The sequence below is a fragment of the Schistocerca piceifrons genome, chromosome 2 (genome assembly GCF_021461385.2).
Source record: "Schistocerca piceifrons isolate TAMUIC-IGC-003096 chromosome 2, iqSchPice1.1, whole genome shotgun sequence".
NCBI lineage: Eukaryota > Metazoa > Arthropoda > Insecta > Orthoptera > Acrididae > Schistocerca > Schistocerca piceifrons.
In genome coordinates, this window is record NC_060139.1 from 564,809,067 (window position 1) to 565,097,424 (window position 288,358).

Sequence of the window (288,358 nt, forward strand, 5' to 3'; positions counted from 1 at the left end):
AAGCTTGTAATATAGCCTCAGACCAGTTCATTCCACGTGATCTGGAAGCATTCTTGCCTGCTAAAGTGTCTATGAGAGGTGCTAGAAGTGAGGCAGCATGGGGTTTATGGTGCCTGAAAAAGTTAACCAGACCTAGAAACCTTTGAAGATCACAGTAGGTTTCAGGCAGCAGTAGGTTGGAGATGAAGCCAATATGATCAGAAGTTGGGTGAATGCCTTTGGTGGTAACGTCATGATCAAGGAATGTGATATTAGTAGAGTTTTATTATGATTAATTTTGACACCATTGTCCATGAGGACTTGTAACAGATGTAATAGTTGTTTCATATGTTCGTTGCCAAGAGAGGAAAAGGTAAGGATGTCAACCAGATGTCCATAACAGAATAGCAGTGGGAAAAGTAGCGAATGAATAAAGTGATGCCAAGTTTGGGTGGCATTTTTCAGTCCATAAAGGCATGAAACAATATTCAACTATACTGAATGATGTAATGATGGCCATTTTGGGGATGTCATCAATGTACATAGTTATTTGATGGTAAGCATAGTGGCAGTCGATGGCGCTAAACACCCATGCGCTGTTGCGCAAAGTCTTGGATGTGTGGAATGGGGTAATTGTCAATTATTGTTGCATGCATTCAGTTTGTGGTAGTCTGCACAACCTGTAGGTCCTGTCTTTTTTAGGGACCAGATGGATAGGTGGAGACCAGTTACTACAGGAGGGATGGACTATACCTGTGTCTGACAGTTCCTGCACAGCAGCCTTAGCATGGCACAGTTGTCAGCTGTCAGGTGCCTCAGCTTGTAATGGATGAGAGAGCCTCCAGTGGTCATTAGCCTACGGCAGGTACCATTTGAAATAGCCAAGATGTGTGAAGAGGGCAAGGGGGTATCGCACACGACAAAACAGAAGAAGAGTCGCCGACCTGTTGAGTCTTTGGAACTACAGTGTGTGTGTCATTGCCGGAGGTGCAGCAGGCTGTATCATAGTGGGGACAGACCAGTTATGTGACATGCACAAATCAGGTTGTCAGAAGTGTCCACAACCAGCTGATGGAATGTGAAGCTGCTGGCATGAAGGGCGTTGATGTCATGACGTTGGAGTAAGAGCTTGGTGAGGGAGTTGGCGAGTTGAGCTGTCAGAAGAATACACTCGGATGATGGATGGATAAGCAAGCCACAGGGAGATGGGGGCTGCAACACCCAAGTGAAGGTACCTGATATGCATGTGGAGAAGTATGACGCAACAGTGCCATAGACTGGATGTCTGGAGAGAGGCCAAAGTGCTTAAGGAAGTCAATTCCAAGGACAGGAATCTCAACATCTGCCATGTGGAAGACCCATGGGAACTGCAGATCAGGAGTGAGCTGCAGCTGTAACACAGCTGTGCCTTACCTTGATTTCTGAATTATTAGCCACGCAGAGTGTACCAGGTGAGGGTAGGATGCTTGCGAGAGCTGGCAGGATTACACTTGCATCTGCGCTGGTGTCAACCAGGAAGTGCATATTGGTTAAACTGCCAGGCATGTAGAGGCCTCCAGATGTGCGGTGATCATTGGACGATGACTGATGTTGAATGCAGTGTCTTGGAGAAGTGTGTAATGTGGTGCCTATGCATCCAGCACGACAAGTTTTCCATTGCACATGGGGGCGGCAATTGCGAGCAGTGTCCCCAAAGTTCACAAGGAACCAACACAGTGTTTAGATGGAGCGGGGAGCAAGATGTGAAGTTTCAATGTATGCCGCCGCACTGCTTTGGGAACGGTCAAGAGTAGAGGATGAGGAGTGAGGAGCAGGGAGTGCAGTGGCTGGTGGCTGCACTGTTCCATAGTGTGATGTGTGAGACTTCGCCTGGTCTACTTCGTGTGGGCTATGAGGAGAGTAGCCATATTCAAAGCAAGACTGCCAGTGCAGGAGGCAGAATCTGGTCTTACAGAAGTGATGACCTGGCAGTGTCACACGACTTGATACATATGGTCCACATGCTGAAGTCTAAATTCCACTGGTTCTGAAGACAAAGATAAGAGTTGTAACTGGATGTTGCATCAAAGCTTGATGATTCAAATGGCCCACAAGGCGGTGTCCAGAGCAGGATGTTAGGACCGACAAGGGCAATTAGGTGACGCCAGAGTGGTGAGGGCATCCTATCGCTGATAATACACATGGGTTACATGATGAAGTGCCTCCTCCAGTGAATGAGAAAGATGCTCATCAATAATCTGCCTTGTACAAAATTGTTAAGGCTTTCGTGGCCACTTGTTGACAAGCTGCCTATTGGCTTCTGTCTCGGGTTCTTCGGCCAACGTTCATCTAATGATTTTTCTGACGTTTCGCCAGCACGAGTGGCTGGCATTGTCAAAGCTTCACCCTCCATTGCCGGTGGTTGAGTGCTGGCGAAACGTCAGAAAAATCATTAGATGAACGTCGGCCGAAGAACCCGAGACAGAAGCCAATAGGCCTTGTGTTGAGGAATGGGGGCGGGGGGGGGGGGGGGGGGGAGGGAAGAGGCAGAGTCAGGATGATATCACTGATAAGTTCCAAGTCAGTGTGCAGAGGTCTAATAAGGCATACAAAGCATCCATCATCACTCGTGATGTCGCTAATGTCCAGAATAGAGTCCACTAGAGCAAACTACATGAGAGGGCTGTTCTTGACAGGGGAGGGGGGAGGGGTGGGAAGTTTAGGGCAGTGACCTTCACTGAGGAAAGTCAGTGTGATGTGGAACACAATAATGGAGTCACCACTATGGGTATTCTAGTGCAACATCTTAGAAGAAAGTACTAGAAACACATTTTTCACTTAAATGCACTTTATTAACACAGTCTTTACACAATGCTCACAGGAAAACATAATGGTAACATACAAAATGTAGCTGAAAGCCCAGACTGCCCAAAAGAAATCAAAGAAGTTTATCCTCACAGTGGTGGTGCTCGATTCATGCCGAGTTGACTGCCGCTACTATCCACTGATGTTGCCACAATATCACCACACATTTTCCATATTATATCTTCTTCTTGGAACATGGCTGAAGAAGGTATTTGTGATGCCCAGTTTGTAACTTCGGCAGAATTCCACAAGTTTGTCTCATATCTCATTTATATGCAATTAATATTTTGTGCCTTATGGGTAGAGGTGCCCCAGAAAATTATTCCATATGACATTAATGAATGAAAGTATTGATATGCAAATAACCTGCTTTATGGTGCTTCTTTAATCAGGACCAGCAATTACTCACAGAGAAAATGCTGCTGAACTCAAGTGTTTGAGAATTTCTGAAGTATGTAATTTCTATTTCAGTTTAATGTCCTGCCTTGTACAGGAATTAATGAACTGTGTTTTTTCTAAGTTAAATGGTAGGTCATTTAGTGAGAACCAATCACCATTTTTTCTGAATATTTTGTTTATTTTTATTCTGTTGTTTCCGTATCATTGAGAAACATTATGGTAAATGAATTATCAGCAAAGATCACTATCTCTGCATTGTTGCTGTAAGAAAGAAAGTTTTAATTTAAGAGGACAAGATTAGAAACAGCCCCAGTATTGATGCTGTGTAATACCTGTAGTAATGTTCTCATTCAGAAATACATTCATCATGGAAATTTTCTGAATGGCCTAAAATGACTCTTTGCTTAGTGTCAGTTAAATATGAAATAGACCTCTTGTTCAAGGCACAAACTCCAAGTGTCTTTGGAAGAATGTTGTGATTTGCTTAGTCAAATGCCTTAGACAGATCACAAAAGATCCTGGTAAATGAAATCTTATCAGTTGTCATTCATATGTTATAATAGCTGGTTATTATGTTATTCATATGTTATAATAGCTGGTCACTGAAATGACAGATATCATGTTCAGTGGTATGCTTTTCTGGGAATCATGTTGAGATTAAATCATAATTTCATATTTTTAAACATGCTCAGCCATTTTTAAGTACATTACATTTTCCAAAACTTTTAAAAAGGAAGTTAATAGGGAGATGGACTGATAGTTATTAGTACTTTTCCTAACACCTTGTGGGGATATTAATAGCAGCACACATCACTGGTGAGTGAATAGAGGTAGATTTGTGGACAGAGCAATTATGGCAGTTCGTTCTCAGCCATGATCAAATATGGATGTGTCATTGTATCATGCTTTGTGAATAAATCAGTTATATGACCAACTGTTCTGACTATGTTATTGAGGATGTTCCCTATCACTGGTAAGGAATTCCACCATAGTGGTGACCTCACATCAATCACAATATGAACTGTGCAAGTTCTTGTAGCAGCTGCCTTAATACACATTAACAATGCAGCCACCTCTTGTTGTGAATACAGCTCTTTCAGCTACATGGAACACAGCATCTGGGATTAATGCAAGTGACTTGTACTGACAATGCAATCACTGTGTGGACCAACGAACTGTGATAAAACATAAATTTACTATGGATGCGAGTGAAATGTTACCAGCCAACACAATTCCTGATAAGCTGTGACAGTAGCAGGGAACAGACATCTTGTTGCCGGACTTTGAATAAGATCCTACTGCAAATCCACAAATGTGTGCACAAAATTAATAAGTGGAAGTTATTTCAAACTGTGATATGCTTCACAAGTCAACTGCGACAACTGCACCGAGTAAAATAACTGGACATTTACTGATTTTGCACATACCTTCATAGACAGTCAGTTGTTGCAATGTACCGGGTGCCACATTTATTACCACACTGTGATCTCAACAAACTCTCATTTTATGTAAGTTGTAGCTGGAGGGTGGAGAAAGGAAAGGAAAGGGAAGGAATTATCAACAGCAGCAGTGTCGGGACTTTATGTGGAATCAGTGGTGATGATTGAAAATATGTGCTGCACTGGGACTCAAACCAGGGATCTCCTGCTTACTAGGCTGTTACATTAACCACTGCACCAGCTGGACACAAAATTTATCACAATTGTGCGAACTATCTCAGCATGCCTCCCAGACAACTCACATTCTTATCTAGCGCCACCTATCTGTAGTCCCTGTCTGTGTCCTCCATACTCGCTACTTTGAGATTTCCACAGGAGGTCAAATGTAATTATTCATCATGTAATTAATTCACCTTGATGGGTACTGGATGCTCTACCTTCAGTGCAGATGCACAATTATGTTTGATCTCCTGCGGGAATCTCAAAGTAGCGAGCACGGAGGACACGGACAGGATCTGTGGATAGGTTGTACTGGGTTGGTACTGTGAGTTAGTTGGGAGGTGAACCAAGATAGTCCATGGAATGGCAATAAAAACTGTATCCAGATGGTACAGTGGTTAAAGTAACTGCTTATTAAGCAGGAGATCCCAGGTTCACGTCCAGTCCAGCACACATTTTTGCTAGTTGCCACTGATTTCACATAAACTCCTTATTCAGCTGACATCAATAACTCCTTCCCTTTCCTTTCCTTTCTCCCCCCTCCACCTTCAAATTACATAAAATGTATCACAGCTGAAAATTCCATGTGATATCTGCCGTTTCCATATAAAGTCCCAATGCAACTGACATCAATTAATTCCTTCCCTTTCCTTTCCTTTCTCCTCCCCCCTCCCCTCCCTCCGCCCTCAGTCTACATAAAAGATATCACAACTCTGGATTCTGTGAGGTGTCTGTTTTTTCAGATAGGTCTGAAAGAACAGACACCATGCATTCATAAAAGTTTCTCATCACCAAATCAAGTTTTTCCAACCGTAACTGCACTGCATCACATCAATTATCTACCTCACAGGCTCAACTCACAACCTACACTGCCTCCATTCAACCTGTGAAATGTGTGTTTAGTTCATTAAGCATTCTTGACAATAACACATGATTTGTTGCCATCATTTGTTTCCTGGCAGAACATGCAGACCTAATCAGCAACATCACCACAGCACCATCTATCCACAACAAGCATGACACAGGCAAATCAACAGTGATACAACAGCTTTCCTGGACACCTGAACAGCATTTAAAATGGGCTATTTATGATGAACAATTGGATGATAGAATACCATCAGAGGTTGGCAACTATTCTAATCTACACAGGACATTAACCTCATGCTGGATGCTGCACTTTGGACACTCTGGATTGTTAAATTTCTGCCACAGCTACAACTGGCAATGATATCACACAAAGCTAAACCCCTAAAGAAATGGTTGGTTCTTGTAGACAGAATGTGTATGGTGCTATGACATAGGCACCTTATAAATCACAGAGACACAATACAGTCACAGCACATTAGCACTCAGCCGCCTACTCCAGACTGCCTCACGCAGAGCAGAGGATGGCCTGTAGTGATGTCACCACCTCAGACCTGGCCTCCGATCATCAGGCTGTGCAGTTGTACCATCCTTTCAGTGGGACACTATACTGACTGCTACTGTTGCCTCAAGGGTACAACCCTGCTGGTTTTTCTTTTTTGGTCATCAGTCTTCTGACTGGTTTGATGGGGCCTGCCACGAATTCCTCTCCCGTGTTAACCTCTTCATCTCAGAGTAGCACTTGCAACCTACATCCTCAATTATTTGCTGGATGTATTCTGATCTCTGTCTTCCTCTACAGTTTTTGCCCTCTACAGCCCCCTCCAGTACCATGCAAGTCATTCCCCTCACGTCTTAACAGATGTCCCTTCTCCTTATCAGTGTTTTCCACATATTCCTTTTCTCTCCAATTCTGCACAGAACCTCCTCATTCTTTACCTTATCAGTCCACCTAATTTTGAACATTTGTCTGTAGCACCTCATCTCAAATGCTTCAATTCTCTTCTGTTCCAGTTTTCCCACAGTCCATGTTTAACTACCATACAATGCTGTATTCCAGACATACATTCTCAGAAATTTCTTCCTCAAATTAAGGCTGATATTTGATATTAGTAGACTTCTCTTTTTGCCATTGCTAGTCTGCTTTTGATGTCCTCTGTGCTCCATCCATCATTGATTATTTTACTGCCTAGGTAGCAGAATTCCTTAACTTCATCTACTTTGTGACCATCAATCCTGATGTTAAGTTTCTCACTGTTCTAATTTCTACTACTTCTTATTACTTTTGTCTTTCTTCGATTTACTCACAATCCATACTCTGTACTCATTAGACTATTCATTCCATTCAGCAGATCATGTAATTCTTCTTCACTTTCACTCAGGATAGTAATGTCATCAGCGAATTGTATCATTTATATCCTTTTACCTTGAATTTTAGTTCTATTCCTGAACCTTTCTTTTATTTCTATCATTGCTTCCTCAATCTAAAGATTGAAAAGTAGGGGCAAAAGGCTACATCATTGTCTACACCCTTTTTAATATGAGCAGTTGGTTCTTGGTCGTCCACTCTTATTATTCCCTCTTGGCTGTTATACATATTGTATATGACCCGTATCTCCTTATAGCTTACCCATACTTTCCTCAGAATTTCAAACATTTTATATTGTCGAACACTTTTTCCAGGTCAACAAATCCTATGACCATGTCTTGATTTTTCTTAGCTCTTGTTTTCATTATTAACCGCAATGTCAGTATTGCCTCTCTTGTGCCTTTACCTTTCCTAAAGCCAAACTTATCGTCATCTAGCGCACCTCAATTTTCTTTTCCATTCTTCTGTATATTATTCTTGTAAGCAACTAGGATTCATGAGCTATTAAGCTGATTGTGCAGTAATTCTCGCACTTATCAGCCCTTGCTGTCTTCGAAATTGTGTGGATGATGCTTTTCAAAAAGTCAGATGGTATGTCACAAGACTCATTCATTCTACGCACCAATATGAATAGACATTTTTTGCCACTTCTCCCAATGATTTTAGAAATTCTGGTGGAATGTTATCTATCCCTTCTGCCTTATTTGATCTTAAGGCCTCTAAAGGTCTTTTAAATTCTAATTCTAATACTGGATCTGCTATCTCTTCTAAATCGACTCCTGTTTCTTCTTCTATCACATCAGACAAATCTTCCCCCTCATAGAGGCTTTCAATGTATTCTTTCCACCTATCCACTCTCTCCTCTGCTTTTAACAGTGGAATTCCCACTGCACTCTTAATGTTGTCAGCCTTGTTTTTAATGTCACTGAAGGTTGTTTTGACTTTCCTGTATGCTGAAATCTTTCTTCCAACACTCATTTCTTTTTTGATGTCTTTACATTTTTCCTGCAGCCATTTTCGTCTTAGCTTTCATGCACTTCCTATTTATTTCATTCCTCAGTGACTTGCATCGTTCTATGCCTGAGTTTCCCGGAACATTTTTGTACTTCCCCCTTTCATTGACTAATTGAAGTATTTATTCTGTTGCCTATGGTTTCTTTGCAGTTGCCTTCTTTGTGCCTATGTTTTCCTTCCCAACTTCTGTGGGATATGTCCATTCATCTTCAACTGTACTGTCTCCTGAGCTATTCCTTATTGCTATACCTATAGCCTTAGAGAACTTCAACCGTATCTCATCATTCCTTAGTACTCTCTCATCCCACTTCTTTGCGAAATGATTATTCCTGACTAATGCCTTAAACTTTAGCCTGTTCTTCAGCACTACTATATTGTGATCTGAGTCTACATCTGCTCCTGGGTATGCCTTACAATCCAGTATCTGATTTTGCAATCTCTGTCTGACCTTGATGTAATCTAACTGAAATCTTCCCATATCTCCTGGCCTTTTCCAAGTATAACTCCTCCTGTCACGATTCTTGAACAGAGTATTTGCTGTTCATAGCTGAAACTTGTTACAGAACTCAATTAGTCTTTCTCCTCTCTCTTTCCTTGTCCCAAGCCCATATTCTCCTGTAACCTGTCTTTCTGCAGCTGCATTCCAGTCTCCCATGACTATTAGATTTTCATATCCCTTTATATACTGTATTACCCTTTCAATATCCTCATACACCTTCTCTATCTCTTCTTCTTCAGCTTGCAACGACAGCACGTATACCTGAACTATCGTTGTTGAGGTTGTTTTGCTGTCAAGTCTGATGAGAACAACCCCATCACTAAACTGTTCACAGTAACACACTTTCTGCCCTACCTTCCTATTCATGACAAATCCTACGTCCATTATACCATGTTCTGCTGCTGTTGATATTACCCTCTACTTATCTGACCAGAAATCCTTGTCTTCTTTCTGCTCCACTTCACTGACCCCTACTATAACTAGATTGAGCCTCTGCATTTCCCTTTTCAGATTTTCTAGTTTCCCTACCACATTCAAGCTTCTGACATTCCACGCCCCACCTCATAGAATGTTATCCTTCCATTGATTATTCAATATTTTTCTCATGGTAACCTCACCTGCTGGTGCCATGCCCATTTCATCAATGCTGCATGCCATCCTCCCTGTGTGTTCCCGAGCTTCAAACATGAGCTGCCTTAGGCACCTCAGCCCATGCAAAGAGAATGAAGTTGCTGACAGTCACTACAGATGACTCAGACATGTGCCCGCTTGACTGCACACCTGGTACGCTGGTTCTACATCTTCGACCTCAATTCAAGAAAGCACTTTTTGGTGGACACTGAATCTGACAAAAACTCAATATCACTGGGGAGCACAGTGACATTAAACAAAACATCAGCACTACAACTTCACTGTGGCTAATAATTCAAAGTCCAAGGTGCACAGACCCACACCACGCACCTTACAACGGTCACCTCAGCACCATCTCACATGGATCTTCTATTTCACAGGCATCATGGAACTGGTGGTTGAAATGAACTTTCTCCATCAGTTTCACCTCTCACTGGACATCCAACACACTTCACTCCTACACCATGATATGGGAGGCCATATTCTAGGGCTGTTTGCCCTGCCAACCACATCCCTTCTCAACATAATGCACTGCCAATCTGGGCAGCAGGGTGACAACTTCACACACATCGACAAGCTTCAGGAGTGTATCATGGCAGCAGAAGAACCACTCTCAGCTCATCAGCACGATGGTGACTGTTGCACAACTTTTGAGGAACTCTGCTGATATCTCATCTCTCTCACAATGCATCGGGGACACAGTGGCTGCACTCACACTGTCAAATGACCAGCTCATCACCATCTCATGCACCCATGGCTCTGATGAACATGAGGAAGTGCATGTTACCCCACCCTTTCTGACTGACCACACCCCTCTGCCCACCCTCCCAGCTGCAATGCGGCACACACAGCAACATTAAAATTAGTACCACACATTCCACCTCAACACACGGTGCCTTGGACATGGCCTCACTCCCACCATGAAGGCACAAGTGTGTGCAACACGTAACAGAACAGTGCATTATATCCTGACAACAGCTCGGCTGTTGGTACGTCACAAAGCCCTCTGATTGGTCCTGGTTAACTAAGGCGCTGCTAAGCCAGTGACTGATGAAATGTTACAAGCAGGCATTGTTCACTCAGCTGACAGCCCATGGGCATCATCCCTCAAATTAGTACTGAAAAAAGACAGAACTTTGAGACCCTGCAGCAAATACAGGGTCCCCAACAGCCAATAATGGTATATGATGGATACCCTTTATTCAATATACAGGACTTCATGCACTTGCCAGCTGGTGCATCCATTTTCAGTATAGCTGACAGTAAAAAGCTTATCTACAAATTGTTATGTGCAAATACAATATTGCACAAACTGTGCTTATCACACCATTCATCCTCTTTGAATATCTTTTCATGCTGTTTGGGTTAAAGAAAGCCACTAAGATATGGCAGCAATTCATTGCTGGAACTCTTTTTCATTTTGATTATAGCTACACCTATTTAGACAACACTGTCATTTCTTTAGTTACATCTGGAGACCATGACTGACACCCTGACCAAGTTCTCACTGTGGTGTAGTGATCAATGAGGACATCTGAGTTATGGAAAGCAGAAGTTACCTTTCTTGGACACTTAGTTAGCACTTCAGGAGTCAGACCGACCGCAGATCAGACCGACATCATAACACAGTTCCCATTGCCCAAGAATTATCATAAACGCCATCATTTTCCAGAAATTTCGAACTTTTACTGGCGACACCTACCTCAAGCAGCAGCTTTACAAACACAGAAAAATGAAGATTGAGGGGACCGTAAAGACGAAAGCCGCACGAACTCGCAAAAGACTGCCTTGCATGTGCAATAACTTTGGCCCATCTCATTCTAGATGCACATCTCACCATCACAACAGATGTAAGTGACACCACCACTGGCACTGTACTTGAAAAGCTACTCACCAGAGAGGTACAACCCTCTGATTCCTCTCACGAAAACTTAGCTCCACTCAGTCAAAACGGTTAGCGTTTGACTGAGAGCTTTTTTCCATTTACAAAGCCATGATATACTGCCAAGATGATGTCAAAGGATGTCATCTTACAGGTTTTACAGTTTATAAAGTGCTTATTGATGCTATATGGCACCTGTCAAAGGATGTCAACCCCGGACACTACTGACAACTGGATCTAATTATTTAGTACACAATGGATATACGTCACCTACACAGAGCAGACGATCTCATTGTGGACTACTTATTGTGAGTCAATACTATCTCCCTCCATTTTGACTGTGAGAAGCTAGCCACTGATCAGTGCTATGTAGGCGCCCCGGTGGTCCCGGTCGCCTACGGTGGACTGAAGGCTGAGCGGTGACCTCTCCAGTTGTCAGGATGCTAGGAAATGACTGTGGACGCATCAGAAACGCCAAAGAAACATTATTAATTCATAACACCTTTATTCCTGCTGAGTACAATGTGGCCTGCGTAACACAGGCTGGCTGAGCTTGGTGATATCAAGGACCTTCCCCGAGTCCTCGCTGACTCGTAGCAATGACACCAGCTCCGGGCTACACCAGTCTTGCTAGCGCAGCACTGCGTGCTGTGACGTAGCAGAGGAATGTCCTTACTTCCTACTTCGGCCACGTGTGGCTGGTGGTGCCCGGCTGGTCGCTGAGCGTTGAGGCTCCGGGTCGGAGACCTGGCGCTGTCGGCACAAGAGGCGCTCTCATAGTGCAGAGTGTACTCTGTCCCACCCTGTCTTCTTCCCTGCTCCTCCTGGTGGCTCGTCCATGGTGGACAGGCGGAATGGGCTGCAGTCCCCCAGTGTCGTTGGCTCACCCGGTTGTGGCGGTGGATGCACAGGGATTAGGCCCCGCACGATCTCGACGATGGCTCACTGGTGTGGTCAGCATTGGCGGCGAGCAAGTCTTGTCGCGATGTCTGCTGATCCTGGGTTGATGATTGACAGCGGCAGCAGAGAGGTCCAGAGCTGGTACTGTCCCCTCACGTCTGCTGCTGGATGGGCCGCCCTTACTGCAACATCTCCTTAATAAAGATTAACATGTCGATCACCGAGCTGAGCACTACGCAGCTTCCCAGTACACATCTAACTGCAAGTCTAACTGTGAGTGCCTTGTTGCTATCAAAGCAGGCGTATTTATAGGAAGCACGAGCGACATCCTGAATTCATGCTCGTTTGTAATGAACGCATTCGTTCCACTTATACTGCTGACTTATCTGTCTTACTCGCCCCTTAGGTGTTCTTGAGACAGAGTTATGTGTTGTTACGACAGACTTAAGCGAAGTTGTGAAATGCAGTACAGCTGACACTATACCTCTGTCTTACACTCTACAAAAGTCTCCATCTAACACAAACCCATGTGCTAAGCAATTCTCTCTCGCCTGTTGTGTGTAACCAGGCCATTGCCCCTGCGTGACGACACATTCCGATACATGTGCAATCCTCTTACCTCTTGGCCAACCTACTGCCTCTGGCTCTTGGCATAGGCAATGAAACTTTGACAATATTCCACGTTTCCAACTCTTTACTAGTCCGAGACACTACACATCCCCCTCCTTTAAGAAAATTCGTCCTGAATTTTATAATTCTGGACTTACTGGTTGTGTACGCCATACTTCCTTATACTCTACAGGTATCTTACAACTACTCCTTCAACACTGTCAAACTTTTCTTATCCGCAAATAATCTATTTACACTTAATACTGATTCCAATCTTATCATTGGTTATCTATTTATATTACGTTCCACTATTCCCAATCCATCCCATAGGTATTTGATGTACGGTTGTTATTTCAGAACGTGACATCTTTTTCCATATGCAAAAGTAAGTTGCACAAATAAACACTAGAACTAAGATTATGCTAGTCATTGACACACCAAATATAATTGTGTTTTGCTTACGTTTCTCCTGATATTGCTGCATGTGCTGCAGTAGTTGATTAACTGAGATCTGTTCTTTTTCTGAGATAATCAGGCTATCTAAAGATTGTAGCAATGTGGGATCCAAGGACTCGTTCTGGTGAGGCAATATGTGTGGTGGTTCCTCTGGATAATATAAGATAGGCTGTGTCATGTTAATCATTATTGTACCCGTGAAAGTAGCTGGCAGGTGAAAATGCTTCCCCTCTATTTCACACCCAGTGCCACTAATCAATAACCCACTGCCCAGCAATTCAAACTTTGATATATCTGTCAATCTACCATTTCTGTAACAAGTGGCAACTACGGTCTCTAGTTCAAACACAGAGTAAATCCAATGTTCCCCAACTTTCTGAAATTTCAGTCTCGAAAGTAACACCTTCTTTGCGCATTCTAAGGTTCCCATATTCCCCAAGAACAACTGCATCTCACACAAATGATTGTGGGTTGCCACCTCCTTTGTTGGACAAATAAAAACACTTCCCCTGAAACAGTCTGTCAAATCTTCCGTAATTCTGTCTTGACACTAACAACACTTCCCGAGTTTGCACTTGCACCCACTTCCCAAGTGCACACCATCTAATTGGATATGGGTGTACTGTATAACACTGGTACTGTGAATTGATACCCATCACTGGTATTTCCACTTCTACGTGTATACTCGCCTGATCCAAAATTACTCTCACTTTAGATATGCGATAGAATAATGGTAAACCCCGCTTCGCCGGAGGCACGACATGACGCACTCCTTCTGAGAATACTTTCTGCACTTTCAGCAATGCCTTCAGCATCTGATCTGGACCTAAAAAAGTGGCACTCAATTGCCCATGCACTGCGTGATGCATAGCTTCATATAACGCTTCCAATTTGACACGTGCATCATCCACCCTGTCTGCTAATGCCCTCAATAAAGCTGCTACTTGTATTTTCCTGTCTATTCGGCTCAGTCTCGCCTGTATAGCCTCCATATCCCCATTCAACACTTTCCTGGTATTTGCTGCATACCATTCCAGGTCTGACATCAACTCCTGCACTGTTCTAGTGACAGTGAATATCCCCTGCTCCATGTTACCTATATGTGTCATGTGCCAATCAGCTTTTGACTTTGTCTCCTCCGCCAACTCCTGCACCTCCCTCACCATACTATTTAAGTTCCTTATATCTTCCTCGTCCGCGATTCCAAACACTGTTTTCAGCAATTTTCCCCCTGCATCCAACCAGCCTCGTTTCCTGCGAACGAGCGTTTGCGGGACCACTTCCATTACTTGTTGCAGCTGCCTTCTCAGCTTTTCGTATGAGAGCTTCAATTCCTGATACTCGTTCCGTATGTCTTGACACAACCCCTCCTTCTCCGTGGCCGCGTGTAGTGCCACAAACCTATCCTGTAATGTCCGTACATCATTCTTCACTCCCCATATATTATACGTGAACACAATTGTCCACCTGCGGCTTGACAATACCACATCTAATTGTCTTGCAAACAAATTTCCCTTATCTAGTGGTTGCACCTGCACCACCTCTCCTCTGCAACAGTGTAGCAGTACCAGACTGACAAAAAGTTTCCCGCGCCACATCCTGGCATGGCACCTGAAGGAAAAGGAAGCCATGTCAATCGCTCCCTTCCTTACCATGTCTAAAGCACACAAATGACAAGTAAAAACTACACATACCCTATTACCTAATAACAATAAATATGACATGTTCCTCCCCGAGGACAATTAATCTACTTATCCCTAGACCTAAGTGCGCAAGGAACTTTCCTCTGCTGTTCTTTTAGCTTTGGTACCCTCACATCCTTTGTTACTGCTGGAGGAATCTGTGGTAACGCATCCACTGCACCCTTAGACGGCTTAATCCTACTCACATGAACTACTGATGACTTGGTTGGTAACTGCAACTTTACGTTCACTGGAGACACTATTTCATTTACCTGATATGGTCCAGAATATTTCATCAAAAACTTCTTCGTTTTACCCTTCGGAACATAAGGATTAGCCAACAATACCCATTGACCAATTCTGTATTGCGGCAGTTTACCTGTTCTTTGCCCAATACTCTCTTGTTTCTCCAAAGCTTTAGTATTAGCACGCCATACCCTTTGCCAAATTTCTCTCAATTTCTTGGCGAAATTCTTCACTGACTCATCCTGTGAACCTACCTGAGGTTTGAGCACATCAAATTGTGATGGCATATTCCGACCATAAATTACCTCACACGGAGAGTGCCCCGTTCTTGTATGAACTTTCGCGTTATATGCGCTTGTCAACAGATTTAAATACACATCCCAATTCGTCTGTTCTGAATTTACGTAATGACTAATCATCTTAACTAACGTCCTATGAAGCCGTTCTGTTTGTCCATTCGACTGAGGATGAAATGGGCTTGTCCGCAATTTCTTAACTTTCTCTAAATGGCATAACTACTTCATCAGCTCCAACATAAAGTTACTATCCTGATCTGTAATTATAGTATCAGGCACACCATACTTCAGCAACCAGTTATCTACTAAGGCTTGCACAACAGTGCTTGCGTTCTGATCTACAATAGCTACCATTACCAGGTATCGGGAAAAATACTTTAATATTGTTAATATGTATCAATAACCTGCTTGGGTCTTGTTAAATGCTCCAATTATGTCTAATCCAATGAATGCGAACAGACAATCCGCTTCAGGTAGTCTCCCTAACTGAATTTTCTGATGACTTAAATCTGCTCTCTGTGCACACGGTATACAATTTTGCACATACTGCTCTACATCATTGCGACATGTCTTCGCCTTTCAGCTACCCATCTATCAGTCATTCTTTTACCACCATGACCCGACAATATATGGTCGTGCGCTTGTTTCAACACTTCTTCCCTCAGCGACTCCAGTACTATGACGCGTAGTCCGCACTTCGTCTTCCTGCAAAGCAACCCCTCCTGCATTCCAAACTGCGGTTGCATTTGGAACAATTGACACCCTCTGTCAGTGGCTTGCACCTTTATCCACTCCTTCTCACTTATGTCCAAAACTTGTACAGCTGCTATTTTTCTACTAAGTGCATCTGCATTCGTATGTTTTACCCCTGGTTTGTGAATTACCTCATAGTCAAATTCACTTAGTTTCAGTGCCCATCTCAACCCCAACAACCACTTCAATTCTGTGTGATCTTTAATCACCTTGAACTTACGCCCATATAAATAACAGCAAAAATACGAGATACCCTAAATCACTGCCAACATTTCTTTCTCTGTAGTTGAATAATTCTTCTCTGCCTTATTCAGTTGCCTGGAAGCATAAGCCACTGGACGTTCCCGTCCATTAACCCTCTGAGAAAGAATACAACCTACAGCAATATTACTAGCATCACAAGATAGTATGAACTCTTGTTTGAAATCAGGAAGTATCAACACTGGGTCTGATGTTAGTATGTTTGAGCTTCTCGAATGACTCCTGACACTGTGCTGTCCATTCAAACTTAACACTTAACAATTCAAAAGTAATAGCAGTGTGCATAACTACAATACTAGGAGAAAGGACGATCTTCACTATTCAAGATTAAATCTAACTTTGGCACAAAAAGGGGTGAATTATACTGGCACTAAAGTCTTTGGTCACTTACCAAATAGTATCAAAAGTCTGACAGATAACCAACAAGTATTTAAGAAGAAATTAAAAGAATTTCTGAATGACAACTCCTTCTACTCCATAGAGGAATTTTTAGATATAAATTTAAAAAAAAATAAAAAATAAAAAAAAAAAAAAAATAAAATAAAATAAAAATAAAAAAACACAAAAAAATAAAGTTGTTATATTAACTTAAGTATGTTGTTAAATTAACCTAATTATGTCATGTATTGGAAAATTCGACTCGTTCCACATCATTACGAAATATCGTATTCATGATCCATGGAACTAGTATTAATCTAATCTAATCTACACCTTTCTTTAACAATCTTGTTAATGGATGTGCAATTTCCGCGAACCCCTTTACATATCGTCTGTAGTAATTACATAAACCGATATATTGCTGAACTTGTTTAGTGGTCTGTGGTACTGGAAAACCACGCACAGCCGACGTTAGATGAGGATCCGTTCTTACCCCATCCTGACTGATAATATGCCCAAGATAAGTCACTTGCGTCTGAGAAAACTGACATTTCTTGACATTAAGTGTAAGATTTGTCGCTCTTACAAGGGGAGGCCGCCAATTGTGAAACTCAGATTCGATTCATACTGCGCTTAATAAAAGCCCATGGCCAGAGGTGTAATGTGGCAAAGCACCAAGATGCACTTCTCAGCCGTTGTCGAGAAAATCGAGTTAAAAGAAACCGTTGCGGTGAAATACTCTCTACGATTAACAATTTTCTACAGCGTCGTGGCGCAGCGGTAAGCGCCCGGGTTCGTAATCCGAAAGTCGCCGGATCGAATCTTGCGCCATGCAACCTTTTTATTTTTTAGTATTTGTTTTCTGTAATTCAAATATATATATATATATATATATATATATATATAAAATAACATTTGTGATATATATATATATATATATATATATATATATATATATATCACAAATGTTATTAATTGTCTTCATAACGTTAGCCACGTATAGTTGACGAAAGACGTGGAAAAGATATTCCGAAACGAATACGTATAGCGTAAGTCAAACGTTCGAATTAGAATAGAGACCCCACGAACACAAATTTGCTGTGGCAGGTATGAAATATAAACTCCGTTACTCGCTCCTTACACTTGGAGCACAGATGTTGAATGGGCCGAAACGAGCCGCCGCTTAACAGCGTAGTTGCCTGCTAACTTCGAAAGAAGGTAGATGCGGTCCCTAGCGCAACTTATAACATCGTCGAAAATCAGTGCGGACGGGAGAGCTTTGGTACACACTGTTCTTTTTTTTTTTAAAAAAAAAAAAAAAAAAAAAAAAAAAAAAAAAAAAAAAAAACTGAAAAATGGAGGCGGAACAATTGGAGAGCGATCCGCCTTCACCAACATGCATAAGCAATTCATTAATATATATATATATTTGAATTACAAAAAACTAATAATAAAAAAATTGCATGGCGCGAGATTCGATCCGGCGACCTTTGGATTACGAACCCGAGCGCTTACCGCTGCGCCACGACGCTGTAGAAAGTCTTTAATCGTAGGGAGCATTTCACCGCAACGGTTTCTTTTAACTGTCGATTTTCTCGACAACGGCTGAGAAGTGCATCTTGGTGCTTTGCCACATTACACCTCTGGCCATGAGCTTTTATTATGCGCAGTATGAATCGAACCTGAATTTCACAATTGGCGGCCTCCCCTTGTTAGCCTACTAAATACTTCATTCAGTCGTTCCACATGCTCTTCTATATTACGCGAAAAAGTAACGATATCATCGAGGTATACCATAGCAATCTTTGGTTTCAGTCCCTGAAGCACACCATCTAACAGACGCTGGAAAGTAGCGGGTGCATTTTTCAACCCAAATGGCATTCTGCAATACTGAAAATGACCAAGGCTTGTTGTAAAGGCCGCCTTTGGTCTATCCTCGGGATTTACTTTTATCTGATGGTACCCACTCTTTAGATCTAGTGTTGAAAAATATTTACACCGACCTAGATTGTCCAATGTTTCCGTGATGTCGGTATTGGATACACATCTGTTACAGTTCGTGTGTTCAAAAAACGATAGTCACAACAAAACCTATACTTTTTAGTACCGTCCAATGACTTCTTAGGAACTACCACTATGTTGGCAGACCACGGGCTTTCACAGTTCTCTATAATACCGTCCCTTAGCTGTTGATTAATAAATTCTTCCACTAGTGGTTATGGGTGCTTTGCTATCCTGTATGGTTTTCTATAGACCGGCGGGCTATCGCCAGTTGGTATACAGTGCTGTGTAATAGGAGTTGCTGGTAATGGACCTTCTGAATTAAACAAATCTAAATACTCTAACAACAAAGCTTCCATAGCTTTCCGATCACCATTCTTCAAATGACAAATCTTATCACGTAGTACAGATGCCTTGACGGTTTGCTTGATGTTATAATCACCTTGGGATTCACCTATATGCTCATCGTCGAGTATTTCCAAGCTTGCTACCACTTATCCCTTTGGGAGATCCACTTCATATGCCCCAAAATTATCTACACTGACCAGAATCATCAGTTCCCCATTTATATCCGTTACGCACGCAACGCTCCTCCTAATAAAACAATGCATTTCATCCAATGCTTCATTGCTCTGCAGTGGCTCCACCACACATAGTCTCTGCTGTGGTACATCGGTACCTACTGACAACCAAACTAACTTCCCTGTACCCGAAGGCACTTTGACATGCGTAATCATCTTTAATGCCCTTGTATGCGGTTCAGTTGGTGACATCTTAGCAATGGATGCACCTCGCGACATAGAAACATTTACAGCTCTTGTACCCATTGAAAACAAGTTTCCACTAAGTTCAACTGTATGCTGTGAAAGACTAATTTTGGCATGGTGTTTATCGAGGAAGTCCAGTCTGAGAATCACAGAATACCCTTGTCCCACAGTTGGCAACACTTCCATTTGCTCTCTGAACTCTACAGTTCCAATCTTAAAAACGAGCTGTGTTGTATCCAATGATTGCAACTCATTATTCCCTACTCCATGTAATCTATACCTAGGAGTACCTAGTCTTCTCCTACCCCTGAGGTCTAGACTAGCAACAGATACATGTGCCCCTGTATCAATCAAAAACTTACATCTGTTATTCCTTTACAACACCTATCAAGCAACAATCCATCTCTGTACTAGTTTTCACCGTACTTCTGCGTACTGTGAATGTCTTCTGATGGAAGAAACACTCCCGTTCCTGTTTAACGCTTTTTCCTGTTTATTCCCATTACCATTCTGCTTACTACGACACTCATTCACCTTGTGACCGTAGCGTTTACAAACACAGCACTGCGGCTGTCTACATTGAGCCTTCACATGACCTTTCCTCCCACAACGGTAACAATTCCTCTTTGACGCAAAGAAGCGTTTATCATTGCGAACCCTTGTTGCAATGTCTATCTCCTGCAGATGCGTTGTAATACGCAGTGCTGCAGCTAAATCCCCAGGATTCTCCATCATAACCCTACGAGAAAATTCTGCAGGAATTCCCCTGAGGAATACATCGAGAGCTCTGTTTTCTACCTCTCGTAGTAATACACTATCCGCATCAGGATTACCTGATAATTGATAGGTCTGTGTATTAATTTTCCGTATCCTATCTGAAAAAGACTCCACTATCTCATTGACCTTTTGTGTCAAATTAGCTAACTTCTCCCTAAAAAATCTTGCACTATTCTGATTACGATATCTTTGTCATAACCCAGCTGCCAATTCTTCAAACATGCTCACCTTACTAAGCATCTCATGGTACATCACGAACGTCTTGGTTTCCCCTGCAAGTTGAAAATTTGCCATACGGAATGTAGTTACGTCCGACCAATTGCTCATTGCAGCTGTTGCCAAAACATCATTAATGAACGCTGTGACATCTTCTGTATTTTACCCAAGAAAGGGGTGATCAGGTTAGTTACTGAAGGATATATTGCAAGGTTGGACATTGCTACTGACTTGCACGCACTTGAATCCATTTGCGACTCTTGCACCGAACGCAAGGTCTCCATTTGCGTCATTAATTCTACATGACGTAACTTATGCTGCGTGTTCTCTTCCAACAATTTTGAGACTTGCTCCATCAGAGCAGATATACTCACTTCAGTACTAACGGATCTTGTTTCTGGCATGATTTGTGCAAATTACCAACAACTTACTCTATACTGAATTTACTCCTCAGAACAATAACTACACTAGCTACTCAACTCCTTTGTCACAGTTGAGCACTACACACAAGAAGACAAACAAGACACACAATGCACAACTAAACAAAATTAATCCTTCTGCCTTGTTATTGCCCAGCGACACTCTCTACAATTGTGCGCTGCGTGACCAAACCATCTACAAATTGAACATTCTACTCGTACAAACTTCGTGCATGGCTCTCCGTGCCCCGTGAAATTACACACAGTACATGTGACTGGTACCAAGTACATTTCCCAAATATTTCCCTTAAACTCAGATAAATCTGCTGTTTCTGCAGGTTTCACAAAGTGCACTCCCAACAAAGAACATGCATCCATAGTTTTTAACAAAAATCGCCTCGTGCACTTACCACAAGGCTGCATAGAATCGATAGTTCTGACCGCAACTCTGTGGTGTCAGTCCTGCAGTGGCGGTATCAACGACTCCAGATACCAGATCTGCAGGCCAGTGCTGTAGTGGGCGGTTCGAACACTTTTGATACCAAATCCGTATGCGGTGAGCGTGAGGACTTCTGACACCAAATCTGTAGGCGTGTGGTCCCGGTCACCTACAGTGGATTGGAGGCTGAGTGGTGACCTCTCCAGTTGTCAGGATGCTAGGAAATGACTGTGGACACGTCAGAAACGCCAAAGAAACATTATTAATTCATAACACCTTTATTCCTGCCGAGTACAATGTGGCCTGCATAACACAGGCTGGCTGAGCTTGGTGATATCAAGGACCTTCCCCGAGTCCTCGCTGACTCGTAGCGATGACACCAGCTCCGGGCTACACCAGTCTTGCTAGCACAGCACTGCGTGCTGTGACGTAGCAGAGGAATGTCCTTACTTCCTACTTCGGCCACGTGTGGCTGGTGGCGCCCGGCTGGTCGCTGAGCGTTGAAGCTCCGGGTCGGAGACCTGGCGCTGTCGGCACAAGAGGCATTCTCGTAGTGCAGAGTGCACTCTGTCCCACCCCGTCTTCTTCCCTGCTCCTCCTGGTGGCTCGTCCATGGTGGACGGGCAGAACGGGCTGCAGTCCCCCAGCGTCGTTGGCTCACCCAGTTGTGGCGGTGGATGCACAGGGCTTAGGCCCCGCACGATCTCGACGATGGCTCACTGATGTGGTCAACATTGGCGGCGAGCAAGTCTTGTCGCGATGTCTGCTGATCCTGGGTTGATTATTGACAGCGGCAGCAGAGAGGTCCAGAGCTGGTACTGTCCCCTCATGTCTGCTGCTGGTTGGGCCGCCCTTACTGCAACATCTCCTTAATAAAGATTAACATGTCGATCACCGAGCTGAGCACTACGCAGCTTCCCAGTACACATCTAACTGCAAGTCTAACTGCGAGTGCCTTGTTGCTATCAAAGCAGGCGTATTTATAGGAAGCACGAGCGACATCCTGAATTCATGCTTGTTTGTAATGAACGCATTCGTTCCACTTATACTGCTGACTTATCTGTCTTACTCGCCCCTTAGGTGTTCTTGAGACAGAATTATGTGTTGTTACGACAGACTTAAGCGAAGTTGTGAAATGCAGTACAGCTGACACTATACCTCTGTCTTACACTCTATGAAAGTCTCCATCTACCACAAACCCATGTGCTAAGCAATTCTCTCTCGCCTGTTGTGTGTAACCAGGCGATTGCCCCTGCGTGACGACACATTCCGATACATGTGCAATCCTCTTACCTCTTGGCCAACCTACTGCCTCTGGCTCTTGGCATAGGCAATGAAACTTTGACAATATTCCACGTTTCCAACTCTTTACTATTCCGCAACACTACAGCTATGATGTGAGCATAGTGTGACTGATCTGCAATGACACTACCAGCCTATGACTTGAATGACACACTGTTCTGGGGACTAAAACACCAAATTCTATGAGACATCTCTCTTGACAGGATTCAGCCATTTGTGCTGCTAACAATGCAATGAGAAATCTTTGACCAACCCTACAGTCTTTCTCACCCTGGGATCAGACCCACAGTCTGCCTCATAACACAATGCTTCATGTGACTCAACATCAAGTGGAACTGCCGCATCTGGGCAAAGGCTTGCATTCTGTTCCTGTGCTGTAAAGTCAGAAGACTGCAGTTAGGTCAGTTTGAAAGTTTGAAAGTCTGCTTGTGGCACACATACATTAAACTTGTTGGACCCCTCTCAGAGTTTGAGCGATTCAAGTACCTGCTTTCACTGGCCAAGCCTCACAGTGGGTTAAGTGCTCCCCTTCAAGCACATTACAGTGGATTCCGCCATGCACAACTTTGTAGAGGCATGGCTAATATGGTTTGGCATACCAGATATGATTACTACAGACGATGGCTGCCAGTCTGAATGGGCACTCTTTGATGCTCTGTGTAACCTCTGCAGAATCAAATGTAATTGCACTGCAGTTTGTCACCCGTAGAGTAAGTAGTCAATAGAGAAGCAGGATTGGACTCTCAAAGTTGTCTTTATGTGTCACAGAGAATTGTGGATTGAAGCACTACCTTGGGGGTTCTACAGCATCTGAACAGCCTAACAGCCTTCAAGGATGACTTACAAGTGTCCCTCGCTGAGGTATTATCGCTAGTTCTCACCACTGACTTTGTCCTACCCACACAAGGCCATGAGCAGATAGACTTACCTGCTCTAGTGCAGCGATGCAGTGAAGTGAAGGTCCACATTAGACTTATTCATGTGTCACTCCACTGCTTCCCACTTGCACCCACGGTCTTCATATATACAGCGGTCTCAAATTGTGAATATGTCATGCAACGAGACGACATGGTGTGGCTGGCACTACAGACGCCACCCACAGCTCCCTTTAAAATCTGGAAAAGAGACACACACATCCATTTGACATTTTGATTAATGACAAAAGAATGGCTGTTTCAATTAACTGCTTGAAACCAGCTTGGGTTCTTCAAGAGAACATTGCCATGAATGCCATGAAGAATGACAATTACAACCTACCACTACCCAATGCATGGATAGCCAAGTCTGACACAACAGCCCCTGCCACCACTCAGCTAGATCTCAGCAACTTCGGCCCAGATGAGATCACCATCAAGCTCATCAATAATGATCTGTGGTTCACACTTCGCAATGAAGACATGCGACCAAGAAACTCTGTACACATCCAATGCCTCAACCACACTCACTCTCTCCTCAGTGACATCAACTATGCTTCCTCACCATCTACAACCCAAGGGTTCTCTCACAATCACTGCTTACAGCTCTGCCTCAGGACAAGATTGGCTCCGCTGCAGAGATGATCCCACTGTCATCACTCCCACTGGCCCTGTACAAGCCACCATTGTCCAGGTATGTCTAGGTATGGATGTCTTCCATGCCACCTATTTCCTGTACACTCTACAGCACCAGCAAGACACATGTTATGTCTCCAAGAAATGGTCTAACTGTGTCCTGCACTGCAGCCAGCCATGACAGGGCTTGTCACACACTTCTGTGCATACTGGTTCAGCACAGTTCACATCTTCCCTCCAATGCTCACAATAAAAAGGGGATTTGGAGGGGGGGGGGCTCTGTGGGGATATTGATAGTGGCACACATCAACTGTGAGTGAGGAGAGCTATATCTGTGGATCTGTGGATGGAGCAATGATCGCAGTGCGTTCTGTGCCATGAACAAATATGGACATGACATTGTATTGTGGTTTATGAATAAATCATTTATATGACCAACCATTTTGACTATGTTATTTGGATGTTCCCTGTCACCTGGTAGGGAATTCTGCCACAAAATTTCTTAATGAGAAGTCTAAAAATGACATATATTAGTCTGGATAGATACTTTGTGAAAGTAATGCATTACGTATGTGGATTAGTATTATAGCTGTCTCAGAAGAACATGCTTTTAATATTTTGCTTGAAATGTTATCAGATGATAAGAATTACTTTTAAGGTTTTCTTGATTTCTCTGGAAGAAGTTGGAATGATCTCAAAGTAACTGTATGCTTGTGGCACTGACTGTTGAAGGTGGTTTTTCTTTGGCTGACTGTACAGAGTTTCTTTGTCATGTTTGGAAATTGATTGTGAAAGAGGCTTGCTGTATTTTACTGTCATGGACCATCTGGTCATTATCTTTAATTATTAGATCATCTTATCCCTTGGCAGACTTTCCAGTTTCCCATCTAACTGCATTCCACACCAGTTTTATTTTTTGGAACTTATTAAATGGAAGCTTTTATGGCTTTTTGATTGTAAGTAACAATATCTTCTATACTATGAAAGAAGCTGATCTCTGTGCTTATCTTGACCATTTTGTGTTGTCCTCTCTTCCTGCTACATGATAATTTAGTAGCTTCTGCTGTGTAAGATCTTTTTGGTACAGCATCAGTGTGTTATTTCAGACTTTTCAATTGGAAACAGTTTTGCAAAGGTGCAGATAAATTTTATGAGGGATTCAATTAATTTAGAGTTCATATTCACTGCCTTGTACACGCACAATTCCAATTTATAATTTGCAGGTTCCCCTTAAGGGTATCATTAACTATTCTAACACCTTTCCTAGTCAATATTTAATTTTGAGTGGTCGTATTGTTCATTATGTTTAATAATCTATTGTTTTTGTGGTCTTCAGACTGAAGACTGTTTTGATGCAACTCTCTATGATACTCTATCCAGTGCAAGCCTCTTGATCTTCAAATAACTACGGCAGCCTACATCCATTTGAAGCTGCTTACTGTATTTGTCCATTGGTCTTCTAAATTAAATTTTTGACCACCAAGCCACCCGCCCATCCAGTCTCTCTCTGTCTGTCTTTCTGGCTCTCTCTCTCTCTCTCTCTCTACCTCTTTCTGTAGCAAACTGATAATTCCTTGATGTCTCAGGATGTTTCTCAGCACTTGAACTCGGCTATAAACAGTGGCATGAGACGAACAATGAGTTCACAGTCTGGTTGGAGTCCAGGCAGTTAGTACACACAACAGCAAAACTCATTGCACCTGAAGAATATGGCTGTGTCATTCTTCAAAATATTGTGCATAAAATAGAAACAACAACTTGGCAGAACACTCAGAAGCACACTATTAGGCAGATGCATGTTGGGAATCACTAGGAGAGACCAAAAAACGAACACACGTATCATGCAACAAACTGGACTGGAATACTTAATAATAACTGGAATGAAAATGAAATAGAGGTGGACAGGACACATAGCCAAAGGATTGCAGATGGATCAGGGAAGGTTTCTTTTCTGGAATCCAAGGGATAAGAAAAGACCAAAATAATCACCTAATGGAAGGTCATATATGACATTACAAAACAGTCATATGTGAACTGTTGTAGAAAGCCATATAAAATTTAAACGGCTAAAAAAATCTGAATACGTGTGAGAACATTGTGGCAAGATTTGCAGAAACTGAATGAGTCCTTTTACTAGTCAGCAGCACATTTCAGCATAAATGACAGTCTCCAGTGAATACCAGATGTAATTAATAAGCAATGAAACTTGTTGCCTGTGGTTGTCACCCTACTGCCAATCATCAAAATTCATTGGTCAACTGAGCAAAGTCATTCACAGACTTTTCCTTCTTTGTAATGAACATTTTTATAGCATAAGCCACTGCAAATAATGTGACTATTTCAGATAACTGGATATGCTACCATCTTTATATATCATCATTTTAAAGAAAAAATTATGAGATCTGAAAAACTGTTCCTCACATTCCCTGCCTTAATGACTAATAAAGATGATAAGGAGGAACTTAAAAATACTATATTAAAATCCTTTTGAATGTTCTGATGTTTCTGGGTGTCCTTCTGACGTGTCATAATATGAAATACTAAAATAACAGGTGTTTCTGCTGTGTTGTTGTTTTCTTCTTCAGAAAACAGTGTGAGGATGGATATGGAAGACTATTTCTATGTTGTTGTTGTTGTTGTGGTCTTCAGTCCTGAGACTGGTTTGATGCAGCTCTCCATGCTACTCTATCCTGTGCAAGCTTTTTCATCTCCCAGTACCTACTGCAACCTACATCCTTCTGAATCTGCTTAGCGTATTCATCTCGTGGTCTCCCTCTACGATTTTTACCCTCCACGCTGCCCTCCAGTACTAAATTGGTGATCCCTTGATGCCTCAGAACATGTCCTACCAACCGATCCCTTCTTCTGGTCAAGTTGTGCCACAAACTTCTCTTCTCCCCAATCCTATTCAATACTTCCTCATTAGTTATGTGATCTACCCATCTAATCTTCAGCATTCTTCTGTAGCACCACATTTCGAAAGCTTCTATTCTCTTCTTGTCCAAACTATTTATCGTCCATGTTTCACTTCCATACATGGCTACACTCCATACGAATACTTTCAGAAATGACTTCCTGACACTTAAATCAATACTGGATGTTAACAAATTTCTCTTCTTCAGAAACGCTTTCCTTGCCATTGCCAGTCTACATTTTATATCCTCTCTACTTCGACCATCATCAGTTATTTTGCTCCCCAAATAGCAAAACTCCTTTACTACTTTAAGTGCCTCATTTCCTAATCTAATTCCCTCAGCATCACCCGACTTAATTAGACTACATTCCATTATCCTTGTTTTGCTTTTGTTATGTGGCTTATTTGTAATTGGTAGCCCAGTGAGTGATAAGCCTGTGAGGACTGTGCTTTTCTGTTGACTGTAATGGAAAACGACATGAGCTCCACCTACACAATCTGTTTAAGCCATCATGGCAATGAAATTTTCATTTTTAATCAAGGAAATGTCCAGTGAGGGCACTGCTTAATGAATGCGTTTCACCTGTGATACGAGAATTGCTGGTAAACACTAAACTATGATCATGTTGCAGTCCTCTCTTTGGATGTTGTAAGGCTGTTTCAGGAATTCTACTCTCTCTCTTAGTTTGCATGTGTATGTGCATGGCTGCTCACAAGCAATAGGGCTTCCTGGAAGGCTATGGCTGTTCACAGCTTCTCCTGCTTTCCGCAAGTGGGAAGCATCACACTTGCAATACATTTTGTATACATCTGCGATGTAGTGAGCTTTTATGGCATTTTTATTATTTCCTATCAAATCCTGGGCTCTCAGAAAAAAAAAAATTGGTTTGATGCCTCCATGTTGAAGCAGAATGTCTAAGCATTCACTGACATCCTCAACATAATGTAAGTGCACCACCAGGGACTATTCTGGTATTTCATTTTCTCTATCTTACTTGTTGATAGGCTTTGTAATAGCTATTCTAATCCACTGACTCAGAGAGAGAGAGACAAGTCCTTGTTTAGATATGCTTTGTATCATAAATGCAGTGGGCTTGGACATTCAGCAGGTGCAAGACAGAGTACTTCTGAGTCATTTGGTATGTAAGCACCATTGGTGTGAACTGATTATTGATAGAACTTGTGTGCCAGTGTATCATTGGGTGTTTTATAGACCACTGAAGTATGAATGAAACATTGGTTATATTCCTCTTCTAGTTTTTAAATATTTAATATTCAACAGTATTTTAAGGAAATTGACAGCAGCCATAGAAATCTTGAATTTAAAAATGCTGTTATTTGGTTCCACTTAAGAAGGCAACTCATAATAGCTTGCCCCAAATTTTATTTTTATTTGGTGATCACACACTTTGCATAACTGGGCATGGAGTGAGAAGCTTAAGACTGAGGGTCTGTTCACAAATTAAATGATAATCACATATACAACAAAAAATGACTTACTGATGAGCCAGCAAATGTAACCTGTACTGCTGCTGCTGCTACTGCTGCTGCTGCTGTTGTTGTTGCTGTTATGGTTTTCCATCTGAAAATTGGTTTGATACAGGTTTCCTCGATGCTATATCCTGTGTGAGCCTCTTCATCTCTGAATAACTACAGCAAACTACATCTTTCTGAGTTTGCTTACTGTATTCATCTCTTGGTCTCCCTTTTTGATTTTTACCCACCACACTTCCCTCCAGTACTAGACTGGTGATCCCTTGATGTCTGGGAATGTGACCTATCAACCATTCCCTTCTTTTGGTCAAGTTGTGCCACAGATGTCTTGTCTCCCCAATTCTATTCAGTACCTCCTCGTTGGTTATGCAGTTGACCCACCTGATCTTCAACATACTTCTGTAGCACCACATTTCAAAAGCTTCTATTCTTTTGTCTGAACTGTTTATCATCAATGTTTCACTTCCATACCTTCAGAAAAGACTTCCTAACACTAAATCTACATTTGATGTTAAAAAATTTCCCTTCTTCAGAAATGCTTTTTTTTGTCATTGCCAGTCTACATTTTATATCCTCTCTACTTCAGCTATCATCAGTTATTTTGTTTCCAAGTATTAAAACATATCTACTATTTTACGTTTCTCATTTCATAATCGAATTCCCTTAGCATCACCTGATTTCATTCAACTACATTTGATTAGCTTTGCTTTGCTTTTATTGATGTTCATCTTATTTCCTCTTTTCATGACACTGTCCATTCTGTTCAACTGCTCTTTCAAGTCCTTTGCTGTCTCTGACAGAATTACAATGTCATGAACAAATCTCAAAGTTTTTATTTCTTCTCCCTGAAGTTTAATACCTACTCCAAATTTTTCTTTGGATGCTTTTACTGCTTCTGCAATGTACAGAATGAACAGCATCATGGATAGGCTGAAACCTCATCTTACTCCCTTCTTAACCATTGCCTTCCTCTTATAACTCTTGATTCTCATAACTGCCATCTGGTTTCTGTACAAGTTGTAAATAGCGTTTCAATCCCCCTGTTTTACCTCTGTTACTTTCATAAATTCAAAGAGTGTATTCTAGTCAACATTGTCAGAAGTTTTCTCTAAGTCTACAAATGCTATAAATTTCGGTTTGTCTCTCCTTAACCTATCTTCTAAGATAAGTTGTAGGGTCAGTATTGTCTTGTGTGTTGCTACATTTCTCTGGAATCCAAACTGATCTTCCTTGAGTTTGGCTTCTACCATTTTCCCATTCTTCTGTAAAGAACTCGTGTTAGTATTTTGCAACCATGACTTATTAAACTGATAGTTCAGTCATTTTCACACCTGTCAACAACTGCTTTCTTTGGAATTGGAATTACTACAATTTTTTTTTTAATCTGATGGTATTTTGCCTGTCTCATACATCTTGCACACCAGATGGAAGAGTTCTGTCATGGCTGGCTTTTCCAAGGCTGTACTTCAGTGTGGAAATTATCATAGATGGAAATGTCACATATCTAACTGTAAAAATAACTGATGCACAGGAATATGATACAATGCAATCAGGGGTGCAGACACCATTAACGCTGGTTGCTCGGTTGTATACTATGAGATACCTGGCAGTACTGGAATTGGAAGAGCTCAGTTGGCTATAAATTTCTTTATTCAGTAAGACACTCATATCGAGGTTGATGGTAGTGACTCCCAGGTAGAAGCTGCTATTTCAACATAGCACATGGTGGCATGCTCAGCTGTAGCAGTGTCAGGCAGGACACAGGTCATAATTGCTACATCAGTGAAGTGGCAGTAAATGGTGTGTACTTGCAGACACAAGACCGATGTCAGGTATTCAGCAGGCACATGCTGAACAGCTGACCACTTTGGTGCTCAGTCAGGCTGCGAACCCAGGACCCCTTGAAGATGTCTGGAGACTGGATGAAGTTATCATCAAAGGGCTCAAGGTCTGGAATCATTAGTTCTAGCAATGGCTCATAGACCAGCAGCTAGCAGATGGCGGGCTCAAGACAAACGAAGCTGGTTGGCCCACATGAGACCAATAGCTGGCATCGAGCCTGTCTTGCTATTGGCAATAGTTACATAAACGAACAAGACAGTATAGTGCTGGGCCACAGTATTGGGTAATTTAACTCAGCACTGTGGTGGACTGGGGTTTTACACCATCCAACTTTGGAAGTAGTCCTGTCCTGGCAGGACTTCATACATAAGCTAGCTTGCCTACCTCATCACAGATTTTGAAGTTTGCCCAGACAGGTGTTGCCACAACATTGAGTAGCAATTGGAAAATAGAGAATTGGATAATGGTTACAGGCAATAGCCTTCCCTGCTGACCAAGGAAGAGAGTAACATAAAAATTCATTTGGTCACTCATCTATTTATTCATCATTTTTGTTCCATAAATCACATATTACTGCACTAATTTCATAAAAACTACTGCCACTTACACTCTTCGTGACAGTGGCTAGAGATTTTTTTTCATAGAGATGATGCAGCATGTTAACTTGGATGGAGGGTCAGTGACAGATGTAGAAATAACTCAAGGTGTGCCCCAGGGAAGTGTGTTGGGACCCTTATTAACTGTAACTTCAGACTTTTAGCAGGTGATGTAGTTACCCATAATGAAGTACTGGTACTATCTGACATTGCTGTGGAAATATGCAGTTAGACTACCATATCAATAAGTCAGAAATGGAATCAGTCATTTTGTACAAATAACTGTGTGTAGCATTTTGTATGGATGTAAAATGGCATGATCACATATGCTCAAATGGAGATAAAACAGATTCTGGTCCATTGCCAGGATAATGGGAAAGTGCAATTTGTTCCAAAGTAGATTGCTGAAGTGTATGGGACTGCTACTGACAAGGAAACCACATGGCAGCTGGATTTTTGTAATTTTTTATAATTATGGTGCATGAGGTTCAGAACTCAAATATCAATCAGACAAAACAGTTAGATGCAGCTTGCAAAAATTCTAAAAAAAACTTGCTTTGAAGTTTTGAGAGTGTGTTTAGTACCCCAAACTAAGGTTGATTTTTTGACAGGCAGTGTAGCTCTTTGATAGTGAGGAGGACTACCGGGTTGGGTGCACCAATAATCACACCCATTTAGCAATAGTTCATTTATTAACCTTAACACATACAAGGATCACAAAGAACTGACTTGAACATGGCGGAACAGCCAAAGATAATGCTTAGAGTCCAAAGATGAATGCATATCAATTTCATCGGCACCACATAGCCCCCCCGTGAGAGGCAGGAGGGGGGGGGGGTGACTATGGCGTTGGCAGGGGTGGTCCGCAGGAGCCGGACCACAGTCAGCTCGACAGCGTCGCCAGGGAGCTGTGTGGGTAGATGTCGTGAAGGAAGGTTCGTCCACCGAACCTGGAAGTCGTTGAAGCGAGCCGGGCATAGTACTGGGCATGCTGGTTGTGTGGCAACAGGTAGGCCGGTGGTTTGCAGGTGGAACGGAGCAACGACGATGATGTCTCCGGTGGGTGTGGCGAACACACGAAGCATGTCCAAGTCAACGTCGGGCGGGGGAGAACACATTTCACCAGTTGGCAAGGAATGGCAGAGGTTGTGTCATGAGCACTGGATGAAGAGAAACACATGACGAACAGTGTATAATCACGCAGTATTATTGAGATGTCATGGATTATGTCTGGGGGGACATGCACGAACACCTCAAGCGAGGGCACGTTCAAGACAGGGGGGAGTGAGAAACCTCGACAGGGCGAGGCAGGCGACGGTGGAGAGGTCGAAGGGACCAGCGAAGGGCCCGGCAGCGAGGGCGTGATCATAGGTAAGCTCGATGTGGGGAGCATGTGGTCACTCGACAGAGTGCATGAGACCGGAGTAGAGGGTGAGGTCAGAGGAGAGCTCGATGATTGGAGCTGGAAGTCACTTGATCGAGTGTGTAAGTCTGACGTGGAGGGAGTGGTCGGAGCGTCGTGAGCCACGACAGTGAGTGGCGTGGTCGTGGCCTGAAGGGGGGTAGAAGAAGGCTTGACTTGAGCAGCCTTAAGTCTGTTGAGAGAGACTGTAACAGCTGAATCTTTCATCTGGATGTCATAGGTGTTGGCTGAGTGCCGGAGAACTCGATATGGGCCGGTATATGGAGGTTGGAGGGGAGCACGGACAGTGTCATCTCGGAGCATGACGTACTCACAATTGTCCAGAGATTTCAGGACGTGAACCTTACGGCGGGAATGGCTGGCAGGCGGAGGGATATGGAGGTTGATGAAGTGGCGTCTGACGTGGTCCATGAAGGAAGGTAAGTCAGACTGAGGGAGAGAAGCAGAAGGGCTCACAAGTTCGCCAGGGAGAACAATGTTCTGGCTGTATACGAACTCGGCTATTGTGCCTTTGAGGTCTTCCTTACAGATTGCGCGAATGCCGATTAGTACAAGAGGAAAGGCCTCCGTCCATTGAGAGTCGTGGCATCGTAGAGCCACCTTGAAAGTGCGGTGCCAGCGCTCGACTAGCCCATTACTTTGCGGGTGGTATGCTATGGTACGGATGTGCCGGATGCCACAAATGTTACAGATTCCGTTGAACAGGGCTGACTCAAATTGTCTGCCCTGGTCAGTTGTGATGATAGCCGGACATCCAAAACGCAATACCCATGACTCGATGAAAGCTCGAGCAACAGTTTCTGCCGTAATATTGGGGAGGGGGACAGCCTCGACCCCGCGAGTTGTTCGATCAATAGACTAGAGAATATAACGAAAGCTGTTAGAGGGGGAGAGAGGGCCAACAATGTCAATGTGAATATGCTGGAAACGCCCAGGAGGGATCGAAAAGGTGTCAAGGGGGGGTGAAGTGTGCTTGTGTACTTTGCAGTGTTGGCACGTGATGCAGAAGCGTGCCCATTGCTGGGAGTCCTTGTTGACATTTCTCCATACAAAGTGCTCCGTTACGAGGCAGGCGGATGCACGAACACCGGGATGGGCTAAATTATGCAATGCGTTGAAGATAGCTCGACGGAGTGTGGTTTGGAGGAGGGGGCGTAACATGCCCGTACTGTTGTCGCACCAGATCTCACCAGAAATGCCAGGGAAGGTGGTGCAGATGAAGTGTAGTGAAGAAGTAGAGTCTGAAATCAGGTTTCGTGTTTCCTCGTTGGCGGGTTGGAGGTTAGGCAGTTCAGAGAGGTCTAACAGAGAATGGACAGTGTCGACTCGTGAAAGGAAATCAGCAACTATATTGTCAGCACCCTTTATGTGTCTGACATCGGTGGTGAACTGAGATATGAAGTCCATGTATCTGCAGCGGCGAGGAGGCAGGTCAGCTGGTGGGTTTGTAATGGACGCAGCCAGGCGTTTGTGGTCCGTTAAAACATAGAAAGGGAGTCCTTCAACGTCAGTCCTAAAATGCTTAATCGCTTCATAGACTGTGAGCAACTCCCTGTCGAACGTGGAATATCTCTGTTGTGCATTGGTGAGCTTGTGCTAGAAGGACTGCAGAGGCGAAGTTTGGCCATCGATTGTCTGACTAAGGACAGCACCGATGGCAGTATCGCTCGCGTCTGTGGTGATGATAAGCTGCGCATTGGGATGAGGATGTGTGATGATGCAGGCCTCGGCAAGAAGATTTTTGAGGCCAGTGAAAGAGTCAGTCATAGCAGGGGTCCATGGAACGGGCCAAGAGCCAGAAGTGTTGGTGCCTGCCAAGGCGTCTGTCAGTGGAGCCTGAATTTCTGCAGCCCGAGGTAGATGCCGGCAATAATAATTAACCGTCCCCATAAAACGCCAGAGCTCTTTGAATGACGAAGGTCTGAGTAGGTTTAGTATTGTTTGTACTTTCTCAGGGGGCGGTGAAATGCCGTCGGCAGAGACCCGAAAACCAAGAAAAGTGACAGCAGGTTGATGTAGCTACAATTTGTCCTGGTTGGTCTCGATGCCTGCTGCCGCGAGAGTGTTCATAACAGTTTGCACATGTCAAATGTTGTCCTTGACAGGGGAGCTGAACACAAGAATGTCATCAAGATATGCAAAGAGGAATTTTAGGTCGAATAGCACTTTGTTGATGAAGCGTTGCCAGGTCTGGGTTGCTTTTTTCAGACTGAAGGGCATGAATCTAAACTGAAATAAACCGATCGGGGTGGTGATTGCTGTCTTCTCGATGTCTTCAGGTGCCATGGGGATCTAGTGGCAGGTCCATTTGCAATCAGTGACAGAGAACGTGGTCGCACCTGCGAGGGAACTGGTAAAGTCAGCAATGTTGTATATGGAGTGTTCGTGCATTTAGTTGATGGTAGTCTCCACACATGTGCCAGGACCCGTCTTTCTTGGGTGTCATACGTATGGGCATAGACCAGCAATGGCAGAGGATTCAATGATGCCGGAGCTTAGTAGTTCAGAAATCTGATTTTTGAGGTCGGAGAGGTGCTCGGGACAAAGTCGACGTCGTTTACTGGAGATCAGGGGACCTGGCGTGAGGCGAACCATGCCGTTGGTGACGACAGAAATGTTGCCGGCGGCACGGGTGGTGGTTTGTTTACAGTGTGTGGTGGGCGGGGAAGGCGAGGCGTGGTTGTGGTGTTCGGAGCCACTCGGCGGATCGGCAGATCCGACGGGAGCCGAGGCGGTGAAGTGTACTAGGAATCAATGCGACAAGATGGCCACCGGCCCGAAGCAGTGGCACCGTGGTTGGGTGAGCTCGGTAGAGCTCGTGAGCCGTTAGTGAGTCCATTGTCCGAGGGTGCGGCCTGTGGCAGCACGGTCGCGGGCGAAACGCTTGGCGCGAGTGCACTGTTTGTGTTGTCAGTGGCAGTCGCACGGTGGTGCGCAGGAGCTGAAGTTGCATAGTTTGAGGTGCTGTCCACAAGGGGCGGGGTAGGAGCCATCAGTTCGGGAACACGTGATGCTCGTCGAGCATGTGCACTCGTGTCTGGCCGAGTGTCAAACACTGCCGTGTTAGGAGGGTGTGGCCCTGTGGAACTGTCAGTCCATGTTGTGGCAGTCTTGATAGCACAGTTTCAAGGGGTGGTGGGAGGTAAACACATGGAGGCTCGATTGTTGGGATTGCAAGCAGATGGAAATTGAAACTGCACATTTTCACAGCACACAACAGTATGATCTCATTGCATCATCCTGAGATTGTCTGCAGTATTGGAAAATGTGCTCATCTTAGTTCCGAGATTACTATCAGCTGCACACAAAGATGCAAGGTCTACAGCCAAGCTCTTTTGTTTCCCCACTAATTGTTGTAAGGGCATCAATAGTTCTGGAACTGTGTCTGTAGTTATGAGGCAGTTTTTTTATTTTGTAAATATTTATCTTAAAATTGTCTAGCAAAAATAATGAAAATTACAAGGACTCGACAGGCTCTTTGCTTCGTCATTGTATTAACCGCTGGAAACATTCAGACGTACACAACACCATATGTAGTGTGACAAAAAGTGTGACTGAATAGCAAATTAGTAAATATATCAACAAAAATATTATAATTAATAATATAATATTATAATATCTTACACCCCCCCAAGAACCACGGACCTTGCCGCTGGTGGTGAGGCTTGCATGCCTCATCGATACAGATAGCTGTACCGTAGGTGCAACCACAACGGAGGGGTGTGTGTTGAGAGGCCAGACAAACGTGTGGTTCCTGAAGAGGGGCAGTAGCCTTTTCAGTAGTTGCAGGGGCAACAGTCTGGATGACTGACTGATCTGACCTTGTAACACTAACCAAAACAGCCTTGCTGTGCTGGTACTGTGAACGGCTGAAAGCAAGGGGAAGCTACAGCCGTAATTTTTCCCGAGGGCACGCAGCTCTAGCCGTCAAACACCAGGAAATGAAGACAACAGAAGAGATTTTAGCCAATGACCTGTCTGCATTAGACAATTACTTCAAAATCTGGAGACTCCAACCCAGTGTGAGTAAAACAGAAGTGTGTTGCTTCCATCTAAATAACCAGTTGGCGAACGTAAAACTGGAGGTAAGTTTCAGAGACAGAATTCTTCGTCACAACTGGAACCCAAAATATCTTGGTGTCATCCTGGATCGTACACTATGCTTCAAACAACACCTTCTTAACTTAGCTCAAAAGCTGAGGACTCAAAACAACATCCTCCATAAGCTATGCGGAACTACCTGGGGATCTTCAGCAACCACCCTGCGAACTTCAGCTCTGGGCTTGGTATACTCAAGTGCTGAGTATTGTGCACCTGTTTGGATGAATAGTCATCATACAAGGCTTGTTGATACCCAGCTGAATACGACAATGCGCATAATATCTGGCACAATCAGATCTACTCCAGATTATTGGCTTCCACTGTTAACCGGTATAATGCCTCCTGATCTACGCAGATGTACTGCCCTTATGAGAGAATTCCACAAGATCTCCAGGAATTCTAACCTACCCGTGCATAGCGACCTGCCACTTTTAAATTGCAAGAGACTGAAATCACGTCATCCAACTCTGTGTGATGCTGCTGACATGGTTGCTAAGAATTTCAAACCTCTTGAAGAATGGAAAGGTCGGTGGGAAGCAGTGACAGATGTGCACCTGCATAACATCTTCTCAGGTGCTAAACTTCCAAGTGGATTCGACTTACCATGAAAGACGTGGTCTACTCTCAACAGAATCCGTACCAGCCATGGGCGATGCAGGGATGCTCTCTTTAAGTGGAAGAAGCTGCCTGATCCAGCTTGTGACTGCGGGGCTCCATACCAGACTGTTCACCACATTGTCAGTGAATGCAGGATTCGAGCCTATCACGGCGCCAAAGAGGACTTCCTGCTAGCAACTCCAGATGCAGTGCGCTGGATTGAAGGACTGGATATTCAGTTGTAAAGACAAACTTAAGTTTCTTGTGTGTCAATATGTACATATGTATATGTAATTTCATGATATGTCTGTATTAGCCATACGCTAAATAAATAATTGAGATAGTGAAGGGAGACGAAAATTTAATAGTCATGGGTGACTGGAATTCGGTAGTAGAAAAAGGGAGAGAAGGAAACGTAGTAGGTGAATATGGATTGGGTCTAAGAAATGAAAGAGGAAGCCGCCTGGTAGAATTTTGCACAGAGCACAACTTAATCATTGCTAACACTTGGTTCAAGAATAATAAAAGAAGGCTGTATACATGGAAGAAGCCTGGAGATACTGTTAGGTTTCAGATATATCATATAACTGTAAGACAGAGATTTAGGAACCAGGTTTTAAATTGTAAGGCATTTCCAGGGGCAGATGTGGACTCTGACCACAATCTATTGCTTATGAACTGTAGATTAAAACTGAATAAACTGCAAAAAGGTGGGAATTTAAGGAGATGGGACCTGGATAAACTGACTAAACCAGAGGCTGTACAGACTTTCAGGGAGAGCATAAGGGAGCAATTGACAGGAATGGGGGAAAGAAATACAGTAGAAGAAGAATAGGTAGTTTCGAGAGATGAAGTGGTGAAGGCAGCAGAGGATCAAGTAGGTAAAAAGACGAGGGCTAATAGAAATCCTTGGGTAACAGAAGAAATATTGAATTTAATTGATGAAAGGAGAAAATATAAAAATGCAGTAAATGAAGCAGGCAAAAAGGAATACAAATGTCTCAAAAATGAGATCGACAGGAAGTGCAAAATGGCTAAGTAGGGATGGCTAGAGAACAAATGTAAGGATGTAGAGGCTTATCTCACTAGGGGTAAGACAGATACTGCCTACAGGAAAATTAAAGAGACCTTTGGAGAAAAGAGAACCACTTGTTTGAATATCAAGAGCTCAGATGGAAAGCCAGTTCTAAGCAAAGAAGGGAAAGCAGAAAGGTGGAAGGAGTATATAGAGGGTCTATATAAGGGCGATGTACTTGAGGCCAATATTATGTAAATGGAGGAGGATGTAGATGAATATGAAATGGGAGACACGATACTGCGTGAAGAGTTTGACAGAGCACTGAAAGACCCGAGTCGAAACAAGGCCCCGGGAGTAGACAACATTCCGTTAGAACTACTGACGGCCTTGGGAGAGCCAGTCCTGACAAAACTCTACCATCTGGTGAGCAAGATGTATGAGACAGGTGAAATACCCTCAGACTTCAAGAAGAATATAATAATTTCAGTCCCAAAGAAAGCAGGTGCTGACAGATGTGAAAATTACCAAATAATCAGTTTACTAAGTCACGGATGCAAAATACTAATGCGAATTCTTTACAGACGAATGGATAAACTGGTAGAAGCTGACCTCGGGCAAGATCAGTTCGGATTCCAAAGAAATATTGGAACACGTGAGGCAATACTGACCCTACGAATTATCTTAGAAGCTAGATTAAGGAAAGGCAAACCTAGATTTCTAGCATTTGTAGACTTAGAGAAAGCTTTTGACAATGTTGACTGGAATACTCTCTTTCAAATTCTGAAGGTGGCAGAGGTAAAACACAGGAAGCGAAAGGCTATTTACAATTTGTACAGAAACCAGATTGCAGTTATGAGAGTTGAGGGACACGAAAGGGAAGCAGTGGTTGCTAAGGGAGTTAGACAGGGTTGTAACCTCTCCCCGATGTTATTCCATCTGTATATTGAGCAAGCAGTGAAGGAAACAAAAGAAAAAGTCGGAGTAGGTATTAAAATCTATGGAGAGGAAATAAAAACTTTGAGGTTTGCCGATGACATTGTAATTCTGTCAGAGACAGCAAAGGACTGGAAAGAGCAGTTGAACGGAATGGATAGTGTCTTGAAAGGAGGATATAACATGAACATCAACAAAAGCAAAACAAGAATAATGGAATGTAGTCGAATTAAGTCGGGTGGTGCTGAGGGAGTTAGATTAGGAAATGAGGCACTTAAAGTAGTAAAGGAGTTTTGCTATTTGGGGAGCAAAATAACTGATGATGGTCGAAGTATAGAGGATATAAAATGTAGACTGGCAATGGCGAGGAAAGCGTTTCTGAAGAAGAGAAATTTGTTAACATCGAGTATAGATTTAAGTGTCAGGAAGTTGTTTCTGAAAGTATTTGTATGGAGTGTAGACATGTATGGAAGTGAAACATGGACGATAACTAGTTTGGACAAGAAGAGAATAGAAGCTTTTGAAATGTGGTGCTACAGAAGAATGCTGAAGATTAGATGGGTAGATCATATAACTAATGAAGAGGTATTGAATAGGATTGGGGAGAAGAGAAGTTTGTAGTACAACTTGACTAGAAGAAGTGATCGGTTGGTAGGACCTGTTCTGAGGCAATTTAGTATTGGAGGGCAGTGTGGAGGGTTAAAATTGTAGAGGGAGACGAATGGTTGCATACACTAAACAGATACAGAAAGATGTAGGTTGCAGTAGGTACTGGGAGATGAAGAAGCTTGCACAGGATAGAGTAGCACGGAGAGCTGCATCAAACCAGTCTCGGGACTGAAGACCTGCAAGAATACTAACACACTCTCAATTTGAATTTTGAAAGGGTCAACTTACAGAATAGAATTAAAAAATCAGATTATACAAAATTTAAATGATTTACTTTAGATTTGGTAAAATCTGCAACATGTCAAAATATTTGAATGTGTAGTGCACATTATTTTCCTGAAGTGACCAAAGTATTATGATGATATCAGATAACAACTGGTTGCACCTATCTCACAAAATGAATGCATGGGGATGCATCAATCACACAGCTGTATGATAGCCCCACATTTAATGGAACAACTCGTGTAAGACTGGGTGTACTGCTGAAAGAGTTACACAGTCTTCACCTTAGTATGAGGGACATTCCCAGTGATGTTGATGTCATCCTCAATTGTGTAATTGAGTTTATGGTTCAAACGGTTGCCAGCACATCCTATAATTCATAAACTGATCTTCTTTATCAAGATCTTTCCCCAGCGAGTCTAAATCACAGGTGACATCACAGAGAGCTGTACGTGGCTTGAAATTCAGTTTCTTGGTGTTCACTACCCAGTGACTTCTGTGCTAGTTCAGATACCCCTACAGTGACTAATCTCTAGCAGAAGGATCTTCTTGGTCTTTTTGACACTCTGATTACCAGTAACAACCTTAATTTTCCCTTGTCTAGTCAAAGTGTTCCTGAACAAATTAGGCTGACTTGACACTTGTGTCCATAGTCTCTAGATGCCTAACTCTGTTGGAGATGTCTATCTGCAGTCTCCAGAGCCCTAAACCTGCTGGAGAAAAACTAAACTAAAGCTGGCAGACTGGCAGCATCTCTCAAATCTCTTTTCAGAGTTGGCAAATTTGACTTCAATTGAGTTGTACCGTAGTCCAAGTCTTACTGCTGCCAATTGTAGCTCTCATCTGTTCTAATTCCTCCTATGTGACTGTCAAATCAGCTTTGAGTTTCAAGGTCATCTGTTCCTTCTCCCTGACCATGGAGTGACAAGTACAGCTTATACAGTGCTAAAGACTAGCCACATCTTGGTCCATACCGCATCTTGGTCCAAGATAATTGTGTTACAGCAACCAACATGAGAAAAAAGTATAAGCACTCTTCATACTGTCAAGCATTTTTCACTACTCTGTGGTAATTTCTGAACTTGTCAGTTCTTGTGATTTTTTATCTTTTAATGTTCTAGACATATTATCAATAGTAGCTTATGCAGGAAAAAGTGATTATGTACTTTTAGTGGTTTAAATAAAAAATGACAGATTTATGATTCTTATGTGATATTACTGATTTAGCTAAATGATAGGGTAGTCATTATTTTTCAGCAAAAGATGTTTCTTGTGCACGATATAAACTGCAGTAGAAGAGACTGAGATTATGTTAAGCTGCACTGGCTATACAAGTATGTAGTGAACAAACATTATTCACTAACACAATTAGTTATTTATTATCCTCCAAACTGATGAAAATGTAATTCCTCTTACAAAATATCAGCTATTGCTAATTGCAGTACCTAGATTTGTTGTGTCTCAAACAGATTCTATTACCAATAATTGAAACTTAATTACTGTAAGCTCATGTTGAAGTAATGAGTTATGTAAAACAGAATGACTGCCACACCAACCAAGATGGATTACAAAATTATTGGGCATGCAAAACCCAAGTTGCACTTTCTCATCTTACTTCCTGAGCTGTGGACCAACGCAATCATCTGGCATACAACATTAATACTAACCTCAGAGTTTTTGCCGATGATGCAATATTCTATAATGATATAGTATCTGGAAAAAATTGCACAATTATTAGGGCAGATAGTGATAATATTTCATAGTGATAAAAGATTGGCAACTGCTTCAAACATTCAGTAATATACAATTTTGCATTTCACAAAACAAAAAATGCTGTATCCTACAACTACAATACCAATATGTCACAATTGGAATCGGCCAAATAATACAAATATCTGACTGTGCCAATTTATGGGAATATTAAATGGATGATCACATAGCTGTGATATGTAAAGTATGTGGATGACTTGCTTGCAAAATACTCATCTGATCTATCTAAGAACAAGTATATGGGACCTGTTTCAAATAGGGCTAAAAGGGATACAGTGGGTCCCTTCTGCTACTCTCCTGCAGATGGTTGTGACCTGTGTTTTATGTCACCTACTGAGCAAAGCTTTTCATTTGAGGGATCTATTATAAATTATGGTTAAAAGAGGGGCTAACTCAGACACAAATTCTGTATAGAATCTTAAAAGGATTCCATTGGGGCTTGGAGTTTTGTTTGTTCAACACTGAAAATTAAAAAAAAAAAAAATCATACATATTATAAAAATGTATGTATGTATGTATGCATATGTTCCACATCTCCTCCTAAACCAATGGACCGATTTCAAACAAACTTACTACAGATATCACTTACTGTCTGGAAAGGATTGCTGTGGGGATAAAAACTGCCCATCTACCAAAGTGGTGGAGTTGGGGGTGAAAATAAAGTGTAGTCCACAACATGCAAGTACCAGACTTTATTCATCCAGTATTTGAGAATGACAGGACTTACAGACTCGCAACACACTTTAAACATAATTTCAAACATTTATAAAACTTTCTCTTGCTGAAAACCCCTACAAAATGTTCATGTAATAAAACTGCCTCATCATGCATGATATTTTAATTTATTACATCTTTACTACTAATTTTACGTGCAACATTATGCACACAGTATTTACAGATACCAGTGAATGTATCTGCAAAATCATATTGTATGACACATTGTTCAGGAGATATGACATCATGAAGATTAAGTTGCATGTAAATGAAAGAGTATGGTGAAATTCGCTAAAGAAACAGGTGAAATACATTTACAGATTTGTATAAATTATGTTACACACATGTGAAATATTTGTAATGTGCATGCTTTGGTAAAGTTGGAGGTAGAAAGCTCCTCCTAAGCACCTGGCTCAATTTCAGACAAACCTGGTATACACATTACTTATTAGGTGGAAAGACAGTGTGTGCTGGCAGGAACCAGCCTGCTATTGTGATGGGGCTGATAACTAACTGATGGAGAGAGAGGTGTGGAGGAGGAGGAGGAGGAGGAAATGGACAGAGAAGTGGGGAGGAGAAGATAGACACAGGTGGCGGGAGGGTGGGGGTTGAGGAAATGGTGGAGAGAGAGTGGGGGGGGGGGGGGGGGGGATGAGGAGATGGACTAACAGAAGACTGGAAAATAACCAGTTCTAATGTGTCATTGATCAAAACTCAATAGTGAAGGAGCAGTAAATAAATGTTCAGTGTGATGTCTAATGCTTTGTTTACTAACAAAACTTTACATTTGATCATGATGATGAGTGTACTGCACTATTTTCCTTTATTATATTTTCTAACATTTGTATTTTTGGACTTGTTTGGGTAAAAAGTATTATAGTCCATTTAAAATTAGTTGTGATTTTTGACAGTTCAATACAGGGTGAGTGGAGGGACACGTAGTTGCCAGCATGTGCTGAGCATGTCACTAGGTTGTGATAATGCAGTGCAGAACCAGTCAGGCTTGCTTGTCTGCATACACAGCAAACCGCATAAGCTGGCTGACCTTCCATCTTTTTCAAACAACTTTAAAGAAATTATTCAGCAATAAACCTGATTCTTGTACAATGAACTGCCTATCATAACACTAATGGTCATAGTTACTGAGATATTTTGATATTAGGTAAACTACTGCAAGAAATTCTTAAAGTTTGCAGTGAAAAGTAAGAGTCACTATGAATTTGCTTGTTATGTAATATGTGGCTGAATATCAAATATAGATAACATATTGAGTTATTCTTTAAACTTGGAAAGGTCTCTCTCTCTCTCTTTCTCTCCAGAAGATGGAATGTATGTAAAGATCACACTGTCACAAACACACGCACCAGCAAAAAGGCCAGAATCAAGTATTCATAAATCCCTTATATCTCATAAACAGTCTGAAATATCAAAACAAGATTTCGGCATACGACAGCATGCAAAGAGGAGAGTATTTTGTATTTTGATTAATATGTGAAACTTTCGTATCTACCACAATATTCAAGCAACAACATATTTTTTTCAGCAAAATAATGCAATTTTCACAGACCATTGATAGCTGTTGAAACAAGAATTGCTTTAGCTTTTGCAACAACATAAGTGAATAAGTTACACGCCAATTTTTATACTGAGAGTGGGCTTTTTCATAAACTACTTACTTTTCTTGCCCTCAATTGTAGTTTAATATTATACTGTTTCAGAATTCTGTTGCAACTACTTTTTCAGTTCCATTACAATCTTAGTGATGCTCTGATGTGTTTTGGCAAAAGGAGCAGATTTTGACATACCAACATGGGAAATTATGTACTTCTCAAAAGTCATCACAGTCCTTCAAGAGTCCCTGTCATCAGCTACCTTCTTGGTATGGCTGACAACTCAAGATCACTTCTGTAGTGTAACATTTACGATGACTTGCTTTGCCAGAATTTCAACTTCAATGAGCATAAATTTCTTCTTGCTTTTTGCCATTTCACCTATGCCAATATATTCCCCGTCAGATTTAAATGAGCATGATATGGAGAAAGTTTGATTAAACTGTGCCCTTTAGCATTAGCCAGTTCATCAACCTGGCAGCTAGGAGTGTTTTGCTTGTACAGCACTACAAGTTCCATGAACTCTGCCTTATACTTGCTACATTCAACTATATCCAGTGGAACATTTCTTTCCACCCAGAGCAAAATACCCGATTTCCTACACTGCATTTTGGAGCTTCATACAACGCAACAGAGTAGTATGTGCATTGTCCATTACTATTGTTAAATTTGGGGGAATGTTCTGCAGCAGAACATTAACTTTAAGCTGATGTAGGTCTTCTTGGATGACAAATTTTAATGCAAATCTTGTGTTCACATGTGCTGCGCTGTTGTTGTTAATGCAATGCCAACACAAAACACTTGTTCTTCACAATACCTGATGGCTGCAGAACACTTCAAAGCCAGAAAACACCACTTTACAATGAGAGTTGACGAACACACATGAATCTAACGCACAACACCACGTGGTACCATATATCCATGGTATGGCAACAGGGGCGTTTTACCAACCGTATCACTGGTGGCATGGTAGGGAAAGTCAATACGTCATTGGTATTACCTGGCCAATGGTGTCACTTCCCCTCTGGTGAGCCAACGTCAAAAGTAGTAACTAATTTCAAATGCACTACATTTATTTAGATGAATGTCAGAAATGTCTCAAAACTACTAAAATCAGCAGGTAGAATTTACTTGAGCAGCAGTTTCACAGTTTCTAAAATTATTGTGTAATTATACTAGTGGTGTGCAGTATTTGTAACTCTATCATTCCATTTTGAGAAGTGTTGCCACTCTGTATAGTTTGAGAATGTAAAAACTGCTGAAGATAATACTTTTTCAAACTAGATGACAGAAAATGTATGCTTCCTTCCTGACCAATGAATATTTTTTTGTGTGTCAGTATATGAAGCGAGCACCTTCAGCACAACATGGCTGTGAAAAGCTAGTTTGAGTGAAGGAAAATGCACAATTTCCTGAGGGCAGTATCTAAGTTATTTAGCTATTACTAAAGCCACATTTTTCACGTGCTCAGACGTGTAATGCCAGAACAGGCGAAACCTTCAATTTAGTTAGAATCAAAGACAGTTGTTTACAGAGGTGCATGCATGGGAATTGTGTAGGCCTAATGACCAAGATGCCTGTACCCTGAATTCTACAAGGTGTAGGAATGAGTTCCTTCTCTTATCTCCACCCCATCCCCACCCACCCTTTCCTACATTAATGTGTCTCATTACTACTGTTCTAACTTTAACTATACACTGTCAGCAAATCAGACTGTACTTTGGTGAATTTTCTAAATTACTTCTTATAACTTGTTATGGGATACAGCAATAAAATATGACAAAGTACCACTGTGAAGAGCAAATAAATGTAGCAACTTTTAACAAATGACATCAGTCGCCTTCCTTTTTCTTACAGATCATCTATAATACAGAGGATGGAGACACAAATGAATTACTGGGAATGGTTTTCTTTGTTCAATGATGTAAAGTCACCTGAAAATGTATGGAAAATGAAATGCAAACAATTCTCTTGATATGTGTTAACCACAATTTTATTGTCTGCTCCTTTGTCAAGCTGACAATGAGGATATTAGTGAGTGTGTCAATACCTGTTGCTTTGGACAATATAAGCAATTGTTGTTTTCTTATAGTATGGAAATAATGATTTATTTATAACAGAATACAGTTTCAACAGTTAGTTCATTATTACAACACAAAAAGTTCAATATATAATTGTGACAAAAATTTATAAACACTACTATGTACCAAAACCTTTATATACAAAAGTTTTTTTTTCATAAGTAAATTTGGACACACTTTAATAGTTAACACGAATGCAAAGTCTCACAGTAATTGACTTAACAATTATTTACTCGTTGAACTGATTTGCATAACATCATTTGTTGTGTCGAGTGAAAGAAAAGAAGCACACATTAAAATCAGCAACTGCCTCTGTTGTCGTTGTATTAAGCATAGTTTTTGGTTCATATGTGGAAAAAAAATTATTATATAAAGACCAGCAAAAACAACACATACAACTTCAATAAAAAAGTTTGTGCAAACAACACTTGCCAAATATAAGGCCTGTGCTGCCTTTGGTTAATAAGAACTTCAAATGGAAATGTATCTGTTGTAGAGCTAACACAGTATGGCATTCCATATTAAATGTCCATTTGACCCTGCTGTTAAAGACAGCATATCCATAAAGTAACAGAATATTATTGTGGGGTACACTTTTGAAAACTAGCAGATTCAGTCCAACTATATAATAAAGGGTTGTCCACATATAACATAAGGAGACTACTGTGGTTCCGTATGTAACCAAAAATATTATATTAATTATTAGTTGCCTAAAATGAGAAGCAAGTACTAACAACAACAAACACAGCCATATTCTGTGGCACAAAAAACATAGTACCGTATAGGAAATTAAGTGTTCAATTGGAGGACATTTTTTCCATTTTGTTGGCTTCATCCAAAGCTACTCATACACAGTCAATGGAAGAATAAAGACACTAATTGGATAAATATAATCATAATCTACAAACAACATTCAATGTGCTTAATTTGAATAATATGTGTATAGGTTTCAGTTTCACGTAGGCTAGCTAGCACTCTGACAAACTGTTGATCATTTTTGTTACTCTAACCCCTATTTGGATTAGAGCAAAAGCTTCCTGCTCAAAGCTCATCATTTTACAGTCATTAAGAATCACAAGTACGCTTTGCTTATAGGTTGTGTTACATTTATATAAAATACTTTTTTTTTTCAAATTGCACAAAAGTGCCACATATTAGTACCAGCTTTAACTGTCCATGTGGAAAACATATAGAGAAGACAATGTCACCAGAAAATACCTGGACTATTTGACTTTATGACGAAGTTCAACACTCACAACTAATGATAGGTAAAACTTCTGTGTCACATGGCAGGAAACAACACTGTTTTTCCAGTTACACTGCATAAACTCTACAGATAAATAGGTCATTATGTTTGTATAAAATGAAGCTCATACATTAGTACATCAACATTTCTCACATATATTTATTTTCTGTAAAAAGCACCTATTTTGCAATTATGTACCAATAATGATTTAAATATAATTTCAACTTAAAGTACAAGCAGGAACACCTAATGTTTCATATTTCCTTTTATGTTTTGAAACAACAACAAATTTTTGAAGAAGTGTGGAAGTACACTCATATTTATCATTACTTAATACGCAGATTCCATGAAATTTCAGTCTAGGTAATGCAACAAACCAAAATCGGCAACAGGATGCACTAAATTTTTACTGACCATGAGATAAAGCTTTAAAAGTTTAAGGTATTAATTACAACATTATTGTTATACACAATTCCTAAAGTCTCCAAAAAATAACATAGGGTTTCTATGACACCAAATATATATTTGTAAACTCTCTAATTACTTCTACATTGAAATATTAAGAAAAAATAATGATTTTATGATTTAAATATGTGAAATAAAATTTGTAATGCAAGGATAACATAAAGGAAAATTTAATGTAATATATTTCAATCAGTGACTCTCAACCAATAAAACTATCAGTACTATCTGACTGAAGACAAACATTATAAGAAAGGGAAATTTGTATTCCAGTACTACAAGTGGAACCCACAACTTGCATAACATAATTAGCAGTACTCTAGTAACATCTCCACATATACAATATTTTCTTATTTCTAAAACATTTGTCTTCAAATTGAATGAAACAATCAGAAACACACTTCAAATGCACTTCATTTTTTATTGAACTACCAGGATAGGTTATATGAGCAATCTACAAAATAATATATACAAACCAGCTTTCACTGCAGTCAGGAAAAGATATTCAGAATTGCAATTTTTTGCTTTTGTTATATTAGCATTCACAAACTGTTTGGACATGTTTAAATAAATGCTTGTTTCATGCTGCAGCAGATAAGTGATCAGCAGCATTGAACTTCTATTAGTTGTGATAAACTTCCATAAAGGTATTGATTTCATGTTTCAGTGGGATAGATCAACACTCAGTGCAATGGATCCTTCTCAAAATTCATTTCCTTAAATCATACATGCTTCAAAACTTATGGTGCTGCTCCACATATTAAAACTATGGGTCTCTTAGGTACTGATATTAAAGCAATACCAAGAAATATACCTGTAGTGACAATATTACAGTACATCCTGTATCAGGACAAATATTCTGTGTTGCATGCATTTATACAAAGTAAATTTTAAGAATTATGCAAGTATTTTGTTGAACTTAAAACAGCAAATATCTCTCCTACTGAGAATGTGGTGAATCACAGATAGTGTAAATACATATTCAGTTCCAATATCTTTGGTATAGATAAACTTGCATCCATTCACAGCATGGATTGCATTTGAAGGATCAGGGATGTATCTACAACACCACAATCAAGACAGGGTATAGATAAACTTGCATCAATTCACAGCATGGATTGCATTTGAAGGATCAGGGATGCATCTACAACACCACAATCAAGACACAGAAAAGAGGTTATACATATAATTACTGTTGTTTTGGGAACAGGTGTCACTCTCCACACACAAAACATTTCACGCACTACAAAAATGATCACCTGTTCGAGTAAATTCACTGTACATCAATGTCATTCATTTCTCAACAAGTGCTATGGCTGAATGAGATATTTATAGATGTCACTGAACTTACTCCAACATTAACAAACTCCCTGACACAAATATTGATAGCTGATGAGGAAACTGTTGTGATGTCAAACGAATGTGTTACTGGGTAAGTATGAATACAATATTCCTTACTTCATGTTAAACATTCTGTTAGTTTTAGTAAACAATATAATATGGTGCATACTTTAAAACATTCCAATGCCATCTTGTTCAGCATTGCCAGATTTTTCAAAGAACATGTAATCCTGAAACAGAATTATGAACAGTAGATAAATTTTTTTCCCCAAAACTATATGGAACAATAGCATTTTATTATTTTTCATTATTTTACAATAAGTTAGGAAAATAGTTGAAATTAAATACTTTCGATACATTTATAGTAGAGTGAGATTACAACAACACAAGCAAGATTACAACACACAGATCAAGGACTCGCACTATATTCATATCTCGTAATATATGAAGGAACTCGGTTGGGTGAAAGTGGAGAAACCAACAATTTTCCTGTAGTCAGAATATATTTTGAATCCTCTTTTCTTTTTTTAATTGTTTATGTTGGTACTGTACCTGCTGAATAATTATTCATCCTTAACTGCCAACTTTCTTTGCATACACATTTGTGTAAATCCCATTCATCCCTGTGATCATGGAATTGTGCCACTCCATTTGCCTGGCTAACCATTCACCCTGCATGATTGCCCCACATCTCTTTCCCCTCCGTGCTGCCAAAATCAGTTCTTCTCTGTCCACATTTGTGTGCCTCGGCAACTTGTCATAAACAGTCATTTTCACTCAAGACAGACTTGTGGAAGCTACTGCAGTTTTATTCTGTTGTGTGTCCATGCAACATTCATCAATCAGCTGTTGGTGAGTGGTTCCTATTGTTTATTTTAGAAGGTACTGTTTGGTATGTTACAGTCCACTTTCAGATATGCATCAAGATAATGGACAAATGAAAATGAGGAAAGAGAACCACTTACCTACAGATGACTGGTATGTGGCACATAGAAATCAATAAAAGTACAGAGGCTTTACTTGCTGTCGTGTTACTGTACTACTTCTACCTCATGTTCTATTGTATATAAAACAACAAAATACATAAATATACTCACTTGTGAACACTGTATCTTTTTTTCAATGAACAAGGCATGTCACTAAATAAACAGTAAGTTTGTAACCTATTGTGCATTTTGATTACCCCGTTGAAGTATATATCAGAGGTCTCAAGACTTGAAGAATCCTAATACCTGTTAAACTAAGGAACATCTTCCACTTGCGTGTACCTTCAAACAATGGAAAATACAGGATGGAATAATGACAATATTCTGAAAAGGGTAGAGTGCTACTCACCATAAAGGGGAGATGTAGAGTTGCAGACAGGTACAACAAAAAAAAACTGCCAAACAAGTAAGCTTTCAGCTAAGAGGGCTTCTTCCGAAGTACACAACACACACACATCACACACACACACATATGACCATTGTCTTTGGTCACCAGAGACAGTGGTTTTTTTTGTGTGTGTGTGTGTGTGTGTGTGTGTGTGTGTGTGTGTGTGTGTGTTTTGTCTGTCTTGTTTTAGGGCATGAAAACAATTAGGATAATACATGCCCATGTGAAAACTGTAGAATACGAAGACAAGGTGAGGAGTTACAAATGACTATACATTGACCCTAACCGACAGAAGAGAAGACAGCTAAAAACAGGGACATGGAGAAAGGTCTATAAAATACACCAAAGAGAAACGGAGGTCCAGGACTAAAAATTAAATTGCCCTCACCATATTGCCGAGATGGATAAAAAGTAAAATGCGGTCAAGAGCCCATGTGTCACTCGCTAAAACAGTCAATAGCTCAGACAGCAAAAACAAACAAGAATGTAAGTGATTAACAAAAGGACATTCTGTCAGGAAATCGTGGACCATCACAAGTTGAGAGCAATGTGGACAAAGCGGTGGGGGAGCACCACTTAGCTAGTGGTGATGGCTAAAATGCCAATGCCCAATAAGCAACCTAGTTAAAATGATCTCCTCATGGTGAGAGGGCTGAGAGGAGGTCGTTCAACGCACTGGGAGAGGCTTAATAACCTGGAGCATCACCAGTGGTGATGCCAAAGTGACACCACCTGCTGACAGATAGCAATACAGAGATGATCAGAGGGAATGTAAGAACTAGCGGGCTGAGGCATGAGGACTTTAGCCTTGGCAGCAGTGTCAGTGGCCTCATTTCCTGTCAGACCAACATGATCAGGAACCCACATAAACATCACAGTGGCTCTATCAAGAGTGAGCAAGTGACGGCTTTCCTGCACCTGTAGCACTAAGGGATGGATGGTGTACAGCACACACAGGCTCTGAAGGGCACTAAGAGAGCATGAGCTAATGACGCAATTGAAAAGCCTGTGTCAGTGGATGTACTGTGTGGCCTGATGCAGGGCGAAGAGCTCTGCTGTAAATACTGAGCAGTGTTCCGAAAGCCAATACCGAAAAAAGTTGGTGCCAATGACGAAGGCACACCTGACACACAGTCAGGCCAAGAACCATCTGTGTACACAAAGGTACTATCGCAAAATTCCATGCAAAGGTCGTGAAACTGAAGGCGATAGAGCAAGGCTGGAGTAATGCCCTTAGGAAGTGAATGAAGGCCAAAGTGAACAAGGACCGCCACACGAAGCCAAGGAGGTGAAGGGTTCACATCCACTGGGATTCACACCCACAGTGAATGTTGCAAGCAGCATGAAGTTGAACTGCAGAGAAGAAAGAGCCAAAAGTGAACTCCGCGAGGTAACAGAGAAGATGGATGTGCCCCATACTGGTGACCAAAGGAGTAATAGAAGGAGGAGGCATAGGATGGGTGGCCACATATGGCAGACAAACAGCATGCCTTCTACTGAGGAGAAAGTCACAGCAGTAGGTCAACGGCAGTTCGGCAGTTTCTGCATACAGACTCTCAACCAGGCTAGTGTAAAATGCACCAGTGGCCAAATGGATGCCATGATGGTGGATAGTATTGAGAGACAGATGCACAGATAAATGAAGCACCTATAGTCTAGTTTCGAATGGACAAGGGACTGGTACAAAAGGAGGAGGGTGGTTCGCTCTGCTTCCTAGAAAGTACCGTTGAGGACACTAGAACACTGAGGGACTGCAACAGTGGGCTGCCAGGTAAGACACATGGGAGAACCATGTCCTATTGAGCAGGAGCTCCAGGAATTTCAGAGTTTCGACGACCGAAAGAGCAACAGGCTCAAGATGTAAAGACAGTGGTAGAAACCAAGTGCAACACCAGAAATTCATGCAAATGGTTTTGTCAGTGGAGAAATGAAAGCCATTGTCGATGCTCCAAGAGTAAAGATGATCAAGACATCGGTGAAGATTCTACTCAATGATTCAAGCCTGTGGAGAACGGCAACAGATGGCAAAATCATCAACAAAAAGGGAGCCGGAGACACCTGGTGGGAGACAGGCCATTATAGGGTTAATGGTAATAGCAAATGGTGATAGCAAAGAAGATGATGCTCAGGATGGAACCCTGAAGCACACTGTTTCCTGGATATATGTGTCCAACAAGGTAGAACCCAAACATACTTTGAAAACTTAATCTTTTAAAAATTCCTTAAAGAAATGAGGCATGTGGCTTCGAAGCCCCACGTGTAGAGAATATGGAGGATACCAGTCTTCCAGCAGGTCTTGTAGGCTTTTTCCAAATCGAAAAACACAGCCACCAGCCACAGTCTGGGATTTCCACAGAAAACCATTCATGATATGGGTGTACAAAGTGACGAGATGGTCAACTGCAGAATGGCACATTCAAAATCCACACTGTGTAGTGGTTAATAAATTGCAAGACTTGGGCCAACATACCAACCGGGCGTGAATCATAAGTTTCATCACCTTGCAAATACAGCTGGTGAGAGAAATGGGGTGGTGGCTGGAAGGAAGGTGTTTGTCCTTACTGGGCTTAGGTATGGGTGTGACAGTGGCTTCACGCCATCTTCTGGGAAATGTGCCCTCTGCCCAGAGGCACTTGTACGTATGAAGTAGAAAGTGATTGCCTACAAGATAAAGGTGCTGCAACATTTGAGTGTGAAAATCATCTGGCCTTGGGTGGAGAATCGGGATGAAGTGAGAGCATTAACTAGCTCCCTCATAGTAATGGCAGCATTGCCCGAGCCTCTTCTGCTCATTTCCGATGGAGGAAGGCAGGGTGATAGTGGGAGGAGCTTGAAAGCTCCACAAAATAGTGGCCCAAGGTGTTGGAGACAGAATAGGGTCCACGATGACATCGTCTGCTACTGTCAGGCCAGAAATTGGGGATTGGATCTTGGTCCCAGAGAGCCATCAAAGGTTGGCCCACACAACAGAAGATGGAGTGGAACTGATAAAAGAACGGTAAAATCCAGCTATCTATTTTACTATCCCAAATAACACAATGACACTGTGCATGCAACTGTTTATAATAAATGCAGTAAGTAAGCAGTAGTAAGCTGCCATTTGGGTGAGCAAATAGGTGGGACAGGTGTCAGCAAACAGAGAGCACACGTGAAATGTTCACTCGTGTATGTGTCAGAGAGAATGGGCCACTCAAGATGATGGGCAAGCTGGGCAGTGCAGAAGGATAGGTCCAAATGGGAATAGGTCAGAGTGAAGTCTGAAAGGAACATGGGTGCTCATGTGTTAAGGCAGAAGAGGTTAAGATGATTGAGAAGGCCAGCCAAGAGAGCACCTCTCAGACAGGTTCTGGGAGAACCCCAAAGGGGATGGTGTGCATTAAAGTAACCAAGCAGTCGAAATGGGTGAGGTAGCTGACCAATAAGCTGGAGGAAGACTGCTCTGGTGACATCAAATGACAGAGGAATGTGAATGGTACAAAGCGAAAAGGTCAAGTGAGGAAGTAAAGGCTGAACTGCAACAGCTTGAAGGTCAGGGAGATGGGTCGACTATGATTGTGATCCTGTATGAGCAGCATGACTCCCCCATGAGATGGAACACCATCCTCGGTGGGAAGGCCAAAAAGGATCAGGAAGAAATGCGAGAGCTCAATGTAGTCATGACGACGCAATTTTGTTCCTGAAGGCAGCGAACAAGTGGACACTGCAGTTCTAAGAGCAGCCATAAATCCTCTTTGTTGGATCGAAGACCACGAACGTTCCATTGGAGGAGAGTCATGATGAGGAAAAAATAAAAGGGTGACTGCTGAGTGCCAGCCTTCGAAGACTCGCTGCTACAGGGCACAGGGGCAGTAGGATCCTGCTCTGTGAGGTCTACAGAAGTGTCAGCATTTTTCTGTTCGCCTGCAGAGTCCAGGGCAAAAAAATGGTTGGTGACGCACACCAGCAACACGGAGGTTGGCTGGGTGAGGCTATCACATGGCGACACCATCGAAGAGGATCTTCGAGACGCCAAAGAAGACTGTTTGCCTTTGTTTGACTTCTTGGAGCCTTTCCGGTTGGCACAGGAAGGCTCAGATGTTGGTTGTCTGGAGGGACGTAGGAAGTCTTCATGAAAGTATTCCTTCTGTACTTTCCAGCCTGCCTGTTGTGTAGCTGGTGACTTTGTCCAGTGAGGTGAATGTCTGGTGGCATGTTGCACAGCTGGAGAAGGAGACGGGGCTGCTACCATGACACTGGGCACTTTCACAAATGCAGTGATAAATTTGAGGCTGCATGTCTGTGTGGCCATGTCCTTTATGGAGCAATGGAGCAAGATGTAGCAAGAACAGCACTGTAGGTGCCAGATGGCTTTTTCATTCACCTGGATCTCCTGGACAGCCCACTCATCGAGATACACAGGATAATTGCAGGAAGTAGCGGCATGGTCACCACTGAAGTTGATACAGGGGGGAGGAGGTGCCCTTTTGAGCATCCCTATCACAGATTAACATCTGGCTAGGTGTCTACAGGACTCTAAAGTGCGGTTGTAACTACAACACTGGTATCAGTGCATCAGGTTTAAAATATACAATCTACTGTGATAACTTCATAACCTGCTTTGATCCCTGATGGAAGAACCACTCTATCAAAACTGAAAAAGAGAGTGCATATGGGCACTATGCAGGTATCTAGTTTTTCCATCACCCGGTGTACTGCAATGACACCCTGATCAGATAGGTATGTTTGGATATCTGCCTTGGTCAGACCATCGAGGAGCCTAGCATAAATAACACCACAGGAAGAATTCTGTGTTCGATGGGCCTCAAAACGAACAGGATAGTTGTGGAGGAGTGAAGTTGCAAGTAGCTGTTTTGCTTGAGAACCAGAAGTAGTCTCCAAAAGCAAAGTCCCATTTTGTAAACGAGAGCAGGATTTCACAGGGCCAGCAATTGTATCAACACTTTCCTGAATAATAAACAGACCGTCTTCAGTATGTGAAACCATGAGGAACCATCGTGCAGCTGAGAGGGTCTTTGAATTATTAGCCTCATTCTGTTTACGTTTTGTAGCTGTTGACTGTGAAGATGATTGGCTCATTGTGAGAAAATCCCCCATGATTGCCAGGATCTCCGATGGTGCGCTCCTTCCAACTGGGGGCCACATTCAGAAGGGGGTGCATCTGTCTTAGGTGATTGTTCACACCTCAGGTCACACCTCCTGAACACCTGACAGAGGGACCAATCAGTAATTTGGAAGGTAGCAGCTCAGGCCTCCCTGGGCCTGACCTGTACCAGGGGTATGTGTGAACCCTACCTGTCGATCAATGGCTGGAAATTACACGTTATCCAGTCATCCGTTATGCGCCAGACACGTGGGCAGGCCTTCAGGAGCACACAGGGAGGAAGAAGAGAAACAGGAACTTCAAATGCCGCAGGGTCATGCGTATGTGAATAGTGTCTGCATAAATCTCTGTGTTGTCTACTTCGGAAGAAGGCCTTTTGGCTGAAAGCTCACTTGTTTAGTAGTCTTTCTGTTGTCCCTATCTGCAACTCAACATTTCCACTATGGTAAGGAGCAATCTATCCTTTTCATAATATTGTTACTACTGATACTTTTGTATATGCTGCTTCTTTATGCAAACAGGTTAGCAACAAATGAAGTTCACATAAAGAAAACCAGAGGTTTTAAGGACAGATAAAATTCAACCTGAAAATCTGCTTGTTAAGAACAAAATATAATTTTTAATACTCTTTTGGCATTACAACATTCATAATTAATCTGAATAAGAATCAGTTACTGTATTAGAAAAATGTGACCTGTCAATATTTGTGAAGAACTATAAGCAGTCAGCTATCACAGTGTGCACTCAACAAAATAACATACAGTACTTTAGACTAAGTGTGCGTGATATGAAAAAGTGAGATATAAGGAAAAATGCAGCAAGTACAGGAATTAAAGAAATTTGTGAAAGAAACAAACGAACAAGAAATAGGAGAGCTATTCAGAAAGTAGGGAACGTTTCCATCTGACGCCGCTAGGCATGCACCAATCGCGTATATTTTGGTATGTGCATGCTCAGCAGCTCAGTTGGCATCCATCCGTGACAGTGGGAATGTCTCTGTGCATCTAGTTTTTCGATATTCAAATTTCAAATGTGCACTACAATCGAAAATCCCGCTGGTTGTGAGGTGCGGTCGGTGATACGGTTTTTGTTGGTAAAAAACCTAAAACTTATAGAAATTTATTGTGAACTGTGAGAAGTGTACGGAAAGAATGTAATGAGTGAATGTTCCATCTGGAAATGGTGCATTAAGTTTGAAAATGGCCAAACCAACATTCATGATGAAGAGAAGAATGAACGCCCAAGCATTATGACTGATGCTCTTGGCGCTAAAGCTGATGAAATGATTCGTGAAAACCATCACTTCACAATAGCGGAACTTTTGCTTCCTTTCCACAAGTTTCATGGACTTTGTTGTTTGAAATTGTCACTCGAAAGCTGGACTACCACAAATTTTGTGCACGATTGGTGCCCAAAATGCTTACAGAGCACCGTAAAGAACAGCGAATGGGGGCAACGTTGACATTTCTGGAGGCCTACTACAAAGATGGTGATTCATTACAGGATCAAATCGTAAATGGTGATGAGAGCTTGGGTGAAACACGTCAATGGTGAGACATAATTATGGTCCATGGAGTGGGGGGACACAAGGTCCCCCCAAAAACCAAGAAAATGTTTGCAAATCTTGTCAGAAAAGAAGTTGATGGCGACAGTGTTTTGGGATAGGCAAGATGTGCTTCTTACTGATTTTCTCAAACATGGAGCAACCATAAATTCTGCCCGGTACTGTCAAACTTCGCACAGCCTTAGAAGAGCAGTTCAAAACAAACACCAAGGAAAGCTGATGTCCAAAATTTTGTTCTTCCATGACAATGCCCGACCTCACATGGCAAACCGCACTAAATAACTCCTTAATTCATTCAAATGGGAAATTTTCCCTCATCTGCCCTACAGCCCAGATCTTGCACCATGCAACTTCCACTTGTTTCCCAAGATGAAGAACTGGCTTGCAATGCAGTGCTTTGACGATGACGCGGAACTCCAGGCAGGCGTGACTCACTGACTGAAGTCTCAGGCGGCAGAATTTTACGACGAAGGTCTTTCAAAGCTTGTCCACCACTATGATAAGTGCCTCAATGTGTTTGGTGACTATGTGCAAAAGCAGTATGTCAGTTGCTCTTTCAGATGTATATAATAAAATGTATTTCTTGTACTTAGTTTTTTTTTAATGCCAAAACATTTCCTACTTTCCGAATAGCCCACGTATAAAGCAACAGTGTGTAGGTAGCAATACGCAGCTATACAAGTCATAGTCCTAGCAGGTACACATTACCAAGAAAGGACAATTATCTGTAAGAGAGCAGTATAGCAAACATCGTTAGCCTTAACTGCATAATAGTTGAATCAAATTACGCTGAACATCTATGAGCAGAAATTAAATTGAGCATGCCAACGGATTTTTAATTTTAGACATACTGCTTAACAGATAAGCACATTTTTTTACCACTTATTTCGGACTTAAGGCAAAGTTTTTTGGCAACAGCAAAGTGTGGCCAGTGAAGATAAAAATTATTAAAAAGCACCAAGTGGCAGAAAGAGAGAGAGAGAGAGAGAGAGAGAGAGAGAGAGAGAATCTCAAATGAAATAAGGTGCAACTATTAAAGAAAAGGCGTGAATTGAAGCAAGCAACAATAAGAACAAGATGCGAAAAGCTAAATTGAACAAAATTATAAGGAAATGGCTCAGAGACGAAACACACTGTTTGCCAGGAGTAACAACTGCAAACAAAACAGTGTGCAGATGACTAACTAGAGCTAATTTTGTATACATGTCACATATCATCAATTACGATGGAAGATAGCTAACAACAGAGATAAAACTGTACACGCATTCAATGTTTTATTCTTTAATATGTTTGTATAGCTTAACAGTGGAATCAAACACCACACACATAGTTAATAGTGAATATGTTGACATTCTGGAAAAGAAAAGGAAATTGCAGAATTTTTCGTGAGATGTAAAGCTTTTCATGCTGACATGATTTCCAGTAACAAGATGACAAGGTTATCATCGAAAGCTTTGAATTTTTATTCTAATTTGGTGAAAAACTATTCCCATATTGCCCACACACTCTGTTTATGATAGGGATGTAACTGCTGCTCCACCGCTGTACTCCATATTTCACTCTTCAAAGTGTATACTTCATAGTTAGTTAACAGCTGCTTAGTGATGGATTTTCTCTCATAATATACACCGCCATCTTCTCAAACTCTACTGCACAAAATGTAGCCAGCTCTCTGTAGATTGAATAACTCATTTTCTCTTTACACTTCTAGCCATGATGAAAAATGTATTCCTATTGCGTGTTGTGAATGTCTCTCTGTTCATTTGCCTTTTTTTAAAACACAACATCCTGTAGCAGTATATGTTAAATGCATGCCTGCAGGTTCCTTTAATGAGTAATACTCCACCTTCGACAACCTGTCATGAAATTATACAGGGTGTCCCATTTTACTCTATACCGGCCAACATCTCTGGAGTGGCCGATATCTTTAGAGTGGCACAATTCTGCAAAAAACAGTCTCGAGTAAAAGATGTAAGGTTTGAAGGGGTTATGGAGTGGTTATGTCAAAATGACCTTGAACCCTGTTTTCAAGGTCAAACCAAGGTCAAGTTCATTTTTGCAATTGGTAACCCCTATTTTTTATTCCACATTCACACTCTATGCAAAAAGAAGTATGTGTTCTTTGTAGGGAACGTTTATTTTAAAAAAACCAGTGAGTTTTCATCAGGGGGCACTTCATTGTAGCTGTCACAGGTTACCAGTAGCTCGAGAATGGAGCAAGACTGGGAAAAATTTTCAATGAAAATCTTGTACGGTTTCTGAACTCTGTCCACTGGTGAAATTTTTGTGAACTTGAAATGGCTTTGAAATTCTTCAGTAGGGATTAACTGCAAAGCAAATACCGTTGGCATTTGTGGAACACGGAACCTAACATGCACCATATGCAGGATGCCTAGCGGATTTCGTACAGCATTAGCCCTGAAAACGGCTGATTAACATGGTTCTCACTGGAAATTTGGGATTGCAGATGCTTGATCAACTGCCCATTTTGCCTAATGTACATTTGCACTCTCTGTCAGAAACTGGTCTCAACAACATTCAATGTCTGATGGGTGATTGCCTGGAAAGCCGCCACAATACTTTATCTCATATCTTCTGGCATCATCAGGGGGGATGGAGTACACCTTCTGCTTCCAGAATGAGATTTTCACTCTGCAGCGGAGTGTGCGCTGATATGAAACTTCCTGGCAGATTAAAACTGTGTGCTGGACTGATACTCGAACTCGGGACCTTTGCCTTTCGCGGACAAGTGCTCTACCAACTGAGCTACCCAAGCACGACTCACACCCTGTCCTCACAACTTTGATTCCACCAGTACCTCGTCTCCTACCTTCCAGACTTCACAGAAGCTCTTTTGCAAACCTAGCAGAACTAGCACTCCTGGAAGAAAGGATACTGCAGAGATACGGCTTAGCCACAGCCTAGGGGATGTTTCCAGAATGAGATTTTCACTCTGCAGCAGAGTGTGGGCTGATATGAAACTTCCTGGCAGAAGAACTTGTGTGAAGTTTGGAAGGTTGGAGAAGAGGTACTGGGGGAATTAAAGTTGTGAGGACGGGTCGTGAGTCGTGCTTGGGTAGCTCAGTTGGTAGAGCACTTGCCCGCAAAAGGCAAAGGTCCCGAGTTCGAGTCTTGGTCCAGCACACAGTTTTAATCTATTTCACACGTTCTGCTTCACAGCTTCCATAATAAGAAGTCCAATGGTGTTAAGTCTGGTGATTTTTGTGGGAATTGACAAATTGCACTACCAATACAAATCTATCGATTCAGGTAAGCTGCAGTGAGGTACCTTCTGACAGGTAGGACCTGATGTGCAGGGGCACTGCCATGTTGAAACCACAGATGTGCTCGTATGTCTAGGGGGATATTTTCTAGTAAAGGAAGCACCAGATTCTGGAGAATATTAAGATAGTGCAAGCCATTCAACATTTTGCCATAAAAAATAGGACCTGTCACATAATCTCCAACTATGCCAGCCTCGACATTGATTGACCACCATCTCTGTGTTTGGTGATCTCACTGCCAGTGAGGATTTGCTTCTGCCCAGTAGTGTGCATTATGGAGATTGACTCCTCCCATGTTGTCGAAGTTTAACTCATCTGTAAAGAGAATGCATTCGAAGAAAAAGGGATCATGACGTATTTGCATATCGGTCCATCGACAAAATGCCAGGCATCTCTAAGGATACCCCGGCTCGATTGCTTGGGTGATATGTAAGCGGTATGAGTGGAATTTAAAATATCTAAAAACTCGAGCTACTGTTGATCGAGGCACGCCATGCATTCCCTGAATCTGACGTGTTGAAAGGTGTGGATCTTCAGCGATGATAGCACAAACTCCCAGCACAATTGCCTCTCTTGGGCCCGTCTTTTGTCTCTGCCTTATCAAGGTACCTCTTTCAGCTCATCCTACCAGAGATCTACTTGTAAACTTTGTGGGATGATCAGCATCAGGACACCTTTTGACATACAATCTGTGCATGGTTGCATAGTTATCAAGACACTCACCAACAATTTTTATCATTCTCACTATTTTGAACAGCATATAATCAGCCATTTCAGACAGATTAGAGTCGAAAAATAAATTTTAGTGATCACTTTTACTATTAATGGCTTTCTTAGGTTCTTCCTTCAACAAAACATCCAGCAAGCATGTTGCAGGACAACTGACTTAGTACAGCGTACATGACCCGTTTGTTTATGCCACAACGTGAAGCCAAAACATACAGTAATCAATTGCGATCTTTCACAAAATTACTTAGGTGTCTAATGGATATGTGTCTTTCAAGAGGGAGTCTTTACATATCTTGATATTGATGTAAAGAATAAAATAATGAAATACCCCATGGTAATCTGGCCTTTTCAAATATGGAGAGAAGGAAGAAATGAAAGACGGGACTGAGAAAGTCAATTGCGAGACAAGGTGATTCAGATAAATTTTTCTCGTATGAGCTCCAAACAGTCATGTGGAGAATAATTTTGCTTGTATGGATTTGGAAAAATTTCACTCCACAGGAATTCATTAGAGTCTCGGGCGACGAGATTGTTCTGAGTCCCACGAGGTGAAATTCATCAGAATTTGACGAGGTGGAATTTTTCTAAATCCCTTAACATCCATTTTTTTCTAAGTCCATAAGAGAAAAATTTATAAGATCACGCCAGTCAAGAATCATTCTAAGTGAGCACAGATGAGAAATTTCCAGAGTCTCCGAACCCCCAGTCATGATTTCAAATTTCCCGACAATGATGCTTATTAGTTAGCCTCAAAGTTCCACCCTTCACTTCTCTGATTGTGCTGCACAAGCACGATCCTGGTCTCTGATTTGGCACCGTTCAAGTGGTGCACATTGGGTTTCGCTAATGCCGATGATATTTGCTTTCAGGTTAATCTCTACTGAAGAATTTTAAGGCCATTTCGAGTTCAAGAAAATTTCACCAGTGGACAGAGTTCAGAAATCATATGAGATTTCCACTGAAGATTTTTCATGATCTAGCTTCATTCGAGAGTTATTGGTAACCTTGGAAAGTTACAATGAAGTGCCCCCTGGTCACAAACCATTGGTTTTTTTGGGGGAAAAATATGTGCCCTACAAACAATGCATATTTTTCATGTAAAATACGAATATGGCATAACAAATTGGGGTTACCATTTGCAAAAATGAACTTGACCTTAATTTGATCTTGAAAACAGGGTTCAAGGCCATTTTGAGGTAACCATTCCATGACCTACTTCAAACCTTACAAATTTTACTCAAGACTTTTTTTTGCAAAATTGTGCTGCTCCAGAGATATTGGCTGGTATAGATTAAAATGGGACACCCTATATACGTTACGTGTTCATTTTCTCCACACACACACACACACACACACACACACACACACACACACAGAGAGAGAGAGAGAGAGAGAGAGAGAGAGAGAGAGAGAGAGAATACCAACACCATACTGATTAGTTAAGACTTTGAAGTAAGGAATTTTTCCATAGTGACAGTTTAGACAGCAGACCGGACTGACAAACAATAATAGGACAGTAGCAAAAAATCCATTGCATGTTAGTTCAAGCAAAGCTATTTCATTAACTAGCACTGGTTACTTCCATCACTATGTGAAACAATGCCAGAAGCAGTGACACTTATTTATTGTGGCACAATGATTATGATCATGTTAGTTTTCAGAAGCATTGTGCATCCCAGATGCCTTCAGACACCTTTTTACGCAATATGACTCTTACTTTACCTTCAACTTGAGAAACTCTCTAGAAACATCAAAGTCTTCATTATAACGACTAAAACATTCCAGGGCGATCAGTTTCCTTATTACCACTCTTCTCAAAGAACATTACATCCTGCAGATATATCAAAAGCACGGAGTGAGGTCAAACCAACAAAATATGAATAACTTATAGCAGTAAAGATATTAACAGAAACAAATAAAATTTGTACATACAATAATTACCCGAGAATGCAAGAGAACAAAAGATCAGGGTTCAATCAACAGTCCCGATTCATTCCCTGAATTTTAATCTTTGTTAGGTCTCATTCCGTTACTTCGCTGGAGCTAAGGTTTGAAATATTCAAGTACTGCAATATATCACTCAATACAGTCTCTGGAATGCATATTACGCATAACAAAACTCATTCTTAATTACAAGTCACTGTACAATGCACTATTGCATCTTAATGATATGTGACATTTTCTGCACATTTGTATGAATTACTTCGTTTTGCAAAATTAGTTCATCTTCCTGACTTTGCATCTTAACAGTGCACCAGTCATTAAAACCAGATTAAATAAGGGAGAAAAGAAATTTATGGCACAAATTGACTACAAGAAGGGTTAGCTTGATAGAATGCATCCGGATGCATCAAGGTATCATCAATTTTCTGGTAGAGGGAAGTGTGGGTGGTGAAAATTGTAGAGGGAGACCAAGGCTTGAATGCAACAGGCACATTCAACTGGATGTAGGTTGCAGAACTTAGGCAGAGATGAGGGTTTGACATGATAGGAACTGCATACAACCAGTCTTCGAGCTGAAGACCACAACAATAACAACATAAAGAAACAGTAGGTGTTTCCAAGTTTATGAGGATGGTATGTAAAATATATTTTGTTATGTATATAATCAATATCTTTTGTATTTGAGAAGCTACTTCTGACAGAAAACTGATTACGCATATTGCAATCTTTTGATGACGTCAACATAAATCATCAACTCATTTTGATAAAGTAATGAAGAACATTATACTGCAACTTTACCAATGTGATTTTTGATATTTTCCTTGAGGGAATTCACATTTTCTCAGTATAATACATAATGAAACAGCTCTCAGAAGGCTGTGGCCCAAGAGAATAAGTTCTTTTCATTCTACATGTTAATGAGCAATAGTAGTCACTGCTCTTCATAAAGACCATTTGATCTGTCATTAAAACAATGCTTTAAGCATGATGACTCAGCCAAATGGGGTAGGCTTCTTACACCACATTTACCTTATGTGGTACACTGTTGTACAAATTTTGAAAAGCTTAATGTTATGACAAAGATAATGTTTTCCTTTTATTTGCTAGGTCACAGAACCTGAAAATGAAGTTTAAAAAATGAAGTTGAAATTTACTAATTTGTTTTCATTTATGAGAATGATATTGCTTGTATCTCACACGCTGGTGATGGCTGCAGCAGAGCCTTGCACCTAATGCTGTTTGCTTGCCCTGGCCTGCTGGTGAAACATCCATCACTCAGTGTGTGGCAGTCTACATGTTAAGAGTGTCCCTTTTTGTCCTGCCTCTGGTGCTGTGTTGCAGCAACATCTGTTTTTATCATCTAACAATATTCAATTAAATGATGACAGCACTCCATTTCCCATTCTACCTTTACTCCACAAGTGGAATATCCCACTGACCCACTCACCTTGTTTATCACTTACATTACCACAATTGGGCTGCAAGTATGATGGCAAAAACAAAAGTTCAGTAAAGTGCTGAATTGCTGTTACTCATAAGGGCACATTAGACCTTCCAACAGTTATTTTAAGTTTTTAGATTTCATGCTTCCCAGAAAACTATTTGAAAAAATCTTAAAAGATTCCTATGCTGTGTTCTCCTTTCCTTATTGCATTAAATCAAATTGAGTGTCTAACGAGTTCTCTGGTCTGTGAATCACAATCACACTTGCTTTCATTTTTTCGAAACTGGGCCTGGGGGTCTTTTGATGTAAGTATGCCATTACATAATTCTTCATAAATCCCAGTTTTATACGTAGTGCTTGAAGCAATATTTTGGTTGGCTGTATCAATGGTTCGAGCACCCAGTTTTTCAATCTAGGAGGTAATGAATGTTTCTTTGGACAACTTTTATGTGAATAGTGTACAATATTACTTTGTGTAGCTGGATTGCAGGCCTACTAATATGGCACACAAACTTTCCACTAGCATCTCACATAGTCAATCATGTTTCTCGTATTCAGATATATTTTTTGTATACAGTTCCCATTGAAGCACTTTGATACCTGGCCACAGTGCTAGTGATTACATGATAAAAACACGTACCACGTGATGATACTACACTGTGAGAATTCTGATATGCTCAAGCAGTGCTCCCAACTGCTTGTGCACAGAGCTCAATATTTAAAGATAATTGTGCTATAATGTTTACAATTTTCAAATTGCACAATTATCTTATTATGCATCTTAATGTTAGTTTTATATTTAGTGGTACCAAATTAATTTCCATGGAATTTTATGTGTTGAACAGTGGTGTACATGTGAATATCAGTCTAAAAGTTTCAAGACTGCTGAGTTTATTATCCAATCTAATTTTGTGAAAGGTCAAATGATGTACGACCATTAGAATCAGTTAAAGAAGAAGGGATCAAAGCGTGATATTGAATGTTCCATCAATAGAGAGATTATTAGCGAAGGATACAGCCTCTATCATTTGAAATGAACCGTACTCAGTCTCCACCAGGCACAGGATCTTACTTTATTTTGACAACAGTATTTGCTAAAAAGGCAGCACGAAGAGACAAACACAGACCATCATGTATTTACACAGCACATCAGGTCTAGCCATACATGTTATTTTCCTTTTCTGGAACGGGGGGGGGGGGGGGGGGGGGAGGGAGAACCTTGAACATGCCTTGATTTGGGCTCTCAGAAGCATCGAGTTATGCTGAATAACCTATCTTAAAGAGGGAATACTGTGGGAGCTTCAGGGAGTGGCTGGAGATGGTACACTGGTGAAAATGACACAGAGAGACTACATTGAAAGACAAGATGGTCAGTTTACAAAAGAACTGTGACTTGCCTTACTTTCTCAAAACTTTCTGATTGACAATAATTTGTTATACTAAGATATCTTGCATTATATTCTGCAGTACTTTTTCTACTAAGCATCACGCCCTCAATCAAGGTATTAATTTTCTGATCTAATTCTGTAGTAATTGTTGACTCTGTCTTGTAACTAAAATATAATCATTGGTGATTTTATTAGTAAAACTTAACAATCTAACACAACTTTTGTTACTTACAATCAAAAAGCATGCTCCCAACATCACAGCCTTCATTTTCACATCAAGATCCATTGGAAATGTAATTCCAAAGTAATCAGCATCTGTGAATGCCTCTCTCAAAAGACCTGACCATTGTTTCGATATTTTTCCCACTTGTGAGCTGCCATCCTTGGATAGAATCTGAAAGAAATTCATAACAAGGTATCAGCACCCAATGATAGTACTCAAAGCACAAAATGCAACAGACTTTACCTTATATCAGTCTGTGAAGTAAAGTTGTACAAAACTGGAAAGCCCTGTTTGAAATACAAATGATGGAAGGTGTAGATGTAATCAATCATTGTATAGCTGAGGTCCTGAGCAGTGGACTAAACTAAGTGTTCAGTCTTGTTTATGGTCCTACCTACTGCTCATCCCACCCGATTATACTATGGAGTACTGCATTCTTTGTTAAATGAAGTTGTGGTTTACAAACTGCTGACAGTCTTCTGTAGGTTTCTGCCTTGTAACTCCCAATTCAACACAGTGGAGCAAGAAAAATATCATTATGGTTTGCACCTCATGCGTATTACCTCTTTGTGTGACAACTACATGTATATCATTCTGCTTGCTCAAATAATATCTTGTGTGGCAGTCAATGGTTGACTGTGGATTCCTTATTTTATTTTATTTTATTTGCATGTTTGGAAGAGAGTATAAGAGACCTGTATCTCAAATGCTGAGAAGAGAGTATTGTCCAGACCAATAATACTGGGATCTGAGTGAGCAATTAAGTTTTAACAAATACTAAATACAATCACGTATTATGTATACACACATATGTATAACAGGGTGGTCCATTGATAGTGACCGGGCCAAATATCTCATGAAATAAGCGTCAAATGAAAAAGTTACAAAGAACGAAACTCGTCTAGCTTGAAGGGAGAAACCAGATGGTGCTATGGTTGGCCCCCTAGATGGCCCTGCCATAGGTCAAACTGATATCAACTGCGTTTTTTTAAAATAGGAACCCCCATTTTTTATTACATATTCATGTAGTACGTAAAGAAATATGAATGTTTTAGTTGGACCACTTTTTTCGCTTTGTGATAGATGGCACTTTTATAGTCACAAACGTATAAGTACGTGGTATCACGTAACATTCCGCCAGTGCGGACGGTCTTTGGTTCGTGATACATTATCCGTGTTAAAATGGAGCGTTTACCAATTGGAGGAAAGGTCGATATCATGTTGATGTATGGGTATTGTGATCAAAATGCCCAACGGGCGTATGCTATGTATGCTGCTTGGTATCCTGGATGACATCACCCAAGTGTTTGGACCATTCGCCGGATAGTTACGTTATTTAAGGAAACTGGAAGTGTTTTGCCACATGTGAAACATCAACCATGACCTGCAACAAATGATGATGCTCAAGTAGGTGGTTTAGCTGCTGTCGTGGCTAATCTGCACATCAGTAGCAGGTAAATTGCACGAGAATCGGGAATCTCAAAAACGTCGGTGTTGAGAATGCTACATCAACATCAACTGCACCTGTACCAAATTTCTATGCACCAGGAATTGCATGGCGATGACTTTGAACGTCGTGTACAGTTCTGCCACTGGGCACAAGAGAAATTACAGGACGATGACAGATTTTTTGCACACATTCTATTTAGCAGCGAAGCGTCATTCACCAACAGCGCTAACGTAAACCGGCATAATATGCACTATTGGGCAACGGAAGACCCACGATGGCTGCAACAAGTTGAACATCAGTGACCTTGGCGAGTTAATGTATGGTGCGGCATTATGGGAGGAAGGATAATTGGCCCCCATATTATCGATGGCAATTTAAGTAGTATGTATGTAAGCTGATTTCCTACATCATGTTCTACTGATGTTAATACAAGATGTTTCACTGCATGACAGAATGGCAATGTACCTCCAACACAGATGTCCGGCACATAGCTCGCATGCGGTTGAAGCGGTATTGAATAGCATATTTCATGACAGGTGGATTGGTCATCGAAGCACCATACCATGGCCCACACGTTCACCGGATCTGACGTCCCCGGATTTCTTTCTGAGGGGAAAGTTGAAGGATATCTGCTATCGTGATCCACCGAAAACTCCTGTCAGCATGTGTCAGTGCATTTTCAATGCATGTGCGAACATTATGGAAGGCGAACTACTTGCTGTTGAGAGGAATTTCGTTATACGCATTGCCAAATGCATTGAGGTTGACGCATATCATTTTGAGCATTTATTGCATTAATGTGGTATTTACAGGTAATCACACTCTAACAGCATGCGTTCTTAGAAATGATAAATTCACAAAGGTACATGTATCACATTGGAACAACCGAAATAAAATGTTCAAACGTACTTACATTCTGTATTTTAATTTAAAATACCTACCTGTTACCAACTGTTCGTCTAAAATTGTGAGCCATATGTTTGTGACTATTACAGCGCCATCTATCACAAAGCGAAAAAAGTGGTCCAGCTAAAACATTCATATTTCTTTACACACTACATGAATATGTAATAAAAAATAGGGGTTCCTATTTAAAAAAAAACGCAGTTGATATCCGTTTGACCTATGGCAGTGCCATCTAGCAGGCCAACCATAGTGCCATCTGGTTTCCCCCTTCAAGCTAGACAAGTTTAGTTCTTTGTAGTTTTTTCATTTGACACTTATTTCGTAAGATATTTGGCCTGGTCACGATCAATGGACCACCCTGTATACATCCTTAAAAAACAATCTGGCACAACTTCTTCCTCTTTTACCCTTGCAAATTTTATTCAAACTGCTATGAGCAAGAGGAATTCATGACTTTATTAAGTAAAAATAAACTGAAAAATGTTAGTTGCAAGTTTCTCCATTATTTGACACTGCTTAATCATCATCTTGATCAATTTTCTGATACTAATTCTGCAACCTTAGAACTGGGAATGACTAAAGCACTTCCGTTCAACAGCCAACAAAGGAAAACTGTTGGTGGTGGAAATTATAAATTCCTATTTACATCCTTTGTAATAGAAGCATGTAAAACTTAGAGGTGGAAATGTTGTGGGAGAACAGAGAATGATAAGAGCAATACTTAATGCTCATTTCCAAGACAAGTTTATATTTTGAAAACATTAGTAATCTTGACTTTGTACTAACACTGAACATTCTCAGAAAGAATCTTTCACTCTGCAGATGATTGTATGCTGTTTCAAAACTCCTTGGCAGATGCAAACAGTGTGCCAGACTGGTTTGTGAACCAGGAACTTGCCTTTCATGTTTGCCACCGACTCTTGAGCTGGGAACCTTGCCTTTTATGTTTGTCATCAGTTCCTGAACCGGGAACCTTGCCTTTCATGTCTGACACTAAGTTTGAAAACAATATACACTCAGCTGCTTAGTGGAAGCTTCATTCTGGAAACAATCCCAACCTATGGCTACGCCATTCCTCTGAAATATCCTTTCTTCCAGGAGGGCTAGTCTAGGTATAAAGGAGACTTTTTGTAAACTTCAAAAAATAGGATAGAATTACTGGCACAACTGAAACTGTGCTGGTAAATCATAAGTCATGACTAGGTATCTCAGTCAGCAACCATATTGCCTGCAAAAACAAGCTTCCAGGTTTGAGTTACAGTATGGTACACAGCTTTCATGTGCTTGAAAGTTTTATAAGTAAAGTTATTTTTCAAAATTAAATTGAATCTCTTCAATTATTTTGTGTTTCACAGAAAATTAAATAATGATTTATGAATATGGTATGTAACAGAATTGCACATTTCCTTTAACTTGCAGGTTTACAAAAACTGCACTATTCTGTTTAAAATATATATATTTTTTCCGAGTGCAATAAAACAAGACTTTCAAAGAAAAATGCATGTATGAATGAGATGTTATTAGCCACAACTCCACCAGAGATGGCTTTATCAGTAAAGAATATAAGATGAAGTGTGACAAAAATATAGCATTGTGTTGCAACATAACATTCCACACATATACACAAGTTTGCAAGTATATGCAACTGTAATCTTTGCTGAAGTATTTGCAGTGAAAGTACAGTTCTTGAAAGAGAAAATTATCATACAAGGCAGAGTTATTATTATTATTATTTAGCAACTGTGGATGTACATATATGGATCACATTCAAGTACATATTCGCAATCAGTTTAACACAATAATTATTACATACACTACTTAATTATCAAAATATATCTTTTTTAAGGACTGGTTTTCCATCTGAGCTCTTGATATTCATGCGGCTGGTTCTCTTTTCTTCAAAGGTCTCTCTAATTTTCCCGCAGGCAGTATCTATATTTTCCCTCGTGAAACATGCTTCTAAATCATTACAGTTGTCCTATAGCTATTCCTACTCAATCACCTTTCACTTTCTGTAAATCTCATTTTCTTAAATTTTTGTAGTCTCTTTCAGCAGTTTCATTTGCTGCATTTTGATATTTTCTCCTTTCATCAGTCAAATTCAATATCTCCTGTGTTATCCAAGGATTTGTACTAGGCCTCGTATTTTCACCTATCTGATCCTCTGCTGTCTTCACTACCTCACTCTCAAAGCTATCCATTTGTCTTCTACTTTATTACTTTCTCCTGTTCTCTGAAACTCTCAACAACCTCTGGTTATTTCAACTTATCCAGGTCCCAACTACTTAATTTCCTACCTTTTTGCAATTTCTTTGGCTTTAATCTACAGTTCATAACCAATAAATTTTGGTAGGAGTCCACAACTGCCTCCGGGTAGTTCATGCAGCAATGTTGAGCATCGTGCTGTGGTGGTGTAATGGTTAGCATTTCTGCCTAGCAAGCAAGAAGACCTGGGTTCCAGTCCAGGCCACAGCACAAATTTTGATTCATTTCTTCTGCTTCGAACCATTATCGTAGATCATGAAGAGACTTAAATGTCACAGGGAAACATTTAATTATAAGACTTTCCCATTACATCCAACACTGGGGTGCTATTCCAATGTCAGAGAGCCCTGGCAGTAATGACAATGTAAGGGACAATGCTCAGAGATCTGAATGGGGGAGTATTTTAGCTCTGGAATATTTTACCCAAGAGGATGGCATCATCGTTTAGCCACACAGTAGAGCTGCATGCCCTTGGAAAATATTATGACTGTATTTTCCCCTTGCTTTTCGGCTGTTCACAGTACCAGCATAACAAGACCGTTTTGGTTGATGTTACAAGGCCAGATCAGTCAATCATTTAGACAGTTGCCCCTGTGAGTACTAAACAGGCTGCTGCCCCTCATAAGGAACCACATGTTTGTCTGTTCTCTAAACAGATACCCCTCTGTTGCGGCATGCAAAATGTATGAGACAGATGAAATACCCTCAGACTTCAAGAAGAAGGTAATAATTCTGGTTCAGGTGCTGACATTTGTGTAAATTACTGAACTATCAGTTTAATAAGTCATGGTTGCAAAATACTAAAATGAGTTCTTTAGAGAAGAAGACTGGAAAAACTGGTAGAAGCTAACCTCAGGGAAGATCAGTTTGAATTCTGGACAAATGTAGGAATGTGCAAGGCTATACTGACCCTACGATTTATCTAAGAAGATATGTTAAGGAAAGGCAAATCTATGTTTATAGCATTTGTAGATTTAGAGAAAGCTTTTAAGAAAGTTGACTGGAATCGTCTCTTTGAAACTCTGAAGGGAGCTAGGGAGCAAAATGCTATTTACAGCTTGTACAGAAATCACATGGCAGTTATAAGAGTCGAAGGGCATGGAAGGGAAGCAGTGGTTGAGAAAGGCGTGTGACAGAGTTGTACCCTATACCCAATGCTATCCAATCTGTACACTGAGCAAGCAGTAAAGAAAACCAAAGAACAATATGGAGTAGGAATTAAAAGTCCAGGGAGAAGAAATAAAAACTCTGAGGTTCACTGTGATTCTGTCAGACACAGCGAAGGACTTGGAAGAACCACTGAACGTTGTGGACAGCATCTTGAAAGGAGCATATAAGATGAAAATTAACAAAAGCAAAACACGACTAATGGAATACAGTTGAATTAAATCACTTGATGCTGAGGGGATTAACAGGGAAACAAAACACTTAAAATAGTAGATGAATTTTGTTATTTGGGCAGACAATGGCTGAAGTAGAGAGGATATAAAATGCAGACTGGCAATGCCGAGAAAACCTTTCTGAGGAAGAGAAATTTGTTAATCTCAAATATAGATTTAAGTGTTAGGAAGTCTTTTCTGGAAGTATTTGTCTGGAATATAGCCATGTTTGGAAGTGAAACATGGGCAATAAACAGTTTAGACAAGAAGAGAATAGATGCTTTTGAAATGCAAGGATGTAGGTTGCAGTAGTTATTCAGTAGTTATTCAGAGATGAAGAGGCTCGCACAGAATGGAGCAGTGTGGAGAACTGCATCAAACAGGCTTTTAGACTGAAGTACACGACAACAACAACAACACAATTTTTAAATACAATAACATCATATATAATAACACATTTTGTACATCCTTGACAACCTATATACATACATTCTATTTCTATTTTACCATACATAAGAACACATCTTGAATTTATTCCCTCTCTATCTATGCACCTTTTAATTTCATTGCATTGTATGCTAATTTCCAATTTTTTGCATTTAGTGTTAGTTATGGATTGAATAGAAAGGACTTTCTACAAGGATTAGTTTTATTGTTTGCTTAAATTTCTCTTTAAAACTAATATTTGAAATATGAAATGGTGAACAGTTGTAGAACTTTATTGTCATATAAGCACTAATCCTTTCAAGTTTAGCTGTGTATGTTGCAGAACTCTTAACTTTATACTGTTTCTAGTAGCATGGTTATGTATATCTTCATTTTTATTGAACTTGTTTGTATATTCCCATGCAAACAGTAGTATGAGGGTAATCCCAAAAGTAAGGTCTCCTATTTTTAATAAGTACAGAACTCTGTTTGTGTGGCAGTTGGTCACACTGTTATGAAGATTGCTTCAAACGCTGTGTGTAAACATGTGCACGCCGCGCTTAGGCGCTCAGTCTTGGCTTGGCAGCTGTTGAGAATGGAGCTCCCATTGGAAGTTACTGCCAAGTGCGAATTGCGCGTAGTTATTTGGTTTTTGAATGCAAAGGGCACTGCGCCAATTGATGGAAGTGTATGGTGAGTCATGCATGGATGTCAAAAAGTTCATAAGTGGTGTAGAGAGTTTGCAGCTGGTCGGACCAAAATTCACGATGAACAAAGGAGCGGAAGACTGTCAATTGCTGAGGAGACAGTGTTGAAGGATGAGCAAACCATGCGTGAAGATCAGCGAATCACACTGGATGATCTCTGCACGTTGGTTCCTGAGGTTTCCTGAAGCACCCACTAACAGAATTTTAACGGAAACATTGAACGACTGGAAGGTGCACATAAGATGGGTGCCATGCATGCTGACTGAGGACCACATGCAGTGAGTTGATGCTTCCCGTGCATTTCTTCACCGCCTTGCAGAAGAACAGGACAACTTTCTGGACTCAATTGTCATGGGTGACGAAACCTGGGCATACCACTTTACACCTGAAAGAAGAAAGGTGAAAGAAGAGGTTCATAATTTTCTGAACAGCATGGCGGAGAGCTGGTATGACACAGGCATGCAAGAACTGCCACAGCATCTACAAAAATGCATCAACAGAAATGGTGATTAAGTCGAAAATAGCTAAATGTTCAAGCTGTAAACTGAAGTACATCATTGTAGAAATAAAGAGGTTTATGTACTTATAAAAAAATAGGAGACCTTAATTTTGGGATCACCCTTGTATTATACTGTAGAAACTTATACTGTAAAATGGTCTTTTGAATAGATGCCTACAGCTAATTGCTCTTCTAGAATTAGCCATTATTCTGATGGTTATCTTTTGCAGTTTGGAATTTTTGTTTGCATCACTCGACTGACCGCATATTTGTATTCGATAGTTAATGATAGCACTGAAGTATGAGAAATAATAACTGATATATTGATGCTTTATCTGTAATTATTAACACCAATACACAGCACACATATGGAGTTCCAACAAGATTATGTAAACTAATCATTTTCATGTTTTTACTGAGTGCTGTGACACTGATGAAAGTTTTATTTCAATACAGTGTTATGATCACATAATAAACTAGCCCCAAGAGTAGTTGATCAATATAACTGATCAGTGGAGCATATTATAATGTGTTGAATAGATCACTATTCAGTTTTTATTGAGATGATATTTTATACCCAACAGATGTGACTGCTGAATGTATATGTTGTAATACAGGTGAGACACATAAAGCAAAGATATCAGAGAGATGATTTACTATAATCTTTGCACACAATGCTGCACATTTAGATGATTTTTCTTCAAAAGAGTGTTTGATCTGTTATTCTCATAGCAGTATATTTTATGATAGAATGTTGCCATACTAACTGTTCATCTTAAGATGACTCTCATCTGAGGGCTGACATAAGTAGCTATTTTGATAGGAATAGAACATCTCCGGTCAGCACCAACAACAATCTTCAGTGTACCTACATGTATGTAAACAAAAGCACGTGGAGTTTAAGTCCCAGAAATGTTTTATGTAGTAGAATTTGAAATTGTTGAAATTTACTGATATGTTCAATGAAGATACTCTTAGTACAAAGTTAAGGTTGACAGCAATTAGAATTTGTTGAATATGTGTTAGAGTTAATCCACTATCTTCCAACTTGAATGAAAATGGCAGCTCCCACCAGCCACCACACCGATACAGCGAGAGTAGTCTTAAGAATGAACAAGTAGGCCTAATAAATAATGGCATACATCTAGTTTTATTAGTTATATAAGAATATTACTTAATTACTTGTTGTTTCCAAGTTACCAGAACAAAATCAATCCTTGCTGTTGTAAAATTGACAACAGGGATACAGAATGTTTTGGTGGCTACTTCTGCTGGTAAAGCTGGCATCTAATGTAACAAAAATCAAATTTGCATACTTTTTTGTGGTACAGGACCTGTGATTTTCTATACGACGGTGAATAAAATACATTCTGCGAAATTATCACAAAAGTTTAACATGCAGCCTTTTTTGTTTTGTGCACAATGCTGAATGTATTTTGAATGGCTTTACAATATTTCACTACCTAATATTTTTTCCACTTCAGGCAGCAGAGCTCCAGCTCATGACAGCATGTATCTTCAATTAGTACATAGCAAATTATGGATCTTCTACACTGTATCAAAACAAATGACTTTGATGTGGATTTTGAACCCTGCCAGAAATTTGGAAGGGATCAGATTTACCAGTAATGACTCCTCAGCTTCTCTGGTGCCCTATTTGATGAAGGAAATAATGTAGATAAATGACTTTGTGAAAAAAAGAAGTAGGGTTATACGACACTGTTAAGTGGGAGACTGAAGTTTCAATGTGTAGCATGAATCATGTGTCTCCTTTTTAAATGTTTACCATACATGACAGCGATAAGTATGTGTAGACTGTAATGTCTGAGATGAGGACATGGAGCAATTAGCCAAACACCACTGAACAGTACCAAGGGAGCTACGGAGCTTAATGTCTCAATTCAAAGATGGAATGTCATCAAAATTGATTTGGTAACAGAACCCACATGGCATAACTGTAGAAATATCTAGAATAGGCTCATACAAGAATTGTCCTGGTGGGCGCAAGGCAGGGTAGCTCAGCACCCCGTGTGTGTTGCTAATGTCGGCATAGGAGCAAGAGAGAGTTGTGGAGCGAGTGAAACCGCACAGCACTGCTCTGTGCTGGACTGTCAGACAGTCAGATTCAACATAAACAAAATAACAGAGGAAGCGCACTCTGTAAAAGTGGTCAATGAGTGGTAAAACAAGCAAACCATTTATTAGTTAGGTAACAATTAGGTTGTGTGTGGCAGAATTACTACACAAAGCTTTAGAAAACAATTTCCAAAACAAGAATCAAAGAACGACTTAGAATTTTTCTGACCTACAGGCTGATTCTATTAGTATTGCACATGCATACTCGTCATATGTACACTAGGTGTCTTCTGAAAGATATATCAGTTTCTTAAATGAACTGGAGTCATAAACATTCTATTTTAGAAATAATTTTATGCAAAGGATACAGAGTCTCATTCTTACTGTCAGTTGTTGCAAGTAAATATTTTTTGTTGTACTTCATGTTACAGGTTTTTGTATCCCTTTTCAGAGTTTAGAAATCAGATCCTTAGTTTGCTGTTTTGTACACAATAATTTTAATTGCTGTTTTGTACACAATAATTTTAATTGACCAAGTTTGAAAACTTATTAAAAAATAGAAATAAGGTTATAAAGACCTTTAATCCTTACAGTCAATATTGTTAAAGAAGACAACCAACATTTTACAAGTTTTTCATTTTCAAGGCAATGACTTTGTCTAGGTTTGGTACAATATTCCGGGAGATTGCTAACCTCGAAGAAATAGCCAAATTTTTATCGCTAAGTAGTGTACAGCTCTTAGTTTCAGCAATCTTTAAAAGGGGGAAACAGCACTCACAAACATATGTGGAACCAAACATTGAGAGAACTTTGGCCACGTGCTTGGGTAAAAGAGCATACTTTTCTTGTGGAAAACAGCTGTAAAAGTCATCCGAAGTTTTACACATAAGAAAGAGGTCTTTCAGGCAAATGCCGCACTGCTGGTCAATCAGATCTAGTTGAAACACTTATGAGACATCCTCTGCCCGAAGGGAAAACAGGCAAACAAATATATCTAAGTCTGGCTGAAGCTCACTTATCTCCAAAAATCTCTTTTCAAACTCTTCTTGTAATCCACAAATGATCTGAACATAATCTGAAAAATCCACATCTTCTTTAACACAGTCTAATGCAGGGAAATGTCCACAATTATCTCCACACAACTGTTTTTCCCACAAAATAGTTTTTTTTTAATGCTCGAGTCATCTGTACTAAATCAACAGCAGAGTGATTTTCACCTAGGAGTGAAATATTTAAAGTATTTAAATGACCAGTTTGATCACTCAAAAAAGCCAAATTCACCACCCACTTAGGATTATGAAGTAATTCTTCTGGATGTCATTTCATTTTCAAAAAAGTATTGATTTCATCCCTCAAGGAGAAAAACCGATGAAGCACCTTCCCTCTGCTCAGTCATCTTACTTAGGTGTGGTAGGGGATGTCCAGGTATTCTGCTCCTAAATCAGCCAGAAATTCTTTAAATTGGCAATGGTGAGTCCATGCAAGCGAAGATAATCAACCATTCAAACAACTGTGTCCATAATATTTTTTATGTTGACAACCTTTGCACAAACTGCCTCCTGATGTATCAGACAATTGACTGCCACAAATAAGGAACAGCTGACTTCAGGCATTTTTGACCTGACATAACCCAGGAATCCAGTGCGTATCCCTTGTATCATATAAAGTTGATCGTCGGTAAAGCAGATGCCAGACTGCGATTCATTGGAAGAATCCTAAGGAAAAGCAATCCGAAAAAAAAAAAGGAAGTAGGTTACAGTACGCTTGTTCGCCCACTGCTTGAATACTGCTCAGCAGTGTGGGATCCGTACGAGATAGGGTTGATAGAAGAGAGAGAGAAGATCCAACGGAGAGCAGCACACTTCGTTACAGGATCATTTAGTAATCGTGAAAGGGTTACGGAGATGATAGATAAACTCCAGTGGAAGACTCTGCAGGAGAGATGCTCAGTAGCTCAGTACGGGCTTTTGTTGAAGTTTCAAGAACATACCTTCACTGAGGAGTCAAGCAGTATATTGCTCTCTTCTACGTATATCTCGCGAAGAGACCATGAGGATAAAATCACAGAGATTAGAGCCCACACAGAGGCATACCGACAATCCTTCTTTCCTCGAACAATACGAGACTGGAATAGAAGGGAGAACCGATAGAGGTACTCAAGGTACCCTCCGCCACACACCGTCAGGTGGCTTGCAGAGTATGGATGTAGATGTAGATGTAGATGTAGGGCAGGGCTCCATCTGTTGTTACACTGGTCAGGCATTCCCATTTTAAACCCATTATCTTGAACACATTTTCCATGTCTGGAAAAATATCCGAACCCGTGGTCTAACATTTCTGATGACTAAGGGTGTGTGAGTGTAAGTGCAAACTCCCCACTTCTCTTACACAAGTTGACTTAGTTGAGAATGCTCAACCGATCTTCTTCTCTGGATAGCCGGCTTCTGGAATCTCTGGAAACTCCTTCTCCGAAGAATGATGCTAGTCACAGGAACCTTTAAGACTCTCTCTCTCTCTCTCTCTCTCTCTGTGAAATAATGAGGTACTCAAATAATACTTTTCAACAACTATCGGTATATCTGAACTTCCACAAAGAACAAAATACACACTTCTCACATAAACAATTGACTTCTTGTAAGTCACCCGTGTCATCTCACATTAGAAACAATTAAGTTACATTTACACAGAGTTGGCTTTATAACCACGACTCTATTATACAGGAATCATACACACGTCTTGCCTCTAGCAAGTTCAAGTTAAAAGTTACTAAAAATCTTTTTTCACTCAATTGTTCTTTCGTGACTAACAATAGTCACAGTTACATAACAACACAAAATGACACAGAAGTTCGTTGGTGCTGCCGTGTGCCTTCATTATGACTTCCATGGACTGACCGACAAGTACTTGTCGGTGCTGTTCGATCACTGTGTCTACCGTATTTGTATGACAAACTTCAAACCTGCACACACAGACAGGTGTCACGCAGTAGATAGGGTTCCTTTCTCCCACTCACATCTAAAATATCGTGTGTTCGAGATGGTAGAAGGCCGAGGGATTCTAGAATATGCACAGAAATTCTCAAAACACTACGGTGGTTGTGTCTTTTGATGGTATAAGGTCAAGAAATTCTTTGGCGACACACAGATTGTCATTGACACTCCGAATGAATATGACAAGCTGTGTCCACAATGTCCGTGGACTCATCAAGAGCAACAGAAAATGAAAGGAAGTTTGTCGCTCTCTCCATTAACTGCTGCTCCATATCCAAGGCCATATCCTCGACTTTGTAAGCAACACTTTGAGATGAAAGAGCTATTTTTTTAAAATTTTCCATGAGGTCTGTTAGACAAATATATGCTGCCAAGTCAACCAGGCAATCTCTGATGAGATTCTCAGCTGCAAAGGGTTTCCCTGCTTTCGCAATTCTCAGCAAGCATTTGTAACTTACACGCAAACTTTGCCCACCTACTTTATGCTCCTACCATGGCAAAAAAAAAAACCTTACAACTTTACAATTTTTCTCCCAGTTCCTCTGAAAAGCGGTCATAGACACTAGCAAGGACAGCAAAATGTGGTTGCAAAATAAATTTTTATCTATTGGAATATCTGTGTTTTAATTAACTGAAAACATTGAGCAAACTATAACATTTGTTTTCCCATCCACCAAAACACAAAAACACAGAATGACTCTTAATGACACTTTGCTGTCCGAGGGAGTGTTTGTGATGGCTTTTCAGAAAGTGGCAAAAACTAATGTACATGAAACTTTTTCTTATGTCTGTGTGACATGATTTAATGCAACTCAAATATAAAAATTAACTGAAAAGAAATGTTTCTTGTTGTTGATAATCTGATATTCGATAACTGGCACATTGCTAGGTGACATATCAGATTATAAAATACAGTTTTATTTACCATCTTTATAAATGCTAAAGAGTCACATGATAGGAAGCACTTCACTGTAATGCTGCTTGAAATTTTCTTTCAGTTCTTCAAGCTCTGACTGGTGTTCCTCTTGCGACAAATTTCTGAACTGATCTTTATGACGGTTATTTAAGTGCTGTTCAATCAAGCACTTTTTAAATTCATGAGATTCCGATGAAATAATAAACATTTGGCAAGATTTCTGACAACAGTTCAAAAGAAATTAATTTCCCACTCAGGTTTAAATTATGCAGATGTTGTTGACCATCCATCTCTATCCACTGTAGCCTTACATCTGTTGACTGATGGCTTTGTGTCGCATCAATGCTTTTGATTGCTGCTGGCGCAGTGGTATGTATTCTGTACAAAGCATATGTACAGCATCATGGCAAGGCACAGCGGGCAGACCGCACGGTCAGCTAAGTGACACGGCTTGGCCACTGCAACAACATAAGAATTCGCCCAGGGCACTGGCCTCTGGAGATCGCAGGTGCTAGCGCCCCAGGAGCAGAGTCTGGATGAGCCTTATCTAGAATTTAGATGGCAACAGTGATCTACAGTGTTGTTACCATGGACTACATGCTGTCAGCTATCTTCCGTAGTTCGATAAATGCCTCTAACAATCATAATTCAACAAATTCTCCTGAACATCCGTGAGTAATTTATGCTTTTAAAATTGAAATGCATCACTTGGGAAACAAAATTATTATTTTCCAAATTTCTAGTATAGCTGAAGAGGGTACCACCTCATTTATATATTATCAGTAATGCAAGAAGTATTGCTATCATTTCATTAACCATATTAAAAAAAGCTGTCGAATGAGATACGGGAGTGTTCCATGACCATTTGTAATGTTGATGAATTAAGAAATATCAAGAATTTCATTTAGGGGAATTTTAAATGTGGTTTATTTCTTCATTTACACAGACCTGGAAATTAATAACCATTAGAATGGCAGGAATAAGAGAACTTTTAATCTTTCCTTCTGCGATTGGCTTCCAACACTGTCAATCCTTTCTGTTTTGAGCACAACAATGCTGATCCTATGACCTCATTTGCATGGTAACATGGTAAAACATGAAGGTATTCCTCTAATGCCATAGCCAATATGCTCTCTGGATAAAATCTCATTGTGTATTTAATATTCATTTATGATTACTTGCACTTCCCCCAACATGAGCTCAATGAAACTATTTTGAGAACTCACATAAGGTAATTACACAGGAAATGGTGGAGAGGTATAGTAAACTGAAAAGCGAGCAGTGCTCATGGAGGAGGAAATTACCTTTCCTGGAAGAATGCTAAAGCTGGTGCACAGGGTGACCACTCTCCACCCTTATTCTTTCCTCACTGTTATGCACTCAGAACACAATTTATCCCATAACATGGCTCTAATGCATCTACATGCAGTACACATTTTTAACATTTGTTTTTAACCCACTTCATTTATCAATAAATATTGATTTAAACCATTGAAGCACTATATTTCATTATTTGCAATTTTTTCATCTGAAATGCTGAGACTATTAGCCCTAGAGCAAAAAGGAACAGAGCCTTTTTTGTAAGAAATTTAATGTAATTTAATTTTGTACTGGGAAACATTTTTGGTACAAGCACTGGTATTCATGTTATTCAAGAAAAATGCAAAAAGTGACCTTCAAACAGCCCCCCCCCCCCCCCCCCACACTCACTCCCCACTAATCACAATTTTTAGTATGTTGTTCATGACTCTCCCTTCTACCACAGTAAAATAATTTATGACTACATGAACGGTTTCCCCTAATTTTCCTTAATTGACTGGACTAGATGGTAATTGAGAAGACATTTAAATGGGGTGTTGCTGCTGTGAGGTTGGGAAAGCTAAAAACAGCTGGGGAAACATAATGCTCCAAGAAAAGACCTTGAAACTAAGTAGACTTTCGTGGGATAATCCACATCTAACTCCAAGAGTCTTCAATTTCCAGTTTTCAATTTTTCCCACGAGTTAAACAAAGCTGTGATTATATGTTCTACAATTCTTCATACACATTCAATATTTCCAGTTAGCCCTAGTTCATATGAGTTCCACACACTTGATCAGTATTGATACAGTGCTGTAACAAATATGTTTGAGAAGGCCACACACAGAATCCCAGTTTGGGTGGGTTATTGTTCTTAGTTCCTATTTGACCTAGGAACATGGGGTACAAAGTTTTTGGTTTAGCCCAGAGTGGTTGCCATTTGTTTAGCCATTCAAACCCCTGTCATACTGTAGCTATGATACAGTATATTAAGCATAGTTTGAACAATGAATTGGAGCTGGTGCCCAGGCAAATTGTGCAAATCAGTTTTTATTTGCACCTTTTGGATTTTACATGAAAATATGTGCAAAAAATATGTTGGTCTGGGAGGTTTTTTTCAGTGTGCCACTTCTATACTTTAAATTTGTATGAATCAGTTCAAACTCTGCACTAAGTAAGATAAATGGATACACTCCAAGCGAATTTTTTTTAAATCAAATAATCTTTATCCATTGCCGGGATATAATGAAGTAAAGTCGAGGTAAATGTAGCAAGACACATTCATTCTTACATGAATTGAATGCCCAGAAACAGTTTAAAGTGATTAAAATAAATCAAAACGCATTATTAAGATAAAATTGAAATCCTGCTTTCAAAAATCTAGCTTCATTTGGATTTTATAAGCAAAAAACACATTTTTTGTGAGTTTTTTTACTTGTGCCAGTTCTGTGTTTCAGTCTGGTTCAAATTTTGTATTGAGGTAGACAAATATATGTAACTAATGTATGTCTTGTTGTTTTGTGAGAGCCTTATCCATTGACATGATATAAGGAACATGGTTTGAAAGGCAATAAATAGCCTACACCTGATCAGTTGTCACCGGAGTCAGCAAAATCCGGGGAGGATAATGGTTCAAACCCACATCTGACCAAGCTGATTTAGGTTTTCCACGATTTCCCTAAACTGCTTAAGGCAAATGCGCGGGATAGTTCCTTCGAAAGGGCATGGCCGCTTTCCTTCCCCATCCTTCCTCAATCCGAGTTTGTTGTTAACGGAACGTTAAACACTAATCTCCTCCTCCTCCTCAACAAAAATCTACACTGGCTGCCAAGATATGGCAGTCTAATGTTAAAATTATAGTAGAATAGAAGTTGGGAACCAGAATGAAAAATACCCCTATCATAGCACAAAAAAGCTGAGTATGTCCTGGACAGACCTAGGGATTTAAAAGAAGGGAACTAGCTTATCAATTTCTCTGGCAGCTTCAAAGACATTTAAATCAAAACATCTTGACACATTTGCACTTTTTCATGAGCTCTACATCTACATCTAAACTGATATTCCACAATCCACCTTATGGTGCATGGCAGAGGGTACCCTGTACCACTACTAGTCATTTCCTTTCCTCTTCCACTCGCATACAGAACAAAGAAAAAAATGACTGTCTATTTGCCTCCATATGAGTCCTAATTTCTAGTATCTTTGTGGTCCTTAGAAGCAATGTGTGTTGGAGGCAACAGAATTGTTCTGCAGTCAGCTTCTAATGCCGGTTCTCAAAATTTTCTCAATACTGTTTGTTCCTCGAAAAGAATGTCGCCTTTTCTCCAGGGATCCCCATTTGAGTTCTCAAACATCTCCATAACACTTGCATGTTGTTCAAACCTACCAGTAACAAATCTAGCAGCGCATCTCTGAACTGCTTCAAAGTCTTCCTTTAATCCAACCTGGTATGGATCCCAAAACACTTGGGCAGTACTCAAGAGCAGGTCACACTAGTATCCTATATGAACCACACTTTCCTAGAATTCCCCCAATAAACTGAAGTTGACCATTTGCCTTTCCTACCACAATCCTCGCATGCTCTTTTCATTTCATATTGTTTTGGAACTTTATGCCCAGATATTTAAATGATGTGACTGTGTTAAGCAGGGCACTACTAATGCTTATCCAAACATTACAGGTCTGTTTTTCTTACTCATATGCATTAACTTGAATTTTTCTACATTTAGAGCTCGCTGTAATTCATCACACCAACTAGAAATTTTTCTGTCATCTTGTATGCTCTTACAGTGACTCAAAGATGACACTTTCCCCATACACCACAGCATCATCAGCAAACAACTGCAAATTGCTGCCTACCCTGTCCACCAAATCATTAATGTACATACAGAATAATAGTAGTCCTATCACACTTCCCAGGGGAACTCCTGACAATACTCTTGTCTCAGATGAAAATTCACCATTGAGGAGAACATACTGGGTTCTATAACTTAAGATGTCTTTGAGCCACTCACAAATCTGTAAACTTTTTCTATATGATTGTATCTTCTTTAACAGCCTGAAATGGGGCACTAGGTCAAATGTTTTCTGCAAATCTAGAAATACGGAATCTGCTGCTGCCCTTCATCCAGAGTTCACAGTATGACATGTGAAAAGTGATTGGGTGGAAGCCTTAGAACCACTTAGTGATTTTACATAGGACCACAATTTTCTCAAGTTCTCAGCCAGATCTTTTACTAAGGTGTGACAGTGATAATAGTTGCATGCTTCATGCATAGATATTTTCAGCTTCCTCAGCAGTTTCTGAACCTTGTTATTAAACCTACAGTCGGTCTTTTTCCATCCTTAACCGACTGAACAGGCACATAATTCTGCAGATCATGATTTACAATCTGCTAAAACTCTGCCCATAATTCCCTTACATCCAACTTACAGGAACTAAATACTGTCAGTTCCTTGTGTGGGATGCTAACAACTGCTTATCTGCTCTTTCTATCAGAAATACTATCCTCACCTTCTTAATTGATTTATTAACTTTAGTAACCATAGCTACTATAGTGACATCATGATCACTAATACCCATTTCTGTACTGATGTTGTCGATAAGGTCCTGCCTCTTTGTAATTACAAGGTCCAAGACATGTCCACTGTGTGTGGACTGCTGAACTAGCTGCTCAAGACAGTTTTCAGTAAACATGTTCAAAAGTATTTTCACATGACTGTCTGTCTGTACTCCTCGAAATGAATCAATAGACATCCCGTTCTATGTTGTATGTTAAAAGTCACCTCCAACTAGCTACTGACCACAGACATTCTTCAAGACTCTACAACTGTCACAGGAAAATTGACTGGCCAGTAAAAACATCCAACAATTAACTTGGTTTCACCTACACCTGTTACATGCAACCAGATAGTTTCACTGTCACACTTAACTTCCACGTCAATAGAAACAATATTTTTGTCAACTGCAATGAATGCTCCTCCTCCTATCTTTCCAATATACATTCCATTCCTCGCTAAATATCTCAGACTTCTCATTTTGGGTCCCAGCCAGCTTTCGGTCCCAAGAATAATTTGAGCATGAGAGTTGACCTGGAGAGCAGGAACTTCATTACGAATACTTCGACAATTTACTGATACAATTTTGAGTCTGACTTCCCTTGCTGCATATGAATTGGCGAATGTGCATCAGTGTACCTCAAACTACCATCTAACCCTGTTTCCCCAGCTCAATGAGCTCTCTCAGGTGCAAGGTATTGGCACACCTGCGTCTTGCAATTGATAGGATGAAGTCTCTGATCTTGTCCCCAAAAACCAGAAGATTTGACAGTGATAGTAAACAATACACAATATCATATGGATGAAGAGCATACATGCAATAGCTAAGAAAGTTTTTCTGGGGGGGGGGGGATAAGACATGTGAACTAACATAAGAAGTAAAAACGTGCAAATATGTGAAGATGTTTTGATTTAAATATCTTTGAAGCTGCCAGATAAATTGAAAAGCTACATAGTTCCCTTCTCTCGTATCCCTAACTCCATCCAGAATGTATTCACCTTTTTTGTCCTGGACATATTCACCTTTTTTGTGCTATGATAGGAGCATTTTTCATTCTTCTCTAATACAGGTGCATGAGTGTGCTGTAAATAGTCTCCCTTGTATGCCAACAGCTTTTTCCCAATATTCTACCAATGAATCAAAGTCTGTCACACAGCTTTACCTATTATTGAGCATATGTGATCAATACATTTCATATTTCCACAAATTGTTACCCAGGTATTTGTATGAGTTGACTGATTCCAACAGTGACTCACTAATATTGTAGTCTACTTTTCTGCATTTAGTGAGGAGCACAACTTTAACATTAAAGCAAGTTGCCAATCTCTGAACCACTATTAAATCTTTATGAAGATCTGACTGTATAATAGTGTGCTTGGTATCTGCTGGCAACCTGTAAAAAACTTCTGCACTAGAATGAACACTCCATTCTAAACTGTAGACATGGAACACAGTTTATATAGAAAATATGTTTACTCCTACTAAAATGCTCAGATAGAGATGATGGCATATGTGGTTTTAAGCATTACATCAGTCAGATTCATGTATAATTACTCCATCCTTTTAGCACCTACTCAAATATTACATTTATTCATCTGACAGTGTGTTTCATCCATGGCTTGTAATATCGCCAATAGAGAGAGAGAGAGAGAGAGAGAGAGAGAGAAAATTCATATTAGTGTAAGGAGCATTCTCAGTGACTTACATCATGTCATCATTTAGATAAGGCTACAGTCAAATCCCCTTCCCTCAAACATCATTAAAATATCTTTCCAATGGAGAACTGTCTCCAGAAAGCCTAAATCAGAGATGACTTTGCAGAACCTTCACTTGGCAAGAAAATACTAGCTATTTGATGTTCACTACACACAGGAAGTTTTGTTCTCCTTGTGACATTACCCTCCCGTGAAGATGCCTTAGCAGAAGTGCCTTTTTTGGTCTTTCACCTTCTGAATACCACTAGCCTTAACATGTGTTTTTTCTGTCCTGTTAGACCTGTTGCTTAACTACTTATATTTTCTGTACACTTTTCTCCACCATCTCTAGAGTACTGAAGTTGTTGGAGACATCTACGTAGATAGCACACGTGCAGCATCTCTCAATCCCATGGCCAGATTTGACAAGTTGACCTTACCTTAAATTCTACATCACCACAAATACTGTATGTGCAAATTGGGCCTTCAATCCTCAGCACAACATCACCAGCTGCATTCTTTATGCTAAACTGAGGTGACAGAATGCTCCATTCTTGCTGAATATATCCAACAGTAGTTCCTGGAGGTGATGATACTTCCATGCTCTGCAGAAGGAAAGAAAGAAATATATGTTAATAAATATGTATACATACACATATGTTTGTGGACATACAAAATAAACTTCAGACACGACAAGAGACAAACAAGATACATGCCCTACACTATTGTTTAACAAACTGAAAGACTTAACATATAATAGTTTATAAATAATTTCTATTTCCAAAATTAAAGTAAAGCCTTATGATTAAAACAATGCTCTAATGATAAATGTAATGGACTGTATGCTAAGCTGAAAGCATAACTTGTTCTTGTTGATGATGTGATGGCGATAATGTAGTGGCAAGAGTAATGACTTTGTTCCAAGCACTCAAATTTAAAATAAATTAATTTAAAATGTGTACTGTAATCTTTGTTTAATGTACACTGTCGACACATAATTAGATGAAGAGAAATCAGAACTGAAAAAAATCATAACTATTTATGACATAAGGTCACAAGATATCAGTACAGAAATGCATAAAATCTTGTCCATAACAGTCTGAGAAGCGGGCCACACATTAAAGAAGTTTTAAAAACTCAGCTCATTCAACATACTGCCAGTTGAAACAAAAGGGCTTGGTGTATTGTAACTAACCTGTTACCATCTTGCTGCAATTAAATATAACAAAGATCAGCAACATGATGATTGGTTTGAAAACTGAAGTGTTTTATTGGCCACATTGAGGATAACATGCTCTTGCTTTGCTACAGTTTATAAACTGCTTCATGTATCACACTGAGAGCAACGAAAGTTGAGGTTTTCTATGAAAAGCACTCCCACTGTCATATTCTCACTCTAAAATTCAGTCAGCAGAATATGAAAGCCCTAAAAAGAATATGTAATGATACATGTACGCATACCGATTATCGTTACCTCAAAAACGATGTTCACTTCATGAGATGGCAACACATGTAGACCAGACGATCTGTCTGAAAGTGAGTGTCAAAATTAAACATAAGCATATGTCATCTAGTGGAAATAATATGAAATAAGGCAGAGCGACATCACATGCTAAGAACTGTACTGAAGGATGTTGCCACCTAGTGAGAAAAATATGTAATATAAGGCATTCTTTTCTGTGTAGTATATAAAATGAATTATTTGTCAAAATGTTGGTTTTGTTACATGTAAAACAAAGAACTAAATAATATTGTAAAAAGAATTACATATTTAAAGAGAGAGAAACGGTTAGGATTACTTGGATGTGACGTAAGTAAGATGGCAGGACAAAGGACACTACGTAAGCCCACCTTTTTCATTGGTCTTTGTGTGTCTTGCTTATGAAGTTGTTCTTTAGGAGTGATAGAAAGATGTCTGTTCTTAAGATTCACAGTGCAAAGCCACTTCTGTAAAAATGAGTGAGCAGACAGTATAGTGCCTCGACAAACTGTATTAATAATGCTACTTGTGAAAAAGTAGTATGTTCAATAGCTGTACAATAACAAAGTGGATTAACTGTGGCTCTATATTTGCATATAATGAGGAGCCAGTATCACGACATTAATATGGACACTGAAAGGCTTCCAATGGATGCTGGCTAGCATTTCATATTATGTATTCAGCAGCTTGTAAGTGGTGCAAGCTACCTTCAAGAGCCATAAGTTAAAGTGGTACAGCTGTTAGAAATTTATGTGGCATTTTCAATGGAAGCAAACTTAAAGCTCAGCACAGCAACTGAACATCGAAATGTTTTTATTCTGAGTGTTATCAGAAACTGTGAACAAGTCGGACAGCAGCCATTACTGAATGTTAAAGTATGCTAATTGAATTTTTGAATAATTATATTATTATTATTAACAGCATAGTGCACAATGTGCTTTTATTCACAAAGTGTGAGTGATTTCAAACTTGTGTTGCCCTTAACTAATATCATTTCCCATGTTCAACAACAGTTACTAGAACAAAGTAATAGCATGGAAAAGCAATTTATAACCTCAAAACATGATCAGCACTCATAATTCTAAAGATCTACCTTTCTCCACCTAAAATATCATCTAGCTGTGAACTATGCCAAGAAGTAGACATCAAAAGATAATATGCCAAATTCTATATTACAAAGAGTAGGCATTGTCATAACTGAAATCAGGGAAATGGTACATCTTTTTGCATGTGACTGAATTCTAATATTTTTAAAGTATCAAGGAATGTCATAAACATTACATTCACTATATTCACTATTATAATATCATTACGATAAAGTGAACTTCCACTTACTTTTGCAGACAGTAACAACTTATTTATTTATAAGTTAAAAGTTTCTGATTAAAACACCAACCACCACAGTGTGCACTGAGCCTTCAGCCCAATGCAGGTTAACTGTACAATTATCTTCTGGGTAGTAATTCCTTATACTTACTGAAGTGTTTTTATATTATGATGGTTCATGTACTTAAGTGTAGACAGATTCAAGTGATTTTATTATATTGTTTTATGGGTTACGCTAAGGTTTCTTGTACAGTCATCTCAAAATGATGAAACGGTGAATGGTTCAGATAATATTTCCATCTCTATGCAATCAAAATTCAAATTACTTATATTTATTTGTGCACTAGCTTGTATGCACAATCACATAATAAACTGCACTTTGATGAAAGTATTAATGAGCAGATACAGCACGTGGCTGTTAACTTTCCAATGTCCGATGCTGCACTGTGAAACGCAGGTAATTCCTAATTAGGAAGGGACTAATTGAAAGAAAAGGAATGGTAGCATCACAAATAGAATAGCACTTCGACATCCAATGCAAAAATATTACAATTTAGTAATACTGTAGTGGTGTAGCAATTACAGCTGTGTTGTTAAATCTGAGTGAGTCATGCCAGTGGCAGCCAAGTAAATCAAGTACAGTGTTGCCACAAGTATTAACAGCAGGGATCTGTTAGATAATACTTATTTCCTTATGATACTACTGTAATAGAAGTGAGATTGTCGTAACAGCATCCTTTTACAGTTATGGGCTGAGGGAAGGGTCTTTCAATGGCAGTTTCAGAAGAAGGAAACAGGAAGAGAGATAAAATGAATATTTCACACATGCTGCAACGTTGGCTGCCCAGTAGTAGCTATAGGGTTAATTATGATATAATATTGTTTCTAAATGGTGATGCTACTTGAAATATCCATCATAAACATACCACTGTTAGAGGCCAAAGGCATGCAGAAAGGGTAGGAGGGGGAGGGATGGAGTGGGCATGGTGTACAGGGCAGAGAGGGAGAGGGGGAGGAGTGAGTGAGTGAGTGAGTGAGTGTGTGTGTGTGTGTGTGTGTGTGAGAGAGAGAGAGAGAGAGAGAGAGAGAGAGAGAGAGAGAGAGAGAGAGAGAGAGAGAGATGGGGGTATAAAGCTTTGAATTTGTATTCTGACACTTGGCAGTTGAGTTAATCACCATAATCGACCTTTTAACATCTACTGTCTGAGAAAGGCTTCAAAGAGCTTTAGTTCCTGTGGTACTTTCTCTAATCCCATCTACCCACATTCCATTAGGTTTATACTTTGGTCTTTTCCTAGATCCATCTACTATCCACTGCCTGACTAAGTGTTCTCCACATCACTATTTCATTTTTATTTACATCACAATTGTGTTTTCCAGTCTAGTTAGTTTCAAAATACATTTCTATGTTTAATTGTCTCGTTTGATAATTCCAAACATGCATCTCTTCACTGCTCAGTGAGGAATCGCAAGGGTGCTGCCATAAGTCAAAACTTGTAAGACAATATTGTAAACTTTCTGTTTCTGGCACACTGGAAGACATTTAGTTTATAAAATCCAATCCATGCTAGTTTTAATTTCTTTTTTTTTTTTTTACATCACACACTTGTACTCCTTCTTTGTTATCTCAGTCAAAGGATCTGAGCTTCCTCAAAAACAGATGTGATTAGAAATGGAGTCTCCTTTTCTGACATGTCTTTCAAATCTGAATTTTCCACTATCCTGGTGACAGTCGCTGTTCTATCTAGCTGTGTGTCTTGTTTGTATTTTATCTTGTGAAATATAAGACTTAAGCATTGTTACAGTTATATAGATTTGTTACAATATGCAGCCATTCTGTAATTAATTCTACAAGTTTGTTACTGTATTAGTTTTCCTCCAGATTTAATCATTTCTGCTGACATACTGGCGCCTCTTGGCCCTTCTGTTTTTTCATACTTCAAATACTCTTTTACATGCCATCAACTACTAATTTCCAGAATGGCATTATTTTCATAATTAAATGTCTTTGTTTCCCATTTGTCAGTTCAGTTATACAGACATCTCAAGAATTTTTCATATGGTTGTTAATTAGTTTGACAGCTGCCATCATAACTGGTGAGATGTGGTGTTGACCCAACTGAATTTTCTATTTGATTCTTTCATCCTATTATGGATTTCAATCACTTCCATTTCAAATTTTAAACAGATCTTCTCACATTCTTGTGAAGGCATTTCCAAATAATTCTGTTTTATATAGCATATTCTATTATGATATTATTGTCTTTGTGAAACTCTCATTTTTCTTTAATAATTACCTTCTTCATACCTCAAACTCATTTAGCTATTTGCTTAAATACCTCCATCAAATAATTGTTGGCTTTTATTGTGTCCATATTTTCTAAGATGCTGAATTACTTGCTTAATTTGATCCAGTACAACACTTTCTTAATTAAATTCTAGTAATATACTTTTTTGACCACCTACTCCCAGTTTCTTTCTAACTACATATCTATTTATCCACCTCAATATGTTGGCTTCCATGTGGAGGACCTGGGTTCGATTCCCACTGCTGCCAGGGACTTTTCCTTGGTGGTAGGACTGGAACAGGGCGAACTGAGCCTCATGGTACTGAGGGAACTACTTGATTGGGAAGTAGTGGCTCCAAGGTCAAGAAAGCCAACAACGACCAGGAGCACTGTGTTTTGATCCACTGCACCTCCATACTGCATCCAAATGACAGAACTGGCAGAGGATGACATGGTGGTTGGTTGGTCCAGATTGGCCAGTCTGGACCATAACGTGAAGCTTTGCTTTTTGCTTTGGTCTACAGTCTGTCCCAGGAGGAGTAGTCAATATTCAGGGATATAAGATGAACAATCAACTGAAGCTGAAAACTGAATATGGAAATATGCCCTATTCTCAATGGCTTCCGAGACAGAACACACATAATGCACACTGTTATGTATTTTCTGTATTCTTCGATATGCAGTCGGGCTTACACATGTGCAACAGGTATTAAACATTGCAAATGCAATTTACAAAACATCAATTGAAAAATACATACTTTTAACACACTCACCTCTAAGTATTATTGTACACGCTACATTAGAGCTGTTGTACAGCTCACAATAAATGTCTGAATAACCCACAATCAACTTCAATGCACTTGTGCACTCTCTGGAAAATGTGTTGTGCTGCTTATCTGAGTGCCTCTGTTTGTTCCCTAATGAGGGCAGAAGCCTCCACGATGTGACCAAGTTGTTCATCTTCTGCATTCACCTTTCGTTTGTACACCTCAGACTTCATTCAACTCCCTAAACAAAAATCTAATAGCGTAGGGTTTGGCAATCTTCATAGTCAATTAATTGTACTACCACAACCAATGCAGTGATTTGGGTAAGCGTGGTTGAGATGTTCTCTCATAAGTCGGGTACAATGTTGAGGGCCACCATCATGTTGAAAGTACATTGCAGTCCACATGGCCAAAGGAACTTTCTCAAGGTGTTCAACAAATGAATTTTCCAAAAAATCCAAGTAATTCTGTCCCATTATTCACTCTTATAAAATGTTACTGATCATGCTGCATCAATCATTGTTCAAAAAACAAACTCGGAAATTAGTTTCCATTGCAGCGTGTAGGTTTTCCTGTGCCCACTGACAATTATGAAGTGTGTTGTTGATTCCATTCCATGTAAATGTGGCTGCATTAGTGAGTAGTATTAATGGAAGAAAAGGATGATTGCCATCTAACCAATGACAAAATTCAAGTCATGTGGCGGTGTCACCAACGCGAAGATTGTGGATACACTGTATCAGAAATGGATACAAGTTTTCTGCATGTACTGTTTACCATTCGTGTGTTTGTGGACATTCATACATGCAGAAAATTGTCATGTACCAGTAGTAGGACTATGCTGCACCATTTTAACAATGTGTTGCTGTTCCTGCAAAGGTTGTTGAACTACATGTTCAGAAGAAAAATGGGAACATGGAAGAATATCTGTTTCACACAATGTGCTGAAAACTCTATGATCAGATGTTCAACTTAATGGAAAACGCTAATGGTATTCTTCGACAGCTGCAGGAGCACTACCACTGCAGAAGCCACAAAAATACACCATATCTGCATATTCTTCATCATTTCAGATACGTGGCATTTTACCCAGCGTATGTACAAACACAGTCAACTGATGCTTCTCTCTTATACTCTTTCAGTCTCTCTCACTACTTCACTCAGAACACATCAAGGATAATTGTGCATTCAATGGGTTAACATATACATCTACATCCGCACTCCGCAAAACCACTGTGAATTGCATGGCAGAGAGTATGTCACAGGGTTTCTTCTCATTCTATTAGCATATGAAGCATGGGAAGAGTGATTGTTTATCCCTTCTTGTACTATTGGGGTCAATCTGATCCATAAGCACACTGGAAATATATACATTCAAAATACACAATTTTCTTCCTCTAAGTCAATTGTATCCAATGATGTTTTGTTCATTTTTATATTTACAATACATTAAGTTTTATTCGTGGTTTCTGCAGGTGTCGATATAACACAAACCTAAATTTCCTTTTATTTATTGAATGTAACAGCTATGAAACTATAGTTATTACTGTTACACTGAGCAACTGTAATTTATGTTTTTATGTTAGTTCATTAAAATACTGCCACTACATCTGATGTAAATTCCTTGGGGTCTATACGACCCAAGTGGTACTTAGTGAGAGAAAAAAGCCCTGGTAGTGAAGGGTTAAATGCCCCCATGAGACTGCAATCAGTCTAATCTTGTCCTCATAGTCCCTACGTGAGTGATACGTAGGGAGTTGTAGTATATTCACAAAGTCATCATCAGTTCCTAAAACTTTGTGAGTAGGTTTTCTGAAGATAGTTAATATCTATCTTCAAGAGTCTGCCAGTTCAGATTCTTCAGTATCTCTATGACACTCTTCCACAGGTCAAACAAACCTGTAACCATTCATGCTGTCCTTCATATCCCCTGTTAGTTGCAGCCTTGGTCTAAGGGTAGCATCTTTGATTAGTTATCAAAACATCCTTGGTCCTAGGTTCGAACCCCACCACCACTTACATTTAGAATAAAAATCATCAGCAATGGCAGCCAAAGACTTTGAGCATAAGAAGTTGCCCTGATTCAGCCAACGACCCTGTCAAAGAGGGCAGAGAAGTAGACAGAGGTGCAGGGCACTCTCTTGCATTTAAGGTGGGTAATTCCCTGAAAGGTGGAAGAATTAGCAATGATCATTGGCATGAGAATGCAGAGGGCAATGGAAACCACTGCATTACAGACACATAATGTGCACCCATATCTGAAAAAGTGTCATGATGATCTATCCGTTGGAAAAGTATTCTAGACCAGTCTCACATTCAGTACTGCTGGAGGGGACTGCCAAGAGGAAGGTGACCATGTGAAAAAAGATTGAATAACCAACAAAAGAATAACATTCTATGAGTCTGAGCACGGAATATCAGAATTCTGAACATGATGGGGAAGCTAGAAAATCTTGAAAAGGCTCAATCTGGATATAGTGGGTGTTAGTAAAATGAAATGGAGTCAAGTCAAGGATATCTGGTCAGATGAGTATAGAGCAGTATCAACAGAAGTAGGATTTGTTATGAATAGGAATGTATGGTGGAGAGAGAGTGGGGCAGTTCAGTGATAGGGTTGTCCCTGTCAGAATCAACAGCAAACTAACACTGACAATGGCAGTTAGGTACACATGCCGGTGTTACAAGCTGAAGATGAAGAGAGAGAGAGAAAGTATAGGAGGGCACTGAACAGATAATTCAGTATGCGAAGGGAGATGAAAATGTAATAGGCATGGGAGACTGGAACACAGTTGTAAGGAAGGAACAGAAGAACGGTTTACACGAGAATATGGGCCTGGTACTGGGAATGAGAGAGGAATTGGACTAATTGAATTCTGCAACAAATTTCAGTGAATACTCTGTTCAAGAATCACAAGAGGGGGAGTATACTTGGTAAAAGCTGGAAGACATGGGAAGATTTCAGTTAGATATCATGGTCAGGCAGAGATTCCAAAATCAGATTGTTGTTGTTGTGGTCTTCAGTCCTGAGACTGGTTTGATGCAGCTCTCCATGCTACTCTATCCTGTGCAAGCTTTTTCATCTCCCAGTACCTACTGCAACCTACATCCTTCTGAATCTGCTTAGTGTATTCATCTCTTGGTCTCCCTCTACGATTTTTACCCTCCACACTGCCCTCCAATACTAAATTGGTGATCCCTTGATGCCTCAGAACATGTCCTACCAACCGATCCCTTCTTCTGGTCAAGTTGTGCCACAAACTTCTCTTCTCCCCAATCCTATTCAATACTTCCTCATTAGTTATGTGATCTACCCATCTAATCTTCAGCATTCTTCTGTAGCACCACATTTCGAAAGCTTCTGTTCTCTTCTTGTCCAAAATATTTATCGTCCATGTTTCACTTCCATACATGGCTACACTCCATATGAATACTTTCAGAAATGACTTCCTGACACTTAAATCAATACTGGATGTTAACAAATTTCTCTTCTTCAGAAATGCTTTCCTTGCCATTGCCAGCCTACATTTTATATCCTCTCTACTTCGACCATCATCAGTTATTTTGCTCCCCAAATAGCAAAACTCCTTTACTACTTTAAGTGCCTCATTTCCTAATCTAATTCCCTCAGCATCACCCGACTTAATTAGACTACATTCCATTATCCTTGTTTTGCTTTTGTTGATGTTCATCTTATATCCTCCTTTCAAGACACTGTCCATTCCATTCAACTGCTCTTCCAAGTCCTTTGCTGTCTCTGACACAATTACAATGTCATCGGCGAACCTCAAAGTTTTTATTTCTTCTCCATGAATTTTAATACCTACTCCGAATTTTTCTTTTGTTTCCTTTACTGCTTGCTCAATATACAGATTGAACAACATCGGGGAGAGGCTACAACCCTGTCTTACTCCCTTCCCAACAACTGCTTCCCTTTCATGTCCCTCGACTCTTATAACTGCCATCTGGTTTCTGTACAAATTGTAAATAGCCTTTCGCTCCCTGTATTTTACCCCTGCCACCTTTAGAATTTGAAAGAGAGTATTGCAGTCAACATTGTCAAAAACTTTCTCTAAGTCTACAAATGCTAGAAATGTAGGTTTGCCTTTCCTTAATCTTTCTTCTAAGGTAAGTCGTAAGGTCAGTATTGCCTCACGTGTTCCAGTGTTTCTACGGAATCCAAACTGATCTTCCCCGAGGTTGGCTTCTACTAGTTTCTCCATTCGTCTGTAAAGAATTCGTGTTAGTATTTTGCAGCTGTGACTTATTAAGCTGATAGTTCAGTAATTTTCACATCTGTCAACACCTGCTTTCTTTGGGATTGGAATTATTATATTCTTCTTGAAGTCTGAGGGTATTTCGCCTGTTTCATACATCTTGCTCACCAGATGGTAGAGTTTTGTCAGGACTGGCTCTCCCACGGCCGTCAGTAGTTCCAATGGAATATTGTCTACTCCGGGGGCCTTGTTTCGACTCAGGTCTTTCAGTGCTCTGTCAAACTCTTCACGCAGTATCGTATCTCCCATTTCATCTTCATCTACATCCTCTTCCATTTCCATAATATTGTCCTCAAGTACATCGCCCTTGTATAGACCCTCTATATACTCCTTCCACCTTTCTGCTTTCCCTTCTTTGCTTAGAACTGGGTTTCCATCTGAGCTCTTGATATTCATACAAGTGTTTCTCCTTTCTCCAAAGGTCTCTTTAATTTTCCTGTAGGTGGTATCTATCTTACCCCTAGTGAGATAGGCCTCTACATCCTTACATTTGTCCTCTAGCCATCCCTGCTTAGTCATTTTGCACTTCCTGTCGATCTCATTTTTGAGACGTTTGTATTCCTTTTTGCCTGTTTCACTTACTGCATTTTTATATTTTCTCCTTGCATCAATTAAATTCAATATTTCTTCTGTTACCCAAGGATTTCTACTAGCCCTCGTCTTTTTGCCTACTTGATCCTCTGCTGCCTTCACTATTTCATCCCTCAAAGCTACCCATTCTTCTTCTACTGTATTTATTTCCCCCATTCCTGTCAATTGCTCCCTTATGCTCTCCCTGAATCTCTGTACAACCTCTGGTTCTTTTAGTTTATCCAGGTCCCATCTCCTTAAATTCCCACCTTTTTGCAGTTTCTTCAGTTTTAATCTACAGGTCATAACCAATAGATTGTGGTCAGAGTCCATATCTGCCCCTGGAAATGTCTTACAATTTAAAACCTGGTTCCTAAATCTCTGTCTTACCATTATATAATCTATCTGATACCTTTTAGTATCTCCAGGGTTCTTCCATGTATACAACCTTCTTTCATGATTCTTAAACCAAGTGTTAGCTATGATTATGTTGTGCTCTGTGCAAAATTCTACCAGGTGGCTTCCTCTTTCATTTCTGTCCCCCAATCCATATTCACCTACTATGTTTCCTTCTCTCCCTTTTCCTACACTCGAATTCCAGTCACCCATGACTATTAAATTTTCGAATCCCTTCACAATCTGAATAATTTCTTTTATTTCATCATACATTTCTTCAATTTCTTCGTCATCTGCAGAGCTAGTTGGCATATAAACTTGTACTACTGTAGTAGGTGTGGGCTTCGTATCTATCTTGGCCACAATAATGCGTTCACTATGCTGTTTGTAGTAGCTTACCCGCATTCCTATTTTCCTATTCATTATTAAACCTACTCCTGCATTACCCCTATTTGATTTTGTGTTTATAACCCTGTAGTCACCTGACCAGAAGTCTTGTTCCCCCTGCCACCGAACTTCACTAATTCCCACTATATCTAACTTCAACTTATCCATTTCCCTTTTTAAATTTTCTAACCTACCTGCCCGATTAAGGGATCTGACATTCCACGCTCCGATCCGTAGAACGCCAGTTTTCTTTCTCCTGATAACGACATCCTCTTGAGTAGTCCCCGCCCGGAGATCCGAATGGGGGACTATTTTACCTCCGGAATATTTTACCCAAGAGGACGCCATCATCATGTAATCATACAGTAAAGCTGCATGCCCTCGGGAAAAATTACGGCTGTAGTTTCCCCTTGCTTTCAGCCATTCGCAGTACCCGCACAGCAAGGCCGTTTTGGTTATTGTTACAAGGCCAGATCAGTCAATCATCCAGACTGTTGCCCTTGCAACTACTGAAAAGGCTGCTGCCCCTCTTCAGGAACCACACGTTTGTCTGGCCTCTCAACAGATACCCCTCCGTTGTGGTTGCACCTACGGTACGGCAAATCAGATATTAGATTTAATGTGTACACAGGAGCAGATATAGACTCAGTTCAAAATTTAGTAATGATGAAGAGTAGGCTAAAGTTTAAGAGATTAGTCAGAAATAATCAATGTGCAAAGAAACAGGATACAGAAATACTAAGGGAAGACGAGATATGCTTGAAGTTCTCTAAAGCTATAGTTACTGTGAAAAGGAATAGCTCAGTAGGCAGTTCGGTTGAAAAGGAATGGACATCCCTAAAAGGGCAATCACAGAAGCTGGAAGGAAAAACATAGGTACAAAGAAGATAACTGTGAAGAAACCATGGTAACAGAAGAAATACTTCAGTTGATTGATGAAAGAAGGACGTACAAATATGTTCAAGGAAATTCAAGCATACAGGAATACAAGTCACTTAGGAATTATATAAATAGGAAGTGGATGGAGGCTAAGATGATATGGCTGCATATCAAATGTGAAGAAATCGAAAAAGAAATGATTGTCAGAAGGACTGACTCAGCATACAGAAAAGTTAAAACAACCTTTGGTGAAAAACAAATGGTTCAAATGGCTCTGAGCACTATGGGACTTAACTGCTGTGGTCATCAGCCCCTAGAACTTAGAACTACTTAAATCTAACTAACCTAAGGACATCACACACATCCTGAGGCAGGATTCGAACCTGTGACTGTAGCGGTCGCACGGTTCCAGAATGTAGCGCCTAGAACTGCTCAGCCACTCCGGCCGGCGGTGAAATTAAAAGCACAGGTGGCAACATTAAGAGGGCTAAGGGAATTCCACTGTTAAATGCAGAGGTGAGGGCGGATAGGTGGAGAGAGTACATTTAAGGCCTGTATAATGGGGGAAAGACTTGTCTGATGATGTGATAGAAGAAGAAACAGGAGTCGACAGGGAAGAGATAGGGGATCCGTTATTAGAAATCAGAATTTAAAAGATCTTTTGAAGACTTAAGATCAAATAAGGCAGATGGAATAGATAACATTCCATCAGAATTTCTATAATCATTGGAGGAAGTGCCAAAAAAATGAAATTTCAAAGTTGCACGAGCCAATAACTGTGAGAATTATCACACAATCAGCTTAACAGCTCATGCATCCAAGTTGCTGACAAGAACAATATACTGTAGAAAGGGGAAGAAAATTGAGGCTGTGTTAGTTGGCAATCACTTTGGCTTTAGCAAAAATAAAGTCACCAGAGAGGCAGTTCTGACATTGTGGTTGATAATGGAAGCAAGACTAAAGAATAACCAAGACATGTTCATAGGATTTGTCAACTTGGAAAAAGCGTTAAACAATGTCAAATGGAAGATGTTTGAAGTTCTGAGAAAAATAAGGGTAAGCTGTAGGGAAAGATGGGTAGCATACAATATGTACAAGAGCCAAGAAGGAATAATAAGAGGGGAAGACCAAAAATAAAATGCTTGGATTGAAAAGAGTGTAAGACAGGGATGTAGTCTACTGTACAATATATACATAGAAGAAGCAATGGTAGGAATAAAAGAAAGGTTCAGTGAATGTAATTAAAATTCAGGGTGAAAGGATATCAATGATATGATTTGCTGATGACACTGCTATCCTCAGTGAAAGTGAAGAAGAATTACAGGATCTGTCGAAAGTAATGAGAAGTAGCAAAAATGAGAACAGTCATAAACTTAACATCAGGACTAGTGATCATGAAGTAAATGAAGTTAAGGAATTCTGCTACCTAGGCAGCAAAATAACCAATGGTGGACGAAGCAAGGAGGACATAAAAAGCGGACTAGCACAGGCAGAAAGGTTCTCCACAGAATCAGCGAGGAAATGAATATATGGAAAACAATGACAAGATGAAGGGACAAGATGGTAGAACATCTGTTAAGACATCATGGAATTACTCCCATGGTACTACTACAGGGAGCTGTAGAGGGTAAAAATTGTACAGGAAGACAGAGATTGGAATACATCCAGCAAATAATTATTGATATATGTTGCAAGTGCTACTCTGAGATGAAGTTCTATTTCATAGGGGTTCCACACAGTTAAGCAATATTCTAGAATGAATCGCATGAGTGATTTGTAAGCCATCTCCTTTTTAGACTGACTGCATTACCTCAGTATTCTACCAGTAAATGGATGCCTACCACCTGCTTTTCCCCTGACTGCACCTATGTGATCATTCCATTTCATATCCCTACAAAGTGTTATACCTAGGCATTTTTAGGAGCTGGCTTATTCCAATTGTGACTCATTGATAGTATAGTTATAGGGTACAACATTTTTGTTTTTTTGTTTTGTGACGTGTGCAGCTTTTCATTTCTGAATGTTTAAAGCAAGTTACCAATCTCTGCACCACTTTGAAATCTGACCAAGATCTGACTGAATATTTATGCAGCTTCTTTCACATTATACTTCATTATAGATAACTGCATCACCTGCGAAAAGCCTGATTTTACTATCAATATTGTCTGCAAGGTCATTAAGATACAAAATGAACAGCAAGGGTCCCAACACACTTCCCTGGGGTGCACCTGAAGCTACTTCTACATCTGATGATGACTCTCCATCGAAGATAACATGCTGCATCCTTCCTACCAAAAAATTCTCAATCTAGTCACAAATTTTGCTTAACACCCCATGTGGTCGGTGCTTTTGACATAAAGCATTGATGTGGTACTGAGTCAAATGCATTTTGGAAATCAAGAAACGGAGCCTCTTCCTGACTGCCTTGATCCAAAGCTTTTGGTAACTCTTGAGAAGAGTGAGAGTTGGGTTTCTCACGATCGATGTTTTCCGAATCTGTGCTGGCTGGCAGGGGGGAGGTCATTCTGTTTGAGATATCTCATTATGTTTGAGGTCAGAATATGTTCTAAGACTCTACAACAAATCAGTGTCAAAGATACTGGATTGTAGTGTTGGGGATCACTTGCACAACTTTTCTTGTAAATTTGTGTGAACTGTGCTATCTTTGAAATACTGGGCACAGTTTTTTGTCTGGGGGATCTACAGGAGATTATAATTGGAAGAGGGGCTAACTCGGCTGCAAATTCAGTACACAACCTGATGGGGATTCCATCGGGCCTTGAAGAACACCACTGAAACAAACACTTATTTCACTCATCTTTTCAGTGTCACAAAGATTAAATTGGGGCAACTCTCCTGGGTTTTCCATTGTAAAGTAATGTTTGGAAATGGAGTTAAGCATTTCAGCTTTTGCTTTGCTACTCTCAGTTTCAGTTCCTGCTTTGTCCATAAGTGATTGGACAGTAACTTTGGCGATACTAACAGCCTTCACGTAGGACCAGAATTTCTTTGGGTTTCGTGAAAGATCTTTTGGCAATATTCTGCTATGGTAGTCAGTGAAAGCTTCTTGACAACAAAACGTTTCGTTCAGTATCTCTCTATCTACACTCCTATGCTTTGTTTTCTGTCTATTCTGCAGTGGTCTCTGTTTCTTTACAAGATTCTTTACAGTAATTGTATACCATGGAGGGTCGCTCCCGTTATGAACTTTTCAACTGGGTACGTATCTATCCAGCAGGTCTCGGTCAACTTGAGACATGGTTCTTCTACATGCTCCTGTCCTGTGTTGAAAGTTTCAAATTCTTTATTGAGATATGACACTACTGCTTTCTTATCTACTAAGTTACTGAACATGTATGCCAAAAATACATACATGCATCCATGTCACTCGCCCAAAAACAAATGTACATTGATGTATTCTATTTTGGAAACCATTCGCAATAGGACACATGTTCATATGGAGTTTACTGCTTCAAATGAGCATTCCCATCATAACCCTGACCATTCCTCCTGCGACACACAGTACATCTATTTGTAGAGTGCATCTCAGTAGTCTATGGTCATATGAAATTCTAGTAGGGTTCATGACTGTCATGTCTTTTAGAATTTCTTTATGAAAGTTTTTTACAGATTAAAAAGACAATGTGTCAGACTAGGAATCAAACCTGGAACTTGAATATTTGTGGTTAATGCTCATGCCCACTGACCAATCCCTACACAACTCATGACCTGCTCCCATAGCTTTACTCCTGTTCATCTCACAAAGTATGAAGAAAAACTTCTGCGAAATATGGAATGTAAGGAAGAGGTACTGGTATAAGGAGAGCTGTGATGCAGGTTGTAAGGTCTGTTGGTAACAGTGTCGTCAGTGAAATGCCAGGTTCCAGGCTTGAGGCCTGGTTTGGTGCACAGTTTTAATCTGTCAAGCAGTTCTGGAAGATTCATTTTGGAATTTATTTATTGTCTGTCAAAACACAGTCGCTTTTATTTTTAGTTCCACTGCATTCTTGCCTGGTGCATCTTCTATTCTTTTCTGTCATTATACAAAAAACAATCAATTTGTTTAAAATTATCTGAGCATGCCGGCAAAGAGTAAACAATGAAGCACACAGTGAATGATAGAAACAGAAATTGATAACATTGTGGAGTGTTAGTTATTGTACAAAAATATTTATGTTGATACACATTTATCATTTTGGCCACGTAACGAGCAACCTATCTGTGGAGGCATTCATACAAACACATTGTACTCTGAACCACAATAGGAAGGGGACTGAATGCTACCAGTTTTATTTTCTTCTTTGGGAACTAAAACTCTTTGATGTGTATGAGTGCAACAACAGGTCATAAATTAAATAATCTTGCCTTACGTGTTTCGTGGAAATACTAGATGGTTCATATAGGATTTGAAACATTTTTTGATTAATGAGTGTTCTTCATGATCAATGTGCCACTTCATTCTGCATTAAAGTTCTAAATACCTTATGAATGAAGTAACCAAAGTAGTACTTACTTGAAGACAGCATGGAAACCAACATGTATCACATGCCAAAGGACGATTCAAATGAATCACTTCATTTCTAAAATTATCCAGTATCTTCATATCAAATGGCCTCAGAGGACCACAACAATTGCGAGTCAGGCAATCGGAATCCTCCACAGCATAATATACTTTCTGGCCAACACTGTTCTTTATAGTGAACTTGTTTTTTGTCTCAAATCCAGTCAATGCTGCAATACAACACATATCACATGAGTGAAAGTTACCAATATCAACGTGCTTTTGTTACATACAGAATACAACGTATGTGTAAATGGAAGGGGGATCACAGCTCTCAGCTACAGCAGGACATTAAGCAGAATCAGTGGCGACGAGTGAAAATGAAAATGTGTACCGGGCTGGGGTTCAAACCCTGGATCTCCTGCTTACTAGGCAGGTGCAATAACTACTGCACCATCTGGGACACAGCGTTATCGTCACTGCACGGACTATCTCGGTACACCTCACAGCTGATCCACACTCCCACTGTGTGCCACATATCTGCAGTCCCTGTCCATTAAACTCCTGTTTGCTGCTCAGAGGTTCCCACAGGAGGCCTGACATCTTTCATGCATTCACACTGAACAAAGAGGATCCATAGCCCAGCCAGGCTCATCATTATTTTTATGAATGCAAGGTGTTTGTTCCTACGAAAGAACAGATATCATACAGGTCCAGCAGCTGTGAAATACTATATGAAAATAGACAGGGGATCACTGCTGTGACGCATACCGAGATCACCCATGCAGTTGCGATAACACTGTGTCCCAGATGGTGCAGTGGTTACTGCAACTTCCTAGCAAGCAGGAGATCCTGGGTTTGAATCCTGGTCTGGTACACATTTTTGCTTGTCGCTGCTGATTCCACTTAATGTCCCACTGCAGCTGACAGCAGGGATCCCTCTTCCATTTAACATAGAGTATTTCACAGCTGTTGGATCTGCGTGGTGTCTGTTCTTTCAAAGGAACACACCATGCACTCATAAAAAAAACAAAAAAAAAAAAACAAAAAAAAACTGATAAGCTTGGCTGGGCAACAGATCCATTTCCTTCAGCGTGAATGCATGAAAGACGTCTGAGCTCCTGTGGGAATCTCTGGGTAGTGAACAGGAGTTTAATGGACAGGAACTGCAGATAGGTGGCGCACAATGGGAGTGTGGATCAGCTGTAAGATGTACCGAGATAATCCATGCAGTTGCGACAATGCTGTGTCTGGGATGGTGCAGTGGCTACCACACCTGTCCAAGAAGCAGGAGATCCCGGGGTCAAATCCTAGTTTGGTACACACTTTTGCTCGTCACCACTGATTCCACTCAATGTCCCACTGCAGCTGGCAGCAGTGAGCCCCCTCCATTTACACATAGTATTTCACAGCTGCTTGATCTGTGTGGTGTCTGTTCTTTTGAAGGAACAGATCACCACTGATTGTTTTTCAATGTTTTACCACCTGATAATATATGAGACTACACGTACTCACCATCATCAGCTGCAACATATGACACATTATCTGATATTTTATCTAAGTTTCTTTTCATGTTGTAAGAGCTGACATTGAATTTTATGTTTCATCTTCTGCATTCTGTATGTTCAAGACAGTTTATTGGCTAAGTACTTATGGAATACTTCATGATGGTAGATAATATGAAATTTCAAGGAAATAAAACTGACCTAACTGGCATCACAAAGAGACGTTAATAGACACACAGACTAAATCAAACACTATGTGGAAATTCCTTTGGAACTAGTGTGATAACAAGCTAAATGCAGTCAATGAACACACAAACTACTTACACAGCTCATGTCAGCATAATTTGGACTTTAAGAGTATTGTGCTGACCAGTATAACCTTGCTTTAAATACTGCCATTGCCTCTTGTCTTACTCACATCCGCCATTATGCTGTTATCTGATTGAGGACTGACAAAATGTGCATTCAGGTGGAGTTGCTATATGGTATACTTTATCACCGCAGTTTATTTCTGTTTTAATAATTTCCCATGCAGCTTTGCATTTACTCACTGAGTTCAGTATATATGTATAATATACTTTGCACTTAGCTCCTTGATTTTAGACCTGTAAATTTTTTTTGCTTTCATATACTTTATTGTGCTTAGATCTATCATGATATAGTAGCATTATGATTCTTATTTTACTTAGATGTGAGGTGTGACAGCTTTTTAAATTTTGTGGTTTGGTGTAACGATTTTGCTTCAATATTTTCTTTAGGACAACATGCTTCAAAATTTTCAGTTAACAGTTCTAAAAATTTGGTGGTAGATTCATTTGTACCAGCAGTAGTTATTATTTTATCTCAATTATTAAATTCACTTTACTTATCAACTTGTTTAGCTTTGATTCATTAATTCGTATTATAATTTTTCTGCAGTCTGTGAAAGTTTCAGTTGCTTTACTGTTAAAGAGTTTGTCTGAGCCATAGCATGATTGTGTCAAATTCTGTTTTGTTTAGATGAAAATTACATATTATGTTATCTAGACATGCTTCCTGTCTTGTGGGTTTGTCATTTACCCACCTGAAGTTCAGGGATCTTACTGTATTTAGCAAGTGGTCAACATTTCTATTCTTGAAACTAATTTCTATACTGATATCACAGAATATTACTGTAATCTGTGTATTTGAGTAGCAAGATTATCAGTTTCTCCAGGAACTCCACAAACAGGTCTTCATTGTGTTTTGGTGGGTGGTATATTGAAGCTATTATAATTTCCTGTTTTGGCAACATTATGGCTGCAGCTTCAAATTTTGCTTCTATGCACAGACCACTTCCATCTACAATTTCATAGATTAGGTTCACACTATTTTTAACATATACAGATCATCATCATCAGTTATCTGCTATATTAGCAGGTCCTTTGCCTCTCCATTTTCTGTGATCCATTGCTTCCTTCTTAAGGCTGCTGTATGTTGTACCGTCCATCATGTCATCCAGTATCTGGAATCTCTTCCTTCCTCGCTTCCTTTTCCCTTCTACATAACCTTCTAAAACTGTTTTTATCAGTCCATCATTCTTTCTTAATATATGCCCAATCCAATTTCTTTTTCTTCTCTTTATTACATCTAGTAACTGCCTTTTCTCTCCCACTCTTCTCAGTACCTCTTCATTTTTTACTCTGTCCATCCAACTTATTCCTTCCATCTTCCGCCATGTCCAGATCTCAAAAGCCTCCAGCCTTTCTCTGTCTTTTTTCCTCATAGTCCATGTTTCAGCACCATATAGAAGAACACTCCATACAAGACATTTTATGAGTCTCTTTCTGAGTTCTCTGTCCATACCGCTGCAGAAGATTCTCCTTTTCTTATAAAACGCCTCTTTTGCCATTGCTATCCTTGTTTTAATTTCTGTGGTGCACTTCCAGTCGGTGTCTATCCTGCTTCCAAGATACTTAAAATTTTGCACCTGTTCTAGTGTTTCTCCATTCAGCACAATTTTTATTTCCTTATTTCCTCCTATTGCCAATACTTTTGTTTTATTTGTGTTAATTTTCATTCCATATTTTTTTCCGTTAGTTGCAATGGTGTCCACCAAATCCTGTAATTCTTTTTCCCCTGTGGCTAGAAGGACCATGTCATCAGCAAATCTCAAGCACCCTACTCTTCTTCCTCCAATTTCTACTCCTTTGTCATCTAATGAGCATTGGTCAATCATATTTTCCAAGTACAGGTTGAAAAGAGTAGGTGATAAACAGCATCCTTGTCTTACTCCTTTCCCTAGTCTGATCCAGTTTGTACTTCCTCCTCTCACTTTAACTGAAACTTTTTGATTAAGGTACAATGAGTTTATAAGTCTTCTGGTTTTCCAGTCCACTCTCTTTTCCCTCATAATAGTCGCCAGCTTGTCCCAAACCACATTGTCAAATGCCTTTTCTAAATCGATGAAGCACATATATAGGTCTCTTCCTTTTACAATAAACCTTTCTCCCAAGATTCGTAGGAGCCCTATTGCATCTCTGGTGCCCGTATTCCGTCTAAAGCCAAACTGCTCCTTGCCGAGATTCTCCTCTATTACTTTTTCAAGTCTTTTATTAATTATTCTTAACATCACTTTGGCTGCATGTGAAATGAGGCTGATTGTCCTGTGCTCGCTGCATTTCTTGGTTCCTTGTTTTTTCGGCAATGGAATCATTACTGTTGTCAAAAAGTCCTCAGGCCATTCACCACTGTCATATATTTTATTACATAACCTCAATATTTCTCTTATTCCATTGTGGTTCAAGCATTTTAGTATTTCTCCCGGTATTGTATCTGTACCTACTGCTTTGCCATTTTTCATTGCATCAATGGCAGACTTTACTTCTTCCATTATGATGGTCGGTCCTTTCTCTTCATCACTTACACTGTTGTGTGGTTCAAGTTCTAGAGTTTCTGGTTTGCTATTTGTGTCTTATAGCTCTTTTATATATTCTTCCCATCTCTGGAGGACATCGTCACGATCTTTATACACTACCTCTTTGTCTTTACTCAAAATTTCCATAGTAGCACTTCCTGCTCTGTTTTGTTCCCATGTCATAGTCTTTACTCTGTTGTATAGTAAGTCGTATCTTCCTTTCCTGTCCAGTTCTTCAATTTCATGACATTCCTCTTTTAGCCATTTTTTCCTAGCCTGCTCTGTTTCTCTTCGCAGTTCGTTATTTAACCTTCGGTATATCTTTCTTGCATCTTCAGTGTTCTTGTTTTTCAATTTTCTTCTCTCCTCCATCTTGGAAATCATTTCTTGTGTGACCCATGGTTTTTTTGACCTTTTCCCTTTTACATATCCTATATTTTGCTGTCCTGCTTTAATGATTCCTTCTTTCAGCATATTCCAGTACTCATTGGCATTATCAGGTGCTTCTTTGTCTCGTAATGTGATTAGAAAGTCCCGAGACAGCATTTCTGTAATTTGTTCTTTGTTGGACCTTATCTTCTCTAGATCCCATTTCTTCACCATTGTCGCCTTTTTCAGTTTTTTCATTCTTATTTCTATTTCTGCCATAAGTAAGTTGTGGTCACTATTAATATCTGCACCTGGTAATGTGTGCACCTTCTTGATTCCATTCCTGTATCTTTCTTCTACCAGTATAAAATCGATTTGGTTTCTATATTTATCCCCTGGTGATTTCCAAGTGTAGAGCCTCCTCTTATGGTTCTTGAACCATGTGTTTGCCACTATCAGCTGCCTTTCCCTGCAGAAGTCAATTAACCATTCACCTCTGTCATTTCTCTTTCCAATACCATGACTGCCTACTATGTTTCCCTCTTTCCCTTCTCCCACAATGGCGTTCCAGTCTCCCATTACTATTTTGCAGCATTTTTTATTTTCGTCCATTATTCTCTCTATTACATTGTATGTTTCCTCTACAATTTGGTCATCATGTTCTGAAGTTGGCATATACACCTGGACAATCAGTAAATCTTTTTGTGCTCCTTTCAGCCTTACACCAATAACCCAGTCATTTGCATAGTCTACATATTCCACACATTTAGCCAATTCCTTTGTCATAATCATTCCTACTCCATTAATTCCTTTTACTTCTCCTCCTGAGTAGTAGAATACATATTCATCTGACTGCAACCCTCCATGTCCATTCCATCTTACTTCAGCAACTCCTACGAGGTCCATATGATTCTTTTCCATCTCTCTTTTAAGGTTTTCTAGTTTTCCTGCTTGTAGCAGAGTTCTGACATTCCAGGTACCAATTCTCGTTTTGATTTTTTGCCTCCTTTCAAGTTGTCCCCCCCGGAGATCCGAATGGGGGACTATTTTACCTCCGGACACTGATTTAACATGAGAGGAAGCCATTTTTTGTGCATAAAATGGAGACTGCATTATGCAGGGAAGATAATCTGCGGTGGTGTTCCGTTGCCTTCTGCAGTTATACAGATACACAACCACATTTAGTACCTGTTCTACAGTAGCTAGTTGCCAACTCATATCCAAATGGTACAGTTAATTTTAGTTCCTGATTGCTAAGCCAGTGTTCATTTATCGAAATCATAGTGCAGTTTAAGTTTCCCTTGTATTTATCTTACTGTGGTGTTCCTGTAGCCCTTCAGCAAAAAATCATTGAGATGGGATGGAACAGTTGCTTTCCTCTTCCTCAGTATAAGACCACTTGATGAGTTTTCCAGTGTTGACTGATCCTTAAGATGGCATGGAGGTGAAATTCTTGTCTTCTTAATGGGATGAGTGGCTTCTATTACTTCTGATGGTGTTGATGTAGCATTTTCCATTACTGATGTTGATTCTTCTCTTGTTGCCTGTTTTTCTGACAATAATGATTCTGGGGATGCTGCTGCCACTTGTGACTGTGGCTCTGCTGCTGTTGACTGGGATGATGATGACACTGCTTTTTCGGTTATTGCTGCTGCTGCTTCTGATAATAGTTTTGTTTTTGTTGATGCTGATTTAGCTGCCACAGGTGTTGGTTCTGCTGAAGTAGCAGTAGCTGCTGCAGTTGGTGATTGCTGCTGTGCTATTGTTTGTGGTTGGCACCCTACAATTGGTTCTGCTATTTTAGACACATGATTTATTCTTTTGCTATCTGCGGTCAACATTTCCAGAGTTTTATAGCTGAGAAGTCGCTTACCCTTTCCATTTATGTGCATTCAATGCTTTGTGAAACTGTCTCTCTGTAAGTCGTCAACAGATAGAAACTGAGTGTTTTGATACATTTTGCAGATCTCCTCAAACTGTTTGTTGGCCTAAATAATTTCCCTATTTACACATGACTCTTTTATAAGGTCATATCTATGTAGTATTTCAATGATGATCATATTTTTGTTCTTGTTAGAGTCCAGTACTACCTTCAGATTTTGTACACCACTAGACAAATGAGAAATTGTTCCTATAAACATCATTGGCAACCCCCCCCCCCCCCCTCCCCTCATTTTCATGTTAAGTTCATATAACTACAAGAACATAAAATTTTTGATAGACCACACCCATGACAATCAGTGTATATGTTTACAGAAGGTTTCTGTCCTATTTGTATGTTTAGGCCTACTTATGTTTGTAATTTTGTTTGCACACATTTCTTCTGCACTTGTGTCTGTCTCTCTAGGACACTAAAATGTTTTTTTTTATGGCACTTGGAACATATTTTCAATGCATTTTCTGTGGGTGAACTTTTTATAGTTACACAATGCCATCTAATGAATGAAATATGCACTTATGGAATATTGGACAAGCTCTATGATTACAACCCAACAGATTATTCTTAATGGAGAACGCTTGTCTCGTGTAAAAGCAAACTTCAAGAACACCCCTTGAGAGTTTTACAGTGCTATTACTGTTCAAAATATATGGAAACAATCTGGTGGATAATAGAGCTCCTCGAGGCTGTTCATAAATGATGCTGTTCTATACAGAGAAAATGAAACACCAGAAAATTATAGCTAAATGCAGGAATATCTGCAGTGGACTGAAGCTTGATGTAAGCACTGGCAGTTGACTCTCAAAAAGTGTAACAATTAAAATGGAAATTGTAGGAGATTGTACATAAATAAGCTGAAGACCCATTATCATTTCACTGCATGACTGGCAATCAATCACTGGCAATGGTCATAGCTACAAGTAACTACGAGTAGGCATCCACCTCACACTGGCTCTAGATTTGTTGGCAAAGATTACAGTCAATTTTATTTTCATGTCCAGAACACCAATATGGCAAGTGAAAATAGAGGTTCATTTAGGGGCTATATTTTTGCGCAACTTGGCATAGTGTGACACTGAATTTTTGAGCTTTAGTAGCATGCAGACCCTTTTAGAAATAAAAAGGTTGCATAATTACATTGACTTTGATGTAAAAAGCTGTTTTCTATCTTGTCCCGAAGTACCATGTACCTAAATGAATGATCTTCTGCATTCTGATAAAATGTCATTGTAACTATGTTTATAAAGGATTTATGATGATGATTAGTTTGCGGGATGCTCAACTGCGCCGTTATCAGTGCATGTACAAATTCCAACCATTGCTCAGTCCAATCTGCCACTTTCATGAATGATGATGAAATGATGAGGACAACACAAACACCCAGTCATCTTGAGGCATGTGAATATCCCTGACCCCACTGGGAATTGAACCCGGGACCCCGTGCTCAAGAAGCGAGAACGTGACCGTGAGACCACGAGCTGTGGACTATAAAGGATTTGTCCAATCTGAGTTTTTCATCTACATCTACATGGCTACTCTGCAAATCATACTTAAGTCCCTGGCAGATGATTCATTGAACCATCTTCATGCTAATTCTCTATTATTCCACTCTTGAACAGCGTGTGGAAGAAAAGAACACCTGTATCTTTCCGTGCCAGCTCGGATTTCCATTATTTATGATGATTATTTCTCCTTATGTAGATTGGCATCAATGAAATTTTTCACTTTCAGAGGAGAAAGTTGGCGATTGAAATTTTGTAAGGAGATCCTGCAGCAGCAAGAAATGTATTTGTTTTAATCCTGTATCATTTCCGTGACACTCTCTCCCATATTTCTCGACAATACAAAATGTGCTGCCCTTCTTTCAACTTTCTCAACGTACTCTGTTAATCCCATCTGGAAGAATCCCACACCACACAGCAGTACTCCAAAAGAGGATGGACAAGTGTAGTGTGGGCACTCTCTTCAGTAGATCTGTTGCATCTTCTAAGTGCTCTGTCGATAAAATGCAGTCTTTTGTTCACCTTCCCCACTTCATTTTCTACGTGTTCATTCCAATTTAAGTCTTTTGTAATTGTAAATCCTAAGTATTTAGCTGAATTTATGGGCTTTAGATTTGATTGATGTATCATGTAACTGAAGTTTAATGGATTTCTTTTAACACTCATGTGGATGACCTCATACTTTTTATTATTTAGTCTCAACAGCCAATTTTTGCACTACACACATATCTTTTCTAAATCATTTTCTCATTAGTTTTGATCTGATGATGACTTTCCTACATGATAAACAACAGCATCATCAGTAAACCACCTCAGATGGCTGTTCAAATCTTTTATTTACTATGCACGATGTGTTCTAGTCTCAACATCAAAGTCGTAGTCATTACAGTAGTGCCCTTTAATAGACTATGCACTGAAAACTATTAGCATTGAGTCATAAGATTAAATAAAGGAGATGAAATATTTGCATACATCTCACCACAAAAATACGCTCACATAACTTTAAACACTAAAGTTGAAGTTCAGTTTGTATTGCCAAATGCTAAATAAATAAATGCAAATCACACATCCATATTTCCATACATGTTAAAATTGCACACAAGGCACCGGATGGTACACATTTCAGGCATGTCAACAGAAGAACAATACACAGCATGGTAGGTAATCCTGAAGGAGGTGATAGGAGACAGTGTTGAAACACAAATTCAAAAAACTGTGCAGCAACGTTGTTACATACATGAGAATAAAATTATTGTATTATCTCCCAACACTAATAAAGAACATCACAGAGCTACAGAATTTTAGAATCATCTAGGATCAATCATAGTAGAGGATTATTTTTACAGCATACAGGAATTCTTAGGATATGATCTGGCACAATAAGCAGCAGGATGGCTGAACAACATGAGGCGTGTGTGTGAAGTCAATTTATCCATTTTTGTTATATATGCAAGTGTGTGTAAAAGGACAAATGAGTATAAATTTTTTAAGTGTAAGAGCCTGTAACCTACCAGAAAAATGTGGTGATGATACTGTTTGCAGAGTTCAAATATTCCTTAGTTCATTGTGAATGGTTTTTTTTTTTAAATATCTATAATTTATTTATTTTCTGAACTCTTTAATATGCATCTCCTTTCAGATTGTACCCATTATGTGAAGCAATGTACAGTACAACTTAAAAGTAACCATCATAGCACTGTCCATCATCTACCATCATATCATTACTGATTTGACTGATATCATGATGTACTTTGTGTATTATGTTTAAAGATCACTAAAAATACAATACAGTTTCATCTTGATTTCATTTAGTAACTGTAAGAGCATCATGTAACATCCCATGAAATTACCAAAATTGTAAACCAGAGTAATTTGAGCTCGTATGGTGATGAACTGATAGTGCACTTGCAACATATTACTTGCCCCTTAACAGGCTTTAAGAAGTACCAATGATGATGTAGATGCATGGCAGCTGAAGAAGGCCCCCTAATATCACTGTCATCATGCCTGTGCCAGAGAGATATCAAAATATTCCAAAAGCTATGCCATGAATGGCAGTCCTTACCTGGGTACACTGGAATGATAATATGCAACACAGACTCATTCGACCCATTTTTATATACCTGGCTTTCAGTTTGCTTGTCTCTCACTGTTTTACAGAACATGACTATAGAATCAGACTCCTGTGAGATGGTTTTACTGCAGTGTTTGATGAAATGATGATCAGACTTTTTAACATCTCATCAACAATGAGGTCGTTAGAAATGGAGTATTAGCTCAGATGAGAGGAGGAAGTCAGCCATGTTATTTCAGAATTTGCCTTAAATTATTTTGGGAAATTGCAGGAGAATTAAATCTGGGTAGCCGGACAGGAATTTGAAATTGTGTCATCCTGAATATGGATCTAGTATCACGGTGTTTGCTCTCTTAACAAAACTATCCAGTGAAATGTGCAGTCATGTTTATGAAACCTGTCTGTATTTTCATTTGGCAAACATCTTCATTCTGGGCACTTGTACTGCAACTTTTGTTAAAGACTGGATCCACCTGTATCTTTTCCAGCCACACAGGATATTGTGACCAAAAAGTTTCTGGAAGAAGAGAGAGGTTTTTCTGCATACTCAATATATAGGGTGGTTATAATTAAACTTTTGCTACTTGAGCCTTTGCAGGAATGATGTTCACACCGTCTACTGCAGGACTTGCAGTGGTGTTTGTGTCATGACTTGCAATTAGGCACCAGAACTGGTATGGTTACGCAAGGTTGAAACACATGCATCAGCATGCATTACAGTTGCTGACAGTTAATAGCCTGCTCAAAGTGGACAGGGCTTTACTCGTACAGCTATTTTATCAAAACAGCACAGAAACAGCACTGCTGCTCTTTGCAAGTGTTGACCTATTAAAGGAATACGGTGAGGTCCTCTTTTCGTGCTGGTGTTGAAGAACTTTATTTGAAAGATTGAATCGAAAGGCAATTTGGGAATTGCTCCTGGGGAGAGGACAATGCCCAATTGTGCCACAAATTGATGAGGAAGTTACTGTTGTCATAGTTGAGAATGCTGGACACAATGTGCAACTTTCAAGCTGTGCACTACCTGTGTCACGACAGCAGAACATTCCATCATCTACCGTTGCTTCCTTCCTTTCCCACTCCGCTGCCCCCTCCCTTGCGCCCAGTGCCTCCAAATTTTATGTCTGTCCTGCAACCCTCTAGTGCTTGCACCCTCCACAAGGCAGCAATGACTTCACTACCCCACCTGTACCCTGTTATCCCTCCTTTTCTCTGCCGCATTTTGGATTGCTGTTTCAGCTTGACGTGGCAGAACTGTAATCTGACTGGAGAAGCCAAAAATAGTGGTCATGTCTGTGTGAAGTGTGTTTCCTTGTGTGAATGTTTGTGTGTTTTCTTTCTGAAGAAGGCTTTGGCCAAAAGCGCAATGTGTAGCATCCATTTCATTACACCTGCCTGCAACTCAAAGTGTCATCTTTATTGTGAGTAGGGATCTATCTTTTTCATAATATTGTTAATTTGTTTTACAATTTCCTGGTCTCTTAGTTCTGTATTTTACTTTTTCATGTCCGTGCAACAATCAAAAATAGAAACTGTGTTAACACATTCTTTGGCGCAGCAAATTCTTATGACAGGATTTAGTATTTCAAGCTTATCATTTTCTGTTCTGATGCCACAATGATGATCCATCACATGGACACAGTTTTTCTGATACTTGTGCTTTGAAAAATTTAGCCTGAATAAGCATAAATAGTATATGGCAGCACAGTGATAATTTATTTTTGTAAAAAAGTGTACAGATTTATCTTCTAACCATTCCTTATCTTTTTTAATATATATGCTCATCTTTCTAGGACTCCATGTCTCAATCCGTAAAAATGGAAGCCTTATAAGATCAATCTGTTGTCCACCTGTCTGTTCGATTGTTAACGCTTGAGTAAGCGTACCATTTTTCATAACATGAGTGTGTGCATGGTGCACTTTGTACACACGTAAAGAATAGCTGTCTTTATGTTACCAATGTAATCATTTATGAGCAAAATCACAGTAAACATCTTTGTGTAACTAAACAAAGATAAAATAAACTTACATTATATGAGATAAATCATTTTTCAATTAAACAATAATAAAATAAAGTTTCCATTAGATCACTCTGTTTGTACACAATGTAGTTGCATCAGACTCTGCCATCCACTTACTTGATTACTAATTATCTTATACATAACTGTCTCACTGTGGTATTGTGCTGCTAGCTTGGAAGCAGGGTCATTTTCTTGCCCAGGTCGTAATTTTTTTTCGCCTGTCTCGCTGTTTATTGTATATTATTGCTGATCACTTGGACATATCGCAGCATAAATTATTACTGTGCTAGCTGAATCAATAATGAAGAAGTAGGTACAGGCTCACAATTGTACAATAACAACGGAACAGTACAAGACAATGTTATTTGTGACTGGTGCACTTTATACATAGATGCGCCCACTCGAGGGTTAAGAACACTATTTCTCAGGAACGAGTAGACATATGAAGTTCAAATTTATGTCACACTTTGAGCACTATGGCCCTTGGCATGTAAAAGTTTTAAGCTTCAAGCAGTTCCATCAAAAGATATGTCACATATTTCGATACTTGAAAACCCACTCATCAAAACCCACAGTGTACACGTCCTGTTCACTTAGAATCATGAAATTTGGCATGAAGCAAGGTTTCACATTACAAGTAAAGGGAGAAATAATTTATAATTATACCACCTGACAAAAATATTTCTTTTTTTCATTTGTTATTAGACTTCAAATGTGAAATTAAAACATTTTCAAAAGTCTAGGAACCCCTGAGATTGATACCTTGCCAGTATCAATTTCAACGACAGGCAAAAAACTGTCAATATTCTTGATTCCTGGAATGAATAAAGGGTCTATATAATACATAATTAAGTTTGTGCAGAACCCTCAGTGTGCGAGTCCTACTATCACCTGGCCAATTTTTTAACACATATCTCATCTTGTTTCATATCCACAATGGTTCTTCTTCACAATAGGACCAACAGAACACAATGAATAAATGAATGAATTCATACTTTACAATTTTATTTTCTCTCAGGCAACAGTTTGTTGACATCATTAAACCAATAATGATATGCATGATCACTACACACAAACTAGTGTCAACATTCATCTCACAAGCCAGAGACAGCCCCATTTTTCTTTAATATGTTATGCTGACCACCGATTTGTTAAATAAAACGCAAAAGGTTTCATCTTTCATTTTGTCATTTTTGCCCTAGATGATTTTAAGGAACTAAATATTTTCAACACAAGCAAAGCAACAAAATCTTATGAATTATAAGATGAAGGTTTGTGAAAGCAATTAAGACACTGGAAAGTTGTGGGCAAAGCGAGTACTTAGCAGTACTATAGTAATAGGGGATAATTAATGGTAACAAGTTTACACAGCCACAGCATGACTCTGCTCACTTTCATTTATTTTTATATATTTCATATAGAAGGGTTAGGACGAGTTGTCCGTATTTCTATGTAGCTTTGATAACAGTCTATGTAAATAAGGCTATAATATATTTAGAAGTCTACTCACATGTACCTTGAAAATTTGTGTGCATTAACGATCTAGCTCCATCAAATTACACAAGCAGTTTCTGTTTCAAACCTAGGAAAGAACACAATCATACCATTGTTGTTGTGGTCTTCAGCCGAAAAACTGGTCTGATGCAGCTCTACATACTGCTCTATCCTGTGCAAGCCTCAAATCTACAAATAACTACTAGAACCTACATCCTCTCCACGATTTTTAACCCCTACACATCACTCCAATACTAAATTGGTGATCCTTTGATGTCCCAGAACATGTCTGATCAATCGATCCCTTCTTTTGGTCAAGTTTTGCCACAAATTGCTTGTACGTCCAATTCCAATCAGTATCTCCTTATTAGGTATGCGGTCTACCCATCTAATCTTCAACAATATTATGAAAAGGAAAGTTGCTAATCACCATATGGTGGTCACACACACACACACACACACACACACACACACACACACACACACACACACACACACACACACACACACACCTGCAATGGTGTGTGTGTGTGTGTGTGTGTGTGTGTGTGTGTGTGTGTGTGTGTGTGTGTGTGTGTGTGTGTGTGTATTGTTGACGAAGGCCTTAATGGCTGAAAGCTTTAATTGTGAGTCTTTTTGTTGTACCTATCTACGACTCAGCATCTCCACTATATGGTGAGAGGCAACGTTTCTTTTCATAATACTGTTACATTCCATCCTGGATTTTCCATTGTTTGATTCATCTAATTTTCAACATTTTTCTGTAGCAGCACATTTAGAAAGCTTCTATTCTCTTTTTGTCAAAACTGTGTATCATCTGCATTTCATTTCCATACATGGCTACATTGCAGGCAAATACCTTCAGAAAATACTTCCTGACACTTGAATCTGTATTCAATGTTAACGAATTTCTCTTCTCCAGGAACACTTTTCTTGCTATTGCCAATCTACATTTTTACATCCTCCATACTTCAGCCATAATCAGTTATTTTGCCACCCAAAGAGCAAAACCCATTTGCTACTTATAGTGTCTCATTTCTTATTGTATCTTCTTCAGCTACTCCTGATTCAATTTGATTACATTCCATTTGTTTGGTTTTCTTTACTGTTTGATCAATGTCAAGATTGAATAACATCAGGGATAAGTTACAACTCTGTCTCACGCCCTTCTCAACCACTGCTTCCCTTTCATGCCCCTCAATTCTTGTAACTGCCATCTGGGTTCTATACACATTCTAAATAGACTTTCACATGCTGTAAATGTAGATTTGCCTTTTCCTAACCTATCTTCCAAGAGAAGTCATAAGGTCAGTATTGTTTTGCATGTTCCTACATTTCTCCAGAATCGAAACTTATCTTTCTTCAGATCAGCTTCTAAAAGTTTTTCCACTCATCTGTAAAGAATTAGTACTTGTATTTTGCAGTCATGATTTATTAAACTGATAGTTCAATAATATTCATGCCTGTGAACAGCTGCTTTCTTTGGAATTGGAATTATTACATTCTTCTTGAAGCCTGAGTATATTTCAACTGTCTCACTGTATTACTACCTTTTTTCTTTTCCTATTTTGTATGTAAGAACTATTTGTGAAATAACTATGTAAACAAAGCAACTGTGCTCTACTTTAAATTTATGCATTTACGTGAATGTATCAACTCGTATAACCTCAAATATATTCACTGGACCAATTTTGTTCACCTGACATTTTTATGCTTTGGATGTTTTTTTTATATCTATTCTGAGTTTTGTCTTTCATTGTCTTACTCTCATAAGATATGGATGCCATTCAACTGTGCTCTTTGTGAACATTATTATGTAAATGATTATTAGGCTTTCTTAACACTGTATGAAGTTAAAGTTATTCTGCCTTTTATTTATAACAAAAACCATGTCACTTTTATATGATTTCAAATTTGTGTGACGTGTTTTCATAGGATCATGGCTGGAAGAGATGCACTGACGGCATATTGTTAGTGGACATTAATGACCAAACACTTTTCATGTTCAGTCATTACTTTTCATTGCGTCTTTTGCTACACGTCTCTCAGATACTTGAACTGGTCATTTTATTTGTATTTTGCAGGATTTTCATGCAAGCTATGCAAAGGATGATTCAATCATTCATCTACTAATGACGACATCGTCATGTGGCCCTACGCCACTCGGACACAGGCCCCGTGAACATTTAAAAGTTTTTGATGATGGTTAATCTCCCTTCTCTATGTTGCAACCTTAGCTTCACACCAAACTCAGTATGAAGCACTGGTTGTATTACCACCCTTAGCCACATGTATTGCAGACAACAAAATGTGCAACTATCGCTTGGTGATACCCACTCCTTTTTTTAAATTTATATTACATCACTGAAATTACTGTTTTTGAATCTATTTAAAGGCAGTAACGAGTCATCATACATCTTGGACACCAGATGGAATAATTTTGTCATGGCTGGCTCTCTCAAGGATATCAGTACTTACGATGGAATGTCATCTACTCCAGGTGTCTTGTTTACACTTATGTCTTTCAGTCCCGTCAAATTCTTCTCACAATATAACATCCTCATCTCTTTTCATTATGTCCTCTTCATCTATAATATTGCCTTCAAGTTCATCTCCCTTGTTTACACCCTCTACATACTCTGTCAACCTTACAGTTTTCCCTTCTTTCCTTCATATTGGTCTTCCATCTGAGCTCCTGATATTTATACAGCTGCTTCTCTTTTCTCCAAAGGTCTCTCTGATTTTCCTGTTGGCAGTATCTATCTTTCCCTAGTGAAATATCCTTCTAAATCATCTAAATCCTTATATTTGGCCTCTAGCCATTACAGCTTAGTGATTTTGCACTTCATGTCAATCTCGTTTTTTAGACAGTTTTTTTTCCTTTTTGCCTGCTTCATTTGGCACTGTTTTGTATTTTTGCCTCTCATCATTTAGTCAATACCTCCTACGGTATCCAAGGATTTATGTCAGGCCTTGCCTTTTCACCTATTTGATCCTCTGCTTCCTTCACTATTTTATCACTCAAAGCTTCGCAGTAGTCTTCTACTGTATTCCTTTTCCCTGTTCTAGTGAATCGTTGCCTAATTCTCTCTCTGAGACTCATTCTTTCAACTTATCTAGGTCCCATCTTTTTGCCACTTCGTCAGTTTTAATCTACATTTCATAATCAATAAATTGTGGTCACAGTCCGCTATCTGCCAATGGAAATGCCTTACAATTTAAAATCTAGTTTCAAAATCTCTGTCTTACCATTATATAGCCAATCTGAAACCTTCATGTGTCTTATGATTGAAGTTGCACACTTGTACTGCTACACTTTGCGTGTCACAAAAGTGCATTTGAAAAAGTATATGTGATACACACTGACAATGACATACTGAGCTTGATTCAGAAAACATCACATATTCACATGGAGAAATTTCTCGAGTTCAGTATTGCACATGAAATCATCAATTATAGAGTCTGTTTTAACCCTTGAAATAACAGGGGAGCTGGCGGCTAATTTGTGCCCATCTTTTGAAAATACATTCCAAATATGCTTTAAAATTTTCAGTTAAGCTTAACCCATAATTTAAGTTTCATTAGTAGATGTGACTTTTCACAATGAATGTTATCTACACTACTACATAAAGTGAACCTGTAGTTTAACTTTGTTACAAAAATCTCAAAAAGTTCTTGACTAATTTCTTTCAATTTTTTACAAGATACTCCAATAAATGCTCAACAAAAAACTCAGTTTTTGACAAAATAATTTAATTGGACAAATAAAAAAATCTACTCATTAAGCAGTGGCAGATCACCCACATAAAAGAGGGTTGTAATTAGGCAAGCTTTCAGAGCCAGTGGCTCCTTCTTCAGGCAGAAGGGTTGAAGGAAGAGGAAGAAGGTGAAGGAAAAGGACGGGAGAGGTCTAGGAAAAGGGGTAGGTTTCAGGAAAGTCACCCGGAACTGCAGGTCAGGGGAGACTTAACACATGGGATGAGAAGGAAAGACTGACTGTTGGGGAGAGTCTCCAACAATCAGTCTTTCCTTCTCATCCCATGTGGTGGTACCCCTTTTCCTAGACCTCTCCCATCCTTTTCCTTTACCCCCCTTGCTCAGGTTGTATTTCCAATTCCTATACATATTTCGCAATTGTGAAGTGTTGCTGGTTTCAGCAGTATTCAGTATTTTCAGATTCAGGACCCTACTTACACATCAATATCCCTTTAAAAAGTATGTTGTGAGCAGAGGCTAAAAGTAATTAAAGAAATTTCTGTGGTGGTCACAAAGTTTGAGATTGTGAAAGTAATTGTGGTTTCAATGTTATTACATACATTAATATTCTTTTGAAGTAGTGACTAGACATTGTAGAAACTCCTAGTTAGCTGTACTTTGGATGTGTTATGGGCTTTTCATTATTGCTGTACTTTTGAAATTTAAAATAAATGTTTTATTTTAAAAACAGCCTATAGTGTTTTACTAACATGGCAGCAGAGTGTGGTTGGTAAAGTCTGCAGGCATAAAGTGCGACAGATTTGAACAATTTTCATGGATACTTAATGTTACTGAAGTGCAAAAGATGAGATGATGACAAAGGAAAGCCAACAAATTGAAAATCTGACAAAAAAACTTTTTTTTAAGGGGGGGGGAGGGGGGGTGGAGGTGGGGGGGGGGGGGGGTGGCGGGCTGGACCTGGCGAATTGTAATGCAGACAATAACCAACACGCAAAAATCAAACAATGGAAAATCCAGGATGGAATGTAACAATATTATGAGAAGGAAAGTTGCTACTCACCATATAGTGGAGATGCTGTTGCAGATAGGCACAACAAAAAGACAACTAAAACTTTTGGCCATTAAGGTTCCAATGGCTCTGAGCACTATGGGACTTAACATCTATGGTCATCAGTCCCCTAGAACTTAGAACTACTTAAACCTAACTAACCTAAGGACATCACACAACACCCAGTCATCATGAGGCAGAGAAAATCCCTGAACCCGCCCGGGAATCGAACCCGGGCGTGGGAAGCGAGAACCCTAACGCACGACCATGAGCTGCGGACGGCCATTAAGGCCTTTGTCAACAATACACACACACACACACACACACACACACACACACACACACAACTCACAAAAACAATTGCAGTCTCAGGCAACTGAAACCACACTGTGAGCAGCAGCACCACCAGTGCATGATGGGAGTGGCAACTGGGTGGGGGTAAAGAAAGAGGCTGGGGCAGGGAGGGGGAGGGATAGTATGGTGGGGTTGGTTGATAGTGAAGCACTGCAGGTTAGACAGAGGGCGGGGGGGGGGGGGGGGGGGTAAGTAGTGGAAAAGGAGGGAAATAGAGGGAACAGCCTGGATGGATGAGGTCAGTAACTAACAAAGACTGAGGCCAGGAGGGTTACAGAAACGTAGGATGTATTGCAAGGAAAGTTCCCACCAGCACAATTCAGAAAAGCTGGTGTTGGTGGGGGGGATCCATATGGCACAGTCTGTGAAGCAGTCATTGAAATTAAGGACATCATGTTTGGCAGCGTGTTCAGCAGCAGTATGGTCCACTTGTTTCTTGGCCACTGTTTGTGGCCATTCATGCGGACAGACAGCTTGTTGGTTGTCATGTCTACATAGAATGCAGCACAGTGGTTGCAGCTTAGTTTGTAGATCACACAGCTGTTTTCACAGGTAGCCCTGTCTTTGATGGGATAGTGAGGTCATTGGTCCCTTGCTCCAAGTAAAATGATTACACTAGGGAAAGAAGAAAGGAAAAGAGACATACAACACAATAACAGGAGAAAGGAAGAACAAGAATAATGACAGAAGGACAAGCAACATTACAATGGACAAAACAGGAAAAGAAAGCCACAGAGAGAAGCAAGAAACAGGTGGAAGGGATAAAAACAAGAGAGGAGATGACCGCGGCTGGCAGACCACGAGAATAAAAGGAAAAGCCAGCCACTCTGTGACACATTAAAACATGCAAGCCTAAAAGTACTAGAGTGGGATAGGCTTAAGGATTTTAGAACCTCTCCCCGGAGTCCATTTCTCTACTCACCCCTACCACTCCCCGCACTCCTACCTTCTACATGCCAACAAGTCCATAAACCTAAGCACCAAGGACGCCCCATTGTGGCCAGTTACTGTGCCCCCACTGAGAGAATTTCTGCTCTTGTAGACCAACACCTTCAACCTATCACCCAGAACCTACCCTCCTATATAAAAGATACCAACCATATCCTCCACCGACTCTCCAAAGTTCCTGTCCCTTTACTACATGGTGCCCTGCTCGTCACTATTGATGCCACCTTCCTGTACACTAACATTCCTAATGCCAATGGCAATACTGCTATCGAACACAACCTTTCCAGACACCCTGTGGATTCCAAACTAACAAAATCCTCCCTAGTCGCCACGACCAGCTACATCCTCACCCACAATTACTTCTCCTTCAAAGGCATTACCTACAAATAAATCTGCAGTACAGCTATGGTCACCCGCATGACATCATCCTGTTGTTGTTGTGGTCTTCAGTCCTGAGACTGGTTTGATGCAGCTCCCCATTCTACTCTATCCTGTGCAAGCTTCTTCATCTCCCAGTACCTACGGCAACCTACATCCTTCTGAATCTGTTTAGTGTATTCATCTCTTGGTCTTCCTCTATGATTTGTACCCTCCACGCTGCCCTCCAATACTAAATTGGTGATCCCTTGATGCCTCAGAACAAAAAATTGTTCAAATGGCTCTGAGCACTATGGGACTCAACTGCTGAGGTCATTAGTCCCCTAGAACTTAGAACTAGTTAAACCTAACTAACCTAAGGACATCACAAACATCCATGCCCGAGGCAGGATTCGAACCTGCGACCGTAGCGGTCTTGCGGTTCCAGACTGGAGCGCCTTTAACCGCACGGCCACTTCGGCCGGCCCTCAGAACATGTCCTACAAAACCGATCCCTTCTTCTAGTCAAGTTGTACCACAAACTTCTCTTCTCCCCAATCCTATTCAACTCCTCCTCATTAGTTATGTGATCTACCCATCTAATCTTCAGCATTCTTCTGTAGCACCACATTTCGAACGCTTCTATTCTCTTCTTGTCCAAACTAGTTATCGTCCATGTTTCACTTCCATACATGGCTACGCTCCATACAAATACTTTCAGAAACGACTTCCCGACACTTAAATCTATACTCGATGTTAACAAATTTCTCTTCTTCAGAAACGCTTTCCTTGCCATTGCCAGTCTACATTTGATATCCTCTCTACTTCGACCATCATCAGTTATTTTGCTCCCCAAATGGAAAAACTCCTTTACTACTTTAAGTGTCTCATTCCCTAATCTAATTCCCTCAGCATCACCCGATTTAATTCGACAACATTCCATTCTCCTCATTTTGCTTTTGTTGATGTTCATCTTATACCCTCCTTTCAAGATACTGTCCATTCCGTTCAACTGCCTTCCAAGTCCTTTGCTGTTTCTGACAGAATTACAATGTCATCGGCAAACCTCAAAGTTTTTATTTCTTCTCCATGGATTTTAATACCTACTCCGAATTTTTCTTTTGTTTCCTTCACTGCTTGCTCAATATACAGATTGAATAACATTGGGGATAGGCTACAACCCTGTCTCACTCCCTTCCCAACCACTGCTTCCCTTTCATGTCCCTCGACTCTTATAACTGCCATCTGCTTTCTGTACAAACTGTAAATAGCCTTTCGCTCCCTGTATTTTACCCCTGTCACCTTGAGAATTTGAAAGAGAGTATTCCAGTCAACATTGTCAAAAACTTTCTCTAAGTCTACAAATGCTAGAAATGTAGGTTTGCCTTTCCTTAATCTAGCTTCTAAGATAAGTCGTAGGGTCAGTATTGCCTCACGTGTTCCAATATTTCTACGGAATCCAAACTGATCTTCCCCGAGGTTGGCTTCTACCAGTTTATCCATTCGTCTGTAAAGAATTCGCATCAGTATTTTGCATCCGTGACTTATTAAACTGATAGTTCAGAAATTTTCACATCTGTCAGCATCTGCTTTCTTTGGGATTGGAATTATTATATTCTTCTTGAAGTCTGAGGGTATTTCGCCTGTCTCATACATCTTGCTCACCAGATGGTAGAGTTTTGTCAGGACTGGCTCTCCCAAGGCTGTCAGTAGTTCTAATGGAATGTTGTCTACACCTGGGGCCTTGTTTTGACTTAGGTCTTTCAGTGCTCTGTCGATCTCTTCACGCAGTATCATATCCCCCATTTCATCTTCACCTACATCCTCTTCCATTTCCATAATATTGTCCTCAAGTACATCGCCCTTGTATAGATCCTCTATATACTCCTTCCACCTTTCTGCTTTCCCTTCTTTGCTTAGAACTGGGTTTCCATCTGAACTCTTTATATTCATACAAGTGGTTCTCTTTTCTTCAAAGGTCTCTTTAATTTTCCTACAGGCAGTATCTATCTTATGCCTAGTGAGATAAGTCTCTACATCCTTACATTTGTCCTCTAGCCATCCCTGCTTAGCCATTTTGCACTTTCTGTCGATCTAATTTTTGAGATGTTTGTATTCCTTTTTGCTTGCTTTATTTACTGCATTTTTATATTTTCTCCTTTCATCAATTAAATTCAATATTTCTTCTGTTACCCAAGGATTTCTACTAGCCCTCGTCTTTTTACCTAATAGATCCTCTGCTGCCTTCATTACTTCATCCCCCAAAGCTACCCATTCTTCTTCTACTGTATTTCTTTCCCCCATTCCTGTCAATTGTTCCCTTACGCTCTCCCTGAAACTCTGTACAACTTCTGGTTTAGTCAGTTTATCCAGGTCCCATCTCCTTAAATTCCCAGCTTTTTGCAGTTTCTTCAGTTTTAATCTACAGTTCGTAACCTCTGGATCATGGTCAGAGTCCACATCTGCCCCTGGAATGTCTTACAGTTTAAAACCTGATTCCTAAATCTCTGTCTTGCCATTATATAATCTATCTGAAACCTGTCAGTATCTCCAGGCTTCTTTCATGTATACAACCTTCTTTTATGATTCTTGACCCAAGTGTTAGCTATGATTAAGTCGTGCTCTGGGCAAAATTCTATCAGGCGGCTCCCTCTTTCATTTCTTAGCCCCAATCCATATTCATCTACTACATTTCCTTCTCTCCCTTTACCTACTACCAAATTCCAGTCAACCATGACTATTAAATTTTCGTCTCCCTTTACTATCTGAATAATTTCTTATATTTCATCATACATTTCTTCAATTTCTTCGTCATCTGCAGAGCTAGATGGCATGTAAACTTGTACTACTGTAATAGGCGTGGGCCTCGTGTCTATCTTGGCCACAATAAGGCATTCACTATGCTGTTTGTAGTAGCTTACCGGCATTCCTATTTTTTTATTCATTATTAAACCGACTCCTGCATTACCCCTATTTGATTTTGTATTTATAACCCTGTATTCGCCTGACCGAAAGTCTTGTTCCTACTACCACCGAATTTCACTAATTCCTACTATATCTAACTTTAACCTATCCATTTCCCTTTTTAAATTTTCTAACCTACCTGCTCGATTAAGGGTTCTGATATTCCACGCTTCGATCTGTAGAACACCAGTTTTCTCTCTCCTGATAACGATGTCCTCCTGAGTAGTCCCCGCCCGGAGATCCGAATGGGGGACTATTTTACCTCCGGAATATTTTACCCAAGAGGACGCGATTATCATTTAATCATACAGTAAAGCTGCACGCCCTCAGGAAAATTTACGGCTGTAGTTTCCCCTTGCTTTCAGCCATTTGCAGTACCAGCACCATCCTATGCCAACCTATTCATGGGCCATCTAGAGGAATCCAGAATCCTAAACCCCTCATCTGGTTCAGATTCATTGATGACATCTTTGCTATCTGGATTTAATCTGAGGACACTCTATCCACATTCCTCCAGAACCTCAACAACTTCTCCCCCATTTCCTTCACCTGGTCCTACTCAACTCAACAGGCCACCTTTGTAGGTGTTGAGTTCCACCTCAAAGATGGCTACATCAAGACCTCCGTCCATATCAAACCTACTAACCACCAGTGATCCCTCCACTTCGAATGCTGCCACTCGTTCCATACCAAGAAGTACCTTCCATATGGCCCAGCTACCGGTGGTTGTGGCATCTGCAGGGATGAGCAGTTCCTCTCGAAATATACCGAGAGTCTCACTGAAGCCTTCACTGATCATAATTATCCTCCCAACCTTTCCAGTTTCCCACTAACCCCCAAAGCCCCACCATCCGGTGACAGAGGAGCAATCCCCTTGTAATTCAGTACCACCCAGGACTGGAGCAACAGAATTACATTCTCCGCCAATGTTTTGATTACGTATCTTCTTGCATCGAACCTACACAATATACTTGTCCATCCTTAAACAACCCCTGCTCTCAATCCCTTACCTCATGGTTCATGCCCCTGTAATAGACCTAGATGCAAGACCTGTCCCATACATCTTCCCACAATCACCTGCTCCAGTCCGGTCATTAACGTCACTTATCCCATCAAAGGCAGGGCTACCTGTGAAACCATTCATGTGGTCTACAAGCTAAGCTGCAACCACTATGCTGCGTTCTATGTAGGCATGAAAACCAACAAGCTGTCTGTCCACATGAATGGCCACCGACCCTGTGGTAAAAAAACAAGTGTACCACCCTGTTACTGAACATGGTGCCAAACATGATATCTTTCATTTCAAAGACTGCTTCACAGACTGTGCCATATGGATCCTTCTCACCAACACCAGCTTTTCTGAATTGCGCACGTGAGAACTTTCCCTGCAATACAGCCTACGTTCCTGCTGGCCTCAACCTTCGTTAGTCACTGTCCTCACCCATCCAGCCCATTCCCTGTTCCCATTCCAGCACTACACAGCTGTCATTCCACCACCACACCCAGTCTCTTTATTTCTCTCCTTTTCCGCTACTCCCCCCACTCCGCACCTTTCCCCTGCCCTCCGTCTAACCTGCAGCACTTCACTGTCTGCCACCCCACCATACTATCCCCTCCCTCTCCCTGCCCCAGTCGCCTCTTTACCACACCCAGTCGCCACTCCCATTGTGTTTGGGTGGTGCTGCTGCTCGCAGTGTGGTTTCAGTTGCCTAAGACTGCAGTTTTGTGTGTGTGTGTGTGTGTGTGTGTGTGTGTGTGTGTGTGTGTGTATCTATTGTTGAAGAAGGTGTTAATGACCAAAAGCTTTAACTGTGAGAGTCTTTTTGGTGTGCCTATCTGTGACTCAGCATATGCGCTATATGGTGAGTAGCAACTTTATTTCTCATAATATTGAGACAAAAACCGAATGTGATGAAATATTTTAATTGATTAAACCAGAAGAAAGTGCTGAAAAATTAATAAACCGATCTTACTGCATGGATGAAGGCTAATGGAAAGGCAAGGAAATATCTAATTTTCTCACCAACACCAGATTTTTTCTTTACACTGATATCATGCACGATTTTTGCAAACTTTGCTCAGAGAGTCCTATTACGTTGATTTTACATGGGATGATTTATCTGCTGAAGACAAAACATTCAGTAAGTTTAAAAAATGTGTTTATTTTATGAGTTGTGAATAACAGATTGTGAATATGATTGTGCTGCTAAGGAATGATGTCAAAAATGTAGGTTAACAAACACCAACAATGGCACGATCAAACTGCATCTGAAGCACGCATGTATAAAATGTCTCATTTAAGAAAATGCTTTTCATGTGGCAAAGTAGGTCACATATCAAAACAATGTGACACAGGTTTGGTTTTGGATGTGAGAAAAACAGCAGCTTGCAAATGCTCTAGCACGCACAAAGGAAAAGACTGTATTATTCTGTCAACTTGTGTAACATCAATGGGAAGTTCAAGAAATTGAAGCCACAAAGATACTTCAAAAATTGAGGTTGGTTGGTTTGTGGGATTAAAGGGACCAGACTGCTATGGTCATCGGTCCCTTGTTCCACAACTGAAAAACACCCACACAGAGTAAAAACGAATAAAGGAGACAACAGACGACACAGGACAACACAGACTCAGACACAGAACAGACAAATCGAATTAAAAGCACACAGAGTGTGACAGTGGTTGGCCGACCATACAGACAAAAAAGGAAAAGCCAACCACTGAAAGAAAAAACACACTAAAAACTCAGACTAAAATCGTTGGCCGAAGGCCAGAATCAATACAGAAGGACAAACACTTAGATTGTGTGATAAAAGCCCCCTGCCCGAATAAAATGCAAAACTAAGCCCGCCATAGCATTGTCATCAGTTAAAAGGGCAGGGAGCGTGTCAGGCAGCGCGAACGTCTGCCTGAGCACAGTTAAGAGTGGACAGGCCAACAAAATGTGGACCACTGTCAATGCCGACCCACAGCGACATAGAGGGGGGTCCTCATGGTGCAATAAGTGGCCATGCGTCATCCGCGTGTGCCCAATGCGCAGTCAGCAGAGGACGACAGACTCCTTGTGACAGACTCGCAAGGAGGAGCGCCACACAGTCGTCGTCTCCTTGATAGCACGGAGTTTAATAGGCGCAGTCAGATCGCGCCATTCAGCGTCCTGGGAGGCCAATGTCCAGAGATGGTTTACTGGTGGCCTCTTTCGCCATGCGGCCAACAGTTTCATTGCCGGGTATTTCAACATGGCCTGGGGTCCACATGAAGACCACAGAGTGACCACAATGGGAGAGAATGCAGGGACTCCTGGATAGCCATCACTAGACGAGAATGAGGGAAACACTGGTTGATAGCTCGTAAACTGCTCAGGGAATCGCTATAGATAACGAAGGACTCACCTGAGCAGGATCGGATATACTCTAAGGCATGAAAGATGGCGACCAGCTCAGCAGTGAAAACGCTGCAGCCAGCCGGCAAGGATCGTTGTTCGTAATGGTCCCCTAGAGTGAGAGCATAACCAACACGACCAGCAACCATCGAACCGTCAGTGTAAAAAAACGCCAGAGCCCAGATACATGGCTCGGATGGATAGACTGAGTCCTTTGGGCCCTGTGCCAAGTTGAGGCGAAGGGAAGGGCGGGGCAAACACCATGGGGCCACAAAGGAGGTGGAAGGGGGAAAACTCCAAACCCGGAGAGAAGCTCTCTGATGCGGACCGCGATCGTACAACCTGACCATGGCCGACGATCTGGGAGACGGACGATCGACGGCGGAAACAGGAGACGATAATTAGGATGCCCGGGCAAGCTACAAACATGCATAGCATAAGCGGCCAGTAAACGTTGGTGCCGTAACTGCAGTGGAGGGACACCTGCCTCCACATGTATGCTGTCCACAGGGCTGGTCCGGAAAGCACCAGTGGCAAGGCGTATTCCGCTGTGTAGAATTGGGTCCAGCACCCGCAGCGCAGATGGGGATGCTGAGCCATAAGCAAGGCTCCCATAATCCAGATGGGACTGGATTAACACCTGGTAGAGCCGTAAGAGGGTAGATTGGTCGGCGCCCCAGCTGGTGTGGCTCAAGCATCGCAGAGCATTTAGATGCCGCCAACACATCTGTTTAAGCTGCCGAATATGTGGCAGCCATGTCAACCGGGCATCAAAAACCACACCCAAAAACCTATGTGTCTCCACCACAGCAAGAAGTTCGCCGTCAAGATAAAGCCGTGGCTCCGGGTGAACAGTCCGTCGCCGGCAGAAATGCATAACGCAGGTCTTGGCAGCCGAAAACTCGAACCCATGCGCTACAGCCCAAAACTGCGCCTTGCGGATAGTGCCCTGCAGCTGACGCTCAGCAGCAGCAATGCCAATGGAGCTACAGTAGACGCAGAAGTCATCAGCATACAACGAAGCGGAGACAGACGTTCCCACTGCCGCAGCAAGCCTGTTAGTTGCAATTAAAAACAGGCAGGCACTTAAGACCGATCCCTGTTGTACCCCGTTCTCCTGAACTTGGGAGGAACTATGGGAGGCCGCGACTTGCACGCGGAAGGTACGATGCGACAGAAAATTTCTGATGAAAATTGGCAGTGGACCCCGAAGACCCCAGTCATGAAGTGTAGAGAGGATGTGATGGCGCCACGTTGTATCGTACGCCTTCCGCATGTCAAAAAGACAGCGATGAGGTGCTGACGGCGGGCAAAGGCCATACAGATGGCGGACTCCACGCTCACCGGATTGTCGGTGGCAGAACGGCCTTTACAGAACCCACCCTAAGATGGAGCCGAGACTCGAGTACCCAACTCAATCGCCGGCTCACCATCCATTCGAGCAACTTGCAAAGAACGTTGGTGAGGCTAATGGGGTGGTAGCTGTCCACCTCCAAAGAGTTCCTGCCAGGTTTCAAAACGGGGATGACAATGCTTTCCCGCCATTGTGACGGAAACTCACCCTCGACCCATAGACGGTTGTAAAGGTCGAGGAGGCGTCGCTGGCAGTCCACTGAAAGGTGTTTCAGCATCTGACAGTGGATGCTATCTGGCCCAGGTGCGGTATCAGGGCAAGCGGCTAGGGCACTGTGAAATTCCCACTCACTGAATGGAACATTGTAGATTTCAGGATGGTGAGTGTGAAAAGAAATCTCCAACGTTCCATCCGCTCTTTAATGGAGCGGAAGGCCAGGGGTAATTCGCAGAAGTGGAACTCAGACCAAAATGCTCTGCCAAGCGGTTGGCAATTACGTTGGAGTCAGTACAGGGACACTGATAGGGGTCCGACAGCCATAGAGGCGTTGAATCTTGGCCCAGACCTGCGATGGAGAGACATGGAGGCCAATGGTGGACACATACCACTCCCAGCACTCCTGCTTGTGTTGACGAATGATGCGGCAGGCCCACGCACTGAGCCGTTTAAAGGCGACAAGGTTTTCTAAAGATGGATGCTGCTTGTGATGCTGAAGCGCCCGCCGGCGATCTTTAATCGCCTCGGCGATCGCAGGCGACCACCAAGGCACAGTCCTCCGCCTAGGGGAGCCAGAAGAACGGGGAATGGCAGATTCTGCGGCAGTAACAATGCCGGTGACTGAGTGAACCACCGCATCAATGGCGCCAATGGAGAGAGGCTCAATAGCGGCAATGGAGGAGAACAAGTCCCAGTCAGCCTTATTCACAGCCCACCTGCTAGGGTGACCAGAAGAGTGACGCTGTGACAGTGACAGAAAGATCAGAAAGTGGTCACAACCACACAGGTCATCATGCACACTCCATTGGACAGAAGGTAAGAGGCTAGGGCTGCAGATCGAAAAGTCGATGGCAGAGTACGTGCCATGCGCCACACTGAAATGTGTGAAGGCACCATCATTTAAAATGGAGAGATCGGGCTGTGCCTATACATGCTCAATGGTGGCGCCTCGACCTGTTGCCACTGACTCACCCCAAAGAGGGTTATGGGCGTTGAAGTCGCCCAGTAACAAGAAAGGTGGCGGCAATTGGGCTATCGGCACAGCCAGGACATGCTGCGTGACATCATCATCCAGTGGAAGGTAAAGACTGCAGACAGTAACAGCCTGTGGCATCCACACCCGAACAGCGGCAGCCTCTAAAGGTGTTTGTAGAGGGACAGACTCGCTGTGGAGAGAGTGAAGGACATAGATGCAGACGCCACCAGACACCCTTTCATAAGCTGCCCGATTCTTATAATAACCCCAATAGCCATGGAGGGCGGGGGTTCGCATTGCTGGAAACCAAGTTTCCTGAAGTGCAATGCAGAAGAAAGGGTGAAGGCTGATAAGTTGTTGGAGCTCAGCTAGATGGTGGAAGAAACCGCTGCAGTTCCACTGGAGTATAGTATCGTCCATGGCTGAGAAAGGCGTGAAGGGACTGGGAAGGCAGATTACACCGCTGGGTCACTTGCTGCCTCTGACTGAGCACCTGTGCTAGTGCTATCCATGGCGTCTGAGGGACCAGCGAGATCGAGGTCCTCAGGGGACGCCAGAATCTCCACCTCGTCTTCAGACGCAGAGGTTGTAGGAAGTGGTGGGACGGGTGCCACCGCAATGTCGGGATCCTTGGGGACTTTCTTCTTTTTCTGCTTCTCTCGCTGTGCCTTCGGTGGTTCAGGCTGGGAGGGCTTCACTGGGTCAGTCTCAGGGACGGACGACAACCGTGAGGCCCTACGACCAGCGACTGGTGGTTGTTTCAGCTGCTTCTTGCGGGTGTCCGCATTTCCGCTGGTCGGAACTTGCGAAGGGAGGTCCCCAAGGGACCCCTTCCTGGCGAGAGTAGCCGAAGAAGTCTTACACTTCTCCGGCTGGGAAGGGGGAACTGATGTCTCCGATGGTTGGGAGAGGGGGGGGGAGGGGAGGGGGGAAGGTTGAAGGGGGCTGGTGGATGCCGACCGATCACAGAGCTAACCGTGCGGGATGACACGGGAGATGGGAGAACCATCGTTGCAGCAGCGGTGTAGGTCGGCGTCATTGGCACAGGATGGAGCCTCTCATATTTCTGCCCATCCTCTGAGTATGTCAGGCGGTCCAGGGTCTTATATTCCATTATCTTCCATTCTTTCTGGAATATCCTGCAGTCTGGCGAGCAGGGGGAATGGTGTTCTCCGCATTTAACACAGATGGGAGGTGGAGCACATGGAGTATTGGGATGCGAAAGACGTTCACAATCTCGACATGTGATGCTGGAAGTACATCGGGAAGACATATGCCCAAAATTAGCATTTAAAACGCCGTATTGGAGGAGGGATATATGGTTTCACATCACAGCGGTAAACCATCACCTTGACCTTTTCGGGTAAGACATCACCCTCGAAGGCCAAGATGAAGGCACCGGTGGCTACTTGATTATCCCTCGGACCCCGATGGACACGCCGGACGAAGTGAACACCTCGTCGTTCTAGGTTGGTGTGTAGTTCATCGTCCGACTGCAGAAGAAGATCCCTGTGGAATATAATACCCTGGACCATGTTTAAACTCTTATGAGGCGTGATGCTAACTGAAACATCCCCCAACTTATCGCAAGCGAGCAACCTCCGTGACAGGGCAGAGGATGCTGTCTTGATTAGAACTGACCCGGAGCGCGTTTTAGACAAGCCCTCCACCTCACCGAACTTGTCCTCTAAATGCTCCACAAAAAACTGGGGCTTGGTTGGCATAAATGATTTACCATCAACTCGCGTACAGACTAGGTACCGGGTTGAATAATCTGCACTGCCTTCTTTGGCCATATGTTCCTCCCATGGAGTGGCCAGGGAGGGAAAAGATCTCGGATCAAATTTCTTCTCGTTGAGGTTAGACCTCGATCGCTTAGAGACTGCTGGTGGAGGCGAGAGATGATGTACCACGCTTCATTGTGGGTCATCCGCCCTGATGCCACCCACTCCGACCAGGGGCTCTCCCCACGGCCGGGAGTCCCAATGCCCCAGAGGGATAGTCATCTACTCCTCGGCATATGTGGGGAAGTAGCAGCTCAGGCATCAGCAGTGCGATCCCTGTGTAGTCACGGGGCTACCACCAAGAGGGTACATGACGACCCCACCACAACGGACTGGCTACCGTGCTGGATGTCGGGTGTCGAATATCCATGTACATCATGAGGGCAAAGATGGAAGAGCACAATGGAGGGAATGTATGCTACCCGGAACACACTGCAGCTGATGTGGCCGGAAGCTTGGTGTAAGTCCAACTCCATGACAATATCGGGTGTGCCAGATCTTAGGGCAAGATGAATATATAATACACCACATAAGGCATCCTTCCCCAAATGGTATGCGTCCTTCCCCAAATGGTATGCACTAACAGAAAATTTTGAAAGGTAGTGGTCAAACCCCTTAGGGGACCATCACATTAAGGCCGAAACGTTTGAGACTCCTTTTAGTCGCCTCTTACGACAGGCAGGAATACCGCGGGCCTATTCTTACCCCTGAACCCGCAGGGAGGCAAAAATTGAGAAGATAGTTTTAATGGTGTGACAAAACAATTTTACTGTAGATACAAACAAAACGGACTTTCACAAATGGAACACTGACAGTGGTGCAATACATTATAAAACAAATCAACATGATTGGTACACCATGCATAAGCCATTTGAAACTCAAAGACAGCTGTATATTGGTGAAATTGGAACATTTGGTGCAAGTCAAATTTATGTGCAGGTATTCAATCAACAGAAATTGATTATTTTTGTGTTAAGAGCACTGCACAAAAAGGAATAGATCAAATAATTAAAATGTTGGCAATCATGGGTCTTTGGCACAAATAGTATAGCAAATGCTGTTGCTGCATCCAGTGTCGAAAATGAGCTTTATCATTTGGCTGTGATGGTTGTTTCTCACAAATAGTCTTGTGTTGTTTGTTTTAGAAAGTGATGATACCTTATACGGATGGTAAGAAAAACTGGGTTGTCAAAATAAGTACTACATGCACTAGTTTTTGAAGGATTGTGGTAAAAAGACAATGACTGACAGCAGATTTTGTAAGACGTGTATCTACAGCAAGAAACATCTGCTGGCATTTGGTGAAAGAATGGTGAAACCTACTAAACCTGGATAATTAGTTTGTGGACCATCATAAAAAAATAATTTACAGAGTTTCCAATACTTTGCTGTTTTCAAGGATGATTTTTCCAGTTTCATGGTAACATACCTCTCACAACATGAAGATGAAGGTAAAGAAAAATTATCAAGGTCAATTAAAACAATACAGACTCTAGTTCAAGTTACAGCTGTGAAGGAATTATGTAAAGTTGGTGGCAATGAGTTCCATAATTAAGATGTACATAGGTTTGCTCTCTCAACTGGATGCAAACATTCAATTACTGCACTTTATGGAAGACAACACTGGAGGAAGACATAATTTCACTGAAAAAAAGCAAAACATAGGAACTAGTTTACAAACTACGATTGAAGACTGATGTGTTTCTGTCAGAAAACTGTATGCAAATAATGCAGTGGTTCAATATAAGGCTTGACTGGTTCCAAAATGATATGTTCAATGATTTGGAACAGATTTTGTTGACACATTTAACCTCACAGCAATATTTAAGATGATGAGAACCCTGTTGAGTGCTGGAATTCGACATGAATGGTGTATAATGCAATTTTACATAAGAATGTCATTTCTCAATGGTATTTTTGGGAAATTTACATACTATCAACCAGATAGCTATGATGACGGTACAGGTGTTGCACAAAATTGCTGAAGAATCTGCACAGTTTTAAGCATGCCTCAAAATACTAATAAGAATCTCTTCTTAAATCTCTCAGTGAATGTAATTTATGGCAGAGCCATGCAGAATCATTTATGTTCTACTTTGAAAACCTGGTAATGCTATTTTACATTACTGATGGGTTGGTTATGGGTTCCAGGGATGCAACAACTAAATTTATTGAACATTGTGATAAATGTTTTCGGATCACAGTAGAAAATGTTCATTACTTCCTTGGCTTGCAAATCAGGGAATTTGACAATTGTACCCAAATAAATCAGTCTGCATATGTGAAGAGAATTTTAAACAAATATGGCGCGATGGATGTAAGACCATTATCTTTACCAAACGAACCACGTTGGTTACTAGGAGAGTCACTTTTTTTTTTTTAACAATAGTGAACCCTGTCAAGAAATATTTGTAAGTTTGTTGTATTCAACACAGTGCACAAAACCAAATTTATCATTTGCTGTTAATGTTGTATCCACAATTTAAGACGCAACAACATAGGTGTAGTTCGCACTGCTCAAAAAATACTCAGATATCTTACTTAAAGAATTACACATGGCACTAAGTTTGAGAAGAATGATGAGTGTAGTATTGAAGCTTATAGTGATGTTGACCATGGTGGGGATAAATGCACAAGACAATCAAATAGTAGAATTGTACTCAAGTTTGATGGCGATCCCCTTGCGTGAAAAGTTAAATTACAGCTTTGTGTTGCTCTTTCTTCAAAGACAGAGAATATGTGGCTGAAAGTAAACTTCCAAATCTCTTGTGTGGTTAGAGCAACTTCTGAAAGAAACTGCAGCTGTGATGAATCATGAGTTCCTATTTCACAAATAGATAACAAAATCATTATCAAGTTTATCAATGGGCCAGAATTTTATGAATGTTCAAAACACACAGAGACAAGGTACCATTACATTCATTAACTATTTTAATGAAAGGAAGATTTAGAGTGACCACACATCAACCAGCTGACATTCCAACCAAAGAATTACCATTTTCAGTGCTACAGATGATAAAATAAGTTGTTGGTGTTGTGTCTTCTTCATCGTATTTATGAAATATTGTGGGGGAGTGTAATTCTGAGGTTTTACATAAATGTTTTATTTTAAAAATGGCCTATAGTATTTTATCAACAATGTTCACTTGAGATATCTCAGGGCTGCATTAATGAGGATACTCACTCACTTTCTTCCTTGATTCAAGTGTGAAGGGGCAGGAAATGGAACACTAAATAACTCATAAAGAAATCCCTAATCAGGTGATGTGATTAACGTTTACTTGTACAGATTCCTCACATAATTATAATTTCAAGCAATGAGTTCAGAATACACAGAAACATGCAATGTATCTTGTCTCTCATGTTCGAACACTGAAAAAAAGAGATGAAAACCCAATAGCATCTGACCAATAATAAATTGCCTGTTTCATTGTCCATATAACAATCAGTTTCCGAAAATGTTTCTTGCTACAAAAAGACAGTTTGGGGAGGCTTGCGTGCCTCAGCAATACAGATAGCCGTACCGCAGGTGCAACCACAACGGAGGGGTATCTGTTGAGAGGCCAGACAAATGTGTGGTTCCTGAAGAGGGGCAGGAGCCTTTTCAGTACTTTCAGAGGCAACAGTCTGGATGATTGACTGATCTGGCCTTGTAACACTAACCAAAACGGCCTTGCTGTGCTGGTACTGCGAACGGCTAAAAGCAAGGGGAAACTACAGCCGTAATTTTTCCCGAGGGCATGAAGCTTTACTGTATGGTTAAATGATGATGGCGTCCTCTTGGGTAAAATATTCTGGAGGTAAAATAGTCTCCCATTCGGATCTCCGGGCGGGGACTACTCAGGAGGACGTCGTTATCACGAGAAAGAAAACTGGTGTTCTACGGAACAGAGCGTGGAATGTCAGATCCCTTAATCGAGTGGGTAGGTTAGAAAATTTAAAAAGGGAAATGGATAGGTTAAAGTTAGATATAGTAAGAATTAGTGAAGTTCGGTGGTAGGAGGAACAAGACTTTTGGTCAGACGAATTTAGGGTTATAAATACAAAATCAAATAGGGGTAATGCAGGAGTCGGTAACAATGAATAAAAAAAATTGGAGTGCGGGTAAGCTACTACAAACAGCATAGTGAACGCATTATTGTGGCCAAGATAGACACGAAGCCCATGCCTACTACAGTAGTACAAGTTTATATGCCAACTAGCTCTGCAGATGACGAAGAAATTGAAGATATGTATGATGAAATAAAAGAAATTATTCAGATAGTGAAGGGAGACGAAAATTTAATAGTCATGGGTGACTGGAATTCGGTAGCAGGAAAAGGGAGAGACGGAAACGTAGTAGGTGAACGTGGATTGGGGCTAAGAAATGAAAGAGGAAGCCGCCTGATAGAATTTTGCACAGAGCACAACTTAATCATAGCTAACACTTGGTTCAAGAATCATAAAATAAGGTTGTATACATGGAAGAAGCCTGGAGATACTGACAGGTTTCAGATAGATTATACAGGGTGTCCCAGCTATCTTGTCCACCCAAAATATCTCTGGAACAATAACAGCTATTGGAAAACGACTTTCACCGGTATCAATGTAGGGCTGGGGCCCATGAATGTACATATTTGGAAACATTCTAAAACGAAAGCATGTGTGTTTTTAACACAAACTTATGTTTTTTTAAATGGACCTCCTATATTTTTTCTTCAGCAATCCATAGCATGACAAAGCACATACACAATGGCGTTGATTGCATCGCAATATTCCCATTACATCCCAAGATATTGAGACGCGAAGTTGACACTTGAAACACCCGACATGTGCTGCTAGCGCACGTCCTGAGGCTCAAGCGTGAACCCCATGCTGCCTGTAATTGCGATGGTCCGAAACAAATAATACGGTCTGCTGCCATCCTCTTGATAAGTATGGAGGTGTGATTACACATGTCAATCACTTCGCGATTACGGGCAGCATGGGGTTCATGCCTGAGCCTCAGGACGTGCGCTAGCAGTGCATGTCGGGTGTTTCAAGCGTCAACTTCGCGTCTCAATATCTCGGGATGTAATGGGAATATTGCAATGCAATAAACGTCATTGTGTATGTGCTTTGTCATGTTATGGATTGCTGAAGAAAAAATATAGGAGGTCCATTTAAAAAAAAACATAAGTTTGTGTTAAAAAACACATATTCTTTCGTTTTAGAATGTTTCCAAATATGTACATTCATGGGCCCCAGCCCTACATTGATACCGGTGAAAGTCTTTTCCAATAGCTGTTATTGTTCCAGAGATGTTTTGGGTGGACAAGATAGCTGGGACACCCTGTATAATGGTAAGACAGAGATTTAGGAACCAGGTTTTAAACTGTAACACATTTCCAGGGGCAGATGTGGACTCTGACCACAATCTATTGGTTATGAACTGTAGATTAAAACTGAAGAAACTGCAAAAAGGTGGGAATTTAAGGAGATGGGACCTGGATAAACTGAAAGAACCAGAGGTTGTACAGAGTTTCAGGGAAAGCGTAAGGGAACAAATGACAGGAATGGGGGAAAGAAATACAGTAGAAGAAGAATGGGTAGCTTTGAGGGATGAAGTAGTGAAGGCAGCAGAGGATCAAGTAGGTAAAAAGATGACGGCTAGTAGAAATCCTTGGAACAGAAGAAATATTGAATTTAATTGATGAAAGGAGAAAATATAAAAATGCAGTAAATGAAGCAGGCAAAAAACAATACAAACGTCTCAAAAATGAGATCGATAGGAAGTGCAAAATGGCTAAGCAGGGATGGCTAGAGGACAAATGTAAGGATGTAGAGGTTTATCTCACTAGGGGTAAGATAGATACTGCCTACAGGAAAATTAAAGAGACCTTTGGAGAAAAGAGAACCACTTGTATGAATATCAAGAGCTCAGATGGAAACCCAGTTCTAAGCAAAGAAGGGAAAGCAGAAAGGCGGAAGGAGTATATAGAGGGTCTATACAAGGGCGATGTACTTGAGGACAATATTAGGGAAATGGAAGAGGATGTAGGTGAAGATGAAATGGGAGATATGATACTGCGTGAAGAGTTCGACAGAGCACTGAAAGACCTAAGTCAAAACAAGGCCCCAGGTGTAGACAACATTGCATTAGAACTACTGACAGTCTTGGGAGAGCCAGTCCTGACAAAACTCTACCATCTGGTGAGCAAGATGTATGAGACAGGCAAAATACCCTCAGACTTCAAGAAGAATATAATAATTCCAATCCCAAAGAAAACAGGTGTTGACAGATGTGAAAATTACTGAACAATCAGTTTAATAAGTCATGGCTGCAAAATACTAACGCAAATTCTTTAAAGACGAATGGAAAAACTAGTAGAAGCGTACCTTGAGGAAGATCAGTTTGGATTCCGTAGAAATATTGGAAAACGTCAGGCAATACTGACCCTACGGCTTATCTTAGAAGCTAGATTAAGGAAAGGCAAACCTACGTTTCTAGCATTTGTAGACTTAGAGAAAGCTTTAGACAATGTTGACTGGAATACTCTCTTTCAAATTCTGAAGGTGGCAGGAGTAAAACATAGGGAGCGAAAGGCTGTTTACAATTTGTATAGAAACCAAATGGCAGTTATAAGAGTTGAGGGACATGAAAGGGAAGCAGTGGTTGGGAAGGGAGTGAGACAGGGTTGTAGCCTCTCCCCAATCTTATTCAATCTGTATATTGAGCAAGCAGTGAAGGAAACAAAAGAAAAATTCGGAGTAGGTATTAAAATCCATGGAAAAGAAATAAAAACTTTGAGGTTCACCAATGACATTGTAATTCTGTCAGAGACAGCAAAGGACTTGGAAGAGCAGTTGAACGGAATGGACAGTGTTTTTAAAGGAGGGTATAAGATGAACATCAACAAAAGCAAAACGAGGATAATTGAATGTAGTCGAATTAAGTCGGGTGATGCTGGGGAATTAGATTAGGAAATGAGACACTTAAAGTAGTAAAGGAGTTTTGCTATTTAGAGAGCAAAATAACTGATGATGGTCGAAGTAGAGAGGATATCATATGTAGACTGGCAATGGCAAGGAAAGCGTTTCTGAAGAAGAGAAATTTGTTAACATCGAGTATAGATTTAAGTGTCAGGAAGTCGTTTCTGAAAGTATTTGTATGGAGCGTAGCCACATATGGAAGTATTGAATAGGATTGGGGAGAAGAGAAGTTTGTGGCACAACTTGACTAGAAGAAGGGATCGGTTGGTAGGACATGTTCTGAGGCATCAAGGGATCACCAATTTAGTGTTGGAGGGCAGCGTGGAGGGTACAAATCGTAGAGGGAGACCAAGAGATGAATACACTAAACAGATTCAGAAGGATGTAGATTGCAGTAGGTACTGGGAGATGAAGAAGCTTGGACAGGATAGAGTAGCATGGAGAGCTGCATCAAACCAGTCTCTGCACCAAAGACTACAACAACAACAAGATCAACTAACTGTCATTTCAGTGCGTAACAGCTTTCCACTGGTCACAAAGTTCACCACATATTATTAACCTATGGCAAAATGATAAAAAAAAAAAGAAATGGTATGAATATCTCAGAACTGCTAGCACAAATTCAACAGCTCATTCATCTGTAAATATTGCAGCTTACCTTCCAGTAGTTCAACTTTTTGATGCACAAGCAACTGGTCAATTAGTGTAAGGTACTCGAGGCCTGGCGGTACATTGGGATTGCCTTGTGGCATATTCATCCAGTCGCCTGAAAGGAATAGAACAGACAATGTTAAGTTTTTATACATAAAGTGAACTTCATTTGAAACATGGAATATGGAAAAAAGGTTTCACACAGCTGTCTTCATTTTCCAAGCAACAACAGAAAACAAATTATAAAAAAAGGGCAAATGAATACCTAGGAAACTAAAGTTTTGGTATTTTACATTGTTGCAAAAGCATCAAAAAGCAGGTTTGCTGAGTCTTCAAGTTGCTTTTGTTTCACAGCAGCTACTAACCTGAAAAAACAGACTTTTATTAAATAACAGCTAACATACAGTACAACTTTTATACTGTAATATATAGTTTATAAAAATAATGTTCATACTATTTTCTGTTTCATGTCAGTGAAAGCTCAACTTTCTGACATGTCCCACAAGTGAGTTTGTGCACTACAGGTGCATTTCTTCTTTATGTGATCAGGTGGGAATGACATTTTTCTTGTTTGGTTGAACTACATTAAGATATGATTTATATATGTCCAAATTTGCATTTAAATTTGAATAACTGATGGTAGGAGATCATAAATTTTAAACCTACTTTTCAAAAATGTCTACATTGTAAATGTTTCAACTTTATAAATTGAATAACAATAGATGTGAAATGTTCACATGGCACAAAAGTGATATAAATACATATGTAAATTGTAGTTGTTTACAAAGAAAATGTCTTTTTTTGCATGCTGCACATCAAATTTTTATTTTTATTTATGCACCCAGATGCGTTTTGCCTTTTTTACAAGGCATCTTCCTGAAATAGTACATGATTTGTCCATTTTTACACATAGGTTATGGTTTCATATCTAGGTTATAGATTTAAAAACAGTTCCTTAACGTTTTTTTATGAAATGGAAAGGTACTTACAGGTAAGGAATTAGAAGTTACCTGCAAGTACCTTTCCATTTCATAAAAAAACATTACAGAACTGTTTTTAAATCTATAGCCCAGATGTGAAGATGCCTTGTAAAAAAAGGCAAAACATGTCTGGATGCATAAAGAAAAATAAAAATTTTGATGTGCAGCATGTAAAAAAGGCATTTTCTTTTAAACAATGGCAATTTATATATAGCTGCTGCAAAAATGGCTACTGCAAGAAATATGTTAAATACAGATGTACTTTTTAATAGCCTTCAGAGGACACACAACACTACAACACTGAACAAACAGTGATGTGAAACAAAAACAGCTACACAAGAGTACAGGATTGTAGATTGTATTTTATTGGTCCTGTTGTCTACATAGCAGCTTATGCATAAGACATTGGACAAGTCAAGTTATAAATATACAGGCTGAAAGTCATTTCAAGGCATACATATTTAAGCTTACAATAATACACTTTACACGTTTTAGAGTTTCCCCAGAAGGTGACCCCATATCTAAGACGAGAATGAAAGTACGCATAATATGCATTCAATACTGTTTTCTCACTACAGCATGATTTTAATGAACAAAGAAGGTAACATGTTTTGCTCAGTTCTGCATTGAGATATTCAATATGCTTATTCCATCTGATGTTACTCTGCAGCCAAAGTCCTAAGAATTTGGTTTCAGTACTGTTACCAACTGGTTCATCATTGATAGAGACTAATGGGATAAACATGTTCTTGTTAGGAACATTGTGGAATTTTAGAGCAACGGGGTACGCCACATTTTATTTGTTTATAGTCAGATAAGTTATTATATACAGTTTTTAGTTCAATATTTGTGTGCTTGATGCACACTGCCTGCATACAATTAGTCAGGAAGGAACTGATCCACTTGTTGGACAGACCTCGAATACCATATCTTTCTAGCTTTGATTGCAGAATTTTATGGTCCACCATGTCAAAAGCTGTTGACAAGCCAATAAAGACTCCTATTGTTTCCTGTTTTTTGTCCATCAGGTTTAGGATGGAACTGATGCACTCATAGACAGCAGTTGTCATTGACCTCTTATTTCTGAATCCTTGTTGTTCATTACATAGGATGCTATTTTATTTATAAATTTCATAAGTTTCTCATACATAACTTTTTCCAGTACTTTAGAGATGCAAGAGGAAATTGTGATGGGTCTGTAGTTATTTACATTGTCTTTATCCCCTTTTTTATATTCAGGAATAACTTTTGATGTTTTCAACACATCAGGGAAAGTGCCTGCCTGAAGTGAGCAGTCGCATAAGTGTGTGAGTACTTCAATTAGGTTTGATGCGCTCTTCTTTAACATTGTTGCAGGTATACCATCAATACCTGCCGATTTGGAATTTTTTAGTCCTTTTATTGCTTTAGCTACTTCATCTTGTGAAACAGAACTTATGTACATTGATTCTCTACATGCACTTATTTTATATTCATTTGCCTGGGTGCTCCTAAAGTATAATTGAAGTTTCACTACTTGAGTGGGACTCTGGGACATGAGATCATAGGACCATGAAACTTTGTGGGAGCATTTGAACAAACAGGCAGAAAAGAAGTAACAAATAAACCATTGGAATAAAGAGATTTTAAATCCCACATGAAACAGTAACCTTTGTTAACTGTCCCACGTTCATGTACCATGTTACAAATGCTGCTCAGTGTGACAACCATCTGTATCCATGACAGCCTGGAGTTGCACTAGAGATACTGTTTCACAACTGTTTGCAGCACTTTCCGGATTGTGCACAGTGGAATATTCAGTTATCATGACACAGCTCGTGCACTGCTTCATGATGGTACTTTGCGTTTAGCATTTTCAGCCATGGCAACAGTAACTTGCTCAACAATTTGTGGTGCAATTGGCCGATGACCCCTCTCAGAAGCAATTCCCAGGTTGTCAGTTGATTCCTTTAATGCATCAATACTCATGAAGAGCATCAGTACTATTGCTGTTGTTTTGGAAAAAAAAAGTTTTACAAGTAAAGCCCTATTCACCTTGTCTAGGCCCACATTAACTGTCTGCAACTGTAATGCAAACTGATGCTTGCGTTTCTATTCTACATCAATGTACCAGTACCAGTGCTTAATGGCAAGTCATGACACTAACACTACTAACAATGCAAATCTTGCAGCCCACAGTATCATCATTATTCTTATAAAGTTGGGCACTGGTACAGTAAACATTTTTTCGTCAATACTGGCTCTAGTAGTGAAAGGTTAATTATAACCAACTTGTGCTATATGGTGTAGAGAATGTGAAATGTTTACTTTAAGAACAGTATTTTAAGAACATTAAGTAGGTGCTTTAAGAACAGTACGTAGTAAGGACAAGTGTTTGTGCACAAACTGAGAAGAAGTAATAGCAAGTGATCAGCTAATGAATCTGGAAAGCTTTGGAGCATAGATGGATTACACGATCACATATAACAGGTGTTTTGACAAATTTCAGAAAATATTAGCAAGAAAGCAACTGTTTTCCAACTGTAATTCAGAATTCAAGTAATTCCTAATATGCCACTGAAAGACACTCACAGAAATATGGAGATGTAGTGCTGAAAATCACATTTTCTAAGGTGGACTATGAAAAACAAAAGGAGTTTAATCAGAGAAAGAGATAGTTACATGAGGATAGCCCGCCTGGTTGGCCGTGCGGTCTAATGCATGGCTTTCTGGCACGAGTCCGCCCGGCGGACTTGTGTCGAGGTCCGGTGAACCGACCAGTCTGTGGATGGTTTTTAGGTGGTTTTCCATCTGCCTCTGCAAATACGGGCTGGTTCCCCTTATTCTGGCTCCATTACACTACGTCAGCGATTTCTGCACAAACGAGTTCTCCACGTACGCATACCCAACCATTACTCTACCACGCAAACATAGGGGTTACACTCGTCTGGTGTGAGACATTCCCTGGGGGGGGGGGGGGGGGGGGGGGGGGGGGGGGGAGGTGGGGGGGCTGCGGCTGGGACGGAGCCTCTCCATCATTTCTAGGTCCCCAGTTAACATACAATACAGTACAATACAAGTTTCAGATGTTCCAAAGTGAAGTAACCATGACTATACAAAAAGAATGATATGGTCAGTGCTGGTAAGTCTACTGAAAGGTAAGTGGAGCAGAGGTATATTGAGAAGAAAGCATCACCAAACTGATGTCATATTTCAAGAAGGAAAAAGCAGACTTCCAAAATATCAGCCCCAGCAATTGCTCCTGCATGAAAATTTGCGCTGTAACTATGATATTACACAGTAATGACCTTCGGAACACACAGCTTTGAAGTATGTCTGCACACAGGTTGTCACTTGCTTCCACCCCACTGCAGCTAATTAATGCCCGAGTGTGAAGTACTGTATGGTGGAGTGAGTAATAGTTCTGTGAAATACTGTTTGGACATTGATAACATGCTTTGTTCATTGTGAATAGTTTTACGTTGCAGTTCACAAATGCAATGTAAATGAATGAAGCGAATGAGTGTGTCATTAAAGTAGCATCATAGCGCTATTTAATTACCAACAGTGCTGTTTTGAGATTTTAATGCTCACACTGTTACCGTGCAGTACATTTGCAGGAGATACACAATTCTTCAATGACATTGGCATGATCCAATGATACATTGAAAATCTTTAGCTTCACTTTATTTCATAATAATACTACAGTTGACTTGGTTTATTCATTTTGACTGTGAGGTGTATATATCACTGCAGAATAAAGAGAATATTGTTAAAATAATATTGAATGTATATGTGCATGAGGTGGTTATATTATGTGCTCTCATATTACTTACTATTTTCTGTGTAGAATACTATGTTCTCAAGCAAGATTCCCAAACACAGTGGACAGACGTTTCCATCTCTCCCATACTCTTCCTTGCCTTCAACATGCCACAAGCAAGAGGGCTCTGACTGTCACTCCGTTGTAAAGTACTTCCCACTTGGGCATTAGGCTGCTGCAATGGGGCAGAGTGATTGACAAACAACCAGTGCATGTGGAGGTTAAAGGCTGCACTTTCAGAAGGCCATAACTGCATACTATCAGAATTATGGCCAAATTTTCACATTGAATCTATTGCTGGGACTGATGTCTTGCAAAAGCGCTTTTTCTCCTTACAATACAAGGTCAAGTTGGTGACATTCACTTTTGAGCCTATTAATCTGCTTAGGATTAGAAAAAACTCTATGCCAAGGAACCTTATCAACTACAGACTGACTCCACAAATAAATACCAAATTGATAAGGAAACCAAGCAACTAGATTTTTTTGAAAGTCTCTCCCACTGTTGTAGTATCACTCTAGTTTCCAGTTCTGACACTTTTCTGCTAATATAACATTTTCTTCAGCGTATATCATTTAGCATTTTCAGTCCAACAACACTATCAACAAGTAGCAGCCACAGCTCCACTGCTGAACAAAATAAGCTCTGGCAGTGGTAGTTGTGAAAATGAAGACAATGTTGTAACATAAGCAATGCCAATGATATACATCTCATAACTGCTATTTTGTTATTACATTATTGGGCAGTAGCCAGAGTGCAAATGATACTTTCACAAAGGTGTGTGTTTACAGTCACAGGCTAAGGAGAAGGGTTCTCACTTGCTGTTGTCCAAGACGGGATGTGACAGGCGGAGAGCTGATGATCCTCTCAGAGCCACCACTTCTTTGAATACCTTATATTATAATACAGTATTTAGTATTGTTGTGATCTTCAGTCTGATGACTGATGCAGTTTTCCACAATAGTCTAACCCTTGCAAGTCTCCTCATCTCTGCATAACTACTTCAACCTACATCCATTTGAATCTGCTAGGGCAAAGGTTGGAGGAAAGTAACAGCTTACTACCTCCAATAGGACCACACCTAGTAAAGCATTGTGGTGTTCAAACCGAACTTCAAGTTAAGGACTGCTTTACTTTTTTTACTACTCCCTCTACAAAGTTCCCTCAAAAATTCCCATTACCAAATTGATGATTTATTGATGACTCAGGGTAAAGCCTATCAACTCAATTTGATTCAGTAACCCCCCCCCCCCCTCCTTTTCTTAGTTACCTGATCTACCCAATTATGCTTCAGCATTCTTCTGTAGCACCACATCTCGAAAACATTCTCTTCTTGTCTCAACTGTTTATCGTTCATGCTTCACTTCCATACAAGGCTGCACTCCAGGCAACTACCTTCAGAAAATAGTTCCTAACACTTGATTTATATTTATTGTTGACAAATTTCTCATTTTCAGAAGCACTTTGTGGCTACTGCTAGTCTGCATTTTATAGCCTCTCTCCTTCTTCCACCTTCAATTATTTTGCCACTTTAGTAACAAAACTCATCTACAGCTTTCAGTATCTCATTCCCCAACCTAATTCCCGGAGCATTACCTGATATAATTCAACTACAGATCTGTAAAAAATACAGCATCTCATACCACACACAGAAGTGACAGAAGTTATCACACATAAAATAAAGGAAAGGCAACAACTCAGATCGATGCACAGAGCACAGAAACACATAACAGAAAACAGCATTCACAGTAGCTTTTGAGCACTAGCTCTGTTTCTAGCAGTATTACACACATCCACACATACAACAACATAGACACCCAAACGTACACTCCCATGATAACAGCAAGACTAATGTCGTGGCCACAGGAGTGTGTGTTTGGATGTTCGCGTGGATGTATGTAATACTGCTAGAAAACGAGCTTGTGCTCCAAAGCTAGTGTGAATGCTGTTTTCTGTTATGTTTTTCTGTACTCCACTCATCAATCCACTATAGATGAGGATTACCTTTCCCTTTTTTTACGTACTGCTCCATCAAGGTATTTCCATTATTGTTATAGAATTTGTCATATGATCAAACCAGGTAGAAGAATTTGTTAAAAGACATTTTGCTGTACACCATGAGGAATATGTGGTAAGAAAGAGATACTTGATAATACACACAAGTGTGCAGAAACAAGAGGTAGGATATCACTGCAGCATTACAGGATATTATTTACCATTATTCAAAGAATAAGTTGCCTTCCTCAATTACTAGAGAAAATATTGATTCAACTTTCAAATATGGGAAAGGTGTACTCTTATAAAATCGCAACATTGCAAAACTGTGACACAGTTAAATAAACGAAAGTTGAAACTACTTTCGAGACTTTAAGCAGTACCATACTCAAGTAAGAATTGGACAACCCCGAAATACAGCAACAATGGAAAACGACAAATCATCACTAATGTATATCTTGTATGCCCATATCAAATGGCAAGAGTGCTAAGAATAAAATCTTTATGACGTTAAAATTGATGTGGATCTTTATGGTATACAGGTTGTTGTGTGGGCATGTTATAGCGGTCAAATACTAAATGGCCAATATTCTTCATTGTATTAGGCACTATTGTCACAGTCTGACAATTCAATATTTTTACACTTAGCTCATGGTATACAGCAAGATGTCTTTTAACAAATACTTACAAGCCACAGACCACCCAGCATGTAAGGTAGAAGGAATTTTTTAACCAGTAAGAAATTTATATATGAAAATACAGAGATAAATATGAAAAACGGGTAAGACCAAAACAGTGACCAATAGCATGTGGTAGAAGATGAGCTTGGGGGAGATCATTTGGGTCCTGGAGTAATGTTGAAATAGGCGAGGCAATACTGATCTTACGACTTATCTTAGAAGATAGGTTAAAGAAAGACAAACCTATGTTTATAGCTTTTGTAGACTTAGAGAAAGCTTTTGACAATGTTGAGTGGAATACACTCTCTGAAATTCTGAAGTTAGCAGGGGTAAAACACAGGGTGCAAAAGGTTACATGCAATTTGCACAGAAACCAAGCAGCAGTTCTAAGAGTCAACGGGCATGAAATGGAAGCAGTGGTTGAGAAGGGAGTGAGACAGGGCTGTAGCCCATCTACAATGTTGTTCAATCTGTACATTGAGGAAGCAGTAAAGGGTCCCAAAGAAAAATGTGGAGAAGAAATTAAAGAACAGGGAGAAGAGATAAAAAAAAAACAAAAAACTGAGATTTGCCAAAGACACTGAAATACTGTCTAGGACAGTAAAGAACATGGAAGTGCAGCTGAATAGACTGGACAGCGCCTTGAAAGAAGGATATAAGATGACTGTCAACAACAGCAAAAGAAGGACAATGAAGAATAGTAAAATTAAATCAGGTGATGGGGGAATTGGATTGGGTAATGACACACTGAAAGTAATACATGAGTTTTGTTATTTGGGCAGTAAAATAAGTGACGATGCCCAAAATATGGAGGACATGAAATGTATACTGGCACTAGCTAGCAAAGCATCTCTGAAGAAGAGAAATTTGTTAATGCTGAATACAAATTTAAACAACAGGAAGTCTTTTCTGAAGGCACTTGTCTGGAGTGTAGCTTTGTACTAAGGTGAAACATGGACAATATGCAAATCAGACAATAAAAGAATGGAAGCTACAGAATAATGCTGAATATTAGATGGGTAGATCATGATACTAAAGGGTAGGTACTGAATAGAATTGGGGAAAAAAGAAATTTGTGGCATAACTTGACTAAAAGGGATTGGTTGATAGGACACATTCTGAAATATCAAGGCATCACCAATTTAGTACTGGGGCGAAGTGTGTTGGCAATGGGGAGGGGCAAAAATTGCAGAGGGTTACCAAGAGACAAGTAGACAAAGCAGGTTCAAATGGATGCGGGTTTCAGTATGTATTCAGAGTTGAAGAAGTGTGCACAGGATAGAGCAGTGTGGAGAGCTGCATGAAACCAATCTTTGGACTGAAAATGATGACAATGACAACAACAACAACAACAACTGCAGCAGCAGCATATGAAGAATGGTCTTACCTAAAGATGGCAAAGTGGGCAGACAAACGACAAAAATCACAAGATTTTCACATACAGAGAACAAAGAAAATAATTTATACGAAACACCTCTACGATGAAATGTGACCTTAGAAAAAATTAGGCCTGTATGGAATTCAAAAGACTCCATTTGATAACAGATGGAACAGCATAGAAAAAAAAAAATTGAAAGAGAAAAGAAATAATCAGAAATACAATGAAATGAAGAAACTATCATATAACACAGCAACAAACAGATTAAAGGATAGTTGTCAAGATTATCATGGTTATCATTAGATGAAAACAATAACTTGTTTATATATAGGGTAACATGGAAAAACTGGAAGGGAAGTTTGCAACTTGATGTTCTTTTAAAACAGCTGGATGTTTATTATCTGTAGTAATAATAGAGCATTAATGATGACCCAGTTGCATGCCCAAAAACTGATAAAACTCTTCTTTCATCAGGTAAATTTACATAAAACCATCAATACTTATAGTATATCATAATAAATACCTAACAAATGCATATACTAACAAAATAAACATTAATTCCAAATCATTAGCACAATTTCTATGTATTACTTCTTTGAACCTTATTATCTTTTTAATAAATGCTGACCTTTTTTCTTCGTCTGTTAGGAATTTAAAATATGCTACGTCAGTTGCTGTTCCCAGCAACACATCATCTGGAACACTTCTTGAAAATTCAGATAAATATTTCCAAATTCTTCTAAGAACACATTTCTTAACGTTATTTATCTGTTTACACTTGTTCTGTAAACTGTTAGCAATGTGTTTCACACTTCGTGCTTTCCAAGCAACTCTGTAATCTCTGCAATTTTTCTCTGATTCAAAAGGATGCTTTTCCTCAGTAAACATTCTGACATTCACTTAATGATTAAAAATATTTTGATATTATTGAGAAGTTTCAAATGATCATGTGCCATGCAACATTAAAGATAATAAATTCTTAAACTTTTTGGTGACAAATAGCTGGCTATCTATGCAGAATTTTAATTGCATCTGGTGTGGTACACATTATCATGAATTATGAGTCACTGAGCCTATTAGTGTAAATTTAAAGTAATTATTATATAAAAAATTTTATGCTTATCTTGTGACACAAGGGACACCCAATATGCAACTTCATTCACTGATCACAACATATAATACTCAGTGTCACATCCTCACGTTCTTACGTGTGGCATTAATTTCCTGCTTGTCTACTTCTTATCTGCAACCTTTGTACATCCTTATCACTACAGGACAATAGTAAATATCCCCCAACAAGGGTAAACAGTGAAGCTTACAAAGACACATTTCCCAAGTATTCAGAAATACATCAGTAACAGAGAGAGAGCACTATCAACAAAATTTGTATGACTTTAATATAAATACAAAGCTAACATGGAAAGATATCTAGAAGCACATGGTGGTAACTGCTACTACAGAGAACCAACAGCTGTGATGGAGCAATTGGCAATGTAAGTGGCCATTGCGACATCTATTATTAGACTGATGGGAGGAACAGCCACTTAAAGAGGTGCAGCAGGCAACACACATCCTGCTCAACTGTATACCTCCAGTCTCCATGCAACTTTTAAGGGAGAAATTATATTATGGGATTGTATCACATATTACATGTAATGCATACAAGTTATGATTTAAATACTTTGGAGAATAAAGTAATTCAGTTCATACACAAGAAAGTGTAGAGATAATGTTACTAATGTGTCAATTATGGAATACAGTTTACACATAACATGTTAAATTTTCTCTCTCTTAAATTATGTTAATAAAAAATATACACAGTGTAGTGCTACAATCAGCATCAGCAAATGACGGATTTTAAGTGTTAGTGCAAAGATTTAAGGAGAAATCGGTGTGGTGTCTATCTGAAATGTTTGCAAAGCTTAAAATTAAATAATGTAAGTAGAATTTTTACAGTGCTTTTGTTTTGATAGAAAGATACCATGAATTTCCATCTATTATTTTGAGTTATGTTCTGTGAGCATTTATGCAGACTTTAAACAATGTTTGCATCATAGCAACTTAGCATGGTAAATGATAATTTTTGAACTGACATAATATGTGCCCTATGAAAGAAGTGCCTGGTCATGTTAAATCTGAACAAAGAATAGTGATTTATCCATCTCATAACACACACTTATAAATCATCAGATAACAGTGCAAAACATGTCAAAAATAAGTAATGCAATAAACTTTTATACAATTGCAATTTATGAGATGGAAGTGTATTCTGAGTTAATATTTGTTCCTGAGAATAAAATTATATTTCATAACAGTGTTAATGATCAATGACATCCTGCTTCAATTATCAGATCATCCTTCACGAACACTTCCATTGCATAGAAACATTTCTGTATCAGAGGATCATGTAGCTTCTTTTTTATGTTCTGAATGTTTTTATCTTTTAGTCTACTGAAGATTTACATTTTCCTACACTAGGGAGTCTGACCATATAAATTTAACTATTGGACAGGAAGTATAAGATTATCTTTATTCCTTGCACTACCTGATTGATCTAAATGATCTGAATAATTCTGGTTTCCCATTTAAAAATAATAATCTCGCATAGATATATAGGGATGGGACTATTAAATGTTCCTGGGTTTTAAATAACAAATGAGATAACTCTGATCAGGCACAGATTCTATGACCTTTAATAATAAAAACAACAATAGGCTTTTCACATGAAAAATAATGCACAAAAAAGGAAATGATTGTTTTGACTATACTCTTGCAAGAGAAGTTTTAAAGCTAACATTTGTAAATTTTGTGTAAATGCTTATGTCTTTTGATTAAGAGAATTTAGTTTCGTTAGTGGTTTAACTGTATGGCAGTAGAACTGTTTTTAAGCACTGACTTGCTTGCTACCACCACCATCGCCACAGTGATCAAATGATAAACAAATAAATACATTTACAGCAAATCTCATTAATCTTGTTGTGAAAGCCTGCTAAATTTTTATATTTAATTAAAAATGCAATGAAGAAATTGAAGAAATGTATGATGAGATAAAAGAAATTATTCAGATAGTGAAGGGAGACGAAAATTTAATAGTCATGGGTGACTGGAATTCGAGTGTAGGAAAAGGGAGAGAAGGAAACGTAGTAGGTGAATATGGATTGGGGCTAAGAAATGAAAGAGGAAGCCGTCTGGTAGAATTTTGCACAGAGCACAACTTAATCATAGCTAACACTTGGTTTAAGATCATGATAGAAGGTTGTATACATGGAAGAACCCTAGAGATACTAAAAGGTATCAGATAGATTATATAATGGTAAGTCAGAGATTTAGGAACCAGGTTTTAAACTGTAAGACACTTCCAGGGGCAGATGTGGACTCTGACCACAATCTATTGGTTATGACCTGTAGATTAAAACTGAAGAAACTGCAAAAAGGTGGGAATTTAAGGAGATGGGACCTGGATAAACTGAAAGAACCAGAGGTTGTACAGAGTTTCAGGGAGAGCATAAGGGAACAATTGACAGGAATGGGGGAAAGAAATACAGTAGAAGAAGAATGGGTAGCTTTGAGGGATGAAGTAGTGAAGGCAGCAGAGGATCAAGTAGGTAAAAAGATGACGGCTAGTAGAAATCCTTGGAACAGAAGAAATATTGAATTTAATTGATGAAAGGAGAAAATATAAAAATGCAGTAAATGAAGCAGGCAAAAAACAATACAAACGTCTCAAAAATGAGATCGATAGGAAGTGCAAAATGGCTAAGCAGGGATGGCTAGAGGACAAATGTAAGGATGTAGAGGTTTATCTCACTAGGGGTAAGATAGATACTGCCTACAGGAAAATTAAAGAGACCTTTGGAGATAAGAGAACCACTTGTATGAACATCAAGAGCTCAGATGGAAACCCAGTTCTAAGCAAAGAAGGGAAAGCAGAAAGGTGGAAGGAGTATATAGAGGATCTATACAAGGGCGATGTACTTGAGGACAATATTATGGAAATGGAAGAGGATGTAGGTGAAGATGAAATGGGAGATATGATACTGCGTGAAGAGATCGACAGAGCACTGAAAGACCTAAGTCAAAACAAGGCCCCAGGTGTAGACAACATTCCATTAGAACTACTGACAGCCTTGGGAGAGCCAGTCCTGACAAAACTCTACCATCTGGTGAGCAAGATGTATGAAACAGGCGAAATACCCTCAGACTTCAAGAAGAATATAATAATTCCAATCCCAAAGAAAGCAGGTGTTGACAGATGTGAAAATTACCGAACAATCAGCTTAATAAGCCACAGCTACAAAATACTAACACAAATTCTTTACAGACGAATGGAAAAACTAGTAGACGCCGACCTCGGGGAAGATCAGTTTGGATTCCGTAGAAATACTGGAACACGTGAGGCAATACTGACCTTACGACTTATCTTAGAAGAAAGATTAAGGAAAGGCAAACCTATGTTTCTAGCATTTGTAGACTTAGAGAAAGCTTTTGACAATGTTGACTGGAATACTCTCTTTCAAATTCTAAAGGTGGCAGGGGTGAAATACAGGAAGCAAAAGGCTATTTACAATTTGTACAGAAAGCAGATGGCAGTTATAAGAGTTGAGGGACATGAAAGGGAAGCAGTGGTTGGGAAGGGTGTAAGACAGGGTTTTAGCCTCTCCCCGATGTTATTCAATCTGTATATTGAGCAAGCAGTAAAGGAAACAAAAGACTGGCAATGGCAAGGAAAGCGTTTCTGCAGAAGAGAAATTTGTTAACAGCGAGTATAGATTTAAGTGTCAGGCAGTCATTTCTGAAAGTATTTGTATGGTGTGTAGCCATGTATGGAAGTGAAATATGGACGGTAAATAGTTTGGACAAGGAGAGAATAGAAGCTTTCGAAATGTGGTGCTACAGAAGAATGCTGAAGATTAGATGGGTAGATCACATAACTAATGAGGAAGTATTGAATAGGATTGGAGAGAAGAGGAGTTTGTGGCACAACTTGACCAGAAGAAGGGATCGGTTGGTAGGACATGTTCTGAGGCATCAAGGGATCACCAATTTAGTATTGGAGGGCAGCGTGGAGGGTAAAAATCGTAGGGGGAGACCAAGAGATGAATACACTAAGCAGATTCAGAAGGATGTAGGTTGCAGTAGGTAATGGGAGATGAAGAAGCTTGCACGGGATAGAGTAACATGGAGAGCTGCATCAAACCAGTCTCAGGACTGAAGACCACAACAACAACAACAACATGCAACTTAAAAATTATCTTGATTAAGAGTTAGCTGACAATCTTTCAAACAGGCTGAATGTTGAATTTTTATGGAATAACATAGCTTGGATATAATCACATCATGTCTGTCATCCTCAAAACATTATGGGTACTTGACAATTTATTAATATGTAACCTAAACTGTAACGATGCACCCTACTTCCACAGAGCAAGCCTGTCATTTTTTCACAACAGTATCACATTTGTCAAAACACTCCTCTATCTGTTTGCAAGTGTATGTTACACTCCTCAACAAATAGAGGATGTTTTGTGCAGTGAATATGCATGAACTGCTAACTGCAGAAAAGGAACACGTCCACTTCCACAAATTTTAGAGGAGAAACAAAAGACTGCTTTATACAAAAGCTTGGAAGCAAAATTATTCTATATTTTTTCTAAAAATATGCAGTTGTTCTGTGCTTTACATAATGTGATTTTTATTCACCTTTTAAAATTTGTTTTTGCAACTGGACATGTTCCCTTTTTACAGTAAACAACGTGGAATATAAATGAAAAGCCTTACATTTTTAGGGTACAAATTTAATTTATGTATTTTACTCAAATTAAATTTTATACATTATTACATCAAAATAAGTTCATGAACTTATACATTTGTTTCAGTTTCATCTCTCCTTGTTGTCAGATATGTCAAAATTTCATTCCAAAATTGCATCTTTCTTTATTACTAAATGAACACACCGCCATTTGACTGTATTGTTGTTTATTTAATTATGACCTCAGTTTCAGCTTTTTATGCCATTTTCAAGTGATTGCGTTTATGACATTAACATATATTGCAGGACATAAACTCAATCCTTGAAAATGACACAAAAGGCCAAAACCTAGGTCTTAGTTAAATAAACAACAATACAGTCAAATGGCAGTTAGTGCATTTAAAAATTATTGTATGACTGTTGCTCAGCAACATCAAAAACTGTTTGCATATTTTTTCTGGGCCCTAAATTAAACTTTTTAAAATATCATCCATTTTATGGTATTTATGGGTAGTTCAGCTTTGTAGGCAGTTTCCTTGAGAAGTTCAAGACTCATCGGAGTATTCCTTAAATAAAAGCTATCATCTTGCATGCCACTGATGGTTTATCTTACACTGAGTTACCTGTGGCTTATCTTTGCTGAAACTAAATGATACTTTGATGGGGCTAAAGAAATATTTTGCTGCTTTGGAACACCTTTTCCACTAAGGCAAGCATTTTTTCCCAGAATTTCGGCCACTAAATACAGTAATCTGTAAAGAACTAAATTTGTCTTCCTTCTGTGATGTCTATCACCTCACTAACAATATAATATCATTCCCGATTTCTCAGTTTTCCCTTTCTGCAGCAAGCAGTGAATTATACCTGTTGCTAGAGACACTTCAATGACTGTGGCCAAGTTCTGTATATGCAGTAAACTATGTGCCTACCCAACTGGACTTCTTTGATGCAATAAAAAAAAGGAATTTTGAAAATTTTGGACATCTTTCCTTTCTGTAGCTAATGAAGAAGATAAGAACTGCTTGGCTTTTGGACACAGTCCTCCACTAACAAAGATAATAAACCAAAAAAAACTCAAGCTACACATTTCTCTAAAAAAATCTGAACACTGATTGAGGAAGGATGGTGAAGGAAACTGAGTGTGCCCTTACAAAACAACCATCCCATCACTCACCTTGAGTGAGTTATAGGGAGATCAAGGAAAATGAATCTGGCTGGCATCACAACATGTAACTAATTACCTACCTATCTATTTTGGTGTGGGCAGTTATTTTTTAGTGCAAATATTCCCTTATAGTCTGAACATTTTTCTTGCCTGAATTACACGATTCTATGAAACTTCCTGGCAGATTAAGACTGTGTGCCAGACTGAGACTTGAACTTGGGACCATCGCCTACCTCGGGCAAGAGCTCTACCCACTGGAGAGTGAAAATTTCGTTCTGGATACATGATTCTAGCTCCGAAGTGTGACATATGTCTGTCCTGTTTACTGAAAATACAGCCTTTCCTGCCAATTTTTCAATCCTTCCTTCCATTTTTTTTTTTTTTTTACCTGCTCACATTATGGCTTTCATGCCAAATCACAGATCAGGCCAAAGTTTTCCACATACAAAGATTTTTCAATACCATTTAATTAATTAATGACAGTTACTAATGTGATGCATACTCTTTGGAGTGCACAAATGGTGTACTATAAATGTTCCTTTCATGAGTTGTTCTTACAAGGGGAGGCCACAATGTTGGGAACACAGATTTACTTCAAACTTTGTACACCTTTAGTAGTCCATTAAAGCAACAAAACGTGCAAGTACCAAGGTGCACTACTGTGGCAATTCCGAGAAATTTGCAAGAGAAGTTTTATGTGTCTATAATGTGTCTTCTGTATCTGTGCACAGGTGTCTGGCAACAAAGTTCATGTTTGTCACGTGGTTAGTGTTTGGGCTTCGTAAGACGAATGCATATGAGGCGATGGTTCGACCCTCACTAAAACTTGTTAGTTTATTATTTTTTTTTCATCACTGGTCATATTATTTAAATTATATGACATTTGAGAAGTAATATAATGAAAAAAAGACCCTTGTGTATTTGCATGAAGTTTTAATTGATGTTTTCCATGTGTGTGTGACAAATAACATCCTATAACTTGGGATGTCGACAGCACATTTGATGAGCAACTGCCCATCACCCTTGCGGTTGGGCACATTGATACTTATTATATAAATGATTGTGAATAACATTATTTGCATCATTATTTATCTAGCTTTGACTTGGAATTTCCAAGCCTGTCCATTGTTCTTGAAAATTTAATTACATTTAGTAAATACTCAAATAACATATGAAATTCATTAGAACTCCATGAAAATACATGTGGTTTCTTTTCATTATATTACCTCTCAAATGTGATATAAATTAAATGATGTAACCAGTGATGAAAAAAATAAGTGTTGGTGGGATTCAAACTGTCACCTTGTCCATGAACTTCTTGCAACACATTAATGTTAACCGTTTAACCACCACCACTTCTTACATCTGGAATCTTCGCACAAGCACATCAGTTACATAATACACCCATAAAACTACTCTTGTGATTTTCTCAGAATGGCCATAGTAGTGTATCTTACTACTTGCACATTATGTTGTTGTAACAGCCCACTAAAGGTGTACAAAGTCTGAAGTAAATCTGTGATCCCAACATTGTGACCTGCCCTTGTTAGTTTCTTTCTGTTCAATGAAGTCGAGACAGCATAAATGTGAATGCTGTAATAGTGAAAATATGATTTAAAACAGTTTAAGGTACATTTAAGACAGAAACAACTCTAATAATACCAGCATTAGTGAAATATTTAATGATATGTGGAATAACACTGGTAGCTAATAAGTAACACTAATATTCACAACAATAATACAGAACCTTCAGTAAAAACTAATGTAAACACGAGGAAAGGTACAAAATTAAGATGGTCAAGGTATTAGCAAGTTCTAATGTTTCAGTTACTGGCTTTGGTTTATGAGAGAGATCTGGTGGAAAATGCAGATAGTCACTTGTAATTGGATAAAGGTTGCATTTAAAATAAAGATGAAATATTATTATTGTTTAGGACATGAATCATTAGCTGCCTTTTAAAGAAGAAGATATGAGTGAGTTCTCTGGTATTGTAATGAAGATCCTGCTGTGAACGGTGACTTACAAAAAGGCAACTGTATGATGTAGAGCGGCAGAAGGGATATTGCCCTGATGCAGATAAGTGCTTTTGCTGTGCTGTTTTGATAAGCACATTTAGGTGAGGCAGAAAAGACTGTACAAATATCAAACAGTAAATTAGACAGAGCATGTGGAAATCTCTGCACTTTGCAGCACATGATCTAAATAACGGTGTGTAAGAAAATGGAATATAATTCAAAATCATAAATGCTATAAATATACCACACAAAGGAATTCCCACCAGCTGCGAGCAATGTGAAAAAGTCCTTGCAGAACAATATTGCTGTAATCAATGACTGGAAGTACAAATTTCTTTTTTTTTGGTCCAAAGAGAAGGGCTTTTCAAATTCTCATGTGTGTGGATAGACGATGTCTTCCTACATGTTGTAGCTGTTTCTATCAAAGTTTAGATTTTAATCTAACAGACCCTTTACTGGAAAAAGAGCAAGAGATTGAAGTGAAATACGATCGCCTTCAATTCAACACAGAGCAGGTGTAGAGTGGCAGACAGGAACACTGAAAGTAGAGTGCTGGATATCAGTTGGCTATTGAACAAAGTCCTCCTTCAGATGTAGAAACATACATTCATATACAGAGAACTCACACACACATGACCAGTGTCACAATCTACCCCTTAAAACTGGTCCAAACCTTACAACCCCACCTCACACCAGTAGAGCTTTAATGCCAACACAATGCTGTAGCGAGAAGGAGTGCGGAGAGTGTGTGTGTGTGTGTGTGTGTGTGTGTGTGTGAGCAGGTACACAAGTGTGTTGGCACTGTTACCTCTGAAGAAGAATTTGCCTAGAAGTTCAGCAATGTTCTCAATTCTGTTTATGTGCCTACTGATGGATCAGGACTGCCTGTAAGCTAGAGAACAGACTGAAATAATTGTGTGGGCAGCAAACGTAGAGACATGTACCAAAAGTGACAGGGTGGCTAGTCTTTAAAATCAGAGTTGCTGTGGTTGGCAAAGGAGAGATGACATTTTAAAAAGACTAGTCAGAAATGTCTCCCGGCATTCACAATCAAAGGATACACAGTAAAATAGAACAAGATGAAAACCAATATCACTTTAATGCTGTCACGTTATGCTTGTACTGATTCAGATCTTTGATGCTACCATAAGTCTTTGAATGGTTTACTTTCCCCAAATAGTACTATTTCTTTTTTTATAGTTTAAGTAATGCCATATTGTGAAACTTTATGTGTGTCTACGAACATGCTGGCACCTGGTCAGCAGATTGTTTCATCTTTACTTAGCTAAACTCTTCTATTTGTTCATTACAAACAAATATAATTTACGTATGTGTACATTCTCAGAAATTTGTGATGTATACTTCAACGTCTGAAACAATTAGAACTCTGTTAAAAGTTAATAATGTCGCGGGAAAGAATAAAGAGAGACCAGGAACATGTTTCACTTATTCATTGATGTTGATAAGATAACTGTAGTGAGTATTGTAGACATGACGACACTTATCAAATTTTCATAAGCTGCTATGATTACTACTTGATGCATCTGAATGAATGACAGTGAAGCTGCTAGCTATCTGGTTCAATTTGCCCAAGTGTTGGCCACGGAAATCAGTGGACAAGGGTTCATTCATTCTGCACAGCAGAGTAGGATACATACAATGGTGGCACTACTGAGAGCAGACAAAATTACAGGATGAGCAAAGTATTTGAGTATACTGTTCATTGTGCACTTTTGTTAAAATTGCTCAACAGGAGACTTGTGTTAGTGATTTTTTTAACCTGATGACATCATCAGTTACAACCATCATTACCGCAGCATTGAATAATGGAATAAAGATTTATAGTTACCTTAACTGTTACATTAAGTTTATGGTCATGGAAGGATCTAGCATCTTACAGGAGAACATTTGCTCAACAAATGCATCACAGGAATTTGAGAGGCTTATTATGGCTATACTAAGCTACGTTAAACAATTTCTGGAGCATTCCTGGAAACTTTAATGCTAAAAAAGGCACAAAAAATCTGTGGAACATGCAAATACAATTACTGACCACTTGCATCCCCTACTTTCTGCTATTTTCCTCACCAATTATGGTATTCCCAGCAGACCAACTTTCCACATAAAATGCCTACAATCATACTGAAATCATTTGAGAAGCATATTGAAGAATTCTGGCTGATGTCCTCTCCCAGACATTAGTCTTATCAAACTAACCTCAGATGTAATTGAATGCAATTCCAGAACTTATATACAATCTACTGATATCCTTGTGGTGTTACACAGAAGTCTTGTGCAATTTACTTCTGGCTGCAAACCATAACAACATACAGCATTTTTGTGCTGCGTATGCACCAACATACTTTTAGGGGAGTGTTCTTAAAAGTTCTGGCTGATTAGCATAAATTCTTTTATTCACAATGACTTGAGAATTGTATGGCGCACATCGGCACGGCGCGTCACGGACGGTAGTTGCCGCAAGTAGAGTCCCGTCCACCAGAGGGCACGTGAGAATTCGGACGCAACCTCTGCTGGTGTAACAACAACAACATCAACAACTCAGGCAGCACGGGCCGTGCCCAGTCAGTTAACATTGGGCATGCATAGGACACAGTCCCGGTCTACGCTAAGTGAAGTGCGACGTAAACGTGAACAGTGTTACTACACAATTGGTGATGAGTAGGGTCGTTCTTTCGCGTGTTGCGTCGTTGTTCAGGTTTCGCAGCTTCTCCACGGCATGGAGGATTTAGTGCGGGTTTTGGTTGAGTAGCAGACGGAGCTCATGGCCACCATGAAACAAGTGCTTCTGGCGTTGCTCTCCACGCAGTCTGCTCCAGTGCCGTTCCCTCCTCCCTTTCCCCCGTATGACGAGACGGCGGAGGATTGGGACGCATATGAATATCGCCTTCGGCAGCATTTCCTGGCGTTTCATGTTTCTGATGCGGAGGTATGTCGTGCTCTCTTCTTGTCTTGGATATCTCCCTTGCTGTATCACGTTTTGCGGCAGCTAGCGCCGTTGCAGGAACCCTCGTCCTTGTCTTTTGACGCATTATGTTCATTGCTGTCTTCATATTATCACCGCCGCACGCATGCTGTGGCGGCTAGGGTCGAGTTCTATCAATGCAAGAAACAGCCCCATCAGTCTTAGCGGGCGTGGGCCGCTACCCTGCACGGTCTTAGACGCAAGTGTCATTTTGTCACGGAGCAGTCGCGAGAGTCGTATGCCCACGTTATGGTACGCGACGTCATTGTTCGTTCGGCCCCTGATAGGGAGGTCCGGCAACGGGCCCTGCAGTTAGAAGACCCTTCCCTTGAGGAAGTCCTATCCATTGCTCAATCATATGAAGTCTCTCACGCCGCAGGTCAACAGCTGGAAGCGAGGTGCGACGTCGCGGCGTTTGAGGGCAGCGCGGGCGCGTCCACTGTGTCCGGGGTGGACGATGTGCGAGCGGTACAATCCGGCCGTTACGGCCGCTCCCGCACGGGGCGTAAACAGAATTCCGGCCACCGGCCCCCGTTGCCGTCCTGTGCATCGTGCTATATACATCATGATTGGTCAGACTGCCCCCAGCGTTGGGCCGCTTGTCGCAAATGTAATAAAAAAGATCACATTGCTAAAGTTTGCCGCTCAGCCTCAAAAGACTCGAAGGAAGCAGGTACAAAGGACATGGACGTTGACATTCAGGAAGTTTCATCGGGCCAGGCTCCTGATGCATTGGCACGCAAACTCTTTATCGAGGTGTTGGTTCTGTCACGCCGGTTACAACTGCAAGTTGATACGGGCGCGGCAGTTTCGTTGTTGAATGCACAAACTTATTCCGACCTTGGATCGCCCCTGTTGGTGCCAGTTTACCGGCGTCTACGTGGTTATGGTAAACAGTTCATTCCCCTACTGGGTCAATTCACTACCGACGTGACTTACAAATCAGTCACTCGGCCTCTTACTTTTATTGTTGTCAGTGATGCGAGCTCCGCTAACCTTTTTGGCCTGGATGCCTTTCAAGCTTTCAGTTTTTCTATCGCTGACACCATACAGTTGGTCTCCGAAGACGTTCCATATCAATCTTTGGAATCTTTGATCTCAGACTTTCCCGATATCTTTGAGGAGGGCCTGGAGCGTGTTTCAGATTTTGAAGCTCACTTAATGTTGAAGGCGTCGGCTCGCCCGCGTTTTCTACGCGCGAGGCAGATCCCCTTGGCTCTCCGCCCTCAGGTAAAGGAAGAGCTAGACCGGCTGACAGCCCTAGGGGTCGTTCTTCCCATTTCTTCTAGTGAGTGGGCTTCACCCCTCGTTATTGTAAGGAAGCCCTCGGGAAAATTACGTCTTTGTGGCGATTTCAAGGCCACCATTAATTCCCAATTGGTGGTGGACACCTATCCTTTGCCTCTTGCTGATGAATTGTTCTCCGCTGTGGCGGGAGGCCAATATTTTTCGAAAATCGATCTTTCGGAGGCTTATCATCAGATACCACTTGATGAGGACTCCAAACGGCTGGTGGTCGTCAACACCCCGTTTGGCCTTTACCAATATCAGCGGTTGGCCTTCGGAATATCCAGTGCCCCGGCGATATTCCAGCATTATCTTGAGCACATCACGTCGACAATCCCTCATTGTATTAATTACCTGGATGACATAATTGTCACAGGCCGCAGCACGAAGGAACACTTGCACAACCTTCACAACCTCTTTCTCAAATTCAGGTCTGTGGGCTTGCGTTGCAACCTGCATAAGTCAAACTTCTTCCAACCGTCCATTGAGTATGTGGGCTACACCATCTCTCGGCACGGCGTCCAGCCACTAGAAAGTTTGCTCCAAGGTATCGTCAACCTTCCTCGGCCTGCTTCGCTGAAAGAGTTACAAGCTTTTTTAGGCAAGATAGCCTATTACCACCGGTTCATTCCCAGGGCTTCCACCGTAGCCCGCCCCCTGTACTGCCTTCTGCGCAAGAGTGTTCCTTTTGATTGGTCGCCTGCATGCGAGCGAGCATTCACCTCGTTGAAGGGCCTCCTCACTTCAGCGCCTTGTTTGGCTACTTTTGACCCCCATAAGCTGTTGGTCCTGGCTACCGATGCTTCGTAGCATGGGGTGGGGGCGGTCCTGGCCCATCGCAATGCAGATGGTTCCAAGCAACCACTAGCGTTTGCATCTATAACTCTTAGTCCCGCACAGGCCCATTACTCCCAGGTGGAAAAAGAGGCTTTGGCCATTGTTTACGCTGTTACCAAGTTTCACCCTTTCTTGTATGGCACAAAGTTTCAGTTAATCACTGACCATAAGCCGTTAATATCATTATTTGACCCTGACTCTCAGATTCCGGATAGGGCGGCCCACAGACTACAGTGCTGGGCCTTGTTCCTCTCTAAGTACCATTATGACATTCATTTTCGCCCTACCAGACAGTATGCCAACGCCGATGCTCTTTCCCGTCTTCCTGTGGGCCCGGATCCTACGTTCGATCGAGAGGAGATTGTGTGTTTTCATTTGGATGTGGCGTCCCACCAAGCGGTTGACGGCTTCCCGATCACTAGTTCTCGAGTCGCCAGGGAAACGGCAGCTGACCCGGTTCTCCAGCAGGTAGTTTGCCTCATTCAGCAGGGGTGGTCATCCCGCCCTCCAGGCTGGGCCTCAGACCCTCTTCGTAATTATTTTATTCTACGAGACCGACTCTCGGTCTTGGACGGAGTTCTCCTTCTGGCTACCGATGATACAGCTCCTTGCGTGGTTGTTCCTGCAAGTTTACAAAGGGAGGTCCTCACGTTATTACATGTGGGGCACTGGGGTGTTTCCCGTGCTAAAACCTTGGCTCGCAGACATGTGTACTGGCCCGGTATTGACAGAGAAATTGAGCACTTGGTGGCCGCCTGTTCCCAGTGTGCGAGCCAACAGGCATCTCCCAGGGCAGCATTCTCTTCATGGCCACCGGCAACCCACGCATGGGAACGTGTTCACATCGATTTTGCGGGCCCGTTTCTCAATGGCTTTTGGCTCATTGTGATTGATGCTTATTTCTGATTCCCATATGTGGTTCGCTGCTCCTCAACCACTTCAGAAGTTGCAATCCAGGCACTAGCAAAAATCTTTTCTGTGGAAGGTCTGCCAATCACCCTGGTCTCGGACAATGGACCGCAGTTTATTTCGCAGACCTTCCAGGATTGTTGTAGGTGCTTCGGTATTCGGCACGTTTGCTCTCCCCCCTTCCATCCACAATCGAATGGGGAAGCCGAGCGCATGGTGCGCACATTTAAGACGCAGATGAAAAAGTATGTGCACGACTTTCCTGTGGAGGAGGCATTGACGTTTTTCCTGACGGCATACTGGACCACACCAATGGGAGACCGCAGCCCCGCAGAGTTCCTCAATGGATGCCAACCTAGGACTCTGCTGCACCTCCTCCGGCCTGGTCCTCGCCAGTCTTCGCAAAACGGAGTACCTGGCTTTCCACTGGGTATGTCGGTCTGGGCACATGGGTTTGGTCGCAATCCACGTTGGATACCAGCGGTGGTTCTGCGCCGAAATGGCCGCCGGCTCTATACCTTGCAGGCGGGGGACCGGGTGGTACGTCGTCACCAAAATCAGCTATGTCCACGTTTGGGCACCCACCCTCCGACCTCTCGGACACCGGCTTCCCCATTGCCGGCACCCGTGTTGGTTTCCCAGGGGGACGTTACCCGCCTCTCCCCGCTGTGACTCTGCCGCCCTGTGATGGTTCTCAGACTTGGCAGCCTCCAGTAGCTCCAGCACCGGTATCGCCATCGTGCACGATGCCCCAGCGAGAGCCGGTCCCCCTCGCAGGCCCGGTTTCTCAGGAGGCTGGTTCACCTGTAGTCGTCCCTTCCCCATCGTCCCCGCCACTGGGTCTTGCTCCTCCCGAGGTGGAACAGGATCCGGAGTTCGACAGCTTGTCGCCCGTTCTGTCCCAGGCTCTGGTGGTGGGATGGCGGGAGCCTCTTCGTGTGGGTCACTTCCAACCGTATTCGAAGGTTCCGGCTCGAGGGTTGGCAGATCCCCTCGACTCCGGCCTTCCAATGGATGTGGAGGTCATTGCTCCTGCCCGACGCTCCACCTTCCAACACAGTGGCTTCACCCCCCGAAGGAGGAGGAGTGCAATAGCCACCGGAAAGATCGTGGGAGGCGCACATCGGCGCGGCGCGTCACGGACGGTAGTTGCCACAAGTAGAGTCCTGTCCACCAGAGGGCACGCGAGAATTCGGACGCGACCTCTGCTGGCATAACAACAACAACAACAACAACTCAGGCAGCACGGGCCATGCCCAGTCAGTTAACATCGGGCATGCATAGGACACAGTCCCGGTCTACACTAAGTGAAGTGCGACGTAAATGTGAACAGTGTTACTACAAATACGTCATAGAGAAGCAGAGGTTCTGAACTAAAGATTAAATGTCCTTCGCCATAATGCTATGATGGATAAAAAGTAAAACGCAGTCGACAGCCTATGCATCATTCGCTAAAATAGCTGAGTGGTTAAAAAAATGGCATTCCACCAGGAAATGGCAAACTGTCAAAGGTTAAGGGTAATTAACACAAAGTGGTGGGGGAACACGACTTAACAAATGGCAATGGTTAGAAAGACAGTGCCTAATACGTAACCTAGCTAAACAAACCCCTATGAAGTGCATAGCAAGGGGTATGTCCTTCTGTACCAGTTATTAGGGTTCTTCACATTCCAATAATGATGGCATGCAGTGAGAATGATTGTTTAATTGTCTCTGTGAATGCTGTAATTAATCTAATCTTGTCCTCATAATCTCCATGTGAGTGTTACATAGGGGGTTGTAGTATATTCCTAGGCACATCATTTAAATCCAGTTTTGAAACTTTGTAAGTAGGCTCTCATCTACATCTACTTGGATACTCTGCAAATCACATTTAAGTGCCTGGCAGAGGGTTCATCGAACCACCTTCACAATTCTCCATTATTCCAATCTTGTATGGCGTGTGGAAAGAACAAACACCTATATCTCTCCGTACGAGCTCTGATTTCCCTTATTTTATCATGGTGATCATTTCTCCCTATGTAGGTCAGTGTCAACAAAATATTTTCGCATTTGGAGGAGAAAGTTGGTGATTGGAATTTCATGAGAAGACTCCATTGCAATAAAAAAATGCCTTTGTTTTAATAATGTCTACCCCAAATCCTGTATCATTTCAGTGATACTCTCTCCCTTATCTCACGATAATACAAAATGTGCTGCCCTTCCTTGAACTTTTTCGATGTACTCCGTCAATCCTATCTGGTAAGGATCCTACACCGCACATCAGTATTCTAAAAGAGGATGGACAAGTGTAGTGTAGGTAGTCTCCTTAGTAGATCTGTTACATTTTATAAGTGTCCTGCCAATAAAATACAGTCTTTGTTTAGCCTTCCCCACTAGATCTTCTATGTGTTCCTTCCAAGTTAAGTTGTTCATAATTGTAATTCCTACGTATTTAGTTGAATTTATGGCCTTCAGATCTGGATGGTTTATCATGTAACTGAAGTTTAACAGATTCCTTTTATCACTCATGTAGATGACCTCACACATTCATTATTTATGGTCAATTGCCAACTTTCGTACCATACAGATATCTTTTCTTTTGATCTTCTGATGACTTTACTATTTGATAAACAACAGCATCATCTGCAAACAACCTAAGACAACTGCTAAGATTGTCTTCCAACCCATTTATATAGATAAGGAACAGCAAAGGGCCTATAACACTGCCTTGGGGAATGCCAGAAACCACTTCTGTGTTACTCGATGGTTTTCCGTCAATTACTACGAACTGTGACCTCTCTGACAGGAAATCACGAATCCAGTCACATAAATGAGATGATATTCCATAAGCACGCAATTTCACTACAAGCCGCTTGTGTGGTACAGTGTCAAAAGCCTTCCGGAAATCCATTGTTAATAGCACTCAACATTTCATGTGAGTAAAGATAGTTTGCACCTATCTTCAAGAGTCTGCCAATTCAGTTCCTTCAGCATCTCTGCGACATTTTCCCATGGGTCAAACAAACCTGTGACTATTTGTGTTACCCTTCTCTCTATACATTCCTATTTGGTAAGAGCTCGCACACTTGAGCAATATTCTAGGGTAGGTCGCATGAGTGATTTGTAAGCAATCTTCTTTGTAGACTGATTGCTTTACTCTAGTATTCTAGCAATAAACCAAAGTCTGCTACCTGCTCTCCCCACAACTGAGCCTATGTGATCATTCCACTTCACATTCCTACCAAGCATTACACACAAGTATTTGTACAAGTTTACAGACTCCAACTGTGACTCACTGATATTATATACATAGTATCCTATGTCTTTTTTTCATTTCGTGAATTATGTAAGTTTACAATTTTGAGCATTTAAAGCAAGTTATTAATCATGGCACCACTTTGAAATCTCATCAGGGTCTGACTGAATATTTGTAAAGCTCCATTCAGACTGTACTTCATTGTGGACAGGTGCATCATCTGCAAAACATCTGAGGCTACTACCTAACAAGAAATCCTCAATCTAGTCTCATATTTCATCTGATACCACATACTTCCGATAATAAGTGTAGATGTGGCACTGAGTCAAATGCTTTTTGGAAATCGAGAAATACTTCATCTACCTGACTGCCCTGAACCATGACTTTCAGGATATTGCGAGAAAAGTGCAAGTTGGTTTTTTACATGATTGATGTTTTGAAAATCCATGCCGGTTGGCATGGAGGAGGTCATTCTGTTTGAGATACCTCATTACGTTTGAGCTCAGAATATGTTCTATGATTCTGCAAGAAATGAATGTCAAGGGTATTGGACAGTAGTTTTGTCGATCCTGCCAACCTTCTTCTCTTCCAGCTACTGGGCACAGTTTTTTGTTTGAGGGATCTATGATAGATCATAGTTATGAGAGTGGCTGAATCAGCCGCAAAATAGGTATAGAATCTGATAGGGATTCCATCAGGTCCTGTGAGTTTGCTCCATTTTAACAATTTCAGCTGCTCCTCAATGCCAATGATACTAATACATATTTCACTCATATTTTCAGTGGTGCAAGAATTAAACTGGGACAATACACCTCGGTTTTCCTTTGTAAAGCAACATTACTTATTAAACGCTTCAAGCATTGCTCTCTTGACTCCTGAACACATTTCTTTCAGTATCTCCCCCTATAGCCCAGTGCTTTGTTTTATACCTGTTGCAGTACTTTCTGTTTCCTTAGGAGTTTCTTTACAGTGATCGTATACCATGGAGGATCACTCCCATTGTGAACTGTTCTACTGGGTACAGTTCTATCCAATGAATGGTCATTTATCCTTTTACGGCTGAGTCACAGTTCCTCTAAATGCTCTTATTCTGAGATAAAAGTTTCAAATTCCTCAATGAGATGTGGCACAACCTCCTCTCTATCTAGTTTTCTGAATATATTATTCTTTCTGCTTGTTTTAGTTGCCCTATGTATTCAGGTACTCATTGTTGCAGTAACTGCCTCATGCTCCTGATACGTTTCTATGTGGACTTCCTCAAAGAGGTCATGTATATTTGTCGCCAATAGATGTAATATATTTCTTAATTATCTGTTCTACGAAGTTTTCAGAGAAGGCATTTACAAGGTGTATACGCAAGGAAAAACAATTCCTGGATTTTTTCTCCGATTTCCCAGTTAAAAATACTTTTTCTCCCAGGTGAAAATACACTTTTTCCGTGTTAAGTGACAGTATACTTTCCCTCAGAACTGTAAAAGTTATCAATCCTTTGAATGGCTATGGTTTTATACACTGGCGTAGAATTACTTGGCACTTTAGAAAATGAAACTCGGGGGGAAAAACAAGAAACCACAAGATCTTCACTGTGCAACAACATGTACGGTGCATATTTTCATATTATGAAAGTATAAATGCATCTTCCACCAAACACCGCATGTTACTTTCTGAAGCATTGAATTCAAGATTGCGCTGTGGTTTTGTAAGCCAGACACGTGATCTTGCCAGTCGATGACAGCGGATATTCAGAGTATAGGACATGTGATGTAGTCAGCCAATAGCAACATAATTGTTAAGTAGCACGAACACACAAATAGGAAAAGTTAATGGTTGAATATACTTTGTGTTGCTACAAGAAAAGCAAAGCTTTTACATTCAATATTCGTCTTGAAGATTTGCGAGAACGCAGAACAACTGGCTCACCCCCCAATAATATCGCTACCCTACCACAGCAAGAACAAAGGCATCTTTGCCAGATCAGTTCTCTGTTGTACGTGCTCTATGCTACATGCATTGTGTATACACTGCGAGAATAAAAGTATTCATAGTAAGTGACGGGAGTGCGAGTGATTATTTATTGTTGTAATTACCATGCTCGAATTTAGATCTTTTTTGCACATGTTACACTTTAAAATACATCACACAAGTGTGCTAGTAAAATGTTTAATAACAACATAAATCTCCAATCTTTCGGCTCAAAATTCTTCTAAATTGCTTGTCCTCAAAGAGTTGACTTTTAAATAAGAGTCAAACTCTGTGATTTAAGAAATTCATCATACATTCTCACACATAGTTCATCTTGCATAAAAGGAAATTTACTTTGAAAGTAATGCTTTTCAAACCATCATTCGCAATATTTTTTCGCGACCTGTTAGAAATAGGTTCATTTCAGCAGTTTCCAGATGTGCCAGATTACAGGTGTCAAAGCATTTGCACAGCTATGATGATGTAGGAAACCTGTATGTTCATACATGTAAATCATTAAAAATATTTTACATTATGTCATAAAAGAAACAAGACATCAAGAGGATGCTCCAAGAGCATCACAGTTTCGTGAACCATATTAAAATTAATAATTCGGCTTATAGAGCACATTCGCATGTCCAGACTCCCAATGAAGTTGGCTTCGACCTGATATTAAGCTTTTCAGTGCTGTTTTTAGGATGTAAATTTTCTTGGAGTACCAGTACTGTATTATCTTATGTTTGGTTCTTTATTATGGCGTTATATCTTATGTCCTAGAAGATGAAAAGGTCCATTTGAATGCAGCGAACAGTTGAAACTAGACAATAGCATGGAATTAAACACTTAGTTTCAAATAAACTGACTGCCTCAGTGGAAAATATTAATAAAAGTCAATTTTCTTTAGCAAACCAACAAAAATAACTTCATTGTTCTGCAAGACAATTAATGCCTGACTGTCAGAAAGGTGGAAATAAAATAAGATCTGAAACTAATAACATTTTAGCCCTCCATAATTATGTGAACGTATTTTAATTCACTTGACAGCTCCCAGCCACAGAAATCAGTTTTGTTTTTATTTGAAGTGAGAGCAATAAATGAAGAGGAAACAAAAAAAATGGTTCAAATGGCTCTGAGTACTATGGGACTTAACATCTATGGTCATCAGTCCCCTAGAACTTAGAACTACTTAAACCTAACTAACCTAAGGACATCACACAACACCCAGCCATCACGAGGCAGAGAAAATCCCTGACCCCGCCGGGAATCGAACCCGGGAACCCGGGCGTGGGAAGCGAGAACGCTACCGCACGACCACGAGCTGCGGGCGAAGAGGAAACAGCAAAATCACTAAACGTAAACATGCGTCACGTGGAGACTACTCAGCTCCCAACTACAACTCAGACTTCTCTGTGCATCTGCCTTGGATCTACGATATTTCCAAACCCCCCTGCAAGCGTTTGAGATAGAACGCCAAAAATTTAAAAGAATCAACTTTTCCTAAAAATGTTCATTTTGTAGTGCACATCTTTCTGAAAAGTCTGATACATAAAACATTTATGCCCAAGGAAATGTAAGACATGTTATTTGGTCTTATGTGGGCCAAAGTGCAGTGCCACATCTCTTCACACAGCATTCTTCTATAGTACATCACTGTATTTCACTCTGTGGAATGCAAATGTGTATATTTTGTAATGGATGCCATCACAAACTATATTCATGACAGTGGAAATTAAAATGCCCTGTGGTGCCCCTCCTGCTCCCAGTTGGCCAGTTCGGCATCCTGCCCCACCTTTTTTTTCTTTTTTCTTTTTTTTTTCTTTCTTTCTTTCTTTTTTAAAAAAAAGCCCTCACAATTAGTACTGGATTATTTGTAACCGGGAGAAAAAGAACTCTTCAGAAAATTTGCATTCTTTATTGCCTATTAGCTAATAACTTGCAGTTTTGTTGTGACATAATATTAAATATAGGATACATAAAACCATAAAGACAAGAGACAAGCAAGACAGTCCTTCAATCCTTAGGTCCTAGCATTTTTTCCTCTCTAATCTTGCTACAACTTTACATGGCACACTTCCCTTCCTGGAAAAGAATCTACTACCTCATCAAAGTACACAAACGTTTTCCTACATGAAAAATCGAAATGTCATTGTCTAATACTGAAAATACTGTTAACAGAAATAGTACCCAAGACTGGTGTTATTTCTTGATCTAATTACGTCTGTTTTGTCACTGTCTGCTAGATGAAATGAAACAGGCCTGTCTAGTATCACAGCAATTGTGACACACACCAAATAAATGAGACTGTTTTGGCACAAATGGTCACTTCTATAGCACAACAGAATATAATTCACTATGTATCAATATCAAAAGCCTACTAGACCTACTAAAAGCAAAAAGCTTTGTGTTAGGAAATAGTTTCACATTTCATTCATATGATCCAGCTTCTTAAGCATGAGATCAAAAAGTAGTACTATGAAATTTTTGTATAAATTTGGAATTATCATATTCTTCCATGATTTGTGTGATGTCCCCGTTTCTTCTCCTTCCTCATTGTAACAAACAATCTTGTCACCACTAATTCTGTAACTATTCCAGCCAGTGTCAAGACATTCTCTGGTTAGCTTCACTAACCCTGCCACAATCAGCAGTTTAGTTATCCCACATTTATTCTCCTGTTAGGCCTTAATACGTGTTCGTACAACATGTTTCCTGCACTACTCACAGAATTGAACTTAAGTGTCTGTTAGCCGGTGACTGTGCAACTGGCCCTTACTAGTGTAGCGATTTGGCCAAAACTTTTCTGTCAAAGTTTCATTTTCTTGGATACACCAAAAAGATAATAAGTAATCTTTCTTATCTGTTATTCCCGTTTGTCATTTGTTTCCACTCTGGTAGTTTGCATTATGGAATTATAATAAAGCTGATCATTCGCAAACCAAAGCTGATCATTTGCAAACCCAGTCAACTACATAACAAACAGCCATTGGCATTCACCTGTACAGCTTTATTACACTCATCTCATATAGCCCTGTCCCCTCCTACTTTTCAAATGAATGTATACAACATGGCATGGATGAGAATCATGTATCATTCTTACAGCAAGCTTTTGAGCAATGAAGATTTCGTAAAAAGAAAAATGGCATTATACTTCATGGAATTCAATACCTCACCACAAAATTATTAGGATGAAAGTAAAGCACACAAGGTAAAGAACAAATAAATGAGACACGACAAACTGTAAATAACACAAATACTGCAACAGAAAAAAGTAAGTTGGTGATAAATACAGATGTTATCTAGTTAATACAATTAACATCATTTCTAAATACACTATCATTTTACATTTATTTTCTCAATGATAACATTCAATTCATTCAGAGCTCCAATTGCTCTGGTTTGGCTGGCTACCCTACTGATTATTTTGAATGTTCAAAGTGTTTCAGAGGTGCAAGGAACATGTATGTTTTAACAAACTGTACCTCTCTTTTCTTTTTGCACGTGATTTGTGAGCAGTTTATTAGTTTACTTTTTTTATATTTTGGTTATTTACTTCCCTGTGACAAATTGCTGCCATTAAAATTCAACAACTGGCATTAATCTGTTTGGTAAGAAATGAGTTTAATGACAGTACTAACCGGAAGGGAGTACACAGAATATCAAGCAGTTGAAAGCATATATAAGTGCGCGTGCGCGCACTCACGCACACACCCACACACACAGAGATATATGTACACTGATTGGTTTAAGTGTGAGTGACATCGATTAGTAGGAGTGAGGGTCGTGGCTCGTGGTCAAATTACAATAAAGGGTAGCATGCAAATATAATTTGCAATATGTCTAGTGCTTACGGCTTGCATCAAATGCTACGGATAATGTAAATAGACAGGGAGCAATATGTAACATCAGGGAAAGGCAACCACTCACCTGTAGCAATGAGAGAAGCATAGTAGCTCATAACAGAAAACAGCAGTAGCTTTCGAGCATTAAGTCTTTTTCCAGCAGTAGTATACACAGTCAGTCTCTCACACACACAACCACACTTACACCCAAATGCACACTCCTGAGGCCACAGCAAAATTTCAGAGAAGATATAGAAGAACAACTTTCATTAACATACCTGGTGCTCCACCACCACTGACTGGTTGTTGTGCAATTGGCTGGCTGTAGGGTTGTCCTGGAGAAGGGTACCCTGTGGGCTGAGGGTACCCCATTGGAGGCTGATACCCCTGTGGTTGGTACCCACCAGGACTAGGCTGGTATCCCCCAGGCTGATATCCGCCAGGTTGATATCCACCAGGACCCGGCTGGTACCCACCTGGTGGAGGTTGGTAGCCACCGGGAGGCTGAAACCCAGGTTGACCTGATGGAGGGTAACCTGGCTGTGCTGGAAACAATACCAAGATTGATTGATTGATTGATTGATTTAATATGAATATGGTGACTTAAATTTCACTTAACACAATAGCTAAAACAATACCGATGCATGATTATAGTGATGCTGCAAGCAGGGCAGCATGGAGCATGGTGACAGAGAGTGAATCGAACATGTCTGTTTCTGAGCATGGCAACCAGAGCATTCGAGTGACTCTGGCTGTGGTCAGGCAATGCTGGTGGCATTTGGCTGTTTTTTCAGGTAGTAGCATCAGTACTGTTGCTTGTTCTGTGGGTTGTTCAAGATATGTTAGAGCTGATATTTCTCACTTAAGTGAAACTTGCAAGCATATTTTCCGGGAAATGTTAGGTCTTGGGATAGCTGTGTATATGTTAGAGAAAATATTGACGTCAATAGTGTTCACTCTTAGAAATAAAGCACAGCCATTAGGCAGCTGCCACATAGACTGAATTGGAGTCATTTGCTTAAGGTTACCATTATAACAAGCTGCAGCTCAGAACTTTAAGTCCAGTCATATGTGCGATCTAGTAACAGTGTAGGATGTGTAAGTGCAGTCCCTCTTCATAAGCTGTTACAGCGCTGTATATGCTCGTGGTCTCATGGTAAGCGTCGCACAATGTAGACATAAAATCTTGAGTATGAGTCTACCCCATTCCCTAAATTTTTAAATAGCATTCTGGTTGACTACTTAAGTTGTCAATCTGACGGTATGTTAAAGATAATTCGTTTCACTTTCTAATCCACATGTACGTGCAAAAATGTACAGGAACCATTTTGCCAAACAGCTCATGGCAGCGTTAAGATCAGTTTACTCTCGAGAGTTTCCTCACTCTACAGTGGCCACTGGCTACTGGTGACATGTGACCCGCCACTGACCTGCTGTCTGACCGGGCAACCATGGTGCAGTGCTGTGAGTTTATTTATCAACAGTAATTTTCTTATTTTAAGTTGTAGTATTCATCTTGCAGTTACATATTGGAGTTTGCATACTTGAAACTTCTGAACATTGTTCAAGTGTTGCAAAATAGACTCACAAGTAGAAAAAAGGCCTAACATTTGTAACATGTTCTTCATTTGGGTTTAATACACACATCAAAAAAAGTTTTGCATCACCTCAGTTCCCAGAACTCCTAAAGATAGACGTTGACTGTGGATACTGTGTCACAGGCATAGTCCTTTGACTGTTCAGAGATGTCACTAAACCTGCCCAAAGACCATGCATGAGCAGTGCCTATTAGATGGAGGGGGTCTGAAAGGTGATCAGTTTCAGTCATTCCGCCAGGAAGGAGGTACACGTCTCGTTTTGTCTGTAATTCAACCATGCCTAGATAGTCAATACCGCGGTTCGATTGTGTCCGCATTGTTACGTGTCCGCATTGTTACTTTGTAGCAGGAAGGGCTCTCAACAAGGGAAGTGCCAGGTGACTAAGAGTGAACCAAAGTGACATTGTTCAGACATGGAGGAGAAACAGAGAGACAGGAAATGTAGATGACATGCCTCGCTGAGGCCGCCCGAGAGCTACCACTGCAGTGGATGACTGCTACCTACGGAATATGGTTTGGAGGAACCCTGACGGCAACGCTACCATGTTGGATAATGCTTTTCATGCAGCCACAAGACATCGTGTTATGACTCAAACTGTGCGCAATAGGCTGCATGATGCGCAACTTCATTCTCGACGTCCATGGCGAGGTCCATCTTTGCAACCACGACATCATGCAGCGCGGTACAGATGGCCCCAACAACATGCTGAATGGACCGCTCAGGATTGGCATTATGTTCTCTTCACCGATGAGTGTTGCATATGCCTTCAACCAGACAAATGCCGGAGACTTGTTTGGAGGCAACCTGGTCAGGCTAAATGCCTTAGACACACTGTCCAGCGAGTGCAGCAAGGTGGAGGTTCCCTGCTGTTTTGGGGTAGCATTATGTGGGGCCGACGAATGCCATTGGTGGTCATGGAAGGTGCCGTAAAGGCTGTATGATATGTGAATGCCATCCTCTGACCGATAGTGCAACCATATCAGCAGCATACTGGCAAGGCATTCGTCTTCATGGACGGCAATTCATGCCCCTATCATGCAGATCTTGTGAATGACTTACTTCAGCATAATATCGCTCAACAAGAGTGGCCAGCATGTTCTCCGGACATGAACTCTATCAAACATGCCTGGAATAGATTGAAAAGGGCTGTTTATGGATGATATAGCCCAACAACCACTCTGAGGGATCTACACAGAATAGCTGTTGAGGAGTGGAACAATCTGGACCAACAGTGCCTTGATGAACTTGTGGATAGTATGTCACAACGAATAAAGGCATGCCTGAATGCAAGACGACATGCTACTGGTTATTAGAGGTACCGGTGTGTACAGCAATCTGGGCCACCACCTCTGAAGGTCTCGCTGTATGGTGGTACAACATGCAATGTGTGGTTTTCATGAGCAATAAAACAGGCGGAAATGATATTTATGTTGATCTCTATTCCAATTTTCTGTACAGGTTCTGGAACTCTCAGAACGGAGGTGATGCAAAACTTTTTTTGATGTGTGTAGAATGCAGTGAAGGCAGCTCTGAACTTTGTATTGTGTGTGGGACTAGTGCTTTTTTGAAAAACACATTAGAAAAGGATTTTCTTCTTTCACGAAAGGTCATTCTGGAATGAATGATTTTTCGTATTCAGGAAGATACTAAACTGACATATGTGATGATCTGAGACAATTTACGTATCATGCAACATTTGGATTCAATAGACAAGGTTCAAAAGTCACAAGTTCGAGCATTGCTTGCTCTAATGCAAAGCAACTAAAATCAAGGGGATGACTGTTACTGAATTTTTGCTTGACTGTCATCAGTTTGCTCACTGAGCATTACTCTGCAGATTGTTACTGGTGATAGGTTGTGATGCCTTTAAACTTCTTAGGAAGAAATTAATAGCTGGGCACCAACAAACAAGATACACTTGAGCAAAGGGCAGTAAGAACATAATATTTTGCATCCTGTGTCTCAGAAATGTTGTTGTGTACTATGAACTGCTCCCTAGTGGCGTTTCTATTGCAGCTGGCATTTGATGCCACCAACTAGAAACACTTTTCGGCCGCATTGTAAGAAGAATGACAGACAGAACTCCATCACATGCTGCCACTACATGATAATGCACTCAGTCGATTTCACAAATAAAACTATCCAGGATTTTTTTTGGGAAGTCATTTGTTTATTATTCTACTAATTATGACCTCAAATGTTTACCTTTCCTGCTCCTTAACGAAAAACAGTCAAGACATTCATTTCCAGATAAAAACATACTTCCAAATTGGTTTGATGACATCTATAACACAGATCCAGTAGGTTTCCACAGTCTTGGCATCAGTAAATTATCTGAGCATTGTCAGACTGTTTTAGATAATGTGAGGGAATACATTGTTGATGATTGATTTCTCTCTGATGTTTACTGTTGTGTTCAACCAACTAACAGAAAGCACTATTAAAATATGCACTGTACTAATACAAATGAAATATAATGTACCACAATAACACTGCAACAAAAGTCTATTTTAATAAAACATAGTTGTTTGACAGTTTTTCTGGTATGCCCATATGTGACTCTACATCACCGCTATACGGTGGAGTAGCAATCTATCCTTTTCTTAATATTGTCATTAGCCCATCCCTGATTTTCCATTGTTTAATAAAACATAAGGTATCTGTAATTACATTGTGCCCATATTGCTATGAATTAATGAAATATTACTGACTCTGGACTTTAAAGCAGTCTATGTGTACTTGCTGTCCTGGGTCACTCTCAAGCAATAGGAAAAGGGACATTTCATAAACAAAATAAATAAGATTCTCTTACTGGTTTTCGATCTGGCTGCCTTTATCTGTCACAAAATGCCTAAAAACCTGCCCTTCAGCAAGACTGTAAACACAAACCACAGCAGCCTTCATTTTATAGGTTACCTCAGAACTAGTGAAGCATTATGGTATTTCCCCTCTCCCTTATTGTGCCAGTAGTGTCTAGGACAGCTAAATCACAAGATAAAACATGAGATAGATAGAATTTTCGGGTGGAATGTCTTTTCTGGACTCAAAACCATAAATTAGTAACCTTATTTCATTCCTTATGTGAAAACCTCTCAGATTATTCTATGGAAATGATACAAATATATCAATTAAATTTAGGAGGATAAATCATGAAGTAAATCTTTGATCACAGAGATGCCAAACACATCCTGCGTTGTAGCCAATATTCAATCATAACAGAAAGAATACCATCCGATATGTTCCTGGAATAGGTTGTGAAGTGGCCACAGTGGGTTTCTCGAAGACATCCTGCTGAGAGCCAGAATACCCAAAGGATATGTGTGTGAGTCTTATCTGAATTTCAGGTTTAGTGACTAGAGAATAATTATTAATAATACTCACATGCACCAATTTCAAATCAAAGGTCATAAATCAATAACTGTCACAGTTATTTGAGTTCGTCCGTCTTAAGCCTACTGAAAGCTAAAAAGGGCACTTCACCAGATGCCACTTACAATTTTGGAGAATCTCTAGTGGTGCATCATTAGTAGGCAGCACATCTTTATAAAATACAGGGCGATCAAAAAGTCAGTATAAATTTGAAAACTGAATAAATCATGGAATAATGTAGATAGAGAGGTACAAATTGACACATATGCTTGGAATGACATGAGGTTTTATTAGAACAAAAAAAAAAAAAAAAAAAAAAAAAAAAAAAAAAAAAAAAAAAAAAAAAAAAAAAAGTTCAAGTTGACAGATGGCGCTTCATCTGATCAGAATAGCAATAACTAGCATAACAAAGTAAGACAAAGCAAAGATGATGTTCTTTACAGGAAATGCTCAATATGTCCACCATCATTCCTCAACAATAGCTGTAGTCGAGGAATAATGTTGTGATCAGCACTGTAAAGTATGTCCAAAGTTATGGTGAGGCATTGGCGTCGGATGTTGTCTTTCAGCATCCCCAGAGATGTCGGTCGATCACGATACACTTGCGACTTCAGGTAACCCCAAAGCCAATAACCGCATGGACTGTCTGGGGACCTGGGAGGCCAAGCATGGTGGAAGTGGCGGTTGAGCACACGATCATCACCAAACAATGTGTACAAGAGATCTTTCACGCGTCTAGCAATATGTGGTGGTTCCAATAAAACCCCATGTCATTCCAATCATGTGTGTCAATTTTTACCTCTATATCTACATTATTCCGTGGTTTATTAAGTTTTCAAATTTATACTGACTTTTTGATCACCCGGTATGTTTCTTGAGATCACTGCCATTGGCACTAACTCCAAAAGTGAACCACGCTAATAAAGAGACAACACAAAACTGATTGCTAAATTTGAACATCCACAGAAAGACTTTGTAAGCTACAAACAGTGTAAAGTTCAAAATCAGGAAGAGCTACGTGTAGGAAACCATATGCATTGACAGAAAATGTAGGCTCAAAAATCTGTTGAAAGTGAAACCAGCGAATGCTAGACTTAATTTCTGCCTATGAAAGAACTGCTCAGCAGTGATCATTTCTGTCATGTTTTGGTCCATACTGCCACCTCTCAAAATATGAAAATCAAGGGGCTTGCAGTATAACAGGCCCACTATCAGAGGTATTTTCGACTCTGTCATTTCCAGACCAGGGTCCCTTACTTCAAATTCAAAGAATTACTTTTCTCCATCATCCCTGAAAATTTGTGCCATCATCATGGAATTGTGCTACAGGTATACACCTGCGTTCATTGCCGTACGTTATGAGACATCCGCAATGAGTGTGGTGACTGTAGGGAGGTAGTGGGTATGAACGATGGTATGGTAGGCTGTAACACCTGTTTTGTCAGCTCCACAATGGGGTGCAAGTCTGCTTTGAAAGAAATTAATTTGTTGGCAGAAAGATGCATACACAGTATTTTCTGCAACTAATTGGCACATAATAGATCTGAGTTCTGCACAGGATGCAGAGGTTTTGATGCTATTCACACAGTGTCGAGCAATTCTTTCAAAGCCAGAAATTAATTCTGAGCTATAATCTAACATACTGGTAGTTTGGCGTTATGAATCGGAGGCGAAAGGATATTCTCGGCAAATTCTACAACTGCCTGTCCATCTATGCTGTTGCATTACAACTCAATAATTCTCATCTGAATATTATGGTAGCCTAGAGGTGTCGTTCATATGAAAATGTCAGGGGCTAAATTAATATCACTTTGCACAGACACTTCATAGAATCTCAGCACCATGCTGAGCTTTAGAAACCAGTTGTTACTTGGGTTCTCTCTGTCTTAAGGGTACAGCAAGTTAAAAGGCCCTTCAACATGGACGCTTTTTGTTTTATTGACAAAGCATCAGAAGTAATAATACTGCAATCATTACAAGTAGGTGAGTTTTGTCATTCTTTCAGTATTTATAGACTGAATGATGGCTTTGCTTAAGGATGACTGGGATAGACGTTCTGTGTTCTTGTTCCTCATTCTGGTGGCGACTGCTTCTCCTTTCACATTAGCTGTATTAATTTTCTCTGTTCCTTTCGGAGACTGCTTTTTCAGATGTGGCATATGGTTCCAATGCAAAGTAAGCTACCTGATTTGGAACTATATTACTCCTAGCCTATGAAGTCTCTCTGTGGGTGATCAAGTTTTGCAGTAAATGCTGTGTTGTTATCTTCTCATTTGCATTCCTCTGTTTTGGAAATAACCACACTGTTCTTATGAAAAATATTTTCAAACTGTATAATGACCAAAAGACATGATGCCTACTCATAATATTTACAGTATAACCACTGGAACGCTCCAGAAATGTGAATCCTTTCTGGTGAATGAGCTTTTCAGTATTCAGTATACTTAAGACAGAAAAACAGAAATAACTATCACAGTTATTGTATTTCATTTACAGTTGGCGCACCTAAGTATTATAAGTAATTATGCTCTAGTGCCTATAGTCAGTTACAGAAATGGAAAAAAAACTCAGTAACATTTACTTTCGGTATTCCGACCCCCAGCAGTGACATCTTTGAAACGTAAGCTGTATTCACTTATGAGCCCCCTCAAGGCAACATCGTCTGGTATTCTTTCCGCTGGAAGTATAATTGAATCTTGGTAACAATGCAAAATAAGTTTGGCAGCTCTGTGAGTGATGAGTTACTTCCTGAATGGCACAGAATTATTCTGCTAAATTCACTTGACTCTACATGTCATTACCATTGAATAAGTTTGCAATTTTCACTTAAGGTGAGACATAAGATTATCTAATTATAGTTTTGAGTCCAGGAAAGTCATTCCATGTTGAAAGTGCAACTAATTTCTTCTTCCATGCTGCAATTTATCTATTCTAGTCACCATTGGGGCAACAGGGAGAGGGGCGTTTAGCTAGCTCTGAGGTAAAGTGATCACCTGTCAAATGAAGGCTGTGTTGGTTCATAGTTCCAGTCTTGCTGAAGGCCATATTTTTAGCCATTGCATCACAGAGCAAAAAGCAGTCACATCAACATTCAATAAGGAAACCTTCAGAAAACTTCTCCAGCAAATATTACCTCACTAGTTTTAGTACTACATAGTGAAAAGATGAAAAACTTATTACACTGCACAACTGATAATACCTCTTTTCACTTCTGCTGACATAACTTACAGTTTTTGTACATAAGTAATTTTATTTATCAAATTACACACTTCCATTCTACTTGAGTATGGCTGAACAGTAAGTAAACACTAACTGCTTCAAAGCCCGAAGTGAATAATATCTTACTAATTCATGCAGATATAGGCATGCTCATGTTACATGTATTAATGTTTCATTAAAATAGACTTTCATTGTAAGGTTATCATGGAAAGTTGTATTTCATTTGTATTAGCACAGTGCACATTTTAAGAGGGTTTTCCATTAATATACTGAACACAACTGCAAATATTTATCCCTCATGAACTCTATATTCTCTAACATTACCTAAAATTGTCTGACGATGTTCGGGTAGTTTACTGATTCCATGCCTGTAGAAACTGACTGGTTACAGATGTCAACCTGGGTTTGAAGGAAGATTTTTGCCTGGAAACAAATTTACTTGACGTTTGCTTGATAAGGGATGGGAAAGATAAACATCTGAGGGCATAAGATCAGAATAGTAAGAGTGTGAGAGATGACATACCAAATAATCTCCTGAATAGTTTTGTTTTTGAAATCAGCATAGTGTATTATTGTGTAATAGCAATACACGATGCAGTTTTGTCTGTCATTTTTCTTACACTGCAATGTTTTTCTGGATATGGCTCATCCATTAATCTCTTCTAAGAAGTTAACATAAAGGCATCATAACTTACCACCAGTAACAACACTGCATACGAATGCTCAATGAATGAACTGATGATGCTCAAGCAAAAATGCAGTAACAGTCACCCCCTTTGATTTTTGTTGCTTTTTATTAGAGTATGTAGTATTCCTACGCTCAACTTTTGAACCTTACCTACTGAATGCAAATATCGCATGATGCTTAAATGGTCACAGTTCATCACACACGTCTGTTTTTGACACTTCCTGAATGTGGAAAATCATTCATGCCAGAATAATCTTTACTGAAACAATAAAATCATTTTCTGTAATGTTTTGTGCAAAGACACTCTGTCCACACACAATACAAAGGTTCTGAGCTGTCTCTGCTGCCTTCATCTCTCAATTAAACCTAAAGCTAACAATATATTGCAAATGTTAGACTTTTTCCACTTGCAAGTCTATTTTACAACTCCTGAACAATGTTCACAATTTTCAAACATGCAAAATCCAATATGTAATAGTTTATAAATACACTCTTACCTCCATGCTGGCAGATGGCGCCTGGCATTAGGAGGCAGATGACACATGGCCAATAGCCAGCAGTCACTGTTCTGATCTTTATGCAGTCATGAGCTGTTTGGCAAAATAATTTCTGGAAGCTTTTGCTGTTACAGGTGTGTTAAAAAGTGAAGTGAATTATCCTTGAGTTTGCATCAGACTGATAACTTTGGCAACCAAGCGAAGTGTGATTTAAAAATATAGAGAATGAAGTGGACTCGATCTCAAGGCTTTATATCTACATTGTGTCATGCTTACCACAAGACCACGAACAGATACAGCACTTTCTCCATGCACATCTGCACCCTACAGTGCTGCCAGATCGTGCATATGGCCAAACTTGGAATTCTGAGGGATGACCGGATATATCAGTTGCCTTAAATGAATGACCCTGACTTATTTTCAGCAGTATCCAGCCAGCAGCTGTGTTTTATGTCTAAGACTGTATATAAACACAATAATTTGTCCAATGAAAAATATATAGAACCATCTATAGTTGTACTATCAAGGCAAAACACAATTACTTTCCATGTGTACAGGTCACCAGATGGAGACAACAAGTGCTTTTCATTCACAAGGAAGGACATGGGGAAGAAATTTACTCTCCCAAGAAAAATATAACCATTTGTGCTGTCTTCAATGCTGATTTCTCAAAATTCAAGAAATTCAAAGACAATAGTATACATTCACTGTATATAAGCCCAAAATTAATGGAACCAGCTGGGAAAACAGCAACTTCTACATCTATCATAACTAGGTGATGCTAAATTCCTGCAAAAATGCACATAAAACATAGGAGGTAAATACAAGTTTTAGAAATCACTACACCCAAATGCTTACAATGAATGAGTCAAGAGATTCGCAATACTGTGGATAAAACACACTGTAAGAATTTCAGTCCTGAAAATGTGGAATATTTTTGTTCCCTCCTGAAGAGGGAATATTAGAATGATGTATACATACAACTGTAACAATAGCAATGACAAACGTAGCATGTTTAAGGCAACATTTAAAACTGTTTGAAATAGTGTTTTCCAAGAAAACTACTACATTTAACTCTGCTTAAAAAATAATAATTGTACAAATAAGGGGAGATTGCATGAATACTCCAAGCAAAACACTGGTCCTGATTTCATTACTCACTTCAAAAAATCCCAAAGAATCTAACACAAGTTATTTAAAAAAACAGAAAATTAGAAGCTAATGTATAATTTCAAGAATACAGTTAAAACAGTCTGGCAAGTTGTAAAAAGAGAAATCGGTGCAAGAGCAATGATCATACCAGTTTAGAGCTAATTAAGAATAACAATAAACTGACCGACCTGTGACATGTGACCAGTGCTTTCAACCACCATTTCTCAAATATAGAGCAGCAGTTGACAAATACACATTATGACAACAGCCAGGCAATAAGACAGTACAGTCAGATCTAAAAATTCATGCAAATACATTATTCATGTATCCAGCAACATCTAAGGATCTGGTACAACATTTATTGTAGAACCACTATCAGACACAGTAAATTCATCATTTGAGTGTGTTGTATTTCCAAACAGACTAAAAGTAATACCTCTGCATATGAAAGGCACCAAATGTGAAATCACTAAAAATAGGGCAGTTTCAGTTTTGTCAGGCCTCAAAATTATGAAAAAGATGTGCCTTAAAGATTAACAACGTTCTTAAATAAAGAAATGCTGATGAATGACTCACAACATGTGTTCAGAGATACAAAGTCAACCTAGTCAGCAACTTTTACTTTTTTTAAAAAGGAATGCTAACAGCTTTGGATGATAAACAAAACATATCTGTCATATTTCTTGATTATAGAAAGAGAGAGGTTCCCAGCAGTGGGATCAACTTTTTGAAACCAAATTTACTGTGATGTAAGTTAAGATCCCAGGCATCACACCCTGCAGCTATTCATCATGGTGGGCTCTCGTTTGCGAGTAATTGATGAAAAAAATTCAGAATTTTGCATGATACTCAGTAACATTTAAAAAAGTCGTATTATATAGACTGATTGTGTGGTGCAGTGGATGGGATTATAGCTTCACATGTGGGAGGGTGTTGTTTTGAATACTGACAGTGGCAGTAAATATTTTTATTTTTAAATCTTTATCAAAATTACTTTGATCATCATTTTTATTCAGTTAATTGGTTTACGTACCATTTTTAATTTATTTTCCTTTGTCACTTCATTTTAATCACCGTATGAACTTTTTCATTTGTTTTATTCTTTCTTTATTTTATTCTTTTTCCATTGGAATTTTTGTGAATATGAAGTTATCTATTATAATATTCAATTATTTGAAAATCCCAACATATTAGCTAAAAAACAAAAGATGAAATAATATATTTATATTGACTGTGCAAATGATGTGAAAAATGTATTTTTCGTTACTAGAGTAGAACTTTTTTGCACAGTAATCGTCATACAAATATTTAAAACATAACCTAAATACCTATTAAGATTTAAATGGAAGAAGGCTTGAAAAGTAAAATTAAATTCAAGCAAAATGAGAAGTATGTATAATGAACACAACAATGTGTATGAAAAAAACAAGGTGATAAAACAATAGAAATTAAATTGACATTAATACATAAAATTAATTAGAAACAAATGAACAAAGATTAAAAGTGGAAAAAGAATGACAGGAAGAGAAATAAGAGCAAATGAAGAAGTCGATATTATAATTAAAATTATGTGACAAAGAAATGAAAACAAAAAATTACATTTAAATCAGTTAATTGGATAAAAATTATGACCAAACACATTTTGATAAAGTTTTAAAAATAAAAATAAAAATTATTGCCTCTGATGATGTTCAAAAACACATAACATCCCACATGTGGAGCAATTATCCTATCCACTATACCACGCAACCAGTCTAGATAATATGACTTTTTTTAACATTACTGAGCATCATCACGTAAAATTCTGATTTTTTTCTTCTTCAATTACTTGCAAACAATGGCCCACTATGGTGAAAGGCTGCAGAGTGTGATACCTGGGATCTTATCCTACATCATCGTATATTTGGTTTCAATAAGTCAATCCCACTGTTGGGGACCGCTCCTTGTTAGTACAGCCTTCGCTGATTTGATAATCATGTTCTCCTGCATAAGTTAAGTAATTATGGAATTAGAGGCCAGTGGTAAGTTTAATCATCCCTAAATGATAATCAACAGATTACAGAAATTAAATACAAAGACAATGAAACACACTGAATATCTAGTTTTTAAAGAAATGAGCAAAAATTGAGTATGGAGTCACATAAGGGTCATTTCTGGGACCTATCCAATTTAAGCTATCTGTAAATTGCAGATCTAAACTTCAGATGACACAAATAATCCAATCAGATCACACAGTGAGTGGGAAAAAATTAGAAAAAAAAATAAACTGTAGCAGTTAACCTTCATACAACACAAAATCTCGATGCTGCAAACCTCATTTCCATCACTGAAGGGAAAAAATGTCTCAAATGTGAGACATACAAAATTTCTTAATCATACATGTTCAAGAGGATTTCAGGTGGGAGATGCAGATTAAAAATTTTAATATGAGTACAAACTGAACAGACTTATGTTTACTGTTACAAATTCTCACTCAAAATACATGCTGCCCATTAGAGGTCACGATGTACTATGGCAATATACAGTCACTACTCATCTATGGAATAATTTTTGGGGGAGTTTTACAAACTCAAAAAAAAAAATCAGAAAAAGATTATTAGAGTGACAAAGCAAGCTGGCTGAATGCAGAGATTCCTACAGACCTTTTTTTTTTAAGTCTGAAAACACTGCTCTTCCTTGTTTGCATAGACATGAGATATTAACTTTTACAAAAGGGAGCATCTTAAAAAAGAAAACATCTTCAAACATAACTATAGATTACACTCAAATGAAACGAAGCAGAAGCTTAACCGGCATGTTAACATAGTAAGTACAAACTTATGCAAAATTGGACTTCATCATATTGAAATTGTGTTACACAACAGAAGCCTTCTTACTTAAAATGCATACCAAAATTAAATACATTTAAAGTGAAGCTGAAATAGTTCTTGCTTGACCACTGCATCTAGTCTGTTTCTGAATTTCTGGAGCATCATAAGTAAACTGATTTACCAAATCTCATTTCCTGACTTGTCCTATATCATATACAGGGTGTTACAAAAAGGTACGGCAAAACTCTCAGGAAACATTCCTCACACACAAATAAAGAAAATATGTTGTGTGGACATGTGTCCAGAAATGCTTGATTTCCATGTTAGAGCTCATTTTAGTTTCATCATTCCAACGTGATCAAATTGTAAATTTTCACAATCAACATGTGTGGGCTGACGAGAATCCGCACGCAATTGTGCAATCACATCATCAACACAAATTTTATGTGAACATTTGGGCAGGCATTGTTGGTGATGTCTTGATTGGGCCCCATGTTCTTCCACCTATGCTCAATGGAGCACGTTATCATGATTTCACACTCTACCTGTGCTGCTAGAACATGTGCCTTTACAAGTACGACACAACATGTGGTTCATGCACGATAGAGATCCTGCACATTTCAGTCGAAATGTTCGTATGCTTCTCAACAACAGATTCGGTGACTGATGGATTGGTAGAGGCGGACCAATCCCATGGCCTCCACGCTCTCCTGACCTCAACCCTCTTGACTTTCATTTATGGGGCATTTGAAAGATCTTGTCTACGCAACCCCGGTACCAAATGTAGAGACTCTTCATGCTCGTATTGTGGACGGCTGTGATATAATACGCCGTTCTCCAGGGCTGCATCAGTGCATCAGGGATTCCATGCGACGGAGGGTGGATGCATGTAACCTCACTAACGGAGGACATTTTGAACATTTCCTGTAACAAAGTGTTTGAAGTCACGCTGGTACGTTCTGTGTGTTTCCATTCCATGATTAATGTGATTTGAAGAGAAGTAATAAAATGAGCTCTAACATGGAAAGTAAGCATTTCCGGACACATGTCCACGTAACATATTTTCTTTATTTGTGTGTGAGGAATGTTTCCTGAAAGTTTGGCCGTACCTTTTTATAACACCCTGTATACAACAATATGCTGGTACTAAAAATTATTTACCGGAAAAAAAGCAACAGTTCCAATAAAACAAGGAGTACCCCAAGACTCTGTTCTTGAACCTTTCCTGTTCAATTTTTTTTTTCAAATTGTATAAACCTACGAATGTAGTTAATCAGACAACAACAGAAGGAACCATGTATAGTCTTAACATCATTAGAAATGAAAAAAACACAGTTAAACTGCTTGGACTGGTGATTAACCAAAAACTCTAGGGTAGAACACATGAACTATCTCAGCAGGAAACTAGCTTGGGTACTTTTTCATTGTAGAAATGGAAGTTCAATGAGGACAAATAGTTGTTACTCTTCTCAGTTTTTGCTTTCTTCCATTCCCAGCTGCAGTACAGAATATCACTGCAGTGTTATCCTGGTGTATTTCTCCAGAAACTAGATATACTTTCAGATGCCTGAAGAAAGCAGTCTGATGCACATTACAATTAGCATGCAGAGAGTCCTACAGAAAATAATTTAAATGCCTTTGTATAATGACAGCCCCCAGCTTGTAAAGTACAAAGTGCTTCTTCAGCTTCACTACTGTGAAACAAATCTCTTCTACTAAACACATGCTCACTGCTCTTCAAGTGTGCATGGTACACTGAAGAGCCAAAGAAACTGGTGCGCCTGCCGAATATCGTGTAGGGGCCCTGCGAGCATGTAGAAGTGTTGCAACACGACATGGCATGGACTCGACTAATGTCTGAAGTAGTGCTGGAGGGAACTGACACCATGAATCCTGCAGGCCTGTCTATGAATCTGTAAAAGTATGAGAGGCTGGAGATCTCTTCCGAACCACATGTAGCAAGGCATCTCAGGTATGCTCAATGATGTTCGTGTCTTGCGGGTTTGGTGGCCAGCAGAAGTATTTAAACTCAGAAGTGTGGTCCTGGAGGAACTCATAGCAATTCTGGACGTGTGGGGTGTCACATTGTCCAGCTGGAATTGCCAAAGTCCATTAGAATGCACAATGGACATGAGTGGATGCAGGTGATCAAACAGGATGCTTACGTATGTGTCACTTGTCAGAGTCGTATCGAGATGTACCAGGGGTCCCATATCACTCTAACTGCACACGCCCGTCCCATTACAGAGCCTCCACCAGCTTGAATAGTCCCCTGCTGATATGCAGGGTCCGTGGACTCTTGAGGTTGTCTCCATACCCGTACACATCCATCTGCTTGATACAATTTGAAACAAGACTCGTCCAACCTGGCAACATGTTTCCAGTCATCAACAGTCCAATGTTGGTGGTGACAGGCCCTGGCAAGGTGTAAAGCTGTGTGTCGTGCAGTCATAAAGGCTACAAGAGTGGGCCTTCGGCTCCAAAAACCCATAAAAATGATGTTTTGTTGAATGGTTTGCATGCTGACACTTGTTGATGGTCCAGCAATGAAATCCACAGCAATTTGTGGAAGGGTTGCACTTCTGTCACACAGAGTGATTCTCTTCAGTCGACGTTGGTTCCATTCTTGCAGGTTTTTCAGCTGCAGCGATGTCAGAGATTTCATGTTTTACTGGATTCCTGATATTCATGGTACACTTGTGAAATGATCGTACAGGAAAATCCGCACTTCATCACTACCTCGGAGATGCTGTGTCCATCGCTCTTGTGCTGACTACATCATCGTGTTCAAACTCACTTAAACCTGAGAGCCTGCCATTGTAGCAGCAGTAACTGATCTAACAACTGCACCAGACGCTTTTTGTCTAATATAGGCATTGCTGATCGCGTATTCTACCTCTTTACATATCTGTGTATTTGAATAGGCAGGCCTATTCCAGTTTCTTTGGTGCTTCAATATAAGTCAGACAAAATTTATAGAAATTTAAAATATGGTGTGATATTCATGCATACTACACCAGAAACAGTTTAATTTGTTGCTGTTGCCTTCTTTAAGATCTACTATGATCAATAATAACTGTAAGTGCTTAAGTATAAAATTGTTCATAAAGTTAGCATACTTAGATCATTAAGTACCATTAACTAAATATAATGGAATTTTCAAAACTTGCCCAAAATAAAATGAATTTGATTCAGTTCAATAATTCTTAGAAACTAATCATTAAAATATATGTTTTTCTTATGTAATAATATAAATCATCTTTTAGTTGCTAAGCAAGCTCCTTACTTTCTGTACCATTTACGTAACTAATCATTGTGTAAAACTTGACCACACTGTATGCCTTTATGAATTTTTCTGTATGAAAACTACTAAAAAGACAAATGAAGCTTCTGAGTCATTGGATTGAGTTGTACACAGAGACGGGCTGCACTCCATCCAGGTGCCAGTTGTGGTGAAGGAGGGGTGGAGGATGGGGCAAAGGCTGAGCACTTGATCAGTCATCACTTAGTTAATGTTAATTTGTACTCACAGCTACTAACTTATTAATTTTATTTTACACATAAACATGGGCAACAGATCATTTTATATGAGTAAGATATTTCTATGCACTTGTGACTACATGTTTAATTGGGCCCACCTTTAAAATGAATTTACATTAATGACATCGTGAATGCTAAAGTGTGGAACATAGGTTTTCTGTAAATATTTTTATTTGAAAAATTTAATGACTAACTATGTGTTTTAGTGTTGTATGCACGAAAATAAAAGAAGATTCTACAAAAGTGGTGTGTGCAATTCCTGAAAAAAGTTTATATAGCAATGTATTTTTGAATACTATGTCTAGATTAGCTAATCAACCTAATTTTCAAGATCACCTGAGTGTGCTAAGGTAATGGTAACACCTGGCCAATGGATAGCCTAAGGCCATCTCTACTTGTGCAGATGTTGCATGAACCACCCCTAAAGAGATTAAAAAATTCACTGGATTGCAACTTTTTGATCAATCAATGACTTGGGATGTATTTCCTTATTTTGAGAATGTGTCGTTTGATAGAATGCTAATCCATTTTTTGGAGAACAACTTATTAACTGCCTCTCAGTTTGATTTTCATACAGAATTTTCCATAGAGCAACTACCATTTGACCTCACAAATGAAGCCCTGCCAGAGCTAAAGAAGAAAAAAATATCCTGCCAGTAATTGTGATTTGGCAAAGCCTTTCACTTTGTGCATCATAAAATTCTATTTGGCAAACTGAAATGTTATGGCATTAGTGGTGTACCACTTGCATGGGTGTAATCCTCCCTACGTAGTAGAAAGCAGTCTGTCTCAGTATCACAGGCATGAAACTAACCTCAGGGTGGGGAACATTACATATGGGATCTCACATGGATTGGTACTGGGACCATTTCTTAACCTATATAACCAATATTTCAATGGCTTTAGATAGCAGATCAGAACACAAGCACACTAATCAAGTATCATAACTCAAACTTTTATTGCCCAATTGATAGCAGAACAGGCCAACGCCTGGATCACAGCAAAAAAATTGAAGTTTTAGTCTCACAAAGACTTATACTATATGATATTGTACATGCAAATATGACCTAGTACCGAAAGTAGACACTAATAATGGTCATACACTAAATGAAACACACTCTGTCAAGATCCTTGGGACCCAACAACTTAAAATGCAGTCAGTATGTAGACAACTAATCCAGGAGTTCGATTCAGCGTGTTTTGTCCTTAGAAGCGTCACTCAGTGCCTTAAAACAATCATGCATATTTTGTATTAACCAGTGGAATTATCACCTGAGGCAATGCAGCATAAGCAAATCAACTATGAGGGTATGCTGAAAAGTAATGCCTCCGAATTTTTCATGTGAAAACTCTTAATGTTTTTTTAAATAAAACTAACTTTACTAACGTTTTATATCTTTATTCTTTGTCTACATATTTGCAGCCCTCTGCCTCTAGATGGTTCTGAGTTGTAGTGCGTAACGTGGCGGTGCGTCACATAACAATATTGGTACGTGAGAAGCAGCATGCTGTAACAACATTTTTAATGCAAAGAGTTCATCCACACATGGAGCACCCTCTCCTGCTGCATGACAATGCCAGTCCACACATGAGTGCTGCGACATCTGCAACACATTGATGCCTTGGATTCAACATCATCGATAATCTTTCACACAGTCCTGATTTGGCCCCATTCAATTTTCATCTGTTTCCAAAACTTAAAGAAAATATTTGAGAACTTCACTTTGATAGTGATGAAGCAGTACAAGTAGAGGTGAGATTATGGCTCTATGAAGAAGTCATACATTCTACACTAATGGTATCAACAAAATGGTCTCTTGTTGGGAGAAAAGTGTTTGTCACCATGGGACTATGTTGAGAAATAAATATGTAGAACATTAATAATGTTTTATTTAAAGAGATTTAAGAGTCATCACACAAAATATCTGGAGGCTTTTCTTTTCAACATACCCTCATATTTATTTAATAGAACTGAACAGTAACAACTTTGTGCAAAGAGGATTGCCCTCATCTTGCAGAATCCTTTTTAAGATTTTTTGAATTCTTACACTCAGTTCTCAGTAGATTTACTCCTTGATGGTTATTGCTGCTGACAATAAAAATGTACATCTACTGTGCTGTGAACTACAAAATCACAATAGAAGACATAAAAATAATTTTCATGTAAGCTCTGCTTCCCATTCTAGGGTTCTGATATGAGTTATGTACTCTGGTGTAAAGGTACCTCCTCTAATCTAACACGAAGCAAGAAAATAGGAACCCAGCCTTGCTCAAGAGAAAAATAAAAACATGATTAGCCCCTCTTTCTGTTGCCTACATGGCAAGCAGCAATATTTGCTGTAAATCTGCATGACTAATAGTGATGTACTGTAACTATGACCAATAATTACAGACACAATAGTGTTCTTTGGAAAAAAAGGCACATACACAGAGAATATCACGCTACTAATAGGAGATAAACAGGAGCTTATTTCAATGTAGCAGCTTTCTTTTTAATTTATTTCATTAAATTTAGCTGACATGAGAATGAAAGTGTGAGGCAGTATAGTGACAGTTCATTGTTAACGTAGTTAAAAGATCATGTTTGTACGCCTTTTGTTGATGAACATCTTTAATCATTCTTCACCCCTAAAAGTGCTACTCCTTGATGAGATCTAGACAGTATGAGGGAATGAGGGAGTGAATGTTGAATGCGTGATTAAACTGAACATGGAAGATATGAAAGAATTCCCATAAATGAAGTGAAGTTCATATACAGTCAAATTTAAGTTTCTGAGGACTGGTATTAAATATTTTAATTAATCTCTTACCTATATAAATTTCTTACACAACTAGTATGAATTCAGTAGCAGAATAAAATTTGGTAAGTTGTTTAACCTCTACTACATCACTCAGAAATAAGAAACCCAGATAAGAAGGAGTACATCTAAATAGTCTTAGCATAAGGAATAGTTATTTAGTCATACCAGAGTATGGTGGTGGATAACCAGGTTGTCCACTAGGTTGATATGACATGTCTGCTTCCTGCTCCTGCACAAAGAATAAGAACACCTGAATATTAAGTTAGTCACTGATCAGAGTGAAGAGAATGAGACCATCATAACCAACAGTACACAGGTACCCAATGTATTTAACAATCACGTCTTAAGTGTAGGAGAAAAAATTGGTGAGAATAGTTCAAAAGAAAAAGCCAGGCAGTACACAGAGGAGGCACTTTTGAAAAATTTTAGTCAGATTAAGTTTCATCTGACAACCTCTTGTGAAATAAGGAAAATTATTAAATTTTTGAAAAATAAATGTTCTGTTGGAGTAGATGACATCTCTAACAAGTTATTAAAACAATGAGAAGCAATTACAGCTGATGTTTTCAGTCACATATGTAATGCATCACTGACTCAGGATATTTTTCCAGACAGATTAAAATATGCCATTGTCAAGCCTCTCTACAAAAAGGGGGAAACCACAGATGTCAATAATTACCAGCCAGTATCCTTACTTACAGAATTTTCAAAAATCTTTGAGAAAGTAATGTACTCAGGAGTGTTTAGTCATGTCAACAGTAATGAGATACTTAGTAAATCACAGTTCGGATTTCAGAAATGCTGTTCCACTGATACAGATATATACAATTTCACTGTTCATATAATAGAGTCTTTAAATAGTAAAATGTCACCAGTAGGAATATTCTGTGACTTATCCAAAGCATTTGATTGTGTGAACCATGACATTATGTTCGAGAAATTACAATTCTATGGTAAAAATGGAACAGCATAAGAGTGGTTTAAGTCATATCTACAGAACAGGAAGCAAAAAGTCTCTTTATATGCTTCAAGTGATTTAAAGGAGTTTGCCACTTCATCTAACTGGGGTGAAATTACATTAGGTGTTCCACAAGGTCCGATCATGGGTCCCCTCCTGTTCTTGATATATGTGAAGGACCTCCCTTCTTATGTGAAACAAGATGCTGAACTGACACTCTTTGCTGATGATACAAGCAAAATTATTAATCCAGTAAAAGAAAGTCTAATAGAAAATGATACAAATAAGGTCTTTGGAAAAGTTATTAATTGGTTTTCTGCGAATGGGCTTGCTCTGATCTTTGAAGAAACACAGTACATCCAATTTTCTGCTGCAAAAAGTATAATTCCTTCAATAAACATAACACATCAAAAGAAGTCAGTAGCCCGGGTAGAGCATGCTAAGTTTTTAAGTGTACATATAGATGAGAATCTTAATTGGAAAAGTCATTTTTGGATATCCTAAAGCGACTAGGTTAAGCAACTTTTGCAATCAGAATAATTGCCAATTTTGAGGATGTAGAAATTAGTAAGCTAACATACTTTGCATACTTCCACTCTCTGATGTCATACAGAATAATATTCTGGGGCAACTCAACACTTAGGCAAAAGGTATTCACTGCTCAAAAGAAAGTAGTTAGAATAATTTGTGGGGTCATAGTCTCACATCTTGTAGGCATGTGTTTAAAAGGTTAGGCATTCTTACAACTGCTTCACAGTACATTTACTCAATAATGAAATTTTTTCTCAACAACATGGACCAGTTTAAAATAATCAGCGACATTCATGATTACAATACCCGAAAAAAAGAAAGACCTACACTATCCTTTACTTAACCTATCTTTGGCACATAAAGGGGGAAAATAGGCTTCTATAAAACTTTTTGATAAATTACCAGATGAAATAAAATGTCTGACAGACAGCAGTAATAGTTTCAAAAACAAATTGTAATCATACCTCCTTGACAACTGCTTCTATACCATAGATCAATTCTTGAATATGAGTAAATAAATCTGGAGACATAACATATGCATTTTGTGCCATTTAAGAGAATGGGATAGATAATAGAAATATTTAGGTTTAACACTATAATGTAAGAAAAAAAAAAAAACACAACCTTGTTTCCTGTGTGCATTTCTTGTGCATTTGACATGTTCCACATCTTAATGGATTTCCCGTGCTATTGATCAATGGAACATATAACTAACTAACTCAGCAGTGGTTTAGAGATTACATGTTATGATACTTTTGAATATCCAATCTTGAAAATTTTTGGCTGGAATGGTACTTTTAGTGATAAACTAATTTAATGACACATTAAGTGTATTTTCTTTTATGTATTAATTTACTGTCTCTCTCTTATCTTTGATTACATGGCCACACAACTTCTTATAATCCTCTTACTTATAGATGTGATGGGCTGCAACCTAATCTCTTCATATGGTGTTATCTGCTGAGAAAATTCTTTTCTGGTTGAGTTTGAAAATTATCTACTATAAATCTGTTTTTAATTCCTAATGTAATTTGAGCCGTATACCATCATAACTGATTCGACCTCTAAGGTGTTGTCACCTGGCTCGACTACTTACACTTGATACAAGAATTAGAAAAAAAATACTATTAACAAAACAACTAATATGGTGTAAGGGCAGCTTTAACATCCAATACAGCCAGAGCAAACCTGACTGGCAATCCACACAATTTTATGCCGTTCCTCTCACACATACAATTACAGTTCCTTCAAAAATATATATAACACAGCCCACAATGATATTCGAATCTACCAATGTGGGAGGACATGTTACTTCACCCTCTTGCTCATAATACCAGTCTTGAAGACTGTAAGCCATGTGAGTGGGCACATCTTCATCCGAATGTGATCCCTCATAACAATACCTGAACAACTGACTTTTGCACTTACCTTTCCTGTCTGTGTTGCAATAAAACTCACTTAAAATAATAACATGAATGCCTAACCTATTACAGAATCTCCATTATGGTTCAAAATTGGAGGAAAAGCAATCTAGCTTGTGCAATTCCCTAAAGTTTTTCATAAATACAAACTACATTGGGCTACAGCAGATGTATTGAAGCACATTGAACACTATCATTTAGCACCAGTTCCATTGCTCTCTGAAGTCTTTTACTTGCATTCACCTCTTCAGAAGTGTTATGTAAACAGCAGTTCTACTGCAATTGACTTTTTTGACTTTTTCATTGAGTTTATGTTCTTTACATGCAGAGCAAGGTCAGTGACATGGTACTGGTCTTCGTATATGATAGTAATATCCTGTCATTCTCCAGAGCTCAACATCTCACTCATGGGGGAGGGAGGGGGGCAGAGAGAACTAACTTGGTTTTCCAGATGAACCAAAAAGGTGACATGGAGACATGAATGTTTATTGTCCTAGAGTCACTAGCACGTGTCCATAGTATGTGAATTGCAAAACTATGCTTTACATTATGTCTGATGCAAATACTGTATGATCAAGTGCAATAGGTACCAACTGAATGAGGCAGTGCAGTTGTTAAGACACTGACTTCATTTTCAGAGGGATGGAGTTCTCTCAGTTTGACCACCCTGATTTGGGTTTTCGATGGTTTTTCTAAATAATTTCAGGCAAATACCACAATGGTTCCTCCAGCAAGGCAATAGATGATCACCTGTTCTAGCCTTCCAAAACACAAGTGTATATTCTGTGTGTATGAATATTGGAACTATTTATTTTCTTTGCATTGTGATGGATAAATCGCATATCATTATGAGATGTTCCTGGATGAATGAATACAGGAATAGGCAGTAACACTTCCACAAATGTTACACTACAACAGAAAAACTGGTGATGATGTGTATGCATTATAAATAAGACAGGAACAGGCTTCACAACTGGAGTGTTCATGTTATATCAACCAACCCTTCTATGCTTCAGGTGTATCCAGAATGTGCCATTGTACTCTGTGTTTTCTTTCTACAGAACATGAAGAAGGTAAATTTGATATGGGTTCAATCTAGCATAGCCACAGCCAGAAAGACCAGCAGACGCAGTTTTTTTCTAACTACAGAATTTATGGTTGGCTGGTTTGAGGGATGGGATCAAACAGTGAGGACATCAGTCCCATCAGAATGGGGAAGGATGGGGAAGGAAGTCAGCCGTTCCCGTTCAGAGGAATCATCCTGACATTTGCTTGAAGTGATTTAGGGAAATCACGGAAAACCTAAACCAGAATGGTCGGATGCGGTTTGAAACGTTGTCCTCCCGAATGCGAGAATTTATTTTTCATGTGCTTCTGCAAAGAAGTGACTGACTGCAACATTGCTGGTTTAGAGTGACAATCATGGTATGCAGCTATAAATGCTCTGCACTTGTAGAAGTTTCTGTAGAATTTGCAGTTCCAACAAATGGAATAAAAATTCTCTAAATAACTGTCTACGGTCATGTTTAATGCTCACACTGGCTACAACATTCACATCAGGGCACCCAGAACACTACTTGCTGTCAGAGAATGCATGATATAGGTATGCAGAATGAGCCTAAACTCAACCACCACCATTCAAGACTTCAGCTACATTGTATGCTAACTTATTCAATGTTTCTGCAGGAATTTTAGTGCATTTCCCCTGTGTGAGTTTACTCTGGAGAGTTGTAAGAACTGAGGAGTAACACAGCAGTAAAATCCAGATTACACCCAGCGACTCACTGGGGTGGTGTTATGTTACTTGTGGTGCAGACGAAAACTGATTATTCTGATAGATAGTGACTACACTGATTGTTTATGGATGCAGACGGAATTGCCCACTGTCTGTAAACAGCTAGAATCTGTGTTGGACACGGTTGACAGGCTTCAGACAGCTGCCTGGCCAGGCCTGCTGTGGCATTGCGGCACCTGAGATGAATGCCTCGGCACCTCTGGAGCCTGTAGTGTCACATGGGATTCTGATGTTTCAGTGCCCTCAGATGTGGACGTCCCGGCTAGTTGATACTTATCTAATAGTGAATGGCAAACAGTGGTGGGTTGTGAACGTCTGGACAGAAAGTGAAAGTGAGTACTGGCCGCACAGATGTTCCCATACACCTTAAAAATAGGTATTAGGTACTGTGACTGCCGAAAGTACATCTAAGCCAGCATGAGATGCTTCATCCATTGGGACTGAGGCCAAACTTGCTGAAAGATCCAGACAAGTACAGACTGTGGGATTGCTTACCATTGAGAGCTCCAAGATTAGATGGATGATGGGGCTCATTAGGAAAAAAACAAGTAGTTTGTGAAAGAAACCCAGCATCCACCCTGTTTGCTTGCTGAGGGATGAGGGCTGTCATGTCCAAGACAGAGCACGCTCTGCTGCAGTGTCATCAAGCATACTACGTGCACCCGGCTGCAAATCGTGTCTCGTGCAAGTATGAGTGACACCTGTCACCTGGGTTCAGAAGCTATCCTCGGGTCTTAGTGAAGAGAGCTAGCCTCATTGGGGGAGGTGGAGGGGGGGGGGGAGTAGGGGAAGCAGAGCTTGTATTTTGCAGCATTGTTTCCAGAACAGATCAGGCTCCTCTGGGATGGAGCAGAGTGGAAAGCTCAAATCAGATCTATAGTAGAATGAGGAACTACAAAATACGGTGTTCCTCAAGGCATGATCCATGGACCACTGATCATTTTAGTGTACATCAATGACCTATCGCCATCAGTAAACATTAAGGCAAATATAGTAATGTTTGCTGATGGTAAATTTATCTAGGTCAACGGTGTGTAACCCACAATGCAGATAACAACTAAAACAGTAACACAACAAGTATACAAATGGTTCACAGAAAGGCAGTTTCAGATAGGAAATAACAAGCTACAAGCTCTTGGAATAGATATTAACACATAAATGCCCAATTCTTTAAGGAACCAAACTCCCATGTAAAAAACAGTTTCAAATGTCTGATTACTTTACAAATTAGTTATTGTTTTAATACTCGATGTTAAGCACATACACGAGAAAAAGTTTGTAAAGGATTTGAAGTTATACTTAAAGTTTGTTTGGAGTTGCCATCTGCTCTTGTTATCAAACAATGAATGAATATAGTCTAGGTAATTTTTGCTCCATTTCCAGCAAAAGCTAGTTTTACATACCTCTCAATGTTTATGAAGTCATATCTCCTGAATTATGCATTGTACAATGATATAATTCTGCAGGTAAACTCAATGGTATATTTGGATATTGTGTGCAATTTGTGTTTTGAAATGAGATGGTGGTAAAGAAGTAATAACGTAAAAAATCATGTCTGATGCTGCATGAACAGCAAAAATGTAGTAAGCGATAAACTTTTTTCCTTCCATCATTTTGTGGGAGGGCATCAGTGGGAAAAAGTTTCACAAATATTTGAAATTATGTGTAAAATTTGTTGGAAGTCACAAAGTGCTCTCATTCTCAAATTAGGGATGAATCTGTAATACTTGTATTTTCTGTTAAACTTCTAACGTAAGGTTGTACCTCTTAATGAGTCAACAATGGCAGCATTTTACATTTTCTAAATTTTGTCAGTAATTACGCAAAACATCAAAAACCAAATTTTTGTTGCCCTGGAAGCTTTAGGCAGACAACCTACAACTGGTACCAGGTTCTGGGTCGTCACTTAGTAATATAGATGGTCATCAAATAAGTGAAACTTGTCATACAAGATTTCTAGGCATACCAATGGATAATAAATTAAGACTGAATGAACATACAGATCAGCTGTTCAAGAAACTGAAGTCAGCATGCTTTGCACTAAGAGCTGTTTTGCCATATGTCAACAGGTTGGTTGTCCGATTTGGCGGAAGGGACCAAACAGTGAAGTCATTGGTTCCTTCATGTTAGGAAAGGAGGGATAAAGAAGTCAGTCACGCCCTTTTTTAGGAACCACCCTGGCATTGGCCTGAAGTAATGTAGGAAAATGATGGAAAACCTAAATCAGGATGGCTAGATGTGGGTTTGAACCGGCATCCTCCCAAATGCGAGTCCAGTGTGCTAAACACTGCGCTACCTCACTTGGTATATGTTAACAGGTAAATAATAATGTTGTCAAATTTCGTATATTTCAGTTCTCTGATGTCATACGGTATGGTGTTCTGGGGGAAAGACTGTAACAGTGGGAAAAGTTTTTGAACTACGAACATGATCTGTAAGGTTGATCTATGGTGTAACAAACTGGATACCCTGTAAGCACAGACCCTTCGAATAGTGATACAAGTCAGGAAATTTACTCATTGATGATATCTGTAATCCAGAATAACAATCAGGCACAAGGCAGAAGCACAGCCTTCACAAAGGCTCACTAACTCTTAATATAGTGTAAAAAGGAGTTATCCAGCCAGGAATAAGAATTTACAATAAACTTTCACTGAATGTAACAGAGGAGACTGACAACCTCATATATTCAAGAGGAATAATTCCTCGTAAAGCATACTATATATATTTTAAGTGGATTTCTAGAGCTATAACTTTAGTAAAAGACGTATTGTGTTATGAATGACGAATGACATTAATAGTCTATGCTAACGTATGTACTGGGTTGGAATGTAAGTTTTTAGCTTTTTCCCATAAGTTTAACAAACACAACAAATACACATAACAGAGATTAAAGTCATCAGTAATATATTCTCCTTCACTATCTACAACAGTCTGCCAGTGCTGGGGTAGCTTTTGGATTCCGGGACTATAAAAATCATGTGGTTTCGAGGCAAAGAACTCATTGAGCCATGTTTGGAGGGCATTTTCACCCAGAAAGAAAGTTCCTTGAAGGTTATTTGATAGAGAGTGGAAAAGGTGAAAATCTGAGGGTGCAAGATGCGGTGAATAAGATGGCTGCGAATGACTTTCCTAGCCAATTCCTGTATAGCACTTTTTGTCAGTCTAATAGAATGCAGGAGGACATTATCGTGGAGTAGCATCACTTCAGTGATGGTTATACCTCAGGGGAGCAATTTGTAATACACCACACCACTGCTGTTCCATGAGATGCATAACTTTATCTTTTGTGGATGCACACAGGTCTTTGTACAGGGAGCTGCTACTTTTTTTGGCTTAACCATTACTTTCTTTTCCTTACGTTAGCAAAAGGACACCATTCCTCTTCACCACTAATGATATAGGATAGGAACAGTAAGTGTTGTTCATGAGCCAACTGATGACTAGCAAGTAGAGATTCACACATGGCCACCCACTCATTTTTGTGATTTTGGCTCAGAGCATGCAACTTTCTAACCTTCCCCGGGGCATGAAAATATCATATGATGGTGGAATAGTCACAGTTCATCACATCTGCCAGTTCTCGAGTCCATTGATGTTGGTCATTGTAGATTAATGCATTTAAGCAATCTTCATTAAACGCCGAAGGTCTTCCTGGATGTGGAGAATCACTAATGTAAATAGGTCCTGCTTAAAATGAGAAAACAATTTTCTTGCTATGCTCTGTCCAGTGGCATTATCCCCACACAGTGTGCCAATGTTTCTGGCTGCCTCTGCCGCTGTTGCCCCTCTATTGAACTCCAACAGAAGAATACACCGAAAAAGTCCCGATTTCTACATATGGTACTACATTTGCTAGCTTCCACAGCTTCATTCACTATCTCCAAACGTCAAAATGACAATAATAAGCTCAAATAGAAACAGTGAACAACAATTTAAAAAATGACAATTGATAAATAAACCCACAGCAACCGGAATTCCAACATGCACAAAAAAATGCTACAAACTTAATAATATTGTATACCTTATGCATAATGTTTTTTTTCTAGTATTTTTCTCCATGCAACACTTTATTCTTTGATTCATACAGTACAAGATATGTACAAAAAAAATTAAAATAACCAAATAAAAACTCAATCAACCATACCACTTGCTCCTCCATGCTCAGCATGTAAGCTGTGCAAGGTGCATCGTGTTCCCCTGTTCTTGTTGTGATTAATCCTGTGTTTGCAAGTGACCGACACAATATGATTAACATTTTTTAAAGTGGACTGTAGCAGCATCAAGGCTCTCATTCTGTGCACTTGATATATACATGACAATTAATGCCATTACATAAACCACAGTCTGCTTTTCCAGTTCATTGTTTATGTTGTTCACACTCCAAAGAATTACTAATCTTGTCTGATGCCAACACAAACTCAAAATAATATATATAGCATTGCTGGTGTACGAGATGGTTGTTGCTATGCCTGATAATAGGATCACAGTCAGAGAACTATGTAGTGAGACAAAAACAGCCAATAAGTGAGCAATAGGAAGACAGCCTATGCCACTGAGTACTGACCATTCTCAACACAAGTAAAATGACACATACCTCAAATATTTGTTTCTAGACATATGTTTATAAGACTTTTTCTTCTAGGTTAGATCAGGACTGTCTCCTGTAAAAATATGAGCCCTTTTACAACTCCCATTATAAATTATACACTCCACATGTCATCTATGAGGGAGATGTTAAGACAAATACCATTAATTAAATGTGATAGTCATAAAGTATCAATTCTCATCTTGAAGAAAATAGTGTGTTTGCAAGAACCTGCCAGCAGTCCTGGTGAACACTGAACTCCCCACATCACAGTACTGTAGCATACCAGGTGCAGCCCACTGGCAAAGTGGAGTATCATGTGGTAATCCATTTTCTGCATTTGAAGAGGAACAACAGCAACAATCTGTGCTGAGATGGTGAAAGTGTATAGCAATAGCATGTCATCAAATGATAAAGTGGCTTCCAGTGTTGTCAAATATGCCTGAATGATGATAAATGAAATGACAGATTATCTCTGAGGCTCTACTGCTCAAATACTTGTGTATCACAATCAAGGTAATAATGGCAAAAGTGAAAATCAGTTGCAGCTCAGCTTTCAACATCCAGCAAAACATACTGAGAATGACAAAGGTTATTACCCCCTCGATTCTGTGACTGCTCACACCAAGGGATCAGCGGAGATGTTGCAGTTGAGACAGACCAATCCAAATGACTCCTGTAGCCACCTAATCACCATGGATGAGAGCTGGGTGTGTCACTACAGCTCTTAGACCAAACAGTAAAGATAGTAGTGGGAACATTTGAATCCCCACAGTTGAAAAAGGTGAAGGCCCAACTACAATTGGCCAAATTGATGCTCAGTGCTTTTTGAGACTGGCATGCTATGGTGCTAAAATGTTGCGCTTGTAATGGGAAAACCACCACAGGAGCATACATAAACCTCCTGGTGAGGTCACAAGAGGCTGTCAAGAAAAAGCATCACAGGAAGCTGTGTATGGGATGTGTCTGCTACACCACAATGCTCATTCTACTCAGGACCAAATTTCAAATGGCTCTGAGCACTATGGGACATAACATCTGAGGTCATCAGTCCTAACTAACCTAAGAACATCACACACATCCATGCCCGAGGCAGGATTCGAACCGTAGCAGCAGTGATCAAAGCAGTCATGACAGCAATAAAAGATTGGTTCAGAAGTGGAATTAAAATTCAGGGTGAAAGAATATCAATGATGAACTTCACTGATGACATTGCTGTCTTCACTGGAAGTGATAAAGAATTACAGGTCCTCCTGAACCAAATGAACAGTCTACTAAGCACAGAATATGGATGAGAGCAAACAAAGAAAGATGAGGAGTAGCAGTATTGAGATTAGTGACAAAATTAACATCAAAATTTAAGACCACAGTTCTGTTACCTTGCAAGCAATATAAGAGTATGACAGATGGTGCCAGGAGGACATAAAAAACATATTAGCACAGACAAAGAGGACATTCCTAAGCAAAAGAAGTCTACTAGCATCAAATATCGGCCATAATTTGAGGAAGAAATTCCTAAGAATGTGCACAGAATGCATGTGGAAAGTATTGAGAAGAAGGGATATGATGACAGGATGAGTGTTTAGATATCAGAGAATAGCTTTCATGGAAGTAGCAGGAGCTATAGAGGGTATGGAAAGACCCCGATTGGAATATATCCAACAAAAAATTGAAGATGTTGGGTGCAAGTCCTACTGCTGAGATGAAGAAATTGGCACAGGAGAGGAAGTTGTGCAGGTTGAATCAAACCAGTCACATGGCTGAAAAAAAAAGAGGGCACTGAATAAACTGTATTTTGTCTGCATTTAGAAAGAGTATATGTGGATCAAACCACTTTAGCACATCACCACAGACAGTATTTACAGTTACTTCAAGATTATTGTCAACTGTTAACATAATGGTATTAACGCCAGCAAAAAGTGTAAAATGAGTCTCTACACTGGTACACATTTGAAGGGTCATCAATGAAGTTGAGGACCAAGTGTAGAGACCTGTGTCACTCCACAACTGACAGTGTTCAATTTAGAAGGTACAAACAATCCATTTATGATATTACACGAAACCTTCTGCTTTTTGTTATTCAGGTAGTATTTAATCCACATCCTTGCAGATCTACCTCACTGTTCAATTTGAATTTCTGCTTGACTATCTATAATTGCATTGCAGAATTAAATCATTTCTCAAACAGCATATGACATTCTGGTACGCCATATTCCCCACTGTTTGTTCTTCACATGTAACTTTTCTATACTCTGCTAAACTCACAACAAAAACATAACAAATGGGTGAGTGTCACAATGGTGGTGGTCATACAGTTTGCTTAACATACGTTTGCAATGAATGCCCCGAAATAACCACAGCCACATATGAAGCTGTTTATAGGGTAAGCATGATTCATTAACCCAAACAATGAAAACCATCTAGTTCTCAATTTGGAAAGAAACTGATAAAATACTGAACACTACACACATCATTTCTGCACTGTTATGCATTTACGAAACATTTCTTCATGTAATCAAACATATCTTTTTGTAGTATAGATGCCTTAGACAGACATTATAGATTTATTTTTTATTTTATTACATTCACACCATGAAAGGACATCTTAATGTTTCAGAATAAAAAAGCTGCTTGACACTTTACTTTAAAGAAACTCAGCACCACTATTTGTATGCCCAACATGTGTAATACTTCACATACTCACAAGAAGAGACTAAGATATGTGGGGCACAAAGGTAGAATTCATATCACACAGGATATTTTTTAAACCAACTTTAAATCACATACAAGGGCTCTAGTGCTGTATGTAGTAGCATACAGACTTACGCATGACAGTCTTTCGTGTCAGTAAGATTGAGTTTTCACACGAGAAGAAAAGTCTGAGTAACAGTTTCCACACGAAATGCAACGATAAAAATTTTTAGTAACAACAGATTGCCTTTTTCACAAATGGTGAAAATTTACTCATGGTGAACTACTGTTATTTAAAAATTCTTTCTTGGAATAGTTTGGGCGTCAATAATTATTCACGTTTATGACGACAATCTCTAGGTGAACAGAGTAGGTCCGTAATATTTCATATTTGACACTGTGTAAATATAATTACAATAGTACAATGAACTATATTAATTTGCACGCTTTCTTAGTTGATATCAATCTGCGAACTTGATCGTATTTATTTAACTTTGTGTAAGCTTAGAGGATCTATGCAAATGTTGGTTCGCTCGTTAATATTCTTTTTACGAAGCTGCTTCAGACAAGTGCTACACTATGTCAAGGAGGGAGTAAAGCAATACTTTTCACAAGCGAATGGAAATATGCACAACTCTAACTCTAGACGTTGGTTTGATAACGAGAAAAAAATCTCTAGACTTAGCTCTTCCTAGATTACATGTTGACGCAACCTGTACGCTACGATATTATGTTCTACACACACAAAGTTACACTAAGCAGGAAAACGGTAAGCCGCATACGCTAATGTTACTGGGAGTGTCATCTGCTACAGAAAGAAAAGCAAACAGAGATTGACGAATCTGATATTAATTATAACATAATACAATAAATGATTAGACAATTGCAGAAAGCGTTATAATAAGTATGTGGAAATTAATTATTACTTGGGAGCCAAAGGGCGAAATAAATACTTTCCTACCTTTACAAACAAATCGCAGACACCTCCGTATCTTTCTGCTTATTATGATGATGCAATCCGCACTGTACACGGTCACGTGACAATACGTCACAGTCACAGTATTTCACTTTCTACATTTGCCACTAGAGTACTCTGATGTTTACTATGTGAAGCGGTGGCGATCTATGAATCGTCATATCCGCTCTAACAGTTACTGAATTCACCGCTAGAGACCGCTAGGTGTCATCCAATGTGCGCGTTGACTGTCGAAAGTCCACAAGCGGCGCTGCATTGTGCTGCAAAAATCAGTCTTGTAAGATGGCGACAGGAGTGAAGAGCTAAGTGTGCGATGGCTCGTGTTCCTGGTGGCTTAAATTCTTTTCGAGTGTTATTAGCGTTTCAGTGAGAGATTTTGGTCAGTAGTGTGCAGTTTTCAATTTGTGTGAGGAATATCTGACCGTGAAAGAACCGAAATGCGCGAGTTCAAAGTTGTCGTCCTCGGTTCGGGCGGGGTTGGCAAAAGTGCTCTCACCGTCCAGTTCGTGTCTGGTTGTTTCATGGAAAAATATGATCCTACGATTGAAGATTTCTACAGGAAGGAAATAGAAGTCGACAATTCGCCGTGTGTACTGGAAATTCTGGATACAGCCGGTACAGAACAGTTCGCGAGTATGCGCGACCTGTACATCAAGAATGGACAAGGGTTTGTTGTGGTGTATAGCCTGACAAACCATCAAACGTTCCAAGACATCAAAACAATGAAGGACTTGATCACTCGCGTTAAAGGGACAGAAAAAGTACCGATATTACTGGTAGGAAATAAGGTAGACCTCGAGCACCAGAGGGAGGTAGCGACGAGTGAAGGTAGTGGTTTAGCGCAGATGTGGGGATGCCCATTTGTGGAAGCAAGTGCCAAAAACAGGACAAATGTCAATGAAATGTTTGCCGAAATAGTCAGGCAAATGAATTTCAGCCCCGAAAAAGAAAAGAAGAGCTACTGCTGCTGCACTGTTCTGTAAGGAACGTCATATCGACTGACGATATATGGTGTGTACAGAATTGTAAAGTGATGCAGAATTACGATTAGGGCCTACATCGCATTTGAAACTGGTATTGTTCCACTTGACTGGCCAACTTTTTAGATCGTTGTCGTTGTTTTTGGTGTGTATTACATACGTGTATTTCCTTAGAAATTAAATCAGTGTTTCCCATGTTTTCCTTTGATTTGTAAATTTATGCCTTTTAGACATTGTACAGAAGCTCTATGTTTGCTCTCTGCGGGACTGTAGTAAGGGTTATGCAGATATTACAAAAAGATTATCGCTTATTTTGAAAATACCCGCAGTGTATTAAGGTAGAAACTACATTTCTTTAGCAGCCTAAATGTGTGTAAGCAGTCTACTGTTAATCTGCTGTAAATTATGCAACTTGATTCCAATGCAAAACGTTGGTTTTTGATACAAAGATGACGCTCTGTGTTTCAACCTGCACTTCCTATGTGTCTGGTGGTATCCATTCTTGCGAATGTAGCAGGTTCCGCAAGTGCTGCTTCAAAACCCAGTTGGCCACAATTTTTAGGTGTGCAGTATTTCACTCCATTGTACTCTACACTGTGGAAGTTTCAGTAAGTGTGCACAGATCCGCTGCACGAGCAGTCACATTGAAATATTTTCTATTTAATTTTTATATAGTCATATTTCATTCACTGAATTTTATTGAGGTGATTCACTACATCGATTCAGCCTGGCCTAATCAGTGTCAGTCACTGTGCCACATTTGATGGTGCTGCACGATTATCAGTGCACACCAATCTAACGTCCTACATTTTTATAGTTGGTGCTGAATTTTACATATAATTTGATACTTTAAGCACGTACCCGTTGTGTACAGACAGCATATTTAGTGAGAGCAGAGTTGTTTGTATAACTATGGTGCCGAGTCTTAGCTTTTAGACTGTTATCCTTTGATGTGAATAATAATTTGGAACTTCCTTGTTCATAAAACTGGTTGTATATGCAATTTTTGCATTTATCTTGAATCGTTCTTTTCTACAGTAGGCTGTTAGTTTCTGCGAGGATGTCATCTCTGTTTAGTGACAGAACCATAAAGTATGGTACTTGTTCATAGATATATCAAAAACGATTCAGTATGTACCTACATTCGGATTTAAATTAAATTTTGAGCCATCATATGTACTTAGTGGTTAAAAGCGAAACTTCTTTTTTTTCTATGTGTGGGAGTGCACTGAAATCATGTTTAACTTGTGATATTTACCGTGAATGTAAATACAAGAGTGAAGTGAGGACATAATTAATGGCTGGTATTGTAAAACATATATCTATCTATTCACAGTTACTATAGCAAACAAAGTCCTACTTGTGCGAACAGAATGGTAGGAGGTTATAATGTGTAAAAAAGAAAAAAAAATCAGGTTGGGTCCACTTTCGAAAGTGCTTTGTTATTTTTGTCTGCGTATATATTCCTAAAGTGTTGCACGTTTTGTATATAATATGAAAGTAGACAGCAGAACAATTTGTTGAAAATGCCCTGACTTTTTATGCGTGATTATTTATTAATTTGTAACCTCCTTTGCACTGCAGCCACATACAGTGAATCCGTCTGATTTTGTAGGTATACAAGGAAAGGGTTGTACCATATCAGATTTTGAATATGAAATGATTTTTAAAATTTAGAACTAAATAAATCATTTTTACTTTCTTGTGGGAGGTGCAATTTGTAATGGGCTTTATGTGAGCCAGTTAATGCAGTTGAGGGTGGGAAAGACTGGTCTGATACTGAAAACACAGCAGTGATGTAACTTGAATTGTTGTAGCTCTTTACTGCTGTAGTGCAGCACTAGAAGTGTTGTTTGTATGTACATATTGATTGAGCTAGTCAGATTTTTAGGTTTTGCATTGAATTGTGATATTGGGTTAATTTATAAATAAGTCTTGATGAAGGAAAATGATTGAAGTCTTTTCCTACTTGCTACCAAAGAGAACTGAACTAATATTAGTATAATGTTGCATTACATACTTTAAAAGGTTTCTACAATATTATGTTGCTGAGTTATAATAATTTATTTGTTAATGTTAGGATTTCATTGTATATATATATTTTTTATTGCCAGATCTTTATGTAATGCAGTGTCAGTTGAATAATTGAGTGTAGTTAGCTTCTCCCCTTTGCTGCTGTTTCACATGTTAAGAGCTGTTCATGAGAAAATACTACAAACAGGGTGATGTCACTAATTAACTAATTGTTTTTGTTCTGATCTTCTAGATCAAAAACTTTTACCACAGTGTTGAGTTCTTGTAACTAAACCTCTTCCAAGCTGTCTACGCCTGGTGGCCAAACATGGGGACATGTGGATTTATGTAGCTTATTAATGAATCTCTAATTTGTTTTGTGTTAGTAGAGTTTTATCTGCAAAAGAGTGAAGGAATGGTCTGTATACTCTATAGTTTGTACAGAGTTTTATATCAAAACTTTCTTCTGACTAGCTCAGGACTGTCATTATCAATTAACGTTTTGTAAAGTTATTTCCATATCATCTTTGCAGGTTAATAGCCTTGTTAGCTCAACTGCTGTGTTGTCAGTATTCTTTTTTCCAACCAAAATAAGAACATTGTATGTAAATAGTAGTGAAATGTGTTGGATATTACTGTAATATTAGCCAGCATAAATTAATGTGGACTCAAGATCTACATGTTACTTTGATGATGGCAGAATGCATAGATTTTTAATTGTGTAACAAAGAACAAAGTATGTTTTAATACATGGTTTTTATAAAGTTTTTGTGTTTATTTTTATCCATAGTGCCTTGTTATCATACCCATACAAAATGAATTTATACTCACATGACATTAGACAACCTGATGTAAACTTGTCTGAAGAAATCGGAGAGAATAATGTTGTTGTCGCAGTCTCTTATATTAGTAGCATATGTCGCATACGACTGACAGAAGTGTATGTGAGGAATAGTTCAAATGAAACACTATTTAGTATATGATCTAATGATACTACTACAATTATGCTGCTATTAGAAAATCTTTGCTTGTAGTTTCCACAATGGCAACAAATAAGGTTCTTCTTGTGTGGCATGAAGTACAATTTTTTTGTCACTGTGTTTTTGGTATCTGGTGGTTGCTGTGTTTTTGTTGTTTGCCACTTAAGACTAAAAATGAAAGATGCTTGTGTTTTTCTGTTCGTAGTGAGAGTATCCTGTGTAGACATTACTGGGCTAGGCTAGTATTTGCTTATATACTTGATGGAATCTCCTATTTTACAAATGACAGAATAATTGATTTGTTTTACTCATATGTTGGGCTATTGAAATGTCAGTTTTAATTCATGCATTTACTTTTTATTTTCAAAGTTCAGCTGGCTCGCACGCATAAAAATTAATCAGATGTTAAAGTTGACCATATGAATTGAAGTGTCACACACCGTTTAATACAATACTTCCAAATATTGATGGAATAGAGATAATAAAAACAATGCATATAACTATCTGTCAGTGGGGGCATTGAGAAAAGGATAGACATGCAGGACAAGAGATTTTAACATTATGGCCCAGAATTTGAATTTTGTACTCGCGTCATTCTTCATAATACTGTGTAAAGGAATGAAGTGTGCTAGATGTCAATTCTTGTTTATGAGCTGTCGTTGTGTACAACACACACACTGTATCATAACTCTTTTATTGTTAATATCTAAATGTTTAAATTTTTATTATATGGTGTAATGTATTCTTAAACGTATATAAGACACTGCATGTCGGTTATCAGTTTCTTGATCTAGGAATATTTAACAAAAAATTTTCAGCTTTTCATTATAACATCATTCACCTACTTTCATAGTGTTTTCAGTGCACATAGGTAAGAATGCAGTTGATTATTTTTTTTTGGGGGGGGGGGGGGGGGTCAGGTAATAGTACTGGCAGAAACTAGATAATATATTAAAGTCATGGTTGTTATGTTGTTACGGATTCTTTTCAGATTGGATACTTCGAAAGCCCTTTTTAGAATTGATAGTTATTTATTAGCTTTTATTAAAAATATTGTATCTCTTACAATTCAGCAAACTGTCATGTTCTCAATGCATTGACTTGTCAGTATTAGGGGAAGATGACAGGACAATTAAGTTTGTGAAATTTGGCTAAAGTGAAGATGATTGTTTTTCAGTATTTATTCAAATATTGAAGATGTGACGAAATACAAAAATATTCATATATTTATCACCTTGGGGCTGTTACTGTAGTTACAGTGGAATTGGCTTGTTAGGGGAAAGTGACATATTGGTCCAGTGTGGTGTGATCATATGTAAGTGCTACACTTGTGTGGGTGATTTCATTTCTGAATGACACTGGATGTTGGCACTTGCGCATTGAAAACTGCACGTTTGTTGTTTCTTGGAATTGGCATCCAACCAGGTGAGTTGACCTTGTATTTCTGTTAATGAGTCAGTTCGTGTAGTTGATGACAAGTTCTAAAGTAACAGATTTTCTTGCTTACAGGTAGTCTGTTTAAATCTTTATATCTGTACTGTGATGTACCTATCATGTGGTGCACTATCAGAAAAATTTTTATTTATTTTGTTGAAAATGTTATAAAATATATATCAATCTTTGTGGGGGCTTGATTTTTTTAAACTGTGGGATGAAGTAATCAATGCAGTTTTCAGTTATTGCACCATTCTTTAATGGCTGTTGCTAAGATATTTTGCAAGTGTGATTTGTATTCTGTAACTGCTCTATTCAGTACTCTTTAATGGATTTTTGTGTACAAATATTTCTTCTCCCAAGTGAATGCTTCTGAGAAGAAAGTGACGTAAGACTGATGAAAGGACTTCAACCAATTTGATGGTCAGAATGAATAGTATTTTGTACAGTAAAAACATTCATGAAGTCCTCAGACACACAGTGCAGTATTTCTGACGACAGTTTTGGATTTAGACTTTCTTGTAATGTTAATGGCTATGGAAATGCATTATTACTTTGTGCTGTGTACTTTTCTTGGTGAGCTTGCACGTGCACCTTAAACCTCTCTCACCTGTAAGATGAGATTATGCCTCCAAACTTCCTGTGATTAACAATTTTAAGTTAGCAGTGTTTTATTGCTTTAATGGTGTAAATTGCAGTTACTAACAGCTTCTCAACAAATTATACAGAAGTTCTGAGATTATAGAAAAGTATGACAAAGTACCATAAGTAATTGTAGAAAAGTAGCTTTCTGCAGGAAGTCACACAAAAGCCGTGTTGTGGCTGCTATTTTCCTATAATGTCGCAGCTGTAATTGGCAAGAAGCTGTACTAGTTCACTGCTTGTTTGTACATGCTATCTTTGTAAGTATGAATCTGGTGCTAATTCAAAAATTGACAGTGAGGCATTGTACCTTGTAGCCACGGTGAAGGACGTTGCCTAGGATGTTACCCAAACGAAAACTTAGTAGGCAACAAGATTTAATTTCTTCAGAATTGCAACGCAAAAGTGATGCGTAATATGTCAGAGGCACATCGTTGTTAACAGGGCAAGCTTGTTCAATTCAGACATATCAATGTGGTGCAGAATCAGTCAAATGTTGAAAATAAAAATAGATCTTTCATGTAACGCCTGTAAATTACATACTGTGGAATACAATTGTAAAGGTAGCCGTGCATTTGATTTTTATGCACGCAGATTTTGACAAAATTGTGTTTTACACTGACTCTTATGTTAACCTATATTCACTCTCATTACACATCTGATGGTAGTCCCATTATGGGATTATTGGACGCAATGTATGATCTGATGTTATCGTAACGGCTGCGTTCCCTTTATTTTAGAGACGCAGGCGCTTTAGATCTAGTGAGGTATCGTTTGAGAATCTATTTACGTAAGCCGCCTCAATTTGAGTGATACGTTTGAAGGAAATGTAACTTGTTTTAAAATATTAGAACTTTTCATGTTTATACAGTGATCAACCATGACCATTATGTACACCACTAGGATTGGTAGGAAATCCTCAAAACTGGCCGTGGTGAAATGAAATGTCCTTGCAACGCATGTGAGGGTAGTGGGTAGTTTCCACTGTGGCTGTGAAAGAAGTGTAAATTGAATTACTTGTGTTTATTTTTCGCCAACGTTGTTAGAGGCGACAAAAAATAAACTTTCTATGTTTGCTGCAAAATTTATTTTTGCGCTAACCGTGTTCCGTCGTTTTAAGGAGCATTAAATGCAGATGTGCTGTGCTGCGCCGCGGAGAACGACGTGGGAATAATCAACGTAACTGACAGTTGATAGAGTTCACAGGTGCGCGGCACAGCTGGACGTCAACACACAATACGCTGCTCCTCGTACTTTCAAAACACGACGCATACAATGTGTACAGACCATTACAATCTTGACAAGTGAGTGTCGCAATGGCAGAAAAGTTGTCGTGGGGCAGAGAGAGGTATTTAGTGATAGATAAGTTATAGCTATTTTAAAGTTACAAGGTAGTAAGGTAAAGATTTAATAGAAAGTGGCATTTTTGAAACTGATTTTTCACTACTTACACAGTTCTTCCGTGATGCAAAAGTTACTCGTAATTTTGGACGTGGAATAATGAAACTGTTTTTGTGTCATATGCTCGTTAATTTCCAGTGTCTTTGCTACTTTTAACTTAGTAGTTGTACTTTCCGTTACTGCATGTCGCAATATGAATCAAATGGTTGCTTTACGATTAGGAAATGTTCGACAAGGCTGGCTCTGGCTTTTAGCCACAAGATTCTTTCATGTCCTTACAATGTAGTTGCCATAGGCTCTGGCAGGCTAACCTATACAAATGCGCACACACACACACACGTGTGTCGTGAGGCTAGGGCCATAGAGACAGTAGTTTCATACAATGAAGTGGAGTGAGGGAAACGAAGCACAACTTCTTAGAAAATATAAAACTCTAAACTACTGAACAGCTGTGCTTATTAATCACATAACCTGTTAATGCTGCTGATTATTTTAATGGGCACTTAGCATACATTGGATCAGTTAAAAGATAATTACTATTTCATTTGATACATATTATTTTGCTGTCACGTTGGTTACATTGATACACATGCGAACACGTGCGAATTTATAGAAGTTTAGACTTTGACTAGCAACACGATAAAATTGGGTCGAGAACCATAGGTACAACTGGGTCCTTTGCCGCTTTTTCCATTAGATGCTGTACCTTTTTTTTCCTAGGGGGGAAGGTGAAGTCTGTTATATGAAGAAAATTCTTCATAGGTGACTTTATGAAGTTTTACTTGGTAGTGTTGTGTTTGGATTTAATAAAATTTTTGTACCTTTGTTTTTGTTGTTTAGGTGTCTAAATAACTTATCACCGTCTCGCCTGTTGTAGAGAACAAAGTTTACCGCGCGGTGGGTTTTCAGTGCGCGACTCTCAGCAATAACTTTTTACCAGTTTTATTGAAACGTAAGAGGTAAGCGAAGTTAAAGTTTCAAACATAAAAACTGAAAATAGTAATTACTTCAGCAGTAAATACTCTTTCCAGAAAACTGTATAACAGTTTTCTTCTACGAGAAAAAGAGCTAGCCTACTTCAAAATTCTCACCAACGTAATTAAGTATTAGCAGTGCATTTTTGATTTCTGAATATTGTTTTGAATTAAGATTTTTAACTTGGTCTTTGATCTTAGTTTCCTCTTTTTTGGACAATTTTATAGCAGTTTGTATTAACATAGACTTATTTCAGTATTCTGTTAGTGATTTGAGTGTGTTGAGCGAATACCTGATACCACTTTATATTTATTCATTTGTCACACAATGTAGAACAGACGTGTGTTTTGCCCAAGATAATTGCTTGTTAAAACAAGTAAGATAACTGAAATAGATAGTCCCCAGATGAAAAATTCAATTTATGACTCATCGTAAACAGATTCCTGACTCACTAGCATCGGATTTACGTAATTCATTATGTGTAAACCGGAAATATGATGATCCAATTTAGACATTTGAAAAAGTTAGCTGATTTTTCCATCAAAACCATGTTTCTTATTGCTGTAATCAGTTACTACATCTGTACTCTGCAAATCGCAGTGAAGTGCATGGCAGAGGGTACGTGTCACTGTATCAGTTATTAAGGTTTTTCATGGATGGAGCGCGGAAAGAATGATTGTTTAAATTCCTCCATGCGTGCTGTAATTAATATAATCTTGTCCTCACGATTCGCATGGGAGCATTAGTTAGGGGTCGTAGTATATATCTTAAAGAGTCTACCAGTTCAGCTGCTTCAGCATCCTTGCGACAGTCTACCACAGATCTAGCACACCTGTGACCATTCGTGCTGCCCTTCTCTGTAATACGTTCGACATCCCCTGTAAGGCCTATTTGGTACGAGTTCCACACTCTTGAGCGATATTCTAGGATGAGTCGTACGAGTGGTGTGTAAGCAATCTCCTTTGTGGACTGGGTAACCCCATATTGCCAGTCAACAATCGCATTCTGATATTCCAGATATAAATCATTCGCGTGTTTTTTGTCTGTGTTCGCAGTATACCTTTTTTCCTCCACTGCAGTATTCACATACTTCGTGCACTATCATCAAACTAATTTTAATATTAGCTATTACAGATTTGCGGTAACGATTGTTTGTTTTTGCGGTAATAATTGGTAGCATTCAACAGTAATTTTCACCATTCTCGCAATTCAGTAGCGCGTTTCAAGAGAGAAAGCCTTCGTCATAAGGTTGTAAAATTTCTCATGTGGTTAAAACGGGAAGTTTTACAACCTGATAATAACACTTCCCCTCGAACCATGTTGTTGAGTTGTGTAGGACATTAATTACGGTTGAATGTTACCAATTATTATTGTATCATTAAACTAAAATAAATTTCAGTGTGTTAAAATTCAGTGATTTTTCGGTGCACTCGTTTTTACAAGAGGTCCTGTAACACTACCAGAACATAGTGAAGATTTGTTTTCGATGCAGTCTTCAGCTTCACCATCTCATTTATACATGTCTGTAGTTCGTTTCATATTAATTTGGTGGTATATGTAATAGACCACTTAAATGTTAATAGGACAGTTCTCCATATCTCAGCTTAGTAACGTGATACTGGTAGGATGCGAAACAGCCTAGAGTATCACAATGTACAGTAAGGTTGGTGTCAAAAATATAATGCAGTCAGCCTTTTCAACGAAAATGGTTTAAAAGTCGGTATTACGGGAGTCTAAACTGGAACTCCTTTTATGCTTAGTAACAAGTCACCATTCATCTTCCAAAACATTGTAAATATTCCATACCCCCAGGTCTAGAGCCGATCCTCCGCCCCCACTACGAACTGTCATATGTGTGCCCATCTTGGGAATGTATCAGGGAGGGCAGCTTTTCGCAACCCGTCCGTCCATACGAATTTCCTTGTCTCTCTAAATCATGTGAGGCATATGCCGGGAAGTTCCTTTGAAAACGACACTGCGGGTATACTTCACCAGTAGGCCTTTCGCTACCTCTCTGACGTCGTAGTCAAAGGGATGTTCCTCACTACTGCATCGTTTCGCAAAGAAACTGCGACTTCACTTTGGTGTGGAATGTGATTCGGGGTCGAAATCTGCATTGCACCTATATTCTGAATATCATTATCGTTAGTTTCCAGGTTCATTCAAGTGTTCATTAAGGGTGGATATTTTCGAGATGATTTTCAGGCCAAAGTAGTGAACATATGCTAACCACGGGAATTTGCTGCGATGTGTTTAGTGGTATTCGTGCATGTTTTCAATGTGAAATAGGTTTGTAACTGAAAATCTTCCCAACCAGGGTTACTAACGCTTTGTGAAGTGCGCCCAGTCGCGGGGTAGCCTCTGTGTTGGCAAAAATTGTGAATGATTTCTCCCTTAGGGAAGGTGAGTTTGCCATCCCTGTCCTAACATGCGGAAAGCAGAAAGATGACCGATAATCATCAAAAATGGAAATGAAATTATAGTCATCTGCCTTAGTGTTATGTTGCCTGATATTAATCGTTTCGTTTATAACTGACAGCAAATAAAGCTTTATTTTACCAAGAATTCCGTCTGCATGTACAGGGTGACCCTATGATACAAACTTTCTAGGATGATTGAGATGGATAAATGTATCAATTTGAGTTAAGGACCCCTGGTTCGGGTACGAACGAGTCGAAAGTTACCGCGAAAATCATTCTAATACATCTGACAGTGGAATAAATATATTGGTATTGTTGTAACTGCGATTGTTGGGTAGGCAACTTTCAGAGGTGGTAATATGGAGTACGAAGTATGGACGAAAACAAGGGAAAAAATTTCCAGTAAACATGGGCTCTAAAATGCATACCTGAGGAGCTAAGCGTACTTGTTCATGTTCGCTACTGTGAAACAAATTTTTCCTGTTGAACAACTGCTCTTACCTTTTTAAGGTATGCATTTTAGAGCCCATGTTTACTATATATATTTTTTCTGTTTTGGCCCATACTACTACTTCTGAAAGTTGCCTGCACTACAAGCATAGAAACAACGGTACCAGTACATGTATTCCACTGTCAGAAATAACGGAACTGTTTTTGTTTTTAAGTCCCGGCACAGAGACCCCTACTACCTCAGATTGACACATTTATCCTTTATTCATCATCCTTCTAAGTTCGTGCATGTGCCGCCGCCTATACCTTTGAGCTGTGGAGCGTCGTTGGATGACGCTTCCGGACACGAGTTCCTATATTATAAAACTTCATGTACTAAGTTCCCTCTACCATCTCTAGAAGTGTGAAACATGGATTGTGAAACAATATATTTCCTAGCTGCTTGATTGCAGGTTACAGACGTCACTGTTCTAGGTGACTGAAATGTTAAGTATGGACACTTACGTTTGAACCAGCGATGACCATTGTAATGAGTAAGGTAAGTAACTTCAATTGTACAGTTATTACTCAGAGTTGACCATACTACGAAAATGTATGCGTTTCGAAGCATTCTCAAGAGGTTACACTTAATGTGCGCTGCAGTTTCATCCCGTGCCAATATTCACATGGGACGTTAATGATAAGTTTTGTTTCTTAGCCGGCTGAAAATTTACATAATACTACTTACCGTAACAGCGATCGATCCACATGTCTGAAATTTTTATTTCACTTTATATTTATTTTTAGCTGCAGTTGCGTTATCGTATGGGTTCTACTGCGTTGTGTTGTCATGCTTGTAATCAAAAGGTAGGTCTCGTTTTTTAAAGAATCGTGGTGGATCGTTTGTGTATAGTAGTAAGTCACTTTTGAAGGGAAATGTAGCTCATCAGTCACAGTGAGCTGAAAAACTTTGGCAGGCACTGAATGTTACAAGCAAGCAACACAACCGCAGGCCAAATTATGTGATACATAAAACAGACATGCAGCAACCAACCGCAAGTGGTGGACATTAACAAACTGTCTGAAAATGAATTTGCACTCTTGTGTGTTAAAGCATAATATTACGGTCTGTTCAAGACGCGGTGCCTAATATGAGCAGAAAATGTATTTCACTGTCATGAAACCTAGTGGAAATTGTGCACGTAACACCAACATGGATATGTTTCAGACGACGCAGTCGTTGTTTGTAAGGGTAGTAGGTGTGCATAATGAATGCTTCACGTGCACTAGTATTGCTTCTGTGCAAGAAATCGACGAAAATGAAATGTAGTAAATGTTAGTTTGCACGACGCATTTTCAAAACTCGCCACACCTGATTACTATGCACTCACTGAGGATAAAGCTCTTTAATGTGGATTGCTATTGTCTTCAGTTTTTATCACTTTACCTCACATGTTTTTACATCTTAGGACAGAACACTAATAAATCACAAGGTTTTTTAACTGTATGGCCGTTTTCCTGAAGATGAATTTTCAGAGTCCGAATGCATTATGATGCATCTTCAAATAAAAATATGTAACTAATTTGTGGCAGTTGCTTTTTTAAATTTTTTTGTATGGCGTACACAACCGTTTCTCAATACACCTGTTACGAAATTTTAATATATTTCCTTATTACTCGTAATTAAACAAGAGCCTTTGTGTACTTAAAGTGGTTATGCTTGTGTCCTGCCCCCTTCCTAGGTGTATGTACAGTAGTTTATCAGTTACACAGAGAAAGGGATTAACGAGGTTTCCGTCGACTCCAGTGCACTCAAGAATGATGAACAATAACAATAGTAATTATTATTGTGATATTGCAGTTTCTCCCGGTTTATTTGTTGGTCGAGCAGTCAACGGTTGTACTTCCGGTTCATAGTGCCCAACGGGGCACAATGTTTTGGCCACTAGACATGTCACTATCGTCAGAAGCGCTGATGAACTAACGTCACCGCGGCTGACGATGACGATGTGACTGGTCACCAGTGTATTGTGCCCACTGGTCACTGTGAAGCGGCCGTACACCCTTGGGTTGTTCAATCAGTAATAATTTGTTTACACAGTGGTTTAGAGCTGCACAGAGTTTAGCCAATACTGATGGCCCATATGAAGACTTGCACTGTTGACACAAAGTAATTTCGTATTTCCGAGAAACAAGTTTTGATCAACTTCTGTCGGCTTTCTCTGCCGCGAACTCGTGGCACTTCCTACGGCAAGTAATATGATAACGGAAACTTGCTTGTGGGAGATACAGTACAGTATGCATAACACAGGAAATTTACAAGGTGTTTTTCCGCTGACATGCGGTATCGATTCACCGGTAGAGCTGAATAAACGTATGCAGCACTACAGCTAAGGTGACATGGCTTCGTCGTGGAAACCACAACGCTCTTGCATGGCTGGTCAAGGAACACTACAAAATGTTTAATAACAAGGTTTGTGCTGAGGTTTTTGCTCTGAGAAAGCAGTAAAGTATCGTAAAAGTATGTAATTCTATAGCGCAGACATACATTTTTCGTTTTACGCACTTCTTTGACAACGCGGCTCGTGTTGAATGCATTTACGGCATAAATCTGTTCTCCCACATGCCCTCCACTCCCTGCTTCTTTCCTTTGGTCAGCTGTTATCGAATCACTTGTTGCGACCCGACGATTTGTGCGTGCAATTTTTTCACCATTAGACGTATTTTGGTTTAGTGTTTCTGGAAGTTGCTACAGACAGTGGAAATTGAAACTGAAGAACAGTATTTATTGTTTAGCTAAAATAACAGCTGGAACCCATTAGAGGGTGTTTTAAAAAGAATGGACTGATTTCAGAATTTCACATTTATTGATAAAAACGTACCGCAGATATGGGGTACACTGCAAAACACATCTTAAAGTTTTAGTTACGGCATTACAAATGCTATGTGCACGAACAACATCTAGACGATAGCTAAATTCGTCGATAACTTTACACAGTGTATCTGCTTTTACAGAAGTTATGTAGTCTGTTACTCTGTTCTTACTTCTATGTCACGAGGGAAAGGGTAGATGAACACACTTTTCTTCGTATATCTCCACAAGAAAAAGTCGCATATCTGAGGCCAAGAATACAGGGCAGTGTGTCGCGGTCCCGTGCGCCCTGTCCAGCATCTTCAAATGCTGCAGAATTGGCTTTTTACACAACTTCAGGACGCCTCAGATGACTATTTTCCAACAGGATGGAGCTCCACCACACCTGCACAACAACGTACGTCGCTTTCTCACTGACACTCTGCCTCAACGCTGGATAGGGCGTAAGGAACCCCAGGACACAGGACTGCATTCGTGGCCTTCAAAATCGCCAGACAAAATCTCGCGCGATTTTATTTTGTGAGGATATGTGAAGGAAAGTGTGTTTATCTCCCTCGTGACATAGAAGTAGTGAAGAACACAGAACAGGCGCCGTAACTTCCGCAAAAGCATATACATTGTGTAAACCTTATGAAGAATTTAGATATCGTTTAAGATGATGATCGTGCTGCCGCTGGTAGCATTTGTAGTAGCGTAGCCAAAACTTAAAGATTTTCTGTGTGTTTTAATTTAGTCCATGTTTGTAGTACCGTATGTTTTTATCAATAAATGTGGAGTTTTGAAAATAGGTCATTCTTTTTGAAACACCCTGCATATTCCTATCGGCCATAGCGCGATCACTCGCTATATGGTAGGGGAGCTTTTAAACAGAGCGTTGTCCACTTCGACAGGCCTGTAAGAGCACCGCATTCAGCGAGGTGGTGGACTTGTTGCGTTAAAAAAACTTTTCAACCAAATCCATTAGCAGACATCTGGCGGCTAGTGGCGCTGAAATGTTCACGAGAACTTCACCGGTACGTGGGCGCAGTAATGGTTAATAACAAACCTGAAGCATTACCACAAACACAAGTTTGTCGAATGTGTGTGCCCTGAGCCAAGAGAAAAAGATTTTGTTCCTTACATTGTAACAGAGGAGATGGGAACTTCAATTACTAAGCTTGTCACTATGGAAACTGAAAACTGTTTCTTTCCTTTCTCAATAGTTTTTCTGCCCAAAATGCAATGTGTATTGCTCCCCGCTCTTGCAATCGATTTCAAGGCCACGTGATACCACCCACAAGCCCTTAACGTTAGTCGATGCATTATATACATGCAAATATATAATCATGAGGCAGCGTCCACGCATTAACGTTGGAGAAGGTGAGGTGTAAGTACATATGTTTAGAGATAGATGATACCTCTTGGGCACATGATACGTTTGCAGTTGTGTAATACGTAGATTCCAGTATTAAGTGCCTGAGGCTGATGCCATGTCATTCTGAAATCGATTGTAAGGAATGGAATGAAATAAATATAGCTGTTTGGTCATTAATTAAAAAAAGGAACAAAAAGTAGCATATATATATATATTCGCAGTCAAGATTTTTTCAGTTTATTATTGGATTATGTGCAGATGGTATTAACTCTTGCATTGCCAGTGTCCTCCTTGCAAAAGGTCCGTGTTCCGGCTTCTTTGAACCGTTGAAGGTACGAAGTTTGAAATACGTCTTCGTATATGCTCCGCAAGCTACCTTACGGTGTGTTGCGGCGGGTATTTTGTGTACCAGTGCAATTTCACCCTTTCCCTGTTCCAGTCCGCCTGCTGAGCTGGATGATAACGTGCTTTCAAAATTTTTTTTTATTCCAGTCTTGGAGCACAAAATAAAGTTCTTAGACGATGACCGGTTTCAGTCAGTAATGACCATTCTTAGATCTGCTCTACGCCATGTCCTAATGTGCTAAAGCCGTAATGGCGTCGTCAAAATACTGTATATAAACACACTCAGCAAAGCATCGTCACGAAGAACTAAAATATCGTGTAAAATAGGCTTCATTGTCCACACAGTCATTTTGCAACTGGCGTTACTGTACAAAACATACTGAAGTTATGTACAGTGACGCAAAATAGTGTGGACGATGTGTCCTATTTTACACCATATTTTAGTTCTACGTGTCGACGCTTTGCTAATTAGATTAGATTAATACTTGTTCCATAGATCATGAATACGACACTTCGTAATGATGTGGAACGTGTCAAGTTAATAAAAGATGTCTGTACAAGATATTATATTACACAAAATATTGCATGACAGTAATGTTTAATATTTTTCCCCCCCTTAATTTATATCTAAAAATTCAGCCAATGAGTAGAAGGAGTTGTCATCTAGAAATTCTTTTAATTTATTTTTAAATGTTAGTTGGCTATCTGTCAGGCTTTTGATGCTGTCTGGTAGGTAACCAAAGACTTTTGTGGCAGCATAATTTACCCCATTCTGTGCCAAAGTCAGATTTAGCCCTGCATAGTGAAGATCATCCTTTCTCCTGGTGTTATAGCTATGCACACTGCTATTACTTTTGAACTGGGTTGGATTATTAACAACAAATTTCATAAGTGAATCTATATACTGTGAGGTTACTGTGAGGATCCCTTGATCCTTAAATAGATGTCTGCAGGATGACGGTGGGTGGGCTCCAGCAATTAATCTGATTACACGTTTTTGAGCAATGAATACTTTTCTACTCAACGATGAATTACCCCGGAATATGATGCCATACGAAAGCAGTGAATGAAAGTAGGCATAGTAGGCTAATTTACTGAAATTCTTATCACCAAAATTTGCAATAACCCTAATAGCATACGTAGCTGAACTCAGACGTTTCAGCAGACCATCAATGTGTTGCTTCCAGTTTAACCTCTCATCAATGGACACACCTTGAGTGTATTTATATGTTTTGACGATGACATTACGGCTTTATCACATTAGAACACAGTGTAGAACAGATCTGAAGATGGTCATTACTGACTGAAACCTGTCATTTTAGAATGACTTTGTTGGTATCAAAGACTTGAAAAAAATTGACAGTACCGTGATAACGTGCTTACCTCCCATGCAGCGGGCCCTGATTCGATTCCTGGCCGGGTTGGAGATTTTCTCCGCTCGTGGACTGGGTGTTGTGTTGTCTCCATCATCATTTCATCCTCATCACCGGCACGCGAGTCGCTCAGTGTGGCGTCGACTAAAATAAGACTCGCTCTCGGCGGCCGAACTTGCTCGGATGGGGCCTCCCAGCCAGCAATGCCATACGATCATATTTTTCCCCTGTTCCAGTCACGTGCGGTTCTCGGGAACAACGACTGCTGATAAGCCTGCATGCGAGCTCGTTTCTAATTTTATCTTGATGGCGTTTTCCCGAGTAGAAGGAATCAATATACTGGTTGACGCTTCTAGGAACGTGCGCTCTCTGAACTTTAAAGTAGACCATACTGTGATGCAGAACGCCGTCTTGCAGCGTCTGCCACTGGACTTGACAGCATCTCCGTGACGCTTTCACGGTTACTAAATGAGTACAACAAAACGTGCTGCCGCTCTTTGGATCTTTTGTTTCCTCTACCAGTACTTTCGGGTACGGATCCCAGTGGTCTTCAGTCCTGGGACTGGTTTGATGCAGCTCTCCATGTTACTCTATCCTGTGCAAGCTTCATCTCCCAGTACCTACTACAACCTACATCCTTCTGAATCTTGTTAGTGTATTCATCTCTTGGTCTCCCTCTACGATTTTTACCCTCCACGCTGCCCTCCAATACTAAATTGGTGATCCCTTGATGCCTCAGAACATGTCCTATCAACCGATCCCTTCTTCTAGTCAAGTTCTGCCACAAACTTCTCTTCTCCCCAGTCCTACTCAATACCTCCTCATTAGTTATATGATCTACCCATATAATCTTCAGCATTCTTCTGTAGCACAACGTTTCGAAAGCTTCTATTCTCTTCTTGTCCAAACTAGTTATCGTCCACGTTTCACTTCCTTACATGGCTACGCTCCATACAAATACTTTCAGAAACGACTTCCTGACGCTTAAATCTATACTCGATGTTAACAAATTTCTCTTCTTCAGAAACGCTTTCCTTGCCATTGCCAGTCTGCATTTTATATCCTCTCTATTTAGACCGCCATCAGTTATTTTGCTCCCCAAATAGCAAAACTCCTTTACTACGTTAAGCGTCTCATTTCCTAATCTAATTCCCACAGCATCACCCGATTTAATGCGACTACATTCCATTATCGTCGTTTTGCTTTTGTTGATGTTCATCTTATACCCTCCTTTCATGACACTGTGCATTCCGTTCAACTACTCTTCCAAGTCCTTTGCTGTCTCTGACAGAATTACAATGTCATCGGCGAACCTCAAAGTTTTTATTTCTTCTCCATGGATTTTAATACCTATTCCGAATTTTTCTTTTGTTTGTTTTGTTGCTTGCTCAATATACAGATTGAATAACATCGGGGATAGGCTACAACCCTGTCTCACTTCCTTACCAACCACTGCTTCTCTTTCATGTCCCTTGTCTCTTATAACTGCCGTCTGGTTTCTGTACAAATTGTAAATAGCCTTTCGCTCACTGTATTTTACCCCTGACACCTTCAGAATCTGAAAGAGAGTAGTCCAGTCAACATTGTCAAAAGCTTTCTCTAAGTCTACAAATCCTAGAAACGTAGGTTTGCCTTTCCTTAATCTAGCTTCTAAGATAAGTCGTAGGGTCAGTATTGCCTCACGTGTTCCAATATTTCTACGGAATCCAAACTGATCTTCCCCGAGGTCGGCTTCTATCAGTTTTTCCACTCGTCTGTAAAGAATTCGCGTTAGTATTTTGCAGCTGTGACTTATTAATCTGATAGTTCGGTAATTTTCACATCTGTCAGCATCTGCTTTTTTTGGGATTGGAATTATTATATTCTTCTTGAAGTCTGAGGGTATTTCGCCTGTCTCATACATCTTGCTCACCAGATGGTAGAGTTTTGTCAGGATTGATGAGCAATATTCAAACATTGGTCGGACGAGTGTTGATGGACTACATTTCCTGACGATTCTTCCAGTGGCTCCATGTCTGGCATCTGCCTCACTCGCGATTAATTTTATTAGGTCGTGCCACTTCAAATCCCTCCATACGTATACTCCTAGATATTTTATGAAAGTAGCTGCTTCCACTGATTGCTCTGTAATTTTGTAATCATACAGTAAAGAGTTTTCCTGTCTATGTACATTTATTTATGTTGAGTGTCAGTTGCACACCCTGCACCAAGCGTCGATCCACTGCAGATTTCCCTGCATCTCGCTACAATTTTCTAGCGTCGCGACTTCTCGGTATACAGCGTCATCCACAAAAGCCTCTAGGAACTTCCGACGTTGTCTACTAGGTCATTTATATACAGGATCGAAAAAAATTTTCTGTCACGAAATTTTAACCCTGGATAGCTGATGCCGGTAGGAACCAAAATTACTAATGTTGTGTAGGTCGACAACGCACAATTTTTAAACTACGGAAACTTGGCGCCACGCGTTTCGATTGGCCGCGAGATTGCCCTGTTGCAGGATGCTCTGGACAACGCATGACCGCGAAGGCTTTGCCTGCCGGAGATCGCAATGTATCCAAGGCGGCCCGCACGCTCGGTGGTAGCGCGCCAGCCTTCCACTCTGGGGGCGAATCCGCCGGGGTTCCGATACATCCATTGTAGTTTCATGATAAGACATACCGGGAACAAACCCGTCAACAGCTCTTAGTACGCGTACAGAAAGTCTTTCACAAATTGTGTCTACCCTGAAAAGGACCTTTTTTGTAACTAGGATATTGTTTACTTAAAGCAGGTTCTCGAGCTGGCGACCCTCTGACGCGTCACAAGCTTGGTAACGTCGGACGGTGTTTTGCCGAACTCTTCAAAGGTTCTTGGCATTGCCCTGATGTGAGTGGCGGCGTGTTGAATGCGATCCATTTTGTAGGTCGCTCGAGTCTGGGTGGGTGAACTGGAACCCTGAAGAATCCCCACACGAAAAAGTCCAGTGGCATGAGGTCTGGTGATCGCGGGGACCATGTCCTATGAGCACTTCTGCCTATTACCCGGCCATTGAAGAGTTCATTTAAATATCTGCACACATCACGACTGCTATGTGCGGGCGCCCCATCATGCTGCAACCACATGTGTAGCCATATGTCCAGGAGAACATCTTCCAGCAGGCTGGGTAGAGTTTCTTGCAAAAAGTGAAGGTAATTTGCCCCGGTAAGTCGAGGAGGTAGACGGATTGGCACAATCAGATGGTCACTCACTTTGCCTGCACAAATTTTGAGCGAAAATCCTTCCTGGTGTCCGTGGACGTACGTGACGTGAGGATTCCCCAGTAATGAAAGTAACGGGTGTTGTAAAGTCCATCTCGATGGAAGTTGCACTCGTCGGTAAACAAAAAAATGTTGGGGAAGTCAGGATCTCGTGCAACACATCGCAGAAAGCGGCAAAACATCATCCGCCAAGTCACAACGCGGGTGAAAGCGTGTGTTGAGTGATCGTGACAGGGTCATTGAAGGCGACTGGACGAAAAACAAGAGGCTGAAAGCTACTAAAGTCAATGCAGAACTAATGTTGTCGCAATCACGAACCGTGACAGCACCAAAACAACACGAAGGGAGCTCCATAAGTACGGAATTGCAGGGCGATCTGGAATTCGAATACCACTCTTCAGTGATGCAAATGCCCACAACAGGAAAAGGTTATGGCGAAGCCATAAACCCTGGCCTATGGAGCAATGAAGGAATGTCATTTGTTCTGATGAATCTAGTTGCACACTGTTTTCAACTTCTGGCTGAGTGTACGTCCCAAGAGTGAAACGTGGCGGCGGTTCGGTGATGATTTGGGAAGCCATATCCTGCTATTGCGTGGACCCCGTGGCTAGTCTGCAAGGTTACATGACTGTTAAGGGTTATGTGACCTTTTCGGTTAATCAAGTCCACCCTGTGGTACAATGTTTGTTCCATAGTTGCGGCTGTATTTCAAGACGACAATGCTCCTATTCACAAAACTTGCATCGTTCAAGACTGGTTTTATTAGCACGAAAATCGTTTATCGCATCTTCTCTGACCACTACAGTCTCCAGACCTCGGTATTATTGAGCCTTTGTGGTCTACTTTGGAGAGAATGGTGTGTGATCGCTATCCACCTCCATCGTCGTTACATGAACTTGGCCACTATTTTGCTGGAAGACATTCATTTATCCATTCCAAGACTACTGGAATATGTCTTGAATGCCATCGGCTTCACTACACAGTATAAGGCACATTAATGTGAGTGTGCCTACTGTTGTCTAACCGCTGTACACTATGTGATCAAAAGTATCCGGACACCTGGCTGAAAATGACTAATGAGTTCGTGGCGCCCTCAATCGGTAATGCTGCAATTCAATGTGGTGTTGGCCCGCCCTTAGCTTTGATGATAGCTTCCACTCTCGAAGACATACGTTCAATCAAGTGCTGGAAGGTTTCTTGGGGAATGGGAGCCCATTCTTCACAGAGTGCTGCACTGAGAAAAAGTACCGTTGTCGGTCGGTGAGCGCTGGTACTAAGTTGGTGCTCCAAAACATCGCAAAGGTATTCTTCAGGATTCAGGTCAGGACTCTGTGCAGGCCAGTCCATTACAGAGATGTTATTGTCGTGTAACCACTCCGCCACAGGCCGTTCATTATGAACAGGTGCTCGAGCGTGTTAAAAGATGCAATCGCCATTCCCGAATTGCTCTTCAACAACGGGAAGCAAGAAGGTGCTTAAAACATCAATGTAGGCCTGTGCTATGATAGTGCCACGCAAAACAGCAAGTGGTGCAAGCCCCCTCCATGAAAAACACTACCACACCACACCATAACACCACCACCTCCAAATTTTACTGTTGGCACTACACAAGCTGGCAGATGACGTTCACTAGGCATTCGCCATACCTACACCCTGCCATCGGATCGCCACAGTGTGTGCCGTGATTCGTCACTCCACACAACGTTTTCCCACTGTTCAATCGCCCACTGACGCCACCATGTGAGGCGTCGTTTGGCATTTACCGGCTTATGAGCAGCCGCACGACCATGAAATGCAAGTTTTCTCACCTGCCGTCTAAGTGTTATAGTACTTGTAGTGGATCCTGATACAGTTTGGAATTCTTGCGTGATGGTCTGAATAGATGTCTGCCTATTACACATTAAGACCGTCTTCAACTGCCGGCGGCCTCTGTCAGTCAACAGACGAGGTCGGCCTGTACGCTTTTGTGATGTAAGTGTCCTTTCACATTTCCACTTCACTATCACATCGGAAACAGTGGGCCTAGGGATGTTTAGCAGTATGGAAATCTCGCGTGCAGACGTATAACACAAGTGACACCCAATCATCTGACCACGTTCGAAGTCCGTGAGTTCCGCAGAGCGCCCCATTCTGTTCTCTCACGATGTCTAATGACTACTGAGGACGCTGATATGGAGTGCTGGCAGTAGGTGGCAGCACAACGCACCTAAAATGACAAACGTATGTTTTGGGGGGTGTCCGGATACTTTTGATCACATTGTGTATCTTGTACGTGGAATGAGGATTAAAAAGATTGTTTAGGTTAAAAAAATTGAGTTTACGAGGGTGTATCTTATATATGCAAGCACATACTACCTTGGGGTACTTTTTACTATTACATTTAGGACTTAAGTTTTCATTTACCTTTCATGCATGTTCAATGTGCTCTCCAGTGGAGGCATTACAAACGTCTACATGGTTGTCAAATTTTTGCACGTCTGAAGTTACTGCATCGACTCGTCTTCGTGCGGGGCGTCGCAGATCACCCGGAGTTCTCGGAAGGGGAGCCACATAGTCGTAGACTTTCACTTCACAAAAAGTCGCAAAGTGAGATCTGTGCGCACCGTACGCTGTAGTAGGTGCGATGACGTGTTGTCGACAAAAGTCACGCCTCGCCATCGTAACTGAGATGTATCCGTCGGAACGGAGATGGGAAAACTTCCTATACTATTGCCGTCTCGCCTCCCAGTGAACAACGAACAAGTGATCAACCTACTGTAACTGCACCGGGGGGTCCACAGGTAACCATGTGAACCAACAGCTTACAAGTCAGAGCAAACTTTTAGTTCCAGTGTGAAAGTTAAAAATTCACTTCGTAGCTTCTGTCTGTATTTATCCGTAAGACCATCTTGCGAAATAGGATGAATCATTTGAAGCAGCCTGTATTGGAGTAAAGGCATGTTCCTGAGAGAACATGCATTTATGTTGAACATGTGGTTGGGCCACTTAGATTTCGACGTTCGATTACCTCGAGAAATAGTCCTGGTATGGTACGATACTGATATGAAGAATGGCTTATTCATATATCAGGGCTAAATAGCCAGTAAATATAATAATTTGCAGCGCTTGCTCTTTACTTCGTATTCGTATTTCTCGTCTGTACAGTGAACAGGGAGCTCCAGTGTTTGCCCCGTTTATCCGGGATATGCGGCACGCACTTCCGTGGAGCTACAAGCGTCTGGTACTGGCGTCTTATTTCCTCTTTGCCGTCAGTCACTTACAAAATACTGTATTTTACTTACAAAAAACTGCGTATTTACTTAAAGATTTAAATGAAAAGTGTCAAAATTATGCAGATGACAAAGAATTCTAAAGTGGCATTTTTAGGCATGAAGTCGAGAATGAGGAATGAATATTTGAGACGGTACTACTCGGTCTAGAATGAGCGATACGCCGCCACCGCCACCGGTCTCACGCTACGCCCTGTTCAGCGCAGTAGGTCCCCGATTCTTTGAAGAATCGATATCGCATGTATAAAACTGCCTCCAGCTTCTGATTACTTTGCAAATGAATTAATGTGTCAAATATCTGACGTTAAACATGTAAGTGAGAATAACGGTAGAAAAGATTTGAAATTACTTTTAGTTTGTTGGAACTTGCCAAATGCTGTCTATCAAACACCTGATGTACTCTGGGTAATTTGCGCTCCGTTTTAAGCAAAAGCTAGTTTTTTTCCACGCACCTCAGATGTTTACGACGTATTTCCTGAACTAGCATCGTACAATGATATAATTTTGCAGGTACATTCGCTGGTACATGTGGTTTCCGTCTGCTGAATGAATTGCGAATAGAATTAGTAGTGAAGAAGTAATAAATTAAAACATGTCTCATGCGGTAGTTTTACTGCATGAGCAACGAAAACGTAGTGAGGATAAACTCTCTTCCTTTCGTCCTTTTGAAGGGTGTGTCAGCAAGAAAAAAAGTTTCGTAAAGCTTTGACATTATGTGTAACGTTTGTTGCAAGCTACTAATTGCTCTCGTTCTCAAATATTGAATAAAAGTAGTCTGGGTATTTGTGCACAGTGAGTTCCACTTTCTCAGGAGAAACACACAGATTTTAACTGTAGTACTTCTCTCACTGTATTAAACCCTTAATGTAAGATTATGCAGTATCCCTTAATGAGCAGATCAAGACAGCGTTTTAATCGTATCAAATATTTCAAATCAAAATTTTTTGTCCCTGGAAGCAGTTAGATGGGCAATCTCCGACTGGGAGTGTGTAGCATGAAGCACGCACGGGGTTGGATGCTCTGTTTGTAATATAATTAGTCACTCGATGCTTATTGATGAAACGAAAACTATGCATGAACGTGATCCATAACTGAGATCTTGGGCTGGCGTCGTACTATCATTGTAGCTTTGGTCGCAGTTGTGCCTTCTTACAGTTTTACTTGCTGCAGATTTCGCGCAGTCCATTGCGATCACCATTACCAACGCAGTCGTCCGCCCCCGGTAGCTGAGTGGTCAGCGCGACAGACTGTCAATCCTAACGGCCCGGGTTCGATTCCCGGCTGGGTTGGAGATTTTCTCCGCTCAGGGACTGGGTGTTATGTTGTCCTAATCATCATCATTTCATCCCCATCGACGTGCAAGTCGCCGAGGTGGCGTCAAATCGAAAGACTTGCACCAGGGAAGCGGTCTACCCGACGGGAGGCCCTCGTCACACGCCATTATTATTATTACAAACGCAGTCGTTGTCATAGTGACTGCCGTCGCTGTCAGTTGTGTCCACAACCGCATTTTCTTCGTCAGAAAACTCCAATAATGGTGGATCACGTGCAACAACATTGATTCTTCCAACATCTTCATACTGAAAAGTTGGATCAAAGCAAACAGGTAGATGAAATATTTCCTGATTTCCGAAAAGCATTTGATTCAGTCCGCATCTACTCGTATTGTCAAAACTACGGTCATATGGGGTATCAAGTCAAATTTGTGACTGGATTGAGGACTTTTTTGTAAGGAGGACACAGGATGTTATCTTGGATGGAGAGTCGTCGTCAGATGTAGAAGTAACTTCGTGTGTGATCCAGGGAAGTCTGTTGGGACCCTTGCTGTTCGTATTGTATATTAATGAGCACGCAGACACATTAATAGTAAAATCAAGATTTTTGCAGATGATGCAGTTATCTATAATGAAATACTGTCTGGAAGAAACTGCCTAAATATTCAGTCAGATCTTGATAAGATTTCAACGTGGTGCAGAGATTGGCAACCTCCTCTAAATGTTCAGAGATGTAAAATTCTGCACTTCAAAAAACGAAGAAACTTAGTATCCTATGACTATAATATCAATGACTCACTGCTGGAATCGGTCACCTAATACAAATACCTGGGTGTAGCACGTTGTAGGGATATGAAATGGAATGATTTGATAGGTTGAGTTGTGGGCAAGGCAGGTGGTAGACTTCGGTTTATTGGTAGAATACTGGGGAAGTGCAATCAGACTATAGAGGAGATTGCTTACAAATCACTCGTGCGACCGGTTCTAGAATACTGCTCATGTGTGTGGGACCCATACCAAATAGGGCATATTGAACGTGTGCAGAGGAGGACAGTGCGAATGGTCCCAGGTTTGTTTAATCCGTGGGAGAGTGTCACAGAGGTACTGAAGGAACTGAACTGGAAGACTCTGGAAGATAGACGTAAATTATCCCGAGAAAATCTAGTAACAAAGTTTCAAGAAATGACTTTAAATGATTGCTCTGGGAATATACTACAACCTCCAGCGTATCGCTCACATAGGGATCGTGAGCATAAGATTAGAATAATTACTGCACACACAGAGGCATTCAATCATTCATTCTTCCCGCGCTCCATACGTGAATGGAGCAGGAAGAAACCCTAATTACTGGTACAATGGGATGTACTGTGCAATGCGCCTCACGGTGGTTTGAAGAGTACAGATGTAGATGTAGAATTCTTTGTCTCTAAAACCAACCGTTTTTCGATGTTTACAATGTCGAGCCGTCCCACTGGTTGACGTCACAGAATCCATTTGGGTAAAGCTATTTACGCACGTTTATATGATAAGGGAAGTCTCACTGAAATATAAATTAGCAGTCAATTTCATAATGGATGTAGAGCAATGGTTGCGACTCTTGGGGGGAATTATCATTTCGGGGGTGAGGAAAGTGAAAGAAATTTATGTGAGGGTTAAAGACAAACAACTTCACTAGTGGGTCGCTCGAGAAACAAAATTATCTCTATTTCATTAAACTGGAATATAAATTATATAAGTCACCAATAATTACATTTCTTTCAAATACTACTCGTAGCATTAACGTGTGACACAGCGTGGTGGAGGTTACAGGTTGTGAAACGAGTGTATCATCATCATCGTCATCGTCATCTTCCTCACAGAGTTCAGCGACTTAACACACACATCGTACCGTGGACCTAAAGCGGTAAAACTGTGACAGCTGCATCACAAGTCTTTGAATGCCTCATGAAAATGCCTTCTCCAATTGTAGGTATTACCCACAAATCACTAGATATTGCACTGCCTCGTAAATAGTGATCGAGTGGGGAAGCAATGTTACTGCGCTTCATTTCAAAAGATGACCCAAATAGTGGCACTCCATCAAACCTCTCTATCTCTACGCAAAGCTTTACACTGTATTTGTTTGTCGTCAACAGGAATAGGAAGCGGGCAAACGAGGCAACTATGATTTCCATAAACGTAATGCATACATCTAGACCAGAGCAATGGAACGCAGAAATTAATACGAGGCCTGTTCGGGAAGTGAAAATCAATTTCTTTTTTCCGCAATAGTTCCAGTTACCTCTCTAAATAGCTGTCGCCCGACTTAGACATTTGTCATGGCATTGTTGGAACTTTCCAGTACCCTCGTAACAGAAAGCAGCCGCCTGTGCTTTCCACTAATTCTCTACGCTGGTCTGCCTTTCGTTGTTTATGTCAAAATGTACTCTTTGTAGCCATCAGCTCATATGAGCAGAGACGAACATCAGAGGGAGCCAATTAAGGGCTGTATTGTGGGTGATCAAACGCTTCGCATACATAGTACTGCAGAAGGAGCGTCTCGATTGCCTCTGCAGAATGCGGCTGAGAACTGTCTTTAAGAAAGAAACGCATGACATTTATGTTATGTGGGCTGTATAGCTTCAGGCGAAATCTCTCACCAGAGCCACATATTTAGCGGGAGACGCTTTGGTTTTAGGCGTTCCTACATTATCACTTTGCACTCTGAACTGAAAAGCCCGACGTGAAGCGATCGACAGATACACCAAAGACACTGCCCAACACATCCATGCAAAGCGCCAATTGATTTTCTCAGTGATTTCCATTTCGAGCCAAATCGGACCTTACTTTCTAAATACGCCTCGTACAAGCAAGGATCTAAATCTGAAAAAGACCATTCTCACTGTTACCGCCTTGGCATAACATTTGCAGTACTGAGCCACAGCTTTGCTCTACATAGGCTCAAAACACTTCTTAACTTTTCTGAATCTTGGTCACATGTATTTGCCCGCCCGGCTAGCCGCGCGGTCTATTTCGCTACTTCCCGAGTGGAAAGACGTGCCGGTTCCCAGCTGATTAGTGTCGAGGTACGGTGTGCCCCACCGGCCAGCCTGTGGATGGTTTTTAAGGCAGTTTTCCATCTACCTCGGTGAATGCGGGCTGGTTCTCCTCAGTTACACTACGTCGACGATTGCTGCGTAATCACTGTCTTTACGTATGTGTACATCATCATTACTCTATCACGCAGACATTTGGGGTTGCACTCGTCTCTGGTATGACATGTTTCCAAGAGAGGGGGGGCGGGCTCCACTGGGGGCCGAACCGCACCATAACCCTGGGTTCGGTGTGGGGTGGCAGTGAGGTTGATGGACTGCTGTGACCTGTTGTGGGGTTGTGAACCACTGAGGGCTACGGCGGGGCAAAGCCTCACCGCCGTTTTTAGGTCCCTGATTTATTACACAGAACAGGCTGATTTAATACGCAAAACAGTACACACGTGTTTCCGTGTTCATGGGCAGCAACTAACGAACTGCCTTTCTCTTTAGGGTTCTGTACCTTAATCGGTAAACCGAACCCTTATAGTATCGCTTTGTTGTCTGTCTGTATATCTATCAGTCCGTCTGTTAAGACCCCTTTTTTCTCAGGAACAGGTTGGTGTATCAAACTGAAATTTATGCCACACACTAAGTCCTGCAGTCGATTGGCGATGTAAAACATTTAAGCTTCTTAGTCAATGAAATCATTTATGCCACATATCTTGATCCTCGCTAACTCATCAAAACCTATAGCGAATTTCCCTCGTATCAGAATCATGAAATTTGGCAAGAAGGAAGGCTTCACAATACAAGTTAAAGAAAACATTCAAAAGCTGTTAATCTATAATTATATCATACAAAAAATATTTTTTGTCACCTCTTATTCGATTATCTGTCTGTCTGGTAAAACCCGCTTCTCTCAGGAACGGATAGACGTATGAAGCTGAAATTTATGTCACATGCTAAGCTGTATTGTTCTTTTGAGGTGTACAAGGTTCTAAGTCAATCCTTTGTAAGATATGGCTACTTGTATCAAATGCCTTGATACTCGCAAACTGATTCTTCAAAACCTATAGGGTTCTTCCTGTTGACATAGAATCATAAAATTTCGCAAGAAACAAGGTTCCATAATACACTATGTAATCAAAAGTATCCGGACACTCCCAAAAACATACGTTTGTCATATTATGTGCGTTGTGCTGCCACATACTCCATATCAGCGACCTCAGTAGTCATTAGACATCCTGAGAGAGCAGAATGGGGTGCTCCGCGGAACTCGTGGACTTCGAAAATGGTCAGATGATTGGGTGTCACTTGTGTCATAGGTCTGTACGCGAGATTTCCACACTCCTAAACATCCCTAGGTCCACTGTTTCCGTTATGATAGTGGAAACGTGAAGGGACACTAACAGAACAAAAGAATACAGGCTGACCTCGTCTGTTGACTGACAGAGACTGCCGGCAGTTGCAGAGGGTCGTAATGAGTAATGGGCAGACATCTATCCAGACCATCTCACAAGAAATCCAAATTTCACCAGGATCCACTGCAAGTACTATGACAGTTAGGGGGATGTGAGACAACTTGGATTTCATTGTCGTGCGGCTGCTCATAAGCCACACATCACGCCGGTAAATGCCATCGACGTTTCGCTTGGTGAAAGGAGCGTAAACATTGGACGATTGAACAGTGGAAAAGCGTTGCGTGGAGTGACGAATCACGGTACACAATTTGGCGATCCGATGGCAGGGTGCGGTTATGGCGAATGCCCAGTGGACGTCATCTGCCAGCGTGTGTAGTACCAACAGTAAGATTCGGAGGTGGTGATGTTATGGTGTGGTCATGTTTTTCATGGAGGGGGCTTGTACCACTTGTTGTTTTGCGTGGCACTATTACAGCACAGGCCTACATTGATGTTTTAAGCACCTTCTTGCTTCCCGCAGTTGAAGAGCAATTCGGGGATGGCGATTGCATCATCATAATGCACGGCCTGTGGCGGAGTGGTTACAAGACAATAACATCCCTGTAGTGGACTGGCCTGCACAGAGTCCTGACCTGAATCCTATAGAAAACCTTTGGGATGTTTTGGAACGCCAACGTCGTGCCAGCCTCACCGACCGACATCGATACCTCTCCTCAGTGGAGAACTCGGTGAAGAATGGGCTGCCATTCCCCAGCAACTTTCCAACACCTGACTGAACGTACGTCTGCGAGAGTGGAAGCTGTCATCAAGGCTAAGGGTGGGCCAACACCATACTGAATTCCATTATTACCGATGGGGGCGCCACGAACTTGTAAGTCATTTTCAGCTAGGTGTCCGGATACTTTTGATCGCATAGTGTACAATAAAGTAAAAATATCTGAAAATTTTTAAATTGAATTATATCACATAAAATATCTTTCTCCCGTTAGATGGCTCTGAGCACTATGGGACTTAACATCTATGGTCATCAGTCCCCTAGAACTTAGAACTACTTAAACCTAACTAACCTAAGGACATCACACAACACCCAGCCATCACGAGGCAGAGAAAATCCCTGACCCCGCCGGGAATCGAACCCGGGAACCCGGGCGTGGGAAGCGAGAACACTACCGCACGACCACGAGATGCGGGCTCTCCCGTTAGAAACTACATTGCATTCATAATCTGTCAGAAGCATAATAGGATAATATTACTCCATGCATACATAGAATGTAAGTTGTATTCATGTTTAAGTAAGTAAATTAAAAAATTTTGTTACGTCTTCTCTCTTTATATATATAAACTGAAGTCCCCTGCTCACCTCTTTTTGTATGTCCAGGTTGGTGTCAGGTCTTGCAATTCTCGGGACCGATATCTTGCCAGTATCAAAATCGATAACGGATTCCCTGCGTGGATGAATCATCTATATAAATAATTAAGTTTTACGGAACCCTCAGTGCCCCAGTCCCACTCGCACATGGCCAGTTCTTTTTTTTTAATTTTATTTTTTTAATTATCGACTTTGTATGCATTACTTTTTCCGAGCCATTATTGTGTCGTAGATGTAACGTATTCATAAAAAATTCATAGCTTTATCACTATACAAGTGAACCACAATAAAATATTAACGTAACCATTTGATTTTTATTTAAAACAGCTGTAATGGATTACTCGAGTCTAACCATCAAATGAGTCACAGAAGCCAGGTTTCAAGAGGTACATCTATGAGAAGTAGGCCTACACTTTGAGCAGGTACACCAAACTTCTGTACCGACTCCCAGTAGTCGAAACCGAAGGGTCATCGCCAATGTGGTATACATTTTTTCATAGTCGTATTGCCCCTACCAGTTCTCGGGCGAATTGTTTCAAAACGATATATTTAAAAACGTGATTCAGCACTCTGAGAATGGTATGTATCCAACTTCAATTATGTTTTTTCATTCCTGGGGGACAGTCACGTAGAACTTTTCAAATGTAATTTCCGCCATTTGACTGTAAATTGTTTATTTATTTCACACTTACACAATCGTAATTTCGGTTTTACAGACATTCTCAAGTACATGCTGAACTGGGAATAAATAAAGCACACATCATAGAGTGCAGGTCATAGAGACAAGAAGTCACCACGTATCTGAAAATGTTGCATACATGTTACAGTATATCTGACCAGTCTGTGACATGTCATCGTCGAAAAAACATATTTCTGGACTCATCGACTGTTAGTCGTTTTACAAGGTATGACTACGTAGAGAACATAGATAATATGACTGACATTGTGCACAGTGATTAACCACTGGTACACAGTATGGTGCAAACAGCCCTGTCATCTACGACCCATGGTGTGCCCAGTTGCCTCGGCGTCATTTTGCCATTCACGGTTTCCTCTAACCACAGCAGCACGCGAACGGTTTACAAACTTAGTCATTTCGGTAACGTTTCCAGCCTGGGCCCGAAAGCCAGTGAACATGTCCTTCGGACGTCAGATAAATCGCTCCGTTTCCGCATTACGACATTGACCGCACTGTTCTCCATGGCCTCCCCCCCCCCCACCCCTCCCTCCCCGCACCCCCAACGACACCCTTCGTATATCTTCCACTGTTAATGTTGTCACCTGCGGTTTATGAGTGGGTAATGCACGTTACTTTGGACGTAGGTGCAGGTCTGCAGATCACACTAATGTGACTGGACCGTGTATATACAGGGTGGTCCATTAATAGTGACCGGGCCAAATATCTCACGAAATAAGCGTCAAACGAAAAAAGTACAAAGAACGAAACTCGTCTAGCTTGAAGGGGAAAACCAGATGGCGCTAGGGTTGGCCCACTAATAGATGGCGCTGCCATAGGTCAAACGAATATCAACTGCGTTTTTTTAAAATAGGAACCCCCATTTTTTATTACATATTCGTGTAGTACGTAAAGAAATATGAATGTTTTAGTTGGACCACTTTTTCGCTTTGTGATAGGTGGCGCTGTAATAGTCACAAACGTATAAGTATGTGGTATCACGTAACATTCCGCCAGTGTGGACGGTATTTGCTTCGTGATACATTACCCGTGTTAGAATGGACCGTTTACCAATTGCGGAAAAGGTCGATGGACAAATTTCGTTCTTTTTAGTTTTTTCGTTTGACGCTTATTTCATGAGATATTTGGCCCGGTCACAATCAATGGACCACCCTGTATATTGTCAAGAAAGTATCGCGTATATTGCGAGGAGCTAGTGTGGACCAAAACAAGAAAAATATCCTGTAAACATGGGCTCTAAAATACTTTCCTTAAGAGGTAGGAGCATTTCTTCACCTGCATTAATGTGAAACATATCTATTCCATTGCAGTCTCCTCGCTATTAGGAAAGACCTGCAGACTGCGGTAAACTAGGCGCTTCAGTCTGGAACCGCGCGACCGCTACTGTCGCAGGTTCGAATCCTGCCGCGGGCATGGATGTGTGTGATGTCTTTAGGTTAGTTAGATTTAAGTAGTTCTAAGTTCTAGGGGACTGATGACCTCAGATGTTAAGCCCCATAGTGCTCAGAGCCATTTGAACCATTTGAACGGCGGTAAACAAATGACGCATTGTTCTGGTACTGTGAGACAGCAGAGCTTCTAACACTCCAAATTGCGTTAAATATGATGCGAACGTAAACCTCAGGCTTCAGTACACATCAGCCTGTTCCCACAGCGCTTACTTCACATTCACATCGTTGGTTACGCCAATTCACAATAGCAGAAGAATATGCTATGTTCTGTAGGTCGTACGTAATAGCAAAGAACTTGCAGCTGACGAGATGTGTTTCACAGTCATAACAGAACGTGGAGATCGAAGACTTTACCCGCTCTGTGAAGCTGAACAGGCGGTGATCTGTGGCAGATCTGGTGCAGGCACAAGTGTTTCGGAGCACGCCCTTGCGCACATTGCCGAACATGGGGCTCCGCATCGGAAGATTCCCACAGTGGTTGAGTAACCTTTCTTGTTAAACCACGTCGATGATTGTGGTCCTGGTACACAGCCATCCAGGTAAACGTCTACTCGAAACATGTACCGCGCCACGGACGCAGGCTGGTCACTTACTTTTCATGCTGTCCAAGATACAGATATATATACCGGGTGATCAAAAAGTCAGAATAAATTTGAAAACTTAATAAACCACGAAATAACGTAGATATAGAGGTAAAAATTGACACACATGCTTGGAATGATATGGTGTTTTATTAGAACAAAAAAAAAAAAAAGTTCACAAAATGTCCGACAGATCTCTTGCGCGCGTCGTTTGGTGATGATCGTGTGCTCAACCGCCACTTTCGTTATGCTTGGCCTCCCAGGTCCCCAGACCTCAGTCCGTGCGATTATTGGCTTTGGGGTTACCCGAAGACGCGAGTGTATCGTGATCGACCGACATCTCTAGGGATGCTGAAAGACAACATCCGACGCCAATGCCTTACCATAACTCCGGACATGCTTTACAGTGCCGTTCACAACATTATTCCTCGATTACAGCTATTGTTGAGGAATGATGGTGGACATAGTGAGCATTTCCTGTAAAGAACATCACCTTTGCTTTGTCTTCCTTTGTTATGCTAATTATTGCTATTCTGATCAGATGAAGCGCTATGTGTCGGACATTTTTTGAACTTTTGTATTTTTTTGGGTTCTAATAAAACCCCATGTCATTCCAAGCATGTGTGTCAATTTGTGCCTCTCTATCTACATTATTCCGTGATTTATTCAGTTTTCAAATTTATACTGACTTTTTGATCACCCGGTATATAATATAGTGTGTTTGTTTGTGTGTGTGTGTGTGCGTGTGTGTGTGTGTGCGCGCTCGCGCAGGACACTTGTATCGAGTAACAAACATTGGTACGCAGTTCGCATTCGATAGCTGACTACGCAGAGGTCATGTGGCACCGATTTAATATTATCTGCTCGTGGCCTTGCGGCTGTGACGGGCAGTAGCTCCATCGTAATAAGGAAAGCGAATCACCATCGTTTCTTGCGTTGTCATATTTAAGGCAACCTTTCCTGTACCTAAAGGGCTCTTTCGGTGTAGTCACCCTCAGTAAACCCAAAAGTGGCAAGTAAGAACGATATGAATTTCTGCAAGAATCACGCTAGGTTCGTCAGATAGCGATAAGTCATGCGTCGATTAACTTGTAATTGTTTGTAATGGATGAAAAGTAATTTAAGAATGTTTTTGAAAGGTTTGTAATTATGAAGTAACAAAACATTCTTGCTATTCAGAGCATTGACTGTCGTTTTTCCTTTTCAAGGTTACTGGAAGAAAATCTAGAATGAAGCTTATTTACTCCGTTTCTGTACAAAGAATTGAATACGTTGCTCTTTTTCGCCTCTCGATCTGTGCTGCCGCTAGATCTCACATTAACAGTTCTCGCCCGTTTGCTTGCTAGGTGTAAGGATAGCAAGGACATGATCAATATCTCCGGCTCAAAATGTTGAAGACTTTGTAAGCTGTGCCGTTGCATCAAATCTATATATATATATACTACTACATAAAGGCAAGTCTTGTTTAGAGTTGTTACCAAAAACTTCGAAAAGTTCTTGACAGATTTACTTCAGAATTTTACGTGATGCCATAATAAACGTTCGGACGGACATAGGCTACATGTTTTTAAAATATGTACAACATATAAATATATAATAATTAAGAGGGAAATGTTAGCAAAACTCCGAAAAGTTATCGACCAATTTATTTCACATTTTTACTCGATGTTCTAATTAACCTTCTTCCGGACATAGGCTATTCATTTTTGTAAACAACAAAATACAGGTTTTCTGTTAAAACCGACTGTGAAAACAAAAAAAGACCAAAAACTGTGTCTGTGAAAATATACGATTTAGTTTCCTTTCTCACAGTCTGTTTTAACGACGATAGTAAGGCATTTAATCCATTGGACAGATTGTTTCTGCCCTATAGAATCTTTTCCCTTATATATAATTTTAATCAAGAATTGTATACACAACAATGCCTTGTTTTGTTTTCTTCCTCCCAGACGGTTTTAACAGATAATAGGAAGGTTGTATTTTTGGCTCATCGACTTATGATTGGAATATTACTATCGAATCTGAATCGTCCGAAATTACAGTCTGTCCATTCGCAGATTAAAACTGAGCCTAATACTGACACTGAAGCTACTTTCCTCACAGTTGCAGCTGCTGAAGAGGTCTCTTCCATCATGCCCCAATACAACCGAACCCAACCAATTTACCCAATTATTTTAAGCGACTTCAATTTCCAATCAAGGTTTTGCATGGTTCGAGGTCAGAGAAAGGGGGAGATGGACAGAGGGGGGAGGAGGGAGGGGAGGAAATGGACATTCCGACAGCGATGCAGGAGGTAGACAGAAGGGGGAGGAGATGGACAGATTGGAGGGGGAGAAGGAGATTATGATGTATATCTAATTTACATACATATTTATCAAATGCGAAGCATTGCAGGATTTGCTAGTTTCATAAATAAAACGACAAGTTTTGCAACTTCTTTAAATAAATTATGATATCCGTATATGAATGCCTTATCCGCTGTTATACTGTCCTTTAGAATTCCCTATTGTCATGGGCATCATAAATCTCGATGAGTTTTTGTTGCGAAAGTACGATTCCATGTCGTCAAACCCACTAACTCGTATAGGTCACTCTCAACTAGCTTCTGTCCGACTGAGGTCAATGACACCATGCGATAGCCCCAAGGCAGTAGTGGGTGTGATTTACTTTCGCCTTCTCCCCATCTGTAGAGGTGTAACTGTACTGTGCTGAGCTGCGACGTTTGTGGTTTGAGATAGGGTGGAGTGTTGTTTCTGTTGGTAGGGATTGTTATGGAAATGAAAGTTAGGGGGAGGCAGGGTGAAACATGATGCGCGCACGTAGCCTGCTCCCCTCGAAAAGTAACAACCTTAACGCCCCTGTTATGTTGGACTCGCAGGTAAACAGCAACTGCCTAATGCCTCACTCCGTGAGACGCTATACACAGCTGAGAGGGTTCAAACACAGCCCAGAATACTGACGCACGGTGAGGTGATCAGCGCTTCTCGTTCCGCTTGTTCCCAATCCGCGCATGACCACAAATGGATTCGTTTATTTCCGGGTCACACTCTGCCACATTAATGCGATAAGTTACTTGATGCACATAGCTAACCTACCAGCCCTGTTTACACCTTTTCTTTTTTACTTTCTACTGTACACATTTCAGCGTTTACACTACATCAGTTGATTTCTTTACATTTACGGCAAAATATAAGTAATGCCGAAGAGACAAGTACATACAGTAACTTTTAGGACAGTAAATACAATTGTTTTTCCAACATAACTCGTCCTTTAAAGTGACTAAAAAGTAATTCAACGCTGTTGATAAAACCACCGTCCCACGAACCATCGACACTGCTATGGCGAGATGGCGTGCGTGCCTCAACGATACAGATAGCTATACCTTACGTGCAACCACAAGGGACAGGTATCAAGGGAGGTCAGTCTAATTTACGGTTCGTGAAGAGGGACAGCAGCCATTTCAGTAGTTATAGGTGCAATATTATGGATGACTGGCTGATTAAACTTGTAACACTAGCCAACATTGGCATGCTACGATGGTACTGTGAACGACTGACAGCAACAGGGAAAATATAGTCCTTATATTTCCAGAGAACATAGAACTGTACTGTGTGGCTTAATGATGATGACTTCCTCTGGGGGAAATATTCCAGATGTGAAATAGTTTTCCTTTTGGATCTCCAAGGAAGGATTTATCAGGAGGATGTTGTCGCCACGAAAAAATAAATCTGGCATTCCATAGGTCGGAGCTTGGAATATTTGATCTGTTAACAGGATAGGTCAGTTGGAGAACTTGAAAAGATAAATGGATTGTTTGAAGATAGATACAGAGAAATTAATGTAGTGTGATGACAGGAAGAACATGAATTGTGATCAGGAGAGTACAGGGTTATTAAAACAAAGTGGTATAGAGGTAATGCAGGAGTAGATCTAATAGTGAATAAGAAAGTAAGACTGCACGTAATCTGCAATAAACAGCATAGTGAACGGATTATAATATACATGCTAGAAACAAAGCCAAGACCTACGACAGCAGTACGAGTATCTAGGAGAAGGGCTTCTACCTTGACTAGGTTTTTCTTTTTACTACCATAGCAGAGGCAATAATTGGGTTTCTCATGTCCTTATCCAACAATTTCATTACTTGTCTTATTTCCTATAAAATGAATCACAGTACATAATTGATTTATTAAATGGCTGGATCACACAGCTAATTTGAGCCACAGCTTAAAATAAGTGGAAAAGTCATATACACTCCTGGAAATTGAAATAAGAACACCGTGAATTCATTGTCCCAGGAAGGGGAAACTTTATTGACACATTCCTGGGGTCAGATACATCACATGATCACACTGACAGAACCACAGGCACATAGACACAGGCAACAGAGCATGCACAATGTCGGCACTAGTACAGTGTATATCCACCTTTTGCAGCAATGCAGGCTGCTATTCTCCCATGGAGACGATCGTAGAGATGCTGGATGTAGTCCTGTGGAACGGCTTGCCATGCCATTTCCACCTGGCGCCTCAGTTGGACCAGCGTTCGTGCTGGACGTGCAGACCGTGTGAGACGACGCTTCATCCAGTCCCAAACATGCTCAATGGGGGACAGATCCGGAGATCTTGCTGGCCAGGGTAGTTGACTTACACCTTCTAGAGCACGTTGGGTGGCACGGGATACATGCGGACGTGCATTGTCCTGTTGGAACAGCAAGTTCCCTTGCCGGTCTAGGAATGGTAGAACGATGGGTTCGATGACGGTTTGGATGTACCGTGCACTATTTAGTGTCCCCTCGACGATCACCAGTGGTGTACGGCCAGTGTAGGAGATCGCTCCCCACACCATGATGCCGGGTGTTGGCCCTGTGTGCCTCGGTCGTATGCAGTCCTGATTGTGGCGCTCACCTGCACGGCGCCAAACACGCATACGACCATCATTGGCACCAAGGCAGAAGCGACTCTCATCGCTGAAGACGACACGTCTCCATTCGTCCCTCCATTCACGCCTGTCGCGACACCACTGGAGGCGGGCTGCACGATGTTGGGGCGTGAGCGGAAGACGGCCTAACGGTGTGCGGGACCTTAGCCCAGCTTCATGGAGACGGTTGCGAATGGTCTTCGCCGATACCCCAGGAGCAACAGTGTCCCTAATTTGCTGGGAAGTGGCGGTGCGTTCCCCTACGGCACTGCGTAGGATCCTACAGTCTTGGCGTGCATCCGTGCGTCGCTGCGGTCCGGTCCCAGGTCGACAGGCACGTGCACCTTCCGCCGACCACTGGCGACAACATCGATGTACTGTGGAGACCTCACGCCCCACGTGTTGAGCAATTCGGCGGTACGTCCACCCCGCCTCCCGCATGCCCACTATACGCCCTCGCTCAAAGTCCGTCAACTGCACATACAGTTCACGTCCACGCTGTCGCGGCATGCTACCAGTGTTAAAGACTGCGATGGAGCTCCGTATGCCACGGCAAACTGGCTGACACTGACGGCGGCGGTGCACAAATGCTGCGCAGCTAGCGCCATTCGACGGCCAACACCGCGGTTCCTGGTGTGTCCGCTGTGCCGTGCGTGTGATCATTGCTTGTACAGCCCTCTCGCAGTGTCCGGAGCAAGTATGGTGGGTCTGACACACAGGTGTCAATGTGTTCTTTTTTCCATTTCCAGGAGTGTATTAGGAATAGAATTTATTGGACGTAAGCAAAAGGGTAATATATTTTTTGTGAAAGCCAAGATCGCTTGATTTTAAGACCTTTATTCCAATTACTAATTTCGACAGAACCGTGCTGTCATCTTCAGAATGGCATTACAATATATGAAAAGAAAATAGGTAATCGGTAATCTGCACAAAATACAACCATTGTTTGGTATGACCCAAATTTTACAAAAGCTTTTACTTTTTTTTTCTTAATCGGATTTCGACCCCCCCCCCTCCCCCCCCCCTCCCCACCCCTCCGAGGGGGAGGCTGGCAGCAGCACAATACGCCGCTCTGCAGCCTACAGAAAAGTTAAAAACAGATTTACGAGATATAAAAAAAAAACAAAAGCAGGCGATAAGACAGCGACTGTTAAAAAATTGAAACATGGAGAAAAAGATACAAAGAAAAATATAAAAACAAAACGGTCAGCGATCTGATTAAAACACATAGTAAATAGACAGGCACAATTAAAAAAAACGGCAACAGTCTGGTTTCTGTTCACACAAGATAAAAAAAAAACCACAACTAGCGACAGTATGGTGATTGTTCGCAACACTGACAGGGGACGCACTACACTGAACACTCACGTAAAACAGCACTATACAGGCGACACAGTGGCAGATGGGGGGGGGGTGAGGACCCGGATTGGTGAGAGGAAAAAGGGGGAGGGGAGGAGAGGAAAGGGAAAGAGGGAGGAGCCAATGGCGGGAAGGGACATAAAAAAGGGGGGGCTGGGCAGAAGCGAGAAGGAGTTCGAAAGGCAGTGGAGGGGAGAGCGAAAAAGACTTGGGGGAGAGAAAGGAGGCAGAGAGAGGGTAGGCAGGGAAAATACAGGTTGGAAGGGGGGGAGAGGGAGCCTGGGAAAAGGACAGAGGAAGGAAGGGGGAATTAAGGATCAGAGTTGATAGGGCAGGGGTTGGAGAGGAGAGGAACAACCAGGGGATGAGGGGAATCAAGGCGGCGGGAGGTGGAGAGGTCGCAGATATGTTCGAGGAAAATGAGCAGATGGGGGAATCAGGTCATAGAGGATCCGTGTGGCGGATGGGAGGCGTATACGGAAGGCGAGGGGGAGTGCATGGCACTCGAGGATCTGGAGGGACTTATAGAATGTGGGGGGACGCGGATATCTAGGCGGGACTGGCATAACAGAGGATAGGACAGATTAAGGATTTGTAGGTATGGAGGATGGTAGAGGGGTTCAACCCCCGTGTCTGGCCAGAGAGGAGTTGAGGAGTCAGAGGCGGTTGTGAGCTTTGGATTGGACAGAGTGGAGATGAGGGATCCAGGTGAGGTGACAGTCAATGGTAAGGCCAAGATTGGTGAGGATGGGGGAGAGGTGGACAAGATGGGCGCAGGTGGTAAGGGAGAAATCAAGGAACCAGAAGGAGTGAGTGGTATGACCCACAATGATTGCCTGGGTCTTGGAAGGATTCATTTTCAGGAGCCACTTGTTACACCATGTGGCAAAAAGGTCAAGGTGATTCTGGAGAAGGCGTTGGCACTGTTGAAGGGTAGAAGCGAGAGCATTCCGCAGTGTCATCGGCATACTGCAGGAGCTGTACGGGAGGGGAGGGGTGGGGGTTGGGGCATATCTGCTGTGTACAGGTGGTAGAGGAGAGGGGAAAGGACAGAGCCCTAAAACTTTTACATACATTTGGGTATATGTTATCATATATAAGTGGTCGACATTTCGAGAACAAGTGTAAACACATTATAACACTCCACATAGTTTATCATTTATAAAACAGAATGCTCCCAGGTAGGTTGTCAAATGAATAAAGGATAAAAGTACAACATCCATAGCACAAATAGAGTTGAAATTACACGCCGATGACCTCACATAGGCTAAACTGAGGTGTCGCAGAGCCCTTGTAACTTGCCGTATATTCATCAGGTGGAGCCATTGTATCAACCGGCGATATATTGAAATATTTTGAAATTAATATCATGAAATTTTTTTACACAATTTAAAATGCATACTGTGCACTATGGGAATCACACTGGTAAATCTTTACACCTGACTGATATACAAAGATATGGCGCATTTCATAAATATAAATTACATGTATGGAAAAACATAATGCTAACAAACATTTTGGATCCTCCTAGACTCACTATATGCTAGAAGGCGCTCAATACATAATGACCGTCGATGAGCTCGCTCCCTGTACACGATGATCTTTTTATTTACACCGTATACATACTATTTACTAATCAGTCTAAGCCTAGCCATACAAAATACTATTGTACACACCACAGAACAACCAGTCCAAAAACCAGCGGAGGGGGTGAAAGGGCGGCTGTATTGGGAGTGGTGAAGGAGGAAGGAGGTAATGAGGGAAGGGAGGCGGGAAGGGAAGGAATCGAGGATTAGGAAATGTATAGGGAAAAGGAGTGGAAAGATGAGGGGGGGCTAGATGGGAGGGGGAGTGGTACATGGTTAAAAATTATTTGTCATGACAAGAAAAAAAATTTCCTGTCACACTGAATTTACAATATGTTTGTAACGATCAATAGTTAAAATATGGTGCTTAAGAGGCAATAATAATGTAATAATGCCATAGTGTGCATTACTAACATAATAATAAGAGCAGGATGATAGCTAAGCAGAGTTACAATGGTGAACACATTCCACAGTATGGTAACATAACCACAGATTACCCTTTATAAAACAAAAAATGGTATCAGGTGTAATAATAATAATAATAATAATAATGATGATGATGAACAGTATGCATAATATGCTATCTAAATACCCATTGTCAGTTACAATCAGATGAATGGTGTCAAGTGTAATATATACCTACAAGTTACTAATTTTTCTAAATAAATATGCAAGAAACATAATTTGGTGGCTGGATAAACACAAATAGGTGTGTTTCAACAAAAGGCACAAATTTCTGGCATTGCCAATAGCAAGTAATCATATATTGATGTAATCACCTGCGGAATGGGAACAGGTTTGGGGGGAGGGCTGCAGGAAAAATGTAGAGACATCGAAAAAGAAATGATTGTCGGAAGGACAGACTCAGCATACAGGAAAGTCAAAACAACCTTCAGTGACATTAAAAGCACGAGTGATAACATTAAGAGTGCAACGGGAATTCCACTGTTAATTGCAGAGGAGAGAGCGGATAGGTGGAAAGAATGCATTGACAGTCTCTCTCTATGAGAGGCAAGATTTGTGATTTGGTGTGATAGAACTAGATAGAAGAGATAGAAGAGTTAGGGGATCCAGTATTAGAATCAGAATTTAAAAGGGCTTTAGAGGACTTAAGATCAAATAAGGCAGAAGGGATATACAACATTCCATCAGAATTCCTGAAATCATTGGGGGAAGTGGCAACAAAACGAGTTCAAATGGCTCCAAACACTATGGGACTTAACATCTGAGGTCATCAGTACCCTAGACTTAGAACTACTTCAACCTAACTAACCTAAGGACATCACACACATGCCCGAGGCAGGATTCGAACCTGCGACCGCAGCAGCAACAAAACGACTATTCACGTTGGTGTGTAGAATGTATGAGTCTGGCGACTTACCATCTGACTTTCGGAAAAGCATCATCCACACAGTTCCGAAGACGGTAAGAGCACAATCAGCTTAACAGCTCGTGCATCCAAGTTGCTTACAAGAACAATATACAGAAGAATGGAAAAGGAAGTTGAGGATGCGATAGATGACGATCAGTGTGGCTTTAGGAAAGGTCAAGGCACGAGAGATGCAATTCTGATGTTGCGGTTAATAATGGAAGCAAGACTAAAGAAAAATCAAGACACGTTCATAGGATTTGTCGGCCTGGAAAAAGCGTTCGACAGTGTAAAATGGTGTAAGTTGTTCGAAATTCTGAAAAAGAAGGGGTAAGCTATAGGGAGAGACGGGTCATATACAATATGTACAACAGCATCGGAAGCAATGCCTTTCAGCTTCGCTTTATTTCTTTTTTTGTCCCCAGTTCTGATTTTACTATTATCAATGGCCTTGTAAACAGTAACACTCCCAAAGCGATGCGTCTCTGTGAGTCGTTCAGAACAGTGATCTGCTCAGCAGCCCTGTCCAGACTGGCAGTGCGACCGGATCGGACTTGGTGTTGTCAATAAGAACCTACCACAAAGTGTAAGGTGCATACGTTCATACGAAGGGTGAACGCTTTGACGACGTAACCGACATTCAAGCTAATATGACGCGCGAGTTGAACAACGTTTTGCTGACAGTTTCACATGGCTGTATCAACGTTCTGTCCGTTTTCTCAACAGAGGGAGAGTGAAACATTAAAACCTCTATCAGTACAGTATCAAGGAATCGTGTCGCGTTAGAAATTGCGAATGAATGCCCGCACCATATATGGCCGGAAAAATATAATTTTTAGATGTGCGTGAGACTGTGAGTCAAAACAAGAAATAATAATCCATTCCAGAGACATGCATATGATACTGAGCTATGTTGATCTTACGTAATGCGTTTTGTAACTCTGTAATAAGTATGTATTTGGGAAAATTTGTTAATGATCCAAAAATTTCTTTAACTTATTTGCAATAAGAGAAAAACGAGATTATTTTATGTAAACTTACTATAGTTTCATTAGTAGATATAGTTGCCAGTCAACCAAGCATAACTGGATAAATTGTTATTTTCACGTTTTTATTTTATTTTGTTTATTTATTTATTTATTGCGCGATGTAATGTAGTACTTGAGGACATTGTGGCGCAAAGTGATATACACTGAAGAGCCAAAGAAACTGATACACGCAGAAGTGCCGCAACACGACGTGGCATGGACTTGACTAATGTCTGAAGTAGTGATGGAGGGAACTGACACCATGAATCCTGCACGGCTGTCCATAAATCGGTAAGAGTACGAGAGGGTGGAGATCTCTTCTGAACAGCACGTTGCAAGGCATCTCAGATATGCTCAATAATGTTCATGTTTGGGGAGCTTGGTGGTCAGCGGAAGTGTTTAAACTCAGAAGAGTGTTGCTGGAGCCACTCCGTAGCAATTCTGGCCGTGTGAGGCGTCGCATTGTCCTGCTGGAATTTCCCAAGTCAGTCGGGATGCACAGTGGATATGAATGGATGCATGCGATCAGACAGGAAGCTTACGTACGTGTCACCTTTCAGAGTCGTATCTAGACGAATCAGGGTCCTATATCACTCCAACTGCACACGCCCCACACCATTACAGAGCCTCCATCAGCTTGAACAGTCCCGTGCTGACATGCAGGGTCCATGGATTCATGAGGATGTCTCTATACCCGAACACGTACATCCGCTCGATACAATTTGGAACGAGACTCGTGCGACCAGGCAACATATTTCCAGTCATCGACAGCCCAGTGTCGATGTTGACGGGCCCAGACAAGGCGTAAAGCTTTCTGTCGTGCAGTCATCAATGGTACATGTGTGGGCCTTCGGTTCCGAAAGCTCATATCGATGATGTTTCGTTGAATGGTTCGCACGCTGATACTTGTTGATGGCCCAGCATTGAAATCTGCAGCAATCTGCGGAAGGGTTGCACTTGTGTCACATTGAACGAGTCTCTTCAGTCGTCGTTGGTCCTGTTCTTGCTGGATCTTTTTCCGGCCACAGCGATGTCGGAGATTTGATGTTTTACCGGATTTCTGATATTCAGTGTACACTTGTGAAATAGTCGTACAGGAAAATCCCCGCTTCATCACTACCTCGGAGATGCTGTGTTCTATCGCTCGTCCGTCGACTATAACACTATGTTCAAACTCATTTAAATCTTGATAACCTGCCACTGTAACAACAGTAACAACCGCGGCAGACACTTGCTGTCTTATATCGGCGTTGCCGACCGCAGCGCCGTATTGTGCCTGTTTATACATGTCTGTATTTGAATACCCATGCCTATACCAGTTTCTTTGGCGGTTCAGTGCACTGCAGTATAGTTTTCTGTGCGAAGGCAATTCAGTGAGCAAATGAGGCTGAAATGCTTGATGTAAAAGTAGTTTTCTTTTTTGTGCGAAGACCATGTGACGTAAAATAAGTGGAATGTATCTTTTGCTGTGGAGTGCTGATGTGTGGAGACAGTGCAGCGTTAATCGGATTTGTAATATACGCTTTGTTACGAAGTGGCACTAAGGGTGTGACTATTAAATTGGTTGGGTTTATAAATGCATATTGTAGTAAAACTGGAGGTGATTTAAGTTCTTGGAGAAACATTGTGTCACTCAAGATATTAGCCCTGAAAAGCCACAGTAATGAAGCAAGAACCCACAAGTGAATTGGTTCTCACATAGGCACTAGTGATCAGTGGAGCAATGTTAACGGATTGCAGAAACAATTTTATGTAGTAAAAGTTAATAGTTTTGGTTCCTCAAAACTCAGTTGCAAAGTTCTGTAGTAAACTGAGTTCATAAGACGTGGATATTAGTTATTGTAGTGAACATGCGCTAATATAGACCATTTTCAGCTTTCTTGTGCATCGGAAAATTCAAAGTAAAGTTTAAGATTATTTAACGAGTTCATGGTCAGACACGACATGCAGAAAGCTCGGACCGGAAGTAATTGATTATTACTGTAAATCCAAGTGATCAGGAAGGATTTGGTTTTAAAGACTTATTTTCACTGTATTGTTTAAAGAGTCAAATGTAGAAAAAATTGACGTAATGATTAAATTCAAATGTGAACATTTCTGATATTAATGCTGCTTGTTACATTGACACAATCAACACTCGTTCTGCACAGTGTTACATGAGCTGTATTCTTTTGATGTGTTGTTAGTGGTAGGATAGATGTAAAAGGGCAGGAGTAAAACAGACATTGCTTTGAGTGTTCTCCAAGATGCAGTTATTAACGCACTGCATCAACCAGTAGTAAGCGATTGTTTGTTTGTGTGTCTGTATAACTGTTTACTTCTGCAGTCACTCTAATATGAACTATGAATTATTAATGTACTTTGCTGCTGGGCAATTACTTCTCCCTTTTTATGTTCCGTTGTCTTAGATTCAACAGGGACTATATTTTATGAGCAAGTTGCATTAATGGGGGACCGAAGACAAATGGGCTGAAAAAATAACGATTTTTAGATTTTTGCGTATTTGAAATACTCACTATTTCCAACGTAAAACAATTTTTGTTTCATGTAAATATGACAATTTTTCCGTGAGTTATGAAAGTTTTACTGACGCTCTATGCGATCTGGCTTTTAAATGCCACGCCTTCGTTTTGCACCATGCCGAAATAATGGACAGGTTTCTTTTATTCCTTGAACATTATTTCCTGCTTCTATTGCTTTATCGTATCAAGGTTTCCTACCCTGTATCTATTATCGATACTCATCGCTACGATCGTGTTTGTTATTGTTTTCGAACGCTGTTGATTGTACTCAGTGAAGTTAGTTGCGCGTGAATTTAGTGTTGATTTATATTTTCTCTGGTTTTGCATTTGTTCGTAAAATGCCGCGAATAAAGAAATTCTCGCCTAAATTAAAATTCAGAGGAAATAAATACGTAAAAGTAAACGGTGTTAGTGGGTCAAAGGAACCAAGTATGTCAGACGTAAAGATAATCAGCACCTCAAGAAAGAAACTGCAGTGTCTTCAAGTCAGCTTGTGGAGATGAAACCTCGTTTGGAAATATTGTGGAGGGTGAACTTCAGCATGCTCTGTCATTTCGTTTCCAAAAATACTGTTTGCGAAATTTGTGGTGGTGACGTATCCTTGGCAGAGAATCAGTGTTTTCGCAAAGGGAGTGTGTCAAACTTGATGTTATATTGTACAAAATATGGTGCAGTTGCTACAATAATTACATCACAAATGGCAAATAATAATTTGTATGAGAATAACATGGTCTCAGATCTATTGGTAAACGGATTGAGTAAGGCAAACTCGTATGTGCATTATTTCATTCCATCTGCAAAATTTATCATTTACAATAAAGTTTTTGGAAGTGATGTTGCATAAGTTTGTAACATCTCAGCAGTAATGAATGAAATTAAACCTGTACTAAGAGATCTTTGTAAAGATACTTTGTTGAAGAAATGTCTTCACGGAAAAACGCAAAATGTAAATGAATGTGTGAATTCTACCATTTCGACCTAGTTACCGAAAACCATTTTTGTTCAGATTACAACCCTCAAATATGGTGTTTATGACGCTGTTTTATGCTTCAATGACAATGTAACAAGAAAACCGGATTTTTGGAAGTATCGGGCATAAAATCTAGTGGAACACTGCAAAATCTTTGGTGTAAATGGTTAAAGAGAGAATCTGCAAAACAGAAATTGGTAATTTACAATGCAGGAAAGAAGCTAGGCAGAAGAGAAGTGGGACCAAGAGAAGAAAAGATTAGTAAGGTTCAGTTGAGGCTCAGTATGATGCAGGAAAATCTTAGTGGTAAGTAATTCTCGTCAATAACTATACTGAAATTGCAATACTAAACTTTAAATTGATTTTTCCCAAAACTACTTTTTTTGACTTTCAGGTACCATTATTTTCTAAACTAATTGGGTTAGAAACATAAAATGTAGTCAGTTTGTACTCAGGATGACAAGAAGTTATTATAAGTAAATTGAGAACCACCAACCCAACATAAATTGTTTTATAATAATTAATGCAATAAAAAAGTGGTATTTTATTAGTGGAAGAATAAAAAATTTTTCAAATCTATAGTAATTATTTTGTTCATTTTACTTATATATGCAGGCATGTATGTTACCTACATTCGGAAAAATGTCACACCTTTAACACTTATAATTTTTCTGGAAAGTGTACCTATTCTTGGGGTGAAATAGCATAGGTAGACTAGGGATGAAAATTGCCTCCTGTCCCCCCCCATAAAGATAATAACACGATTTTTAATTATATCGATTAACCCGCATTATCTGAAACATTACCCAAAAGAATTGAGAGGGAGGGCACAGCACATCTTAACTATCCTCTCTTTTTTATTGATCCACTCTCGAAATTTTTGGGACTGATCGGATAATATTCACTGAGGAGGGTAGGGGGAGGGGGGGGGGGTAAAACCTTGTCTGTTATGAAAACCCACACCGCCGTTTTGAATTGACTGACATTAATTCAGGAGTTGGCCACCATGTGGAAGGTTTGTCTTATTTAAGTCTGTTTTTTTATTGCTTACATATAACTTTTCTCATGTTTTAGTAGAACAGTGTATAATAAAGGGTTTGAAAAGAAGAATCATACAATTACTCGTTGACACTACCACGTTTGATCTTCACTTTCGCCTGGGAATAAATGTTCCTTTTGGTCGCCAAAATCAATAATGACGCATTTGTCAGGAAACGGAGCAAATCCTTGCAGGTGTTTTGGGGTAAGCCTCCACTGTTTGAACAGAGTGACGACAATAATTCATTGATATCCTACAAAAAATGACATTCAACACACACTGCGTGAAATTATCTCGCCTGAATATATTATTCCGCTGTCCAAAACAAAAACATTGAAATCCGTGCGTCTAACATCTACTCCCAATAAAGAAGAAATGTAAAAAGAATGCAAAAGAACAGAAAAACTTGGCGCTGAAAAGGAAAGACGGGTCAAAGAAAGGAAAGTGCGTGCTACAGAAACAGAACAACCTAAAGCGGATTTCATTACATCAATGCCAAAAAATGAAGAAAACAGATGAAACAGCGAGCATATTATTCTTCAGAATCAGATTCAGGCTTTTAAAGTCATGACAGTAGCTCAGATACAGATATGGACTTCCTGACTGGGGAAGAAACATACGAAGAAGAAGAAGAACGAGAGCATGAGGCTTCAGGGACGAATCAGAGGATCCGACGAAGTGCACTATTTATTTGATATCTGTATAGTATAGCCTCAGTAACTGAATTGTTTCAGGTTACGCAAATAATCCTTCGTGGAGAAGAAATCATTACTTCTGTAAAAGTATATTTAATCATTACATTTAAATGTACGAGAGATTTCAGTTCAATATCGTGTTGGGTAGCCTGACTTCTATATAACTGTGTTATAACGTGTTATTTCAAGTGGTTTTATTATGCAGTCATCCATTTTTATCCACATTTATCTCAAATGGGGCAAAGAGCCGCACTGCGGGGCTTTACCCCATTTTTGTTTTAGGTAAACTGTAAATTTCTCTGTAATTGATAATAAAACAGAGATAGAATCTGAATGCGTTATAGGTAACAACCCGACCTATGACTTTAATCTGAAATCGCCGGAAAATATACCCCTCATTGACTGCAGTATTAGAAAAACTGAAAACTGCAGGACTTTACCCCACCTATCCTAATACTGAGCGCTTATTATTACGTTTCATGGTGGATTTTATGTAATGTCATTGGTAGATTTATAATTTCGAAACATTCGTACTACTCTCGGTTTCGAGACCGTATCCTCACGAGTAATTTTTTCTTCGCTTCGACGCACATAAAATAGCGGTCAGGCTGGGTGTCCGAACTGCAGTTTTGCGAGTGCACCCGCGAGAACTCAGACGTTTTCAAAAGCTGTTTCACAGAGGAAGACCGCACTTCTCTAAATCCTCGCACAAACGAAAAAATGGCTGACATCAAAATAAGTGTCCAAGGAATAGAAAAGCAACTGGAATCACTCAACAGAGGAAAGTCCACTGGACCTGACGGGATACCAACTCGATTCTACACAGAGTACGCGAAAGAACTTGCCCCCCTTCTAACAGCCGTGTACCGCAAGTCTCTAGAGGAACGGAAGGTTCCGAATGATTGGAAAAGAGCACAGGTAGTCCCAGTCTTCAAGAAGGGTCGTCAAGCAGATGCGCAAAACTATAGGCCTATATCTCTGACGTCGATCTGTTGCAGAATTTTAGAACATGTTTTTTGCTCGAGTTTCATGTCGTTTTTGGAAACCCAGAATCTACTCTGTAGGAATCAACATGGATTCCGGAAACAGCGATCGTGTGAGACCCAACTCCCTTTATTTGTTCATGAGACCCAGAAAATATTAGATACAGGCTCCCAGGTAGATGCTATTTTCCTTGACTTCCGGAAGGCGTTCGATACAATTCCGCACTGTCGCCTGATAAACAAAGTAAGAGCCTACGGAATGTCAGACCAGCTATGTGGCTGGATTGAAGAGTTTTTAGCAAACAGAACACAGCATGTTGTTATCAATGGAGAGACGTCTACAGACGTTAAAGTAACCTCTGGCGTGCCCCAGGGGAGTGTTGTGGGACATTGCTTTTCACAATATAATAAATGACCTAGTAGATAGTGTCGGAAGTTCATGCGGCTTTTCGCGGATGATGCTGTAGTATACAGAGAAGTTGCAGCATTAGAAAATTGCAGCGAAATGCAGGAAGATCTGCAGCGGATAGGCACTTGGTGCAGGGAGTGGCAACTGACCCTTAACATAGACAAATGTAATGTATTGCGAATACATAGAAAGAAGGATCCTTTATTGTATGATTATATGATAGCAGAACAAACACTGGTAGCAGTTACTTCTGTAAAATATCTGGGAGTATGCGTGCGGAACGATTTGAAGTGGAATGATCATATAAAATTAATTATTGGTAAGGCGGGTACCAGGTTGAGATTCATTGGGAGAGTCCTTAGAAAATGTAGTTCATCAACAAAGGAGGTGGCTTACAAAACACTCGTTCGACCTATACTTGAGTATTGCTCATCAGTGTGGGATCCGTACCAGATCGGGTTGACGGAGGAGATAGAGAAGATCCAAAGAAGAGCGGCGCGTTTCGTCACAGGGTTATCTGGTAACCGTGATAGTGTTACGGAGATTTTTAACAAACTCAAGTGGCAGACTCTGCAAGAGAGGCGCTCTGCATCGCGATGTAGCTTGCTGTCCAGGTTTCGAGAGGGTGCGTTTCTAGATGATGAAGCACGTATGTTATGTAGCAGCGATGGTGAGGCATGATAAAATCTTTGACCAGAGAGTTCCTAGTCTGCGCTAGACCGCGCGAGTGTTCAGTTGGAGACTAGTAGCGCGTGCGAGATGATTCAGTTGTGAGAAAATTGTTGCATATAGGCACTCGGTAGTAGCAGTTGCATGTAGGGAGTCGGCAGTTGTGTGTGAGGAGTCGGCGGGCGTCGACATAGCACTCTGGTCAAGATTCAGGACGAGGTATATTTTTAAATAAGGTAATGAAGCAGCATTGCGCACATTTGATAATGTAATGTAAATTAACTGTAACTAATTTGTTCAAGAATCGCCCAAATAATAAGTTTGTTTTTAAACCAACCTTTTTTAACAAAGAATCCTTTTTTGAAAGAATATTTGCCTTACATTTCCATAAAGAAAAGTTTCCTTTAACTTCAAAAAAAAAAATTATTTTGCGATGCATATCCTCCAAGCTATGACGAAAAATAAGAGCAGATGCAGTTTTACTGAGGTAAGAATTTGAGTTTAATCAGGGCCTAAGATCGACATTTCGGTCTATTTGCGTTTTCATTGTCACTGAGATTTCACTTTTTTATTGAATTGACTTACATTTTTGTGGGCAGCTTATACCTCGGTCAGATTGCTAATTTTTATTTAATTGCCATTGTCAATAAATCATTTTATTTTGCTGGGAGGTTACTCTAGGTTGTATTGTCGTTAACATTTAAATTTTTGACTTTTTCAAATATTTGTGGGGAGGTTACACTTAGCTCTATGTCTATTCTCATTTAAAATATTATTTTCCAAATTTCTCTGGGGAGGTTACACTTGGCGACACCCGGTCCAGGATCGTATTTCGTTGAGAATCTTCTGAAACGTAGCCAGATATCTGCTCTTATTTACTTAATATAATTAGAATTTGGCGCAACGCTTTTACTAATTTTGTGACTTTCTTTCCTCAGATCATCGGCAATGCGTTGCTCTGTTGTATTTTTGTTTGTTACTTTTTGCATTGTGCTTATTTCATTTGTGAATAATTGTGACTATTGTAAAAATGCCGCGAAAGACTGTGTATAGTGTATCGCGAGGTATTTTGAACGAAATAACCGACTTAAACAACTTCACCGATAGTACTTGTGACACGCAGTGTAATGATGACAATCCTGCGTTCACCGACAATCAGTGCGTTCCAACCACTAATGATGACTTTTGTCTTAATGATGAACAAACGAACTCGGTTATGTCCTCTATTAATCTGACGACAATTGATGACGCGGGGCGCCCTATTGTAATGAGCGCTGCCCAGCTTAACACAACCGGATTACTAAATTCACGTGACGAACAGACAAATTTGTCTAATGAAAATGAGCAGGATACACAAAGTACGACGGATTTATTTAATTCCGAAATAGTGACCGACAGTGTACATCCGACTGATAAACCTTTTTGTAAATTACAGAATGACCAAATGGTCACACAAAACGCGACAATTGCAAATACACCATCAAACAGTACAGAGAATGGAGTAGATAATGTTACATTGGGTCAAATTATGGCAATATTGCTACAAAATAGCGAAGATAACAAACAATTTAAAGAAAATTTCAGACAACAGAATGAAAAACAAGACAGTCATAAAGAAGATCTCAAACGACAACGTAGTGAACAGAACGAACAGTTAAATAAAAAATTAGACAACAAATCCAGGCAGCTTAGTGAACAAATTAGAGCCACTGCCGCGCAGTGTCTTGATACTAAGGAACAGTTACGCGAAGAAATTGAGGCTTGTTCAAGAAAAAGTAGCGAAGAAATTAGATCTGTTGCGCAAGAATTAAGGGAAATGCAAACAGCCACAACAGAAACACTTAGAGCAGAAATTTGTACAGTCGCTAAACAATGCTCTGAAAAAGCTACACAATTACGCGACGAGTTTAAAGCAATGACAGCAGAACTTTCGCGCACAATGGATGAAAAGATAGACGCGAAATTCTAACAACAGAACAGTCAAATTGACGAGCGCTTTAATCTCCACATACAAAACAGTGATACGCGTTTCCGCAAATTTATTCAGGATCAAAATAAAGTAAAACGTCAGGTAATGGAAACAATCACTGCACAGAGACAGGAAGACAAACGTAAAATGTTTGCGAAGGCAAAAACATATGTAGACAACAATATTGCTACAGTGTCGGACAAAATTAATACTATCGAACAGTCGAACACAGAATTACGTGACGAAATTTGCGATCTTAAATCGAAAACAGACACATACACAACAGATTTTCAGACAGTGAGAGACAGACTCGAACAATTAGAACTAACACAGGATTCCGATGTAATTCAAGCTGACGTTAAAAAACTGAACGAAACAACACGTAAATTGCAAAAACAGATTAATGCCTCTGATTCTAAAACCGATGATCAGGTAAAAATACTGACTGAGACTCTGAGAACCACCATGTATACAATATTAAACCCTTTATTGAATGAAACCACTTTATGATGTAACATGCTATGATGCCATTTACTAATTTTTATGATCACTTATGCAATTATATTCACATGACTAATTATTGATTATTGATGATTATCGTATTTTTCTTGGCAAGTGCCCGGCAAGGTAAGGTTAGCAGGTCGCTCTTCTTGTCGTTACACATCAGACCGTGCACATTTTCCATCTTTTTATGTATGTACGATTGTTTTCATGTTTTGTTTGGATGCACTGTGAAATAGTTAAGGTATAACACACACCAGTTGACTTTGACATTTTTTTGCCCTATGATATCTCAACATCGTGACTGTTTTACATTTTTCTTTTTTTTGCTGCTGCATTGTGATGTACATTTTTGCCTTTGAACACTGTCTATGCTTTTGACATATTACGCTTTCTGTCATGTTATGCTGTATGCTTAATTGTGTCACCATTAACCAGTCATTATGTAGTGGGTATATGATTTAAATGCAAGGCATTAATCTTTGTTCATCAATTTCAGAAAGAAATGATACGTAAAGGAAATAAATTAAACAGAAATGGGAATTTCACATACGGAATAAACGAAAGAAGATGCAAAAAACCTTATGAGGAAGAGTAAATGGATCAGAATTAACAAGCATTAACAAGAATACACTATGCACATCGTAGAATAGCAGTCTTAACTAATTTTTTCTTTCAGAATACAAGGCGATTGATGCAGGCTGTCAGACAGAATTACACATCTTAGTTTTAGTGATGAAATATGCTAGAGATAAGGAATAGTTGTGTAATGAATAATGAAGTGATTTTTTTTGCAGATGATAATGAATGCTGATGAAGAGTAATGATGAAGAATATGCTACTATGAATAATGAAGTTTTTCTTTACAGGTGATGATAATAATGAAGTTCTGATAATATGGATAATGAAGTTTTTCTTTACAGATGACGATGATGTTGAAGTTTATGTATTTATGCTATGTAGTTATTTAAGTATTTGTTGCAGTTTGTTTTGACAGTATGTTTTATATCGTATAGTATGATGACTGAAGGTTTTGGAAAGGACAGCTATGGAACACATTTTTTATACACATTTCACTACCTGTTAATTCGAAGTTCACTACTTTTCAGCATAGTATGCGTTTCTTCTTTCAGCTCAATAATCCATTTTGTATTTTTTCCAGGAGAAGCCTTTCATGATAGTTACTAAACTTGTTACTTATTAAGCCTATACTAGTACTTGCATTTTTTTTACCCACTTGTGTCAATACCTTGCTACAGCTGACTCGTGATGAATGACGTTACACATTTTTTATTTACAGGAACAACCCAGAAGCAATTTTTTTCTTTTTCTCTTCTTGCTTTCCCTTATAATTACCCAAAGCAATGCATTGCTAACTAACTAGCACAAAGAAAATGTATTACCAGTCCCAAATACGAGGGCGGTTCAGAAAGTAACCTCCGATTGGTCACAGTGCGGGTTGTGGGGGCAGTAGCGACGCCATCTGTGCGTTCACGCACTCAACAGGTCAGTTGGCGTCAAGCCGTGGTCGAGTGAACGTCGTACCTGCGCTAGTTTAGTTTTTGTGTCAGTTTGAAATGTGTGCTGCAATAGAAAACCCCGCCAAATGTGAAGTGCGTGCTGTCATAAGGTTTTTTACAGCCAAAGGATATTCTGCAGCAGCTATTCATCGTGAGCTTTGTGCCGTGTACGGACCAAGAGTTATGAGTGAAGGAGTTGTCTGTGAATGGGCACGTTTATTTAAAAGTGGACGAGAAAACGTTCATGATGAAGAGAGGAGTGGTAGACCATCATTGGTGACTGACGAACTCGTTCAGAAAGTTGATGCAAAAGTTCGTGAAAATCGACGTTTCTCAATGTCGGAGTTGTCTACTGGTTTTCCACAGATTTCTAAGACTCTCTTGTACGAGATAGTGACAGCAAGATTGTGTTACCGTAAGTTCTGTGCACGATGGGTGCCCAAAATTCTTACCGACCACCACAAAACTCAAAGAATGGCCTCTGCATTAGACTTTCTGTCACGTTATGAGGACGAAGGAGAACCATTGTTAAACAGAATCGTGACCGGTGACGAAACCTGGATTAAGTTCGTGAACCCTGAGACAAAAGAACAATCAAAGATGTGGGCACATTCAAATTCGCCTACCAAACCAAGAAAAGCCTCGCAAGATTTTTCTGCCAGAAAACTGATGGCAACGGTGTTTTGGGATGCCAAAGGGGTGTTGTTGGTTGAATTCATGGAACGTGGTACGACCATTAATCTAGACGTGTACTGTGAAACAATAAAAAAGTTACGACGGGCTATACAGAACAAACGCCGTGGTATGCTGACTTCCGGTATCGGTTTTCAGCACGATAACGCCCGTCTTCACTCTGCTCGCAGAACAACGGCCCTTCTTGAGTCCTTCAAGTGGGACGTTATCAACCATCCACCTTACAGCCCAGACCTGGCGCCAAGTGATTATCACCTCTTCATGCATTTGAAGAAATGGCTCGGGTCACAGCGGTTTGATGATGACGAAGAGCTCAAAGATGCGGTCACAGGCTGGCTCCAGGCACAAGCGGGTGATTTTTATGCAGAAGGAATTTCAAAGCTTGTGAAGAGATACGATAAGTGCCTCAATCGCTATGGAGACTATGTAGAAAAATAGTGCAAAGATGTAGTTGTAAGATGTATATATTAAAATATTTTTATTTAACTTGGTGTATTTTTTTAAATCAACAGGAGCTTACTTTCTGAAAGGCCCTCGTAATGCTACTAGTTTAAGAGAATTCTGAGTAATACTGATCAGCTCTGAATAGTATGTCACTTCAGTAATGACTTCTTAATGATACAAAAAAAATTCTTTGTAACTGGCAAATAACTGCCACTGTTTATTGTAATGAGACTACTTATAATGCCCATGATTATTAATGCTATGACTGTAATTAACTGGTTTTTAATCATGACTTCTTAATGGTGTATATCACCAGTTTCAAATAATGCTACTCATTTAAGAGAGTTCTGAATAATACTGAATGATGAACAATGTTTTATACTATTCAATACTTGCTGGCCATTAAGTAACTAAATGAATTATTTTATTAATTATGCCATTAATTAGCTCCTGTTTTCAATGATGACTTTTCATGTTTTGCTAACTGGCCAATGAGTGCCAATAATTTGTATAACTCAATGAATCATGTTAATGCTATGCGAATAATTGACTCTCCTTTTCAATGATGACTTTTGATGAACATTATTCTGTCATACTAAATATGCTTAGTGACTGGCCAAGGACTGCCACCGTTTATTGTAATACGATTACCCAAGATGCCAATAATTTAATTTTATGAACATTATTCTGTAATACTAAATACATGGTACAGAAATGTTCAATAACTGGGCTATGAATGCCGCAAACTACTAATGTAATTCCTAATCAAGACTAGTCTGTGACTTAATGTCCTTCACCTCCTGACCTAACTACCTGGAATCACTGTAATATCCATTTGTCCTGTCCATCCTCATGATCATGGAGCACTATATTTGGTTTTTGCACTAATTCTACGCTGGTGTGCCTTATAAGAGCGTGGTGTTGACACGACATGCTGTCCACCACCATGAGCGATGAAGACGTTATTATGATCCCACTGTTTGGTGTACCTGATGTAGTGCCAAAATGATAACAGGGAATATTACTACGACATTCAGTGTCTTGGATACGCTGATAAATACTTCTGGGAAAAGAACTGCAAATTGTCTCACTTGGTGTTGTACTTCTGTGGAAAGATATGGACTTTCAGTGCAGCTGCGTGCAACCTAAGTGCTACAACCATGATGCAATCCTTCCTATTCCTTCCCTAATTCTTGTAAAATGAAAAAGTCATATACAGTGCGTGTGCACTTCCTTTCTTTTGTTAACAAGATCAGTTATCCTGAAATTACTAAAGACTTCTATAGTGCATGTGCACTTTATTACACTCCTTGATTTGTTTGTTTGTTGTAGAAAAATACTAGAGAGTACTACAGTCCGTGTGCACTTTTGTCATTTGTCAATATAATTTGTACTCATTAGGTTTATTTGTCGTAAAAATATTAGAGAGTTTTTCAGTGCGTGTGCACTTTATGCCATTTGTACTCATTACGTATATATTTTGTGACTTTCTGATATGTTCTGTACTACAGTGCGTGTGTATTTTTGCCGTTTATTAATATATTTTCTGGTTTGCTGATATATTCTCAACTGCACTGCATGTACACTTATGGCACTTGTCAAAATGATTTTTTTACCTTTGCGTTTATTTGTTATGAAAATGCTAAAGAGTTTTTCAGTGCATGTGCACTTATGTTATATGTTAATATGTTTTCTACTGAACTTCAGTGCCTGTGCACTTTTCTCATTTTTCAATATGATTTGTACTCATTCTGTATACTTTTTATGTTTTCTTGATATGTTCAATACTTCAGTGCGTATGCACTTATGTCATTTGTTACTCATTGTATATACATTTCGTCATTTGCTGATATGTTCTCAACTGCAGTGCATGTGCACTCATGTCACTTGTCAACATGATTTTTTGCGATTCTGTTTATTTGTTCTGAAAATGCTAAAGAATTTTTTCAGTGCGTGTGCACTTTATTATCTATCACTCACCATCGCTGCCAAATTGCCCCCCCCCCCCCCCCGAAAATTGTTGCATATAGGCACTCGGTAGTAGCAGTTGCATGTAGGGAGTCGGCAGTTGTGTGTGAGGAGTCGGCGGGCGTCGACATGGCACTCTGGTCAAGATTCAGGACGAGGTATATTTTTAAATAAGGTAATGAAGCAGCATTGCGCACATTTGAAAATGTAATGTAAATTAACTGTAACTAATTTGTTCAAGAATCGCCCCAATAATAATTTTGTTTTTAAACCAACCTTTTTTAACAAAGAATCCTTTTTTGAAAGAATATTTGCCTTACATTTCCATAAAGAAAAGTTTCCTTTAACTTAAAAAAAAAAAAAAAATTATTTTGCGATGCATATCCTCCAAGCTATGGCGAAAAATAAGAGCAGATGCAGTTTTACTGAGGTAAGAATTTGAGTTTAATCAGGGCCTAAGATCGACATTTCGGTCTATTTGCGTTTTCATTGTCACTGAGATTTCATTTTTTTATTGAATTGACTTACATTTTTGTGGCAGCTTATACCTCGGTCAGATTGCTAATTTTTATTTAATTGCCATTGTCAATAAATCATTTTATTTTGCTGGGAGGTTACACCAGGTTGTATTGTCGTTAATATTTAAATTTTTGACTTTTTCAAATATTTGTGGGGAGGTTACACTTAGCTCTATGTCTATTCTCATTTAAAATATTATTTTCCAAATTTCTCTGGGGAGGTTACAATGAGGTATCGAATATATTGCTTCCCCCTTCTTATACCTCCCGAGGAGATCACGAATGTAAAATTAGAGAGATTCGAGCTCGCACGTAGGCTTTCAGACAGTCGTTCTTCCCGCGAACCATACGCGACTGGAACAGAAAAGGGAGGTAATGACAGTGGCACGTAAAGTGCCCTCCGCCACACACCGTTGGGTGGCTTGCGGAGTATAAATGTAGATGTAGAGTTAGGTGGCACACTGTAACACACTGGACTCACATGTGGAGGACGGGCGTTAGAATCCCCGTCAGCCATCCAGATATAGGTTTCCTGTAGTTTCTCTAAATTGCTAAAGCAAATTCCGGAATGATTCCTCTGTAAAGGACACGGCCGATTTCCTTCCCCAATGCAAGTGCGTGCTCTAGTCTCTAACGACCCTGTCTTCGGAGGGGCGCTAAACCCTAATCTTCCTTACTTCTTTCAACTAGCGCTGTACGGTTCCGGTCGGAACAAGAGCAGGGTAAGCGCGCTGCACTCAGCTGGTGAGAAGCTGTGTGGAACACAAGGAGGGAAGAGGGGTGGCGGGCGGCAGGGGAGTGGAGGGGTGGGCACAGCAGAGCAGGGCTCTACTGGTTCTTATCGCCCCCACCGGAGGCGGCACTCCGCCGAGGAGGATGACACGGGATGTTATGTCTGCTGATAAACTCGAGGCGCGGAGTGAGATGTAATGTTTATCTCAGGCAAATGAGAGGCGGTGGAGGAAGTCGACAGAAGTCGGGTGACTGGGGGAGGGAGGGAGAGAAAAAGAAAAGGAGTCGTCTGTGAAAGGAGAGCTGCGAGGAGGCGAGGGTAATGGACGTGGCTGCTGGCCGAGAGAGGGGCGGGGCATAGCGAGCGTCATTAGGGCCGCTCACTGCGCGCTGCCCACTGCTCGGCTCCGGCCAGACACGTCGGAACTGGTGCCAGCTGCTTCCACCCACTGGCGCTACTTTCCATCTTGAGGCGCAATCAGTTTGTCTTACCAGCCACCGTTTCCGTAAAGAGAAAAGCCTCTCGTTGGAAAACAACATTATTGTCTTTGGAGCTACCCAACAGGCTGGCATTTCACAGCTTTTACAAACGTCCGCGAGGTGGTGCCATTGCGATGTGACACGACTGTAGTAGCTGTTGTTGTGGTTTAGTTCGAAGGACTGAAGTAGCTGTTGTTGTGGTTTAGTCCCAAGACTGGCTACGTACACCTCTGCACGCTAGACTATCCTGCGTAAGCCACGTAATCTCTGAGTAACTACTACAAAATTGAATATTTCTTCATGCCTCAGGGACAGGATGTGATCAGAAGTATCCGGATACCCCTACATAATGCGGAATTGACCAACAGATATCACCAGACACGGAACAGCCAGCATAAAAGATGGCGAGAAGTACTGCGCTGTCAGTAGGTAACCGGTAATAGTAGAATGGTCAGTCAGGGGAGATCAGTGACTTCAAACGTGGGCTAATCATTGGCAGTCACATGAGCAGCAAATCCATCAGTGACGCTTTTCAAATAGTTCAAATGGCTCTAAGCACTACGGGACTTAACATCTGAGGTCATCAGTCCCCTAAACTTAGAATTACTCCAACCTAACTAACTTAAGGACATCACACACATCCATGCCCGAGGCAGGATTCGAACCTGCGACCGTAGCGGCCGCGTGGTTCCGGACTGAAGCGCCTAAACTGCTCGAGCACAGCGGCCGGCTAGTCACGTTTTAACCCTTCTTAAGCTGCCTGACTGTTGGCGAACTGATTGTGAAGTGGATATGCGAAGGACCAACCACAGTTAAACAGGACCAGGCAGATACTAGGTAGTAACAGACAGGGGCGTCAGGCATTGTGGAAGGTGGCTGTACGACGTAGCATGGAATCAGTGGAAAGAATTGCCCGTGATATCCAAATGTGGGATTATGGTTGTGCTGTTTAGCATGCCCTATGATGCTGCAATCCGATCTCTGGTGACTTTGAAAGAAGGTAAGCACTCCATATGGTCATGCAAATCGATTTTAAGGAAATGATAGTCACACAGTGGAAATGTGTTACTGGAATGATAATTATTAGGGATGGCCCAATAAAGGATGAAGGTATGGGTACCACACCATTCACATGCATGTATTAACGCGAGGAGAGCTCAACTACTTATACACTACTGGCCATTAAAATTGCTACACCAAAATGAAATGCAGATGATAAACGGGTATTCATTGGACAAATATATTATACTATAACTGACATGTGATTACATTTCACGCAGTTTGGGTGTATAGATCCTGAGAAATCAGTACCCAGAACAACCACCTCTCGCCGTAATAACGGCCTTGATACGGCTGGGCATTGAGTCAAACAGAGCTTGGATGGTGTGTACATGCACAGTTTCAACACGGTACCACAGATTTTGAGGACACCGTCAGTCGATATTTTATCTGTTTCCAAGCTGTTTTCGCGACCATTTACCGTTTCAGAAGCGCCCCTGTGCATGTGCAGATGTAACTGATTGACCTGTGAGATAATTACCGTCTTAATGACAAACTTTTTTATGTTAAAAGTATCAGGACGTCTACAGTGCTTTCCTAACATAGAGTTTCCATGTCTCCATAATGTTGTTGCCATAATGCTGCAATATTTCGATCGACGTATTTGTGTGAAAGACCTTTTTCCGATTACGAAATTAAATAAGTCACGATCCTTGCGCTCAGTCAGTCTGGCGTAGCGGCGGGGAAACGTGAAGCGAGGCTGAGCGCTTGGGCACTTTGTGCAAGGGATCGGCCCACGAGCAGAAATCTTAGCCGCCCCTGGCCTAAACGTAGTTGTATGTAACATGAACCTTTATTGACTTCGATATATTATTTAAAACACTTGAAAACAAAATAAAATATGACGATTGCTGATACCTGATGTATCTTAAGTTCCATGCTGTATAAGTCTTAAACCTTATTTCTGAGTCTGTTGATAAATTCGTGGTTTATGAGGCGGAAATAATCAAAGGATTGGTTGACTGCACACACACTTAACATCCACATGCAGTTATTGATGTTTACACAAGGAGAAAAGAAAAGAACAAAGGTCCTTCATTATGAGTGCAAGGTGGCAGGGAAGAGGTGCTACTCCCTCGATTTTAACACACGAAATGAAAACGTAAAATTTCTGTTTAAATACTTACAAGAAGAGCAAAACATGAAATAAAAACACATTTAATTGAAATACTATTACGGAAGTTAGGGCACAAAACGCTCTCAAACCAGAACTTGAGCACATGGTGGTAATGGGCAAGGGCAAGTAACAAATAAACAGGAATTTCAGGATAATCGGATTGGAATTGCACTGAATTTATCGCAAAGGTAACAAATGGTTCAAATGGCTCTGAGCACTATGGGACTTAACACCTGAGGTCATCAGTCCCCTAGAACTTAGAACTACTTAAACCTAACTAACCTAAGGACATCACACACATCCATGCCCGAAGCAGGATTCGAACCTGCGACCGTAGCAGTCGCGCGCTTCCGGACTGAAGAGCCTAGAACCGCTCGGCCACCGCGGCCGGCCAAAGGTAACAAGGTGTGAGACATAGAGTCCCTTAAACATGAATACTAACACACTCTGGTAACGAACAGCGGTAAGTACTGAACAATAGAAGCTACAGGATAAAATAGATTGAAAAATCAGTGGCAAATTCACCGTGATAACATGAAACACAAATGTACTCTCGAATAGCAAAACGAGAATGTGACTGAAATGAATCGTTTCCTACTTCGACACAGTTCCACGTATTTAAGCAGTTGAGTAACGCAAACAGCAGCCCATTAAACCTAAGTTTTAAAGTATTCTGGAATCGCATTACTGAATAAAATTCACCACTGAAGCTAAGATACTACAAAGCTACAAGAGAAAAGCGGACATACACAAATACAGTCATTAACTAAACTATGGAGGAGGAGCTCTCACGAGTAACTGATCTTACCAAGCTCCCAGTGAACAGTAAAGAGTTCGTCCCATAATGAGAGCGGGATTTATCCGTCGAACGGAAGTGACGAGAGAGCAGGCCGGCTGTCTTGCGCCAACCTCCACGGAAGGTCCCAGGAAGACAAACAAAAAGCTCTTTGCTGTCCACCAAGCATCTACAGAAGCCGGTCCTACTGTCACAGTAGCAGGCCACACTACTCCCACGGCTATGCACATAGAATTCGTAACTGTGCACACACATATTCATTAGTTTTTTTTATTCCCGAAGCGAAAGGAAAGGACAGGTACGGTGGAATATGGCACTGACACATTGTAAACGTGTGAGACTCAAAGAAGCAGCTAACCTTAATGGGCTTCGCACAAGAGCATCTGAATCGGATAGTTAGCAGACAAGATTAGTATAAAATATGAAAAATACGTATACCATGGCGGATATGAACGCACTCAGATGCTCAGTCTTTTTATACCGGTGGAAATTTACTAACGGTGCCGTAAATTGGGGTGCCGGAGGTATTGAGATGAAGGTACGTTCAATAAAAATCTCGTGAAGATGCTCACATAGAAACCATTTAGATGTAAGAGACGTCGCAATAACCCTAGCGTTTCCAGGTTAAATACGAAAAAGTACCATATGGTTCAGGTTCTAAATCATTGAATACAGGACGTGAATTTGAACTCTACTGGGAGTGAGTCCAAATTCCACTGAGAAACTTCTCGTCTCTAACGTGGATCCTTCTGATCGTTCCGTTTCTCGCTTCTCGAGCACTGCAAGCTCTTCACTTGCTTTTTCATTCTGATTCCTCGCAGCTATATTTTCGTTGGGAGATCTTTTCGTGTACGTGTTTTTTACAGTTCTCCAATACCTTTTTGGGTCTTGTATCCGAAATATTTTGGTTTTCTGGAAATAATGAATCTTCTAACACCAGTCGTCTGCATTGAAGTATGACGTCATCAGGGTAGCGGACTTACATCACTCTTCGAATTCCATTATGCGTAAAATACACACCATAACAAGGCTTACTGTTATGATGTGACGTTCATTGGCTTCGCAATCTCACAAGTGTCATGTTGAACATAATCTAGTGCACGGGCTACGCTACAGTTTACTATAGCACCTCAACTATTGCGTCATTTCTGTAGTTGTTGGCTGGGCCACCTCGCAATCAGACGATAACTTTCCGGCCTAACCTAGAGCTCGAGCTACGGTACAGACCGGTGTGTCATCACAACGAACATTCCTAGTACAGTACAGGAGAAAAATAAACGTTGTCATTGTTCTTGTATCCCTCTGTTTGCGAGCGTGTAACATCACGCGCCACAATGGCATTATCTCACGTTCAACGGGGAGTCTGGTGTCGGTAGGTTCAACCGATCCTGTTTTCGCAGGTCTGGAGAGGCAACCCCGCGCTTCAGGAGTCGTCTTGGAGAGTCAGTATTATCGACCACAGTTGCAGCCTCAGAGTATACCGGAAAGTAGCAGGTGCTAGTTTTTGGTCAACTGCAAGTCTTTAAATTCTGCGGCACCCACCGTATCTCTTGAGTGTTCCCCTATCCAGTGGGACTAGCAATCCCACACAGGATCAACTGACACCTTTTAACACAGGCTGTTTTCAGAGACGTTCTTTTTTAAGAATCCTTGATCTCCAGCGACTTTCTTTCGAATGATCCCCTTCTATTTGTTAGCCTGTTATACCCTGTCCAGTCACATTAATGTGATGACTGCCAGGAGCTTGAACAACTACCTTTTGCAGCGCAGACCTCCGTGAGACGTGCAGGAAGAGAGGCAACGAGGTTCTGGAAGGTACCGACTGGAATTGTCGAGCCATGCCGACTCCAGTGCTGTGCAGCTGAGGATCCACGGCGCCAACAGCCCGATCCATGTGGCCATACAGATTCTCGATTGCAGAGTTCATGATCGGGGGGGGGGGGGGGGGGGTTACGGTAAACTCATCCTGGTGCTCTTTGAACCAAGCACGGACACTGCCAGCTGTGTGACACGTTGCTTAGTCCTGCTGGTAGATGCCATGGTGCTGAGGAAAATCAAATTGCTTATATGGGTGGACATGGTCCCCAAGGATACTTGTATTGATCGATTGTGCTTTCTGGAGTGACGAGATCACCCAGTGGTTGCCACAAAAACGTTCCCTCAGACCATAAAGCTCCCTCCTCCGGGTGTTGTGTTTGCGTTCAGACGTTTCACGCCGTACACGCCAACGTGATTCACCTGTAAAGGCCACCTGTCGCCACTCAGTGGACGAACAGTTGTGTTATTGCCGTGCAAATTCCAGCCTTCGTCACCGATGAACAGCAGTAAACATGGGTGCATGACCCAGGTGCCTGCTACACAGGCCCATATGCAGTAACGCTTGCTGAATGGTCTTTGTGGAGACACTGATAGCTGCCTCTTAGTTCACGTGGACAGTCAGTTGCTCAAACGTTGTACGTCTATTCGCCTATGGACATCTCCACAGCTGTCTTTCACCCCTGTCATCTACGGCCTATGGTGGACCTCGACAACGTTTATAAATTACGCCATTTAGCCATGTATGGCATACTTTAGCCACAGAAGCGGGAAAATAATTTACAAACATAGCCGTTTCGTAAATGCTTCCACCCTGCATGGGGGCTTAATTAAATAAATTATTAATTGAAAATGTTTTTAGTTTTTAGTAACTGTCTGTCCGATTACGTAAGTCTCGTAATCGGCTGGCCCTGACTAGTATTATTACGCTATCTGACTGCAACAAACAATGTAAGAAAATTTTCGTAAATACAGTTAATTAATTAAGTCCCCAGCAACTATAAAACCTACAAAATCCAAGCACAAGAGTAACTGTTCTGTATGTGGGAGTGTGACTCAACGCCCACATCTGGCACGGTTCTTTTCCAACAAGACAAGAATTTTTTTAAATACCAACTATGCTGACGTGACAAAAGAAATTTAGAAAAACTGTAATTACGCAAGAAAATCACAATTACACTCTAATCCAAGAACACAAGCCAGATGCTTTGTTGACTGAACCTGTAGTGACACATTATTTCAGATACACAACCATTAAAAGAACATTGTAAGTTTTACCTTCATATATATTGACGAAATGCACACAATAACATCTGCTATCTCTCCCATCAAATAACTGCATAAAACATGGAACAACACTCTTTACTACAACATCTTACTCCAACTTCACGACAACCACCAGCTCTTAACACACACTGTCCTCTACGAACTCTCAACAACCACTGACTGCTATGAATTCTCGACAAACACTGTCCTCTCCGATCTCTTAACAAGCACTGACTACTACGAACTTTCAACAACCACTGTGGAGGCGGCTTAATAGTACTCTTTGGCGCAATCTCTGGCGCAGTGGCACAGTGTAGCCACCTTTCATATGCCCCTCCTCCACAGGCCAGAATTTGATGGTATTTTTGCCAGCATTGGTGGTGAAAATACCACCAAATTCGTCCAGAAAAATACAGACAAAAATAAAAGATAATATTAATACCTAAATATCACACAATTAGTTAAAATTTTGGCTTTGCACTGACCTTTCACTAACCTAACATATGAAATACAGTAAGCAATACAACTTCTTTTCATACATGTGACTTTACATAATAGTTTACACAATATACAAAAAATCAGTTTATACAAATGTTCACATAAAATGCTTTCAATGATTAGTTTATACAAAAAAAAGACACTAACAGGTGACATCTTTTTAGTAGAAGCAGTCCATCAATTGCACCCAGTAAAGTTTAGCAGGTACACCCAGCAACAAGTCACATTAGTTCAGTAGAGGCAATCCATCAGAGGTACCCAGCAATGTTGAGTAGGTACAGACAGCAACAAGTGACTTCATTTCAGTAGAAACAGTTCATTAGATGCACCCAGCAATGTTAAGTAGGTGCAGACAGCAACAAGTGACATTATTTCAGTAGAAGCAGTTCCATCTGTGGCACCCAGTAAAGTTCCAGAGGTACACACAGCAACAAGTCACATTAGTTCAGTAGAAGCAGTCCATCAGAGGCACCCAGCAATGTTGAGTAGGTGCAGACAGCAACAAGTGACTTCATTTCAGTAAAAACAGTTCATCAGTTGCACCCAGCAATGTTGAGCAGGTGCAAACAGCAACAAGTGACTTCATTTCAGTAGAAACAGTTCATCAGTTGCACCCAGCAATGTTGAGTGCAGGTGCAGACACCAACAAGTGACACCATTTCAGTAGGAGTAGTCCATCAGTTGCACCCAGCAATGTTGAGCAGGTGCAGACAGCAACAAGTGACATTATTTCAGTAGAAACAGTTCATCAGTTGCACCCAGCAATGTTGAGTGCAGGTGCAGACAGCAACAAGTGACACCATTTCAGTAGGAGTAGTCCATCAGTTGCACCCAGCAATGTTGAGCAGGTGCAGACAGCAACAAGTGACATTATTTCAGTAGAAGCAGTCCATCAGAGGCACCCAGCAATGTTGAGTAGGTGCAGACAGCAAAAAGTCACCTCTCTCAGCAGAAGCAGTTCGATAAAATTCACTAGCACTGATCACACTGTTCATCAGAGTTTATGAGCAGAAATTAAACATGTCCTAGTGGCACCAATCATGAAGGAAAGGTACAAGTAACAGTCCATAATTTTTTTTTTTCAATCACTGATCACACAGTTCATCAGCAGAAATTGAACATGACTAAATGTCACACATCATGTTGAAAAGTGCAGGTAACAGTTCAGAATATTTATCTTCACTAATCAGACAGTTCAGGCATGAACAATAGTTTGAATGCACATACAAATGCTTTTACAGTAACATACAAATCATAACAAACACACAAATTATGTCAGATAATTGTCCTATTAACTATTACAATACACAAATACCAGTAAACCTATAATATTCATGGGTGTCAGTGCAAGCCACTACCAACAAATAAAATAATATTTAGGAGATAGGTGGGTAGGATTAGGAAAGGAAAACACACAAAACACACTCACGCATCTCTCATCCACATTAAATACTACTGTGTAATTGAATAGTGTTAATTGTGTAAATGAAATTCTGTCTAAATCTGATGTTCATCATGTGTATCAAGTAGTACTGGCAGCAATGTATAACAGTCAATAATAGTTAAGTCAACGTCATAGTCATCATGTCAAGACCAATGTTTGCCAAGCCAGATCAAAATGTACTGTTGTTGAACAACTGTCAGTGAGCCAAGATATGCAATTACTTCCTCTCTCCAAAAAAAATATATACTGCTTAGTTATTTAACAAAGTGTGTGTATAGACCATCTTCCTTCTATTTTAATGTTCTAGTCTGCTATCTTCATCCTCCTTGTTCCATAAGACCAACAACAAAAAAAATATGCTCCTCACTTACTTTGCCTCTTATACACCAAAACTCCAATAATCATCTGCATCACATAATCTCAATACGTCACTAATACCTCTTCAATACGTCTTATCATCAATATCATTTACCTTACCTCTTGTCCACAAAAACTCCAATAATCATCAACTTCATATACTCTCAATACCTATAATAATACGTCGATAAATATAAACCTCAGCACCAATATCATTTCACTTCCAACACAACTCTTTCCTCTAGTCAGTCTCCTCGAACAAGTACAGATAAAATCCTAATGCAACTTCAATTCAGCATCCCATACAATCCGAAGACACAGTGTCCACACACAACCTCTGTGTAATCCATCTGACCCAAATTTTCTACTCATTGTAAATTATAAACAAAGAAATGCATACATGACCTCTAACAGACTTAGTTCGAATAACTCTCAGTAATTACGTACGATTACAGAGTGTGAATAATCATAATGTTTCACAGTGTGTACACCACTTCAAGAATTATGGCAAACAGAAGCAAACATGTGGAGTATTTCTTGTGTCAAGTGTCACTTCCTATTTCAATTGCTCACGAAAAATGCAGTGTAATAACTGTCAATGGTCTAAACCTATTTTTGGTATGTCATGTCGTTAGCTTCCTTCCTATTAGCATAAATGTATACAGCTTCCATAAAACCTCAGCTCATGTGACTTCTATGACTCTCTTGTACTAATGTCGTTCGTCGAATTATAGCAGTTAATTTTCTTATCTTAAAAATATAAGGCACTGAGCGTAAGCAAAACATGCAATAGCGAGTAAATATACCAGTAGAGAACAGAATGTCAACAAGTGGATGCAGCACAATTCCTACAACGAGGCTCTGCCAAGCGAACAATCTATAATTAATCCAATAGTGTGACCTAAACTCTATGTTTATACACAGTATATCAGCATTTCTTTACACCAAATTAAAGAGCAGTTATGGCAACAAAACAGAAATGTGTAAATATGTAATCCATACGCATAGCAGTAAACATATATCTTACGTAATAAACAGGTCATTAGCATCATATCAGCATAAGCAAATAAATGTTCATATGTCATCTTAATAAGTAAACATGGAGGCGCAAGCAGATAAATCACAAAGTACAACATACATACATAATCACAGTCAGCACAATTAATCAGATAACAATTATAATTTAAATAAATAAGCTCAGCAGGCACATAATTAAAAAATATGACATCAGTGAAATAGCAGTGCAGCCAAGCGATGCATAATATATACAAGTCACAACCCAGTTCATTAATAATCATTGTCAAAATCAGTTAACGTACTCAAGCACGTCGCTTCACACGTAAATTCATAGAACATAAAATTTAGCACAAAGCATGAATCACGTAATCGCGAGCAGCAAATTACGTCTAAAGTACGTACCTAAGTGGAAATATGTTACCTGTAAAATAAACTCAATTAATAGTTACCTTTTTTAGTTTATTAGTTTCTTCTTCGAAATGACATTCTTCCTGAAAATTTCTCGATAGCAAGTCGTCTTAACGTCGGACACGCACAGAATTTACCTGAAGTTCTTAAATACTTTATACAACCGTATCCTGCAAAATACTAAATGTTAATAACAGAATTCAACAAGTCCTTATAGCTTTATACTGAATTTAATCGGAGAAATTAGACTGAGTATTTGTTTACAGCTGTCAGTGCATTCGCACTGAGCACTCGATCAGCTGTAGGCGCGTGACGTAGGAGCTATTGTTCGCGGTCAACGACTGCCTTGTGCGGCGCGCAGACTTGACTGTTGCTTTGAGTATGTGCCGCCGCCAAAACACAGCGCGGTATCCTTGTACTCTCTGCGTGTTTACATCTAGCTGTTAGTTTTTCACAAGTATATCATTCCACAAAAATTTTTACGTTCGATATATGATGTATTCCTTTAGAGCGTCGTGATTTAAGAGTTTCTACTTCGACAGTGTTATCATGAATAATTTTGCGAATTCTATATGGACCGTTATAAAGCAGAAAAAATTTGCGACATAAGCCTTTTCCTTTATGAGACAAACGGTGAGACTTAATTAATACCTTTTGACCAACCGAAAAAATTTTTAAACGACCAGGACGTTTCGCTGATTTCTCTCTTCTAGCAGCCGCAGATGCAATATTTTGTAGAGCCAGGTTAACAACTTCAGAATGCCGCAGTTTCCGTGAAGGCGGAAAAGGAATGATTTCAGATATGCGATTTGTTGGTACTTTATTTTTTAATATCAATATAGGCGGTAAAGAAGTTGAATCACTAGGAAGTTCATTCAGAATGTTTTGAAAAATATGAAGATACTGATCCCAAGTTCTGTGATTCTGATGACAATAAAGACGGCACAATTTATTGATTTCCTTCATCCATCTCTCTGAAGCGTTAGATTGAGGGTGAAAAAGTGAGATGAAGATCGGTTTAATTTTACGACGGTGTAGAGTACGAAGCCAAATTTTAGAACGAAACTGTGATCCATTATCTGATATAACCTTGTCAACATGACCAACTTCTTTAAGAAAATGTTTGATAAAAGCGTTAGATACTGAACGAGCTGTTGCTTTGCGTAACGGTGTAAAACACACATATTTTGATGTCAGTTCCACTGCTACGAAAATGTACGCAAAACCATTAGTAGAACGAACCACTGGACCAAACAAATCGACTGCAGCCGTCTCCTTTAATTTCGCTGGAATGATGGGAAACAACGGTGCTCTGTGAGAAATCGTTGGAGGCTTAGCCATTTGACATAATTTACATTTGGCAAGAACAGATCGAATACGTTTTTCCATATTATTGAAGTAACAATTTTCTCGTAATTTGTGAAAGCATTTTCGGGGACCAAAGTGTGCATAACTGAGATGCGTATACCAAATCAGTTTATTGACCCACTCATCAGGAATACAAACTAACCAAACAAAGTTGTCGACGGATTTTCGTTTAAAAAGAATGTCATTGCGAACTAAATAATGCTGTCTAATCGCCACGCTTTCCTTTCTCCTCCACTTCTCCTTAATGTCCTTCCAGATTGGATCCTTATTTTGCTCCTTAGCGATGTCCTGGAGCGAAGACGAAATAAAGTTCTCAAACGCAACACCTTGAATATACATCAAACAAAAATTGTTTTCCTTGCAGTCCTCTTCAGCACTTTGTTTCAAACCCATAGGTGCACGTGATAAAGCATCGGCAACAATATTTGAAGAACCCTGTATGTAAACAATACTAAAGTCAAATTCCTGTAGGTACAACGCCCATCGTGACAATCTGCCATGAGTTAATTTTGTCGACATAAGAAATTCGAGAGCTCGATGATCGGTGTAAACCTTAGTATGTCTGCCAAACAAAAATGTGCGAAATTTTGTGAAAGCCCAAACAACAGCCAAAGCTTCAAGTTCCGTAATCGAATAATTCTTTTCTGATTTAGAAAGAACGCGACTTCCAAATGCAATAGTTTTCTGTACTACAACGCCGTTTTCTTCTATCTCTTGAAATAAATGTGCACCTAGGCCTTTGTATGATGAGTCCGTTGCCAAACAAAATTCTTTAGATAAATCCGGATGTGAAAGAAGTGGAGCAGCAACTAAAGCATCACGAAGCTGTTCAAATTCTGACTCAGCTTCCTCATCCCAACACCAATTAGATTTCTTTCCAGATAGTTCACATAAACGAGGTGTGGCCAAATCGTCCAATTTAACAAAGCGTCTAAGAAAATTACAGTCACCAAGGAAACTACGAACATCACGTTTTGTGGTAGGAACAGCATAATTACGAATAGCATCTAATTTTTCTGGATCAGGAAGAATACCTTCTGTAGAAATAATGTGACCGAGAAATTTCACCTGTGAGCGACCAAATTCAGATTTTTCCAAGTTCACTGTCATGCCAACTTTTGCAAAGATACGTAATAATGAGTCCAAAATTTTGTTGTGCTCACTCCAAGAACGTTTAGCAATAAGAATGTCGTCAACATAAGAAGTAATGTTGTCACGAAGATAAACAGGTAAAATTTCATTTAAGCTACGAATGAATGCTGCTGAAGATACTGTAAGTCCAAACGGTAATTTCCGAAATTGGTAACAGTTACCAAAAGCTAAAAAGGCGGTGTATTTTCTACAGTCAGGGTGGAGTTCTATTTGCCAAAAACTTGCGCGCATATCAATCGTGGATAAAACTTTAATTCCATGAAAATGTTGAAGAAGTTCATCTAAATTTTGTGGGCGGTCAGTTTCAGGAATGATGATATTATTTATCTGTCTGGAATCCAGAACCAGACGAATTGATCCATCCTTTTTAAGAACAACGTGTAATGGGCTAGTATAAGGACTGACTGCAGGCTCAATAATGCCCTGATCTAACATGTACTGAAGTTCATTCTTAACCTTGTCTCTGTAAGCCAAAGGAATAGCGTACGTTTTTCCGCGAAATGGTGTGTGTTCTTTTACTTTAAATAAATATTGTAAGCCTTGTATAGTTCCTGTGTGATGACTAAACACTGTAGCATGTGAAGTCAAAATGTAGTGCAGCTCTTCTCTTGCAACGTCATCTGGCACTTCAGCTTTCTTAACCTTTTCATTAATTAATTCTTCGCTATTAATTATATCATCCATCGCGTCGCGGTATCTATTGTCATTGTCATGAACGAACACATTGTCGTCATAATGCTCAACGAAAACATCAGAAGTAAGAAACCTTAAACATTTTGTATCTGACTCAGATCTTGTTAGACACTCGAAAAATTTTAAACATTTCGGCATTCCAGCAACAGTCAAATTTACACTTCCTTCTTTAAAGTTCAAAATGGCCTTATGTGCATTAAGAAACTCCATACCTAATATAACTTGTGTACTGAGTGATGGAACGATAATAAAATTAGCAGAAAATTCGTATCCTTGACAAATGAAATTTAAATTGGTCTGTTGTTTGACCTCCACACTTTTTCCAGAAATCGCACCTCGAATTGTAGTTTTAGAAATAGGTAACACAGGACAAGCAATAGTTCTTACACATATACGAAAAACTGATTCACTAATGACATTCAATGGGCTCCCAGAATCTAAAACTGCAGTGAACTTATTCTTACCCACACATACTTCAATAACAGGATGTAAAAATGCGTCTACATTATTTTCCTTTTCGTCTAGCAAAATGTCTCTCATGTCTTCCAGGCGTACGTAGTGTAAAGTCGTATTGTCATTACTTTCTGAACCGTCTATATTGCTGCCAGAAGCCGAAGCTGCAAGTCATTGTCGATTGTTTGCGTCACGTCTTTGATTATTCCCGTCATTTCGCGGATCAATTTCTACGATTTGCACTTGTCTCTCAGAAGTTCTGTCACGTGGAGGATGCCAATTAGGTCCCTCCTGTCTGTTAGATGCGAATTCTTGGCTGTGTCTGTTATTAAAATTTCTGTTTTCCTGTCTGTCTGCATAACTACTCCTTGTGTAATTTCGACTGTCATTTCTGAAATTATTGTTGTATCTACTACCCTGATTATTTCTGTAGTAAGAATTTCTATTACTGTATGAATAATTTCTGTCCTGATGATACCGATTACTGTTTCCGTATGATTGATCATTCCGGTACGAATTACCGCTATTGTCTGTGTAATTTCTGTTAGAACGTCTGTTATTGTCATAGGGCTGGTATCTATTGTCCTGTCTGTTACGTCTATCGTTCTCAAAGTTACTCACATAACGCCCGTTCCGATCACTATCTCTTTTCTCTGGAAATCTATTGTAAATACTGTTACTGAAAAAGTTACAAGAGGTCCCGTCGTCGTTGTCATACTCAAGTTCTTGCAACAAAGTCTTAAAAGTCTCGATGTCGTCCTTACATCTTCCAGCTAAAGCAATTTGTCTTATGGATTGTGGCAACTTAGTTAAACAAATGCGAATTAATTCAGTCGGGCTATAAGGGTTGGACAGGAACTGATTCTTTCGAATCATGTCTTCAAAGTACTCTGCCGGCGTACGGAACTCAGACTGTTTAAAATTACGCTGCATAATCAGACTATGTTTGACTCTGTCTTGTGTGTTTTCGGACCAATATGCCGATAGAAATGCATGATAAAAATCATTTAGATTATTACAATCTCTAATGAGTGCACGCATCCGCGTCGCTGGTTCGTTTTCTAAATATCCACACATAAATTCCAGTTTGTGACTTAGTGGCCAATTTGGTGGAAGTGCGTACATAAATTGATCTAACCATGCACATGGATGTATGTCATTCTTAGAATTACGGAAGATCTTAAATTTCCGAACAGTTAAGAAGTGTTTATAATCAAAGTTTTCGCCTCGTGGCGACAAAGACCTACCGCGTCTGTCCCAGTCCGAATGTCGATTATTGTCAAGTTCACGCGCCTGGCGCTCTCTTGTTGCATCCCGTAAATGAAACAAATTATTTTCTTCAAACCCCTCTGCTACCTGTGATTCTAAATTCCTTCTACTGTCCTTTCCTACTATTTCGCCTTCAATTTGTTTGACTTGCTTCCGTAATGCCTCAAATTCCTTTTTCACTCGTTCATTAAATTTTCCCTGATTCTCAACATGCTTATTTATGTTCTGATACTCTTCGGTTTCTGCAAATGGTAATGGAGCTGTATCATCCGAATCTCTGTCCCCATGTAAACTAAGATTTGTCAGTTTATCTGAAATTTCCTCAACTCTTTCCGATAAGTCACCTAATTGTTCTTTCTGTTTATTTACGTCTTCCGTAAGTGTCGCGACTCGGGTTTCAGTATTGTCACATTTGGTAGCTAGCTGTTCATATTGTTGTGTTAGGTTATTTAATCTGTCATTTGGTACGGATCCTTCGATTCTCTCAAATATTTCTTCCTTATCCTTTGCACGTTGTAAATTTAACTCTGAAAAATTCTGTACTATCACGCGATCTCTTTCTTCCTGTTCTCTATCCTGTTCCCCTTGTCTGATTTCTACTGCAATTAATCTATTATTGTGAGAATTCAGAATCGGTTGTACTTCTTCCCTGATTTCTTTCTTTAATTCATCTTTCATATTTTTGAAACATGTCCCTATTCGTGAATCTATCCGTGTTTCCAAAGTTCCCATCTCTGTTTTAAATTCAGATCCTAACCGAGTTTCCATTGTTCCCATCCGTGTTTCCATTGTTCCCATTTGTGATCCCAGTGAGTCTAACTTTGTTCCCATTGTTCCCATATCAGTTTTAATTGTTCCCATCTCAGTTTTAATCGTTCCTATTTGTGAGTCTAACCGTGTTTCCATACGTGCTCCCAAATTTAATATAGCACTCATCAACTGCTCCATATTAAGTTGTTCAGAATTCTTTTCGCCCCTAACATTTCCCGCAAAACTAACTTCCTTCTGCATAGCCATAAGGCTATCTGTGTTCGATACTATTCCAGAATCTTCTGTCGTTAATCTCAGATTCTGCGAATTTTCTGATTGAGAAAAATTTTGAAATGGTTCCGGACTGTCTTCCCGACTTATTACATTGTTTTCCCCTTCATTATCCATCATACTGTTTTCCTCTGTCGGCGAGTTCGCCATCATAACAATTTCGTCCTCACTATTCATCATTTTTGCCTTTTTCATTGATCGCGTAATCATTTACAAAATATACAAAAAATTCGTCACTGTACGAAAATTACACACGGTGACTCTTTATCTCAACAATACCATTCACATGCAATGTCTCCCTCAGACACGATCAATCGAACAATTGAAATAATTGCACTGGATTTTCAAACGCGTATACAAGACAACAACAAAAAATAAATTTGAAAAATACCATTAGAAGAATGCCAATTACTAAATCTACACATTCAATACAGACTACAATTACTGAACTACAAATTACTACAACAATACTACAGTCTACAATTTTCACAATCAGAAGAATCCAAGGGACGATCCGAAGCAGCGGTCGCCACGTGCATGGGGGCTTCTTTAAATAAATTATTAATTGAAAATGTTTTTAGTTTTTAGTAACTGTCTGTCCGATTACGTAAGTCTCGTAATCGGCTGGCCCTGACTAGTATTATTACGCTATCTGACTGCAACAAACAATGTAAGAAAATTTTCGTAAATACAGTTAATTAATTAAGTCCCCAGCAACTATAAAACCTACAAAATCCAAGCACAAGAGTAACTGTTCTGTATGTGGGAGTGTGACTCAACGCCCACATCTGGCACGGTTCTTTTCCAACAAGACAAGAATTTTTTTAAATACCAACTATGCTGACGTGACAAAAGAAATTTAGAAAAACTGTAATTACGCAAGAAAATCACAATTACACTCTAATCCAAGAACACAAGCCAGATGCTTTGTTGACTGAACCTGTAGTGACACATTATTTCAGATACACAACCATTAAAAGAACATTGTAAGTTTTACCTTCATATATATTGACGAAATGCACACAATAACATCTGCTATCTCTCCCATCAAATAACTGCATAAAACATGGAACAACACTCTTTACTACAACATCTTACTCCAACTTCACGACAACCACCAGCTCTTAACACACACTGTCCTCTACGAACTCTCAACAACCACTGACTGCTATGAATTCTCGACAAACACTGTCCTCTCCGATCTCTTAACAAGCACTGACTACTACGAACTTTCAACAACCACTGTGGAAGCGGCTTAATAGTACTCTTTGGCGCAATCTCTGGCGCAGTGGCACAGTGTAGCCACCTTTCAATGTTAAGGGTCAGTTGCCACTCCCTGCACCAAGTGCCTATCCGCTGCAGATCTTCCTGCATTTCGCTACAATTTTCTAATGCTGCAACTTCTCTGTATACTACAGCATCATCCGCGAAAAGCCGCATGGAACTTCCGACACTATCTACTAGGTCATTTATATATATTGTGAAAAGCAATGGTCCCATAACACTCCCCTGTGGCACGCCAGAGGTTACTTTAACGTCTGTAGACGTCTCTCCATTGATAACAACATGCTGTGTTCTGTTTGCTAAAAACTCTTCAATCCAGCCACACAGCTCGTCTGATATTCCGTAGGCTCTTCCTTTGTTTATCAGGCGACAGTGCGGAACTGTATCGAACGCCTTTCGGAAGACAAGAAAAATAGCATCTACCTGGGAGTCTGTATCTAATATTTTCTGGGTCTCATGAACAAATAAAGCGAGTTGGGTCTCACACGATCGCTGTTTCCGGAATCCATGTTGATTCCTACATAGTAGATTCTGGGTTTCCAAAAACGACATGATACTCGAGCAAAAAACATGTTCTAAAATTCTACAACAGATCGACGTCAGAGATATAGGTCTATAGTTTTGCGCATCTGCTCGACGACCCTTCTTGAAGACTGGGACTACCTGTGCTCTTTTCCAATCATTTGGAACCTTCCGTTCCTCTAGAGACTTGCGGTACACGGCTGTTAGAAGGGGGGCAAGGTCTTTCGCGTACTCTGTGTAGAATCGAATTGGTATCCCGTCAGGTCCAGTGGACTTTCCTCTGTTGAGTGATTCCAGTTGCTTTTCTATTCCTTGGACACTTATTTTGATGTCAGCCATTTTTTCGTTTGTGCGAGGATTTAGAGAAGGAACTGCAGTGCGGTCTTCCTCTGTGAAACAGCTTTGGAAAAAGGTGTTTAGTATTTCAGCTTTACGCGTGTCATCCTCTGTTTCAATGCCATCATCATCCCGGAGTGTCTGCATATGCTGTTTCGAGCCACTTACTGATTTAACGTAAGACCAGAACTTCCGAGGATTTTCTGTCAAGTCGGTACATAGAATTTTACTTTCGAATTCACTGAACGCTTCACGCATAGCCCTCCTTACGCTAACTTTGACATCGTTTAGCTTCTGTTTGTCTGAGAGGTTTTGGCTGCGTTTAAACTTGGAGTGAAGCTCTCTTTGCTTTCGCAGTAGTTTCCTAGCTTTGTTGTTGTACCATTGTACCACGGTGGGTTTTTCCCGTCCCTCACAGTTTTACTCGGCACGTACCTGTCTAAAACGCATTTTACGATTGCCTTGAACTTTTTCCATAAACACTCAACATTGTCAGTATCGGAACAGAAATTTTCATTTTGATCTGTTAGGTAGTCTGAAATCTGCCTTCTATTACTCCTGCTAAACAGATAAACCTTCCTCCCTCTTTTTATATTCCTATTAACTTCCATATTGAGGGATACTGCAACGGCCTTATGATCACTGATTCCCTGTTCTGCACATACAGAGTCGAAAAGTTCGGGTCTGTTTGTTATCAGTAGGTCCAAGATGTTATCTCCACGAGTCGGTTCTCTGTTTAATTGCTCGAGGTAATTTTCGGATAGTGCACTCAGTATAATGTCACTCGATGCTCTGTCCCTACCACCCGTCCTAAACATCTGAGTGTCCCAGTCTATATCTGGTAAATTGAAATCTCCACCTAAGACTATAACATGCTGAGAAAATTTATGTGAAATGTATTCCAAATTTTCTCTCAGTTGTTCTGCCACTAATGCTGCTGAGTCGGGAGGTCGGTAAAAGGAGCCAATTATTAACCTAGCTCGGTTGTTGAGTGTAACCTCCACCCATAATAATTCTCTCTATCGGGAGAACGGAGGAGGAGGGGAGGAAACGCGTGAAACAGAGCAGTCGTTGTCGTAATGCAGAAACGGAGTTGGCTTTCGGGCCAAGGGTTGAAAGGTGGCTACACTGTGCCACTGCGCCAGAGATTGCGCCAAAGAGTACTATTAAGCCGCCTCCACAGTGGTTGTTGAAAGTTCGTAGTAGTCAGTGCTTGTTAAGAGATCGGAGAGGACAGTGTTTGTCGAGAATTCATAGCAGTCAGTGGTTGTTGAGAGTTCGTAGAGGACAGTGTGTGTTAAGAGCTGGTGGTTGTCGTGAAGTTGGAGTAAGATGTTGTAGTAAAGAGTGTTGTTCCATGTTTTATGCAGTTATTTGATGGGAGAGATAGCAGATGTTATTGTGTGCATTTCGTCAATATATATGAAGGTAAAACTTACAATGTTCTTTTAATGGTTGTGTATCTGAAATAATGTGTCACTACAGGTTCAGTCAACAAAGCATCTGGCTTGTGTTCTTGGATTAGAGTGTAATTGTGATTTTCTTGCGTAATTACAGTTTTTCTAAATTTCTTTTGTCACGTCAGCATAGTTGGTATTTAAAAAAATTCTTGTCTTGTTGGAAAAGAACCGTGCCAGATGTGGGCGTTGAGTCACACTCCCACATACAGAACAGTTACTCTTGTGCTTGGATTTTGTAGGTTTTATAGTTGCTGGGGACTTAATTAATTAACTGTATTTACGAAAATTTTCTTACATTGTTCCTTGCAGTCAGATAGCGTAATAATTCTAGTCAGGGCCAACCGTTTACGAGACTTACGTAATCGGACATACAGTTACTGAAATCAAAAAAAAAAAAAGAAATCATTTTCAATCATATACATTTAAAGAAGCCCCCATGCAACATAGACAAATGTAATGTATTGCGAATACATAGAAAGAAGGATCCTTTATTGTATGATTATTTGATAGCGGAACAAACACTGGTAGCAGTTACTTCTGTAAAATATCTGGGAGTATGCGTGCGGAACGATTTGAAGTGGAATGATCATATAAAATTAATTGTTGTTAAGGCGGGTACCAGGTTGAGATTCATTGGGAGAGTCCTTAGAAAATGTAGTCCATCAACAAAGGAGGTGGCTTACAAAACACTCGTTCGACCTATACTTGAGTATTGCTCATCAGTGTGGGATCCGTACCAGATCGGGTTGACGGAGGAGATAGAGAAGATCCAAAGAAGAGCGGCGCGTTTCGTCACAGGGTTATTTGGTAACCGTGATAGCGTTACGGAGATGTTTAACAAACTCAAGTGGCAGACTCTGCAAGAGAGGCGCTCTGCATCGCGGTGTAGCTTGCTGTCCAGGTTTCGAGAGGGTGCGTTTCTGGATGAGGTATCGAATACATTGCTTCCCCCTACTTATACCTCCAGAGGAGATCACGAATGTAAAATTAGAGGGATTAGAGCGCGCACGTAGGCGTTCAGACAGTCGTTCTTCCCGCGAACCATACGCGACTGGAACAGCAAAGGGAGGTAATGACAGTGGCACGTAAAGTGCCCTCCGCCACACACCTATAATGTAGATGTAGATGTAGATGTAGAGCTGATTTACCCTCCACTAGTAGTACTGCCATCAATGGCCTTGCCGCAGTGGATACACTTGTTCCCGTCAGATCACCGAAGTTAAGCACTGTTGGATGTGGCTGGCGCTTGGATGGTTGACCGTCTGGGCCGCCATGCGGTGTTGCCATTCTTCGGGGTGCACTCAGCCTCGTGATGCCAATTGAGGAGCTACTCGACCGAATAGTAGCGGCTCTGGTTACAGGAGACCATCATAACGACTGGGAGAGCGATGTGCTGACCACACGCCCCTCGTATCTGCATCCTCAGCTGAGGATGACACGGCGGTCGGATGGTCCCGATGGGCCACTTGTGGCCTGACGGCGGAGAATAGTACTGCCACATGCCGAATGTGAGTGGTTATTGTACGTTGATGTCGAACATAGGTGGTGGTCACATTAAAGTGACTGGACCATATGTAAGTGACTGTATTGCATTCAGATTACATACGCGCTAGCTATCGCTTTTCTCACCTATTGCGATGATTTAAAATGTGAAAAATACCAACCATGCATTGAGATTAAACTGTAAGTCCGCGCCGGCCGGAGTGGCCGTGCGGTTCTAGGCGCTACAGTCTGGAACCGAGCGACCGCTACGATCGCAGGTTCGAATCGTGCCTCGGGCATGGATGTGTGTGATGTCCTTAGGTTAGTTAGGTGTAATTAGTTCTAAGTTCTAGGCGACTGATGACCTCAGAA

General features: G+C 40.2%; 3 protein-coding genes across 4 annotated transcripts; 1 reads left to right on the forward strand and 2 right to left on the reverse strand.

The window, feature by feature from the left end:
- Window positions 1-45,897: 45,897 nt before the first annotated feature.
- On the reverse strand, window positions 45,898-207,320 carry LOC124774423 (phospholipid scramblase 1). 2 transcript variants are annotated; one of them, XM_047249480.1, is made up of 9 exons: window positions 206,402-206,420; window positions 194,448-194,511; window positions 174,886-175,152; window positions 141,795-141,902; window positions 103,321-103,538; window positions 86,881-87,045; window positions 66,284-66,445; window positions 62,998-63,106; window positions 45,898-49,453 (listed from the first exon to the last, which is right to left on the reverse strand). In XM_047249480.1, the coding sequence occupies exons 2-8, from the start codon at window positions 194,494-194,496 to the stop codon at window positions 63,047-63,049; spliced, it is 1,029 nt and encodes a 342-aa protein (XP_047105436.1). In that variant the 5' UTR covers window positions 194,497-194,511; window positions 206,402-206,420; the 3' UTR covers window positions 45,898-49,453; window positions 62,998-63,046. The 2 variants fall into 2 exon arrangements, with proteins under 2 accessions (XP_047105436.1, XP_047105435.1); XM_047249479.1 differs by lacking the exon at window positions 206,402-206,420 and adding an exon at window positions 207,228-207,320 and having other exon boundaries at window positions 45,899-49,453.
- LOC124774449 lies at window positions 142,052-151,816 on the reverse strand. Its single transcript, XM_047249481.1, has 2 exons — window positions 151,251-151,816; window positions 142,052-142,152 (listed from the first exon to the last, which is right to left on the reverse strand). The coding sequence occupies exons 1-2, from the start codon at window positions 151,508-151,510 to the stop codon at window positions 142,077-142,079; spliced, it is 336 nt and encodes a 111-aa protein (XP_047105437.1). The 5' UTR covers window positions 151,511-151,816; the 3' UTR covers window positions 142,052-142,076.
- A 182-nt stretch (window positions 207,321-207,502) lies between the features above and the next one.
- Window positions 207,503-208,417, forward strand: LOC124774887 (ras-related protein Rap-2c). Its single transcript, XM_047249541.1, has one exon. It carries the CDS (start codon window positions 207,680-207,682, stop codon window positions 208,223-208,225), a length of 546 nt encoding a protein of 181 aa, XP_047105497.1. The 5' UTR covers window positions 207,503-207,679; the 3' UTR covers window positions 208,226-208,417.
- The last annotated feature ends 79,941 nt before the right edge of the window (window positions 208,418-288,358 follow it).

Coding starts and splice junctions, on each gene's coding strand:
- LOC124774449 (XM_047249481.1), bottom strand. CDS start 151,510: ATGTTTACTGAGGAAAAGCATCCTTTTGAATCAGAGAAAAATTGCAGA. Junction 142,153..151,250: donor CTAACAGACGAAGAAAAAAG/GTCAGCATTTAT, acceptor CTGTTTTTTCAG/GTTAGTAGCTGCTGTGAAAC.
- LOC124774423 (XM_047249480.1), bottom strand. CDS start 194,496: ATGTCATATCAACCTAGTGGACAACCTGGTTATCCACCACCATACTCT. Junction 141,903..174,885: donor CAGTGGTGGTGGAGCACCAG/GTATGTTAATGA, acceptor TATTCCTTTCAG/GCGACTGGATGAATATGCCA. Junction 87,046..103,320: donor GGTTTCCATGCTGTCTTCAA/GTAAGTACTACT, acceptor TTCCTTCTGCAG/AGCATGGAAGTATCATCACC.
- LOC124774887 (XM_047249541.1), top strand. CDS start 207,680: ATGCGCGAGTTCAAAGTTGTCGTCCTCGGTTCGGGCGGGGTTGGCAAA.